The 283,615-nt window shown below is 40.1% G+C and overlaps 21 protein-coding genes across 39 annotated transcripts in view; 6 read left to right on the top strand and 15 right to left on the bottom strand.

The window, feature by feature from the left end:
• Nucleotides 1–5,114, top strand: part of cog4 (component of oligomeric golgi complex 4) — a 7,810-nt gene extending 2,696 nt beyond the window's left edge. Inside the window, exons 6-19 of the mRNA XM_034529267.1 lie at nucleotides 155–260; nucleotides 357–514; nucleotides 709–767; nucleotides 852–976; nucleotides 1,073–1,191; nucleotides 1,823–1,989; nucleotides 2,094–2,259; nucleotides 2,548–2,610; nucleotides 2,704–2,817; nucleotides 3,255–3,347; nucleotides 3,420–3,503; nucleotides 3,587–3,688; nucleotides 3,942–4,070; nucleotides 4,421–5,114. Of these exons, the coding sequence (XP_034385158.1) occupies nucleotides 155–260; nucleotides 357–514; nucleotides 709–767; nucleotides 852–976; nucleotides 1,073–1,191; nucleotides 1,823–1,989; nucleotides 2,094–2,259; nucleotides 2,548–2,610; nucleotides 2,704–2,817; nucleotides 3,255–3,347; nucleotides 3,420–3,503; nucleotides 3,587–3,688; nucleotides 3,942–4,070; nucleotides 4,421–4,555 (1,620 nt within the window). The 3' untranslated portion in view covers nucleotides 4,556–5,114. The remainder of the gene's footprint in view (nucleotides 1–154; nucleotides 261–356; nucleotides 515–708; nucleotides 768–851; nucleotides 977–1,072; nucleotides 1,192–1,822; nucleotides 1,990–2,093; nucleotides 2,260–2,547; nucleotides 2,611–2,703; nucleotides 2,818–3,254; nucleotides 3,348–3,419; nucleotides 3,504–3,586; nucleotides 3,689–3,941; nucleotides 4,071–4,420) is intronic.
• Nucleotides 5,115–6,903: 1,789 nt separating this feature from the next.
• On the bottom strand, nucleotides 6,904–12,646 carry gnao1b (guanine nucleotide binding protein (G protein), alpha activating activity polypeptide O, b). Its single transcript, XM_034560756.1, has 8 exons — nucleotides 12,470–12,646; nucleotides 12,280–12,322; nucleotides 8,972–9,113; nucleotides 8,550–8,710; nucleotides 8,329–8,457; nucleotides 8,085–8,214; nucleotides 7,187–7,340; nucleotides 6,904–7,091 (listed from the first exon to the last, which is right to left on the bottom strand). Exons 1-8 carry the CDS (start codon nucleotides 12,585–12,587, stop codon nucleotides 6,904–6,906), a joined length of 1,065 nt encoding a protein of 354 aa, XP_034416647.1. The 5' UTR covers nucleotides 12,588–12,646.
• A 1,804-nt stretch (nucleotides 12,647–14,450) lies between these two features.
• tradd (tnfrsf1a-associated via death domain) lies at nucleotides 14,451–23,710 on the bottom strand. Of its 2 annotated transcripts, none has more exons than XM_034562085.1 (5): nucleotides 23,583–23,710; nucleotides 19,871–20,027; nucleotides 19,489–19,769; nucleotides 16,754–16,901; nucleotides 14,451–15,081 (listed from the first exon to the last, which is right to left on the bottom strand). In XM_034562085.1, the coding sequence occupies exons 2-5, from the start codon at nucleotides 20,022–20,024 to the stop codon at nucleotides 14,783–14,785; spliced, it is 882 nt and encodes a 293-aa protein (XP_034417976.1). In that variant the 5' UTR covers nucleotides 20,025–20,027; nucleotides 23,583–23,710; the 3' UTR covers nucleotides 14,451–14,782. The 2 variants fall into 2 exon arrangements, with proteins under 2 accessions (XP_034417976.1, XP_034417984.1); XM_034562093.1 differs by having other exon boundaries at nucleotides 19,871–20,024; nucleotides 23,583–23,655.
• A 1,116-nt stretch (nucleotides 23,711–24,826) lies between these two features.
• Nucleotides 24,827–31,198, bottom strand: ogfod1 (2-oxoglutarate and iron-dependent oxygenase domain containing 1). The gene is made up of 13 exons (XM_034562073.1): nucleotides 30,956–31,198; nucleotides 29,264–29,409; nucleotides 29,128–29,174; nucleotides 26,986–27,086; nucleotides 26,789–26,905; nucleotides 26,622–26,713; nucleotides 26,403–26,531; nucleotides 25,920–26,033; nucleotides 25,765–25,844; nucleotides 25,437–25,687; nucleotides 25,224–25,352; nucleotides 25,089–25,147; nucleotides 24,827–25,003 (listed from the first exon to the last, which is right to left on the bottom strand). Exons 1-13 carry the CDS (start codon nucleotides 31,119–31,121, stop codon nucleotides 24,842–24,844), a joined length of 1,593 nt encoding a protein of 530 aa, XP_034417964.1. The 5' UTR covers nucleotides 31,122–31,198; the 3' UTR covers nucleotides 24,827–24,841.
• Nucleotides 31,199–32,511: 1,313 nt separating this feature from the next.
• Nucleotides 32,512–36,698, bottom strand: nudt21 (nudix hydrolase 21). The gene is made up of 6 exons (XM_034529326.1): nucleotides 36,396–36,698; nucleotides 35,129–35,329; nucleotides 34,983–35,046; nucleotides 34,809–34,898; nucleotides 34,565–34,638; nucleotides 32,512–34,425 (listed from the first exon to the last, which is right to left on the bottom strand). Exons 1-6 carry the CDS (start codon nucleotides 36,515–36,517, stop codon nucleotides 34,272–34,274), a joined length of 705 nt encoding a protein of 234 aa, XP_034385217.1. The 5' UTR covers nucleotides 36,518–36,698; the 3' UTR covers nucleotides 32,512–34,271.
• An 848-nt stretch (nucleotides 36,699–37,546) lies between these two features.
• Nucleotides 37,547–42,116, bottom strand: LOC117750483 (capping protein, Arp2/3 and myosin-I linker protein 2-like). 2 transcript variants are annotated; one of them, XM_034561724.1, is made up of 8 exons: nucleotides 41,963–42,116; nucleotides 40,976–41,079; nucleotides 40,380–40,836; nucleotides 40,199–40,291; nucleotides 40,078–40,114; nucleotides 39,760–39,831; nucleotides 38,299–39,677; nucleotides 37,547–38,199 (listed from the first exon to the last, which is right to left on the bottom strand). In XM_034561724.1, the coding sequence occupies exons 1-7, from the start codon at nucleotides 42,059–42,061 to the stop codon at nucleotides 39,418–39,420; spliced, it is 1,122 nt and encodes a 373-aa protein (XP_034417615.1). In that variant the 5' UTR covers nucleotides 42,062–42,116; the 3' UTR covers nucleotides 37,547–38,199; nucleotides 38,299–39,417. The 2 variants fall into 2 exon arrangements, with proteins under 2 accessions (XP_034417615.1, XP_034417623.1); XM_034561732.1 differs by having other exon boundaries at nucleotides 37,589–38,199; nucleotides 40,199–40,285.
• Nucleotides 42,117–43,869: 1,753 nt separating this feature from the next.
• Nucleotides 43,870–50,334, top strand: LOC117750454 (transcriptional repressor CTCF-like). Of its 4 annotated transcripts, XM_034561698.1 has the most exons (14): nucleotides 44,115–44,264; nucleotides 44,363–44,706; nucleotides 45,181–45,453; nucleotides 45,573–45,755; nucleotides 45,879–46,242; nucleotides 46,357–46,527; nucleotides 46,702–46,835; nucleotides 46,933–47,053; nucleotides 47,149–47,298; nucleotides 47,419–47,579; nucleotides 47,653–47,835; nucleotides 47,925–48,057; nucleotides 48,480–48,614; nucleotides 48,769–50,334. In XM_034561698.1, the coding sequence occupies exons 3-14, from the start codon at nucleotides 45,202–45,204 to the stop codon at nucleotides 49,026–49,028; spliced, it is 2,247 nt and encodes a 748-aa protein (XP_034417589.1). In that variant the 5' UTR covers nucleotides 44,115–44,264; nucleotides 44,363–44,706; nucleotides 45,181–45,201; the 3' UTR covers nucleotides 49,029–50,334. The 4 variants fall into 4 exon arrangements, with proteins under 4 accessions (XP_034417604.1, XP_034417581.1, XP_034417589.1 ...); XM_034561713.1 differs by lacking the exons at nucleotides 44,115–44,264; nucleotides 44,363–44,706 and adding an exon at nucleotides 43,870–44,050 and having other exon boundaries at nucleotides 45,319–45,453; XM_034561690.1 differs by lacking the exons at nucleotides 44,115–44,264; nucleotides 44,363–44,706 and adding an exon at nucleotides 43,870–44,050.
• Nucleotides 50,335–52,951: 2,617 nt separating this feature from the next.
• Nucleotides 52,952–59,800, top strand: LOC117725199 (rho family-interacting cell polarization regulator 1-like). Its single transcript, XM_034525226.1, has 13 exons — nucleotides 52,952–53,116; nucleotides 55,584–55,671; nucleotides 55,795–55,928; nucleotides 56,064–56,142; nucleotides 56,277–56,300; nucleotides 56,426–56,479; nucleotides 56,736–56,885; nucleotides 57,053–57,116; nucleotides 57,206–57,249; nucleotides 57,341–57,466; nucleotides 57,642–57,790; nucleotides 57,909–58,017; nucleotides 59,136–59,800. The coding sequence occupies exons 3-13, from the start codon at nucleotides 55,837–55,839 to the stop codon at nucleotides 59,448–59,450; spliced, it is 1,206 nt and encodes a 401-aa protein (XP_034381117.1). The 5' UTR covers nucleotides 52,952–53,116; nucleotides 55,584–55,671; nucleotides 55,795–55,836; the 3' UTR covers nucleotides 59,451–59,800.
• A 3,567-nt stretch (nucleotides 59,801–63,367) lies between these two features.
• Nucleotides 63,368–69,599, bottom strand: vrk3 (VRK serine/threonine kinase 3). Its single transcript, XM_034563513.1, is given in 16 exon segments — nucleotides 63,368–63,433; nucleotides 63,435–63,508; nucleotides 63,836–63,891; nucleotides 64,049–64,166; nucleotides 65,028–65,160; nucleotides 65,258–65,350; nucleotides 65,439–65,541; nucleotides 65,634–65,718; nucleotides 66,153–66,219; nucleotides 66,403–66,458; nucleotides 66,736–66,882; nucleotides 67,514–67,675; nucleotides 67,766–67,882; nucleotides 68,051–68,182; nucleotides 68,291–68,505; nucleotides 69,537–69,599. Coding segments are annotated over 15 exon segments (1,623 nt in total). The 5' UTR covers nucleotide 68,505; nucleotides 69,537–69,599.
• A 2,782-nt stretch (nucleotides 69,600–72,381) lies between these two features.
• rab27a (RAB27A, member RAS oncogene family) lies at nucleotides 72,382–83,742 on the bottom strand. Its single transcript, XM_034529466.1, has 6 exons — nucleotides 83,564–83,742; nucleotides 77,526–77,693; nucleotides 75,775–75,860; nucleotides 75,550–75,653; nucleotides 75,095–75,218; nucleotides 72,382–74,032 (listed from the first exon to the last, which is right to left on the bottom strand). Exons 2-6 carry the CDS (start codon nucleotides 77,676–77,678, stop codon nucleotides 73,837–73,839), a joined length of 663 nt encoding a protein of 220 aa, XP_034385357.1. The 5' UTR covers nucleotides 77,679–77,693; nucleotides 83,564–83,742; the 3' UTR covers nucleotides 72,382–73,836.
• On the top strand, nucleotides 82,982–91,675 carry pigb (phosphatidylinositol glycan anchor biosynthesis, class B). 6 transcript variants are annotated; one of them, XR_004609240.1, is made up of 14 exons: nucleotides 82,982–83,115; nucleotides 83,739–83,823; nucleotides 86,793–86,930; nucleotides 87,047–87,176; nucleotides 88,132–88,249; nucleotides 88,381–88,485; nucleotides 88,635–88,765; nucleotides 88,849–88,989; nucleotides 89,074–89,125; nucleotides 89,227–89,438; nucleotides 90,382–90,446; nucleotides 90,527–90,746; nucleotides 91,168–91,298; nucleotides 91,389–91,506. XR_004609240.1 is itself a non-coding variant. In XM_034529460.1 (14 exons), exons 2-14 carry the CDS (start codon nucleotides 83,808–83,810, stop codon nucleotides 91,500–91,502), a joined length of 1,620 nt encoding a protein of 539 aa, XP_034385351.1. In that variant the 5' UTR covers nucleotides 82,982–83,115; nucleotides 83,739–83,807; the 3' UTR covers nucleotides 91,503–91,675. The 6 variants fall into 6 exon arrangements, 5 of the variants coding, with proteins under 5 accessions (XP_034385351.1, XP_034385355.1, XP_034385352.1 ...); XM_034529460.1 differs by having other exon boundaries at nucleotides 91,121–91,298; nucleotides 91,389–91,675; XM_034529464.1 differs by lacking the exon at nucleotides 83,739–83,823 and having other exon boundaries at nucleotides 91,121–91,298; nucleotides 91,389–91,675.
• LOC117728679 (protein PIGBOS1) lies at nucleotides 84,688–85,851 on the bottom strand. The gene is made up of 2 exons (XM_034529467.1): nucleotides 85,727–85,851; nucleotides 84,688–85,117 (listed from the first exon to the last, which is right to left on the bottom strand). Exon 2 carries the CDS (start codon nucleotides 85,061–85,063, stop codon nucleotides 84,905–84,907), a length of 159 nt encoding a protein of 52 aa, XP_034385358.1. The 5' UTR covers nucleotides 85,064–85,117; nucleotides 85,727–85,851; the 3' UTR covers nucleotides 84,688–84,904.
• ccpg1 (cell cycle progression 1) lies at nucleotides 91,463–102,465 on the bottom strand. Of its 4 annotated transcripts, none has more exons than XM_034529456.1 (10): nucleotides 102,157–102,465; nucleotides 101,260–101,349; nucleotides 100,436–100,529; nucleotides 99,610–99,695; nucleotides 99,337–99,517; nucleotides 96,724–97,053; nucleotides 96,104–96,219; nucleotides 95,448–95,573; nucleotides 93,915–95,224; nucleotides 91,463–92,349 (listed from the first exon to the last, which is right to left on the bottom strand). In XM_034529456.1, the coding sequence occupies exons 2-10, from the start codon at nucleotides 101,317–101,319 to the stop codon at nucleotides 92,160–92,162; spliced, it is 2,493 nt and encodes an 830-aa protein (XP_034385347.1). In that variant the 5' UTR covers nucleotides 101,320–101,349; nucleotides 102,157–102,465; the 3' UTR covers nucleotides 91,463–92,159. The 4 variants fall into 4 exon arrangements, with proteins under 4 accessions (XP_034385347.1, XP_034385348.1, XP_034385349.1 ...); XM_034529457.1 differs by having other exon boundaries at nucleotides 99,337–99,514; nucleotides 102,157–102,262; XM_034529458.1 differs by lacking the exons at nucleotides 99,610–99,695; nucleotides 102,157–102,465 and having other exon boundaries at nucleotides 101,260–101,283.
• A 5,802-nt stretch (nucleotides 102,466–108,267) lies between these two features.
• On the bottom strand, nucleotides 108,268–134,548 carry LOC117727815 (protogenin A-like). Its single transcript, XM_034528330.1, has 19 exons — nucleotides 134,482–134,548; nucleotides 132,957–133,259; nucleotides 125,094–125,238; nucleotides 124,845–124,978; nucleotides 124,295–124,591; nucleotides 124,000–124,159; nucleotides 123,366–123,613; nucleotides 121,469–121,633; nucleotides 120,326–120,631; nucleotides 119,416–119,604; nucleotides 113,466–113,561; nucleotides 113,162–113,348; nucleotides 112,305–112,432; nucleotides 112,008–112,178; nucleotides 110,220–110,390; nucleotides 109,961–110,084; nucleotides 109,663–109,804; nucleotides 109,269–109,382; nucleotides 108,268–108,696 (listed from the first exon to the last, which is right to left on the bottom strand). The coding sequence occupies exons 1-19, from the start codon at nucleotides 134,546–134,548 to the stop codon at nucleotides 108,268–108,270; spliced, it is 3,576 nt and encodes a 1,191-aa protein (XP_034384221.1).
• Nucleotides 134,549–138,765: 4,217 nt separating this feature from the next.
• Nucleotides 138,766–161,409, bottom strand: nedd4a (NEDD4 E3 ubiquitin protein ligase a). Its single transcript, XM_034557534.1, has 29 exons — nucleotides 161,046–161,409; nucleotides 160,031–160,104; nucleotides 159,044–159,122; nucleotides 158,902–158,940; nucleotides 158,641–158,694; nucleotides 148,449–148,499; nucleotides 147,979–148,040; nucleotides 147,702–147,804; nucleotides 146,755–146,918; nucleotides 146,536–146,656; nucleotides 146,232–146,396; nucleotides 146,043–146,126; nucleotides 145,674–145,793; nucleotides 145,275–145,562; nucleotides 145,002–145,082; nucleotides 144,751–144,805; nucleotides 144,592–144,650; nucleotides 144,365–144,430; nucleotides 143,938–144,167; nucleotides 143,243–143,364; nucleotides 143,060–143,130; nucleotides 142,881–142,976; nucleotides 142,709–142,782; nucleotides 142,558–142,618; nucleotides 142,408–142,467; nucleotides 142,195–142,302; nucleotides 141,976–142,072; nucleotides 141,682–141,754; nucleotides 138,766–140,732 (listed from the first exon to the last, which is right to left on the bottom strand). Exons 1-29 carry the CDS (start codon nucleotides 161,088–161,090, stop codon nucleotides 140,630–140,632), a joined length of 2,805 nt encoding a protein of 934 aa, XP_034413425.1. The 5' UTR covers nucleotides 161,091–161,409; the 3' UTR covers nucleotides 138,766–140,629.
• LOC117747985 (E3 ubiquitin-protein ligase NEDD4-like) lies at nucleotides 148,775–158,632 on the bottom strand. The gene is made up of 2 exons (XM_034557547.1): nucleotides 154,087–158,632; nucleotides 148,775–153,983 (listed from the first exon to the last, which is right to left on the bottom strand). The coding sequence occupies exon 2, from the start codon at nucleotides 153,927–153,929 to the stop codon at nucleotides 152,583–152,585; it is 1,347 nt and encodes a 448-aa protein (XP_034413438.1). The 5' UTR covers nucleotides 153,930–153,983; nucleotides 154,087–158,632; the 3' UTR covers nucleotides 148,775–152,582.
• Nucleotides 161,410–164,895: 3,486 nt separating the features above from the next.
• On the bottom strand, nucleotides 164,896–184,655 carry LOC117728721 (DNA-binding protein RFX7-like). The gene is made up of 9 exons (XM_034529520.1): nucleotides 184,188–184,655; nucleotides 180,047–180,080; nucleotides 175,448–175,533; nucleotides 175,065–175,187; nucleotides 174,161–174,277; nucleotides 173,347–173,431; nucleotides 173,023–173,236; nucleotides 172,009–172,286; nucleotides 164,896–170,993 (listed from the first exon to the last, which is right to left on the bottom strand). The coding sequence occupies exons 1-9, from the start codon at nucleotides 184,307–184,309 to the stop codon at nucleotides 167,754–167,756; spliced, it is 4,299 nt and encodes a 1,432-aa protein (XP_034385411.1). The 5' UTR covers nucleotides 184,310–184,655; the 3' UTR covers nucleotides 164,896–167,753.
• Nucleotides 184,656–186,356: 1,701 nt separating this feature from the next.
• Nucleotides 186,357–191,861, top strand: tex9 (testis expressed 9). Of its 2 annotated transcripts, none has more exons than XM_034563500.1 (12): nucleotides 186,357–186,424; nucleotides 187,451–187,575; nucleotides 187,996–188,059; nucleotides 188,148–188,224; nucleotides 189,151–189,196; nucleotides 189,335–189,417; nucleotides 189,562–189,725; nucleotides 190,139–190,230; nucleotides 190,389–190,562; nucleotides 190,651–190,785; nucleotides 191,324–191,458; nucleotides 191,541–191,787. In XM_034563500.1, exons 1-12 carry the CDS (start codon nucleotides 186,368–186,370, stop codon nucleotides 191,640–191,642), a joined length of 1,254 nt encoding a protein of 417 aa, XP_034419391.1. In that variant the 5' UTR covers nucleotides 186,357–186,367; the 3' UTR covers nucleotides 191,643–191,787. The 2 variants fall into 2 exon arrangements, with proteins under 2 accessions (XP_034419391.1, XP_034419385.1); XM_034563494.1 differs by having other exon boundaries at nucleotides 186,365–186,424; nucleotides 187,448–187,575; nucleotides 191,541–191,861.
• Nucleotides 190,683–195,417, bottom strand: mns1 (meiosis-specific nuclear structural 1). Its single transcript, XM_034563481.1, has 10 exons — nucleotides 195,226–195,417; nucleotides 194,898–195,107; nucleotides 194,623–194,750; nucleotides 194,373–194,475; nucleotides 193,792–194,021; nucleotides 193,235–193,451; nucleotides 193,024–193,131; nucleotides 192,539–192,796; nucleotides 192,080–192,205; nucleotides 190,683–192,002 (listed from the first exon to the last, which is right to left on the bottom strand). The coding sequence occupies exons 1-10, from the start codon at nucleotides 195,226–195,228 to the stop codon at nucleotides 191,892–191,894; spliced, it is 1,494 nt and encodes a 497-aa protein (XP_034419372.1). The 5' UTR covers nucleotides 195,229–195,417; the 3' UTR covers nucleotides 190,683–191,891.
• A 451-nt stretch (nucleotides 195,418–195,868) lies between these two features.
• znf280d (zinc finger protein 280D) lies at nucleotides 195,869–209,363 on the bottom strand. The gene is given in 19 exon segments (XM_034527502.1): nucleotides 195,869–197,489; nucleotides 197,491–197,784; nucleotides 198,470–198,491; nucleotides 198,586–198,701; nucleotides 198,796–198,864; nucleotides 198,948–199,088; nucleotides 200,478–200,701; nucleotides 200,795–200,929; nucleotides 201,317–201,463; nucleotides 201,557–201,657; nucleotides 201,756–201,913; nucleotides 203,113–203,297; nucleotides 204,057–204,163; nucleotides 204,660–204,734; nucleotides 204,857–205,066; nucleotides 205,192–205,291; nucleotides 205,380–205,585; nucleotides 205,858–205,985; nucleotides 209,214–209,363. Coding segments are annotated over 19 exon segments (2,505 nt in total). The 5' UTR covers nucleotides 209,228–209,363; the 3' UTR covers nucleotides 195,869–197,416.
• A 5,393-nt stretch (nucleotides 209,364–214,756) lies between these two features.
• Nucleotides 214,757–279,839, top strand: tcf12 (transcription factor 12). 5 transcript variants are annotated; one of them, XM_034559862.1, is made up of 20 exons: nucleotides 214,757–214,868; nucleotides 215,667–215,755; nucleotides 216,038–216,110; nucleotides 224,343–224,416; nucleotides 231,317–231,419; nucleotides 247,532–247,593; nucleotides 249,307–249,445; nucleotides 249,890–249,942; nucleotides 263,061–263,136; nucleotides 263,722–263,861; nucleotides 264,358–264,499; nucleotides 264,690–264,760; nucleotides 267,878–268,022; nucleotides 270,814–270,887; nucleotides 272,712–272,903; nucleotides 275,194–275,305; nucleotides 275,400–275,562; nucleotides 275,856–276,100; nucleotides 276,660–276,813; nucleotides 277,421–279,839. In XM_034559862.1, exons 2-19 carry the CDS (start codon nucleotides 215,684–215,686, stop codon nucleotides 276,800–276,802), a joined length of 2,079 nt encoding a protein of 692 aa, XP_034415753.1. In that variant the 5' UTR covers nucleotides 214,757–214,868; nucleotides 215,667–215,683; the 3' UTR covers nucleotides 276,803–276,813; nucleotides 277,421–279,839. The 5 variants fall into 5 exon arrangements, with proteins under 5 accessions (XP_034415753.1, XP_034415744.1, XP_034415725.1 ...); XM_034559853.1 differs by having other exon boundaries at nucleotides 263,061–263,160; nucleotides 275,871–276,100; XM_034559834.1 differs by having other exon boundaries at nucleotides 263,061–263,160.
• Nucleotides 279,840–283,615: the final 3,776 nt, after the last annotated feature.

Below are 283,615 nucleotides of genomic sequence, written 5' to 3'. Positions count from 1 at the left end.
CTGTAAAGACATGAGGATAATGACCTGCTCCATAAACAAAAAGAGAAGGCACCATGAGTTCATCTGATGTTTTATGATTCTAAGAAAATGTTGATCATATGAGATAGTGAATATAGTTTTTTTTCAAACCTTTTTCACACGCATATTATCACAGCTTGCCTCCAAAGCTGAGGAGAACCTGCTCTTGGCTACAGGAGGAGATCTGGGCGAGAAGAGAGCACCGCTGGTATTTGCAGACACTCTGACGCTGCTGCTGGAAGGTGATACATCCCCTCTCTCTCTGTGCATGTGTGTGTGTACATTTACCTTGTTTTTCTCTGAGTGGACTCCTCTAACGTGTTGGTGTGTGTTTACAGGTATTGCTCGTGTAGTTGAGACTCATCAGCCCATAGTAGAGACGTATTATGGTCCAGGGCATCTCTACACACTTATCACTCACCTGCAGCAGGAATGTGACCAACAGGCCCAGAAAATAGTCGACAAGTTCATCCAACAGAGAGGATACCACAACAAGGTGACCATGACATGTTTCACTGTATACCTGTACAATACAATATGTCTTTTTTGTCCACCAGGGAAGGTAATTTGTCTAGACAGATCATAGAGATCATATTACACTAAAACGGTTGATGTCAAAGTCTGTGGCTTCGATCTACTCGGTCACTTTGTTGATTGAGAGCCCACTGTGGACTTGAATCCCTCCTCTAGTTTCAGGTCGTCCAGAGCAGCATGATTAAGAGCGTGCCAGGGGAGAGGATCGAGCCCAAGTATGTTTGTCTCAGCAACATCCTGCTCTCCTCTGTTATTGTCTGCATGGTGTTTTTGTTTATCCGTCTGTCTCACCTGAACAGGGAACTGGACCCTGTACTGAGTGAAGTAACCCTGATGAACGCGAGGGCCGAGCTCTACCTGCGCTTTTTACGCCGGCGCATGTTGGCCGACTTTGAAGTTGGGGATGCTCAGAGCGTCACACAGGGTAGCTTTACATTAACGTGTGGTGATGCATGCACAGATTCCCTTTTGAGATCTAAAATCTAAAATGCTATTTCTTTGCACATATTTGGACATCCAGAGCATCAGCAGAACGTGGAGAAGCTCCTGAAACACTGCTTGCTGAGCAGGACTATGCAGGAGCTGATTGGCTATTATGTTCCAATGGAAGAGTACTACATGAGAGAGTCCGTCAACAAGGTCAATTAGTTTTATACCGTATATCTATGTTTGACAAAATAATCTCTGCTTGAGGCTACATTAGCCACTACTATCATAACACACCTGAATCTGTGACCCAGCTGTAGGCACTTAGAGTTGCATTGTGGGTAAAGTAGGCACCAGATTTTGACAAGGAAGAATAAGGCGTGGAATAATAATCAGATGATATATCTGGTTTCTGCTGCATCGATTCTGATTCGTTCTTCTTCTTTTTTTACACTATTTTATTCTTAATGAAATCGTATTATCCTTTTCAGTTTGAACTAATTACATTAAGGTGGAAAAATAAGTTCAAGTACATCAAATATATAATAATGATAATAACTAGAAAAAAACAAAACAAAGAAACTAAACAATTTTCATCAAATTAAATGACTATACATTTACAATTCCACACATCTATCTATATTCTAGTTATTAGAAGGAAGTCGTAGGGATTCAGATTCTTGTTAATATTTTAAAGCTTATTTTGGCCAACTAACTGAAATAAGTGCACATGCGTTACAGTGAGAATTATCTGATCAACCTAACTATGTGGTCCCTTTAAGAACAGATTTGAATATATGATCATATGTTGTGAAAGTGTTGAACAACGTATTTTCCTCCGCAGGCTGTAACTATGGATACATGTGAAAAGGGCCAGCTGAACTCCAGTATGGTGGATGACTGTTTTTACATCGTGAAGAAGTGCATCAGTAGAGCCTTATCCAGCTCCAGCATCGACTGCCTCTGTGCCATGATCAACCATGCTAACTCTGCGTTGGAGTCTGATTTCAGGTGCTCACTCTTTCACGTCACAGCTGACATATTCAATACTTTTCTTTATTTCTTCACGTCTCATTTACGTGCCTCTTCCTGCCCTGTCTCTGTCCACCTGTCAGGGAGGTGTTGTATAATAAGCTGCGGCAGGGCTTCCCGGCCACGACACTTCAGGACATCCAGCGTGGCGTCAGCAGTGCGGTCAGTCTCATGCAGAGCAGCTTGCAGCAGGGGAAGTTCAACACAATGGGCATCGAAAGCGCTGACGACGCCAAGGCGGCATTTCTGGTAAGATGCATAGACAAACGCATACATTTGTATGTCCATACCTCGCTCTCAAGCTGTATCTTAGAAATTGTCGGCCAGACAAAAAACGGCATCAGTAATTTAAGTGAGAAATCAAATGGATAAATAACCTCTACCTAATTTAAGTAAGGTAATATTTAAAGGAAGCACTACCCTAAAAACATTTTAACCCTTCGTCAAAAGGTAAATTAGAAACACTGAAGGTTCATAGCTACCAAAATATTTTAGCAGATTTGAACAATATTGGCTTTTTACCTCTTTCTATTTCAGGTGACTCTGAATAACGTTGAGGTGTGTAGTGAGAATATCACAACTTTAAAGAGGAACCTTGAGGTAAGTTGATCATCTGTGCTGTATCTAATCATCTTGTCATTTATACTTGACCTCATTACTTGGAGATTTACTTCTTTTTTTCTTTCCCCACAGAACGACTGCTCCAAGTTGTTCAATCAGGGCCCCGGCTCTGGAGAACAAGCTAAGATTGAAAGCTGTTTGTCCGACCTTGTCAACACATCCACCAAGTTCAAGGATCTTTTACAGGTTGGTTTCTTTCTCTCTCTCACACGCACACACACACACACACACACACATATTGATCAGTGCCTGTCAGCTGAGTGTTGTATATTTACTGATTTACAGTAGGGTCTGTGTGACAGGGAACATATCTATCGGTCTTTAAATGGTTAGTGTTACAGACCATTCTCTTATATTTAAAAGTTACTGACAAATATAAGAAGTACAATCCTCAGATGTTGAGATCTTATTATATTTTTCTTAAATAAATGTACATTTTAAGGAGATAGCTAAATTACTGGTGTAATTTCACAGAAGAAGGATGAAAACCGCATGCCACCATTTTAATAGGTGTTATAGAAAGGTAATACAGGACATGTGTCTGAACTGTTGTACTGGAGATGTGTGTGTAGTGTCCAGCCAGAGTTAAATGTTGTATCCTCTGATGTGATTGTACTTCACAGGAGGGCCTGACTGAGTTAAACACAACAGCCATAAAGTCTCAGATCAAACCCTGGATCAGCAGTTTCCTGTCCATCACACACAACATAGAAGAGGTAACGGTCTCAGAATAGTGAACGTCTAGAGGTCACGAAACATGTTGCTGTAACAGCTGGTGTTCCTCACAGGAGGAGTTTAATGATTACGAAGCTAATGATCCCTGGGTGCAGCAGCTCATCGTTAACTTGGAGCAGCTCATGGCGGAGTTCAAGGTATCTTGTCTGTGCAGCTATGACTACAAAATATAAATGTATCCTTCCTTCTTGTCATTTAAACTTCTCTGTCTCTTCACTAGACTGCCTTGTCTCCTATCATCTACGACACTCTGACCAGCCTGATGACAAGCTTGATATCTATTGAAATGGAGAAAACTGTTCTCAAATGCTCATTCAGCAGGGTGAGGAGCCGGGCTTGGCCACAAGGTGGCGTCGGGAACCCTCTGCATCACATTGCATTACATCACTGACACATGATGATAAGCCTGAGCAATGATTTATTAATGAGTTCAGAAAGGCCTGGAGGGGAGGGTGCCTCCTTTTGTCACGATAGCATCTTCCTATTTTGAGCGTGTTTACAGTGAACCGCTGATTAAATGTTAATACTTTATGCAACATGAAGTCCATTCACTGATTCTGATTGTTCTGTCGTAGCTTGGAGGACTGCAGTTCGACAAAGAGCTTCGGTCTCTTGTGGCGTACCTCACCACCGTGACCACCTGGACCATCAGGGATAAATTTGCTCGCCTCACACAAATGGCCACCATCCTCAACCTGGAGCGGGTAATTTAGATCATATTACAGACATGCACCAAATAATTGTTAATAATAATAATGTTTATGGCAGTGGTGGAATGTAACTAAGTACATTTACTTTAGTACATGTTTGAGATATTTGTACTTAATTATTTCCATTTTATTCTACTTTATAATTAATTGTGTATATATGTGTATATATATATATATATATATATATATATATATATATATATATTATGTGTGTGTGGAGCATGATTCTGAATAGTATAACCTATTTTACATTTTGCTGTAGATTCTTAAAATGTTGTTACTATTACTTACTAAATGTCAGTACTTCCTCCTGGTTTACTCACATGTACCTATTTGTCCTGCAGGTAACTGAGATCTTGGATTATTGGGGCCCAAACTCGGGCCCGTTGACATGGCGGCTGACCCCGGCGGAGGTGCGTCAGGTTCTAGCACTTCGTATCGACTTCAGAAGTGAAGATATCAAGAGGCTGCGACTGTAACTCATGAACCACTCCGCTGGTCATCAGTAATAGCCGTGCAGTACCCACCTTGTGATGCGTTGCACTAAAGAGCTCTGCACAATCCAGGTTTAATCCATGTTTCTGTAAATGGAGGTGGGGCATATGGCCAGGGATTTTCTTTTTGTCTGAAACAAAAACGCTCATCCTGGAGATTTCAGTCAGGTTTTGTCCTCTGCTCCACAAGGCTCATGTTGGTCTGTATCATAGTTACAGCTCAGCTTTTATGGTTAATGGTGAACTATTTGATATGAATTATCTGTAATGTATGAGAATATTCTCTTAAATGTGTAATTAAAAAGCATAATTGTGTCACACCGGGAGTCCCAACTCGTTAACCTGTAGCTGGCTCTGAGAAACAAGGACACACTGGGACCGAGGAGTGGAGCCGTCGGTGAAACGGAGCAGTAATGAACATCATACCCATTAAACTGACAGAAGCGGGTCAGACAGCTGATCCAGCCTAGTCATTCAATATATGAATAGCTCCTTGTCTGTGATGATGGAACACTTTTAACCTAATAAATTGAGAGCAGCTCTGCAACGCCTCTGATCCCTGCCATCCTCCACAATTCACGAAGTGCTGCTCTATTGCCATGTAAGACCTGTTCCCAATCTTTTATACACATTTCTGACACTAAATACAAAGCTGTGTTCACTGGGCAATGAAGCATTAATAGTGGTCCATTCTCATAATTGTCAGCCTAATTTCCTGGTCTAACCTCAATTCTCTGCAAAGATTAAAGCAGGTCGGTGTGTATTTAAACCGCTGCTGAGAGGATGGCGCTGCGAGCATGTTTGTCATCAACCCGCTTACTTTCGTCAGTGAAATCAGACTCGGACCACAAACAGCAGGAATAGTTAGGAAAAGTGTGGCTTTAATGTAAACACAACATTCGATTGGCTCAGCACAAACATTCCACATGAGAGCAACCAATAAACTACCAAATAGGATGGGGTGCAGCACAAAAACATTCACAGTAAAAAAAAAATCTGGTATAATCATAATATATATACAGTACGGTGCTTTTAAGGTGAAAATGGATATAGGGACTGATATGTGATAGATAAGAGTATAGAGAGATGGGAGAATTTCTGGGTGCACAGGTGAAAATGGAGAGCTGTACTTTTTCTCTGTGAAAAGAGAAATGTGACAGACGGGTGGAGGGGAGGAGGTGGGGGGCTAATGGTTCCCTGTTTACTGATCGGGGAAGAAGAGGGTTGGGGGAAACCCACGACTCCCCAGACAGAGGCCGCCTCAAATGATATTGTTCTTGTGCAGTCTTCTACTTCTACACAGATTCACATCGATGGGTAAAGCACCACACAGAGAACAAGATGTCATTGGAGGGCTGCTTTCTACCCTCTGAACCGGAGACAGGTGTCTGTGTTGTACCCCCAGCTTTTCATGTCGGGAAATAAATATGTGGCACGGGATTTCAGGAGGTAGAAGGAGGCATGGAGGGCATGAGGCTTGAATAAATAAATCATTTGATGATAATAATCTGTTATTTAAATAATATTATTTGATAGTATGAACATGAACTATGATTTCTGATTCTAATCTGTCCTCAGATGGTTGGCACCGATATTATGGTTGTTTTTTTAAGCTATCATTGGCTACGGGAGGCCAATGGAAATGGGTAGCCACTCTGAACAGAAGAATCCTCTCATTATGTTTTAAAGTAAAAGAGAAAACAGAGAGTGGAAAAGACCTGCAGGCTACTCAGTCATGTGTGGGTCTGAAGGAGAGGGAAGCTTTGTCCCTTCTGAAAGTTAAAATAGCCTCCTTCCCAACTATGACCGTCAGCCACGAGTACAGCACCTCCCCAACATCATCATCATGTCCACCTTCATACACAGCAGCGCTTCAAACGCAGCAAAACAGGCTATTTTCAGTACAGATATAAATGCCTCGAGACTTGCACATAAAAACGTCACATAAAGAATGGGACAGTAGTCCGCGCTGTGGTTAGAAATGACATTGCACTCTCCTCGCGTTGCATTTCTGAGTTTTGCAAAACGACGCTCCAGCTGAATACAACCCTGGTGCTGCCCCTTCTGACCTTCCCAGTTGTTGACAGTCATCAGCAAACATGAAACATTCAGCTCAAAAACACGTTTTTATAAGACAAAACTGGGGTTGTATACTGAAATCAAAATGAGAGGAAGGGAACAAATCATGGCAATAATCCAGTGTGGTGTCTGACGGCAGCTCTTTGGGTCCATTTGGACGTGTAGAATTACATATTAATGTGTTTAAGTATCATCAAAATTATCATTATTAACACCTCATACTCTCCATAACAACCTCTGTGCTTGGCCAGGCCTCAGTATAAGCCACACCCTCTAAGGTTGTTTGCAATAATGATGTCGGTGACGGCATCAAACACTACCTGGATGTTTCCTGTGTCTGTGGCACAGGTCAGGTGACAGTAGATCTCCTTATTAGGAGAGCGGTTCTTACTCTCAAACTGAACCTGAATATATGCCGTAGCATCGTCGTAAGTATTAGCACCTGGAGACAAGACAGAGAGAGAAGAGCAGACAGCATGAAGGACCAACATGTATCACGTTGCTCATGAGGAAGCTCTGCTTGAAGATGAAACTCACCTGTGTATTCTGGAAAACAGATCGTCAGCGGGGACTTCTTGATCTTATCACCAAACAGATCCTTCTTGTTGAGGAAGAGGATGATTGAGGTGTCGATGAAGAACTTGTTGTTACAGATGGAGTCAAAGAGCATGAGTGACTCATGCATGCGGTTCTGCAGGAAGTAGAGTAGAATAACTTAAATCAATGACAAAATGCCAGTTTAACAACTCTATATAAGCTTCAACAACCCATTGCTCAATGTGTAATACATAAATATGTTGATACATTAGAAATAACTGTGATTTAAAAACATTTATGGGGCAACGTTTTTTTGTTGTCATTTATCAAAAAGGAACAGAACAAACAAACATTTAAATGTTAACGTCTTTCCTGCTATCCCAATCGCATGCACCAGGCTGACCACAGAGGAAGAAAGTAAACATATAATTTATTAAAGGACGACTAAATAAATGATTTCACTGTTTATTTTTAGAGGTAGTTTTACTGTCTGTCTTCTTCTTTTGGGGTTTCTGCCTCCCCAGGACATTTATATTTATTCAAATCAAGGGTCCAAGGATATGGTTTCTTGTACTGACACCCTCTGGGACAAATTTGGGATATTAAAATAAGAACATATGCTCTGTAACTATATTTATTTGACTTGAGTGCAGATTCAAATGTATAATAAAATTGAGATTCGTTTTTGAGCATTTTGCTTTTAATAGACAGGGAACGGTAGTGTGCAGATGGGAAATGGAGACGGAGAGAGGCAAAGGTCCAAAGTGAGGATATAAATGCATCCCCATCCAGAATCACATTGGTGATGTTGCAGTTGTATGTCTCTAAACCACTCAGGAAACCCTCAGTGAATTGTGCACCAGAGGGATTCAGACGGAATTAACTGAGTCCCACTTACAGTTGTTTCATCTTCATGGAGCACCTGGTCGTATCCACTCAGAGCAACGCAGAAGATAATGGCAGTCACATCTTCAAAGCAGTGGATCCACTTCTTCCTCTCTGACCTCTGACCCCCAACGTCAAACAGCCTGGAAAAGGTGCAAGAAGTCAGTTCAGTCGTCGAGTTGCAATCCCTGACCCTAATCGTATACAAAATGCCAACGACAAAGGCCAAGTCGTCTTGCGCTGCATGTACACTATACCTGAAATGGAGGTTTTTGAAGGTGAAGTGGGTTTCAACGATACCAGTAGTCTTCACTCGGGTTCTCAGGATGTCCTGCTCTGTGGGCTGGTAGTCTGGTGCCCCGATCCGGTCTAGACTGTCCAGGTAGCTGATAGAGTTAACGATCAACAAGAATGTGAGTTAGAAGACTGGTGTCTCTTTTACACATCAGGGTTCTCATAGTCCTTTCGCTCCACTCACTATTGAGCAGAGTCGTTGAGTTGGTATTCCCGAGCACGGCTGAAGCACTCCTGAGTCCCAGCATCGCCCCATACACGCTGCATAGCGGTGAGAAGCTCTGCAGAGTACGGCTCTGTGTCCTCCATACGAGTGACCACATCGCACACCAGCTTAGCATCGGCCTGGATGAATACGTTTCATAAGATCAGAGAATGAAGAGCAAACTTATATCTGTGGATTAATGTTGTTGTGGTCAACTATTTATATATGATTTATGATTTCTTAAAATGACAGTTCCGGTTTCACTTCCAGTCAATATGAGTGACATCAACTAAATGTCTTAATCCATATAGATAAATATTCCATTTCAACCCTTAAATATAAATAAAATATCAGTTTCTCAGCACTCGGTAGTTGAGCATTTGAGCCGGTGGGGGACTAACTTTTCTATCCTTGTCTCCAAACTCGATGCCCAGTGAGTCCATGGCTCGGAGGACAGCCGCCAAGCTCTGGATAGTGTTGCTGTAGACCACAGGCTTATACTGCTTCACGTCATCCCCAGAAAAGCCATCTTCATGGATAATCCTGCAGGCACACAGATATTAGCCCAAAGACACAAGTATGGACTTAAAAGAATAACCATCACATATCCTTATGTTGTCCATACAGACCAAGAGTAATGAGTGTGTGTGTGTGTGTGTGTGTGTGTGTGTGTGTGTGTGTGTGTGTGTGTGTGTGTATGTGCGTGTGTCAGGTGATTCTTTGCATCAAACACAACACATATTAATGTTCCCCTCTCTCTTCTTCCAACCATCTCTACCTAAAACATCGTCAGTGCGTAATGGGATGGGAATTGATCACATTCTCAATCTGCGTTCTGTAATTGGACAGGAATGTGATATTCAAGCCATTTATAATTTATGATGGGCGATGGAGTGGAATCAGTCAGAGCACTAATCAATCGCACTACACAGATATGTTACATTTAGTGCGGCACAGTTAAACTGCTTGAAGTCTGGTCATCATTAAATTGTCCATTAGCACACCCTCCTCACCCTGACCTCATGTACACTGAATCTATAAAATATATCAGTCATAACTTCCTGACACATTGAAACTTCACCAGCTTCTCTTCACCTCTTTTGTGATCCGTGAATGATGTTTGAGGAGGAAAATAAATTAGGGATGATGGGTTTTCACCTACATTCATTCCAGCAGTGCCCGTTATGAAAATATGTTTTATAGCAGTGCCAACTGGCCACCTCCAGTAACATCATAAAAATGAACAGTTTTATGAAATAAAACACTAGCCTTCCGGATAAAGTAGCCGAGGTGCAGTTTCACAAAGCAAAGGCCATTAGATAGTTTAGGGCTAGATAGGGTAAGGAGCTCGGACATCAGGGGGGAGCTTGGAGTCGAGTCGCTGCTCCTTCTTGTCGAAAGGAGTCAGCTGAGGTGGTTCGGGCATCTAGTAAGGATGCCTCCTGGACATGCCTGAACATGTTCAAGCATGAACATGACATGATGCCTCCTCCTCCATTAGAGGTTTTCCAGGCACATCCAACTGGTAGGAGGCCCCGGGGAAGACCGAGGACACGCTGGAGGGATTATATCTCCCGGCTGGCCTTGGAACGCCTCGGGATCCCCCAGAATGAGCTGGAAAGTGTTGCGGGTGAGAGGGAAGCCTGGGTCGGCCTGCTGAACCTGCTGCCACCGCGACCTGACCGGATAAGCGGCTAATAATGGATGGATGGATGGATGGAGGGCTAGAACCCACAATTACTGGGATTTATGCTAAATACAAATGACTGAAGGGATTATTCGATCATGAGTATATAGTTGCAGAATAATTTTTATGTCTAAACTAATCGATTAATCAATTTATCGCTCCACCGCTAAAGTAATTGTCACTATTGTTTAGGTGTAAGGTGCTTAGTGGGAAACCCTAAGAGGTGCATTTAATTTAAATTGGTTTGCATTCAATAAGATACTTGGGCCTCACAAGCCAAAGAAGTTAAAATTACAGAAACTAATGATTACATACTTCATTTGCAAATTATTTTCTTGATTCCTCAATAAATTGGTCAATAAAGATTTTTGTTAAAGTAGTTGGAAATACACATCCAGCCGCAGGGGCTCATCTTCAAATCTGTAATTTTGTCCAACCAGCAATCCAAAATTCAAAGATGGTTATTATAGAGAAGAAAGAAAACAAGTAAATATTCACATTTTATAAAGACAGAACAAGTGATTTTAGAGAAATGTTTACTTTTACAAATGACTTAAACCATTAAGAGGTTATCAAACTGCAGATAATGTTTTGATTTATTTGACTAATCGTTGTAGCGTTCAGTATGCGCGAGTGATGAAAACTTAACTGATCAATCTCAGTCTCCAAAAAAGTCTATAAATAGACACGACTGACATCTGTGCAGTCCATCCCCCTCAATGAAGTGGTTTCTTGTATCATTCATCAATCCAAACATCAAATATACTCCACTGTGTTCATCTTTCCAGCTGTGAGACTCAATTATTACATTTTCTGACCATTTTAAGGTTTTTTAAAGTCGTTTTGCTCAAAATTTCTTGCGGCCTTTTAGACTCTCTCCATCTTTGTGTCTCTTAAACACACACACACACACACACACACACGCTGCAATCAAACCTCCATCACTCATCCAGGCCTGGATCACACAATATGAAACTCTCAACCTTTATACTAACCTGCACATCAAGTGATGATGATGATGATGAGTGGTCAGAGTTGTTAAACTTGCCCTCCAACACCTAAACTTTATGACCCACACTGTGTAGGCATGTAACACCCATCCATCTGCTGCTTGCTGAGGCTAAAACAAACCCTGGACAGTATCTGTAAACACGATTTGGACCCAGTGTCTTGTGTTCAGGGCACAGCAGTGATTTATGGACGACCAGAGACCATGCACGGGGAAGGCAATGAGGTGAAGGGAAGAGGAGGAAGCAGGGCATGGAGAGAAGGAGGGAGGGAGGGAGGGCGCAGTCAGTGCGTTGCAGGCCGGGATGCGCTGAGCAGGACGGAGGCAGAAACACTGCTACACCACGAACACCGGGGAGATGTTGAATCAGACAACACGCATAACCTACAGCCTTTTCCGCAGTATACTATCTAGAAACCTAACTGAAAGGGTTATAGAAAACCACAACAGTGATTTAAATCATCAAAAGATGATTTAGCTTAGACAGGGGAAGGTTTAGATGCGGTTTTAGAAGCCATATTTCTACGTAAATCCGCTTTATAGGCAAAGTACTCCGGGCGATATCGGGCACTTAAAGCCATTAAGATTAAAAGCAGAGGTATTCACTAATGGAGCTGTAGTGACCTCAATGTAATTCACACACAGACACACACACACACACGGGCATAACACGCACGCACGCGCGCGCGCACACACACACACACACACACACAGAGAGGAACAACACCCACCTATCCCTAGTCGCACACTCCCTATCGTCAAGTAAAACCCTTGTTAACTACATTTCAGCACCCAGGCAGTGAACAGCACCCTGGGAGGCACCGGGGCGGCCTGCGCAGCCTCGCTGTGCGTCTGCAGGAGGTGCTCGAGTCACCGGCACTCCTCCGGTGCTACGGCCTCTCGAAACATGGCGGCTCAACCTGCCTTAGCACAGATATGGGAGGCGCAATCTCGGGCCTTTTACTCTGGCGGAGTCGGAGAGGGTTAAACGAAGCAGAACAAGAGACACTTACTTCATCTGTTTGACGATGGTGCTTTTACCGGACTCCCCGCCGCCTGTAAAGAACGGAGGGCAGAGTGAGACCCGGCAGTGAAATCAGTACCACGGAGAGCACCTCCGCCCCATGCAGTCCCACCACAAGCCGAGCCGCGCCGCGCCGAGGCGCAGCAGCATCCCCGCGGCCGGAGAGGCTCTTCTCTTACCGAGCAAAAGCAGCTTGACGTCCTTGGCGGCGACCACCCCGTCCTCCTTCAGGTTTCTCTCGATGGCCTTGCTCCGGTCCAGAGCAGCGCGCTCCTCGGCGCTCAGTGTACATCCCATGTTTCCAGGCGAATGAGCAATCCCGTCTTCTCTCCGGTCCGCCCTGTCCCTCACCGACTCTCAATCAGTGCGCGGTCTCTCACTCGAGCTCTCCTCCTGCGCTGTCTGCTACAGCATTAGGCCCGGATTGAGGGCAAAACAGAGCCGGGATCCCGAAACGGTGTTTTCTCCGTGACTCTGTATGCGCCTCGCTCGCTCCGTCTCCTCTCTCAGAGGGGGTTGGGGGGTGGGGTCGTTGTGCTCGAGCCTGCGGGGTTGGGGTTGTTGTTAGATGGGGAGGGGGGGCTCTCTCTCTCTCTCTCTCTCTCTACAGGGCGGTGCTGGTGGTGATGATGACAGCGAGCGCCAGCGATTTCATCGTATCTGTTCACGAAGGCAGGCAGGAGGGGCGCGAGAGGACGAGGAGTGAAGCAGAGCTGGCTGCGCGAGATTCACCTAACGCGGAAAATCTCGCTTACGTCAGAGCAGCCGGGCTTTAATCACATCCTAAGATTATTCCAATGAAACAACCGTTTAAATGGCAACTGTTGCCCTCTTGTCTCTTACCATTAATGGAAATGGTCCTGTAGTTGAAATGAAAACGCCCCAAACTGTAATATTCTTCTGTTCTTCTGACGTTTAACAACACGAACAGGGCGCACACACATGCGTGATGGCGTTCAAGGAGCACAAGATTAACGGTTTCTTTTAATTAGCCGACATAAAAAAATACGGTCGGTTCATCAATTGTTTGTTTAGTTTACAATGAAGTAAAACAGACAATGGAGGGGGCGGCCCTTCGGATCCTGTTCTTACGTAAAAGTAAATCCCTGTAGGCTAAACATCATTATACAAGTAAAGGTCCTGCATTCAAAATGGCACGTTTATATTTCCTAAGATTATCAAAGGCGTTGTATAATAACTTGATCTGTAAAGTAGCATAGGTCTAAATACAGATTTTTGTTAATGAATGTAGTGAAGTAGCCAGAAGGAAAATGAAGTTATAGAGGCTCTTCAAGTCCAATATAAGTCACAGTGTCTAAAAACAGTAGACCCTTGGGCTGAGAAAATAGAATACATTAGTAAATGTAGTTATTCACTCTCCACTTCTGTTGATCATAATACAATGAATTGGCTTTCAAACCCCAACATGTGCAATGTTTTTGTTCAGGTAGAACATCAACTCAACATTTCACAAACCCACAAAATTCCCAGACATTTTACTTCGGACATAACCTCAGACTTAAAGAGAGATGCGATTGTTTATCATGACTTAAAATGTGTATGTCTATGTTAGGGGTTGTGACTGTACCATATAGCAATAATAAATGTTTGTGTGTATGTATGTATGTGTGTGTGTGTGTGTGTGTGTGTGTGTGTGTGTGTGTGTGTGTGTGTGTGTGTGATAAAAGCTTCTAATCCACACATCACATCTGGATGAATGGTCAAGAGTAAAACAGGGAGGGTTGGGCTTTTACAGTAGACCTTGAATGGAAACCAGTAGAGGAGCTCAACCTGAGGAGACTCCAGAGGAGCTCAACCTGAGGAGACTCCAGAGGAGCTCAACCTGAGGAGACTCCGTCCATCAGCCAAGCTGAGATAAAACCTCTGAAAACCACACACCTCAGCTTCCCCCTCCACCTCTCTGCCCTCAGGCCCCCACAACGTGACACATGCAGGTCCATACACACATTCAGCAACATAAGCAGCACATTTTAATCATATGAGCATGTGCACGTGTGTGTGTGAGTGGTAGGGAGGGAGGATTAACACTAAATTATACCTGAGGGAATTTTCACAAAATATCAGATTTAATTACACTAATGCATTAAACACAAACATGAAGACTTTTTTTTTTTTATACAACCATTTAATTTGTATGCAACCATTTTGTAGAAAAAAAAAAAAAATCAATAACCTTCAGTTGTTGAAGGTTTCATCTGTAAAATGACATCAAGCACAAATAAAAGGTTTAAACAGTGCATTAAACTCAAGACAGCATGTCCTTTAAACAGTGATGGCAGATAATTTCCTCTAAATGAAACAATACCGCTAATAATTGAAAAGCAAATCATGATATGAATATCAATTCTTGCAGATGTGTTAACATGTGTTCACACAAACTGTCTGAAACACACACACACACACACACACACACACACACACACACACCTCAGTTTTCAAAACCTGTACACGCAGAACAAAAGCACACCGAGTTATTCTCGTGGCTGTATCTCCAGAATATTTTCAGCCAGGCTGGTGAGTTTGCAGTCCTCCAGTGCTTTGACCAGCCGGCTCAGCTTGGCTGCTCTCCCCTCTGCCTGGATGAAGCGACTGAGCAGCTGATAGGCTTGCTCATACAGCCCTTCTCTCTCATACTCGTAGGCCAGGTTGTCTATGGCCAGACCCTTCAGAGCCCGGCAGCTCTTCCCCAGGGCCCTCCCTACATGCTTCCAATGACGACCCACTCCATTAGAAAAGCTCTGAACATCTCCCGCAGTCAGCATTCGGTCCTCTGATGGGCCGAAGGTTAAAGGATGAAGGAAAAAGAGTTAGTACTGATTAGGAGTTGTGTTTTTGACTTGACAAATGTAAGTCTAATATTAACTGTCTTTAAAGTCTTATTTGGTCTCTTTAGCTGCTAAATGCTTCAATGTGTTCACCAGCTGATAACTGTGTCGGTCTAAAACTGTTAAGTTGCCGGTATTAAAACCAAAACAATGATCTGAAACATGCTAAAATGCTCCCTAAAGCTGAGAGGAGATGAAGATAGTTTTTCCACAACAAGCGACAGCTTTCACATTATTCAAAGCGATTTGAATCTATTGTCGTTAAAAAAATATTGACTTGTGCATCTTCATGGTTGTACATATGTGTGAGTGAATACTGAACAAATATTTTTAGTTTTAGTTTCATTAAATATCAATGGTGTCCCATCAAAAGTATACATCAATTAACAAATCCCACGATGTTTTGTTTCAGAGTCCATCTGAAGTGGACTGTATTTCTTATTTTGCCTACAACATGGAAGGAGTTTGACAAGTTTCATAGCTTGCCGCTTAAAGCAATTACAAAGAAAACCACGAAGCCACCACGATGCTTTCATACACCAGCGGCGACATTAGACGATAGTTTGTGGCTGATATTAAAAGAGATTAGTGCAACCGGGAAGTGCATTCAAATTGCATGAATTTGATTTTGTCTTGTATTAATAGAAATATATTGGTAATTAATACATTTATTAATTTTTTTTTTATTTCAAATTTGGCTTACCCTCTACACAATCATTTTTCATTATCAGTCAACCAGAAACCAGGTCAGTCTGGGCCGTTGGAGCCTTGGAGGAGGCACTCAGGGAACAGAAGTCCCTGATGCCCAGACACAGTTGTGTTTCTGAGGAAGCTGAAACTACATTTACATGAACTGAAATCAAATCTTTAATTAACAAAAATAGAAAATCAAATTAACTTTCAAGACATTCTAATGTCTCATCAGTTAATGTTAATTTAACAGTTCAATATGAGGTCGACAAATTCAAATCAATGCAAGCCAAATACATTATCTGCTCGCACTAATCTCTTCCCATACACCAATATAAATTATAAAAGGTTGGATTAGAGTCAGATGACAAACAGCACTGAATGCTGTCAGTGTTGGATGTTGTGATAGCAACACGGGTAACAAGCATTTCTCTGCGTCTCGAATTATAAACGTTTGGTCCGCAGACCAAATACCTCTCAGATGCTGAGGCTTCAAATGAGGACTTGAACAAAGATTAAAAAGGTTTCACATTGTAAACAATAAATACCAGCTGATGCTCTGTGGATTATATTTTGCCAGTAAATTCCTTATCTCAACTTCCATTCAACACGTTGTTAAATGAAGCGAAACAAATGGCTGTCTGGAAGAAAGGAAATCAATTAAAAGCTCATGGTATGCTTTGGGAAATGATTGGAAGTAAAATTTAAAAATGTAGTGTGGTTAATTAAAGTTTTCAGCATGATTTCATCCCTATTTGTCACTGAACCGTGTGCCTCTGGTGAATCTAAGAATACAAGTCACCAAGAGAGTGTTTAAGAATTTTAAAGAAATGCGTTTTTAATCTCTAGCGTGACCTCACTTGGCCAAAAGTCTGGCGCAGAGTCTGTGAAGGACCCATTACACAAGAAATGGTCGTCTCGACTCACCAAACACTTTATTCTGAAATTTGAAGCAGTTGCCGGGGACGGGACACTCTTCCTGTGTGATGGGGGTCGGCTGTGGGGCGGGGCCACGGGCCTGAATCTGCAGCTGCTCCTCCAGATGATCAATCTCCTCATCGCGCAGACGCTCAGGCTGACACAAAATGACAAAGTTCACACACACTGAATAAAAGGAATGAAGACATTGAGGAGGAGAATCCTCCTATGAATCGCCACTCCTCCTATGAATCGCCACCTTAACGTGGTGGAGGAGTTTGAGTGTGAGGGAAGCCGTCAAACTGAAGAATGAGGCCTTTCGGGCCTGGCTGGCCCAGGGGTCTCCTGAAGCAGCTGATGGGTACCGGCGGGCCAGAAGGGCTGCAGCGGCGATGGTCGCGGAGGCTAAAACTCGGGCATGGGAGGAGTTCGGGGAGGCCATGGAGAAGGACTTTCGGTTGGCCTCAAGGAAGTTCTGGCAAACCATCTGACGGCTCAGGAAGGGAAAGCAGGCTGTTCTCAGCAGGAGGGGGGAACTGCTGACCCGGACTGGGGACATCGTCGGGTGGTGGAAAGAGCACTTTGAGGAACTCCTAAACCCGGCCAACATGTCCCCCGGAGAGGGGGCAGCGGCGGAAGACTTTGGGGTGGATTCACCCATAACCCTGGCAGAGGTCGCTAAGGTAGTCAAAAAGCTCCTTGGTGGCAAGGCGCCAGGGGTGGATGAGATCCGCCCTGAGATGCTGAAAGCGCTGGACATTGTTGGTCTGTCTTGGTTGACACGCCTTTTCAGTGTCGCATGGGGGTCGGGAACAGTGCCCATGGACTGGCAGACCGGGGTGCTGGTTCCCATCTTCAAGAAGGGGGACCGGAGAGTGTGCTCGAACTATCGTGGTATCACACTGCTCAGCCTCCCGGGAAAAGCTTATGCCAGGGTGCTGGAGAGGAGGCTCCGACCGCTTGTCGAACCTCAGATTCAAGACCGTCCCAGTCGTGGAACAGTGGACCAGCTCTTTACCCTGGCAAGATTACTGGAGGGGTCCTGGGAGTTTGCCCAACCAGTTTGCATGTGCTTTGTAGACCTGGAGAAGGCTTTCGACCGGGTCCCTCAGGGTTTTTTGTGGGGGGTGCTGCGGGAGTATGGGGTGCCGGACCCGTTGGCACGGGCCATCCGGTCTCTGTACGCCTGCAGTAGGAGCTGTGTTCGTCTCCTCGGTAGTAAGTCAGACACGTTCCCGGTGGGTGTTGGCCTCCGCCAGGGCTGCCCTTTATCACCGGTCCTGTTCGTGACCTTCATGGACAGGATATCTAGGCGCAGCCAGGAGGCGGAGAGGATCCGGTTCGGGAGTCTCGGGATCGCCTCTCTGCTGTCTGCGGATGATGTGGTCCTGTTTGCCTCCTCGGACCGTGACCTCCAGCATTCACTGGGGCGTTTTGCAGCCGAGTGCGAAGCGGCAGGGATGAGAGTTAGCACCTCCAAATCTGAGGCCATGGTGCTCTGCCGGAAACCGGCGGATTGCTCCCTCCAGGTGGGGGCAAACTGACTACCCCAAGCGAAGGAGTTCAAGTATCTCGGGGTCTTGTTCACGAGTGAGGGTAAGGTGGAGCGGGAGATCGACAGGCGGATCGGTGCGGCTGCAGCAGTAAAACAGGCGCTGTACCGGTCCGTCTTGGTGAAGAGGGAGCTGAGCCGGAAGGCAAAGCTCTCCATTTACTGGTCGGTCTACGTTCCAACCCACACATATGGTCACGAACTCTGGGTCGTGACCGAAAGAACGAGATCTCGGATACAAGCGGCCGAAATGAGCTTCCTCCGTAGGGTGGCCGGGCTCAGCCTTAGAGATAGGGTAAGGAGCTCGGACATCAGGGGGGAGCTTGGAGTCGAGTCGCTGCTCCTTCGTGTCGAAAGGAGTCAGCTGAGGTGGTTCGGGCATCTAGTCAGGATGCCTCCTGGACGCCTCCCATTAGAGGTTTTCCGGGCACGTCCAACTGGTAGGAGGCCCCGGGGAAGACCGAGGACACGCTGGAGGGATTATATCTCCCGGCTGGCCTTGGAACGCCTCGGGATCCCCCAGAATGAGCTGGAAAGTGCTGCGGGTGAGAGGGAAGCCTGGGTCGGCCTGCTGAACCTGCTGCCACCGCGACCCGACCCCGGATAAGCGGGTGATAATGGATGGATGGATGGAAAGTGTTGCAGAAATCTTTTTAAATACATTTTATACCAACCTGAAATAATACAACACATCTGGTGAGAGATGCCAATTAAACTACACAAAAATTTGTCCAAAGATTTTCTTCTTCTTTTGGACGTTATAATATGGCCTCATTAAAGAGTGATTTCTGAATATGAAAACGTCAAACTGGACTTTAAATATGAAATTCGGTTTTGTTTCAGTCTCATTGTTGAGGGAGTTATGAATATACTTTGTGGAGGAGATGATGAGTAACGTCGACATGTTGTCTTTAATAGATGAAAATCTTAATGACTTCCCAAAAATGCTAAATAGTGCAGATGTAACAACTAAGATTTATTTATTTAAGTTTTTTTTTTAAGCAATGTGAAAAAAGTTTCATCATCAACAGAAAATGAGGTATGTGGGATATATCACTCGCTAGTGTTTGGTTAAGCCAAAACATGAATAAATCAGTTGACATGAACACAATGTCAGGCTGAAGGAATGACTTGATACTGCAGCTCCATCTCAAATTGCCAAAGAATAGACCAACAGAAAAGTCCAGTATACCTGTGACAGGTGGATGTGCTGTAGGCAAAGCTCCAGCTTGTCCAGACAGAGATCCAGGATGTGTGTGCTGGCCTTGAGCTGAGTTTCCACTGTGAACTCGTGGGGAAGAGTAAGAAGCCGACAGGCATGTTGAGAGAGGGACTGCTGCACAGCTCCAGAGCTGTAGCTCTCCAGGAACTGCTGACACGCTGACACATCCTCAAACTTCACCTCCACCCCCAGAAAGGGGTCGGCGTCATGGACCTTAAGTATCTCATAACCACCCAGACCTCCTGCAGAATCTGACCACGTAAAATACTGATTAATAAATGTGACATACAAGAAAATACAGGTGTGTCATGAGGAATGCCTCTTTTATCTGAATTAGGATACGAGGGCTCACCTATAAGAGTCAGCTTGATGACTTTGAAAACGATGAACTTTCCCTGTTCTCTGTCTTTGAAGAGAGAGAGCAGGTTCACACCCGGGCAGAGCGACTGCAGAAACATGACGGCACATCCGGTCCACGGCCCACGATCCACCGTCTTGTCTGCCATCTTCTGAACACAACATGAAGGCAACACAAGTCACTAAAAGTGTAGAGTAATTAGTTCAATTGTGTGTTGAGTTGCTTTGAAATATCGCGGCGGAAGAATCATTATCTCCCCGTTGCTTTGGCCACGTTCCTCTTCATACCATCATAACAACACTGACCGGGACTACAGATATTTGCCATGTGTCCGCAGCTCTCCCCAAGATATGTGTTAACTGTATGAAGAATTATGTAAATCAGAAGAAAGAAAAAGTTGTATAAACAGTGTTTTGTATTGCCTTCAGGATGCTTTCCACCCCATGAAATTCCTATATTGTCCTCATTTCTTCAATTAGTGTGTAAATGAATAAGTGTAGATTATTTTGATGATTTTGATTGTGTCTCCAGGAGTCAGTGAACTGGACTGACAAAGTAATGCATATGTATCTGTTTGTATTTGTAACATCTGTATGACTGCTGCATAATCCTTTTCTATTTATCCTATAAAATGGCACGAATCAATAAATATAATTTACTTTAATATAATTGACTGATTGTATTTGTGCTATTATTACATAATACTACAACCATTTCATATGATATTATCATGGGACCTGAATAAAACTAAAACCCACAAAGGTCAACACTGTCGAAGGATTAGTGAGGTAGAAATTCACAATATTCATGATTACATTCAATATATTACCGTTGTGTGACAACTTAATTCATTTCTAGGTAAACAAAAATAAGTAGTCGAGTTCAATATGCAATTTAACTGCAGCTGATATTTGAGCTTCGAAGGAATCAGGTCGAGTGGTTTGTGTGTGGTTTCTAGTGGACAAACAATATGTGAGAGTACAACCGTTAACATAACTCAAACATTCACTGGGTCAGCTTCTTAAATGTGAGGATGGGTTGTTTCCTATGATTGTATATTGAATATCTTTGGCCATCTTTTACATCACCGTTGGCTGCTTTAAATTGTGAGAAGCATTTATCAATGTTGTTGAAACAATACTGAATACATTATTAAATTAAACATCTGTGGTGACAAAAACAGTTGACATTGTCTCGGCTGCACTGAATTGTCAGTCAAATTTTTAAATTGATGAAATGTTCAATATGCTTTTCCTTTTAACTGAGGCAGATGAAATCATTTCCAATCCAAGCGAAGAGAAAAATAAATTGTATAACCTCTCCAAATATACATGTGACCACCAGAAATATGTTTACTCCTAGAGTTAAACCAACTTCTGTCCTCTGGTTGCCTCGGCTCCACTCCACTTTAACCTTTTTTACTTCAGCCTCCTTTTGAAACCCTCATTACATAAAAACAGGTTTAATCTCAGTCCTCCCCTCCCCCGTCGAGCCCCTAACTGCTGCACAGCCCGTTAGCCCTCTTGGTGCCGTTTCCATGCCCAGGATGCAGAGCGCTGGAAAGAGCATCCTCTGAGCTGGATTATATGTCCTCATATTTCACTAATACACAGTACACTTGGCTGCTGGCTCGACAGGAATCTCCACAACTTAGCCACTACATAATTGTGTGCTATCCTATCGGTACTCTGCAAGTATACTGTGAGATTTGTTCAACAGCTGTATGAGGATTAAGTGATCATCAGGAGCTTAAAATATATCATTTAGCTTTTGCAGTCAAAAGGCAACCTCTAGTATTCCCTGGACAGCATGGCTGACATTTAGGTGAAATATATTGATTCACACAAGGATGTGACCAACTTCACCTTCATGTGATGACGGGAGTTGAAGCGTGTCTGTCTGTTCTGTGTTGTTGTCTTCGGTGCGTATAGCTCTGGATGTAAACTTTACGAACCAGACGATCTGTTGACTATCTTTTGATGAATCATTTAGTCACTGGATGAAGAAATGCCCTTTACAGATCCCAATGTTCATGTTGCTGGATTTATCTAACCAGCAGTCCAAAAGCCCAAAACAATCAATTGACCATAATATGAAATAAAGAGTGGATGTTTTGATTGATAAATGACTTAAACTATTAATATCATAAACATGTAATTGGTGATTCATTTTCTGTCAACTGGCTAACTGATTAATCAGCTAATAGATAAATATAGACTTATAATAGACTTTCAGCTATAACAAATTCAATTCACATGAAATCAAAACATGGCATCAGAAACAGGTAAAACATTAAATGTTGTAATGAATACAATTATTGTCTATACGTACACTAACTACAAATATTTATAAATATATACAGGTCCTGCACATGTGCTTTTAGTTAGGCCTTTGCTGAGGGATCTGCTCATGCCATGTTCATTAAATATCTCAAACATGGATGCCTCACGTCAGCCAGTCCAACGTTCAAAGTAATTAAACTACATTTAATAAATAAAGTGTTGTATTGCCAATGCACAGCATATGTGACTCTCACTAAACCAACTCTGTAATCATATAAATGTCCTGACCCTGGCTATTCTGGGAATCACAGCACAGTACTAATCAGGCGGAATAAGTGAAAACTCCTGTGTAGGTGTACCGTGGTTATAGGGGCATGAAGACATATACCCACAGGGGTATACACACTCATAGAAAAAGTTATTGATCGGAGTAATCAGTCCTCCTGCCCATACTGGCGACAGAGAAATGCTTTCTTAAAGCATTGCAGTGTGATCTGACCAACCGAAGCGTCCGTTTTGTAAATCAACAGAAAAAGTAAGTGGTAACAATGAATAGTACTTATGTGGGCGATGTTAGCGTGCTGAAATAATTAGTCAATCAATAAATTAACAGAAGAAAAATCTGGATTTCCAAAGTATTGTGTTTTCACTGAGGTTTCATGCTGAGCGGGTCAGATAGGCCTCAGCTGCTCTGTGGCAGGGATTAAACAGAGCATTTAAGGGATTTCGCTACAATTAGTATGAATGGACACAAAAAAACAATTACAGAAAGTATTAATGCTTTTAACATACATGGGCTTGTGTATTGTTTTGAGACTAAAAAACAACATGTTAACCTTTCCTTTAAATGAGGATAGCTCTTGTAAAACTAATGTCACTGTTGTGTTCAGCATCTAGCTAACTGGTATGTATAGTATCCAAAACCAATCCAATTATTGCTAAAATATAGAGATATCTTGATGGTTTAAATGCATCCAGATGTTACTATAATGTCAAAGTGATAAATGTCTTGAGTTAACAGGCCGACAGTTAAATAAAGTGGTTGCTGTAGTAACGTCACACGTGACTTTCTGACGTGAAGTTAGCTCGTTACGTCCCGCTGGCGTGAATCTTTGATCAAGAACGTTACAGGTACGTTGCAGCTTGATCGGAGATATGAACCGTGTGATTTTTAATCGCAAAGGTTGTCTTTTCAATACAAGACGTAAAGGGAGATCGGACGTAGATCGTGTTGATAAACCTCACGTACACTCACGGCGTAACTGGACACAACTGCCGTAAAACGTCGGCCACGGTGCGACAAACAAAGTGCTGAAGTGTTTACGTCACAGCTAAGACTCTGTGTTAGGCAGAAGTGGTTTCTAAATCACTATTCTTTATAGTCACTGTACAGTAAGTCGTTGTTAAAGTGGGTACAAACTTACCGTAAAACTTTTGTATATTGTTCGGTGGCTTGACGCTTCCTCCTGCGGGATCACACCCACTGGCACGTCATAACTCCCTCGCCTCCCATTGGCTAAGCGTGGATCAAAGAAGACGCTGATTGGTGGAAATCAACATGCCGCCTGAAGGGTGGAATTATGACAGGAAGGAAGTGAGTTTTTTTTTTTTTTTTCAATGTAAGAATAGAGTTTAGGGCAAAACATCTCATTTGCTTTATCTTTAACATGAACATTCTCTTGTTATTATTCCGTATGACTCAAATATACACATTAATGTAAAGGGTAAACTGATGAGTTTAAATAATTAGAGAAATAAGACATCAAGGAAGTGTCTGAGGGCGGCAGACTGCTTGGGTTAAGTGTATCAGTGTTACTGTAATTCATGACAACACGAATACACAATGCTGTCAATTTTAAAAGCTACACCGATTTTCTTCATTATCCCATGTTTATCTTGGGTTTCTGTAGTGTATTACTTTTTACTGTGGCAATGTGTTCTGTTTTTATTTGTGTGAACAGCTGCTAAAAACAACAACAATGCAAAGCATTGGCATAAGTGTGACAACAATGAATTCAAAGGAAACTTTTGTTAATTTAACTGAAACAATTAATAGATTACCGATTGAAAATGGTAAGCAACTTTTTAGATGATCCAATTAAGTGGACACCATTTAAAATTTCTTTAAACTATTCAGATCTTCGTCTTGTGTTTCTCACTAAAACCTTTTTACAGACACTTATAACAGACAACCTGTAATATTCAATTATTCAGTTTAATTTAAGACAAGAGCAGTTATCCCAGCTTCGCTCAATTGCCATCTTGCACACTCGCTGATGTCTACTGCAATCAAAATATCAGTGCCGATTCAATGAAAATCATCGATTTGTATTTTTCATGAAATGAAGACATACTGAAAGGAGCTATCTAATCTGACTGAAAAACTCAACAGACCTTTAGGGGACTGAGAATTTGCAAACTGGTATCCCTGAACAATATAGGTTTTAAACAGAAGAAGTATAATTAGGTTTCAAGAGTAACTGGTTCGGTCCAGTAAACAAAGTGTTTGTGGGCTTAATTCCTAGCTCAAGATTCCTTAAACAAAATACTGAGCCTCAAATAGCTCCCAAATGCCAGGGCAGCATCTGTTAATGTGTACGTGGTATGTCCTAAAATGTAAGCACCATCTTTTTAGAAAGATGAAACAAAGATGTGAAGACACACAAGATGGACAGACATATATTTATTCATAGTACACAAATGAGAAGTCATAAAATTCTCTGCAGGTAAAACTGTTGTCAGAATCAGACAAGCTTTCGTGGTTGACATGTTTGACAAATTTGAGGGTTTCTTTGTCTCTGTAGACGAGGGCGAGGGAATTATCCTCTGGATACACTGTCAGGAGCTGCGATGAGGAAGAAACCAAAGCAATGATGATAATGAAGTATTGCCAACACACAATCCCACTTTATAGTGTAATCAACACTAACCTCCTCATCCTCTTCATTAGCAACATAACAAGTGAAGCCCCCAAACTCTGACTGCCAGTCTATGAAAGAAAGTTTTGTAAAAGTCACAAAATAGATTTAAGTGTTTTTAGTGTGTGTGCGTGTGTGTCGACTCACCCGCACCGCAAAAAGGTAAAACAAGGTCCAGAGCGTACTCTGCACGCGATGCTTCTGCATCATGCAACAGAGTGTAGCCGCCATGAGACCATCGACGTAGTTCACCACAACACACAGGTGTGCTCAGCTCTAAAGCAAACAAAGGTCAAAACACACAAAATAGCTGCTAAGACTTGAGGCTGAGGAAACCCAATCCTACTGACACACACACACCTTTCTCTCTGCTTGCATTTGCTGATGATGGTGATTTGGTCGAAGACCCTGTGGCTTCAGCATCCTTCTTCTCTTCATCTTTATTCTCATCATCATCATCATCATCATCATCATCATCGGCAGGACACAGGTAGTGCAATCGAAGGCCGGTGAAGTTGGAGAGAAGCAGGAAGAATGCCTCTGAACAAAGCAGCTCCCAACATGCACTCACACACTGAGGTAGTGTGTTCAGAGAGGCCGCATCATAGCATCTAAATGGACACAAATACAGCACCTGTAATCACAGTCCTAGAATACACTGTTAAATAATCTTTGAAACATTCCCTACCTCTTATTAGGTGGTCCTCTCTTTGTCCACTGAATCTGAGTGAGTCGCAGTGCTTCTTTCACCTCCTTGAACTTTTCCTCCTAAATACAAACACCATCAACCGACAGAAACAAATGGACACGTACAAGGAAGTAGAAATACAAGTGAGAAGTTACCTTGAGAAAATCTTTGAGCTGAATTTCAGAGCTGTCCTCAAATTCCTCCTGGATCTGCTCTTGGTAAGCTATGTCCAAGTACACTGGATTGACCCACTCCAGTAGCAATGTTTCCTGTCATGAAAACAAAAACACAACAAACACATGTCAGCAAGAACGTAGGCTGTCTGTTAAAGGAATAGTTTGGCATTTTGGGAAATACACAGTCACTTTCTTGCTGAAAGTCAGATGAGAAGATTGATATCAAGCTTGTTAGACAAACTTGACTTAATGTTTTGATTAGTAAGATTTAGAGGTGCTGGTATTTCATTTGGTTTGGCATTTGGTTCCCTTTGGACAGAGCCAGGTTAGCTGTCTCCCCGTTTCTGGTCATCATGCTCAGCTAAGCTAACCAGCTAAAGCTGAGCATGTACCGAGTGCATTTCCTAAAATGTATTTCAAACTGTTCCGATAAAGATAATTTGAACGTTTGACCAAACTCACATCTCTTGGTAAGTGTGGGCTCCGTGGGACAGGGGGCCCTCTGTGGCGAGGAGGGCGCTCCAATGACGGCCCATGAAACCAGCCGCTCAGAGACAACCGACACTTGTCCCGTGTCAAAACTTCTGACACCTGGAGAAACGCAACGCATCTCATCAATCTGCGATCAAAGCCACTTCTTTGGTGCAACGGTGAAGATAAGGCAGCAGCAACTTTTCTTACTTGGTGAAAGGAGACTGGAGAAACTTCAAAGAGGACGAGCGTGTTCAAAGAGGGTACAAGCGACTTCACTATACTCTGTGGGTGGAAATTACCTGATGACAGAGATAGAAATTACACAAGACTCGTCTAAACAGCACAGAAATTCCCACACAAAGTAAGACACTCACTGTCTGTTGTGTAAAGATCGAGGGTTCCTCCATCACTGCTCTGCCACGGAGGCACGAGATACAGAATGAAAGCAACACGCCTCCCCTCCAATTCGTCATCGTGACAGAGAAGAACATCTAGAAGGAAGAAAGAACTTTACATGTGGGGAAAAAGATTCACCGAAGTTTCTTCCTCAAAAACCTGAAACAAAGTTCACCTGTGTATTCATATCTGGCACAAGAAATATCCACTACGGGCTCCAGTTCAACCTGCAACACTTCTCCGAGCCAAGAGCGGAAACGCCCAAACAGTGCTGCCCTGAAAACAGTGACACAAGAAATATATTTTATGGTGCAATCCGGTTTTGTATTGAAAATAACAATGTGGATGAACCTTTAACCTTGTATAAAATGTAAAGACCTTTTGAAAGCCTCACCACACAGACAGATTGTTGGACTGCTCAAACCAACCGTGACATTTTGTTGTGACATAAATAATAGATGATCACGAGAGGAGGTCGTTATTGTGCGTTTAATTATGGTATTTATTCCAGGGCGGTATTTCAGTAGGTATAGCCCAGTGTAGTCACAAATACACATTTGCAAGAAATTACATGTTGCCGTCTCACTGTAAACACTGCTCGTCATAATCATCATAAAATAACTGCACATTTTTACATTTTTTAAAGGAAAGATGTTTGTATTACTTTGACCCTCGTACATTACCCAGATAACAGAGGGGTCGACTAGGATTAAAATTGACACCCAGCTCGTATCGTCTTGATTTATCCACTGAGATCTTGTTTTTTCTTGGACTTGTTTAAACAACTGAGCATCTTGGCAGGTTCGGCAGCTTCTGCTGCTCCATAATTCTACAATAACATTGTTTCTAGTCATTTGTTTGAACGCCGCAACATGTACACTGCTGTAATAACTTACAGCAAAGTCCAGCACTGGAGCAGACTGAATAAGAAAAGGTCCTTTCGCTTTAACAATGATCACCGCTGAGCCACTGCAGCTGAGCGCATTTCCCACTGAGCTCATGCCTCATGTTAATGCCGTCAACATCAACAGCACTAAATGAACAACATGCACTAAGTAGGAGGCCGATGTGACATCTGGCTCCACCTGGTGGAGCTGATAAACACGTCTCCCTACCACTGGGCCAACTTTAGCATTGCTTTGAGATTCATTCACTGCTGACTAAAACAACCTCTTTTAACTTTACACGTAACAATGCAGACTAATACTGAAGACATAGAGCAACTTTGCCGTCGATTTGTAGATGAGAAATCATTAAATCTCTAAAAACATGAATATGTCTCTTTGTTGGACTGGCATCAGCAACACACACATTTTTTCAAAGCAAAAGGTTTGAGAGGCTAAAAGTATGTTTAAACGTGTGTGTTGCTGGATTTACAGCTCTGAGATCAGCAACAAGTAAGACATAATATAGTGCTCGTCTCTCAAGCAAGTCATCAGTGAATTAAAAGTGGTTTGAATTGAGACAGCTCATTTTGTCAGGTATGAAATAAGATATCAATCACAATGAACAAATGTGATACATTTTGTTTTGCAAAAAGAAAAGAAGCAGTCAAAAATCAGGATGGCCAAATAATAAAATCATCTGGCTTTAGAGAAAGATCATCCCTTCCATCAGGCTGGGAATGATTACAATGGACTACCAGTAGGTACAATGCGCTTTAAACACAGCTGTAGATCAGGCGATACAGCATTATTAGCCATTAATTGTTGGTTTAATTTGAGCTCTTGAACAAGATTAATTGGCTCCATCGTTCATCCTGGATCAAGCTGCACTTGATGGACGGAAAGCAGGACAGATTGCAGGACTCCGGAGGGACGAGAGGAGCTGGACTATAGTTCACACCATAATGCTTGGTGCTCAAACAGTCAAAGTTGATGGACAACGTGTTCTTCGTGTTGAATAACGTGAAGATGTCATCCATATTATCTACCCAGAGAATTGTTTTAGTTCCTTATTATGCGAAATTCATAAAATAAATGCACGACAGGAATGTACATCCGTTTTTGTTTTGTTTGTTGAATATTATTGTGCATCCCAGTTTTGCATAATAACAATAAATGATCCTTGAAAAGACAATAAGACACCAACTTGATTGAGTAAATGTGATGTCTATTAGAACAGATGAACTGTAATAAAAATGGGCATAAATGCAAGTTGTTAGCATATTTCCCACCTGGCAGAATGAGCTTCCCCTCTTTAAAGCACTGACCAACCGTTATCCACACTTTCACAATCTATCCTTTTCTACTGACTAAGGAAACTCATACCAACATATAATAAATCATAAAGTACACAAACACAAGTAGTTTTTTACCTCAGTCCTGAGATATGTGGCTCTGTTCTCTTCTTCAAGTCGTCCGACTGTGTGGGAACATCAACAAAGTGCAGATAATAAGAAAACGACACAAACCAACAGGAATAAATCAGTGAGGCGGTTTGTTTATAGACACCTGTTTAAATTTGTACAGATCATTTGACTTCTCATGGAAGTTGAGCTCCATCAGTTCTCTCTGCAAGTTCTCCACGAATGTCTTGCTGCCGAGGAAGTTCTTGATGATGCAGTGAGGGAAAGGGTGGCAGTCCAACTCCAGGTCTCCTGCACATAATAAACACACAATAATCCGTCAACCGGTGAGTTATTTGTCAAATTATAATGTGGACAAAACTCACCGCTGCTTGTGGACTCTGGACTACAGCCACAAAACAATAACTTGACTGCACTAACAAGAAACAAAAGTTAAATAATATTTGGACCTGGCAAAGAGAGTTACTAAATAACTTCAATATGTATTCAAGTAGGGCAGGTTAAATGAGATCAAATGGCATTTGGGAAAATAATTATCCTCCACTCGTACAGTCAGACATATCAGAAGGTTGGGCAATATGTAAATGTCCCATTAAAGAATATAAACTGGTCTAGAATCAGTGTTTTGTCAAACTGTTTATACTATTCATATTTGGACGTATTAGATAATTGAGCATAATGCTGAAAATGAGTATCAATGTCATTATTATGGCCTAGGACAGAAATACCTCCTTCCGGTTATGTTATCCCTAAACAGTATCTCAATTATTTTTTCAGAAAAATCAATCATATAAAATGACATAATTTAGCCAAAGATATGCATTCATACCAAAACAGCAACGAGTCAAGTCACTATTTTTTTTATATTAGACCTTTATTTAACCAGGTCAAATCAATTGAGAACCAATTCTCATTTACAATGATGACCTGGCCAAGAGGCAGTAGCACAGTCCAGACAACACAGATACAATACAGTATGACAAACGCATCAGAAAATGGCTAAAAACAACACAGGAAAATTAATAAACACCATGTACAAAAATAAAAGGCGGATTACTGGATGTTCTTTGTAAACATGGAAGGAATGGAGAGAGAGAGAAGTGATGGCTGGTCAGCAACTACAGCAGTCAACTCTGACTTGTTGCAGCCTTTGTTTGAACACGTTGAGAGAAGAGCTGTTAGTTTGAGCGTGTTTTGGGCAAAATGAAAGGCGTTATGACCAAACACAGTACGGGCTTTTGGAATGATGAGCCTGATGAAGTCACTGGATCTTAAACGCCGATTGCTCTCAGAAATGTGCAGAAGATTTGAGAGGTAGCGAGGGGTCTTTCCCAAAATGGATTTGTAGACCACGATCAGCCAGTGTTGTAGCCGCCTGGGATGAAGGGAGGGCCAATCCACCAATCTGTACAGATCACAGTGGTGAAGGGTGAAGCAAAACGGATTGCTAAGTGGTGGAGTGGGTCCAGTTTCTGAGGGTGGTTTTTGATGCCATTTTATAAATGATATCGCCGTAGTCAAATAGAGTAAGGATGGTCATTTTCACAAGGGTGACAGTGTGTGAAGGAAGCCTACAGGAAACCCAGTCTAGCTTTCACTACTACTGGATAGTTTACCTGCAGTGGTTCAAGGGGTACATGGTAGTAAATAGTATCCTGATAGTCAAGCTGCATACAGCGGTTAAATAGTTAAAAAGGTCACCCGTCTCAGGTATATTTGTGACGTGGCAGCGTCACAAAGTGTCAAAGAGCACCATGCGCGCACAAACACGGAGGCTGATTGGTTCATGGAGGTGAACGGTACTTTAGCAAAGTCGGTGTGTTCCTGCTTCACCCACCCTGTCTGTGGGGAGTCCTCTGGCTCCACGCCTCCTGCACACTCTTCTTCACCTGCTCGTCTCCTACAAGTGAACACAGTTCAGCGGTTTCCTCACTCGTCGTCTTCTTCTTTTTCTTCTTCTTGTCTGTTTTCACGCTGTCCCCCGGACGTCGTCTGGACGCCATTATAGACACTATCACGCAAGTTATGAACAGCCTTGAAAGTACGTTCACACTACGGACGCGTGTGTGTGAGATGGCTCGTGCGACGCGGGGAAATGACGTCGGAGAAGTTAGGGTATTGTTGCCCTGAGTAGAGACTGTCAGGCAGCTTTGGCAAACTGACAGAAAATACTTTATTTGTTAAATCCTAATTTTTTAACAAACCCTCTTTAACTTTGAGAGGAATAAGGAATATGTACTTGTGTTTATTTTCCAAGCAACCAGGTCAGTTAACTATCAAATATATAATTGCTCCTTAAGGGGGTGAATAATAACATAACATTAAGTTATATTGTATATACTACTCCAGTTATATTGTTAATATTCGTTAAAGTATATATTTTTGCAGTATTCTTTTCAGATTTCTATTCTATATTTAGATTCTTGGATTTTGCAGTACTTGGCCTGTATTTTTTTTATTGCCTCTCACACACTGAGACAAATTCCTTATAGGTGAATACATAAACCTTATGTTTCTGAAAACATGTATGCATTACAGATGTAGTGGTATTTTTGTACCACCTTCTTACGTTCTTGTGTTTAACAGAACATTTTGGATTTGGATTGATTTTGGAGAATACTGGTTTTCCCAGTACAAATATGCAATTATTATTAAATGCAACCTTGCTTGCTGCAAGTAATGCAGACTTTTTTTACATTTCAAAGATATATGATAAGCTTTACCCACTGTATCTTTTAATGTATGTTCTGTTCGGCTCACCTCGATGCAAGACAACCGGACCACTTCAATCCAGACTGTATTGTGCATAATAATAGTCCCACAGACAAAGTCAGCATCATCACAGAATAACAAAGTTAAAAACTATAAAAAATAACTGCAGACAAGAATAACGGTCTTCTAAGATTATTTGTTTTAATCTAATATGACTCGCAATGTATACATAATGACGTCCAATGTGCGCTGGGATCGCCCTTAACAGGATAAGCAGTTTAGAGAATGGTTAAATGGATATTGTATCATGCAGGTGACATTCAAAAGTGGGCAAGCAGTCCGTTAACTGAAATATAGATACATGTTTCTGTAGTGGTAATGGAAGTGTCAAGGCACACAATACTAAAAATGAGTGAAGCGTACACTGCCAATATAATTTTGTCATCACTTGTTATGTGGTTGTAACACATTTGACCTTAACCAAGTGACATATGAAGCATGTGGAGCGGTATTCAGTAAAAAATGTCAGTTACACACGTTAGATTTAATAGTCAAACATTATTTTTTGCTAATCTATTAGGATCATAACATTTGATCCTCATGAGCTCCAGTAGTGACTCATGCTGAAATAATTTGGTGTACACGTTCAACTGATGACAATATGAAGAAATAAGCAAAAGCTTTATAAAAACCGACTGCTTTATTAAAAAGAAAAAAGAACAGCATTGTCACAGGTTAAAACAACATGAAACGCAATGATGTGGTTTGTTTAATCCAACATTGGCCTTCTCTGAACATAAAATCAGATTCTTAACACGCACTGGAATAAAGACTTGCAAACTACAAAACAAGCAGTTTCTCAATATAAAAAAGGCGCATTTTTCATTTTCTTCTTCGAATAGTAAAAACACCCCATGTGTCAGTGACATGACAAGCTTTTCTTTTGTGAAAGTCGAGCTAAAGATGAAGTATTTTTTCTCTCCACATTGTCTTATCTTCACTCACACAGGACTGCACTCACAGAGACAGCTAGACGTACTTCTAGTTAGTTGTAAATGAAGTTGAACCTATAAAGATAATTTTCAAGATCCAGTTAATGTTAAGAGATAATTTAACGTTTTGTCTTTTCCTATTTTTTCTGTTAAAACTAGAGTTTTTGAGCAGGTTTTATTTTTTGAGTAGGTCAAAAAACTGCTAACGAGTAAGGATGGATGAAAATAATAAAATCCTGCATTCGGCACATTTGTTTAATCTCAAGGATACACAATGTGTTTGTGAGAAAAAGTGAGTGTAAACATACAAGAAAAAAAGTCCACAGGGCACCTTTAGAAGGACAGGGTGTACGATTTAGTGGCATCGAATGGGCCTGGTAGCAGATTGTTACCAACTGAATATCCCTCTGCTCACTCCCTTTCCAAGACTGGAGTTATGTGAGCCGCCAAACTGTTCCCCTTACTCAGAGGACATCCTTACCATCATGACTCGACTTTGGGAGCAACGGAAGTCAGACGGCTGCTGGCGATACCTGGTTTTACACCCTCTGGCTCACATTGTTGCCGTTTCGAGTGAGTCAGAGAACTACGGTGGCCTTTGGGTAATGTTAAAGCGCCAGTGGTCGCTTTGTCTGTTCTGGGCTACTGTAGAAACATGGATTACATGAAGAGGACCTGCTCCCTGAGTAGAGATACAGAGCTCATTTTAAGCTAACAAAATAGTTCTTAGTTTAAAGTGATTATACACCAATAGAAACATCGGTACAAATAGTATATTCCATTTCTGCTAATGGGTCCACCGAAATGCTACACACTGACCCTGTAAGTTTCAGAGATCATGGAAGAGTAATTTCCTGCTCTGAAGGAATACTCCAGCACCAACATATCATTCTCTTGCAATATTCATTATCTTTAGGTGAAACCATTTAGCTTAAATTAAAGTCAAAATACAAGAAAAATCTCTGCAAACCTAGTGGTGTGACTAGTTCATCTGAGGGGTGTACAACTTGGATAAAAGTGACACACCTGCACACTGAAGTGCATATTTGTTATATTTTTTTAAGTAGAATCTTTATCTGCAAATATCTTGTGTACAGGTATACGTCTCGTATTACTTCTCCTGGCTTTCATAGAGAAGCTGTGGTGCAGTCCTCAGATACTTCAGAAGGATGGATACTATCTAAAACGCTCTTTAGTAGTCTCTATACCCATTGTGCTTTCACTGCGTTGATAAAATGTTTATTATGTTACATTTCAAACATTAACAATACAAGCCGATTGATTAGTTAGAAAAGTTACAGGTTATACAGGTTGTCAGCAGTTGCACATTGCAAATCCTTGATACAGACAATTTATGTGATGATATTTTATTTCAGCGCCACGTTTAATTTAGCCAGTGACAGTTAAAAGGAAAAAAAGGGAAAAAAAGAAAAACCCAAGGGTTTCAGTTCAATTCAGGCTAGTTCCACAATGACATAAACTATACCTGCTCAATAGCTGTGGTAGACTGGAAATGATTGGTCCATATCCAGGAGCGTTGTCATACAGTTCAAACAAAGGTGCTGCCACCAGTTTATAGTTCTTGGGGACGGCAAACAGCGCTGCAGAAACATGAATCACAGGTTTCCAAACGAGCAAAGATACAATGGAACTTTTATCCACGAGTCCTCTACTTTTATGCTCTACTAAACATCAACACTAACATGCAAAAGTTTCACAAGTTATGTTGTGATATACTGACCTTTTCCTGCAACTGAACCAGGAATAGCTTCTTATGCTCCTTGGGTTTGGTGATGTGAGCTGGAATATACGGATACTGCAAGACAAACAACTGTGATCAGCTCACATTAGGACTCAGATATAAACTAAATCAGCACCATCAGTTAATGCTACACCGGTTTCCATTAAAATATTGGAAATAGCATCTAGTAAATTGTTCCTTCAATTGAATCCTCCTAACTTGTTATTGTATATCTGTGCACTAACCTGTGGAGGCTCAAAGTTTGGACGATACCAGTTGCCGATACAGTCGTCAATCACCCATTCCTGCTTCACGCCATCTTGCCTTCCAAGGATCTGACATCAAAACAAAAGTTAATGTGTAAACTCCACAATCACAGCAGCAACAAGAAGCTTAAAACTGTGCAGTGATGTAGCTACCTCCGTCATCAGGCGTTTCAGACCATCCACCTCATCTTCTCCAGCAGTCAACTCTCCCCCGGGTCTGCAGGAGAGAAGCAAACCGTCAGTTCCATAAAAACCTTTCTGCTGCTTCACACAGGATCCTCTGAACATCAACTACTCACAGTTTGAAGAAAGTGGTGCCCAGCTGCAGCAGTAACACATGAGGCAGCCTGTGTTCATGGACAATGAGAACACCCTCCACTGTCCTCCGCATCCCCATTTTATCAAACTCTTCCCGCATCCGCTGGAACCGGGCAGCCACTGAGCTGTCCTTCTCATACAGAGGCTCCTTGGTGCCAAATGTGTAGTTGGTTAGAGGGTATCTGAAGTACACGAGAAAAGTAATTAAGCATGACCAGAGATCAATACAGTGTGGTTCGTACCTATACGCTATAAAAAGTAAAACTGGGATATACCATTTAATACTAAAATTTTAATCTTGGGCTGCAACAATTTAATTAAACCATCTATTGCATTTTTTATGTGAACTGGTTGTGTTTCAAATTCAAAATGTCTCAGAAAAGTGAAATTTGTACAATGTATTTCCGCAACGAATCTTCAAATGGCTTTTTTTTTTTTTAAACCAACTCTAATTTAATCTTAATTCAAATAAAACAGGAGCAAAGTCTCCACTCAGAGGCAAAAAAAAACAGAAAGAAATGTGGCTCACTGAATGACAAACTAATTATCAAATTTACTGTAGATTAATTTCATAATGGTTTCTGCTGTAAAGATGAGGCTAAATATGTTGGCTGCCATAGTTAGTATGATCTTGAAGTCTTAAATTAAATATTTATTTCGGATTTGAATGCTTTATTGTAACATTGAATCACCAAACGTGATGATTGATTAATCGTAAGGATTCCAGCCTCTGAAATGTGAATATTTACTGGTTTCCTGAGTTTGATTGAACGAGCTGTGGCTTGTTTTCTGAATTCATCGTTGGGATAATAAAATGCAAATAAGTAAATACTCATTTAAAAATTCAAGCCTGGCATTCAATGTGCCTCTTTTTCCCGACCAGCGGCCCAGAAGCCAAACATATTTAGTTTCATATAATAGAAGACAAAGGAAACCAGCATATATTCCCATGCGAGAAGCGGAAACTAGTGGTGTTGTTTTTGGAATATTATATATTTTTTATTAATATTTAGACCAATATTTTAGACAATTCTTGAAAAGCAACCACGTCCAAGTCCAAGAAATGACCACAACATGGACACTGATGTATTGTGTGAAACACACAGTTGATTAAATCAATATATTTGGCACCAAATGATTGACACATAATAAACTAAATAATCTAGTTCAACTTTACTTTAACGTTAACTAACGAGCACCCTTCGCTACCGATACGAGCTGCATTACGTCTGCTCCACATGCACTCACAGGTTGATGGTCCTCTCCAGCGAGAGCGCTTTAGCGGGCCCGCTGATGTATTTGTTCCCAAACTGAACTGCACCACCGCGCGGCCAGCCGGCGGCCGAGCGACTGGGAGGCGCGACCGACATCTCTACCGTGTGCACGACGAGGCTGAGTCCTCCTGCGAATGTACCTCGGGTACTAGTTGTTTCGTAACTCGCTGGATTATCTAAATAGCGAAAGAAACTCTTCACACTTGTGTAGACGGTCGACAACAATTCCTCTGCCGTCGCTTCCCTCGGTCCTCCTTTTCCGGGTGAAGTGCGGCTTTCTGGGCGATGTCCCCGCCAGCGACACCTGCTGGTGTGGATGATGAACTCTTTAAACGGCTAAACATGTACATCCAAAACAAGGAACGGGCATATATAGTGTGTGTAAATGTACCGTTAAAGAAGGAAAGGTAATCTGTGTTTGTCTTTTTACATTAAAGAACTGATGATGACTGTGATTTCCACATGTTGTGAATAAGGCCCAAACTACTCGTTATTACTCCGCAGCTGCTCCCCTTCATTACATCCTGCTCTTCAGGCTTTGGCCAGCTGTCTTTATATTAGACACAGGAAGTATATTGTACCTTTTTGCAAGTATTTTAACTGCTGATATATAGAACTATAATAATAGTAAAGTGCATTTGGTTTGGATAAAAATGTGACCTCTATTTTAGAATTGAGTTAGCTAAGTAAGCTCTGCTGTGTGCACTCATAATATACAGCAGTGCTGTATAGTAAAACAAAATATGACTTTGAAAAAACTTCCATACAATTGTTTTAAAGTACAGCATCAAAATGAAAGTGCTGTATACTTCCCCCAGTTGTGTGATTTCAAAAATATTTCATTAATAAAAGTGCCTGGTCCATTACAAATATATGTAATATGATAAATATATGTATGTTTTGAATCAAGAAGGCTTGAATACATTTTCCGCATGAAAGGTCTTGTCTATTCCTCCTCTGTTGTTCTGGCACCAAAGACCATTATTGAACCGAATGATATAACTGTGATAACAACTGAGCTATCTCCATGGCAACCAAGGGAGACCATTGACTCCTGAAGTAGCTAGCAAGTATACCTTGAGTAACATTCATTTGTTAGAAATAATAAATACACTGGTAAAAAAAGCAACTCAGTTAATTTAATATCCCATTTAATATTCATAACTATGTCTCTTATCCATCAATTGTAAACATGGTGTATTTTACCACAGTAGTTGTCTTATGGTACATAATCATACGTGCAATGCAAAAAATTCAAACATAAGTTAAAAAAGGACAAAGACACTGCTGGATTTGTTGATTACATCACACCAAGGGGATCTCAGTTCTTTGGTCCAGTGGCTCACCCTTTGTGGTGTGCTGCTGTAATGTGGTGGCCCCTATTGGAAGTGCCATGGATCGTCTCGCCCTCCCCCGTTACCCTTTACTGTTGCCTCTCCTGCCCCTGTCACAGTAGTTGGTCCCGTGTTAAGCAATTTCTTTATTTTCCAGTTACTCCTCACCCTCTTCTTGTTTTGACCCTTCTATCTCCCCTTTGTTCCTGCACAGCTCATCATCTTTCCCCGATGCAAGTTCAGCCATTCCCACTTCTGATTTCATTGTGTCTTCTTCAGGCTTCACACTTTCTTCCTGCACTTCTTTCATCATAACGTTACTGTTGGAAGTGAGAACTGGTTTCTTGTTTTCTTTCTTACCTCTCCTTCCCACCGTCAACGACTTTCTTGTTCTCATCCATCTCAGTTTTCTCGCTCCTTTGACCATCTCAAGCTTCTCATTTGCTGTGAGAGACAAAAATTGCGAAAAACATCATTAATCATACATTTACACACATGTTAAAGCTGAGAATACAAGACATACTCACAGAACTCAAAACTTACCTGTGCCGTTTTTTTGTAGGCTCTACACTGGATCCTTCTTCAGGAGATGTCTGCAAATCTTGACCGGGTTTATCACTAGAGGGGCTGGACTGGTCAAATGTTGAGTAGTAGCACTTGAGTTATCAGTAGTTGGTGTAGTGCTGACGTCGTAAGTGTAAGGTGGGTCTGAGTCAGTCATGAGTGGGGAGCAAATTGCAGCAGCGGTAGCTGAACTGGTAGTGGAAGTGATATCCGCAATGTTTAAACTGGTGGCGGTGGAGGTGGTGTCTGTGGGGTTTGTTTCACTGGAAGAAGTGGAGGGAACAGAGATTTCAGCATGGCTAGGAGTGGCTGGGGGAGTCATGGTGGAAGTAGAGATGGAGTTCATGCAGTCGGTGGATGTTGGGCTTGTAACAGAGGTTGAGGAGGTAGAGATGGTGGGAGGAAGGGCGGAAGAGATCAGGGAGGAGGAGGTAATGGAGGTGACAGGTGAAACTGCAGTTGTAATGTTATAACTTGAGTTAGGTGGAGATGTTGTTTTAGTGACTGATGAAACTAAAGTTACGAAGCTCGTGGAGGTGACTGAAGCTTCTTCAGTAACTGAATTGATGGTGGCAGACACGCCTGGGGGCATCTCTGGTATGCTGGTGGATGGTGAAGAAGTAGTGGTGATGACAGAAATAGCTACATTACCACCAACAGCAGGAATAGCATCGACCGAGAGAACACCATTTGGCTCTGGGAAAGAAGTCGATTAGTTAAACAGATCGGTTGATGTTGTGGAAACTGAGCTTTCATTGCTGGGGAGCAGAAACCATTTCCGAGGTGGTAATGGAAAGTGTAGTTATTGTTGTGGAGTTGGAAGTGACAGAGAGGCTTGGAGTGATGGACTCAGAGGAAGCGGAAGTAACTGAAACAGTGGCGGGGGCCTCGGTGGGTGTAGTACTGCTTGTAAGGGTTGTCTGAAAGGTGGAGGTGGGTAGTTCAGGGGTAGTAGCGTTAGCTTCAATGACAGAAGGTCCGCTGTTGGGCTCTGTAACACTGGTGGGTGTTGTAGCTGCTGCAATGGGGTTAACAGAGTCGGTGCATATATCTGTGTCAGAGGGAGGTACAGGACTTGTAAACTGGTTGAGTCAGGGACTAAGTTTGAGATTGTCGGTACAGTAGAAGTGGTGTAGCAGTGAGTGCAGGAGCAGCAGGGGTAGACGGAGCTGGAGCTGGACTTATTTTAGTGGGTGTGTTGGACTCCCCTTCCTGTATTTGGGCTAATTCATTCTCAGGTGTGTTGCGGCCAGATGTTGAGCGGGGTGGACCTGGTTTGATAACGGGCTTTGGAAGCAAAGCGGGTTTCCCAGCTGACTCGTGTGCTGACACACTTGGGCGAATTTGATGCCTTGTATCTACAGAAAAAAATAATGTACAAATGATTTAGCCTTTCATACACATACTGTGTGAGAGAGTCAGTCCGTGTGTGTGCTTTACCTGATGATGCAGACATCGTCCGAGGTTTTGTAAAAGTAGGTGGTGGCTCAGGTTTGCTGTCAATGATAGTACCTAAGAAACAAAGATCATTTACCAGAGGAATTAATTCACTATCATGTCCCTATAGCAGATAGAGAGTCTTATCAGCCCAAAGAGATATTAAATAATTTAATGGAGAAGTGATTTGTGTTAAAAAAAAAGTCTCTCCTTTTGATACAAATCCCTCAACTTCAAAGATGAATTCTGATTCTTTAACACTAAGCTGGAGCAGAGAGGAGTTTTAATCATATTAAACTTAAAGTAGATAAAGGGACATACCTTCAGACTCTGCTTTTTTCATCTCTCCCTCCTGATTCTACAAGAATAAAAGAAGCATTTAAACACTTTAGCAGACTCCTACAGTATACACCTGTGAATGTATACGTACGCATTCACACACCTGTGCCTCTCCTGGCTGGGCTTTGGAAACTCCAATACGTTGAAGCATGAGATGGAGTTTCTGTTCAAAGCTATGTTGGCCTTCCAACTGTTTCTGAAATGAGCCACAGCAGCGTTGTGAGAGCTTTTCAAAACTAATCTACCAATCGAAATGTATATATGACTTAAACTCTAGCACCCACCTTTGAAGTGTTTCTGGCATTAGTAGTCCCTGCTGCTGCTGATCCAGACAGCAAAATGAGAGACTGGGACTTCCCCTCTCTGAGAGCTCGACGGGGAGGCACCACTTCCCCCCTCAGCTGAGCACCAGGTGTCTCCTGAACAGCCGGCTCTCCAGTAACAGCACTGGGAGGTTCTTTCGCTTTCTCCTTTTCATTTTCCTTGCCGTGTTCCTTGACTCGGTCCTTATCCTTTTCTTTCTCAGCTCTGGTGACCTCCCTGAGCGGGCGAATGAGATCAGCGATGGAGGTCTTTTTGGGTCGGCCCTCCTGGCTTGGTTCTGATTTCAGACCTCGTCTCTTTTTGAGTGTAAAGAAATCGCCGAGTTTCCTCCTGAGTGTTTTCGTCGGGGGTGGACAGGGGACAGAGCTGGCAGGGGCCACTTCGTGCACTGTGATGGATTCCTCATCTTGCTTTTCCCTTTATTAAGGATCATATAGTGTATATCAAACTAAAATACTGTGTGCATTTAAATCTTGTGTATTAAAGCAGTTAGCGTCTAGATTGACTAAATATCAAGGAACTATAAACAGGCAAATGGGCAGCTGTTGATACTCACGGTGTATCAGTAGGAAGTACTCTCTTGGTAAAGAACTCTTCAACTCCTTCATCCACTCTCCCCATGAGCTCAAGGACTTCATTGTCACTCTCAATTATTGTCTCCTAATCACCACACACATACACAGAAAGACATTTCACTCCAAAGATCAAACAAACTTCACATTGCATAACCCTAAACTATGAAAAACCCACACACTATTATTTCTTCTGCATCTATGGGTCTATTTTGGTTGGAATCTTTCATCTAAGATGCTAAACCAGCCTCCCGGGAGTCAGTTGCTCAGTAACGTACAATTGGAGGGCGTCACTGGATTTTACATGCAGAATGAAGGAAAGATAACTCATTTTTCGATGTAGGTAGTAATGTGATACCAAAACTGCAGCCGGTGTTGCATTATTCTGATCATATTAACATCTGTAGCCACAAGTAGCAATACAAACCAGGAGGTTGACTGCAGAACACAAATTTAGCAGAAGTCACCGTTACATGATATCCTGTCAGGGGAATTGCTTGAATTTAGTCTCCCTGGCCATTGGCTCCAAGGGAGTGACTGTGTGTCTCCAGCCTAATGGCTCTGTGACAACAGGATCAGCTCAGTGGAAAATGAGAGATGATCACACACATTTGTATACAATTATATTACCAAATAAAAAAAGGCAGTAGCTTTTTTTCAGTGCGAGAAAGAGAATATATTCAGACCAAGCCACAGCTCGCTTTCGTACATTATCATCCTGCTCTTACACACGGAAAATGCCTAGTGTGTGTTCATCAAACAGCCGGTGACCGGTACAATGGGACTCCCTTATTCAAGGGACCAGGCATCTTTTACAGCACTCCCCCTCCATCCTTCCCTTCCCCCTGCCTCTCCCCTCTGTACCCTATTACATCTCTCCTCTCTCCCTCCCTTCCATTTTCTCTCCTCACACACAGCACCTTTTCCCTCACACTCCATCTTTACCATCCTCTCATCCTCCTTCACAGTACCTGTGGTCTGCTGGGACGATAGTTCAGTTTTTGTCGGTGAGGTCTCGGTCTGCTCTGGGTGTAGTGCCTGAGCGCTGGTCCGCCCAACGGCAGCTCCATTAGGGAGACACGGCACGCTGTTGCCGTGGAGCTCTGTTGCTGAGGCACCGTTGCTAAGAGCTGGAGCAGTATGTAATGCCTCCACCAAGGTGGGAGGGGCCAGGCTGGCTAGACTGACAGATTTGACACCAGAATCGCTTTTTTCTCGGCCCCCTCCCCTCCAAGAGAAAACCATGAGAAAAAGATGGTGATGAAATAACAAGAGGCCGAGAGATGGAGGAATAGAGTGACCACACAGACATGTTTTCAATCCTGCATCCTGGTCTATGACAAGTGAGGATACTGTCATGGAAATGTCTGCAATGAACAAAACATTGTGTTGGGTTATGCAACAAATTAATAATTTATTTTATATGCGGAAAAGACATGCGGTAATTCAAAGAAAGATGTCTCAACAGTAATAGAGAAAATAAATAGCCCATAGAAAAGATTGTTAGATACCTGGATAATTAATGAGCTGTAAGACTTGCTCAAAAACCATAAAATAAAACAGACACCCACAAGCACACATCTGTATGCATCTTAATCATACTACTAACTCCCCTGGGTGCATATAATGTCTAGTTGCGGGGATTGTATACATTTTAGATATTGAAACCAGGCAACTCAATTCACAGTTTGAAACTCTTTGGTTCAAATGTATAATTTACACAGGCTTCAGTGGCAGATTAGAATAAGATTCATATGATTCCACTTTTGTATGGCTGTTGAATTAACTGGCCACATCTGCACAATTTCTCTGTAGGGAATCATATTTATTTTCTCTGTTTCTGTAAGTACTGTTTCCTTTCTGAGAGGTTGACTCTTACTAAACAACCCAGAAATAACTTGTTTTACCACCTTTGAGATGTCAGGTTTTCCTGTAATATGTAATGTGGCATCAGCTATTTTAGTGCTATAGGTGCAGATTGCAGATGTATAACAGACCAGTAGTAGGCAGAAGGATATTGTAAGTGAGAAGCAAAAAGACATTACCATCCACACACTAAATATGTAATATGGAAAATGCCAAGATATCGATTTAAATTGCAGTAACTAATCAACATGTTGGTAATTTCAAAGGGATTACACCTGAATATATTCATTTAGAAAAAATGAATTTTTATGTAGAATAAAACATTCCTTCGGTTTGCGAGGTTCCAATTGTAATTCAAGTTATATCAAAATAACTTTAATAAAACAGTGTTGAGTCCTGTCAGCGTTATTGCTTGTTATAAAATGATCAAAAAGTAATCAAATGTAATATGTTAACAGGGTAACTATAGTCATCTGTAACTACATTTACAAGACAGCATATCTGGGGCCAGGAAGTACCAAGAAAAACTAGCCCAACATGTTATTTTTCTCAATCAGCAGTGGCCAATCATAACGTTAGGAGTTTAGCCTGTATCAGTTGTATTTTCCAAAATGCGGGTGGCATCAGAATATCACTAATTCAAGCGACTACTTGCATGTAAAATGGTCAGCTTTAATATTCTACAGTATGACACAATTATAAGTCAAAGAGGATATGAGGCCCGCCCTACACCGACAACATTCACACTGCCCCCTTGTGACGGATTTTGTGAACTGCTTTAATTCACAAAGTTACTTGTAAACTCGATTTAAATTTGACTGTAAATTGACGATGGTCTAAAAGTCACGTCTGGGCAACAGCGATCTGCCAGAAAACTAATCAATAGTCCCTTCCGTTTCATCAATAATCCTCGTCATGTCTCCGGACGCCACGCCCACGCTTGAATTCAAATCTGGCGCCTATCACCCTCAGCCGCCGCTCGACCACGCCCCTTTACTCCCTAGGCTTCTGTTCTTGCGCAGCCGCGTTAGCACTTAGGAGCCGCCATTTTGTGTGAGGCCCACTCTTCTTAAGCGGGAGAAAACTATTAGTCCGGCGCTCAGCACGTACGGACGTTTACAACGGGAACGAAGGGAACAACCCAATGCAGTGAGCAGCAAACTGAATATATCGGCGGAAAGAAGCAGTTGCGAGTAAGTGAAGTCGTTGGTTTTCCTCCAAACACGGAAACGTTTTTGTAGGAGCCGTCGTCGGCCTCTAGGTGTCACGGTAGGGCTTACCGACCAGGCGGCTGGCGGGGGGTGTTTGTCTCCCTCTATCGTTATCCAAAACGCACTAAATCTGTCTATAAACTATAACTCCATGTCTCGGTTGAGCGGTTTGGGGCTTTGGACCTGATATTTCGGGGTATTTGCACAGGGATACTTATATTTACGAGTATTTCTGATTTAAGTTTGTTCAGGCCTGACGTCCATCTTATCGTGCCCTTTGTTTCCTGTTTTCAGATCTACTCGCGCCTCCCGAGTTGACTAACACGAGTTGATGTTTGACTAGTTTGTATCTTAAACGATGCACGATTTCTTTCGACTATAAACTGCCGTCGAGATGTTAAAAAGTAATTTAAACGTTCTCGTTGTCGAACGAGTGACTCCAAAGTATCGATCGATTGATTGATTGATCGAGTGGTATCGTTGTCTAATCAACACAGGAAGACGTAACGTTAAACCGTCACTTTTCAAAAGTTCAATGGAGCCTCACTGTTGTGAAACTACACATGATCTCAGACGGTTTGCTTCTTCACGATACTTTGATCACCTAAGTTAACTTTGGCTGACTCGTACTCCGCCAGGTGAGCAGTGAGAAGTCAGGGGGTCTTCGTTGTGGTTTCTTTGGTATTATGGGACATGCTATAGATTAATGTGCTCTATGCCAGCGAGACCATCTCCGTCTTGGTAACTCAGTGCATTATATAATGCCTCACATTACAGTTACATTGAATGTATATTCTGTCATTACAAGCAATCAATTACCAGTTTGAACCTTCAGGCTCCTACATATGCTGACAGGTATATTTATGACCTTTTAGTGTGTTTTCTACTGTGTGGTTATAAAGGGAAATGCACTGTCGTCCATGCAGTTCAAGTACTATTTGAACTGGGTCATCAAAATAAGAACCACACGTGCCCCTAGTGGAGCCCATCGCTGCTGCTGCTACTACTACCACCACTACCACCATCTGCATACATGCAAAAGGAAAAGCAATTGCTTTTTTACTACACTGTACTTGTTTCTAGCTTCTTTTTTTTATGTCTTCCTTATGAAGGGTGTTACCTGCCCTGTTTCCATGGAGGAAGAGGTTGTTTCCATGGAGACCACTCAGGATGATGCCCTCACTCCTGATGGAAAGGTCCTGCCAGAAGGCGGAGATGCTTTGATACAAGGAGCGGTTCTTGCTTCACAGGTGGCTGATAACATGGAGATGATTGTGATGGACGCTCTTGATCCAACTCTGCTGCAAATGAAGACTGAGGTGCTGGAGGGCGGCGGTACAGTGACAGTTACTGGTGGTGATGAGGGACAGATCATCACGCTCCAGGTTTGTATAGAACACAAGTCAAGTGATAAAGTTCAATATTATCTACAGTTTGATTATCAGTTACTGGCCTTGTTGTGAAATGTTTATTGTAGTGTAAGCAATGGTTTTCTTCTATGTAGGTTGTGAATATGGAGGAGCAGGCAGGCGCTGCATTGGGTCTTGGGCAGCTTCAGCTGGTGCAGGTACCTGTCACAACAGCAACTGTTGAGGGGCTCCAGGCCACCTATGTTAATGTCTCAGGAGCTAACAAGGACGCAGAGCCTGTTATCTGTCACACTCTTCCCTTGCCTGAGGGCTTCCAGGTGAGAAACAACTCTGGGCTGCAGTGCAATAAGAGCAGCCCCTTTTTAGTTTTGTCCTGCAATTATGGGCTACTTTTGTTGAGTCTTGTCACAATACGATGCATATGAAATGTTTTCTTTTAGGTGGTAAAAGTGGGTGCCAATGGGGAGGTGGAGACTGTAGAGCAAGAGGAGCTGCACTCTGTCCACGAGGAGCTTCTAGAGGTGAGAGAGGAGGCGGAAGAGCCAGCAGAAATAGAAACCTCTGTGCCTCTAGATGACCCAGAATGGACCAAGGACCCAGACTACCAGCCCATCTCCGGGCTACGAAATAAAGGGAAGAAACCAAAGAAGAGCCGCCTGCGCTATGGAGAGGGCAATCGTGACATGGATGTTTCTGTGTACGACTTTGAAGAAGAGCAGCAAGAGGGGCTGCTGTCAGAAGTGAATGCTGAGAAGGTTGTGGGCAACATGAAGCCACCAAAGCCTACAAAGATCAAGAAAAAAGGTTAGGCTTTCATACTGTTTCTGTAAATGTATCGACATGATGCAGAAAAGACGGACGTTAGATTGCAGTTTGACTGATGTTCCTCTTTTCATAATCCTACATTGTTGTGTCCAGGTGTAAAGAAGACTTTCCAGTGTGAGTTGTGTAGCTACACCTGTCCGAGGCGCTCCAACCTGGACAGACATATGAAGAGCCACACCGACGAGAGACCACATAAATGTCACTTGTGTGGACGGGCATTTCGAACTGTCACACTACTGAGAAACCACCTCAATACACACACGGGTAATGCAGAAAACGATATTTATACAATTGCTACAGTTTATAATAATTCTGATATTTGTTAGGAGTTTAAACTTTTGACTAGCTGTCATGCTTTTGTGTTTCATTGAATGTTACTTTTAAATAGTTGTATTAATAAATGGCGGTGTCTTTTCATTCTCGCTTCTATTTCTTTAGGCACTCGGCCACATAAGTGCACAGATTGTGACATGGCATTTGTCACCAGTGGTGAGTTGGTGCGTCATCGTCGCTACAAACACACGCACGAGAAACCCTTCAAGTGCTCCATGTGTGACTATTGCAGTGTGGAGGTACGTGACCACCTGTTGGTCTGTAAGGTGCTCATCTAATTGTTAATTTACTCCCAGAGATGAGATCCATTCTTACCCCTTTTTTCTTTTTCTTTAGGTGAGTAAGTTGAAGAGGCACATTCGCTCTCACACTGGGGAGCGACCCTTCCAGTGCAGTCTGTGCAGCTATGCTAGCAGAGACACTTACAAGCTGAAGAGACACATGAGGACACATTCAGGTAACATACTTGCATCATCTATTGGCCCGAAAGAAGTGTTATTCCCAGTTGTAGAAGAATACTTCACTAACTAAATTCCATCCTCTTTGGTGCAGGTGAAAAGCCGTACGAGTGCTACATCTGCCATGCCCGTTTCACACAGAGTGGCACCATGAAGATGCATATTCTGCAGAAGCACACAGAGAACGTGGCTAAGTTCCACTGCCCACACTGTGATACTGTCATAGCACGCAAGAGTGACCTTGGTTAGTTATGTGTTGACATTTTTTAAAACAAAGTAATCAAATGCAGATTAGCAAGATGACAAAGTGCTGGGAAGGCTAATTGTTTTAACATATATTTTCATATCTTGTTTTCTATTCCAGGTGTTCACTTGCGGAAGCAGCACTCATTTCTTGAGAAGGGAAAGAAATGTCGTTACTGTGATGCTGTGTTTCATGAGCGTTATGCTCTCATCCAACACCAGAAGACTCACAAGAATGAGAAGCGCTTCAAGTGTGAACAGTGTGACTACTGCTGCAGACAGGTGTGTGTCAAGTGGAATATGATCATGGTATTTTTATTTTCATGCTAAATGAATCTGACCTATTGCCTCATAGGAACGCCACATGGTAATGCACAAGCGTACACACACTGGGGAGAAGCCGTTTGCCTGCAGCCAGTGTGAGAAAACATTTCGGCAGAAGCAGCTTCTGGACATGCACTTCAGGCGCTACCATGATCCCAACTTTGTGCCCACGGCCTTCGTCTGCAGCAAGTGCAACAAGACATTCACCCGCAGGGTAGGACTGAGCTCTGAGTTATAGCAAACGCATGTACCTGTCTTTTACAGTATGTGACTAAGTTGTGATGGTGTGTGTGCGCTCCACAGAACACCATGCTGCGTCACACTGATAACTGCACGGGTGAAATTGAAGAAGACGAAAATGGAACTCCTGCACCCAAAAAGGCTCGTCGTGGCAGGAAGAGGAAGATGCAGGCCAGGAGGGACGAGGGTGACACAGGTATTGTATACTTAGCAAGTCTCGTATTTTTGTGTGACAGTCCCTCAATTTTACTTCAGAATATGCAATAACATTTGTTCAAAATGGGTTCAATTGAACTATAATCTAAAAAGTTGGTATGGTCCATTTTTAATTTCATTAGTCTATGTAACACATTTTGGCTCCTCTAGTAGATTCTGTGCTCACATGAAGTGATCAGATTAGATAACTCACTATCTGTCCTGACTAACATGGCACTTAAATAGATTTAGTTCTGACCTAAAATGTTGTATGTATTTTAGGCCCAAAATGCTGAAATTCTTATGATGAAACTATTCTGCCTCCCTTTTTTTGTAGTGGTGGTTCCATTTGGTAAGATGGTCTGCAAATCTGCTTGTTTGGATTTAATTTGTCTGCTTATGTCCCTTCGCTTTGATCTGTAGAAGATGAACTGGATGAGGAAGAGGAGCTAAGCGAGCTTGAAGTGGAACAAGACCCACCAGTCGTCCCTGTCCCGACCCCTGTGGAGCCACCGGTCAAGAGGAAACGTGGACGGCCACCAAAGAACAAGCCAGACCGTAAGTGTCGGGACTACAATGCTTTTGGGCATGTTTTGGCACGTTTCTGGGCCACATAGTGAGACTTGATGCTAATGGTCTATAAGCAGAATACAAATGTATTTTATATATTCATAGCTTATAGTGCCAGAATATGACCTGATACTCTTTACAGCGGCTGCCATCATTCGCGTGGAGGATGAGGTCACAGGAGAGGTGGCTGACATAATTGTGAAGAAGGAGGTTGATCAAGATGACCAGGAGGAGGTGAACGATGAGAGCGTAGAGGAGGTGGTGGTCGGTGGAGGGAAGTCGACCATTCAGCTGGAGGACTTGCCCCAGGTAGAGGGGACGGTACCAGCGTTGCAGCTGTCTGAGGCCCCACCGAACGGAGACCTCACTCCGGAGATGATCCTCAGCATGATGGACCGGTGATGGATGTGAAAGTCAAACATGTAAACACGCATAATTCCATGATCACATCTTCATTTTTCATTCTCGTCATTTAGGATTACATACACTTGCATCCTGCACATCACTGTTGTAATTTAAGATGTGCTTTGTCATCTATTGATGAGTTGGATTAATATGGATTTACTTCCAAAAACTGCATTTCAGTACATTTGAGTTTAGGGTGGCTGTAATTGACAGCAGTACCTTTAGCCTAATAGCTGTTATGTGGTAGAAAACTCAAGCTACATTACAAGATATCTTCTGACTGCGTTCTACATTCTAGTCTTTTAAAATTATATATATATAATTTTTTTGGGGACTTTATAGACAGACTCTTCCTTAACTCTATACTGGGTGCATGTCATTTTTATAAAATATCTGGGTGAAACTTGTTTTTTTATGTTTTACTTGTTTATACACCTGTGAGTAAAAGTTGTAGGTAGCAGTCACACCCATAATGTGGACTTTACTTTTTTTGCCGTAACTCCAGGCAATATTCAATATCCTCACTGAAGAGCTCTGTGCACCTCTCAGTTTGGACAGAAAACTACTCTCCGAAAATAAGATGAGATAAAAGAGAAACTGGACTTTTGGGTTTGACGTTTTGGAGAAAAGTACACTCAGCTCCAAGTTTTAAAGTCCCTGACAACATAATACAAACAAAAGATTGTAGAAACGGAGGCAACTTTCAGGAAGATGATACTGCTGTTTATCACGGCCACTTTCAAGATGAGGTTTATTTCTTTTGGCTTTTTCTGTCTTATAGTATTTCCTCTTTTTTTTTTTTTTTTTTTTAAAGACAATTCTAGTTTTTAAAAGCTTAATAGCCTGCTTATCTTATGATCCTTTCTTGCTACTGTAACACCCTTAGATGACTTGTATTACTAAACTTGTCTCTGATCAGTGCAAGGAATGAACATTGTTTTGCTCCCTTTTGTAGCCATTCCACTTTGGGTTGATGTTTTTTCTTTTGTACTATTGGCAATGCGACGTAGCAGCTTGAATGACATTTTAATAACTGTGGCAGATGAGAACGGATGTATGCCTGTACAACCAATTTTTAAAGAAAAGTAGATGTTGATGCTTCTGCAGCTGTAATGACTTCAATCATGGATATTTAAAATCAGTCTTGTTTTGAAGAAGTTGAGTTTGAAGTACAGTTAAAGCCCCATAAAATTATGGCTGGAACATTGTTTATCAAAATATGCAGAGAGACAACGGAGTGCTAACAGAAATGTCTGTATTTTGCTTGCAGATCTATTTTATTAAATGGACTACTTGATATCAATATCTTCTCTCTTTTCTATGAACTAACAAGACACCCTGGATTACGCTGTCCTTCCCACTGGTGTTGTTCAAATGTGTGGTTTTTTTAATTTTTTTCTTTTTTTATAAATGCCTATTCCAGTGTAACTTGGTGATTTTACCAAAATCCAGAACTTTAAAATTTCCCCTGAGGATTGAACGCCCGTGCCACTCAGTCTTACTTCTGCATGACCGATGGTTGCTGTGACTTTTAGCCACTGTAAAGTCAATCAAACGTTTAGCAGCTCTTTTCTATGAATGCATACAAAACCTAACTGCTTCAAATTACACAAGGCGCAATTTAGTGAACGTTAATAGGCTCATCACTCGGTTTAAGGTTTCCTGAGTAAGTGCGGTAACAATAGGCAGTATATAGAACTACTGACCAACTTTGCATGTGACATGTCGCATGCTTTGGCATCATGTGAGAAGATCCTGTTGGGGATAATTAGTCCTTCACTGTAGTAGTTTCCAATATGTCTATTTTCCGATTCTCCAGTAGTGCTGTTACGTTTATAAATCCTATCTTGAAACATTGATTTATGTGCCCCAAATGATATTGTATTTAAAGTCTGCTTTATTGCAGAAGCTTTACAGTCCATCTTTTCAACATCCTAATTCCCACTGAATCAACGCATTGATCAGCTATTGGTTTCGTATGATACTGTTCACATGGTGGTGGGCTGGATAATCCCACAATGCAACATGGCATGAGATGTGGACACTATTTAATGTATTACTTTAATTAAACTGATGTCTTCTTTACGTTATTGAAATGGTTCACTCCGTGTGTGTGTATGTATCCGACGGATTTTGTGTTTTAGGGCTTTCTGTGGTTTGTGAACCTCAGTGGTAAAGTGGTCGAAGTCTCTGTAATCTTGGCTCCAACTGATTATTATTATTATTATATCTATGACGCGTAAAGCTTCATGCTCGAAGCAGCAATAACTCTTAGCTGCAACGTCAAAAAGCGTAATTATAGCCAACGTTAGGTAGATATGTTAATTATATCTAACTAACGTTAGATATCGTTTATTAATCCTAACGTTAGGTAGATATGTTAATTATATCTGACGTTAGGTAAGTTAGATATAATGAAGTTACTTAGGGATGGTGTCTGGATAATTGTATCGCACTAACTTGATTAAACTTTGTTTACACGTCGGTGGTGGTATCCAGTGAACGTTACACTCACTCTGAATTAGTGTTGGATGAATATTATAAAACAATAAATATTAGCGTTATTTATTGAATAACAATTCTTCTCGAAGAGTTATTGCAACACTCTTGGTTGTGTCAGCTGCTACGTCCTGTTTTGTAGGAAATCTGGAGGAAAAAGCGCCACATGTTGTCCTACAGCCACCCGCCCCCGGCTCGGTCTGAGTCGGACAAACCGCCCCGCCGCTGCTGCCTCTGGTAGATTGAGCTGCTCGAGTTGAACATACACGTATCACTGGGCCACCCTTGGGTGTCAACTATTGCTGCGGGAGACGTTGACACTTTGTCTGCCTCCTCTCCTTCGGAAACTCCCGTGTCTGTTTTTTTCCGTTCACCATAGTGAAGCGCGAGCAGCAAACGGTGACAGGCTATAGGACATCCTTGTTGCCACAGCAACTAGCCGAAACACGGTTTCCGGCTGCTGGAGCAACAATTCAAAATAAAACGCGTGCCATCATTTTATGCAACTCGTTGGTATGAATTGACATGAAAGGGTCGCGGTCCAAAGTGAGATTGCACATACACATCATATTACATCGTTGGCTCCTGGGTCCCATGTACCTAATGCACAGTAAGCAGAGTTATGCAACGCGTTTCTGAGCCCTGATCTCGTTTAGCCAATGCAAACATGTCACCTGTCACCAATGCTCTAAATCCAACATGGCTTGTTGCAACATCAGAGATCAAGTCTGAAAATCGACACACTGTCCCATACATGGAAGTGATTTATGGCTGGCTCCCTCTTGATGTTCACATGGAATGTTGCCAGTATATTTACAAGATCAAATGGTGAAAGGAGGCGTTTAATTGGGAAGACTCAGTCATGTGCAGCTGTTCACAATTGGGTAAAGCTACAGATATTGGAACATCATTTGAGTACAAATTGATGTATGTTTTGAAATGGATCATAACACAACAATAGACTATTACAATCCTGTGTAGCCAGTGTCTACAATTGTCTAATATGTTGTTTTCAGTCTGTGTCATTTGATACTGTGTTGATTCCAGAAGGTGGATATCTAAATGTGTGCAACTGGTACATGGTTTTGCTTTTTAACTTGTTACACTCAAAATTGACTTTTGTTAATGTGACGGCATTGATTTTCTACAACTTAAAATATTCTGAGAGAAAAACGTGTGATCTTATATAAAATAAATGAAACTGACTTTACCCTGTATCTCTTAATGATAGTAAATATGTATATACTATCATATATATATATATATACACTAATATATAAACCATTATATATATATACTAGCCTTGAATAAATGTTCGACGTTTCCTAAACCTTGTGCACCAAAATACATCTCATCAAATCAGCTGCACATTTCTCTTCACTTTTGTGAGCTTTTATAATGAAAACCATTAACCGGAAGTTAGTTGTGGTAGCTGTCGTTAGCTTGATTGTGGACACAAAAAACTGCGAAATCAAGGAGAGGGACAGCGCCCAGAATAACTGTAAACCTCTGCAAACTGTGTGGAGCATCGCGTTGGAAATGAGACTCCAGTCCTGTTCTCCGGGGCGTCGGGCATTAAAACAGAGGTAGGGGGTGCTGCTTTTGTCCGCAAGGTCACAGAACAAGGCTGGATATGTTTTTCTCTACATGGGCATGAGTCCGTCCGACGTGAAGTTGCTTTCCTGTGATGTTATCGAAAATACATCCGCCAGCTGGCTGAGATTGACTTAATCAGTAATTTTCCGTGCTGTGTTTGGCGTTCATCGTGTGCTGGTGGACCGACACTTTGGGGGATCCGGGTGTTGGGGGTCCTGCTGTGGACGGGACTGGACTTTTTTTGTGGCCTGTGATGCGCTACGGGGGCTGGGGTGGGATATGTGCCGAATACAAAATCTGGCTCGACTCCGGTTCCCTAAACGTGCCGTTTGAGCTCCATCCTTTTCCGTCTCACTTTAAAGAGCACGGCCGGGATGCGTGAGCGTGTTGATCCGACTCAGTGGCCTGCTGCCGCCGGGTTAGGCTAATCCAGTAATCTAGAGTATTGTTGGTGGTGGTGGCATTTTATTGTAAACACACTACCGCTCATCCCTCCTCCTCTTCCTCCTCAAACACACCGAGATCCTCAAAGTATGGATGAACTCTGGTCTAATGTGGTGTGAGCTGCGTAGTTGTGTTTATATCTGCACCAATGATCCCCAGGATCAATGATTAGCGTATTAGCGGATCATCTGATCGACAATAAACTAATCACTTCCAGTTATGACTATGACTAATCTCTAAATGTCACATGCACGACTCTCGATTCTGTGTGATAACACATCGAGCAACTACTTGTCAGATTAAACCAATTACAGGTGCATCGTGATGCTAATGCCGAAACATTGATTCATCGTCAACTGTTTTGATAATTGACATAAAATGTATTTATTTTATGAATTATCGATCAAATGTCTACTCATTCCAGTTTCTACAACGTCAGACCTGTATCTGATTTATACCGTTGTAGGTTTTTATATCGTGGACTTATTTTTTACCTTTTTTTTGTGACGATTTATAGACTAAACAATCAATTTATTTTTCAAAAAATCAGTTGTAATGAGAAACAAAACCTAATTTGCTGCAGCCCTATTCAGTGATCGATTCATTTGTCAAAATAAATGATTGTGACCCATGCATGTTTTTTGTAAACCCAATCTACTGGCTGAACAAGGCTGCATGTGCTTGTGAATGCAGAGAGTGAACCAAATGCTTTTTTCAACAAGACTCCAGTCTTGTGAGGTGATTGGAAACAGTGTCCTCTTTGTTCCCTCCGCTCGGAGGAGAGGATTAATCCAGTTAATGGTCTCTAATGTAAGGAAAGGGATAAAAGCACATCTGACAGAGGCTCTGGAATGACCATTTATCAATATAAAGTCTGCTGAGCTATTTATGGGTGGGTGGGAGTGTGTAAAATCTGTGCATCATCATGATGACTTTTCACTTTCACAGCTGTGCCCACCTCAGGGTGCAGATCGGAGTCCTGCCCATGTTCTTGGGCCATGTTTGGCAACATGTGGTTGGTGGTGGGGTGTTTAATCTGCAAAGGCTCTCTGGTATGGCACCTTTTCTTTGCCATGTTCTAACCCCTGACCAACTGTAGTTAATCCTCCCAGTGTGCAGCTGAGATTAGTGGTTTAACTGGACCCCTGGCCTGGAGCCCCCCGAGCCCACGTCCTCTGTGTGGCAGGAGAACATAGAAAGACAGCAGGGTGTATACAGCTTATTCTCATGTCAGCAATGTTGTGCCTAACAAGGCTTCGATCATATAAAACCATAATCTGTGTGTTTAAAGTATTTAATACCATGTGTTTATAATAAGACACATTTCTCCTCTGGTTTTGAGTTTAGTGTAAGACAATGGGCCGCATATGTCCCCGGCATATGTCCCATCTCATTCACACATCCCATGTGTTAATATCGGTTTTGGCTCCTTCTTTGACAGCTTTAGTTTGGTTTAAATCTGTAATCTCTTTTGTGACTAGATTAACTCATGCACGACCCTCTCTTCCTTTAGTTTCCCCCGACGGAGGCGTTGTGCTAATCTGCACGTTTAAGGGCTTATTTTGGTGTAGAAAAGGCAACATTTGTAACATCCTGGCACAGAGCAGAGGGATAGTTTTATATTCTTGAGGCAAACTTCTGTGTAGAACTTCCTGTGTAGAGTCCAACATGAGACTTCCTGTACTCTGGTGTTGGATGTGGAGGGGGTGGAGAAATAGGGAAGGAAGGGGAAGAGAAGCAAAAGCAGAATGTACTCCTTACTGTTGTCAGTGGTGGCCACTGTGGTTGCCGCATGCATGTCGTTCACTGTCTCAGACTTTCAACAAAACAATGTGGCCAGACCGAGGAAGTGAAAGAACGGCTCCTATCTTCTCTTTTCCTCCAGTGACCTCCTGTAATTATCAGAAGCCTTGATAATCACAGAGTAAGAACATGAATCATGTCAGGTACAGTGAGGTATGAAGTGAAGAGGGACATTTTTGTCTCTAATGTCTCCTTTTGGTGTAATTACAGGACATGTCCATCAGTTTGTTAAAGCCACAGTGCCGCACTCAACTCTCCAAGCATGCTACAGCAGTGACAATCTCTCTTTACTCAGCAGGTGAGCATTACTCTTTCTTTCTCACTCTCTGTCCTGCAAATGCCTTGATTTTTAATGTACTTTAATTGAAATAACCACGAAGGCCTTATCAGAAGTGATCCCATGTTGCTCTCCCTCCCTCAGCACTGTTTTATCCAAGAGAAACGTGCCTTGTAAGGAAGCAGGATGTTCACAGGCTCCACAAAACTGCCACCCACTAAAACCCCGCAGCCCGAGCGGCTGGATGAAGTGTACGCTGCCTTACGTCGAGGCTTACAGTGAGTAAACACATCTCAGGCTCTGTTTGCAATGCTTCCAGTGGACAGCTGCCAGGTGGAAAATCACAGAAAAGGCAGGACATGCTTTTGAGTCTGAAAATAAAGAATGAACCATGACAGGGTTTTTCTTGTCAGGTCGTACTTGCAGGTCCACCAGCTGGAGCTGGACAGTCTGGGTCAGCAGAGCAGAGAGAACAAGAGGAACGGTCGTTTGGTGAGAGCTCATGTCGTCAAACCAGTATCTCCAGTATTGACTGTCATTCATACCGGTCAGATGCTGTCGTCTCCCGTTAGTCAGTCGGGATGTTAATTTGACACTTGATGCTAAATGTGTTTTTTCCTTTGCAGGGGTCTTTGTATGAGTTGGATAAGGTGAGTTTCAGTCACACCTGTTGTATACAGAGACCAGTGCAGCACATTGAAACTGTATAAAGATGGAAGAGAGACTTTCGTTTTTTAGTTTGTCAAGTTTAATAATTAACATCTTTTTTTTGTAGCAAGTGAAAGCTATAGAGAGGTTTATGCGTCGCCTGGAGTTCCACCTCAGCAAGGTGTGTATTTATATGAGGAATTGATTTAGATGAAATATATATACAGTATATATATGTGTGTGTGTGTGTGTATATATGTGTATATATATATATATATATATATATATATATATATATATATATATATTTTTTTTTATCTGACCATTTTCATCCAATATTCAAGACACTAATACAAAGTTAATTTGCATTCTCTCTTCTTGTGAGGATCTAGCATGACATTAATGTGTTGATACCTGTGCAATATTTTATTTTCCAGGTTGAGGAGCTTTACGATGCTTATTGTATACAGCGGCGACTGCGTGACGGAGCAAGTAAGATGGTGGCGGCCTTTAACTGCGCCACTGGCAGCAAGGAGGCCAGAGAGAGCCTGAGTGAAGCCAACAAGGGCTACAGGGAATGTACAGAGGCAAGTGACTGAGATGATGACAATGTGTTTGTATGTTTCAGCATATACACTGGGTTCTTTGTGCTGTAGTTTTATTTCATTTTAAAATGGATATCAGACTATGTACTGTATGTTCTAACAAATCGCTGTCATGTTATTCAAATCCTTCCTTCCTTCTGCCTCTGCAGCACATGTGCTCACTTGAGAGTGAATTAGAAAGCCAGATGGGAGAATTTCACGTCAAGATGAAGGGTGAGTCACTTTTTTACCACTTCCTATTTCCTTCACTCTGCGTTTTATACATTTATATAGTTCTAATTTTCTTCTTCCGGATGTTCCAGGCCTCGCTGGCTTTGCACGTCTGTGTGCTGGTGACCAGTATGAGGTAAGAAACACGAATAAAAGCATGTGACACTAATTGTGGGCAGTCTCTGCATCCGTGGCATCATCACATCGGCCGTTTTTGGCCCCATCAGGTCCTAATGCGTTATGGGCGTCAACGCTGGAGGCTACGAGGCCGCGTGGAAGTCAGCAACAAGCAGATATGGGACGGTGAAGAGTACGTGTTCCTGCCTCTCGTCACAGAACTGCTCTCAATCAAGGTAATGAGATCAGCGTTACAATGTTGACTATTTACAGCAGCAGCTCAAAATAAACTAGAGTGCAATATATTCTATCGCCAGCCTTATCCTCAGACTGCCAGCTGTACCTAATTGTCATGTTTAGTTGAGTTCACATTCCTGATTTCTCTGAGGTTTGCTTGTTTTGGTTGTCAAGGTCACAGAGCTGAAGAGCCTGGCCAATCATGTGGTGGTGGGCAGCGTGTCCTGCGAAATGCTCGACCTGTTCTGCCCGCTTCCCCAGACGCTCGCTGTGGATATCAACGACCTCGGGACAGTGAAGCTGAACCTAGAGGTCACCTGGAGGTACTTAAACCTTGCATGGACTCTTTTATCTTTGTAATTTGAAACTTTTAACATGTTTAGCTATTTTTTTGGGGGGGTTCTGTCTCTCAGTCTTTGTCTTGCTTTTGTTTTTTTTCAGTCCGTTTGATAAGGACGACCAGACATCTTCCTCGAGTACAGTTTCCAAACGTCTGTTGTCCAATCAGAGCCCTCCTGACACACCCTTGATGCGGGAGCAGGTGTTTTATGTGAGTCACAATGAAAGAGGTCCTATCAGAATACGACACTAACAACAAACCATCACACCTGCTCTGTTACACTACTAGGTTAGAGTTTGTATGACTGATATGTAAAACTATTAACTGCTAATTATTTGTACTACATGCATACGATACACTGTTTGTTTTATCTTACTGATGGCTATTATTACAGTCATTTCATTGGCTTGTTCTATTTCAGCTGCTCCCCGACTGCTTTGTGTGTAGCGGTAGCACTGATGTGTGTGAGGATATTCACAGAGCGTTGTGTGTTAGGACATGTGGGAGTGCCGTGCCTCGTGTGAGGGGGATGAACGATAGCAGTAGCGGGCCGTGTGACAGCAGCAGCATGTGTGAACGGAGCTGTGGTCCTTGTAGCTGTTTGATAGTGGTTGAGTAGCGCTCCAATATGTCCCTCCTCTTCCTCAACTCGCTGAAGAGCGTGCCTCGAGGCGGGTCCAGACAGAGCCGCCCGCTGGTGGGGGGCGTTCCACGATGTCATGGGGGACAGGACGGCGTCCTTGCGTTGTGAATTCAGCCGTACAACACCCAGATTCATCTCTGTACAGCCGGTGTGTTGGGACGTAGTTTAGTTCATAGTGACCAATCAATGAATGGATAACAATATATATTAGACAAAGCCTGATTATGTTTAATGTTGCTCTAAAATGGAGAGACAATCACAGACATTTTGTCAGCTGAAACTGTATAAATGGTTCATTGTAACGTTTTTAAGGCTTACTAATTGATCACTGTCTTTTTCAATGAATTGAGTTACAAGTGATTCTTTTTTTGTCAACAAACAATAACAATCATTTAGTGTGTAGAATATTACAAGTTACATGTTACCAGAGCCCAAAATGATTAAAACGTTTCTGTCATGCCGCCTTTTGGAAACAGTTTCATATCCCATTCGCCCTACTCGTCGCACATGACGCCAAATCATTTAACTTTAGTTCCACATTTTTAGCCTCCATTGCCCCCCTTTCAATTCCTCTCTGACCGCATATTATATATATATATATTATATATATATATATATAATATATAATATATATATATATATATTCTTGATCCCATTGATGTTCTCTGTCTTGTTCCCTGTGTAGTCTCTGCTGAACGACAGGGGGAAATGGAGAACGGGACCGTCTGGTCCAACTCCTCTGAATCCTCCGACGACTCCTCCAGTCCAGCCCTGGCTCACCATGGCTCAGAGGCTGACGGCCTCCAACATGCTGCCAAACCACTCTCCCCCATCAGCGTCCTTCACGGCGCACAAGTCCAGCGCGTCAACCGCGATCGTGCTCTCATCTAACCAAGAGGAAGATGAGACGAAGCCGGGGAGGTTTTCAGTCAGGCAGACGCGGTGCCCAATGGCCTCTGCAGACTTCATGCTCTCAAAGTCCAGACTGCACTGTGACTGACAGAGTGTCTGTCCAATCAGCTAACCTCTCTGAATCCTCAGCAGACCTGAGTTGCTCGTGCCCCGATGTTTCCTCTGTGCCTCCTGTGTCGCTGATAGAAGCACAGGATTTTTCTGAAAGGGGCGTCCCACAAGTTCTATTCAGCAAAGGAGGAAAAAGACTCCTGCATGTGAGGATTCATCAGTAAAGACTGGACAGACTGAAGCCGAAACAAAAGACAGCACCACTGGAGCAGGAGAGGGACGCCAGGTAGAAGCATCAGAGAAACACAGTGGGCCACAATCAGTCCGTCCATGAGGCAAAAACCAGCAGCGGACGCTCGGACGGTGAGCTTCAGTCACGCCTTTACAAACTGAAAGTTGTAGATGTAAAGATGTAGTGGACACTGATATTTAACACCTGCATTTGTTTTCCCAATAGGTTTCTTTTCCACTTCTTCTAGTTTCACTCTGGAAGCGAGACAGCTCTTGAAAGTTTTGACTTTCTCAACTGCTCTTGATCTTGAGGAGGAAGAGGAGGAAGACAAGGAACAACAGGAAGACAAAGGAGAAAAGAAGGAGGAAGACAAGGAAGACAAAAGGAGAAAAGGAGGAGGAAGACAAGGAACAAAAGGAAGACAAAGGAGAAAAGAAGAAGGAAGACAAAGGAGAAAAGAAGGAGGAAGACAAGGAACAACAGGAAGACAAAGGAGAGCAGAAGGAGGAAGACAAAGGAGAAAAGAAGGAGGAAGACAAGGAACAACAGGAAGACAAAGGAGAGAAGAAGGAGGAAGATGGCAACATGAAGAGAACCAAAACAAAATGGAGGAAGAGAAAGTGGAGGATTGAAGAAAACTTTTACTCTGGAAGAAGTTCAGTGTTAGTGATCGTCCTGAATAGTTGGCACCTTTCAAGTATTTCATATAAACAATTGTCCATTTCACATGATACATTAATACGTCTTCCTGTTCCCTACTTCAGCACTGCAGTCACACAACTGAAAAAAGTATTAGTATTTGTAGTTATTTGTTAACAAGTGAAACCACTTAGTGTACAACTTGTTTAAATGAGCCGAAATCAACTAAAGTGAGAAAACTGCTATTGATGGAAGGTTTTGGTTGATTTGACACATGGTCTGTCCGAGATATCGTAGTTTTCCGAAAACCAATACCTCCAACTTTGCCCTCTTTTTTCATATTTATGAACGCAGCAATAGATCGTATCTAAAGAATGTCTTATGGTTTCTTAAATCCCATAAACCTCTTACTGACCAACTTTACTTTAAATCGGCTCCAAATATACCAAAAGCATCAGCCTGTATTTTAGGGAAATGTGTATGAAATTATGTCGAACATCCAGGTGTTTCCATACATCCATGTATGTCAGTAATGCAGTGTCTGCATGCAACTAGAGTTTACATTTGCCCCACCATGCACGTCCCTGTTAGTCTCCGGTTATGTGTCTCACTCTGCAGCGACGAGGAGGAGGCAGACGCTCTCCAGATCCTTATGGAAGCACCAGAAGGATTCAGGAACTCTGATGAAGATCGTTTCTCTGAATCACAGGTAATCAAAGTATCTGATTAATGCTTCTTAAAAGCAGTTATGTTAGTGTGTTTTTCATGTTAACCACATGTAAGTTAAGAAATGAAACGTTATTTTTAAAAGGAGTTCAAGCGTTGGGGACGTTGCAGGACTTGTGTCAGATGGAGATGCCCGAGGAGAGGGAGGAGCACAGCGAGGAGGGAGATGAAAAACACGGTGAGACATTTGTCTGTAAATAGGCTGCAGTTGTTTATGTGACCACAAGAACTTGAGGCGTGAGGAGTTTGTTAACTTCCCCCGTTTCTCATCTTTCAGGAGAGGACACGTCACATGGTCAGGAGGAGCGCCCCTACTACTCCCACTCATTTGGCCACTAACTGTCTTCTAATGGCACAGTGGAACCATAGCTAACCATTTCACCCACTCATGCCATATCTGTTACACTCATCTGCTTGAGGGACGTTCCACTTCCTGCTCAGACAAACAAGCTCCTCCATCACGATCGAGTTTGTGCACATATTTGCCTCAATAAACCTCGAGCTGTCTGCGCCTCAGTCATGACTGAAAGCCCCCCCCCACCCACCCACCCACCTACCCACCTAACCCCAAAAGAAAGTCCCTTCAAAGTCCTTATTCTTTCAACACACAATCCATCACGTTGCCTAGGTTAAAGTGGGACCACCGCTTAGTTTACACTTTCATAAACTGTTCCTGTCATGTGAAAATTCAATGTCCAAAACATTTCAGGAGCAGCTGAAAGCGGCCTTGTTGATGGCTTTATTACAGAGCATTTATTAGTTTAAGTTGCTAGATTTCTAGAATCTACAGATACGCCTACTGCGTTGTCCCAAGTTTGCATTCAAAACTATCGGTATACGTGGATGAAAAGAACAAAGAATCGGTGTTAAATCAGTTTACGGCCCAGAGCTCTTTCCACTGTTAGTGACGGATAGAAAGACTTCATGAGCACGTGATGTTTGTCTGAAGTGTTTCATCGATGTGTTCTGGACATTAAGTCGATTCTAAACCTGACTATTTTTTTTATTTTCGGCATCAGAGACCGTTAATTATACAGAAATAAACAGAGTGCAGAAGTTACATTCAACCTTCAGAGCAACAAGAAACATTAGTGATATCAGGACTGAATATAAACACTCGGGAGTCTTGAGTTTCTCCTCAAACTTTGGTCTGCAGTGTAAAACTATATTTAAACCTGCATGTGTTGCTGCCTCACACTGCCAGCATGTCTGTATAAAAAGCTCAACTGATCAGTTTAAGTGTGTAAGCTAGGCTTCAGTGCAAGGAAGTCATCAGGTCTGTAGCTGTGTTCAAAAGCCGCCTCACGGGGGCGCTATAGACTTCAGCATCATGCTTTACATTGTTCCACAAAAGCCTCCTCATTCAGAAAGTGCCTCAAGTGACAGATGTATGGTTTTAAATGCCACGACAGAGATCAGGCAAAGATAACAGTGTTTATTTTCTGAATTACTTTAAGAGTGTGCACAATAAGAGATATTTACTGTTTCATATAACAGAATTGTATATGTCTTGAAATGTTAATGTTTATGTTCAGAAATGTTTCAACTTTATAAAGGTTTCTTTCAAATGAACATGTCTGTTCTTGTGTTGAATCAACATGTTTAATCTGTAATGAGGACTGTGGCAGAACACGTCACAACAAGAGCACAAAAAACCCAACACCCCATAAAGTGGAATATGTAAATATGAATGAGGTGTTCTGGTGAAGCCAAAGGACACTAAGGCATTGCTACCTACGCTGTACACATGTGGAAGTGTTGAGTTGTGTTAATCTACATCTGTGTGTTGGAAAAGGAAATGTTCAGTAGTAATAAGTTTAAGTCAAACAGTTTAACAGATGACCAGTTAAAAGAGGAACAGACACATTTAACCAACAAAAGTCAAGGATTGACGTGAGATCCACGTTGCCCTTGTAATGTTAAAAACACTAAGAACCCACAATACCAGAAATGCTTAAAACATGTCATTTTCACATTGAACTCTACAACACTTCATTCAGTGCATAAAACGTCACAGATAAAACGCGGCATGATAAAAACAAGTTAAACATCTTGAAAAATTGTCTTCTTTTTGTTCCATTCCTCTGAAAGTAAAACACAGGTATAATTATCACACCTTAAAAGCTGTATTTAATGTAAGAGTGTAACTGCAGCTGTACATTAGAAATGTAAGTGAACAATATCTCTTCATAAAGTCTTTTCACAAAAAAATATTAGAGAATACAATAAATATCCACAAAACAGTATACACAACGTGCCCCAAAAAACTTAAGCGCCAATTTCAGTGGAGCTGAACTTCTTATTCAGTGTTCTGATCGACATGTGCATGTGTACGTGCTTGTTTCTGAGGTCCTCACCTAAAGTACTGAGCACCAGCCTCCGGGTGAGCCTCCAAGCTGCAGCAAAGCCGCACTGAGTCCAGCCCTTCAGCGCAGAGTAGTCCGGCTGCTCAGAGTACTGCAGAGCCATCACTTCAGTCAGGTATGTTTGAAATGCACACTACACCGTCACACACACACACACCACACACACACACACACACACACACACACAACACACACACACACACACACCACACACACACACACACACCACCACACCACACACACACACACACAGCACACACACACACCACACACACACACACACACACACACACACCCACACACACACCACACACACACACACCACACACACACACACACACACACACGACACACACACACACACACACACACACACACACACACACACACACAGCAATATATCAGAAAATGGCACTTGATCACACACTTATGTGTTATATAACAAACATTTTAACTCACTGGAAACTCCCTTCTTAAAGCAGTGACTCAACAACGCAGGAACATCCTCATTGTACCTACAAAGACAATATTTAGAGTACTTGCATTTTCCTTTGTATTGTACTAATAACCTGATCATATAAGTTTATGTTATGCAGGCATGTAGATACAATCCAGTCTTACTATGGTGAATCACAGGCATCTGGACATCCCAGTGATTATACACTCTCTCACCTCTGTTTCTGATTGGCTACCTGGTCCGGGTCAGTGAGGAGGGTCCACGGCAGCGTCCCTGTGTGCCAATGCAGCATGCAGTAACCCAGAGACTGCAGGTCACTGCGTCGAGACGGAGCTTAACGGAGGATACACATGAATCATGATTACAACATGTTTTTCTTCCCATATTTACCCTGTTAGATGCATCAACACCACAAATGATCCAGATGTACATATCACCTTCTTTTTTGGTTTTCAAAGTCAAATTTTGAAAGGACAATTGACACTAAAGCAGAGGTATTCAATACAAATTTAACAAGGTCCAGTTACAGAGAATGTCCTCATAAGAAAGTCTGGAACATCACAATGATGTCTTGTTTGCATGATTTAGCTAAGATTGAGATATATATTGATCTAGATCAGTCAACAACTGACTGTCATGTCTGTGGTTATTCAAACCACTTGATTCAGCTCTATTCTCCTCTCTGTTAACATCATTGTTGGTCAGTGAATTTATTGCGTTAGGTTTATTTTCTTTTTCGGATTTGTGTCGGTGCGTTTGCTCAAAAATATTTGTGCTCCGTCTCCTAGCGGTACTTATCAGAATTCACACATTCGATTGGCCAAATAGCATCATGCGAGATGATTTACAACGCATGTAATTGGTTGGTGTGTTTCCCGGACCGCTGAACGAATGCCATAAAGGCTAGAAAAGCTGCGCCGTTTGATATAGAGGCGCTCTGTCAACATTGTATAATTCTTAATTATCTTTTGATTTTAGGTCTGGGTCCGGACCCGCGGTCCACCTATTAGTCCTAAACTAAAACATATCACAATAAAAAAAACGGTCTCATAATGTGAAGCCTGTGTGCAGACGGACGGGCTGCAGGTGTTCCCTGAGGAAAGACAAGAATACATCTGGTAGGGTGTGGTTTGCAGTAGCTGTTTTGCTGATGTTAGTGGGAAGAGGAATCGGTGAACCACAGAAGTGACTCACCTGCTCCCTTATGTGTGTCCAGGCTGATGAACTCCATGGTGCCCTCATGTGGTGTTCTGCTGGCTTCACGGTACTCTACATGTTGTCCACTTGGACAGTACCTGAAGGCATGGCAGTATCCTACGAGGTATACCTAATCTCTCACACACACACACACACACACAGTGCTCAATGTAAAACACATTTCAATCATGGGAACTGACAGCTTACAGCTTGAACATATTTTTCACCTGTGACTTCTGTCCTGTTTTGATGTAAATATTTTCTGCATTGATATCAGCATGAACGTACTCGTTTGAATGGATATACTGCAGCACATCTAACTGGAGGAGAAAGAAACGTTAATGTTTATTAGGTGAGGGGGAAATCAAGAATATTGTCTGAAAAACAATCCATCAGGTTTACACTCACTATTCTACAGGCGAGCTGAAGGACAGTTTTCTCAGACAGAAGCTCTGCTTCTTCCTCCATGACAGACTGGAGAGATTGGCCCATGTTGGGGAAAATCAGAAACCTATAAAAAAAAATAAAAAAAATTATAAAGAACATTTATAGCAGAACAATGTTGATGTTAAACTCTTTCATATAATGTGCACATATTCACACCTGTAGGACTCTAAATGAAGACCAAAGCCAACACAGGAAGGAATCCCCAGCAAGTCCATCTTGTTCTGTTTTGATCCACTTGTCACTAGAGAGACAATCGGTTTGTCATTACCATGTGTGGTTCATGTGTAAAGTTACACTCCAGACAAACCAGGATTGCATCTAAAGAGTTACAGATTTAATTTGTCGCCTTGGCATTGCTCCTATTGTTGTCCACTTCTGCTTTTTTTTCTTTCTGAATGGATTATGAAATAAAAAGGCAGATATTTTGAAGAGTCATTGTGAAACTAGACCTTGTGACAAACTGCCAGAACACATTTCACTGTCTACTGACTTGTTAGTAGTTCTGTTTCTGTCTGTCACCTGTTAACACTGATTATTGAGCAGCTTGTTTCAGCCAATATAACCACTGAAGTACTTGACTGTGATAAATACTGCACTGCCTTTGTCCTGGTAGGACTGCAGCCAGACCTCAATAGTATGTGGAGGTACTAAACTAGAAACACACTAAATCCTTACCTGACGCAGGTTTAGCGGCTCTTTGCAGAAAGTTCTGCTCATTGAAGATTCTTCCAACTTTAGCTCCCTAAAAAAAAATAACATTTGATAAACTTTATTGATCCCACTCAGGAAAGTCTACAGGAAATAGAGAACAAACAAAGACAATTCATTTGTTGAAGAATATATAAGTAGGAGGTTTTAACATTTTTTGAACATTAAAATTCATCAGTATTTAAAAACCAAAAAGTGTACAAGAGGCAGTACTCACCAGTTTGAGGATGTCATTTGATTCCTTGGAATTTGATTTTGGAATCGTTTGCGAAACTGAAAGAAAAACAATGTGATTTAATTGTGCCAATACAGGCTCTTTTCTACCATTATTTTAAAAAATGTCCAAGAGTCAATTGTTATTTTGTGTTGTAGAAAACTGCAGCTCTGTCCACTAAACTAGGTTAGCCATCACTTTCTATACAGCTGGTACAATATCTGCTTTAATGAAGTTCACCCTCTCAAAAACGGTTAAGTTTGTATTCATATACTTAACAGTAAATGTAATATCATCTTCCCAGGTTTTCCCACGATGTCATGTACACAGTCTCACCTTCGTAGATGAGCTCTGTCGTGCTCTGACTGAGCAATTTCACCAGCCTCCACTTCTTGCCCGTCGTGTCTGTTACTTCTTCACCTTCCTGTAGCGGCTCCACAGCGGACGCATACTTTGCCTTCTTGGCTTTACTTTTTGCTGTCGCTGTAGATACAAGAAGAAAAAGTAAGCCAACACACTCACATGACTAAATGATGCACAACTGTACAGTTTGTCTCTCAGGGCTTAATATCTGCATCCTGATGTCTCCTGATGTTTTTTATTTAAAAAATGTATACAACATCAACAGAAAATGTGGGGCTCTTTTCAAGATTCACTTTCATGACATTCATGTGTTTTTTTCCAACAACAGGAAGTGCACAGTGATAGAAGACATGAGGAGAGAGGAAGATGACCGGGATCAGATCAGGAAAGTCACAGTTCCAGTTACAAACAGGACGCCCCCACTCCACATCTAAACTTTACATTACATGTTTTAAGAACCACTCTAGTAACTCTAGTCCATGTAAATCAGGTCATCTCATGGGACCATTTTACGAGTGGTTCTTAAAATTGAATCCCTTTGTTGTTCCCCCTCAGAAATGAGTCACTACAAAAAGTGTAACTGCATGTGGTGCTTTAGGTCTTCTTTTTCAACGTTCTGACTAATGTCTGCCTTGTAGTGGGAGACTGAACTTCACTGGTAATAATAATAATAATAATATGATACATTTAACCTTTTACTTGATAAATAAGCAAGTCATGTTGCGGGGTAATGGCAAACCTCTTTGCTCACCTTTCAACGGGGAACTGGAGATTGGTGAAACAACAGGGGAAGAGACGGCGACAGGAGAGCCGTCTACCGCGGATTCCTCCGCTTTCCTACTTGTTTTATCAGTCAGACTTGTTCTCTCTTCTACCTGCTTAACGGGGCTGGAGAGTTTTGCCTTTCCCCTCACTGCATATGGATCACATGAATAAGATACAAAATTCTGACAGAAAAGAGACATTGCATTTTTCACAAGGAATGCTTTGTGTTTCAGCTCACCTGGTCGAGGGGATTTCAGGACAGGAGGAGACTCTGAAGCGGTCTCTGCCCCTGTGTCGAGCTTAAAGGGGCCTGGGGGCTGTTTTGGTGGAGTTCCAGCCAATCCAACACCAATATCTGTTGATACAAATCAGAGCAAAGTTGTTCCAAAGAAAGGCATCAGGGAAGGAGGAAGCTTTATGTCACAATGATGTATTATGCTACAGCAGATTAAAGAAACCGTTCATGGCAAATTCTCTTCTTCAGAACAGCAAAGTTGTAACTGCTTCAAGGCCATTTAATTACCTTTGATCCTGCCATCTCTAACATGTCTAGTGGAGGGCACCACAGGTGGAATTGCATCTTTAATGTTGAGTTTAACTTCTTTGTCTAGACGAAGGGAGATGCGAGTCTTTTGCAGTGCAGGACGAGTTGTAACTGGAGTTGAGGTGTTACATGCACAGATTAAAGAGAATTTAACATTTGTGTATAACTACACACACATATGTATGAATGACACCAAGTAACTCTTGTCAAGACATTTACCTGTACTTTCCATGGGCTCCCATATTAAGCTTGAAGCCAGGCTTGATTTAACTACTGCTTCATCCCTTTTGGGTGGAGAGAGACTTAAAGACGGCCTCAAGCTCACTTGATCAGATTTGTCAACATGAGAGGGAAGCTTCTCCCCACAGGATGGACAGAATTTGAAATCAGGCTGCAACTTTGTCCCACACTGGGGGCAGAAATGGAAAGGCATTCTGCAAGAGTAAATACACACATTATTGCACTATCGACATGTGAGCCAGTAGAGGTAATATTACTCTGTGTTAGTTAGATTACAACATGTGAACCAAGAGGTAATATTACTCTGTGTTAGAGTACAACATGTGAGCCAGTAGAGGTAATATTACTCTGTGTTAGTTAGAGTACAACATGTGAACCAAGAGGTAATATTACTCTGTGTTAGTTAGATTACAACATGTGAACCAAGAGGTAATATTACTCTGTGTTAGAGTACAACATGTGAGCCAGTAGAGGTAATATTACTCTGTGTTAGTTAGAGTACAACATGTGAGCCAGTAGAGGTAATATTACTCTGTGTTAGTTAAGAGTACAACATGTGAGACAGTAGAGGTAATATTACTCTGTGTTAGTTAGATTACAACATGTGAACCAAGAGGTAATATTACTCTGTGTTAGTTAGATTACAACATGTGAACCAAGAGGTAATATTACTCTGTGTTAGTTAGATTACAACATGTGAACCAAGAGGTAATATTACTCTGTGTTAGTTAGATTACAACATGTGAACCAAGAGGTAATATTACTCTGTGTTAGATTACAACATGTGAGCCAGTAGAGGTAATATTACTCTGTGTTAGTTAAGAGTACAACATGTGAGACAGTAGAGGTAATATTACTCTGTGTTAGTTAGAGTACAACATGTGAGACAGTAGAGGTAATATTACTCTGTGTTAGTTAGAGTACAACATGTGAGCCAAGAGGTCGTGAAGTCACGTGAGAAAACCACTTAAAGAACGAGTGACGTTACGTTAAAAGGAGCAGACAGCTTAAGTCCAGCCAGCTTTAACTAAGACACATGCAAAACTTTTGCCAAATAAAAATGAAGCTAGCGTTTTGAACTAAATGTTGAGCTCAATGAAATGTAGCTGAAGTATCGTCTTGTTGCCGATTTTGAGACATTGGCTTTTAGTAAAACTGGTGCCTTATTTTAACGTTACTTGCGTAACGTTAAAATAAACGTTGATGTAAAATGTGTCAAAGATACCTTCAAACCGATCAGGCTGCTGGTGCTTCTTCTTCACTGGATAAATACTCCGGTTAGTTGGAGCAATGCGGGGGAAGTGTTGCCCCCTGTCGGTAGATAATATATATATATATATATTATATATATATAATAATAATATATATATACATATATTATTATATATTATTATTATATATATATATAATATATATGTACATACATACATATGTATGTATGTATATATATATACATACATACATATGTATATATGTATGTATATATATATACATACATATATATTATTATATATATATACTAATATATATGTATACACATACATATGTATATATGTATGTAATATATATATATACATACATATGTATTATTATTATTATATATATTTATATATATATATATATATAATAATATATATATACATATATTATTATATATATATTATATATATAATAATATATATGTATATACATACATATATATTATTATATATATATACTAATATATATGTATACACATACATATGTATAGATGTATGTATATATATATATATATATATATATATATATATATATATATATACATATGTATTATTATTATTATATATATTTATATATATATATAATAATAATATATATGTATATACATACATATGTATGTATATACCAGTCACCCAGGCCAACTCCAGAAAAGTATTCCAATGTTTCATGATATAATACTCCAAGACACTTTTTATGGCAAACTATACTATGTTATATTTAATTACACATGTTTATGGCATAATATACCATGGCATATCTTATGACACGTTTTGTATGGAATAATATAGTTTGATGTCATACTAAAATGACAAAGATATGCAGGACCGTGTAAAGTCCAGTCCACCTGCCACTCACAAGATGAAACAACAAGAAAAAAGTAATCTGAATATTGAGTTGCATTAATATCCAGCTGCACCATGTTGCACACATTCAAACTAACCTTTATAAATTAAAAAAGTGGATATTTGCACTAAGCTTATATGAAAGTGTGTCTTGTGGGGACACTAAATTACCTACTTATTGGCATTAGGATCCAGAATCTTATTACAATTATAGAAATAATATTCAGACTTAGAATATTTCAAAGTAACAGATATACAGAGAACAGTAGTCTATGAATTTCGTCAAGAAAAGACACACAGACACTCCGAGTCCTGCTAGGTACAGTGTGGAATAATTAAATCACTCACCCATTAATCTATAGCAGATCAATCATATGTGGTCCAACCAGAGGCAGAAGAGTTTATAAGGAGTGGATGTACTTTGTTCAACAGTGATAGTTTTCAGTTTTTGAAATTGGTACACACAGACTTCTCCAAAAAGCACAATTTGCAAGGTCATCACATTTAAACAATTTAACAAATAATGTAAATTTTCTGCATCCAAACTATAATTTGTAAAATGTACAGATCCAAAGCTGGAGACAATCAAATCAAACAAAGTAAAACATATGAGGAGTTAGGGGAGCTATACACAGTTTATCGTCACCACCAAATCATCTGCTTACTCGAACACACATGATTTAAAGCCACCAAACTGAGCACTGACATTCCTGCAGATTATGACCCGTCAACAAAGCAGACAGGCTTGTTTCATCTGCAACAAGAGACTCACGTAAAACTAGTCTTTGGTTAAGGCACAGTCCTATACTGCCACCTGCTGCTAGGAGTCAACATTGCAGTGATGGTTGTTTGTTACAGTATATTCTTGTGGTCCTCAGAGACCTCAGTCGGTTGTCCTTGTATTTTGAATATCTTGATAGGATGTGGGTTAATCTGGTAACACAAGTACTGGGTTGGTTTCAATCTGGAGCACTGAGCCGATAAAACGCGAAGTCACAATGCAAACAAGGTCATTTCTATTGCCCATCTATAAATCAGTATAATTACAGTATAGTTTCCAAATATAAACAAGGATATCAGACATACCGAACACATTATCGGAGCCTATAATATAAGCAATACTTTTTCACTAGATATAGGCCCTATGCCTGATTACAAATCTGCAAACAATTTCGCCACAATTATGATTATCCGGTTCCACGTATTACAAAGACCTTTGCTAATATGGACATCTTATGTGTATCTGCACGTCACGACTGTCTGAGCCAGATAAAAGCAGCTGTAGACCATAAACTGGTTGATGAAACTTTAAAAGTTAGCATGCAATACAGAATATCACTTTTTGGCACAACACCTCAACAGGTGATTAACAGGGAGCAGTGACTGCATGTAGGCTAATATTAGAGAGTGGATTAGAATGAAATCCTGCTACGGTCAGCAATGTCATATATGACATGACGGTTCTTAATAATATTGGTTTTAGAAAATGTATTAAACGCTGCGTTCTACCAGTTCACTTTAAATGGGGCTCCAGTGCGTTCGTGGTGTTTGTATCTTATTACATTTGTATCCATTTATTTATTATACCTCTACATAAGATATTTAAAGGTGGTAACGGTATCTATTAAAGTGGCTCTTGGACCGTGTTGTTTAAACATTACAAGAAGAGATACATTTTATAATCTTGAGCTTGGTTGTGTTGTTTTTCTACCTTGGGGCGGCGTATGTTAAATACATCAGTGAGGGCGATAACTCAAATAATGCTTTTTGAATGTAAGCTGTTGCATCATAAAATACTAAATAAATAAATAAGAGGGGGGGATACCATATATGATGCTGACTTTAGTTGTCTTGGATGTGTAATTACTGTCAAACAGAATAATAATTCCTATAAATAAGAACTAGTTTAAATTTCACTTGGTCAACATTTTCAAGAAGGATTACATAAAAACAAGATACTGCAAGGAATGCATAAATAAATTGTTTATTTTTGGACATCATTTACATATTTGGCATATGATAACTTTATGGCACAATTAAACATATTACAAATTCCAGTGTATTCTTACTAATATAATCAAATTAAATTTTAGTGGTCGTTTTTCAAATCTGTGGATTGAAACAGTGAGTTAAAAAATATACTTGTGTCTTAGCTAAAACATTATTTCACCCTTTTATACAGCAAAGAATGACCGTATAATACAAATAATGTGGATTTGTAAGTGAAAGTATTTATAAAATATAAGTGGTATAATAAACTGATCTAAAAGCATGAGCTTTAGGATTTTAAATGCACACTATAAAAGTTAACTGAACTATAAATCAATCAACAAATTCAACAGCCCACTTGGTCACATTGATACATGAAACAAAACTCGACCCAATAATCTACTGATGGTTAGATCATTTAGCAATGGAGCTGTCCTTTAACGCCTTACATCTTCGAGCACTTGAATACAGTGTTTCCATTAGAAATATTGTAGAAGTTGACAGCCTAATCAATATCCACACTCAATAAAAACATGGCATTGCCTGTGAAATAGCACCTCTGCTTATTTTCCCTGAAGTTAGAGGTTTTGTTTGCTAAAAGTGAATACATTATTTTATGATTTCAGTAAAGATGGTCAGCGTTTCAGTTGATAACTAATATCCAAATGTTGTGGAGCCTGTGTACTTTAAAACGTATAATTTACAACGAAAGGCATCGTCAAAGGTAAACAATGATATACAATTAGTAATACAAGGGACTGAAGGTCAGCCTTACTATGTTAAGATTAAATATATTGGGAGAACTCAAATGTTTGCATGGGTCCTTCATAGAACCGGATTAATTACTGGAGTTACTGCTCAACTTTGTTTTCCTTTTATTAAACTACTGAACATTATTTTTTGTATTTATTGTCTTATATTGAAGGGTAGATGTCTTAGCTATTTATTCTATAATTTATGTTAGAGGAAAAACAAGCACAAGCAACATGTTTTCTGACTGGCACCAGTGAGATTACAGAATTCAGCAGAACATTCAGTCACTTATAACTTAAGTTTACTTAAAGAAAGAAGCAGATTTTACACCCCCAATAAACTATGACTGCAGGTATCAGTCAACATTTAAGTGACTGTAAATTTCAGGTAGGAAAAAATAAACCCATACTCCAATATGAATTAATTATTCAAAAGACCCATGATATGAATTAAAATGAAATGCCCACATTCAAAAAGGCGCTATATCTGTACTGATAAATAATACACCATGTCGATGGATGCATATCAGTGCAGTGCTTTGTGGGCCAATGGACACAAATAATGTAAAGTTTCCTCTCAAATAATAAAATTATACTATATATACTCCCACTGTTAAACCTGGATGTCTTCCTATTTCTTTTCTTCAGTATTATGGACACATGCACGTAACCATTGTTCATGCTAACATGAACATTTGCTATTGTCAGGCCCCTGTGAGACGTCTGTGTAGGTGGGTCCATTGACTCGGACGGTGCCATCGGGGATCCAGGACTTATCAACACACCGTTCCATCCTCTTCATGATCAGGTCCAGCAGGACCTCCACAGCCTCGTGGACTTCCTCCCCGTTTAAAGCACTTGTCTCAAAGTATGGGATTCTGCATTGGAGAAAATATTAGTTATCGTAAGACTAATGCTGCCAATTACAATGTGACACAACATGTTTGGGTTCGAGGGGAGAAAAAAAAAAGAATAAGGCTGAAGTTATTCTGTTATTATATCCAACAAACTTAGGCCATCTCTCAATACTCTCCAACTGTCTGTGTTGTTTTTAAATGCATTCAATTCCATTTGAAGATGTCAATCTCTGAAAACTCATCACTAAATATATGGTTTCACACTCTTTCCTGAAGCAGCTGTACATCGTTGTTTTTTTAAAATATTACTCAAACAGAAGTAAATATTGTCTTTGTTGAGGACTATTTTCAGCTGCGGATTAATACACATTTAAAGCACCGGTGAGTATTTACAGCAGCGGGATGGTCAATGTGTGATTAACTTACATTATTGAAATGTTTATATGTTTTCACATTTTGGAGCAACGATGGCAATCTATGACACAGACAATACTCAGTTTTGTTGGTTTTGGTCTTTTTCTGGGATTTGTTGACATTAAAAAAAAATATAGAAAGAAAGAATATGATAGACTGCCTAATTATTAAAACTTAAAATGATCAAACATACAATGAGGTGATCTCGGACGTATTTGCTCTGAAACGTATTTATTTCAAAGTTGCTAACAAAAGTTAATTTAATTTCTATGGATTCACAAAATCAATTTGTACTACATTTCATTACATGTCTTCCTCATACAGGCATAACAGTTCAATACAATAAAAAAAGAACATTAATTACTACAAGAACTGTCAGCTTGGATTGACTTGTTATATTTAATACTGGGGTTTATTCTCTCTCTCTGAGGCATTTCAAATGTATTATATAGTGCATTTCCACTATAATATGTGTGTTTTTAGTAAAGGCGTGTCTAAAAGGTGAGAGCAGGATATTTTACACATGTGAACAAATATTTGCTTTTCAAGGAGGACCATTTTAGTTTGACATTCTCCTGCACAGACTTGGGCAAACAATGCAGCCACTGCCTTCTTGACAAACAACTGAGGGAGAGGTTCATGTACAGATGGATCAAAACTGTGACATACCCGTACGTCTCTGCCAGCTCATGGGCTTCTTCTTCACTGACTGCTCTCTGATCCGTCAGGTCACGTTTGTTGCCACATAAAACGACGTCTGGACTTTCGCAGTATGCGTGAATCTGTAACTGACCTGAAAGACACATTCAGCAAGTTATTATGCATTTGGTCCTATTTTGAAGCGTTATACGTTTGCTTTTGAGAAAGAAATCAAGCGATAATTAATGTCTTGTATTCACATAAAACATAACAAAGTTGAGCACAGTAGCAGCAGTGGTATAACATTGGCTGACAACAACATAGTGTCAACTCTATATGAACAAAGAGTTTTGTCATCGTTCACCGGATGGAACTAAATATTGTCAAATGTCCTGTGCACTTGAATTTCTCTAACATAAAATAACATTTATGGGATCATCAGTTTGACTAAAAGTTCACATTTAGAGAGATATCAGAGGACATACTCATCCAGTTTCTGACGTTGATGAAACTTTGTTCATTTGTGAGGTCAAACAGAAGGAGGAAACCCATTGCATCTCTGAAGAACGCGGTCGTCAAACTCCGAAACCTGACACCAGACAAAAAAATACTTCATGAGAAAAATAATAATTAGCGAAATAAGACACGTTTGAAAACAGAAGAAAACACCCGATATGAGGAAGGCAAGAAATCGCTCGCTCATCATGTACCTCTCCTGCCCTGCAGTGTCCCACAGCTGCATGTGGATCTTCTGTTCTCGACCTCGAGATCCATCTGGATTTGTTGATTGGTATACCTGAGTGAAAGAGAGACAGGTGAGGTCAAACTCACTAGTGTTCCCTGCACCAACTTCAATGGATTACAAACGGCTATAAAACAAAGCCTAAAAACATTTCATCTCAATCTGTACCAGTCGTGTTGTGGGAACATGGCTTGTTGCTACAGACGGGTTGAAAGAGGGAATTTGTAAAGTAGAGAGCAGTTTAATGCATTTGCACATTTGCCTCTATTAGATCAAATAAAACAGGAATGACTGCGCATAATTGGCGACATTCACCTAGATAGTCTTGTTTATTAGTCAAATTAATTATCTAAATACGGTTACTTAGCTAGTGCTGATGGTGACTGTTCAGCTCACAGAAGGTGTGGTGGCAAAAAACAGTACTTTATCTCACAAAATAACTAAATAAAAATGGGTTTAAGGCAATTTGACTTCAGGAAACTGAAATTAACTTTAAATGTCCAGCCAATGTAAATGTGTGTTTGAGATATCCGGGTGCTGTGATCACATGCAGTCATAATCTTTGGAAATTATGATTTACATGATGATGTATTTGTAGTCCATTACCCGACAATCAATATCCTGCATTATATCTCTTTTATTAATCCTGGATTTTAGTGGTTTCTAAAATTGTTAAACATTGAGCTTTATTTGCAGCATAGCTGGAAGGCTCATTCCTGATACAATTAAGTTCCCACCAATTTGAGTTTATAATAAAAGATTAGCAGCATTAATCTGGTGATTTATCACCCCCCCCCTCCATATTTTTAACATCTTATTCACTTAAATATTATCCACATATTTTCTTTGTACATACTTTGTCAGCACAGGAAGCTATTGAACCTATTTATGATTAAAAGTGGTGTAAAGTCAAATAGCATTAGGTCTTGGAGCGTGCTGTTGCTTTCAGCTGTTTGACTGTGACCACTGGACAGGGAGCCACAGTGTTACTGGAGTATGCAACCCATTATATGTAACTTCAAAGTAATTTCATGATCAGGAAAAGCAAAACTAATTAATTTGTACACTTAATGGATCCTAACAACCAAAAGGCAGGAAGTACAGATCTGCATTGTTTGAGGACTCACTATAATTTCGCATTGTGCTTAAACCATGACGACTCGTTCTGATATTTATAAAAGCGAATCTGTAAGTGTAACTTTTCCAAGTGTTTCCTTATATAGCATTCACTTGCTGTATTTTTATCCTTTTTATCATAAGTGATGGAAATACTTATAATAAAAAGATGGTCAATGTTTAGTCACATGATACATTGTCCTGGATTGACAATCTCCAGTATAGCTGATACAACTGTTAACACGCTATATTCTTGGAGCTTGAAGTCAGAAGCATTAAAGACAAAATACTGTGTAAACATGAAAACTGTTCTGCTGTTTGCCAATGGTATGACGTGTTTATTTTTAAGGAGGGTGCTGCCTGCTGTTCACCCATATTAGTCATTACTCGGATTTCTGTTGCAACATTCATCAGTAGTCTTTTGTTACAAGAGAGTTGCTTAATAGTGGGAGAATGCATTTAAGCCCCATAATTAGGAAGCTATAAATGCTTACAGCACACATCCACACAAGGAAATGCTATGTCAGTAGTACAGAGCGTAAACTCCAAGTGTGCTTTTACAGAAGTATTGAATAAAAGAAATCTAAACTTGACTGAACTTACCAATCTTTTTTCTCGGAAGTCTATTCCAACTGTAGTGATGAACTTGGAGTTAAACTTGGAGTCTGTGTATTGGTAGAGGAAGCTTGTTTTCCCCACTCCAGAGTCACCGAGGGCTAGGAATTTGATGAGGTAATCATAGTCCCCATCAGACATAGTGAGCGCTTATTTCTGAGACACACAAAAAGAAAAACTCAGTCAACAAACAAATATTCTGAAAAAGCAATAAATCCAAAATGTAAATACTAAAAACAATTTATTTATTGTAATTTCCCCCTGGGGATGAATAAAGTAAAATCTAATCTAATACACATTCAATCACCTTAGGTCTTGTATCAGAATGAGTTGTCTTGTTTTGGCACCAAGACATATATTGAGTTATACCCCAACAGCTGGTCACCTCCTCGCCCCTACTGGGGTGGGCGAGGTGGAGGTTGTTCACCTCTGGGTTGACGCCAACTGTCTGCGGCTGTGTTGCCAGGAATGGGGTGCTGAATTAAGGTGCTGTGAACAGTGTGCGCCCAGACTCCCAAGTTTCCTGGAGCACTGAGCTGGGGCTCCCATGCCCCTACCCTGCTGACCCCAGGCTTCAGAAGCCTCGTTACATTGCTTTCTGCGCTCCAATGCCCTTTCCGCCTGTGCAAGGCACACCTGTAGTTGTGTGATGACGAGGGTGGACATCAACTGACCGAGTTCTCTGGCCATCGTTGTGGCTAAATGCCCCACCACAGACTTGAAACAGCGATTGAAGCAGAGATTCACAGGCAGGATAACAAACACCAAACACAGAATGTGCGTACCCTCCTTCCTCCTTAAACCTGCTAAATGGAGTCCCAAAACATGGATCTTATCTAGTGAATAACCAGTGGAAGAAAACGTCAGGCTGATAGTGTGAAGATCAAGGAAGCTGAGTGTAGACCACACAAGTGGTAGTGGGACGTGCAGGTAGCCCACACGTCATGCTAGGGACTGTATTTGCATGAGGTCTCGACCTGTGTGGAGGAGGCATATCATCTTTATTTCCTGCCAGTCAGGAAGGAATGAAACAGAACAGGAGAGGGAGGGAGATGTCAATCAAGTCCCCTTTGATGGTGATGCACAATGGAGATACGGATTCCCTCTGTCTGGTTATCTGGTTCTGTGTAATCCACACAGGTCAAGCCCCACACCTTTGTGTTCGGCATTTAGTCTGTCGTTTTACTAGTCCAACTGGTGGAGTTAACAGTATGCAAATTACACTGACAGTAGTCTTCTAGCCATCATCTCTACATAAACTAGTGGCTTCAACTGAAAACAGCCTTTAAAAAAAGAAGCTAAAACATATCTGTCTTTGCTAGTTTTCTGATGTAGAGAGACATATGCAATCTATAGGGCCGTGCAGTAAAGAGTCAGTAACGGCATGTAGGTTTAGCTTGCAATCTATTAAATATGCATACATACGGTCAAACATACATTTTCCCACACATGTTAAAAGTAAGAAAAGAAACAGGCTCAGGTCCCCCTTCATTACTCTCATATAGTGAGTAGTTTCACCTACAGCCAATACTGGAGTGAGAAATATGTAATATATCTCTACACTGCAACAATATTATGCAAGACTTCCAGATTCAGATGTGTACAGTTGATGGCATTGTGGGCTAATGTGTGTAATGTAAAAGCCGTTTCATCTTGCTGACACAACAGAAAGCATTTTAAATTCCTCTTTTTTTCTCACAGACAACACTCGAGTTTCTGTCTGTAGACTCACTAGCAGTATGACAAGCAAGTAGCTGTACTTTTGATCCACAGATTAAAAGGGTGTTGTTTGGGAGTAAATCTTTAATTGATTTAAATTAAAGACTTAAGTGAAGAGGCACACACTGTATTTTCTTACACAGTGAGAACCACACTGAAATTTACTGAATGAAACATTTGACATGGTCGATTAACTCCAGTCAAAACATTCAAAAGAAAAAGGCAGATCATCATCATCATCATCATCAGATCATATGACCAGTGCGTAGAAAAGACTTCAGACAAGTCTGGAATTCTTTCAGTGTAACTCTCACTGAACTTTTCTTCTGGAGTCATAAGCAGATTATGGTCTCGTGCAAAATCAAGCTCCGTGACAAATTCGCTGAGATGGAAACAACCACACGAAGCACCGATGGAGCCATAAACAGTGAGCAAAGCCCACCGAGCCCCAGAACTACAACGTCCACATTACTGCTCATGGGCCCAATTTGACTCAAGTAGCTTAAAAGGTATAATGTTTGATTTGTTTTTTGGTATATGGTTTACTCTGTTGCAAAGCTCTTTATAAAACTTATACAATCTGCTTTACAAATCTTTTTTTGTATTGCAAGGCAACCATCAAACCCACACAGCTAAGATTATAATCCCAGTATGATATGGTATCACCATGAGTGATCAACAGGTTCATTGTAAGTACTTGCACTGAAACTCACTGAGAAGCTGTAAACAGTGTAAAATCGAAAATGTATAATGTTGTGTCTCAGATCACAACATTCACACATTTATGAATGTCTGTGTGAGCAAGATGACTAATTAGCTTAAAACTCACATTTTATCACACCACTGTCCTCTTATCTTCCACAAAAGGTCCACCACATTGATTTCAATGACGGTTGATCTCGGAAATTACTACAAACATGAATCAACAGCTCCGGTTACGTAGATTGCGTCAGTTTTAGTTGGTGTACCTGAGAAACAGTCAATTGCATGTTCTCACTCGACCTTTTTGACAGCAGACATTTTGACTCGTCATAGCAGGAGTGCAACTGGGACAATTAATGGAGACATAATTAATATGATTAGTAACAGGTCAAAGCATCTGCTGTGAAAAAATGTCATTCTCACTAACTTTTGTTGTTGTTCTGTCTTGTTTTTCTGTCATAAATTTTACTGACACTACTATTATAAAAAACAGCATAAAAACTGGAGTCAGTATATGATTTTGGTTTCAGTGAAAACAGTTCACATAAGTGACACAATCAAGCAAAACCACACTGCCACTATGAAGATTGTATCAGCACATTTTTGCAGACTTATCAGGTAAATCAGAAGTCTTCTTATTGAGCTCCAATTACAAACAATAAATAGTATACATTAATGTAAACAAGGGAATGTTATAATGACAATAAACAAAATGATCATGCATAATGTGTCTGGTATGCAAAGCTGTGCTAAAAATTCCAAGTACACGTCCCGGTCCTATCACAACTGTGGAAAGGAAGCGAGCTCTGATGGCAGAGTATGTTTCCGTTGTGTTTGGCAAGAAAACACTGAGTGCTGTGAGAGCACAAGAAATCTTCTCCAAACTACCACCCAATATGAACAACACACTTTTCACGAACAACATTGTCCCAATCTCTGGCAGGATGGTGTGAAGGTGTGTTTATCATTCTTAATTGATAGGAGTGGCACTAATATATTGGAATATTAAAACGTATAGTCAATACCATCTTTAATTATTGCAATTGGTTGAACTAATGTATTTTGTGTTTTTTCTATTTAAATTGAAGTCACTTACAAATTATAAACCGTTTATGAAATACCGTGACTTTTTCTAACCCATTCTAATATCTACACACAATCTAGCTGCTACAGAAGACTATCTGAAGCCAGTAGTAGATATTTTTAATTCATTTAGCGGTTTGCAGTGACTGAATTAATGTAACTATGGAAGAAAGTGATTTTTCAATGTTATTGAAAGAGAAACTGTAATTAACGGATCGATCACATTTGAAACCAGATCGACTTATTAAAAAGGCTGGTAGTGTTCCCTCAATAATTTCATTCTGCCCAAATGTAATGTTTGGACATGTCTGCCTGCATGTCTGTCTGCATGGCTGCCTGCATGGCTGCCTGCATGTCTGCCTGCATGGCTGCCTGCATGGCTGCCTGCATGGCTGCCTGCATGGCTGCCTGCATGGCTGCCTGCAGGTCTGCCTGCCCATCTAACTGCATGGCACTCATTGCTTGTCACTGACTGCTGTGAGTACTAGCATGTTCGTTGTTTCGTAATGATAGTATTGGGGAAGTGGCTTTGAGGGAGGCCTGAAGGGATGTGCCGTGAAAGTCTGTATTACCAGCGGGTTAAAGGGTCCAAAAATCCTTTGAAAATAGGTATTTAAGAAATATTCAAGAAAATATAGGTATAATTTAATAAAACTGAATTTGATGTATTCTATATTAAATCGGACACTGATGGCACAACGCTGTGTATCACATTTTAACCTAATCTAATCCTAACCTAAACCAAAATACATGTTTTGCAGCAGGAGAGAGGGGTAGGCGGCAGAGACACGGGTGTCCAGGCGGACTTGAGCACGGCCGTCCAGCAGCCACCTCAATATGTGGGCGGGGACCAGATATGCTGGTGGCGCCTGGTGCCTCTGCCTCCGACAGGTCTACACCCTGTCCAACTAGACGAGTGAAAGTCACTCCTATATATAGACTGATATCTGACATCTGTTATGTCCCTGTGATATCACAGGATGAACTGATCAGGAAATCAAAAAACTGTTACTATGGAAACGGTGACATCAATATGGTGAGCTACATGCTAACCAGTGAATCAAATGGGGCTACGTGAGTTGTTTTTTTTAAGTATTTAAAATTAGCATTAATTAAAGGGTCCAAAAATCCTTGGAAAATAGGTATTTAAGAAATATTCAAGAAAATATAGGTGTAAGTTCATAAACTGAATTGTATATATTCTATATTCAATCAGACACCGATGGCACAGCGATGTGTATCACTTTTATTTTATTTTTTAACAAAAATGCTTTGTGCTGGTTAGGGGGTACTTGGCTGAAATAAAATGTCAACAGGGGGTACATCACTGAAAAAAGGTTGAGTGAATTAAAGAATATCATAAACTGCAATAAGAGGGGCCATAAACAGCTGTAGTGTTATCCAATGTTGTAACTTTTCAGAGGGGCCTTAAGCTAAAATTCAAATATATATATATATATATATATATATATATATATATATATATATATATATATATATATATATATATATATATATATACACACATCTTTTTTTTAAAAAAGATGTAAATAAAAAGACACATTGACTCTGGTGAAATGTTTTAAATCCCAATGAGCACACGTTTAAATGAACGTTAATCTACCTTAATGTCTGTTGGCATTAATTAATCCCTTCAATGGGAGTTAACAGAGCTGTTTCTCACGTCCTACCAACCCATGCAGACCAGCAAACTAACAGCAGCTTTAATAGTTGGCCCGGGATAAGTGATAGACCCACCCTGTCCAACACCGAGGCCCTGGCAGCTCCTTGGGGAAATCCGGATATGCACATACCATAAACTTGAAAGTGTGTAGCACCATGTGATGTACAACTCTGAATGAAATCAAATGATTAGAGACAGGCACCAAGTATCTGTAAGACTTCGGCTGCCAAAGCTGGTATCCGTTTCATGAAACTTCCTCATGAGGCGTTGTGAGCAGCAGCAGCGTGGGGCTCATTGAACTCACTCTAACAATCACTCCAATCGATTAACCGAAGTAAAAAAGACCCTCAGATGGTCCTCGTGTGTCGGTCACTGGAGGCCTGTTGTTAGGTAAGAAATAATCCCTTTTTTTTCTCTCTCTTTTTTTTTTTTTTTTTTACTTGATGCGTTTAAATAAGATGCCAACTTCCCAGCTTCCCCTGTCAGACATATTGCAGCCAACATATGGATCCAAACACAGACACACGTGTGTACTTAATGATACTAGTAGGAACTTAATAAACTTGTGTAAACAGTGGTGATGGTCTTTAACAGTTATTGAGCAAGTGTGGAAGAAGCTAACGACTCTGAAAAGAGGAAAAGGCAGGTGGAGAAAATGTTTCCCAACTTGTTGCGAGGGTGAATTTAAACAAGCCGAGTTCGTCGGGTTCTCACGCAGATAATTAAAATTAAAAGAAAACTTCTGCTTTAACAACTAACGCGAGCTAACTGCTGAGAGAAGCGACAGACGGATGATTTCGACTGACATTTCCTGAAAACAGTGTTAAACGTTACTCACCAGCTTCGGGCCGCTGCAGCTGCGCACTGTGTGTCCTGCTGTTAAACAGTGTACAGAAGGACTTAATAATAATAATAATAAGATATGAATAAACGATGGCTTTACTTTCTCCTTCGCGTCTCGGCTCTTCGTGGACATGCGACCAGCTGTATTAACGCTGAACACCTCCCTTTAGTTTCCGTGGTGGCTGAGAAACAGCTCCTCCTCACGTCAGAGCCAACTGGAGGAAACGACACGAGAGGACATGGAGGCTGCTCGAGGTACTCAGGCTACTGCTTCTACTTGGATACAAGTACAAGTACTCATTAAGCAGGATGGCCCATTTCCGAATCATATATTATATTACTGAATTATAAATATTAATGTGTTCATCACTTTAATGTTGCAGCTGGCAAAATGTGCGGCCTAAATAATAATGCTTCATCATTTATTAGTTGCTTAATATTTTGTGATAATACTCTAAATCTGCAAAATAACAAGTAAAGCTGTCAAATAAATGTAGCAGTAAAAAGTACATTATTTGCCTCAAATGTATTGGAGTAGAAGTAGCCTAGACAATATGTGAGTATTAACACATTGTCTAGGCTACTTCTACTCCACTACATTTGAGACAAACAATGTACTTTTTACTGCTAAAAGTACCTCAAACTGTGTTTAAGCACTTACTTGAATTAAGTAAGTGTACATACTTGGTTACATATCTACCTTAGTAGGCTGCATTTGCTCAAGTATTGCATTGTTGAAATGGTACTTTCACTTAAATAAAGTATGTGAATACTTCTCTCACTTGTCAGATGAAATATATTTATGCTGTAATAAAAAATACTGCACAGCATCACATTTCTCCAAAAATTAATGCATTTCATGTTGTAGAAGAAAACGTAAACTATGTTCAGACTCTAGTGGCCAATTCACAGTACCTTTAGTCATGTTTGATGATTAGACTAGGTGCGATCTGAATTATGCTTTTCTTTTGTTTTTTCAAAGCCAATATGCAACGACATGTATCTGTTTAATTAATACATTACATTTTGTATACAACATTAAAGTAGGCAAGAGGACTCATGAAATGGGTTTAAAACGACTACCCTTTGTAAGCTTTGGAAATGAAAACAGATGTATAATTCAACTTTGACACATGTCCTTTTTAAACACAATTCAGGGTGTCAAATTAAATACTTTATTTTGTACATTAGAAATCATACAAAGAACCCCAAGCAACCATGCACTCATCCATGCTGGCCTTTCCTTTGGTACGGTTCAGTTCTGATAGTCCAGCAGCCTCTGATGTTTTCTTCTGGCATCTGAATATCACGCATTTCCTGGGATCGATGAATCATTTCAGTCCGTTTCATTTTGTTTCTTTAGCACATCCTGGTTTTGTTGATCTGAGGTCTTCAGCACCGGTTCAAAATAAGGTCTGTAAATATAAACACCACTCCCGACTCCAAGCACTATGGCTAAGGTGATCTGTGTGAAGGGCACTCTCCGTCGAAACATGGCTTCTTTTAATATGCGATCGTAAGAGATGAAATGTTGAGACTCAAGACGATCCTGAAAGAAGAGCAAAGTGGTGTTATCCAAGACACTTTATCTAGGCACTATGACTTGTTCATTTTTGTAAAAAAAAAAAAAAAATCATCTTTCATCATTTTGTATCTCCTTTGCTCTGTTGAAAGTTACATGTTCTTACAAGTAGGAACAATGGCCCTTCACCTGCATTATTAGGAATCTACACCTGTGTATATCCTATACAAGCTGAATGAGGATCTGTATTTATTTGATGAATTTGGAACAAGGCAAATTAGCAGTATAATCTTACTGTATCCAAATGTTGAAAGGTGTACTGATTAAGTATGTGTTGCTCTAGAATAGAAGCTGTAATCAAACAAGTTTACTCAATATTAGACTGCCAGCACGTTATGTTTTTATGGTAATATAAACCATTCAGCAATACAAAAAGACATCTTTTCCTTGACAATAAAACTATTTCCAGTGAATGAAAGACGTTTAAACGTATCTTAATTTGAAAAGCCCAGACCGGATATGTCAACACTGCGTCTGATAACTTGACAATTTCCTGATCATTTAGTGTTACTGTAAACAACTCAAACGTGACAATGGCGCTGCTGTACAGGCGATTATCAAGCAGTCTTAACTCACCGAAGAAGCGGTTTATTCGCAGTTTCTGCAATTCTCAAACACAGACAGGCAAAGAGGCGCAGAGGTCAAGATACGCGAAACGACAACATGCACCCAAGGAGGCGTCTGTGTAGTGTCACAGGCAAACGGTCTTCTTCTACTTTTTTGGCAGAACTGCAAAAGCTGCAGTCCGCCACCTGGCGGAGTAATCAGTAACCTGCGTTAGATCGTTTTATTCATATTTTTTAGGCGGTTTGTTACGACCCTACTTGTTCCACACCTGTCAACATTTTTTTGTTCATCCCATTCAACATTTACTTTAGTACTGATATATGTATGTGCACAGTAGTAGACAAGTTATACATGTCGAACGTTAGTAGCTCCGACCTTTTACTTTGAAGGTAGGAAACAACGCTCCGCCGGAAGTAAGTGTGAGTGCGGAAGTGCAGCCAAAACTTGAGCACAGCTCACTCTGTGCGAAGTAAAGTCCAGGTTGATATACATTACTTGTCGTTCAGATGTAAAGTTGAATACTTTTGGCTAAATACACTCAACTATTGTGAAGGCTGTTCAAACGTAACACGCGACCAACTACTGTATCTGACGCTAATTTAATATAATAAAGCTGATGTGTTTTTTTTAGAGTCCACGCAGGTGATACTGGTACATAGTCCCTTCAGGTGATACTGGTACATAGTCCTGACAGATGATACTGGTACATAGTCCCTTCAGGTGATACTTGTACATAGTCCTGACAGATGATACTGGTACATAGTCCCTTCAGGTGATACTTGTACATAGTCCTGACAGATGATACTGGTACATAGTCCTGACAGGTGATACTGGTACATAGTCCCTTCAGGTGATACTTGTACATAGTCCTGACAGATGATACTGGTACATAGTCCCTTCAGGTGATACTTGTACATAGTCCTGACAGATCATACTGGTACATAGTCCTGACAGGTGATACTGGTACATAGTCCTGACAGGTGATACTGGTACATAGTCCTGACAGGTGATACTGGTACATAGTCCTGACAGATGATACTTGTACATAGTCCTGACAGGTTTACTGTGTTGGCAGGCAACAAGCCGAGACACAATGTCCTGATGGAGAACATCCGAACACGTCTTACATTTGGAAATAAAGTCGAAGATGTGAAACTGAGGAAACGGAAATCCCAACTGTACTCAAAGGAAGATGAAAGTCCTCTTAATGACGGTGGGTTCTCTGTATGTGATATTTAAAATACAGTAGTAGACCAAACAACTGCATCCTGTGATGAAAGTACACCAGTAATACTACTAATATGAAGTGATTCCTCTTGAACTCCGCAGGTGAGCTGAGAACCAGAGTTGTTGTGTTTTCTGTGGCATTCAGGGTCATCAACTGCTTCCTGGTTCAAACCAGCTTCGTCCCTGATGAGTACTGGCAGTCTCTGGAGGTGTCCCATCGTATGGTCTTCGAATATCCTTTGACATTGTCATCTGAAACTATGTGACTGGGCAGTTGTGGATCATAATTATTATTTAAGAACCATCTATCAGGAATGTATGAGGGGTATGCTGATTACAAGGTACTGTGATCAACACAGTCGGTTCAATGACCCCACGGAAGAGTCCACTTCTACTGTGATTTATTGTAGACATGGAACAGGTGGGAGGGCAGGTGAGGCTGATTTTATCTAAAGATAAAATATGTACCATTTATTATCACTACACACAGAATTCAATACACCGAGAGCAAATATCTGGCTACACTAGAATTAACACAATGTTCATCATTTTAACTTAACCGTCTTAAACTTCACTCAGACAAACAATAGTTGCCAGTAGAGAGTCCAGGGTTCTGCTGCAGATAATGCTAAGGCCTCACATATGAATTTATATATATATATATATATATATATATATATATATATATATATATATATATATGCTCTGATGCAGCTCTGTCTCCAGACCTGCTTTTCACAACACACATTCTCTCATGCCTTAAAGGAGACCTGACCATCATGACTGTGCAAAAGTGCAGACAAGCATAATTAAATAAAATCCGGCAACGGATAAAACAATACAAAAGATGATAACAATGTGAAGAAGGCTAGAATAAGCTAAGACCAGAGAAACGTATCACAGGAGTCACGTACCAAAGAAATTAAAACTGAATTCCGGCAGTTTTTCTGCAGTCAATTCCAAGTGGCTGGAGCATAAAGCACTAAAGCTTTCTGTACATCAGGGACAGAAAGCAGATATATTGCTTTACTTTTCACATCACTGCCATATAGAAAGCATGATTTAGCTATGTTGGATCAATCAGAATTAGTTTTTTTAACTATAATCAGTCAGAAATCACATGTAAAGAAACACCTCAGATTGGATGCCTGTATTTTGTATTCTTATTCTAACCTTAACAGTGTGACTTATGGGTATGTGACCTGGGAATGGAAGGAAGGACTAAGAGGATTCACCTATCCACTCTTCTTTGCATTCATATACAAGTTATTATACTTCATAAACTACGACTCAGTCCATCTCCTGGCAAGTTCACATATTTTCTTTGAGATCTTGAGTGCCGGTGGAAAAACAACCTTTACATCGGCATGTCTATGACCAAATACATGTCCTGTAGTCACTTTGCTTCACTAATCCTGGTCTGTTTTGTTCTACAGATATGGCTTCCACGAATAATTCAAGCACTATTCGCTGCGTTTGCCGATGTAAAATTCTTCTTCCTCATCCGAAGGTTGGAAGGTTGTGACGTTGCAAAATGGACGGTAAGGATTTCAGCTGTAATAATGTGTGAGTCACTGCAGATCATTCGTGAAACAGAGCTGCATGTCTGTGAGGTTTCATTCCGTCTCCGTTCTCTAGCCGCCGAACGCACACAACTTGTCCTACAGCCTCTTCTTGTTTTGCTCTCTAGTTCTTCTGCCATATGTGCTCGTGGTTCTCATGGTACTGCTGCACCAGGACTCTGACCAACAGCATGGAGACCACCATCACCTGTCTGGCACTTTCTTACTTTCCACTGCCTGGATCCCAAACACACAGCAGGTCTTGGGCTTGTTACGCATTTCTCGTATTCATATCTTCCCTAAAATATATTATTTACTGTCACATTGTTGATGTTTTTCCAGCAAAATATATTTAACCCTGGTCGCCTTGGCAGTCGTCGTCCGACCGACAGCCCTGATTGTCTGGTTTCCTCTGGTGATGTACCATTTCTGGCTGGAAACTAACAAACTGAAGCTCATCACTCTCAACTTAGTTCCGATAGGGTTTGTACTTTTAATCCCCCGTCAACTGAATCCGTTTCATCCTCACGTCTTCATTGCATAATCTTTTTTTCCTCTCTTTTCCAGAGCTTTGGCTGTCGTGATTTCAACAGTGATCGACTGTATATTTTATGAAAAGGTGAAACCTAAAATATCCATCATGTGATTTTTTTTATTACAATAACATCTGCTTATTCAAACAAACATGCACATGTAACAGCTGCTCTCTCTGTTTCTCAGTGGACCATGGTGCAGTTCAACTTCCTGAAGTTTAACGTCTTCCATAGTGTAGCAGACTTCTACGGCTCTCATCCCTGGCACTGGTACTTCACTCAGGGGTTTGCAGTTGTGATTGGCCCTCACTTTCCGCTCTTCCTTCATGGGTGCAGCATCGCCTACAAAAGATACACAATCCTGTTGGCAGTGGTCGTCTGGACAATCGGAGTTTACAGGTAAAATGTCTGTTGTTCACATTCATGAGCCCGTATTTATCAAACCTCATAGAATTACACTTACGAATGCTCTACAGAGCCAAGAGTGACTCACTCATTACAGTGAAGCGTTGGAGTGGGATCACATGATTAATCACATGTAGGCTCAGAGTAAGAATAGCCAATCAGAAACAAGGATTCATCCCACAGATGGCATCTTTCATTCTTTCTCAAATGTCATCCTCATTTTTTCAGTGAGATGTTATTCTGCAGAAGAAAAAAAGTTTGTTCAGTTGGATTTGTTTGTGTAATTTAAAAAATATCTCCAGTGGCAATAAATGTGTTCAATATATATATCTATATATCTATATATATATATATATATATATAGATATATATCCGATAAGATAATAGGTGGTAAGTAGTGTAACATCAAATGTGTGTCTGCAGACGGCTTACAAGAAAGCAGCAGCAAATAGTATTCTGAATTACTTGTGTTGCTTCAGATATAACACATGATTCATCTTGATCATAGTCATTAAAAAAACATTTTTCAGAAGGTGCTGGCTTTTCTTAAGTCAAAAGAAAGTTCATGAATAGCTTTTATTCTTAAGTTTGTAAGTTGGAGTAATCGTGAAGGATTCGTAATTTAATGTTGTTCTTCAAGGTGCCATGTAGAGTTTAGTTGTAAACAAAGTTGTATTTACTGTACATCTAACAAACATCTTGATTAAGCATTTGGAAACATGATTTCTTTTAGTTTTTTAGTTTCATTTTGAAACAACAAAGGCAGTCAACTTAACTGCCTTTGTTGGCACGTTGCTGTGGTTGTTGGTATGTTGCTGCCACCCATTAACCCATTCAGAAAAGTATTGTTTGTGTTACTTGTCATTAACAACTCCACAGGGCGCCTTTAAAACCAAACCTTGACCGCTTACTGACATGTTTGAATCCTTTCCTTCAGTTTGCTTCCTCACAAGGAGTTCAGATTCATCTATCCGGTGCTGCCTTTCTGTATGATCTTCTGTGGTAAGTTGTAATGTCACACGTAAAATATATTTGTGTCAATGAACTGCCAGATGTGTCTTTTAATGCTTCTTCTACTGCAGGGATTTCTTTGGCTAATTTGAAAACGTGGCGACGAACTGCTGCATTCATCCTGTTAGTGAGCAACCTGGTTGCAGCGCTGTACACCGGCCTGGTCCACCAGAGAGGCCCTCTGGTCGTCATGGGCTACCTCCAGACCCTGTGTGACGTCAGCAGCACCTCCACCCCTCCGCAGCCAGATGTCCTCTTCCTCATGCCATGCCACTCAACTCCCTATTATAGGTTAGGACTAAACGCAATCTTTTTTAAATTCTCAAGATCAATGCTCTAGTTCTGAATTTTCCAAATAAAGCTTTACAATATTTTAGAACCCACAATTTCACCTTTCTGTGTGGAACAGAAACATGTTAACCCTTTTTAAATAAAGAAAAGAAGTATGTTACATTTATTAATGTAGAAGTGATTGTTTTCTTTAATAAAAGCAGCTGTATAAGAACATTGCCTACAAACAAAATGAATAGATTGATTTTAGAAAATATGACGAAAGATTAAATAAATAAGGCTACAGTCCCTTTGAGTATATGTTTGTGTCGACTACAATAACTTCTTACTTCGTGATGTACGACATGCAGCATCTGACTGTACTCCGTTTGTAGCCATGTCCACTGCCCGATGAAGATGAGGTTTCTCGAATGTCCTCCAGATCTTGGAGAAGAGGGCTACGTTGATGAAGCCGACAGGTTCTACGACGATCCTCTCCACTGGCTCAGAACTTCATTTCCATACAAATCTTTTCTACCGACCCATCTGGTTTTGTTTGATGTTTTGGAGAAGGTAAGATATTCACAAATTATATATGTGATTTATATTTATATATATATATTTGTCAAAATGTGTGATTTGTATGTGTTTTTTTTGTTGTAGGATATCTCCGTATTTCTGCAAGGAAATAAGTTTGTGAGGACAGCAGAGATATTTCATACTCACTTTCCAGAGGGAAGAGTTGGAGGAAGCATCTTTATTTATGAAAGGCACTGACAAACACAGGAGCAATGGCAAGTTTCTGTCCTAAATGAGAATGTCACTTGGTATGGATTTTCTACTGTAATAAATATTGTAATAACTCCGTTATTTTGAAATACCAATTGTCAGATGAGTCAAATGTGTAACACCAACTGTATTTATCTTCACAACTAAATTTGGTGACATCATTTCTTCCTGTCATTTTTTGCCAACACTTGTAAATAGAAAAACAAATAAAACTGGCATAAGGTGGAATGTTAGAAAACTGCATATTACCTCAGAGAAAATTAAAATCACTTCACACACTCACTACATGGCTATAGACAAAAACATCCAACAATGTGGCATGTCCCAATCCCAATCAACATTTCTATGCTCAATAATTTCATGTGTATTTTTTAAAGTGCAGTGGTTGAAGATGGATTTCAATGGCGTTTAAGAAATAAATCATCAGGTCCCCAATTTACAGTGAGTTTTATCTATGAAACGTGTGAATCAGATATGCCACATCTTTCACTCAAACATAACGATTACTTCACTAAAAACAAAACAGCTCAAGGACATTCAGTAGCATTAAAACGTTAACATTGTGCAAACTTACACGAGACTTTGCTTCTAAACACAACCCAAAACAGAATTTGCAAACATAATGTGAAACCAGTTGAGATGTTTTTAGTATTTGGGATCAAAAGGCATCGGACCCAGTTCTATTTTGACGTCAGCCATGTGTCTGTCTGCGTTTCTTCCTGATCGGCTCCTTTTGCGTTCACTGTGTGGTCGAGATCTGGCTCTCTGCTGCTTTCGCTGTTGATGCTTCGCCCTCGACTCCTTACGGTCCGTGTCTGGTCTTTCAAACGGCCCACTGTGTGGTCAGAACACAAAACATACAGGGCCTTTATGTACTCATTTATGTACAACCTGCAGCATGATAATTGAAGAAAACGGGTATTTAAAAAAACTAAAATACAACAACAACTGGCTAAGTTAGGAGAAGGATGTAAAAATAAGGGACATATCAGCAATAACTTAAAGGATACCTTCGGCTTTGCTATTTAGACCAAACACCTTCATTTAAAAAAGGTAACTTTTCAACCTGGAGCATATTTTTCCATGTTTGTGTGTCGAAGGCACTAATGGGGACAACTATTATGTTAATTGGTCCAGTATTAAAGAATAACGCAGCAGCAAGTTATTACCTGGGGCAACTCCTCTTATAAGTGTCTGACAACATTATGGAAAGGACCCGACAGAGAAATTAAATGTTTATCTGTACCACTCCTCTCTCCACCGTTGTCTTCTGGCAACAAGTCGCATGACACAATAACAAATAAAAAGTGAACGGTAAGAAAAAGGTTTTATATCTCTGTAGGGTTCTTTCCATAATGTTGTCAAACACTTATAATAACAATCTGGGTCACATACGCTTGTAGTGGACGTACAATGATGGTGAGGAATGACCCAGAATGAAGACACTGCAGCCCGTTTACTGCACTGTCGCTCAATACTGGACCAAATTTAAAAAATGTGTCGTCCCAGTTAGTCACTTAAAAACACACAAGCATGGGAAATAGGGTCCAGGTTAAAAAACACCTAAGTTACTCGTTTAAAGAAAAGTGTTTGGTCTCAGAAGCAATTAAAAGTAGCTCCTAAATCTGAGAGAAGTTAAGAGGAAGTAAACACCTGCTCCAGTCAGCTGTACTCCATGCACCTGCAGCAATATATACAGTATATATTGATTTGTTCAAAGCATTAATTGATATCGGGTGAGATAATAAGAATCTATTTTTGTGGCACTCCTGAGTGTTGATGAATATTAGATTTCATATTTAATTAAACAAACCGGCCACCTGACAATCACATATTGAGCTCATTAACAAAACATTCTGTTGTGCTTAGCAATGGATCAAACCCACCACTTTGCTTAGCTTTGGAGTTTCCTGCAGTTTCATTGATTTAAGTATGTAATGAAGTACACGTTTGAAGGAAAATATAATAATATCCTTGAAAGAAAAGCACCGTTTTGACCCTTGTAAATATGCATTCGTCAGTGGAAACATGATTAATCTATATATGTAGAATTGTGTTTTTGTCACATTTCTGCTGAATAAAAAGACTCTCTAGCTGAGGCTGGCTTTGAAACAGGTATTGTAAACTAAATGTTATGAATGTACTGTGATGAAACACATACATACTGGTTTTAAATCAGCTCTGAACCTTCAAAGCCAAAGCCGACACAGAGTCGGCCAGTTGGGACTCATCGAGGTCATGAAATTTATATTTTAATTGCAGAAAAACTCTTATTATTAGTATAAATTATTAATAAAGGATTCAAAAGCTCCAAGGTAAAGGATAACTCTAAAGCTGGTAACTTCAGCATAATTTACGTAGATTCTTACGTATATACTACGACAGTACTTTTTAACTTACGTTGGGACATAGTTTCTTCTCTCAGCCTCTCCAAAGAAGTGCCGGTGGAAGAAGTCATCAAGATCTCTGAATACGACCCCATCGAGGCCGTGATACTCAGACTCGTGAATTTCAGTCAGATAGTTTTCCACAACGCTGAAAAAGTCTGTGAACAGCATCTGGTCGTGGATGAACACGCCGTTGTGGAAGAAGCTGTTGATGAACACCTCCAGCTCTTTCCAGTGGTGGAAGTGGTCGACTTCTTGGTGCACGTAGCTTTCCAGCAGCTGGTAAAATTCATCCGCTCCGATTGGCTCCATGGCTTTGTCGAAGTGATTCATGGACTCCTGATACACGCAGTCGAAAACGCCGGAGCATCCTTTCAAGTTGGTCTCGTGGGCGTCTTGACCTTCGTGAAATTTATCCCCTGACTTACGAGTGTTGTGGTTGCTGTGGAAGGAATCGTCAGCTTTGCGTTGGTTTCTGTGAGGAGGTTTGTGGAATCTGTGGCTCCACGACTCTTTTGTGTTCTTCTCCCCACGTCCCTTATCATTAAACCCACTGGCTTTGTTGATGAAGGTCGAAGCTGAATCCTTGAAGTGTCGGAAAGTTAATTTGACAGAATCTGAAAACTTCCTCAGGTTCTCCTTCACAGCTTCCTTCGCTTTCTTTATCTGCTCTTTGTGATGATGGACAAACTCCTTCGTGGAGTTCTTCACAGCATCAAATGTCTGTTTCACTTTCCCTGCCATGCCCTCATTTGTTATTTTCACTTTGGACTCTGTGTCTCCTTTAGCTCGGTCTTCCTTGGTTTCCACATACAGCTTCTCCCACAGGTCCGAGCGCTGCTGCTCAAAGCTCAGCCTCTTCTCCAGCTCCATCAGTCGTGATTGGAGCTCTTCTGCCTCTGAACCAGCTTCTTTTCCAGCTTCGTGGATGTCATTTCTCAGCACATTTAACTCTCTCCTCAGCTCACCTGTAATCGCTCTCTCCTTGTCAAGTTTATTATTCAGCGTCTGTGCTTCAGCCACCATGTCTTCCCTCTGGCTGTGGAAGCTTTCAATCAGCCGTTTCTCCTCCTCCAGCTGGTCTTTCAGCCTCTGTATTTCTGACAGCAGCGAGTCGGTACCAGCTCCCATCGCCTCCCAATCTCTAATCTTTGAGCGCAGGTTTCTCAGCTGCTGCTGTAGGGTGGAAAGGGACTTTTCTTCACGTTCTAGGGAGGTTTTCAGCAGCTGATTCTCAGCTGCCAGCTCCTGCTGCTGAGACACAATGTGTGTCCTCTCCTCAGTCTTCTGTTTCAGCAGCAGTTCCAGGTCATCTCTCTGGGCCTTCATGGAAAAAGAAGGAAAACAACAAACAAACAAAAGAGGGAAATGTATGTTTTTTTTAAAGTGGTGTTAATACGAGTCATGATTATTTAATTTAACTCATTCAGCATTTGAGCAGTAAAACAAAAATGCAAGAGGACAAATGAAATGAGTTTGTGCTTCAGTTTTGATTTGTAACTCATAACATTTCCTCATTATGTTACCAGAGAAGTTCACAAGTTACCTGAATATGCTCCTGTTTGATGTTGAGCTCCAGGTTCTCTTTCTTTATCTTCTCAATCACTTCTGTGAGCAAAGAAATCCCTTTTTGCTCCTCCGGGTCATCCAAACCAAACTCATCCCTCTGGACCTGAGTGGTAAAAGGAAGACAAGTCATGGTCCATTCAAGTTGTCAATATATGGGTCACGATTGTTGAAGGGGATCAGAATGCTCACTGAATATGTGAATTATCTGGCACCCGAATAAGTAGATGAACAACAAAATAAAATTTGACTGCATTTGACTGCATTATGTTTAAAGTTGTTTTCAAGTATTATTTGATGGACACACATAGCAAACAAGATATAATAATGACCTTACAATGTAATGTTATCTAATACAATACTACAAACTACAACCTCAAGTATAACCAGAGTTGAACAAACACCTTTCGGAGAGAGTATCAATTAAAAATGATGCAAGAACATTTTTATTGATGTATTATGTGACTGTTTGGTTGAACAAGCATTTAAAAGAATAAAGAAACTACAAATTAGGGTTAGGGGTCAGATTTATGCATGACAGACCTCACAAAGTTCAAAAGCGTGGACCAGAATGAGGAAATGATTATTGGAATGTACGTTATTGTTGTTTAGGTTGTGACCTTTGTTATCACTTACCTCTTTTATAAAAGCTTGTTCTCCATCATGTCGTTGAATCAGATCCCTCGCAACATTAAGTTCATTCAGTCTGATTTTATTTACAGTCGTCTGTCTTTCTTGAATCTGGACTGTACCTGTAACACAAACAATTTGGATATTACATATTTCTTTAACAATAGGAAGCATGTCTACATCACAGTTTGTAGTGGTCTAAAAAACTCAAAAGACAGTTATGAGGAACAAAAGAGGGACAAACGGTTTATATTTCACATAAGAACTGTAGTTGCCACCAGAGATAAGAACCGCTGAGATATCTCTTGCACTTGGTCCTAAAGTAAACTAAGCTGTGGGAAAAGAAACCGACATGTATAAATCTGCAAGAGGAGACTGATAAGTCTGAAAAATCAACAAAACAAGCACAACGTCACATCTGAAAGACGAGGGCCATGAAGCAAAACCAGATCAATTCCTTTGAAAACCAGTGGGATTATTTGATCGGTCACAGGTGATGATGGTGCTATATTGTTAATCTTCTGGCAAAAAAAAAAGATAAGTACATTTTAAGGTCTGTGAAATGATTGTATCTATGTTTACGATAACGTCATTAAAATCATTCAGTTCCGTAGTGACCTTCTTACCATAGAAGTGGCCACAGCCCATACTGATGGCGATGATGAGGGCGATCAGGATACAGCTGTTGAGGATGCTGCTGCCCTGGCCTTGCATTCGGAAATCCAGACTTCTAACTTCTGCCTCCTCCTCCCCCTGCTGCCACTGCTGTTCTATAACCCCCTCCTCCTCCTCCTCCTCACTGTGGCGAGACTCCAGCACCTCCTCCTCAGGCTCTGTGACGATGGTTGTGGTATTCTTCCTCAACCTTCGTCTTCGGACCACAGTGCTGGTGCTTCGTCCTGCCTCGTCCTCACTGCTGCTCGAGTTTGTCACTGGAGTCTGCTGAACTTGGAAAACTAAAAAGGTAAAATACACAAAGTTATGGCCCCAGTGATTTGCTAGAAATAAATTAACACAAAAAGAGGGAAACACAAATATAGCATACTTCCCAAAATGTCAAACCACCTTTTTCAATAGAGGACGGCAAAAACAAGATATGTGTTAATACTAATGTAAAACAAAAATGAAGAAACAATTGTTCCCTTTCAGTTGATTCACTTTAACGCTTTGTTTGACAATATAAAATACATCAATAGATACCCATCTCGTGAATGTTGAAGCTGTTAAATAAGGCAGCTGCGGTTAAATGGAGCGACTGGCTCAGTGGTAGCGGAGGGTTGTCCTCCAATCAAAGGATCAGCGGTTCGATCCCCAGCTCCGCTAGTCCATGTTGATGTGTCCTTGGGCAAGACGCATGGTAACTTACGAATAATGAAATGTAGTGTTAAAGTGCTTTGAGTGGTCAGAAGACTAGAAAAGCGCTCTACTAACAACTGGCTAAATGAGGAGAGAAAACTAGTTTGGCTTAGAGGTGACGTGAAGATATGCGACTATGGCGTAGTTTGTTTAAAACGTTAGCTATTTACGGCATCCATTGCATTCAGGCTTAAAACAAAAAAAGTGGTATTAATTTGTGAAGATTATCTTGCTAAACAAAATCCTATGGAAAAATCCCATTGACTTGTTGTCGGGGAAACCAGTGTGATATTAACTTCTAGGGTTGGCAGCACATGTGCACCACAGGCAGATTTGCATTCAAAGCCACAGCCTACGAGTATCTGGTGATGCTGTTTGTCACAAACTCCCTGCACATTTACCAAATGTGTCGAGGTGCAATGGATCCCTCTAGGAGACTAGTGTTAGAGTGTTAGCCTCTCTACACGATTGGGCTCTGATGACAGAGAGCAGCGGCACAACTGCCTCTGCTCTCCGTTTTCTGAGATTTTTGCAGCTAGTAGGCGGTGGGATGGCGTCCATGATCACGGTGGTGCCAATTTAATAGTTATAAGTTCGCCACAACTGTGGTGGCAGCGATCCAGAGTACGAGGGCATCGTCCACTCAAAGCCTATATGCTTACATGGCCAGCATTCCAGCGGTGGTGTCCGGACCAAAATAAACTCCCATTTCAGTGCTCTGTTATGGATGATGTTAGTTCAGGAGCTGCTGGGTCAGAGTCGGTCAAATATGTTATAGACGAAACAATAGTTAGCAATATCTACTAACTATATCTACCTGTCAGGTTGGCTTTGACGGGGTGTCCCTTTAGCTGGGTCTATGATGCACTAGAGTGCAGGAGTTTGTGGTTGCTCTACAGGGTGTGAATATATGCCCCTACTATACTATACTATACGTGTTGTACCAAGTGAATCGACTGAAAGTGAACGAAATGTTATGTCTAACTTGTGTTCACTGAAGGAGAGGAACAAGGAACAACACCTGGTAGCCCCACTGCACCGCTGGGCACGGGTAAGAGCGGCTATTGAACTGATGGATGACCAAGGCGACGGACTCTCACATACCTCACCATAAGTCATATGCCTGAAAAGGTGTGAATGGAGGAGTCTTCAGGTAGTGCGATAGGGCATGATATCCCGTACTATATGTGTTGTATCACTTTCCTATCCTTCTGGAAACAGTCAAGCTATAGACATTATAGAAACTATAGAAATTTCCCTATGTTGGATATATTTTCTGGAATCACACCTTAAATCTGCTCATGCACACAGATGTTAAGAGTCATGGGTTGTGGCGGCATATTATCTGTTTATAGTTCTTAAACTGACTGAATTTCACTACAATTCTAATATCACTTCATTTAGTATATTAATTACACTACTACTATAAAGTAGACCGATCTAAAAAGACCCACACATGCACACATATGGAAAAACATAATTGTTTCTATATGTGGATTATCATGCTTTTTTAAAGAAGCTCACATCATTAAACGGTGTGTGTATTGTTGTCAGAAACGAATAAGGATTAGTTCTGTGCCTTGCTGAGCAAGCTTAACATCAAATTAGATTCACTCTAGTTTCAATCAGGCCACCTGGAAAAGAGCGGCCTCCAGTGAGCTGACTTCTCAGATGGCAGCCTAAGTTCAAGAGACTCTGTGGAAGTTTCCAGTTACTCAACATCAAACCTGCTTTGTTGATGTAGAAAAAAGGCAGAGGAACAGAGTTTTTGTGTTGATGTGTCTAATTTCTCCATGTTGACTCTTCTGTGGAATGAAACCAGCAGGCTAAAGAAAGCATTAAGACAGTACAGTGTAGAGGTGTATGTGTTGTTGCAGTCCTACCAGCCTCTGTTGCAGTGAAGGCATACTGGCTGCTGCAGGAGGTGCCGAGGTAAAACTCTTTATTGGCTGCCGCCTCCACGTGCTCGCCCTCCTTCAAGTCTCCAAGAGTCACAATGTCCGAGTGATCGCTGGAGGACAACAGAGCCACATGCTGTTTCCCTTTGGTGTCGTCTCCGGCCTGCTGAAGATACAATATACTGAAGTTGGGAGGCAAGGGAGCAGCATCTGAATTACTCAAAGACCACCTGAAGGTTATTTGTATAGTGTTCTCACATCTGAAGAACACAATGTCTCATCTATGGTTTGTTCTTCCAGAGTCTCGTCAAGTGACTCAGCAACCTTCTCTTCAACACGCTGAGCTGAGAATACACCATTCAAAGTAAGATGAGTGAATTGTTATTATTACAAAGTAACATTTTACTTAGTTGTGCGGCAAAAATATATGTAATAGCAATGACGGTCATAATTAGAGCTGAAAGTCAAGTATTTTCATTATTGATTATCCTGTTGATTACTTTCTTGATTAATAGTTTGGTCTATAAAGAAAAATAACGCAAAATGAGTCCAAGGTGACAAATTACAGTAAAAACAAAGATATTCAGTTTGACGTCGTACAAGGCTAATTGGCAAATAACCTCTTTTGAAAAACTGAAAAACATTTTGGCTTTAAAAAACGACAAATTAATCTGTTACCCGATGGTTGCAGATACATTTTCTGACTATTAACTGAGTAAATAATTGGCTAATTATTTCAGCTCTGATCATAATTCATATTTCTTTTCAAAACAAACATTCAATAGGTCATAATTAACCAAATTTGAAATGGCAAGCTAATAAAATTACAATTTTGTATACAATATTCAGATATTTATATACAACATTTTGAATGTAGCACCTTTAAAGAATTAGGGTACAGTGTGATTTTCAGATGAATGACATGAGGGGATTCTCACTTGTTTTTGTCATAAACACCTGATGTACCAAAGAAAATCTTATAATACCATACTAATTACATAATTAACAGTTAATATTACTGATGTACTGATTGATATTGTTAAACACAAGCAGAAAAAAAGAGTTTATTATGAAGATGTATTACCATTATCCTGCAGCTTTGCTTCCTTTACTGGAGGGCGCACTAACAGCTCAGCTTCCACTGCAGCCTCTGATCCCAAGGTCTCGATATCTGAACCCTGTATACACAATAAGCACACATTAAAACTGAGCATAATGGAAGAAATATATAGCTATTTATTCAAGATCATAACTACTGCATCATTTGATAAATATCAATAAGTAAGTATAGTAAGTATTTGTATGAAAGACCATTTGTAGCCGTGACTAGCAACTGTAACAAATTATAATTATGTGCAAAAATAGTCTTTATAACTAAAACCATGGCTTGAATTTTGGTTAATAGCATATATTTTTGGATACAAGTTTCTGCAGTTCATTCTAGGGAATTGTGAATTGTCCCTTTTTAATGGGATCTTTTTTTGTGGTAATATTTATTGCCAGTCTGTGCTGTCACATCAGTGTACAGTGTCTTAAAGTATTAATACAGTCAAATGAACAGTTCATTATATAAAGCTATATAAAAGTTCCATGAATGAGTTGGCAAGAAGTTGCCAAACTGTTTCACAGTTTGCTGAAAGATGGGAAGATGTTTGAGATAATCAACCTGGAGTCTCATTTTAAATAAATGTGATGCTGGACTTCACTAAACTTGCGATATGATAATCATATCTTTAGTTTCCTTCACAGGCATTTCAGTCATAATATCATAAGTTTGTATACGTCTTGTTTTGTTTCTTGTTTTATTTTAGATTGTAAAAATCTCTCTCCTTGCTGCCTCCTTAAAATAATAATACAACAACAACAACAGAAAATAGCTGGGATTACGAACAAGAAAATGATTTATACCTCATTACTGATAATGGTCCAGCCACAGGACGACTCTGCGTCACTTGATGTCTCTGACATTTCTGTCAGTTGTCAGCAATGTACAGGGACCTAGAAGAGATAATGAGGTTAAACACTGGAAACAGCATTCGGTGGTGAAAGAAATATGATGTGCAATGTGTCCACAAGATGTCATGAATCCTCAGTACAAAATTAGCTTATTATTGTACATAATCAAGATATGAAATACAATAATGAACTTCAAGAGTCCTATACAAATAAACACTGTTTGCTTTTCTTTCTTCTGGTGTATTTGACAGATATATAAGTTTAGTGCCACAAAGGCATTAAATAGCAGCACTTTTTTTTTATTATACCACAAATGTATAGAGATCCTTAAGTTACATTAACTATGAGCCAAATCTGGTTGTTTTAGAAAATATAAAATTGATTTTTATTTAACAGGTTAAGCTGGATGGCTACATCTTGTTTCTTTCACCACCTCAGCATTAAGCCCTGTCCAGTTATTAGTTCAGAGACTTGAGACTGAATACTTGTATCCACCATTCAAACAAATAATAATAATAATAATAATATATAAACACATGGAAACAGCGACCTCCATCGGTGACAAACCACAACAATAGCTGACACATATGGCCAGCTCCTGCTGCCCGACAACGAAAACAGCCAACGTTTCCTCAACGGTCGTTACCGGAAGCAAACATCTGTTAACATCAACCACACGGTGCTGTTTAACGGTCTGTTCGCAGCTCACTATTTAACTTAGAGGCTAACGTTGGTTATGAACACCACCCCTCTGAGCATAAGGAGTGCTTTATCGATGTATTTATCTCTAGCAGGCTTTTAACATCTCTAGCTTGTGAAACACTTGTGTAGAAAATGTACTTAACGAACCGGTATCTTGTGCCCAACGACGCAGCAGCTGTTTACATGGAGCTAAAGAGTTGTTGCAGTCCGCCCGAGCCCAGGTTATCCGTTAACAACACGGAAAAATGGACTGTAGACGGGAAGTGTAGTTTTTAATTGGTGTGGGTGTTAAGCCACCGCCGCGCTTGCACCGAAGTCTTGGAACTACATTTCCCTTAAATCAGCGCGGCGGCCCAATGTGCTCAGCGAGGGTGGAAACAACTCCCGCGGCTTCGTAAAAACATAAACAAGGAAGCGTGATAAAGCAGACCGCCAGCATACTAAACCACGACGAACAGACAACAAAACAAACGCACATGAGTGTTGTTGTGCTGCGCAGTGGCGTTAGCAGAAGTTGTATAAAGTATTTCACTAATGCGGAAACAAAGCACGTGCTCGTCGTTGTTATGGGCAGTTGGCGCGTTGTGTCGGCTGTGAGCCAACAGATTATACAAAGTGATGTTGCCCGACTGGAAGGTCGATTTCAGTCACTCTAATATTGCTGGTACTATGAGTTAGTTTACTGGGCAAAATCACCAATAGTTACAAGTATCCTTTAGTTTGAGCAATAAGTAACTAACATTGCAAAACTACTGACACTATAACCCCAGACAACATAATGGTATTGTGTTGAGTTTGACAATATATATTTATAACAGGGTTTTACTGTGTGGCAGCATGAGGATGCTTTATGGAACCAACCCTTAAAAAAGAATAAAGAAGTATGCTGATTTCTTTTCTTCATAATTATTCTAATAACTGCTGTTGTTAAAATTAGGATGGGAGCCGGAGCCTTGTTATCAAGCTCCTCTTTTATGGAACCAGCTTCCACTTTCAGAACGGGAGGCAAACACAGTCACCTCATTTAAGAATAGACTTAAGGCTTTCCTGTTTGATAGTGCTTATAGTTAGGGCTGAATCAGGTTTGCCCTGGTCGAGCCCCTAGATATGCTGCTATAGGCTTATAGGCTGCTGGGGGATGTTTTAGGATACACTGAGCACTTATCTCCTCTTCTCTCTCTACTTATGGATGAATTTACATCTCTCCATTGCACCTTATTAACTCTGCTTCCTCCCCGGAGTCTTTGTGACTACAGTCACATAGAGTCTGATGCCTCCTGTCTGGTGAGCCGGCCTCCTATCATGGCCCTGCTGATCGCCCCCCCCCCCTCCCCCCCCTTCTCTCCTCTCTACCTCCTTCTGTTTCATGGATTGTGGAGGTCCATTCATACATTGTCATATTCATGGTATGTGTTTATGTAACTCTGTAATGCTGTTCATTCTGTACACATGACATCTATTTCTGTCCATCCGGGGAGAGGGATCCTCCTCTGTTGCTCTCCTGAAGGTTTCTTCCCCTTTTTCCCTGTGAAAGCTTATTTTTGGGGAGTTTTTCCTGATCCGATGTGAGGTCAAAGGTCAGGGATGTCATATGTCTACAGACTGTAAAGCCCTCTGAGGCAAATTTGTAATTTGTGATATTGGGCTATATCAAATAAACTGAATTGAATTGAATTGAACCTTGGTAACTAGTAGAGGTCACTGTTGTTAAGGTTAGTGTGTGTGTGTGTGTGTGTATGTGTGGTAATTACCGAAATGTTGTACTTTGGTCATAGTTTTACATAATATCTTAAAGAGTATACACTTATGTCCATGCAGCAATAAGGGAACTTTCATTTCTAACCAATTGAAGCACATTTTAGTGATGACGACTGTGTGTAACATTGTATGTAAAAAGATCTCCAGCAGTAATGACACTAACTGTTGTCGATAATGTACATTGTAGCACACAAATGTATAATTTATCCATATTTTGTGCTTGGGATTACAAACGTATATAAACATATTGGCAGAAAAATTTATATTAAAAGAGCACGTTATGATGAATAGCCACTAAAATGTGGAGGAGCAAAAACTACATTTCCCTGTTAACTGGAGAAGAAACCGTGGGGGAACAAAGTAAGGCCCTTGAACTTAAATAAAAATGTGAGGTACAATTTACATAGAGATACATATGAAGAGCTTAACAAAATGGTATCCTTTGTTATACATTATTAATGATTAATTAATACAAGTTGAGCTGAAGCGATTAGTCAATGATAGAAAATGTTTCAGCAAATACAGTGATAGTCATTTAAGTCAATCTTTATGAAAACATTGATTGGACAAAACAAGCATTGTGAAGAGTAATTTTGGGTAATGACGGGCGTTCTCACTATTCTCTAATTTTTTTAGGAATCAAAGTAATCAATTATGCCATTAAGAAAATAAGCAGCTGGTGAATTCATGATGAAAATAATGATCAGTCGCAGCGCTATAAACTAGTTAAAACTTATTCAAACCACTTTAATGAGTGTGTGTGTTCATGTCTATTTACAAATATGTCTCCTGTCTGGAAGGCCATTGAAGAAGTTAAAGGAACACGTTGGATTATGGTTACAATTACAGCCTTTACATTTAAACAAAACTAAAGCAATGAAAAATTATGACAGTAAAAACAAATGAAGACACATTGCATTTTTCATACTTTTATTTAAATTGAGAATCAGACATTTTCATAATTAACCAATGTCCAAACCTCCTAGCTAAACCATTTTTTTGCAAAATCCAACTTGCAAGTGGCTTTGCTGACAAAGTCAAAATATAACAAAACCTTAACAGAACATATCAGAAAACATTAATTACAAAAAGGTACATTCAATTTTCCAGACTTGAGACCTGCTTTCTCACTGAGGAGGAGCAGCTGTGGGTTCCCCTGAGTTTGACTGAAAATGACCCACAGCGCTCCACAACAGTGCTGCAAACAGGGAAAACTAAATTCTGTGTTTTATCCCTAAATTCACACGTTTGGACAGGAACATAATTCCAACATAACACCATTCATGAGATGACAGACAACAGACAGACATCTCGGGACATTTGTTTGAGGATCTTGACCTCAATCTTACAGACATTAATGACCCAGGTGAATTTCATCTGCACCTCTAACAGGAACATGACAAAATAAAAAACCTGAGGTAGCACTTATGTAATATGTATGAACTAAAAAAGGCCCAATTCAGAACATGTATGACTCCAGAAGCTCTGTGTGTGTATGTGTGTGTGTGTGTGTGTGTGTGTGTGTGTGTGTGTGTGTGTGTGTGTGTGTGTGTGTGTGTGTGTGTGTGTGTGTGTGTGTGGTCAGTATCTTATCACAGCTTCACAAAATCACTTAAACATTTTGGGTTCAGAAAATAAGCACAGATTCTGGATTGAGCCATTAAATAAAATAAAATAAAAATATAGGAATACATTATGGATCCAGTTCCAATGGAAATTAATATCCTTCTTTTACTTCATGACTCCACTGTATTAAAAAAAATAAAAAATCTTGAAAGACAACAGATTAAAAAAAACTTAGTGGAAATAAATGATTAAGAAACAGCTTTCAACCTGCTTTCTCGTAGTAGAACATATTATACAGTAATACATGAATATGAGAACACTGACAATGACCACATTTCACACAAAGAAAGGATTCTTTGTCAGTATGCCAAGACGCAACGGTGACCTTTAAAAATAATCTTTGGTTTACGTTGTTTGCTTTTCAAAAGAAAGTTAAGCTGATTGTGTCACTTTTCATCCATGATTGAATCCGCCGCAGAATCCTCTGATTAAAAATACAGAAATGTGAAAACATTTGTGTGCCCACTGACTTTTCTACATTCTTTGTTATGATAATTGAAAAAACATGTGTGAGATCTTCCAAGTTATCTGTATAAAAAGGCATGAACAAATACATATATTTCTTGTTTGAAACGTACTTTACGTATGTACCATAGAGGAAATCTCGCAAATACAAACTTTAAAATAACTTTTGTGAATTATGTTTAAAAATCAGTGGGTGCTCATTTTCACAAGACTGCACTGTTGCAACACAGACACTACTCAATATAATATACTGTATTTCATCATTCTCACCTACAATTTACAGACATCGGTTTGCAACAGTTTTCGAGGCACTCTGCGACAGAATAATTTGATTTTTGTGCATAAGATTGATTATTAATCGTCACTCAATCATCTTTAAGTGCCAGTTCATCCTGCTGGCACTTCCTCTGAGTTTTAACCCGCAACACTTCACTCTTTTTGTCGTGGGTCAAGGCCACTAACGTGCAAGGCTTCGTTTGAGGAGCTCAACTGATCTCAAAGGCCGCGTTTCATCTTTGGTCTAACGTGTTTCGATTATTTCACATTCCTCAGTAACCATCTGTCAGAGATTAGTTGAGAGACTAAAATAAACTCAGGTAGCAAACAACTCTTTGGTTAATAGCATCATAGTCACCGCTGCACATTGGCAGATAATACAAAACTATACTTGGCAGACAAGTGCTAATCTTTATCTAGTCTACAACAAAACAAAAAACTACTTGGAACAAAGGTAACTACTATGTGTACTCAGAACTACATTATCTTCTAACAAAAATATAGTTTTATGGTGTTCATTCAAGTCTTCACTTTCCTCTCTGATTAAACACTTCTATTGCTTTGACTACAATCATTCTTCTCGTTTTGCATCCTCACGCGGAGCTTTGCCCTCAGAAAGATTAGGCTTTGGTTTCCACATCTGAGGGAGGCTTTCCCACATTAAGGCCAATTATAAAGCTTTTCTGTACCAACACGCCGCTACAAGCACTTCTGGTGTGAATCTTTACGCAAACAAAAAGGAAGAAGTCAATAAACAAAAAAGTCTGTTGTAAAAAACAGACGTTATAGGACCTGAGGAGAAACTACAGAGGAGGTTTTCATCTGTGTGAGCGACGCAACAACAGATACATTCATTCTATTAGGCAATTACACTCTGCAACAGTTTAGTACTGAGAAGATACCCTGTTAAGCATGTAACACTACATGACTTTATAGATGTACTAAACTGTGTTCCCTGAGTTTAGGAAAACAATAAGACAATAACATAAATTCTTAATCAAGGTAGTATAAAATAGGAATAGCAAGGGCAGCTGCACACTGACATACAAAACAAAAGCAGACATTCATTATCTTTTCACACCATTACTCAATAATGGACTAAATGATCAAAAACACTATTAATACTGGCTCAGTACCTCAGCAACATCTGAGGAGATAAATAACAAACTGTATGTTCCCATCCTTCAGGCCACACAACAGGTGGAGTGAGAGGAGAGAGCTGCAGCGCCCTTACCATCCAGTAAAATCAGGACAAAGTAAGAGAAAAGGACAAACATGGATGACAATCGGAAGAAAAGTCATCAGGAAGTATACAATGTAATGAAACTGAGGCAGCCCATCACAAAACGTAGGTATAAGTAGTTATTAAATATACAGTGGAAGTTTACCCGGAGGTAAAGCGAGGTAGATTATTAGTGAAAAGGACTCACACTTCCCTTTCGCTCCAGTGATAAACTCTCTTAAATAATGTCAGAAATGTCACTTTTCGTCACATTCTTGACAGTCTTTTTAAACATTCATGGTGGGTGAGATTATTATTTTTTTTAAACATATAGACACAAATAAAAAACGGAAAAAAAGAAAAGAAGACATTCATTGAATGAAAAAGAATTAAGTAAAAGAAATCAAATGACCCCTCCCTGCCAATATTTTATACTGTAAAAGGCATTTGTTGGCTTTCTGTTCATTGTGTGTTGGACCAGGATAAAGGTTGAAAAAGGTGTCTCTCCTTGTTTCTTTACAGCTCTCTCTCACACTTACATTCAGGCCTGTGGTACACTTACGGAAAAGAACTGCAGGAGGTTTACGTGGATGACTTTTAGACTTTTGTTGGTGGCAGCTACATAGTTAAAGGATTCGTTAGACATGTTGTGAGTAAAGTAGACAGGAGATGAAAAGATTGAAACCACTCTTCTCAGGCAAGTCTCACCAGAAGATGAATAATTGAGTGCAAAGAAAAATAAAAAATAGGAAGCTGCAGTGAGCACACAGATCTGCTCAGCTGCTTTTCTACTTCAGTGCAGTTTTTTGCAAGTGTACCACTGCCTTCACACTGTCACATTACACACACACACACACACACACACACACACACACACACACACACACACACACACACACACCTACAATCTCTCACACACACACAGTCTCACACACTTGGAGAGAAAGTGCAGACTCAGAACTGCTCTGCGCTTCATGATGAAAGCAGCCGTTCTCGACAGACTCCATCAACTTCAGGTCAGTGTGACTTTCCTCCCGCAGCTCGTCTGGCTCTTCAGGGGGGGTGCTGCAGTCCAAACCTACGCTTTCCTCCGCCGTCAGAGAAGGAGGGCGGCTGCTGGTTCCAGACAAAAGGTTGGTCATCTCTGTCTCGTCGTGAGAGTAACGACCCGAATCACCGGTTGCGTGGCTGCCCTCACTGTTGGAGGAGCCCTCTGAGTCACCGGGACGCCAGAGCAGAGCCTGCAGGGTGGTGGGCTGGTCTGGAGACATCGAAAGCTCCTCTTCATATGTCAACACTGTGGTGCCCGGCTGGTAGGAGGCGGCGCTGTGTCTCATGCTCTACAACACAGAGAACATGTTGCTTCAGTTAGAGTGTTTATTTGTTGTTGTGTGATTGTAGATAGCTGCAACTTGATTATCTTATTCTGCCTTCACATGCTATCATCCAAATTATAAATAGGACCCTCAGAAGACTTTTTTGCAGTTCCTAAAAAGCCCTTTTTATAGAAAATACTAATCAAATGTGTTTACTTTCCTCTTCATGTTGTTTCTCTAAGAGTAACCTTTGGTAGATGAAAAAAAATAACAACAACATCTATACCTTCTTTACATCATTCATGATTCTTACTTACACTGTATTCATAATTACTAAATGAGAAAAAGATCACCTGAGAATGCCCTTTAAATATCAAAATGCAAGCTTAAATTAGAAGGCCTTAATTGCCTGGTAGTAAGATCAATTTAGGCCAAATACCTCCAACAAGCACCACCAATAAGGTCTGCTTAGGTTTAGGTCTACTCTTTTTATAAAGCCAGGTTTAGATGCAGCCTGAGGCTCCATTAAGGACAAGAGAGTCCCTTGTAATCTACAAACACTGGTAAGAAATTAATTGGTTCTTAATTAATCTTACCTGCAATGCTTCGCTGTCCTTTTTCACATTACTGCTGAAGGAAAACCATTTCTCTTTCTTCTCAGTGCTGGGCTGAACAGGGCCGAGATAATTTATAAGGAGATTTGTTCCACCCTACAAGTGAAAATATATAAATATATATTTGAAATTATTAAGTATGAAAACGTATGCGCCATAACCAGGACTTTATTGTAAAAATAAATATGATTGGAAGTGATACAATGTAGTTTCAAGAGTTCTTCCTTGGGTCTACATTAATTAGTACCTCTGTTACAAATACAATTTGGTTGCCAAAAAAACGAAAAATATTTGACACATTTCCGGAAAAACCACATTCCCCAATTATTTCAGGATTTTAGTGAGCGTGTTACATGCTGTATTGAGTGTCAAGTACCTTGGTGTCAATGAAATGGTTTAGGCTCATCATGGGGATGCTCACATCAGCATGTTCAGCTGGTCCCTCAGAGCCCAGATGTCCTGCAGCCGAGGCAGATGTGTTCACTCCTTCTCTGCATGTTTTAACAGCGGAAAATTTCCTGCAGGGACCAAACATGATGTCACTACAGTCCAATTAGTACCTCTGTTACAAAGACATGATTTCTGGTGTTTAACTACGCAAGGAAATGTGGCTTTTGCTGTTAGAAGCAGCAGCCAGTACATACAGTTTTGAAGCATTCAGACATATTTAGTACCTATTTTTCCCTCTGCAGATGATGATGAAAGCGCAGATGATGATACAGATGAGAGCGATGCACACTCCAACAGTGATCCCTGTCATAGACTTTTGGTCCAGGTGGTAGAAGCCATCAGAAAAGCCTATGACAGATGAAGCAACATTGAGTATCAATGATTTGCCAAATATGCGGTCAGAAAAAGCTTGTGCTTGTGAAAGGAAATCCCCAATTGTAAGTTATGAAGTGATTCTGTCAGGATAACATTGATATCACTGACCTGTGGAGTGGGTGGAGCCTCGAGGATCATGACCAGACGATAAATCTGCTTGGACTGTCAACTCTATCGTATGAGAAAACGGCCCATCACCCATCTTGTTGGATGCAGAAACTTTCACAAAGTAAATCTGGCCAGGCTTCAGTTTCTCCAGCAGTGACATGGTGATGGTTCCTGTTGGTGACATTTAACTCTGGTGTTTAACTGCACACTAACTGCACATTGTGAAAGAAAATCCAGAGAGTGAATACGTTTTGAGTTTCCCAAAATGTTCAACTATTCCTTTAATGTCTAATTATATTTAAGCACCACAACGTTAATTAATGAGAGTTAATCTTAAATAAACACCCATAGTTGCTGTACTGTTACCCCAATATGCTACTGTAAAGATGCATGTAAACCTCTGACTTTTTCAGTCAGCTGACCTTTGAAGAGCAGGATGCAGTAAAAAGACAAACATAAAAACAATCCTCATAGATGAAAGATGCTATGTGAGAGAAGAGCAGGGGGTCAGGGGGTCAGGGCTACACACATTCCCTTATCAAGTACCACCCAGTCTACACACCACCAGGGTCCCATCAGAGACCGAAGAGAGGTGGGTGTTCAGTTTGAGGGGATAGGGGGTTCTGGGCTAAGCTGGAGGAGCTTTGTGAACGGCTTCACTTTCAACCCCTTCACCAGGAGGCATAGTGTGTCTTTTTGTGTTTCCTGAGGTCATGTGTCCTAAAAAACAGCTTTGCTGCCTCAGAAACCGGATAGAGTGACAGCTTTATAATGCCTGTGACTGAGTGGAATGGCTGCTTTACAAAGATTTCTCATTTCCCTTATTGTTGGGGTAAAATTATTGTATTAATCATTCAGTATATTTGTTGATGTTGGTTTCCCTCTGCCTTTCTGCCTTAATCCTATAAAACAATATTTTTCTATGAACAGATAACTACCACTCTGTGAATCTGTTCAATAAAAAGTAACTTATGTCTGACACAATTCCCACATGTCCCATCCTAAGTGTAAATTAAAAAAACAAAAATGGCTCCCAGTTGTAATGTGGCAAACAAATGTGTTTTTCTTTGAGACAACTTCATAGGAAACTGAATCTTGCTTGAAAGAGTGCATTTAGACCAGCTGTAGAATACACAATGAAATGCGTTTTAAAATTTAGTTACTTAGTTAGGACTTAAAGAAACTGTTTTAAGATCAACGAGAAACAACACAGTTACACAATGGAGTCTGTATATGGTCAGTTTGACCATGATGAAAACTAATCAAATACATGATCTGACACGGACGACACTTTACAGGAGTGCAGAAAACATACAAACACCTGTGGAGAGCCTTCATTTTGCTTGTTCACATTGAGAATATGAGTTAAAAGCTGCATTTATCTGCATACTTTAGATTAATACTTGATCAAATGCAAACAGAGTGAAAAACAACCAGAAAGAGAGAATAAATGCATTCGACACTGCTGCACTTGTATTTGCATAAAGTGTATCACTCGGACAGATATGGTCTGTTTTTATAAATAGAAGTGGTTCAAAAGTGTCTTTGTGTGAAAAAGGTCAATACGAAAGTAAATCAAAGTCTTTGTTGTAATGGCATTAAACCTCCAAACTGGTAAAACAAAAGCAGTGAGCTCAACCTGTCATGGCACCATTCAGGGATCCCAATGAACAGAGACAAGGAGCAGAATTAAAGGAGTTAATGATTTCCAATGGACCATTTGTGTGGGGCAGGAGGAAGTCTTTGTGGTTCCCCCTGCATACCTGTACAACCTCTTTCTCTCCTTACCTTCTCTTTGCAGCACTTGCCATTCCCCAGCTATCCAGGCGCTTCTGGAGGCATACAGGATGGTGTAATGTGTCACCGCTACGTTGGGTTCATTTGGAGGTTTCCATGAAACCAGCGCAGTGTCTTCTTCAATCAGAGTCACTTTCACATTGGAAGGGGCCAGAGTGGGAGCTGCGTGGGTGCAGATACAAAGAACATGGTCAAATAAAATGACATCATAGCAGCAATCACAAACTCCTTGGTACACAACATAGATATAATTACTACGATTTAAATGTTTGATCATTTTGCACTCACCATCAGGGAAAGTGCTCTGATAGACTACAGGGCTCCAGGGGCTGGACAGCTGGTCAATGTGAAGGCGAATGGCAAATTCATACTTGGTGTTAGGCTCCAGATCTCGCACCAGGAGGTTTTGCTCACTCCTGTCGAAGAAAGACATAACAGAGGGTGAATTCATTCAACACGTACTACATTTCCTTTTTCCTAGATGAGGATCTATAATCAAAATCAGTTCTATGTGATTTGCTGAGGTTTTGAGATATCAGTAGAGATCACTCTAAAATAATACAATCAATGGCAATTGTGTGCCACAGAATACAAAAATAGATTCAATAATTTTAAAAGCTATGTGTCTTTCATGATATAATTATATTAAACCACATGCATTATGAAGTTTTATCTTGTTTGTAAACTGGTCCCTTAATAAAAGGTCTTGCCCAGTAGGTGGTGATATGGAGCTGTGCTGGCAATGGTGGAAATGAAACAACTGAGAGTTTCTGGAAACCGGTAAACTTTCCTCAACAAGTGTTAGGAAAGCTTTTTTTCTTCTGTTTTTGTGTGTGCGTAAAGTATTGTAAAGAAACTGTTTTGGTGATGTGATTCAGATGAGGCTGTGATATGTCAATAATATAATATGGTGTTAAAGAAGAGAGCTGAGATGTGACATGGCACTAACTCATCACACAGGAAGATACACAAACACACGTGTATTACACCTAGTTTCACATTCAATAAAACACTAATTACCCAGCAAGAAATCATCGTATAGAACGCACCACAAATGTATTAAAGCTGCATTCATCAATTAATAGTTCAAAAACAATGATTAAAGCTGCCTAAAATTAAAACTTGCAAGATGAAGAAATTCTTACGTTTGCAGGTAGAGCACCAGTGAGGCGTTCTGCAGGCCTAGTGGGTTGCAGCGGACAGTGTAGTTGAGTGCATGGCTGGAGGTGAAGGCAGGCCGACCCCAGCGCAGAAACACGGCGGTCGAACTGTTAGTCTTGGTGTACACATTGTGTGGAGGAGGTGGAGGGGGCACGAGGCGATCTCTGACAGCTGAGAGATACATTAAAGGTAATGTTATTTATTGTTCAAATACAAGCAACACCATCATGCTTCAGAGTCAGACACTCTTTTAAAAAAATGGCTTTTCAAGTTTCCTGTGGGACTTACAGACACATCCAGGAGTGCTGATGGTCTGGTCAGCCTGGTAGCCATCTCCCACAAAATTATAAGCCAGAAGTTTAATGTGGTACTTCTTCCTTGGGTCTACATTAAGAAAAAGAAAAGAGACCAACATGTCAAAATAAATCACATCATAGAAATGTGAAACACATAACGGTCTACTTGCAGTCTCAGATCTGGACTTTGGTCCACATCCATAGAGATTTCTCTCACCAACACTCAACAATTCAGCTTGGACCACAACACCAAGACAGATGACAACGTGACTCCTACAGCTAACAGGAAGCAGGAGTGATACATGAAAGAGACTTGGGCTGTATGGGGGTGGGGTCAGTGAGGTTCTCTGGTTTGATGGTGCGGTGGGAACCAGAGGTGAGGCAGTGTGACAGATGCTCAGTGCCTTAAGTCCTTTGGTCAGTTTCTGCAGCACTCAGGGCAGCAGAACAGAAGAGCTCCACTATCCATCACCCTGTCACCTCAAGTCTTTTGAGAAAACAAGAAGGCCCTTTCTACGGCCCCAGTCAGCCTGCTGGTCATTGGTCAGTGGACACTCCTATTCAGGTCCAGAATCTGGGGGTCAAATCGACAGACAAAATCCACAGTTGCAGGCCTCCGTGACCCTGAAGAGCCTGCACTGAGCAAAAGCCATCTGACCGAATCTCCCTTTTACCCATAAAAGAATAATGATTAGGGTTTGATTTTAATGCTGCATAGACTTTTTATAATCTGGATGATATCTGTCAACTCCTACATACAGTAAAGATAAATGCACACTGATCTTCAAGCTTTTGAATTAACGTATCTCAAATACTTGGTCACACTTTGGTGGAAATGTGTATGCACATATTGAAAAATTGCAATCGAAGGAGTTTTTATTCTGAGATCTAGGAACTTTAAAATATGTTAGCGTGGGACCACTTGCCATTCTTGACATTGTGGTATGAAAATGATGTCTAATGTATGTTTGTTTATTAGAAATGTACCAGACTATAAGTGCTACCTTTAAATCGGTTGTGCTTACTAGTCACTGTGCATCAACTATAAAATATGCTGCAATAGAGGCCCCTCTAGAGCGATACATTCTTGCAGGCTTGTTTATTATTTATTTATTGTATTTAAATTGACTAAATAATCTTGACTCTATTAATATTATTACAGGCCTGTCTATCCTGCAGAAAGCACACTTCTACTGGTGTATGAGGTGTTTAGGGTCTCCTGAGAAGAGGCAGACCACAGGAGATGAATTTGTGTGCATGGAGCTTTGAGAAGTTTTGAAGGGGTGGAGTCTTTCTTCTTGCACCCCCATACAGCCCTCAGGAGTTTCACTGGAGCCAGACCAGGGCCAGCAGGTCAGGCCGAGATTAAACTCTGAAAGAATCTGAGGTCACGGTTTCGGAATATGAGATGAGCCTCATTATTTCTGCTCAGAGATTCTCACTGCCGAAAACTATTTGCAATGACAATTAAAAATAAAATAAAAATACAACACACTAATCACTGACATGAACTGCATTATGAATTTAATGAAGGGTAGATAATTATCAAAGACTAATCTCAAGGAAAGTAAGTTGATATATTTATTTGTCTTATTGCAAGAGATGAATAAAACCAGAAAGCCTGCACTTTTGTACAATGTCCACCTTGTTATCCAAAGTTTTTTGCCCAGTTTGTTATTCCTTAGTGTCGACCTCTAAAGAGGAGCAGGCACATAGTATGCACCTCTACCCATCCCCACAATACAATGGGCCTGTCTTAATTATGCAAGAGAGTAGCTCCGCGAGGGGGGAAGCTGTGACATCTGGGCCACGACCTTTGACATGGAATTTGGGCAAGCTAAATCCTGCAAAAGGAGGGGTGATAGGCCTCTCTCTGAGGGGGGGGGAGGGTCAAGCAGAGGAAGTGAGAACAGGGAAATTTCAAGTCAAAATAAAATGCCACTTAATAGGTGATAACACAGTGTCCTGATCAGAGAACGCTAGGAGGAAAAGTTAGTTGTTCACTCACAATGTAGTGAACAACTGCAAAATAGTTATTATTGATTGAATGCATTATACTTTTCAATACTGATATTAAGCCTGCAACTAACATGTCTTTCTATTATTGGCCCCAAACCAAATGATATTCAGATTACAGTGACATACAACATATAAAAGCAGCAATCTTCACATTTCAAAAGCTGGAAACATTAATTGTTGGCATTTTTGCTTGAGTAAAAGACTTAAATGATTAATCCATTATCAACCTTTATGCTAATTCATTTTCAATTAATCTACTAATTATTTTCAATCTGATATAGCAGTGAATGCAGAACTAGAGTTACAAAACATAAATGTGGCTGCATTACCACACGTTACATTCTTAGAGTACTGCGTTTTGCTAGAGTTTTCATTTCTTTAGTGAAGACATTTCCCTGTCCTTCCCACTGAGATAAATCTCACATGGCCTTACTCCCATAAATTATGCTGTTTGTATTAAAGGACATATTTGAGCCATTTGTGATCACCCTTTTTTCTTTACAGCCAAAATGACGATCCTGTTGGCCTCTGAGCTTTTTGTTCTGCCCTGTGAAAGGCCCCCCAGGCTGCGGCAAGCCAGGCCTGAACAGGGGCCATAAACGTCAACTCCTGCATGAACCCTCACACCAGCATCTATCTTCTCTCCATCTCTCTCCTCCCTCTCTCTCTTTTGCTCTTACCCATGCAAATCAACACAGACGCATCCTGACATACACACTAAGCAGAAACATTGAATGTTGGAGTACAAATCTAGTTTTTACAGTAAGCATGTTTTGCCTTGTGAAACAAAAAAAGTGGACAAGATGTAAGATGGCCTGCAGCTATGAGATACATCTACAGTTGTGCACACAGAGCTGCCTGGTGCCAACAGGTATGAGAGGTATTTAAGCCTTGACTATGACTACACGTTCGTCTCACGAGCCAAGCAGAGAATTAACATACGAGGAAAGGTCCCAACACTGTGTCATTTCTACCCAACTGGAGCCTCTCAAACACATTCCTGTCTCTTGGGGTGTGCTTTCAATCGTCTGGATTGGACATAAGTGATAAATTAACAGCCAGCTCCAAGCATGGCCTTCTGCAGACCTACAAAGAGCTAAATCTGCAGCATCCAGTTTTGTTACAACTGGCAGTTCAGAAATCAATGCTATTGGCAAAAAAGGGATGGCCTCTGTTGGATTATAGGAATTGCCATTGACAGTACGAGCAGATTTAATTTGCGAAGCGATCCCCTGCTGAGAACATTCCAGCTGCATTTGATGTTGACTCTTAGGATACATCCACACTACGTTTCCATTTTAAAACGCATATCTTTTGCTACATTTAAACAGAGCGTCCACACTAGGCTGGAGTTTTAGAGCACCAAAAATGAAGGAGTTTAGAAACGCTTCCGAAGCCGGGTAAATTTGAATAATTTTAAAAATTTTAATTTGATGTGTGTGTGAGAGAGAGAACGAGCAGGAGCTGCAGCGTTGTAACTAAGTCTGAATAATAAAACTTCTAAAAACTTTCTAAAAAAATGTGTCTGTGTGAGTTAACAGATGAAGATCTTAACTAAGACTACCGTTTATTATTAACCTGTAATTATCGTAATTATCGTATTTGGTGCATATACTTCCTGTGTACACTGGCACTCGCATGCCCAGTGTACATGAATAGTCATGCAATATTTGTTCTTAGGCGTGCTGCTAGTATGGACAGAAATCATTTGGAAAAAGATGCTGTGTGGACGGAGATCATTATAATTTGAAAACCCCGGTTTTAAACGAACGTATTACTGTGGCTGTAGCCTTACATAAGAGCATCTGAAGCTTCAATTATTTAGAGAGTCCTTTAAAATGCTGTTCCAAACATTTGCAAATAATGCCTCAGAAGTAATGTGCCAAAAAAAAGGTCAAATGATGAACTACGTAGTTCCTGTTCATCAATTTCAGTGTTACAGTACAACAGACATTTCAATAAATCAAAGCCTAGTACACTCTGTTTCAATCCAGTTCACTAGCTTCACTTTGCTTGGTATGACCAGCAGCTTATGGCGGCTAATGTTAGCTAACTTTAGATACGGTAGGCAATCAAAACCAGCCGGTTTTCTGCCGACTGGCCATGATTGGTGACCAGTCAGTCTCATATTTTTCAGATTGTTTTTGCTGGTGAGGGTTAGGGTTAGGGTTAGGGTTAGCAGCTATAATAACAGCATAAAGCAATGTCTTAAAAAAGGAAGTAATAATTGGTGTAAAGCGCTAAAGCCATTTAGTCAGATTCCTTACAGCACAGCAGGGCTTTCTCTGATGCAGGATGTGTTGCCACACAGGGGGTCAGAAGCTTTTGCACAGTGCTGCAGCACTAATTAATGAGAAAGAAATCTCAGAACTGCAAGATAGTTCGCTCACAAGACACGCTCATTGTTTGGGCCACGGCTCAGTTGGTGAGAGGTTGCATTTCCTTTAGGTCTTGGCTAATAAACTATCTTTGTGGCTCTCAGAGCCAAACACAATGAGTCTTTGATGTCAATGCTCCTCCAGCAACCCTGCTCAAAGCAGTCATAAAACACATCATAAATCTGCCTCCACGGAACAGCTTCCCTCTCTTCAAAACACAGCCCTGCAGAGCTTGTTGATTTGGCTTAATATTTATCAGCAGTTGTGACTGCATATTCCTCTTCCTTCCAGAACATTTATTCAACCTTTGGTGCAATTGGATGAAGTAAGAAAGAGCACTCAGTCAACTTTCAAAAACTGCGGATCTCCACATATTAGTAGATGAAATGATAATAATGAAAATGTGACCATAACATAAAATAATCGAACATTCCAAACAAAGCAGTTCTTAAATATATTATCAAACTATCATCCCAGGCAGGACTTTATATTTCACTAAATATGTTTAGTAATTATTGCAATAGTAGTTGCCGTTGGCTTCATAGTAGGTCTATTGTAGTATTAATAGTAGTTGTGTTTAACCCATTGAATTAAATATCTAACTAACTAAATGCCTGCAGCAGTCAGAGTTAACACCTAAAGTAATTTATAGTGCCACCTCATCTTTCTTTTTTTCTTTCTGATCCCGTACAAGCACTCAGCTTCCTGATTTACAAGTCAGCTGCTGACCACCTGGTTGACCCCTCTACCCACAGATGGTCAGTTGTCCACTGCATTGGCCTGAGCCCCCTCTCCTCACTCAAACAAAAAAAGCCAAAATGAATCTGACCTAAAGGCCAGAAGAGCTGTGATATGTCCAAAACACCAACCAGCAGCTGCTAAAAAAGGCACACACTCTGAAATCCTGCCCAGAGGTTGAGAGGTCATGGAGGTGGGATGTGGTGCTTTTTTGTTGCACGGCTCAACACATAAGACAATTTATCACTCAAAAGCTGCCAATAAAGGCTGCTGCTGGTTTTAACCACCACAAACTAATTCAGTTCAAGTTGTGAGGTTAAATATTTTAAATGACGGTCAATACATGCATATTTTTATTTGAAAATATTTGGGGGCATGTTCAAATCTTTCTATGTTGTCATATTGCTTCACATACTCTTATATTTGAAAAAGAGTACTTTAGCTGGCTCATGATTGATCACGAGCACAATGATGTAATGATGGTAAATAATTACGTTAATTTAGGAATTAGATAAGAAAAGTATACCTTTTCCACATCACAACCAGCATTATTGATATGGACTTGTACTTTAAAGCACTAATGAGTTATAGGAGTTGTTTTTTTACTTTTTCCTCAGCAATATGCAAATATATGCAGCCAGGTGCTCTAAAATCCAATAATCCACTGTATAAAGGGGACCTCTGATGTAAATATGAAGCTTTTGTTTGGTTTTGTTGTTGAGTGTTGGTATTCATGAAAATACTGTATGATGGCCTGCATAACAGGTACTGCAGTGGCAACAGGTAACTCAAATGCTGAAAACTTACCGAGGCCGCCGAAGGTGTATGTATTTTCCAAGGCACGCAGCTGAACCGGGGCCCTCTCTGATTGGCTCTCCTCATGGTAGAAGAGTCTGTAGCCTTGAACACTGGCTGAGTTCCTGGGTGCGAGCTGCCAACGCGCCAAGATAGTGGTGCAGTTTAAAGGCTCCAAATGCAGCTCGGGAGCCATAGGAACTATAGAAAGAAGAGTCAGAAAAACATTTATATTTAGATAATAAGATTGATTACAATCCTATACTAACACAAAAAAAAGTGTTCACACAATCTTTTTGGGTCCATGAAGACGATAAAAGTACATGTGAATCCAAATAAACAGTGCTGGAAAACAGAAACTTGTTCTTGGAAAACTGTTCACCAAGCTGTTCCCAGACTTTAGAGGAAGTTCCTAACCAAGAGTTTTCTTTGAAAAGTGAAACTACCATCGGATGCCTTACCAGCGGTTTCACACTCAATCCAAACCAGACACAACTACACTGGCAGTCAGGGAGCAATTTCACAGATTTATATTTTAAGAATGAAGTTTGTCAATAAAAGACTCCTTTTAAACAGTTTGAACTGGAGGCAGAGGGCAATAGAGATGGGCAGGAAAAACAAATCCTCCCCTCCCCCACCTCAAAGCTTCAGATGTGGCTCTAAACAGCCAAATACTCTTTCCCACCCAAAGGCCTGAGTCGCTCCTTTTACGACCCATGACTGAGCCCTTCCAATGTTACTGACAGTGCAGGGCAAAGGTCAAAGAGTAACAAACGCAATGCCTTAACAAAATTATTAGAGCACACTCCTCTGCTGATTCTGAAGAGAAAAGTTCAGTGATAATTCACCTTTTTGCACCATCTGTCTGTATTTCTAGATGTTAATATTTTGTGCATGAAGGCAACTCCTGCAAAAGTTATACCTCGAGCACTGGATGACTTCGGAGTGCGGTGGGATGTCCAGACAGACTGCTCACCCCACCCAACACTGGTGGCAGCAACAATACGCAGGAGGTAGATGGTGTCGGGCTGCAGGTTTTTCAGGAGATGCTGGGTCTTGTCTCCAGGTAGCTCCATCTGTGAGACTGTATTGTCAGTACTGATGCGATAGGACAAACGGTAGGCGGAGACTCGGCCACGACTGAGCTTGTCTGGAAGTGGTTGCCAAGACACTTGGATGTCTATGGGACTGCGACTGGTGAGGCTGAGCTCAGGGGCACGAAGCGGAACTGTGGATCACAAGACAGGGAAGTTAAGACCAGAAGAACTCCTGTGAGCCAAATAAAGGAAAAGTAACCCCTCATGCTCTGAATATATGTTACTTTTGAAGGTTTGTCTTTACTAATAGGGAAGAGGAGGACCTTAGGATTGGGGTTCAGTGGCTACAATTCTTTCCAAACATGGTAGATCCCTGATAACAATATGACTTCATTCCCATGAGTTGCTTCAATTGGAACAGTAAGAGCTGAGAACTTGAGTTATGCATGAAAATGAGCTCAAACTAACAAGTGACCACCTTGCAACGAGCCGTGATTACAAATTGAACCAGAGGTGTAGAACGGGGTTGGGGTCAGAACTCAGCCCTCATTTGATGTTAACTACACACCTGCACAGTTTCGTAACAGCATTTTGCACGGCTGTGATGCTAACGCGGTGACAACATCTGTCCACAGGAATATAAATCTAGTACTCAAAACCGGTAGTTCCTAATACAAACTGACCCTAAAACTGGAAGGCAGAGCTAAATAAGTTTGCCTGGAATTTAAATAAAATTGAGGGGCATGGGATTCAAACACAGATACACAGACATAGGCACACACATACACATATATACAATGTGTACAAATAATTTGGATTGTCTCTTACATGAACAACAAAGCTCATTCCCTGCAGTTAAAATGTTCTGTAAATAAAACTCCCACTGGCATAACGTAGTCTTGGGGTCTAGATCCATCGGTTGGTTCTTTATCTGTCCATCTCCCTCTCTGTATATGACATGCTTCTGATTTTGCTTTCACTCTTTGAAGTTTGTATTGTCTGTGACCTTCACTAAGTGTAAGCCTCACCATCCTCGAGCGTGTGCTGGAACACGTTATCCGACATACGACTGGCTCCCATGGGCATGTAGGCCACCACGTAGAAGGTGTAGTTGCGAGCTGGCTCCAGGTCATCAATAATGTAGCGAGTTGTATCGTTTCCAATGACAACTTGATATTCCTCGTTGTTTAATCCTGAACAGAAGACATTGTAAAAAAAGTTTTATTAAAACAAAACAATTCAACAGTACTTCTGGACAGGAAACACCATCTCCAGGCCGCAAAAAATAATGTTGTTGATATGGAACAAAGTCTAACAAAAAAATGTTAATATTTTCATAAACAAGTATGTGTACAGTTTAATCACAGTGGGGATACAGTTTATGTTTTCTCTCATCAAGTAAAAAAAGACATTGGTCTATTCACCTCTTCTTATTTCATTACATTCTTATTTCATTTCATTAAATTAAACTCCACACAACCACCAGAAGGTCAAATACAATTTTCCCTCGAGGCCCAACACATTTTCATCCATAGTCTTATATATATATTAAATATTGCATAGCTAGAGTCTTCACTTCCCACAGCAATATTGTTTTTACATTCATCTCCAGATGCACTAGCTTTTTTTGTACTGTGTACACGTTATTTAATTAGAGAAGAGGAGCATAAAGGATGTATTTGTGTCCTGGGAAAAATGTCTGACTTGGTAAACAAGGTACTTGATAAGTAAAAAAAAAAGGGAAAAAGCTTTCTCCGAAGTCTGAATGCAGCAGTAAGCCTCTCAGAAAAGTGTAACAAAGTCTACCTTCCTGTCCAATTCACACCCTCCACAGCCCTGACAGAATACACACTTTTGGACACTCCATCACACGGCCTAATTAGTTCCTCCTTTCATTAGAGCTTCCAATTAGTGCTGAGCTTCTTTCTCTGTCACATTAGGTACAGAGTATACTGACTGATATTCAAGGTCAGTGAACAGCCATTCTCTGTGACTGGGACCCAGGAAATTGTGTCGCTAAATCTAAATCAAGTGCAAAAAAATCCCTCACAGATGCCAGTTATTCAATAAACCAGAGAGAATTTGTTCAACGTGGTCTTTTTATGTTGATCTCCTTATCCCCAACCAAATATAGCAGGTGTTCCTTTCTCTTCAGTTGAATTCTGTACATTTCCCCTCCCCAATGGAAGTTAGTGACATTATAATTAAGTGTAGTGCTTGGATGAACAAGCTGATATTTTTTTTGCATTGTTTGAATGTGACTCTTGTTGTCAAAAGCAAAAGTTCCCAGGAAAGCTGAAAGGCCTTTCTGCTGCCACATTTCAACCCTTGTGCTTTGAGTGAATAGTTTTGTGTGCATTCTGCATTTTATCAGTCAAAAGAAAAGGAACCTGCATCTTGAAACTCAACAGGGCTATAGAGGGTCTGTAGAGGGCTACTCCTATTTGTCAAGAAAAGGCTTGTTGTTCTTCTTTATCTTAAAGAAGCATTTCTTTTTTCTACCCATGACCTCTGCCCACCAACATAGCACTAATGACACATGGCCGTCAGCTCCCAGAATTTAGTTTCTAGACAGGAAGTGGCAACATTTAAGTTCCTAAAGCGCTATTTTTTGAGACTTTAAAGAGACAATGGCTTTGTGTTGTTGCAATGTGGCTGGAAATCCATGTTATCAGTGCCCCGGAGCTACACACTCACCTGCTGACAAAAGTTGACGCTGAACTTTGCAACTTCTGGAGGACCACCGTTGGCAAATGATGGATCATTGCAACAAAACAAAGCCTGTTAATGCTAAATGTATGTTCTTCTCTGTCAAAGGCCTAAATAAATAACGATAACCTTTCACTGGAGACAGTATCCCTGTGTGACAAACATAAATAAAAGATGTGATCCCTGTTGTCTCTTGTTTGTTTAAACGCCACTCACCTTCAGCCCTCATGTAGTGCACTGAGTAAGCAATAACTTTATCCGAGTTATACTGAGGCCTTTCCCAAGCCAGAAGGATGGCGGAGCTCGACACGGTGTCAGCTCCAATATTCCTGGGAGCACTCGGCCGATCCTCAGACATCACCACAATGAGCCTTGCCATGGAGAGGACCGATCCCTGCTTGTTCTCTGCCTGGCACTGATAGATGGCATCGTCCTCAGGGATGATCTGGTTGATGACCAGTTTGCTATGTGACACAGAGACACAAAGATGACGAGTGTACACACAGATGGCTTCATCCTAATGTTCCCTTTACCAGCATGTAATCAGTCTATAATTCCCTTTAACAAGCACTGACAGTTAAATAAGTAGCCGGAGCAAATTATAGGGAAACAAACTAAAATCCCATGTGCACAATTATTCAGTTTTCTTTCTGCTGTAGCGAGTGTAGTGAATTATTTATTTAAACGGTTTGCCAACAAAGACTGTTAAATACGTGTCATGGTACAGTAAGAGGAGTTAGGGTTCCTGTTTCCATTATCTCTGTGCATGCAGACGCAAACACATGTGATTGGCCGAGAAAGGGATTTATGGATCTCAGAAATTATTCCTTGAATATCAAGAGGAACATACCTGTTGTACATCTTGATTCGGCCATTGGAGTGAACCTTCTCTCCATTCTTGAGCCAAGTGATTTGAGGCGTTGGAACTCCTACAGCTTGACAGACAAAGCGGGCGGTACCGGCACGTGGACGGGTAAGGCTCTCTGGCCACTCCACCAAGGAAGGTGGTGCTTTAGAGGAAGAACATCAATGAGAAAAACATCAATGAGAATTTGGAATCCTCAAAACAAAATCCAAACATATATATATATATATATATATATATATATATATATATATATAGCCAAATTACAGTATATCTGTACCTAACACAGTGATATTGGCTGAAGCGACTGTATAATTTCGCGTGCCAGGAGTGGTGGCTCTGCACATATAGACTCCTCCGTGCTGGGGCTTGATGTCAGTGATAATGAGGTTGCCGTTTCCCAACACTTTGGTATTGTAAACATCAATAGACTTGCTGTCTGCTCGGCTCCAGGAAATGATGGGTCGAGGATTGCCTGTGGCCATGCACTCTAGGATGGCACTCTGGTGCAGCGACACTGAAATGTTCTGTGGCCCAGCGATGATGCGTGGCCTCTGGGGAAGCCGGGGTCTGGGAGCTGCAGGGACAGGGAGGAAGACAGCTTTAGTGCATGTGGTGGTATGTGACGGACATTGTAGATTTGATTGAACAAATAAGTTTATTTTATTTTAATTTTAATATGATAATTATATCCCAATTTCTTTCCTAGAATTAATTATAGAACATCCATCATATTTGATAGGTGTAGGTAAATGCAAACACAGTTTCTATTACTATACTATGTTTTGATGCTCTTTACAAAAAGCATTTGCAAAAAGAGTTTTACACACCTGGGGTGACAGTGAGGGTGGCCTCTGTGCTTCGGCGCCGGCTGGCAATATTGGTGGAGATGCAGCGGTAATTTCCAGCATCTTCCCGCTGCACCCCGTGGATCTGGAGAACACCACTGGGCAGGACTGTGATTCTGGATGACAGAAATATGGTACAGCATGTATTACTTACAATATAGAACAATTACACATCACACATTCACAATAACTGGAATATCATAGATCTGCTGAAACCAACAGAGTGCATACCTTTCAGTGGCAAGGGGTAATGTGACCCGATTGAAATCCCAAGTGATGATGGAAGGAGGGTGTGCACTAATTTTGCAGGAAAACCTGGCGACTGAGCCTTCAGTCACCACTATAGACATTGGCTGGATTGCAAAAGTGTAAATACCTGCAGCAAAACACAGCAACAAGAAACAATTTCATTACATTTTTCCCTTCAGAGTGAGATGATATAGACTGTCTTCATCTCTCTTCAGCCGCATATTGAGATTGTACATTTGCCACGAAGGCAATAAGGAGAGCAGTTGGTAACGGCTTCTACTAACACACATAACTGACGACATCTTGTTCAGTGGAATTTCTCTCTGATCATAGTCGCCAAGACAGGAAATCAGTCGACAGTGAGGTTAGAGAGGAACTCTAAATTAGCAAGGAAAGATGATAGAAGGGGAAGTTAAATCACTATCAATAAAACTTCTACCACTATTACCTAAACACTATGATAGACATAAAGTGTGTGTGGGAAGTATTACAAGATGATTACATTTTATTATCTAACTCTGCATTACCTCTCTTCCTTTCCAAACTCATTGATGCATTTCAGACATCCATCCATGGCTATTACCTAAAGCTAGAGACCTGCTGAGTGCTGCAAGAAGGTGATGAGTAGAGTGGAACAGCTACATCCTGCGTGGATAGGGTTTCACTGAAACTGAGCTGTCGTCAGCAACCAGCTGAGCAGCAAGCAAATACGGCCCAACGTGAATTACAATAAGGCCTTTTGTGGTCATCCGAACAGCCAACAGAAGTGTACGCATTTTGTAAAGATTTAAGTTGTGTTAGCATTTTTGTTAATGAATGCTCTTTTGACAGTGGTTCCTCCTAGGCCGTATTATCCCTAAAAGCCATTAAGGTCACCCACTTCTGAACAGTCCCCATTTGTGCTAGAAAAGCTGCAGAAGCCTAAGGTCAGTCATTTGTTAAAATAAATCAATTGCACTTCTGTTTGGGACAGAGTAACAGTAAGCATCCCAGCATGCTAACATGACATTCATTATCATAAAAATAATACATGGTACAAACAGAGATGGACAAATCAATAGACTGTAAATTATTTTTCTGATGGACCAGAAAAATACTGCTGTATAACTTTCTATTCTAACAAATGACATAATACATCATTTCAAATAGTCCATTTCGAGATGCAAAACTGCAACCTGCTTTTAGGAAGAAATGATCATCTCCCAAGTAATGAATAAACAAACACACGGTGGTGCTCTTCGACCTCCGTCCACACATCCAAAGCATCGTGCTGCAGTGAGCCATCAGCACTCAGCAAAGAAGGCACAGACAGGAGCATCAAGTTGAAACCACATCTCTCACGTATTCAGTGCAGGAGAAAAAGAAATCTCTTTTATTATTCTTTCATCTTTAAAGATCTTGCATGGAACCTACCAACACACATGGATAACTGTAATATTGATAAATGAATAAATCATTGACTAAATTCTTAACTAAACATGAGACAAATATAACGTTGTTTTACACAATGTTCTATTATGGTGTAAATAAATAGAATATTTAAAGGATCCTCATGAAACCAAAAGGGAAACAAATATTAACGGTGAAAATAAATGCCTGACTTGCACATTGCCAACCAAAATTATTTGTACTAAATTGTATATGTAATACTCTAATTAGTATATTTTGTTACAGTTACATGCCACACCATGCTGTGGTAACCTGTGCTTTCGAGAAAAGTCTACAGGCGATCCCTCCACTGCCCTAAACACACTGTAGTGTCCATGAGGAACAAGATGGATGGCTGTGTGCAAGCACTGTTTCCAGGTGTGGTGGCGCTAAACAGCAGGAGAGCTATGAATGCCAAAAAAAACATCCAGTGAATTATGACTTTTACAAGCGCTTTGCCTTCAAATCTAGCTGACATCTGTGGAGGAAAGAGCGCTTTTGGCCAATCCATCCAAAGGAAGGGTGGTAGTTTTAGTTTCTGAGATAAAATTATGAACAATAATGTATGGTATTTATAATTAGTAGTTTATTTTAAATTAGTTAGTTTTAGAGACGTATTTTGTCTGCTGGGTCTATTATTCCCCCATTATCCTAGTGTCGTAATGGGACCCAATACAAGAGACTTGAGAGACGTAAGAATCTAAATGACTTTATTAAATTAATGGATGTTGTTTACAACACACTGTCTGGGCATGTTCCCTCAAAGGCTTTGATCAACAGGCCGGGCATGTGCCTGTTATCATTCTTGTCGGACAAGAGGCAAACTGTTGTCACAATCCGATCGTTTCGCCATCGACACATTTAATCAAATTAGTCATGAGCTGTTACCCCTCTTAGATCCACTGAGGTTGTTTGATGTGAAGACAGAAGCAGGGGAGGCATTCAAAGCCCCTCCTTCACATGCACACCGTGAACCTCCCCCGACTGTTAACGCAGGCTCTCACAAAAATGCCATTTATGTGCTGAGGTGATATGACTGCAGGGCATGAGAGATGAGCTGCACTGATCCTCTGCCTCACTACTTTGCCTTTCAGTCAAATAATGCTGGATTGACAAACAGCAAGATGGTTATTGATTATTGATAAACTACTAAGACAAGGAGATAACTCTATAAGTGCTAGGGTTTGTCGAGCATTGGCCAGAGCACTACCGGCTGAAAATAGGAGACTGACCTGCCTTGAGCGATAATGTTTGCCGATGGGCATCTAAAGTGCAGATGAAATGATCAGAGCAAACACATTTGTTTGTGATTTACTTAAACTATCTTCCTTAAGCCATCTATTCCTTATGTTAAGTAGATGAAAATTAAATTGTTCACCATCACTGAGCATCATTTCATTTTAATCCATCAAAATATATACAAGAGGAATAGGATAAAGAAGAATACATTCCAAAGCCTATTCCCCAAAAGCACTTCCCAACAATCTCACTTCTGACCTCTGACCTCCACAAATCCTGGCAAACACCCAACTCAGAGCCCCACATGAACATCCCAATCTAGCACTACTGCTCACTGCAAACTGCCTTGAGATCTCCCAGTTTGTTCTCCAGCTGGGACGTCTTTAAATGCTGCTTTGTAATAATATCCCTTTCTTCTGTATCAATGTCATGTGCCAGTGGATGCTACTACAACAAATAAAGCCAGACATGAGGTACAGCTGTTACATGTTGAACCACAATGTTAAACCAACTGCATGCTTGACGTGAAGGGACAGCAATGTCAAAATTCAAAGCTAAAGATATAAAAATAATGAGTCTGTGCACATGCCTTATTTATCTCACTATGCTCCCCTGAAGAATGATGTATTTGCTTCACATCAGCTTGCAACAGATGGGTCTGCTGATGTCAGTGGACAGGTCAGGCCCAAACAAAGGTTCCCTTGCAAATACCAGCAATTAGTTCAGCCCTCTCTCCTCTGGTTTCTGTGGTCAGTTTCTCAGCAGGGTATAAGTGCAAGTGAGCTTGAACACAGAGAGCACATTTCACACATCTCATATTAAGCATGTGCACTGTTCTCTTATTCAGGTAAGGAAACACACTCGGTGTCAAACAGATAGCAATTATATAGCTTTAAATAGAACTTTAAATGTCAAATGTCTGTTACTGTATGCGTTAAGAAGGCTTTTACGTTGTTCTATCGGGGACAACAAAAAAAGTGCTGTTTGTAAAAATCCCAAAACAGAAAACATTCTGGAATAAACAAAATACTTGTTTTCATCGACAGTAAATGACAGTATGTTAACTTCAATCTGTTTTTAACATTGTGGATGAAGCAGTGTGTGTTCAGTTCAACCCACCCCCCAGAGTCCAATCAAATCATTTTCTTCTGATCCTGCAAGCTAAGTTGATGGCTTTCAATATCAAGAGGCCCATGAATCACTGAAACCTCTTGAAAAGTTGTACATACTCTTCTTATGGACCACAATCATGTGAACCTAAATGCACCACATGGTTACACCAAAATAAGTTTTTTTAGTACATTTACTTACAACTCACCACTTTAGTACACCACTTTTCAACTGATTGATGATTCCTTTACAATGTTCAGTGACCCCACTGAACATTAATAAAAGGCTCTTGGTAAAAAAAGAAAGCTGATAAGCAAGAAGGAGAAGAATGCAAAGCTGAAAAAGCCAACAAATCAATCACTAGGTGGCTGGCAGATGTGCTGCTGCTAAACACAGGCTGCAGGACAGTCAAGTGACCACTGGCCTGGCTAAACAAAGAACTATTCCCATGAGCAGCGTGACCTCTGAAAGCACCGTGCGGTGGGGGAGCGGTGTTGGAAGGAGCATTCATCCCCTCCTCCAACCCCTTATCTCTGCTCCAAAGTTTTCCAATCATTCAACAGCAACCTCCACTCACCACAAACAGTGGCTTCATTGTCTTTAATCTGCATATCATAGATATATAGGCTACATAAAGCTAAACAAGTAAATCTGTAAATAGCTACATTCTGTTTTTAACAACAGCTTTATACTTTGTCATGGCGTATTAGAAAAATAAATTGATGGCAAAATAAAAGTTGTGTTACATAATACGACAGATAAGTAAGAGAGTAGACCCACTGATGACTATAACAGCAACTGATAAAACTCCCGAATTGTTGGAGGAAAGATTTAAGTCCTGTGTTCTGTCTCATTGCCCTCCATCTATTGAACAACTTAAAGAAACCTTTGACCTCTGGGGCTGCCGTTCAGGGGAACCATGGTTACATTTCATGTCCAGTCGAGGAGAAAAACAAGATTCCAGGCTTTGAGTTGTCTCACATTAGGCCATTTTATTCATTCACCCCACAGCTCACACTGTGCGAGGTTTGCTTTCGTCTTATTGGGGTTTCTAATTGTGCCGAGCGAGTGCTAGTCAGTACCATTCCGTAGCAACTTATAATAATGCTGTGGTCCCGGTCTGAATGCCTATGGACACACCATTAAGGTAAAATAAACTTTGTACATGAATAGCAGCGGCTCCTTCAAATAACTCCTTTGAAGCTCATACTGATCTCAGGATTTTAAAAGAACAATATGCAGTATAAGATATCTAACTTCTGTAACTTGCTATAAGCAATCACACTAAAACTTTAATCTAGGATGCCATTACGAGGCACTGGCACTTATTCTGTGGGAGATACAAGTTGGATCGGTACATACCTTAAACAGATTGCTTTGGACGACAGTTGAAGTGGTCGCCACAAAACAAGCACTTTGCTAAATTACTTTTCATTCATCAAGCAGCAACAACATACACTACTTGTGGATCATGTCACATTTAAAATCAGCACCCCATCAGTGTGAATACGACACATAATGTGATATAAAACAGCTGAGCTGTTAAAACATATATCCTGCAACACTTGTCCTTTAATTTTTACATGATTGACCAGACGCCGTAAATTTCAACTGTTCCTGGAACTGGTGATTTGTCCCCAGCTTGTACCGCATCAATAATGCCAGAGTACAGCAGATCATTATCGTTACAGACTGGTCAGTAATTTTCTCAAACTATCATCATGTCTGAAACCACCCAGACTGGAATGCATACGTAAAACTCAACAACTCTGGGCAAATTTCACCCTCTGACTTTACACCCACATGGGGGCCACAACTGAGCCATACAGATGAGATGACAAATCTGATATTTTTCTCAGTTTTCGTGCCTTATGTACTTGTGATCACATGGAACAAGAGGGCAAAAAGGAAGCAAACTCAGGAGACATCTATCTCCTGAAATCCCAATCCATCTGAAGTCTATTGACTAAAGTCACATGGTCGGGATCATGTGTCACATTCCTTTTCATCGTGGTCAAATCCCTTCTCACCTTTGTGCTTTAGCAAACCAATGTTTAAGGTTACCCTCCATCATCATTGCATTCCTCAACGAACAGCAGGTCCAAAGCTTCAGTGCATGAGCATGGGATTGAAAAACTCCCCGAGGGTACTACTCCTGCAGACATAACACATCTTCTAGAGGACTAAGCTATAGGAAAGGAAATGGTAGCATGGGTCTCATAAAGAGGGTTATTGTAATTGGCTCTGGAAAAGTGGGACTGGAGGGTCCCCACGTGCATCTCTCTGATGTGAAAAGACCTCCGGACACACTTGGATCAACTTCATGTTCAGTTAACATAGATCAAATTAAAATGTTCCCATATTGCCAAAATCTCTGAGCAGACTGAACAGGACAACAGCTCCTAGAACAGCGCCATGCTGTTTGATGAGGATTGCCACCGTGACTTTTTAATCAAAATGTACACTTAGAATATATTGATATATCTGATGTTTAACTTTTACAATACATGTAATTAGCCTTTCAGTGGTGAACAGTTCCAGCTGTTCTGTCCACTGATATCAGGCCAAACAATTGCCCCCAAAGAAACTCTTTCCTTTTGCGAGCACGGTAGACAATGTGGACAAAAAAGGCAGAGTGAAAAGCTTTTCACCCTTTCACCAGAGAAGTAAGGCAGAAAACCATTGTGTGCAAAGCCTCTAGCTCCTGCTGACCTGGTAAGACCTGCAATAAAGTGTTGGTCACTTAGGCACTTGGGGTAAGGCAGTGGGACTGGGAACCAGTATGTGTGCGGGCACACCTCTCGCTGCAACCCCCACTGATACCTCTGTGTCCTTCAACTGAGCATTTCTCAGGTATGTGCAAATTTTACGAGCTTCCAGATAAACCCTCAAGCAGGTCTAAGTGCCATTTTAAACTAACTAGTAAAGCTTACTGGCCGCCTTTATTGCCTCTTAACTAAAATAATTAATGAACTATATATACTTTGTAAGTACCAGAACATATCCGACTTAAGACTGGGTACTCTACCAGAGAGCATTGGATGTAGTTAAGTACAACTTTAGAATAATTCATGCAAACTGGCTCAAGGAACTTAAAGAACTGTTATGTAACTAAAGCTAATTGCACCTCATTAAGCCAAAGTTAATTTACAATTATTCAAAAGTGCTGGCAATGTTATCCGCTCCTATTAATCAATGCTGGTCTGAGAGGACTTTTCTTTATCTGTACATGACAGCAGACTTTGTTTTTCTTTATCATCTGTTAAAAGACAATTATCAGAATTTTCAGCAACTTGGATCACATTGATGTGAAATTGACTTCAAGGTAAAATAATCGTCCACTGTGGAATAATATGGAAACACAGATTTCAATGCAACCCCAGGACAAGACGACCATTTTCTGCCCTATTGAATTGAACGTAAAATAAATCTTAAGCAATGTTAAATTTGCATGTAGTTACAAGTGAACATATTGCTGGCAGGGTAAACAGGTCAACATACATTCTTCAAAAGTGGCACAGCAAGATGCATGGCCTGTGGTGTTGGAGGAGGGGATGTAAGGTCCCAAAAAGCCAAGTCTGCCTAAAGCTTTTCTTCTCCCACTTTAAAATACAAAACCAACTTCGAAGGAGAAAGCGTTCCAAAAGGACAATTCTTAAAGTGATCAGGGTGCAATAACATGAAAGCCCCAGCTAGTGAATAGGGGTCATCCGCTCTTTAGCATTGGAGACCCGGTCTCCTGGACAGCTCCTGACCTTTCAGATCGACTGCCCCCTCATTAACACACCAATGGGCATATTCCTCTTCCAAACACCATCTTTTTTGGGCTCTAACTTTGAAGACTTTGTTCGTCTTCCCTCACTGCCACCAAAGCCGCCTCAAATGCAACGCTGAGCAGCAAAATAATGCAAAGTTTAAAATGCCGTGAAGAATTCATGCAGGGAGATTTGAATCTCACCTGATGATTATTGCAAATAAAAGGGAGCAAACAGCCAGAATACAAGACTTTAGACTCTCCATCCCATCTCAGGTCCTCAACACTTCATCTGACTTTAGCATGATACTCACTTGCGATTGTAAGACGAGCTTTCTGGCTCAGGATTGCGCCATACGTATTCTGAGCAAGGCACTGATAGAGCCCTTCATCTGATTTGTCTCCTCTTCTGCTCTCCACCTCTGAAATATAAAGGGAGCCATTGGAGAGATGGTACACCCGCTCGTTCTCCACCACTTTTACTCCATTCTTGAGCCATCTGACGTCGATGGGTGACTCTCCATGTGCCTGACAGTCCAAAATAACAGCTTCTCTCCGCATGACAGTGACATCATGGGGCTCCTTGATGAAAAATAACTCACTAAAGCATAAAACACCTGTAGAAAGAGAGAAGAAAAGCATGTGAGTGAAGGTGGTTACGGGCTTAAAGTGATTTAAGAGGTGAGTTTTAGGTCAATAAGTATACTTATTGGAGGCTGTGGCTCAGTATCCCCTGGATCAGTGTTTATAGTTTCAGATGGATACAAATGTAGCACTTATAAATAAATAAAAACTTATACAGTGAAATATTACATTTAAGAGGGTTGCAGATCTACTATCCCGCGCTTTAATCACATCGTAGCTTTCATTACCACTTTAATCCAATTATTTACGGCTCATAAAGTCACCAGCTGAAGGTGAAAGTTGATCCGATTAGTCGCCTCAGTTTACACAGAACATATTACTGAACTCTCAGGATGAGCTTTATAATGTTTCATTAAAGTGATCTTTATGGACCAAATAGAGAGACAGTGTCATTCCTCTAATTCAATATGTCAACAGAATACATTGCAGGTACTTTCAATTCAAAGCAATGACATGTGGACCTGCAACATGAAGCATGGCCACAGTAAACAGTCCTTCCTGAGCAACAGCAGCTCTGTGTTTGATATGATGTGTTTTGATTCTGGACCAGAAACGTGTCCTTGACACACTGCTGATCTCTCATTTCAGCTCTGTAATGGGATAGTCGTGCTAAGAGGATCAAGGAGTCGAACTGTAACTAAATACTCTGTAATACTTAACAATATAAATACTGTCAGTTTACTCTTGCTCAACTCAAATACAACTTGACAGCATTGAATGTGACTTTATAAAGAATATATCCCCTCTTTGAACGTTAGTGTATACCCTCATCAGTAACATAATCTCTTTATATTTAGCTGGAGCTTAGCACAGTGTTGAATTGAAGTAGCGTTATTATATAAGTTAACAAACCTTCCAGCAGTTAGAGCCGGTTAAATAGAGTAAAGCCACTGATAGAAACAACCGTTAACTATTTAATATAACATTAACGTTATTTCAGATACTAACAGCGGGCATTAAAAGAAAAAACGGCTTGAAAGTGAGCTGATGGTTTCTCGGCCAATTGTCTTGTGAATAAGAAACCACACGTTTAATTTATTATAAAATACAAACGCCAAACCCGGTTAATGAAGTTATCAGGGTGAGATCCTCGTGTCTTCATGCAGGTGACGGACAGTCACGTGTTCCTAATTGTTAAGAGTTTTAACGTTAATTTAACTCTGGAGCAAAATATAAACTGAAAACGTTCCTCACCTGAGATTGGAAGAAACGCCACCAAGAACATCCACCGCTGGTATAATCTCCTTCTGACAGGCGCCATTGAGCTACATGAGTTGTCTGTGCATGCGCGCTCCTCTCATGGCTGTTTCCTCCAGATGCGCTGCGCTGCTACTGAGGAGGACCGGCGGCGTGGAGCTGCAGCACGAGCGTTTCCCCTCCTCTGGGACGGACATTAGCCAAATCATCACGTCGCTGGGTTCGAGTGGAGCGTTTAGTCCAGCGCCACCTCGCGTTAGTGAAGTGTAATGCATTCACCTGTTAACCTGGTCCCGGTCATTGCGGTGATAGATGTAAACACTCGGCTATATTACTGCTGAAGGTATTCCAGCACTAGGTAATTACTTCATGATACTTTTTTTGCAATATGTGTCTATGTGTTCTATATGTCATATTAAATGTGAATGACCTACGTCTAACTGAAAATAAACTATAACTACACCTGTTATATAAATGTAATTGAGTATGAGGTACAATATATCAATATACAATGTATCCCTCTGAGTTAACCTGCTATAAGGGCAAACATTAGCCAAGATGTGTGACCCCACTTATTAATGAAATCTACACCTAACATTTTCACACAAGGCCCCCTTTATAAGACAAGTAGACAAGGCAGCTAAAAATGCAGTGTCCACCTGGATGCCCTTATCTTTTCAGTTTATTATACTTTAAGTGGCACATTACCAAATGTATGTCTTATTAAACAAATAACAAACCGCCACACAATGGCACAAAATGGTGGTAATTATGTAGTGTTCTTATGTATATCTGTAGATGTTAGTTATATGAACATGGGGTATGCTAAGTAGATATGTTTGTTCGTATTGGTGGTATCTCAAATGCTTTCAGTATTTGTCATACATTGACAACATATGCTCTTTACTGCAACGGTATTTACAAGAGCAGCAACCTGCCCGTCGCATCCCACTGGGAGTCACCTGTCCACTGGATGAGTCACAGTAGTTCAGGCAGCTGGAGGAGAGCTGCTGCACGTCCGGAAGTCTCTGGCTCAGATGAAATACAGTACAATGTGTACTTTACAGGGGTGGAAAGCCCATTACAAGTACTTCCACTGAAGATTTCACTGAATAGCATTATTGTGTACATTAACGCTTTCGAGGACATACTAAATCAGTAATCCTTTGAAGAAGCTGATTTTTGATTATGTATTTGACTAGTATGCGTTGCATTGATTGATTGGAGCTTCCTTTCATTCATGAAGGAAAACGCAATAACACTGCATGCTTTGTATCAATAACTTTGAAATCAGGTCTTTGTGTGGAGTGGGTCTGACACCAAAATGATGAATCTTTGTACATTTTGTACCAATGGGAGTTCAGCACTCATACAGCGATATTCTCGTCCACCAATACCGTCTCCCTATTCCTTATCAATACAAGTGAAGCTGTATTGATGAGACTAACTGTACAACAAATGGTCTCTGTAGACTGAAAATAAATGTGAATGGAAATTAATGTCTTTTAAAACTGGGTCCTTAAATTAAGAGGAAGCAGTGATAGGAGCAGGACATCTGCTGTGCCAATGTCGATATTGATCCAATGTCCATCCCTTATTTTGGAGAGAGATCCAACCCCCCTCCCTCACACAGTCCTGCCCCCTCCCTCTGTGAACCTCTTTCAGCAGCACACAGGCCAGCTGTGATGTCCAGTCAGTCAGAAAACTAAACACACTCAAGAAAAGGTTATGCAGAAATACCCGTGAGAAATGTACTGTTTTTAACAATATATGTTTATGGTACTTCAAAAAAATACCATGTATGCACTTGGTAAATACATACACAAATATGGAGGATATGATCCAAGGTTCAAACTGCCTCAATTAACTGACATTTAACCATTTGTGTATTTTTCCACAAAACAAATTAATTAAAAAGGCATTAAAAAAGGAAGAAATTATTGTCATCATCAATATGTCTTCAAGTTTTCCTGAATATGAAACAGGAACAGAAGTTTTTATTTTATTTGGCAACTTTAGTCAGATAACAAATTACCTATTTAAGAAAAATGTCCTTCTCAAACGGTGGGACTTGTTATAGTTGGCATAATATAAATGTAAATGTAATAGTTTCTGGTTACATTTTTTTTAAATTCCCACTTTTGTTCCAAGAATGGCCTCAAGATATATTCCAATTAATCAAAAAATCTAACCTCTTTCAACATATGTTGTTGTTAAAATAGTGTCTTGTGCCACAATACGCTCTTACACACACTATTACTAAGTGTACTGTGATTACAGTTTTATGTAAACTGTATAACTCTATTGTAAACCAAATGATAGTACACATCTTTTTTGCAGATGGCAGGCCCATCTCTTACATAACGTGGGAAAGTGAGAGCATGGCCTCATTCATGGTCAGTGTGGCTCTCCCAAGGGTGTTTAATTAATAAAATATTCAGTTTCGGCACCTGCCAATGTGGGTGGGTGAGTTTGTGGGTGGAGTGTTGGTCAGCTGGATGTTAAACTCAGGTCAAGCTCTGCGGCCGGATCAATGGAGTAAAAGTAATTATCAGGTTATGAATGCTGGTAAGGCTGTGGGTAAAGGGGAGCCGGCTTTCCCAGGACCTGCTGCCATTGGCTGAGGTCTGTGTCTTCCTGCTGGCCCTCATGCCCATCACCACTGACCCCATAAGTGTCCAAAAGGCCGGCCTGAATGGTGTGCGACCTTTCCACTGACCCTGTGGATGGGAGGGGGCTTTTAGTGCCACAACAGGGGGGTTGTGGAGAATATCGGAGCTGAGTCACATAAAAGGCTCCGACCACAGAGATGTTGACGAGTCCTCTCCACAGAGCCTGTCAACAGCTAACACTACTTATGAATCTGCGCTTCATACTGCAGGATAACAAGCCCACCAGAGAGATCACAGATCCATACTCGACTGCAGCTAAATTAACTTGAAATAACCAGACAGGCTGTCCTCACAGTACTGAAATGTAGTTTAAAATGAATCCCAAAATGTGAGACGACCTTTGGACATAAACAAGCAGAATTGAGTCAATGCCTTCCTGCTAACAAACCAATTCTGGTCGACAGATGTAAGTTTAAAAGTTGGGTGATGCCTTTCACAAAGAATACATTGTGTTTTACTTCCCCCAACTGGAAGAGTTCAGTACTACAAAAACGTACTGCACATCTGTTCAAACCACAAGCATCTGGTTCCAAATATTTGCCACCCAAAAGAGAAACAACACATCTCATGACTGAGTTTAGGAACTTACAGGATACTCTGAAATAATGGAAGGGTTAGGGTCAATTCTCAAAAATAAAATGTAAAATCCTATTCCTTAAATCAAATCGAAAAACACTTGAACTGAATCATTAATTTTTTAAATGAACAAAAGCCCAGTTTTGAAAATTGGGGAGACAAACACTACAATGGGCGATTTTGATTTGACAAACAGCAAATGGCAGCTTCAAGATGAGTCCTCGAAACTCTTCATACACTCATAAATGACTGTGCATTATGTCATATAGACTTGAGATAAACATGTTTATGTAAGACGTTCAACTTCAATACTACAAAGCTGGACTACTATTGTCCTTCCACTGATTCTCCCACATAATACTCAGACAATCCAACTTCACAGCTGCTTCATCACCTCTCTTTGCAGGTCACCAGCCCGGTGTTCCTTTTTCCATGGGACTTCACACCGATTACAGAATCACATGTTTTGTACCTCGACATAGTCTCACTCTTATTAATACACATAATAGAAAGATTGTGAGACAACTCCAAGGGGAATTCTGCTCTCAATGTCTTGTACTGGTGTTAAATGGTCTGCAAATCATGTTCTCCTTGTGGTAGTTGTGTAGAAGTACAGACAACTAGTTAACACTATAACATCTTATTTCACATTTGTAAGGGGTATATTAACTTTGTGTTTAATAATGTACAGTCTTAGTCAGCCATTATAACTCAAATCTAGACAGTTATATTACTGGTGTTTACTGTAGCTTCCACTTCTAGGTACCCACAGGAGGAGTTACAGCGGTTGACAAATACATGTGTAAAGATGCTTAAAACTACATTACAATGTGTTATAATACATTAATTCAGTTGTTGTATGTTAAAGGAAAGTGTTACTAAGAACTGTGTAAAATCTTTAAAAGTTAAGTGAATGAATTTAATGGCATACAGTTATCAGACGTGCTTCGAATCAGTGATGAAGAACTGCAGTAAGAACAAATAAAACAAATGCATATTAGTGGGAAAGTTAGACATGAAGACACTGGATAGCTGTTTTTATATTTCTTTATTTTTCAAATATATTTGTATTGAATTTGGTGCTATATGCCATCAAATGGGGATTCGACAGCTACCGTTGATTCAACCCTTTTAACTCTTGTATATGTATGTATGTTGTTGTTGTTGTAATGCACTTATAGGTGTTTTTAATTAATTTCCATAATAATAATAATACAAATCTGATATTTCAGAACTTAAGTGTTGATCTATTCAATATTCTTCAGTAGACAATAGCTATATAACAGTACTTCCATTTAGAGATTAAACATTAACAATCAAATTCTACAATACATTACAAACGAAGGCCTCTGTATTTAACTTTAAATATAAGTGAAAGAAGAGAATGTGCTTATTTTCAGCAATGTTCACATGTAAACATTTAAAGACGTGCACTTGAAGCATAGGATCATTTTCTTAAAGAGCGATTCAAGCAGTCTGCAGGTGACAGATTGGCAAAGATTCAGACAGTTTAGAAGTAAGACTCATCGATATCAACAAAGTGCTTGACTGTATAAAAGCATAAAGTATAAAATTGTTGTCAGAGACAAGAACCAGCCCACGATATCTTCTTTTATCAATGACCTGTAAACATGGCAGGTCGTGTAAACACGTTTTGCCATTCAGAAAATGTTAAAACTACTGCTAAAGAACAGTTGCTTTCCTACAAAGGTATTAACAAGTGATTACTCATTTTGAAAACAGACAATAATTTGTACATATTTTGACAACCAACCATTTTTAAAGTTGTACTCTTAAAAATAGAGCACCGTGCTCCAATTAGACAAACATGATGAGTAGAGGAAAACAAACAAAATTGACAAAAGGCAACATAACTGAATTTCTATGCAAAGTGTGTGATAAAAGGTAAGTCTGTCTGGATATTATGCGTAAATACGTTTGTTTAATTCTCTGATACACAAACAGTTAGTGTTGAAAGACAAATATGTATTAATGTAGAGGTGCACCAATAACCGTTATTTGCCAATTTCACAATTTTGAATGAACAATGTAAACAATAAATGTTTTATAATTTTGGAGAAGGTAAAGTCAAATTTATATCTACAGTTTATTTCTGTAATAACAGAAGATTCTTTTTTATGATATTCAATTAGCTCATCTCAATATGTACAATTATGCCTAATAATTCAGCACAATCTAACACTGCATGTAGTCAGTTACAAACAACAGTATAATTAATTTAGCCTTTTACTGGTATTGGTACATCGCTACTATAATAATGAAATGATCCACTTTCCTTAAGTGTCGTCACTCAAACTTGTCTCCAACGTGCACATGCTCCGCGGTCAATGCTTTTGAGGTGCATGTTTGTGATTAGTGTGATGGAATGAAAAATGTATAAATGTATTAAACATGTTTAATTTAGGTTGAATTGCAAATTGATTATTCAAGTTTTTCTGTTGAAAAACATTTGACACAATGTTGCCTCCAACAACAAGTTAAGGGATTTAGTTACAGCCTAAATTATTTTGTCACCAAAAACAACGTAAAGACAAAATCTCACAAGTACCTGACGTGAGAATCCGAGCATAACTCTTTCTGAGGCAATTCAGCCAAAATGAAACTTTTTTTAAGGTTAGATGTTTTTGTTATACAGTATACAGCTTTGCATTTTTGCTTTGTAAACTTTAAAACGTGTAGAGTGATTAAATAACCCCGTCCCTCCTGATGTAATGTCCTCTCTTCACATGTGGCTCAACAGAGGACCAACGTGAAGGTTGTGTGACTGTCCTTCATCTGTCACACAGCTGGCAGGTTAAGACATGAATCTCTTGCACAGCTTGTTTTTCTCATCATTACATGTCTTCACCACATCATGCAGTAATGTCACGCAGGCTTTAATCCACCCCGTCAAAGCCTTGTGCATTCTCAATGGCGATGTGAAGTTTCTCCCTCAGCTCCTCAAAGGACTCATAAGGAGGCAGGTCCAGTCGATTGAAGCTTTACAAGGTGAAAGTAAAGACAGTGAGGAAAACAAGGGAACAATCATATCCACGCAAATGTCATAAAACATAAACGATTGCATTCTATGTGACTTACTAGAAAATGCACTTTGACATGAAAAAAAGTTCTCTCCTAATAAATAGTGAGGCGTCTTTCTGAGCCCAATGACTGGGTGTATTTCTCAAAGAGCAGAGGGAGAGCTATGACTGTATCCAGCCACTAGAGGGCTTCAACCCACTATATGCTCCATTAAATAGTATCTTGTAGCAGTCCTCTTGTTATCATTATCATTCTATATCATGGCCACACAAAACTTCAGTGTAAGCACAGATACAGAAAGGGCTGATAAGTAGTGATGCCATGGGGCAGCCCCCTCCCAGTACACTAGTCGGTTATTTTAGTCTTAGACATCAGTAATTTTTATGCTTTTTCATGCTGAATTTCCAAGGTATGATCAATGTGTGAGCACAACTCTGGTTAACAGAAACAATGCAAGTGATTCTTTATGGAGCAACTCAGTTTTACAGATCTGTCGATTAAATTAACTAATCGACGTGTCGGCAAAATCGCATGTTCGTCGACTCATAACTTCTTTGGTCAAGGACAACCCTGTATGCCGTATTATGGCTGGACATCCTTGTGGCGCGTCGAAGCCCATAAACACATATATATATTTTTAATCTTGCATGCCCATATTATTACCATTAAGAGACTTAGTGGGCTCTGATCATCCAACACACATTACAGTCACATGATAATATGACTGTTCCTCGGAGCCTAACTGAAATCTCTCACTACAAAACTCACTGCTAAACATGAACAACAAATCAGTAGCAAGGAGAGCACAACATAATGTAAGCAAGCAATTAGATTTTTGGCAAAAATCTGCATCAGCCTTTTTAAATGTGGGAAAATATTAACGGAATAATGTGAGTGAAGTGCTCACCATGTGTGGGCTCGGGGGAGTTTTTCACGTGTTCCCCACTGCTCGATGGTGAACAGCTGTGGTCCGTTAGACCCTGGAAAACAAACCCATCAAACATTAGACAAACACATACAACCCGATTTCAACTGGAATTCATTTACAATAAAAAGCCACCTGTGAATTGATGCGTTATATACACACACAGTATCGAGGGAAACATGTGATGAGACATGTGACATGATTTCATATCATAATACACTACAGGAGTGAATTATCTAGACTGAGCAAGAAACTACTTGAAAAGTGTTATCGCACCGTAGAGTTCAGCAAAGCCATTCATTGGGACCCTTGAAGTTCCCGTCACAAACTGCAAGAGCCTGATTCTTTTTTCTGCATCCATCAACAGCACCGTCTAAACAACACAAACAGATATACAAATGAATAACAAATACAAAGGTCTTCTTGGAAGGACAATAAACTCTGAAAAGGTCCACAGCTCAGCTTGATGGCTTCAGGCATGGAAAGTCGTCTTACTTTCCAAAACCACTGGATAACCGCGTGGTTGGAGCAGTAGCTGTTCTTGTACTTGGTGTTCTCTCTCCAGTCATTCACATCTACATCTCCAAGACCACACATGAGCAGCTGTGGAGGTGGACACATCATTATTATTTATTATTAATAGTCTGGAATTAATCTACAATTAACCTGAATGGTCATTTCCGCACATCAGACACACTGAAAACTTACCTCGAGCTCATTCTCATCAAAGATCTTGATCACATCTTGTGGTATCAACTCAAAGAATCCCTAAACACAAAAATAGGACTTTAGTCTTACTTTATATTATATAATGGTGTCTACCATGTTACGAAAAGAATGCATCAAATAAGTTGTCACCTCTTTGAAGGCAGTCATCTGCTTCTGTATCCTGTTCACAAACCTCCACTGCATCACCAGACTGTCAAACACAACACAGCCAATTAGCATCAAAACCTCATTTCAACACTTTGAAGATAATGATAAGTGTTTTTTTCTCTCTCTTTCTTACTGGATGTATTCCTTCTTGGTGTCATTAGTGATGACAATCTCTGAACCGCCTGGCTTCAGTTCATGCTGGTGGGTCTGAACAAGAAGAATTACATTTATAATGCAAATTACACAATTAACCACTTATCACAAATCAAAAGTTGTTGATGCAAGGACGACATGTTTGAACACACCTGTCCAAACAGCTCTTCATCGATGGTGAACCTCAAATCCAAGTCTGTCGGGTCGTTCTCCAAAATCCACTTCAAGGAGTTGAAATATTCATTGTCCTGAAAAGACAACACGCAACATAAATATCTTCCAGATTACCTGATCCACCTAATTATTGGCAGTGGAAACATGTGACACTCACAACAGACTCCATGTCCTGGAGAGTGATCGGCTTCTGCAGCATCATCTTGTAGAAAGGCCGAATGAAAAAAGCTTTAAAAAAAGGACACAAATAAAGATGTCAGGATCTATAAAATCTCCATTTGCTCTAACCCCTTTGACCTCCTCTATGCCCTAAGCCAACATTTATCCAGGTGGCACTCACCATCCAGCAGTTTGCCATGATACACGGCCATGCCCGCCACGCGACCGATGAACTTGAAGTAGGACAGGTGGTCCTCGTTACATAAACCTGAATTTGGGTTAATCTGCAGTGTGTAGTTGTCTCTGCAAGGCAAATCACAAAATATGAACAGGAACAAATATGTTCCAAAATCAGCTGTCTTGGTTTCTGGCAGATAGCTTGTTGCTGCCATTATAAGAAATATAATCCTGTGATTGTATGGGGACCTTGACTTGACGCTTGACGTTTTTAATTTCATTGATGCTCATCACAAGTTATGTAAATACCACTAACGGCTTTCCATTCCACAATTAAAGTTTTCCAGACCACATATTGTAGGACAGTAAAGGAAGATGAGCTATTTGAATCTTATTGTGGCCTGTGACACTGTGCCAACATAAAAGTATCCTTCCAGAAATATCATACACATATATTATGTGCTTGTCTCTAAGATGGTATTTTCTCATATTTCCCTGGACTTTCCAGACCTAGAGGCAGAACAGCTGTCCTGAATGTCCTTTATTTACTGTTTCTTCATATAAGTCAGAGCACCAGCACATCTAAACCTCTACAGTTGAATGGCTGTGCAGCAATACAAGACGGCCTTGTCTAAACACGACTTAATTATGTCGAAGAACATTAGAGGAAACATAAACAGAGGCAGTGTGTGGACTCACGTGGCAGAATACTCAAACAGTCCGTAGTACGGGTTGAACATCTCCTTGGACATGAGGAAGAACCACTCCCTGGCCACACCGCCATAGTCCAGTCCTTTTTCTCCTTCAAACTCCACCCACAGCCTTGCTTTCAGCAGGTCTGCCCGCTTCACTGACAGGATGCGTCGGTATGAGTCCTCCAGCACCGCATTTCGCCTCAGCTTCAGCTCAAAGCGGTTTGGGATGTCCGCCTACGCAGAAATGTATTGCGTTCATTAAGAAAAGAGTTTATGAATATCTCCAGGTTGAATAAATACAGCATTTGTGAAAGTGACAAACTGATATCAGAGGTTAAAAGCAACACGAGTCCTTATTAGGATCAAGTTTTTGCAAGGTGGACGTAGTCGTAAAGGAGCAACAGTTACAGTTGCTCTTTGAGGACACTCACCGGCTTCTTCAGCTTCTTCCGGAAGTAGTCATACTTCTGTTTATAATCTCTGGAATAAGGCACTGCCTAGAACCAACAAAGGATAGCCTTCAGTGACAACCCCACCTTAACCGTATGACTTACACTTTAGTCAAGGACACAGCAAACTATAAATAAATTTAAAAAATGTATTGTGTGCCAATATCATATTACTGAAGAATAATCTGTCAAATAGAATCTATACTCACTGGTCCGGTTATAGCTGAGTTCTGCAGTCTGGGATCATCCCATTGTGTGTTCTTGGTGTCTGTGAAATAAAATACATTAGAGGCCATTCATTACACATGGAAACCTACACATTGTTTAGTCCAAGCTGGAACCTTAGTATTAAACGTAATCATACGCACTGTGGTCTATGTAGAATATCCTCCCATCGGTGTGGATCCTCTCTTCCCAGCCAGGCTAGGAAGGAAGAACATTTTACAGTCTAAATATGTTTGCTTTAGACCATTAAATGAAATAGACAGTATAATCTGCTCTGATTATTCATTACAACACAGAGCAATTAAGGTTTCATATATGATTTTTGCCTGAGATTTAAAGCCCAACGCTGATAAATGTCTTTCAATTGAAGTGTTCATATTCTGTAACTGTTTACCGGCAGAGGGCCGAGATCAGATGGGTCGAGTGAGGGTCTCTTCCTCATGTGAACAGGAATTTTGGGATGCCTGGGATCTTCCTGTTCAGATGAAAACAAACAGGGTGGGTTTCAGTCAAAGAGGAAATACTTACACAAGAAACGGCATTGGGTATACTGCAGACTAAGAACCATAAAAACACAAAAGCTGACTTTGTAGCGTATTTGTATTTATTCATAGTCACTACTTAAAATTGAAAGTAAAAGCAAATCTAAAGTCTGCTGCTTTCTCACCCAGGTAGTCGTCTTAGTATTGTGGTTAATGAAAAAGGGTCTTCCACTGGGAGCACTGCGAACCTCCCAACCAGCCGGCAGGGAGCCAGAATCATGTGTGGCCTCTGTGCTTTGGGTGTGCTGAGAGGGAGAGTCCCCGTGGGACATGGGTGGTAAGGGTGGAGTCTGGCTCTGGGGTACACCTGCACCACTCTGTGCTGCTGCTGCTGCTGCTGCTGCTGCTGCTGCTGCTGGTGGTGGTGGTGCTGGTGGTGCTGGTGCCGCTACTGCTGGTGCCTCTGTGGTTTTCTGTCCAACAAGGTATGGAGAAATGTGCTTGAAAAATTGCTAATTGAGTGCCAGTTTACATACTTTTGCCCTGTTTCAGTATCAATAAGAATAAAATAAAACACTTTGTACCTGAATGAGGGGTCGTGTCCATGAAGTACATCGACTGTTGTGGTTGACAAAGTAGCGTCTTCCTTTACTGTCTCGCTTCTCCTCCCATCCTGAAGGCAGCACCGCTGAGGTTGGAATATGCTATTGAATGACATAAAAAGTTATCAATACTGAAAACCTCAAGCTCATTGAGAAACCCAATACCAACAATGAAATGCATAAACTCACTAAAACTATTTCCTAACTTCCATAGCACAGGAACTGGTAGGTTAAAGAAAACAGCTGTGAATCTTGAACGCTGCCATCTGTCCACACAAACAGCAACATTCTGATGTAAGAGTTTAGTAAAAAGTAGGAAAAAGTGATTTCATAAGGGAGTGAAATACTCACCACAGGGTTAACAGGATGTTCTTCTCCCGTTGAAGTTGGGGCACTTCCTCTGCGACTGGAATGACTTGAATTACTAGCATGACTCTGCAGGACAGAGGAAGAAGCATGTCAAAGTCAATCTCTTTGCGAGCCTCTATTCCTCTGACTTTCTGGTAAGCAGAACCGTATGGGGCACAGAAAATGACTCACCATGTGGGAGGCGCGCAGCGCGCCAGCTGTGACCCCAGAAAAGTGAGTGTTTCTCAGGTCGTCGTGGAACGGCTGGAACTCTGCAGGCCCATGTGGTGGAGGTGATGCGAGCTGGTTATTGCTGTGGAACAAGGTGGACTCGTCCTCCGTAATGATCTCCCAGCTCTAGAAGATGAGACAGATGAGATTCATCAAGACTGTTGTATTGTAAACCTAAAAGTCAAATTGTTTAGAAAGTGTGTTTAAGCCAAAGCCCTCAGAGGACAAGCCAGAACCACACGGCTACAACCACCAGTGCAATTACCTCAGGAGACTCTCGTGCAGGGTTCTCATCTGGGTCTGAGATCTGTCTTCTGCGTGTAGTAAAAGCTTGCTCCGCATCCATATTATTGTCCGGTCTTCTTTGCACGTTCACATCACCTTCCCTGTTTAGGATGGACACGTGGACACAGACACACAATCAGCACTGCACCAACAAAGAAAATGATGTAACTTTGCTGTGGAGGGGGGGGAGCAGTCTTACTGGGTTGTGGGTCGTGTCCACTGTGTGGTTCTGCTCTCATGATTGACAAAGAAGGTTCTTCCCAGGTTGTCCTGCCGCTCCTCCCAGCCAGGGGGCAGAGCAGGCAGCAGCTGGCTTTGTCTGGGACCTGACATGTCCTGAGACTCCAGAAACTCCCATCCAGGCTGCTCGACATGAACAGAAAGTGTTAAAAGGCCGCACAAGCAGGAGGGCGACAGTATCCTAATGCTAGCTATTTAAGTGCACGCACCAAAAAAGACTTGCAAACTACAAGAACATCCCCTGGCTAGGATGAAGACTGGAGCTTTGAGTTAGATTAAGTAAATACATCATCAGCACATTTTACAAAGGCCAAGGACACACAGTGGGACAAATAGGCACTAATGGACTTTATGTTAAGACAAGACTTACATTACATATGGAGAAGCTCTTAAAACTCATTAATAGTGCTCTGACCTTTCTTTGATTGTTTAAATTGTGGTTTATGGTGAAATCAAGCAAAGCTGTATTATATTCAATGTGACGTTTTTCCATTCAAAGAATCAGAGGTTGCAGTTTAATAAGCATTAATTATAAGTTTTTCTACATAGTATTTAGCTTTTAAGTTGAATCGAGACTTGTGGAGATATTCAATGTCCAGACGTAATGATTTCAATGCGCAATCATGCTCAATAATACACAATCATTTCACCTGCAGTAATTGATTGGAGCGAAAAGGAAAACAACAATCAGAATTGAGGCCACCTTCAACTTGTTTTTGGGTAAGAAAGACCGTGAACTAAAACTCTCAATCTATTTGGGTTGATGCTCTAAAATGTTAACTTGAGGCTGCAGGTGATGTATTATAAACACGGAAGAAGAATCCCTGCGTAGGCAAAGCAAACACAAGAAGATCTGTGGGATCACGGGAGATATCTTGTTACTGAACAATCACGAGCAAAACTTACATCTATGTTTTCAGCCTGTTCTGCCGTTTCCTCTTCTGAGCCGGGGTTTTTTGGCAGGTACGTCATTTTGAGACGCAGGTGACCTTTGACTCTGGACTTGTGGCTGCGTAACCAACAGATTAATAAAAAAATGTAACAATGAAGAAATTAATATTGTCATGACAAAAAAATTAAGTATGAACTGTGGTCTACCATTTCACCTACAAATTAACATACGTGAAATGGAATGTAAAACAGGAGAAGACAAAGGATCAAAAAGCAATGAAATCATGCCAACCTTCGTGGGTGAAGCAGAAAATCCTTGAATGTGTATGGCCTTTCTGTATTAGGATTTTCTGTCTGAGAAAAAAAAAAAAAAATACAATAAAAAGAAATCTTTACTTCTCAAAACATTTTAAAAAGACACGTGAATAAATCTCCTGCATGGCAGTGTATCAGAACACAGTACTGTATATTTAAAGATACTGATGATGGTGGCAGTGGACCATGCGGGCTTATTTGTGTGTGTTGTATTTATAATGAAACAAAAGCAGGAACATAAAATAAACATGACAGACTGTGTTTCCAAAATGATAGACAGCGATGTGGAACAGACACTAGAATAAGGGTGGGCGTGTATATACTCCCAGGGTGACATGGAGACATGAGGTCCAGAGCTACAGTTAAAAACTAAATCAATCCCAACTTACTTTAAGTCACAGATATCAATATACAGAGAACAAGGATTCCCTGCATCCAAAGACTTACCGGTATCTGATTTAAGGGGACGTCCACCTGTCCCAGAAAGTCATCACGTGTCTGACAGGAGGGGGGGGGGGGGGAAGGGGAAGAGAAAGAGGATCATGACAATATTATCTCCTTCTACATTCAAAGGCACGCTCTGTTAATCAGCCCACCGTGGAGTAATGAGAAACACAAAGGAAGATGCTGTGCATCTGATAGTGAATTTTATTTTGGTGGTATTTTATCACCATCAGACTTTTTCTTTGTCTGCTACATCTATTACAAGCCAAACCCCCCCCCCCCCCCCCCCCCACACACACATAAGATTAAATCAGAACAGTGCGCTCTCTTACTACTTTATCCATTTCTATATATATTAATTATGTAGCCTACATAGGAATGTGTTTATCAGTCCACAATGAATGGCTAACTGTTATTTCCAGAGAGACTGGGACCAAAATAATGTAGCATTTGTTAGATACACTTTTCTTTTCTCTGAACACTTCACACATTCACTGAATGCCTTCATTGCTGCCTTTACAGTCTCAAAGGCAAACACACGCTGCACTGAGGGAGCCAGCTTTGTGACTAAATTATCACCCGCGTCAAGTCAAACGGTCCAACAGCAGTATAGAGTGTTTACGTGAACAGATATAGATGGAGGCCTCCTTCGTCCTGTCCTTGCATGTCTAATAGTGGAGCCAAGAGAAGCCGAGGTTAAAAGATTCAGGCAACTAGTTTGGTGAGCAATTTTCACTGATGGTCTTGGAATGATTTGTTATTGATATATTTTTTTCCTGACCCATTCTGGGTTTCATGTGAATGGTTTTTAATGGTGCATTTTGAGAAGAGCTTTGCACAGTGTTTCCCTGACAGGGCGCTCTTCTAAAATACGGATGTTTATTAAAGAGGGACAATGTTGGTTATATATGGTCCACAGGGCATTCAAAAAAAGTTTAATTTGTGTTTCCTTTGGTATCGTTTACAGACAGTCAGTGTACTGGAGATTTACATGAATGTATGCGTGTCTACAGAATACACAGTAGTTAATTTAAAGCATTGCGATTCACTGTTTTCCTCCCTTTAACTGTAAATAATTGAAAAAGCCTTGTGTCGACTGCCTGAGGCATTGGACTTCACATAAAGTTGAAGGACATTTCTAAACTTCAGTGTCTTGTCTCTAACTGTTATAATCTTGAATTATGGCAATGTTTCTCATAACCTTATTCAAGTCAATAAATCAAGTACAACATCTAGGCAGGACAACATTTCAGGTGTCACATTCACATCAGCGGTCATCACTGATACGACCGATCTATCTTCATCTAAACTCTCACTTTGAAAATACATTTTAAGGCCATGTAATGTCACTCATTACTTATGTACCGCTTAGAAATGTTAACAACAATGTTTATCAATACAATCTGCCCTTCAGAGCTTGGAACAGCCTGCTCAGATGACGATAAACTTAACAATATACAAACAATTACAGCCTAATTGGACAACTGATCCCCCGGTCAAATTAAAACTAAGTATGCCATAAACAGCGATGCATAAACAATTCAGGCTAATAGCGATGGCTGTCCCTGCTGGCTTCACAAGCCAAGGAGGTCATTTCTATATCAGTAACAAACAAGTGAAACCGTATCTTTCCTTGGAAAGTTAGTGGATGTAGAGTGGATTGAGGCCAAGCTTAACAAAGAGGAAGCGTTTGCTTTGGACACATGACAAGACTACCCAAGATAAAAAGATAGCCATAGATAAATGCATCTGTGGAGCAAGCTCAGTGATACCCATCTCAGCTGGGCTACGACAAACTGCTTTTAACAGGTGGACAGCAGCATGTGAAACCTAAACTTCTGAAGAGCGACCCAGCTAATGTTATTGGAGCAGTGTCTGATGATAAGCCACCCTGATCAGGAACTTGTGTCCACATCTGAGAAACAAATTTCATAAAATAGGTTTGAAACAAGTTCTATTTTGGCAAAACCACTCATGAGTCTGCCAGAGCTGCAGAGACTCGGCTTGATTATCTCGACAAAGTTAAGTCCACGCTGAGAAATGAGGAAGCCCTCGTTTTCCACACCTGAAAGCGTTTGCTGTCACAGCAGGAGGCAGCAGCACCAAGTCTGATGGCCTGCACTGCTCATTTGTTATGCTGATCGAGAGTGTATAACCCAAACAATGTTTTAACAATAAAAAGGAAGAAAGGGGTCATATTTTTCTTGTCTGATGCTATATTCCAGTTTTTAATGTCCAAGAGTTAAGCTGGTTATTGCCAGGGTCTTTTCATTACGGACAAGTGACTTTTTTAAACCACATGTTATCACTTGTGAAGGAATCTGAAAGAGTTCCAGCTTGAATGCAACCAACCGCAACCCACCACAAACACCGTTGCAGCTGCACAAAACTAGCTGAGAAAACAAATCTGGACGGTCCGTAATGACATGTAGCTCATCTTCGACTTGATACCTCAGACATTTTAAGTTAAATGTGTGTCGTTCATCCTACATTTTGGTTCTTTGTTACGAGTCACGTTTTTCCTCTTCCTTGTTATGTGGTCACTACTGGTTGTTCATTAACGGTTATGAGGGCACTGTAGATAAGAAAAGAAGACCTGAAGTTTCCATAACAAATTCCATTGTGGGATATAAAAAAACACCACATCCTGCTACAACTATATATTTAAAACAGATTTATCTTTCCTTTTGAAAATAAATATCTCAAACCCGCCACAGTCGTTTGTCTCTGCCACTGTTGAGTCTAGGGGAAGGGGAGATTTAGATTTAGCATTATTTAGATTTGTAATAACTGTATATTTTACCATTTGATTGTTTGTAGTATATTAAACATTGCTGTTGGACTGATTGTAGGCAATTGTATCTGCTGCAGTAAAAAAAGAAAATTAACTTAACAACATATATTTTAGTTTTTTTTACTTCCCCAATATTTGAGTTAAGATAAACTTATTGATTCTGAAGCACATTGTTGTTGCTCAGTTGCGAGCAGACAGTCAGAATGTAAACAAAAGATGTGTAGTATTTGATGCAGACTTAACAGGGAGACGTGTGATGTGCCATGTGACTAAATATTCACCAAGGACTTTGGACATCAAAGTTTAAGTGAAAATAATACACTTGATGCTGGTATTTCACAGGCATTTAAATTAAGATAATAAAAACTAGATTCACAAAAGCAAATTTAGGTCTTTAAAATGAAATGGCCGTAATTAGGTAAGGAGTACACCTTCTTACTTGACAACCTGCTAAATGAAGGAGGGGGGCTGACACCTGATACATCACAAACACTGGAGGACCCATAGGGAAGGGAACGCTCCCTCCCCACCACACACACACACACACACACAGCTGGCATGACTGTGCGCTGCTCTAGTATCATGCTGTTAAATTTGAATCCACGGGACTGGGCAGTGCTACAGACCACCAGACTATCTGGAGTCAAGGGGAATATTTCAGAAGCACTTTATTTATATCAGCAAGGGGCACTGCTTTTCCCACCACTAAAATTAGCCCGGGTAAATGCTTAAAGTCGATTACAGAATAGTACAAATGGAGAGCTATTCTAAAGTTGAATGTCTTCATACTCGCCAACAAATGGACACAGACTCACAAGACTTTTTTTCTCATTCCCGCATTTTTGGAAACCGATATGAAAATGGATTTCCTGTAATGTAACCGAATACCTCTGAATGTTTGTCCACATTGGGCTTCTTAATTGCATGACTTGAGCTGTAGTGATCTTCTCAGTTACTGAATGTCGCTCTAGCTTGTGGTGAGCCTAATGGCTCACTCAGTAAACCGAGTTTTAAGGATATTAATGGTGGTAGTGTTGAAGGAGAGGACCACCATCACAGCATTTAAATCCTGAAATTTATTTAGTGTCAGAAGTTATTTTTTAAAGGTTTAACTTTCCATCAGCAACTATAAGCACAAAATTAACCATTTTATTTGTTACGGGAAGTATTTATGATATTCCAGCTTTAATTTGAAGAAGAAGTTCGAGAGGCGTCACCTGAGCTGTCAAACCAAAGCAGGCTGGAATCTGCTTGAACCAGTTAAACAACATTAAAGGTGACTCCACAGTGCTACACCATAGGGCCTTTTGTAATAACGTGGACGTAACGAGCATCAGCTAGTTTCAATGAAGAAACTTAACACTCACCTTGGTGTTTTGAACCGGACTCTTTTGCATGTTAATCCCTTCGTGGCTTGTGTTTACATCAGTAAAAGAGCTAGGCAACTTAGCTGGGCAGCAAGGAGACAAATGAATGTGCACATGTGGAGAGTGAGGACTACTGAGTTTGGGATTTGAAACGTAACATGAAATTCCAGTGTTAGCGTATGGCACCTCCAGGGAAAAGCTCCTTTGTATGGCTCGATGACAATTGTTTTCCTCAGACCCTTCCTGTCCTTTTCCTGATGAACAGACCTTTTTCTCTGTTGGTTTAGTTGAGGAGAGCAAACAGGCAGAAGTACTACGGTACAGTTTTTTTCGAGGGTTGTGTTCACCATCGGGGTGTGCGATTGGGTTAGGAGCCTCAGGATTATCCACATCAACTGTAGCCGTGGTTGTAGCTCCCTTGCAGGACATTATTGGTCTCTGGTGAGCAAAGTGCAGCAGCACGCTGCTGGAGTGACGATTCGATCTGTCTAAAGTTAACGGCAGTCCCCTTATTTTACTCCTGTCCTCCATTTTGCCTTTTGGTTCTTCCTGTAAAGGAATTTTAAATTGCACCATGTGTTTGGTGTCCCTTAACTCAGCTGAACAGCTTCCTTTAGGGAGACGATGGCCGCTTACTGCTGTGGTAATGGACTCTTTGCAATTCACTTCCTCATCATCTTGTGACAATTCACTGGCAGACGTCTGTAGAGATGACTGATGAGACCCCCTTACTGGTGGGAGAGCAGATAAAGCCATTGGACTGACTGGAGAAGCAGGTGGGGTGTTGCAGGGGCTCTTTGGAAATATAACCAAGGAGGAGCACCGTCTCAAAGGGACCTTTGACTTGCAGCGGAGTAGACTCCTCTCCTGGGTGGTCCTGTGCTTTTCTGAAGCCTCTGGCTCAAAGATGCTGTTGCTGCTACAGTACCCGGCATCGCTGGCCATGCTGCTGCTGCACAAGCCTCTGTCAGAGACACTGCCTGCTCCTCCTTCACTGGCTCCTGGGTCTCCATCCTCTATACTGCCATCTAGCTCTCCACTAAGCTTTCCACAGGGCTGCAGCAAGATCTGTAGAATGCTCTTCTTATTAAATCCTCCAGTGTTAACCCTGGGTATGAATACTGAAGAGTACCGCTGTAAATTAGCATAGTCTGGTGACAGTGGAGTCACCTTAAAGTGGACAGAGCTGTGCGCCAGACTCTCTGTGGGGCTACGAGCTGACACACTGACTCCACTCTCCTCACCATGGCTGCTGAGGCTTTCTGACAGAGGGTCTGTGTTGCTTCTCCTTGACGCAAATTGTAAGCGCAGCCGACGTGCCATTCGGTTAACTCTCTAATCCCTGCAGCGCTGGTGAGAGCTGCATGATCAAACTTGCTGGAAGGAAAAAAGGAAAGCAAAGCAACTGCTCCGAGCTCTGCTCTGTGATCACAATCATTAGCGGCTGTACATTGCCAAAATAGCTCTGGTGACAACCTACATTCCTCTCCAGGCTGATCTCAGCTTTTAGTCAGAGGGGGTCAGTGGTTCTGTTTGGAGACATGATCCAAACATACGACCTTTGAAACAAGAGCAATCCCAGACGTTAGCCCCTTTAAGGAGTTTAAAGCCTATACGGAAAACAAAATTACAATAAAACTTAAAAGACAGAGCCTCCACTGTTGACATGCTTTATAACCTTAGCTTAGCTGCTAGTTCACGGCACCTCCCGAGTTCCAGCTAGATTAATATCTTACAAGAGTGAGATAGTATGAGGCGAGTGAGTCTGTTCCAGACGCCTCACTCCCGTTCACTCCTTTGGAGAAAACAACGGCATGCTGGCCCCTCTATGTTGCATCTTTGACTGAAGCTTTGGTAAACTGTTACATCTGCCTCAGGCCACTCTCTCAAGACTTTACTTCCTGCTGCGGGTATGCGTCTAATGTTTCTACTTCTCTGTGCCCCCAACAATATTTTTACTCACTACTATTGAATTACAGGAAATCAAAAGGAAATGACTTTCAACATAATTCTGTAACAAACTGAGGAGCGGGTTGCATAGCACAAAATAAAACCACCATAGCCTGTGAAAATGTGCAGGACAGCAAGTGGAAACTGAAAAAGTACAAGTAAAGGAACAAAATAGTGCAGAAATAGTTTTTGGTTTGCAAAGAAACAGAGAATGTTACAACAGTGATAAAGTAAGCTGTGACATATTATCCGCCTGCCTACGGAAAACCCAAGAAGATGAGAACGAGCTTTGACAGTGACATGACACCGGTTATATGACACCTCGTGTAACAGAGTCAACGCTCATCTGATTTCCTCTGCATGGATGTTGACAGTCCGATTTATTAATGGCAGTCTATTGTGCGTCAGGCTGGCCTATTTCAGGGCATTAGTGTGAATCCAAACCAGTTTCAGTATAAACTGTATTAGTAAGAGACAGCCAGGATAAAGACATGATTCATCAGAGGACACTTCACTGCTGCAGCTGTCTATTTATTTTAACCAACATGACAAACTACCAGGAAACCTTGTGATTGGCTATCAATCACTCATGTGGCCAAAAACAGATTGAATTTATGGTGGTGCGTAGGTCATATGACACAACACGATTTATATTTATGTCATACAGTATGGTGTGTAATAGGCCAATAATAAAGCTAATGAGATTTACACATTGAAAGCAGCACCATCAAAATAATGTGCCCAAAAGAAACATTGAAAGATAAGCCCTATTATGCCATTACACCCGTCAGTATGGTGTGGTTACAGTAGTGGCGGGACACAGGAGACAGGATGGCTGTCAATCAGCAGCCGTAATGAGTTTAGCTAACGAGTTGCTAGCATCACATTGGCAGCCCCCTCACTACCACTGAACCATCGTAGAAAAGTTGATCATGAAGTGAACTGAATTACTACTGGGCTAACTGTATTTTACTCTTTACTTTCACTTGGAGTTTGTGTCTCTTTACTATATTAATTACTCTGCTGTCCTTCCTATAGCCTGATCAAAATCACACTTCAGTGGATATATTGGTTGTCTGTAGACAAATCTCAACATCAGAATAGGTTGGGAGCATTTTATGTGTACTTTTTCTTTTAGATGACAGTGTGTTCGGTTTGGAAAGTGTGCTTCTATTCTCTTCAGCCTTCGGTAAAAACTTCTTGCTGAATCAATTTGTACAGTTGCACAACAGCTCCTTACCATTTGATCAGTGTTTTCCATGTGAATTCATGATGGCCATTCATTCAAGGGGGGTCACCATGGCAACTTCTGCATACGGTCATGTGCATACCCTCTATTCAGGCAGTCTCTGGAAGTGAGACCAGGTCTGCTACACAAACATCTCCATGCCAGCTTGTGATAGCAGAAAGGAAACCGTAGAAAGTATTTTGTATCTAGCTTATTTAGATTAGCATGCGTCTGATTCTGGATATGTTTTTCTCTGTGAGTGTCTGAGTGTCTCCAGGAATGACAACACTGTCGTTAAATTATCGCCTGGAGTTGCCTTCACTCACTTTCTCAGTGTAACCTGCTCAACAAGCAGCCAAAGTGGAATAATAATAATGGCAGTAAGTGAAAGATCAAATTGTGGATCACAAACATGATCAGCGTCTATTGAAGAACAATACTAATACATTGAACAGCAAAACAAAACATTTCTCAACACGCTCAAGTTTCCTGGATTTCCTGCTTGTTCCTCTGCGTGTCAGAGCAGCAGTGACATACACATGCATAAAAACATGTTCACAGTGCGGACACACCCTTCAGATTTTCACTAAATCTACCTGGATCATGACAAGGCAGATTTGAGTCAGTCACACCCAGGTGTGTTTGATTTTATGCCAAGTCCTCGAAACATTCAGCCAAACTATAAAACTAAATAATAACTGAATTTGTGAAGCAGACACTAAGTTTGTGTGGAATATATGTGCATGTGTGGACTGTATGTTTTAACTTTGTGACCAATAAGAATAAATGTTTACAAACATAATGAAACAAAGCACAATAGAAGAAAAGAGTGGGACAAAAGTAATATGATTTCCATTTTATAGCACAGCATTGTTAGTTCTGTGCAGAACAAATTAGAAGTTACATGTTGTACATCGTAGGTTTCAAGGAACAAATTATTATAAATGGCTGACACAATAGTGATATATAGCGATATATATTGCTATGCATGTAGTGGAGATATTATGTATCACTACAGATAATATATCCACAATCTACATGGTATTCAGCCCTTGACATCTTCTTCTGACATTCTAATGTGCTGCTTCTTGCTCACTGAGCAGACTTTACCAGTTTGGACAGGTTGTTGAAGCAGTGGGGAATAACAGGGTAAAGATAGGGGCAAACTCATTCGAGCTGCAACTCATTAAGAAAACTGCAAGATAGATTACAAAAACAAAAATAAACTAGTATTTTTAACCACTAAACACATCAACATTATACGTTTAGAACTTATTTTTGCTCCAGAACAGAGCTTAAAAATTAATTACAGTGGGGGAAATGTTAATATCAAGCTACTGTAGTTAAATAAAACAAGTAACAAGTAGCTCCCAACTTTCCAAAAAATTATTATATATGGCTTTATACAATATGTGGCTATGCAAATATCAATTAATAAAAACTATGTGGAGTATAAATGTAGGTTTGGCTGCACTAACTACAGAATGTATTACTTTGCTCATACGGTATTCTTTGAGAAAAGCTCTGATAAAACTGTTCTAAATGAGTAAATTGTGGTTTTCTCAGTTGACAATACCCCCAATAACTGACTCACTGTGTTTACATACAGAGAGCACAGTGAGCAGCAAGTCTCAGATAGCAACGGTGTTCACTGTGGTCTGGCTGCTCAGGTGTCTTAGTACCTGGTGTGCATCAGACCAGCGTGAAACTGGGTCAGCAGTTCGACTGAGGACATGCTACAAACTGCCATTCCCAAAAGCTTTAACATTGCTGTGCCATAACTGCGTATGAGAAAACACTGATCTACATTCACTGCAGTCTTCATTGTAGCTGCTGCTACACATAAGAACCAGACACACACACACACACACATATATATATATATATATATAGCTATGTATCACTACACATAATATCTCCACAATCTACATGATATTCAGCCCTTGACCTGATATACGACTCTTTCAATCACCAGCCACACCTCTCACCGACAGGCCTTAGTTACCCTTAAGGTAGCCAGATTTGCCCGTATTATCAGCTCTGAATAATAAGGGATCACAGTTGTCCAACAATAACTCACATGTTGTGGCAAAATAAGGGTGGCTGTATCAGGCAAACAAACCAAAGTTAACCTTGCACTGACTGGAGGATACCTGTATCCTTAGAAATAGGACACATTGCCTTGTCTGGCATTCATTGTTCACTTTATGGTCGACACATGTTAGGTGATGTGCATTTTTTCTTTCTGACTAATTGTTTTAGAGCTCTTTTAAAACATTTGTGAGGCGGAGTGTGTTACAACTATCAATTAAATTGTGTCCCTCTATAGTAAAGTGGCTCTTAAAATTGTTTTTCAATACTCTCTGGTCATTACAGAGCCAGTAGCCCTTTCAATGTAAGAGCCTGTCTCGGGCCTTTAAGAATAATATAGTAATGAAAACACTTTGCCCCACAATTATAACAAACTGACAGAGGAGAACAGGTTATCCCCCTTTTAGAGTCAGAAACAGAGCTGCAACAATTTGTCAATCAAGAAAAAGTTTAATTGGTAACTATTTTGTTAATTGATTGTTCAAAATCTTAATTTTTCCAAGGAGAAATCTAAAAATATTCTCATGTTCTACTTTCTTTTTTCTGGAATAGGAAGTCTGAATATCTTTGTGTTTTACACTTTTGGTCTGACAAGACCAACAATTTAAAGAAATGTTATAGACCAAACTATTAATCAAGAACATAATCAGCAGATTAATTGATAATGAAAATGATCATTAGTTGCAGCCCTTGAACCAATCTTTCCACACTTGGAATCCACAACGCAATATGTTGAGTATATCAAAATTCTAGCAAATAACTTACCAGGCGGTTCTCATCAAACACCTCCAAGAGCAGACGATGCTTCCGGGGATCAACCTGAAACATAATATAGACTATACAATCAAAGCGCACACGTACTGAGTTCAACAAAAAGCCAATTTTATGGTAACATATAATTAAGTATAGATTAAATCTATCCAAAGTCCTTTTATAAAATCTCACAAAATGTGAGTCTAGATATTCACACAACATGAGATAAACAGATGCATTTTTTAATTTTTAGCTATTTTAAGTTTCACTCACTTTGAAAAAGAATTCTTCATTCCATTTCGGGTCCAGTGTCTTCATGTCACATGTGACGGGAAGGGAAATAAAATCAAAATAAATGTAAATCCACAAAAATAAAAAAAAGTTTAAACGCAAATGTAGATGTTCACTAGCTCACCTTTTTTAATGTTTTAGTCTGAAGACTTGTGATTTCTCCATTGATAGGGTCATAGAGGGACAGTCTTGCGTATGGATCACTGCAAGACAAAGACATGCACATTAGATTCATGTCTGGTGTAGACATCGATCTATAAAGACTGAAATGATTATGATCTACTTCCTGTTCTTTTTCTCTTATGAATTAGTGGTTAGTGTTGTTCTTCTGTCATGGATCTCTACTTTATTTCTGAGGGAGGTTAATCCCTTAACATCCTTAAATGATCCCATCAGGTGCTGCATTCAGACCTGAGATGCATTAACATAATGGTTCCATCTACTCAATGCTTGAAGCAAAGTTGACTCTGATTGTTGTTTAATGATGGTTTGAGGTACTGGGCGTGCATTAAAGCCACATTAAAAAATGACCCAATCTTTGTCACTTTAGGCCTGCAGCATTGTCATTGATGATAAATTAAGTGAGTGTTAGGAAATTAGAGTGATGCTAATACAGACATGTTGGTTGTGACATGAATAATTGATAACATACAGTAGAAATAAAAAGGCATACAATCCACAATCCAGTTGTGTTGTGTCAATGTCAGATTGCATTTATAGGTTATGGGGAAGTAAACATTTCTTAAATTGAGGATTTCTCTTCTTTTTTACAGCAAATGTCTGTTGTCAAAACTGCAAAGAAAAAAAGAAATCCTTCTGAACCAAGACACACAAAATATAGCACCATTATTTGGGTGTCGATAGAATTTTGGAGAGAATGGCGGACTAAATTGCGTGTAATGTTTGTTGTGGAAAATGTTGTCCCCTTCCTGTCATTCTACACACAATGGTTTAGAGGATGTAAGTTCTGACTGTCCAGCTTTACTGAAGATAATGAGGCAAACTGACGAGGAGATGGCCACTACACATGCACAGAAAGATAATTAAACCAAAAGTTAGTTGCAGCCCTCATCATAAGTTATACAGAAGAAGTAAGCGTTAACCATCTTACCTGGCTCCGAGTATGTCTTTTTTGGCCAGCCCAATTCCAGCAACGACTTTCACTTTTAGGAGTCTGGACTCTTCCTGAAAATAAAATAAAAAATTAATACTAATGAGTTTGTGTATATGTTAATGACATAAAGACAGATATGGAGTCTTGCGTCACACATGAATCATAACTCAAACAGCACAAGGTCACATAGCAAACATAAACAATTACAATCCTAACTAGAAACTGAAATGAAAAACTAGAATAAAATAATGGTGCCTGGTCATATTCTGTACATAGTTAATGCAAGTCCAGAATACTGAATATTGTCTTGTGTTGACTGACACACACACACACCTTATGTAAATGAACAATAGCATTTCCAGTATGAATGCTTGTCATGTGTTCATTTCCCCAACGCAATCAGTGTTTACGGGATGACGTAACATCCGGACAATACTTGGCACTGTTGCACATTTCCCATCATAACTCTCGTTTATGCCTTTACTGTGAAGTTGGTGAATCATCACATTGTTTCGCAATCAATCCCACTGACAAAAAGCAAACAACTATCGGGCCCTAACGTTGTTACCTGGAGAGAAGGCTCTGCCAACGTAATATTCTTGAGCGAGTTAATTCAGAGTTTGGTCGATGTCAGTTTAGTGTGCGTGCGTGTGTTAGTGTGTGTGTGTGTGTTGAGGACGGGAGACAGCCGTTGGCCGACACAGAGGCGTTAACAGCCGAGGAGCCCGTTGTGTTTCCTGGATGGAAAAGTGAATAGCTCGAGCTCTAATGTGTGTAGCATGAGCCGAGAAGTACAGCTGATCAGTACAATCGACGAGCCCCACATTGTAGCTCACACAGAACTCCTCACACACTGAGTGTTAGTTAACAGTTAGCCCGCTATCGTTCGTTAATTGGTAGTGTTTGGTTAGCTCACGCGGGAGTGCGCGTTAACTAGTTAGCCCGCTGGCTAACGACGTGGTCACACCGACGGTCGTTAACGGCTGGTTTGGAGACACGAGCGTTAGTTTACCTCATCTATCTGAAGTCCTCGGATCTGTGGGGAAAGTGCAGCCATAATATCCTCGCCCTTCCTCCTCCCAGAGAGCGACAGTAAGGAGAAGGAGACGATAGTGTCGCGGCCAACAGTAGACTCTTGGTGTTTAGTTTCTACTGCCTCTATTATGCCCTCTGCGTGTTTACGCTGGTAGCTGCTGTGAACCTGACCTAGTGGCTAGATGAGACACCGTCGTCAATCACTGGATCCATCGTCCTTCTTTTCTTCTTCCTCCTCCTCTTCCTCCTCCTCCTGCTGCTGCGTTTCGTCCTTTCTCCTCCTCCTCTTGTTACCTTCTTCCTGCACCGCTCCAGTCTGAGGAAACCCCAGAACAACACGGCCGATAGGCTCAGCCGACCGCGTCATCAATCTCCCACTGAATGAACGAGAGGTGGAAGCAGTATTCAGGTCGTTCACTGAAGTAAAAGTTGTGTATCAATGTAATTCATTCATTAAGTAGCATACTATCAGCAACAAGCAGTGCTGTAATGTAACTAATAACAGTTATTTAAATAGTTCAGCTACTTGTATAGTTTTTATGTAACTTTAACATTATACACCACTACATAAGGGAAATATTGTACTTTTCTTTCACGTTTCAGTACCTCATCCACCATACTGACATAGATTAAGTACTATTGTAAAATGGTTATTATCACTGATGATAATATGTAAGCTGTGTGTATGTTGTATTCAGTCTGTGGGATAATCATACAGGTTGAGGACAATATTAATTAAATAACTATATCTGCCAAATAAGTACAATAGTTTTCTCTAAAATGGAATGAAGTATTAAGTGGCACAAAATAAAAATACACACATAAATCAACTATTTAATCCCAACAGACAGAAGCAGAAAGAGACACTGGCTGGACATGAAGTCATGAATCTACAGACAACATTTGTATTTAAGGACACCTGCCAAGACTGAAAATATGTATACATATCCTAATCTGAATTGCATTCAGTATTTCTCCCTATCTCTCTCTCTCTCTCTCTCTCTCTTGCCAGCCAACTGGGAGACCTGTATTTGCAAATGTGAACCGTATTTATTACAATAAGACTCAAAACTCTAAAAGGACAAGCTCACTCTTTGAATTCATCTTTGAAGTGCCACCACAGGTATCAATATCAATGTTTGAAAGATAATAAATTAATCCTCTTTTTAAAAGTATCAATCAGTTCGATCTGAACTGAAGTTACCAAATAAGGATAACTTTTACGTTCTTGAAAGCTAGTTCCTGAAATGTGATTTATTACTGAAACTCCATCCATCCATTATCACCCGCTTATCCGGGGTCGGGTCGCGATGGCAGCAGGTTCAGCAGGCCGACCCAGGCTTCCCTCTCACCCGCAACACTTTCCAGCTCATTCTGGGGGATCCCGAGGCGTTCCAAGGCCAGCCGGGAGATATAATCCCTCCAGCGTGTCCTCGGTCTTCCCCGGGGCCTCCTACCAGTTGGACGTGCCCGGAAAACCTCTAATGGGAGGCGTCCAGGAGGCATCCTGACTAGATGCCCGAACCACCTCAGCTGACTCCTTTCGACACGAAGGAGCAGCGACTCGACTCCAAGCTCCCCCCTGATGTCCGAGCTCCTTACCCTATCTCTAAGGCTGAGCCCGGCCACCCTACGGAGGAAGCTCATTTCGGCCGCTTGTATCCGAGATCTCGTTCTTTCGGTCACGACCCAGAGTTCGTGACCATAGGTGAGGGCTGGAACGTAGACCGACCAATAAATGGAGAGCTTTGCCTTCCGGCTCAGCTCCCTCTTCACCAAGACGGACCGGTACAGCGCCTGTTTTACTGCTGCAGCCGCACCGATCCGCCTGTCGATCTCCCGCTCCACCTTACCCTCACTCGTGAACAAGACCCCGAGATACTTGAACTCCTTCGCTTGGGGTAGGCAGTTTGCCCCCACCTGGAGGGAGCAATCCGCCGGTTTCCGGCAGAGCACCATGGCCTCAGATTTGGAGGTGCTAACTCTCATCCCTGCCGCTTCGCACTCGGCTGCAAAACGCCCCAGTGAATGCTGGAAATCACGGTCCGAGGAGGCAAACAGGACCACATCATCCGCAAACAGCAGAGAGGCGATCCCGAGACTCCCGAACCGGATCCTCTCCGCCTCCTGGCTGCGCCTAGATATCCTGTCCATGAAGGTCACGAACAGGACCGGTGATAAAGGGCAGCCCTGGCGGAGGCCAACACCCACCGGGAACGTGTCTGACTTACTACCGAGGAGACGAACACAGCTCCTACTGCAGGCGTACAGAGACCGGATGGCCCGTGCCAACGGGTCCGGCACCCCATACTCTTGCAGCACCCCCCACAAAAAACCCTGAGGGACCCGGTCGAAAGCCTTCGCCAGGTCTACAAAGCACATGTAAACTGGTTGGGCAAACTCCCAGGACCCCTCCAGCAATCTTGCGAGGGTAAAGAGCTGGTCCACTGTTCCACGACCGGGACGGAATCCGCACTGTTCGTCTTGAATCCGAGGTTCGACAAGCGGTCGGAGCCTCCTCTCCAGCACCTTGGCATACGCTTTTCCAGGGAGGCTGAGCAGTGTGATACCACGATAGTTCGAGCACACTCTCCGGTCCCCCTTCTTGAAGATGGGAACCACCACCCCGGTCTGCCAGTCCATGGGCACTGTTCCCGACCCCCATGCGACACTAAAAAGACGTGTCAACCAAGACAGCCCAACAATGTCCAGCGCTTTCAGCATCTCAGGGCGGATCTCATCCACCCCTGGCGCCTTGCCACCAAGGAGCTTTTTGACTACCTTAGCGACCTCTGCCAGGGATATGGGTGAAACCACCCCAAAGTCTTCCGGCGCTGCCCCCTCTCCGGGGGACATGTTGGCCGGGTTTAGGAGTTCCTCAAAGTGCTCTTTCCACCGCCCGACGATGTCCCCAGTCCGGGTCAGCAGTTCCCCCCCCCTGCTGAGAACACCCTGGGGTAGACCGTGCTTTCCCTTCCTGAGCCGTCGGATGGTTTGCCAGAACTTCCTTGAGGCCAACCAAAAGTCCTTCTCCATGGCCTCCCCGAACTCCTCCCATGCCCGAGTTTTAGCCTCCGTGACCATCGCCGCTGCAGCCCTTCTGGCCTGCCGGTACCCGTCAGCTGCTTCAGGAGACTCCTGGGCCAGCCAGGCCCGAAAGGCCTCCTTCTTCAGTTTGACGGCTTCCCTCACCCCCGGTGTCCACCACCGGGTTCTAGGGTTGCCGCCACGACAGGCACCGATGACCTTCCGGCCACAGCCCCGAGCAGCCGCGTCCACAATAGAGGCTTTGAACAAGGTCCACTCGGACTCCATGTCCCCAGCCTCCCTCGGGATTTGTGAGAAGTTCTTCCGGAGGTGGGAGTTGAAGACCTCCCGGACAGGATCCTCTGCCAGACGTTCCCAGTTCACCCTCACTACACGTTTGGGCTTGCCAGGTCTTTCTAGCCGAGTCCCCCGCCAAGGTAGCTTCAGTCCGTGGGCTGCTTATCATCAGGGTTTATTGAACCGCTCTTAGTCTGGGCTCTCCCCCGAGACCTGTTTGCCTTGGGAGACCCTACAAGGGGCTGATGCCCCGGACAACATAGCTCCCAGGATCACTGAGCCACTCAAACTCCTCCACCACGTTAAGGTGGCGATTCATAGGAGGAGTTACTGAAACTCAATTTACTGAAATTAAACTGAGGGCAAGGGTTGCTTTGAAGTCAGGACACCTCAGAGTAAAATGGGGTCTCACTGATGGTCCCACCATGCCTGGCAATATATCTGGTATATACACATATACAAAAAAACACTGATTCCAGGATAGTTATGTACTTAAAAATGTTTATTGTTTGAAAAACTCTTTAAAAAGCAGTATCAACAAGCACTTCCCCTTATTAAAAAAATCCCCAGTTCACTGTTCACAGCAACACAACAGTAGAGGGCAGTTCTACAGCTCTGAACCACTTTCAGCAAGAGGAAGGGTAAAGTCTTCTTTAAACACAAACCAGTGTTAACCAAATCGATGCGTGGCTGGTTTTCACAGACACAGGAAAGATAAACTAAAACATAAATAAGAAACGTTTGTCTAAATTGATCAACGTTAAATCATATTCAAAATGAGAGTATATATTACATACATAATCTGCTTTTAGAGAAATTAAAGGTTTTCTAAAAATGTATAAAACAACGCACAATATTTATCAACACACTGAAAGAGATTCAATGTTCTGCATTTGCAATATACCACGACATTAATATTACACCTTATAATTATAGATTGTCTCATTTACACTTTTTCAGCAAATATTTTCCTGGACAATTTTCAACCAAAATTCAGTTCTGAAAGGTTTTGAATTTTGAGAGTTTTGTTACATTTTCGTATTATTCACCACATTGGACCAATCACCTGTTGAACAAAAGTACCGTATATGATATGTGGTTATATGCTATGACACAAAACATGTATGCTACCAAACATCATGATTATTGTGAATTTCCAAGATTATATGGTTTGCAAGGGTACATCTTCTGTACAAACACACGCTGAATAAATAGTAAACACACAAACACCCTGAACGACAGTGAGACTGACAAAAAAATAAAAACACACTCTCTAATGCTAACACAGAGAAACAGGATGAATTACAGTGTCTTTTTTGCCTCTATAAAACATTATTTACCAGTTGGTTTTACAAAAGCATCAACAATAGTAAACAAAAAAATCCTTAACATTGTCCCGATGAACTGATTATATAAAGAAAAGGTTTTCCAGTGCTGCAACTGTCCCCAATGTTTCAACTATTTCTCATTTTATTCTTCACATTACAGAATATAGTCGTTATGGCTGTTACCAGACATAACTCAGTATGTCACTCAATATCTTAGTGCATGTTATTGCAGGTTATATGTAACAGTTAGTCTTTGGTATGGACATAAGGCTCAGAAACCAGAACACTCAGGGAGCACCTGTGAGTCTCATCTCATCTGTGGTTGCATGACTGCTTCACACGCAGCTCTAAATCAGTGCAAATCAACACTTTCATATATGATCGGTGATTTTATGATTGATCTCCTCAGGCCATGCAGTCAAACATGTTCATCTATCATTCAAATAAAACTCAGTGCATGTTAAGAAACACAAGTATTACAGATTGTCAGTGCAGTATGAGGAGTGCTACAGTTGGAAGCAAAATTGTTCAAGTTGTTTAGAGATAAGGAGTTAATTATTGCTCAATTTAATCTATTTAATACATTTTTTATCAGATGAAAACCTCCACCTCTGAATCAAATAAGTTATTTGCACACAATACAATAATGCATTTTCTAAGTGCTAAGAAAAATGGCTATTATTATGTCCCATAACTCTTACTCTAACTTCTTTTATACAAGAATCATAATCTAAAAGTGCAGAAACCCCACATTCATGGGGTTTAGTTTAATTATTATGAAATGGTTTCTTTCATAAATTCTTTACATTTTGATCTACAAGTGATTAAGAGAAGAGCCCTCATCTTACACTGCTGGTTTTCTTAATATGGATTTAACAATGAACAAAAACAATGTTTTTTCCATGTTAATAAAAGAGCTTCATGAGAGTTTCTGCAACGTTAAAGTTCAGATTGTACAAGACAATTTATCTTTTTCTAAACTTTTGCAAAATGTGGCTTGAAAAACAATACAAAGTGCAAAAGAGGCCACATTCTATTATTGATATCATCATCTTCAAGCTGTCTGAGCTCCATATTGAGCAGACGTTTGATTCGGGAGATGATTATTAAGTCTGGGATGACTGTCAGGAAGGCCGCATAAAAATTAACGACATCTCCAAGCTTGAACATGTGGACCAGATGAACTGAGTTTTTACATGGATCCCTTTCTTTTGTGGTTCTGGTAGGCTTCAAGTATTACTCTTCATGTATTCCATAAAATGTTTATAGAATCAGCCAATTCATTGTATATTTTAAATTGTTCTGCATCCTATCATATGCTCCATGCCAACTCCAGCAGATCATAGGAATATATTAAAGGGATTTCTATGGATGAATCTCTGTTTCTGTCACAGAATTATATTTCTATGAACCGAGTGTATACTTTCAAACATGTCTCGTTAAAAATATTTTTCAGCTAAAAAAAAATGCACATAAACAAGACTAACACCTAAAGCTCCTGCAAAGATAACTTGTTATACTTGCAGTTTTTTTCAGTGAATATGCATCGCACACAAATGTTGCAAATATGACGTATTATTAGTTCAGCAATCATTATTCACATTATGCTTTTGTTAGATAATGCTTCAGTTAAAAGAGTTAGACACAATGATAAATCAATATTTTTGTATTATAATTTTTTTCATAAATTCCTCCTTAATGTATACATTTCTTTACACTATGAAATCCATGGCTCTGTTATGATGTTTTTTTCTGACTTTTCAGTGAAATATTGTTATTTGTTCAGTACCTTTTGTTTACTTGTTGTAAATGCTCTTGATCAAACAATGTGAGGCGATGTCCTCTAATTACAAAGAAATGACCAGCATTTTCATCAGAGTGCTGCAGCATTATTGCAGTTCAGCCTGGCACTTAAACTGGACAAACCTCAATGTGTCCAGTGTTGCATTATAAAGTGTAAATACCTGAAAATAAATAAACAAACAAGAACAACAGGTTCACGTGTTCAACATGACAAAAAAAAAGCTCTATTCTCAACCCATCAACCCAACAGTTGGATGATCTTTGCTTTCCAGCCAGTCAAGTCCACTTGAATGTGCTGTGTCGCTGGTAATTTGCTGAAACAGCACATCATTCACCAACTCATCCTCTGCAGCAGCATGTTGATATTGCCCTTGCTGCTGGTTGGGGTCAAACAGAAGGTCTGTGTCCAATGCGTTAAGGTCATTGATACTACTGGAGAGCTCCGATGTCAATCTGATTTCACAAGGGAAATCGGCTGTGCCTGTGGTTAGCTCTGACACCTGCTCCATGAGCTGACTTCCAGCAGTAAGGCTGTTGTCTGCCAGTAGGTCTTTCACAGTGCTGCTGAAATCCAACTGCTGCTGTAGTTCTTCTTGATGCTGCTGTGAGCACAACGTTAACAACATAGACTGGGCCTGTTGTCGATGCTGCTCTCTGGAAGCTGATTGTACTCGGCTGTCACCTGCCGAGAGAATCATTTGTTCATTAATAGCATTTTCGATGAGGTAATTTGGCCTCTGCAACTTGCATCTGCTGGTGGAGTCAGAGGTCATCAGGCTGAGGTGGTGGTCACTGCAGGAGAGTTCGGGGTCAGACTCGAGGATCTGGGTGAGGTTCATGCGTGCAGTGTAGCTGGAGGGTAAGTTATTGATGCCCAGCCCCCGAACAGTGTCGTCATGGTCTCCATCCAGCTTGCTCAGAAGGACATTGGTGATGTTTTTGCTGTTGCAGTGTTGGCCCAGTGTGGGCTGGACTTCAGTTTGCATCAGGATGTTGAGCGGCACAGAATGGCTCCTCTGCGCCATGCTGCTCACCCCAAACTGTGTCTGTCTGTTCGCAAAGATGTTTAACATCTCTGGCGTCACAGGAGAGTTAAAGGGAGACACTACTGAATGAGGGATATGGGGAAGGTTTCCTGTGTTTCCACTCAAGTTCCTCTGATGCACAGCGGGACTTACACTGCGACATCGAAAGGTTGAGGCAGGTGTGTTGGCGGCTTTGTTATCCAGAGGGGCCGGCACAGCAAAGCCCTCCTGCTTGGCCGTGTTAGCTACCTGCTGCTGCACCGGCGAGATGGGAGTCAAACGCCCAAAATGGCTGTCGTGGTGCCGTGCATGAGGGACGGCGAAAGCATGAGGTTTTTGGAAATGGTCACCGATCAGGCTTTGATAGCTGGGGAGGATTCCCATTCCACTGTTTGACTTGTTTAAGCTCCCGCTGCTGCTGTTGTAACTGTTATTCATCCACTCCAGCCTGGTCTTGTCTGGGTGGGTTGCCATCGGTCTCTGCATGGGCTTGACTGGGCTGCTGGAGATGGTGCTGCCGTCGTGGAAACCAGTGATGCTGGAGTTGATGGGTGTAAATGCAAATGGGTTTCTGCACTCCACTGGACTGGGAGGCACAGTGCTGCTGCAGTTGGAGTGTGGAGTACCAGCTGGGGTGTGTCGACTGCTTCCCAGTGCGCTGTCCACTGGTGTTGTGGAGGCGATGCGGGAGAAGGGGCTCTCTCTGGTGAAGCTTTGGATTCCTCCCATCATTTCCGATGTGGGTGTGGGAGTTGGAGTTGGAGTAGGTGTTGGAGTTTGGATCGGGTTGCTGCGGCAGTTTGCAGCATGATAGTAAGAGGTCATGGTCTGATTGGTAGACATCATGCTGTCTGGCATCACAGCCTGTTGGCCCTGCAGTGCAACACAGTTTCCAAACTCCTGCACGTTGTTAAGCTTCATCTGCTCCTCCATCTGCACCAGCTCCTCCACAATGCTGTCCTGAGTCACATCATCATCAAAGGGAAAGTAGTCCATATCGGTCTGCATAGGGAGCTGGCTTGACGATGAAGCTTGATTCAAAAAGTCTAAGGGTGTGGTAACAGACATAGACTTAGAATAGGTATGTTGTTGAGCTCCCTCCAGGCTCCCTGTGGCTGAACTCCTAACATCACTCACACCTGAATGTGTTTGGAGGCCGGGGTTATTAGGTATGGCATGCACGTTAGACATTGTGTGCCCCTGCTGTTGCTGAATTAATGGGTGACTGACTGAGGTGCAGGTTTCCATAACAGTGGAAGTGTTTTTCCTCTGCATTGAGCTCTGTGTTTTGGCAACAGAGTAGAAGCCACTGGCTCTGACAGAGGAAGTGCAAGGTGCGTGGACTTGAGCAAATGGGACAGAGATCATTTTCTTCTCTACCTCTCTGGCAGCTGGTGCACTTTCAGGTCTAGTTGGAGCTCCTGGCCTGAGGATGTTAGCGAGGGTGTTTCTAATCCTATATCCAAGACCAGCACCGCCCTCTACTGGCTGCTGGGGCATAAAAGCCCTTTTGATCAGAGAAAGGTCTGGACTTAGGCTTGAACGTTTCCTGAGGCTCTTAGTGGACAGGAAACCTTCCTTTACTGGTATTACATTGCTGCTTTCCCCAAATGAAGGATGTGTGCTGGTGTTCAGAAAAGAAACAGCGCTGGTATTCGGAGTTAAGTGCAAGGCGCTTGTATTATTTGCTCCATTATAGCTGTTTTCACCCGGTCTAACAGTATTAGAGCTTGAAGAGAAATTTCCATTGCAATTGGTGCTGGATGTGTCCTCCAAACTCAAGAAGCCTTTAGACTGAGGTATGGGAACACTGGCAGCCCTCTGGAAAGCCCCTCCAGCCCTATTTGCCATTGCCTCTTGAGGGAAAGCTAAAGCACCAGGATTTTGCATTTGGCTGTATTTATGTATAGCTTCAACTTCCATTTCAACATCGATGGTATGAGTGTTAGTAGTCTGCCCAAACCGGGCCACCGGGGCCAGGATGGGGAATGCAGAAGTACTCCTCATGCTTTGATTGTAACTGATGTCTTCTGCAAACAAAGTACTACTAATGCCTGCAGATGCCGGCCGTAGAGTGGCGTTTGCGAGGGAAGTGGTAGTATTGCTGCTGTTGGGTGAGAGTGATATGGCTGTCATCTTTACCAAACTGACTGGGCTGACATGACATGTGGTCATCACAGTCTTAACAGGGCTGTTCCCGATGATCATGGTGGAGGGAGAGCGCAAAGTGATAGCAGTCGTGGCCGTAGGTTTGGGCAGGATTTGCGCATAGCGCTGCCGAGCCGTGCGTTCTCCCACTGGACTTGCTACAATACTTTGTGGGGTTTTGGGGCTCTGTTTCACTGCCTGGACCGGCTGGGTCACCATTTGGAAGTTAATAGGCAGCATTTTGCCCTCTACTGTTCCCATTGGGCTGGGGGACAACAGCTGCCTGCTTCTTTGTACCTGCAGGGAGGGAAGGTCAATCAGAAAGTGGACAACTGAATAATCAAACGGTCTGCATCCAAAATGTTAAACTGTGAAAACAAACGCTCTCTAGTTATAAAACTGCCATCAGGCCATCAGCGATGCAGACCATGTGTTGTTTTCAGGACAGCTTGGGATATTCAGGGGTATCATCCGTTGTCATTGAGGGTGTTACCAGAAATATGTTAGCATGCAATTTAGAGTTTCAAAACAACACATCAATAGATGATAGATACCTGAAGTGACATAATATTGTGGTTATAATAATGATCATGATAATGAACATCATAGGTTTGTATCAAAATAAATCTTTTGTACAAATTGGAGACACAGGACCATTTTTACATTTGGTGTTTCTTTATGTGGATTATTTTAAACAATGTGATGTCTAAATGTATGAAAAAAAGCTTAGTGATATTAGTTGGGTTACAAAAATGGGTTTGCGTTTTTAGTTCACCTTAGTTTACATTCTGTTGAATATAAGTGGATAACACATTAACTCTGTAAACTGTTATGACTAAATCCCAAATAAATTATTATTTGTTTTGACTAATGATGTGGTTTCCTAAAAATGCCATCTTTACACTCATATTTGAACCAAATGACTCACTAAAATGTTGAGACATTGCAGTAACAAATATAATTGACTGTCTATATTGTTTTACACAGTAGACAAGATGAGAGGTACCATTTTTTAATGCAATTTGCATTAGTGTGATTACTTATTTGATATCAGTGTAACATTATTTAATAGAATAAAAAAGAAAATGACTGCACTCATCTTTACTAATGAATTCAATGTGTTATTAGATAAGAAATGGTGACTTTGGGACGCAAATTGTGTTTATCAGGTTCTAAGCATGAACACAAAATATATAATTTCCCACTTTAAGTCAAATTTTAATAAAATCTAGATTTGTATTTACTCTACAGTGTGGTGAATACAAAAGATAGGACAAAATACTACATGCTGCTGAGAGGGCTGCTTTCTCACCGTGATGGGGCTCGGGACAGCAGCCACCACGATGCCTATAGTTGGCTGAGGTGACGGAGGGGTTGGGCTGGCACAAGGCACACTGTCATCTGCCCTCTTGAGTTGTCCCTCTCCAGGAGGGGAGTACAGCTTCTGTTCTTGTTGTTTCCTCTGAATCTTCCTCTGGAGCTGCTGCTTTGCATCAACAGAGGGTGAGGACAGAGTCGTCCCATGAGGCTGGAAGGAGTGAGCCTCAGCAGTGGGGACAAACGCTGACACCGTCTGTGGAGGCTTAACCTCTAAAAAAAGGGAACAGCGGGAGATTAGAAATCTATCATGTTAATGTTCATAGTAAAAAGTAATAGCCTCAACATCATAATATGTAAAGACAATATGCTTTGATCATAGCACTTTGGAAAATACCCCAACTTATTGTTTATAATATGAAACATCCAGGAATCCACGCATTCAAAAAGTAAAAAGAATAAAACATGAATACAATAATGTGTGCAAAGTCCAAAAGCTAAGAAACAATTTGGGGTTTTTAGATTTAAAAAAAACAGCTGATCCCAATACAACATAATCAAAATCAAATAACATACATTTGTTAATAATGTCAATAACTGGATCAAATTATACAAACAAACAAGCGCAGATACATTTACACTGATAATTAGACAAATACAACCAGCTGCAACATCAGATAGTTACATTCATGTATGTATTTTCAACTATACGGTCTGATTTAAGTGCAACTGCATTTGGGTCTGAAATGTGTGAGCACTTATTGATTCTATAATACTGAATAATCTTTGTTTATCCACATATTGAATGTGTGATATGTATGTACCAGAGATCTCCAGGAAAGCTGAAAAGTTGAGTACTTGAAACATACAGCTGTCCTAATGAAAACAAATTAAAGCAGACACTTGTTTTCACTGACATAAAAAAGCAGTAGCAGGCCACCGCCTCAAGATGTCACAGTTGACCTGTTTTTACAGAGGCGGCATGAAGCCGATCTAGAGAGCGTCTGACCTGTTGCTGTGCCGGTAACAATGGTGAGAGCTGCCAGAGACTTGTTGCTGATGTAATGGCTGTCGATTAGGAAGCGAGCCAAGTCTTCCACGGCATCAAACTGGCGTTTCAGCACCTTTTGGGCCCACTCGCACACCAGGTCACAGGCTGCAAATCGCACATCCTCCTTTATGCTGCTCAGCTGGCCCGGTGACTCTAAAACATCACACTGGAGCTACACACAAATTATTTTTGTTTTTACATGTATATATATTGTATATATATATACACATACATGATACATTGCATGACAGGACATTGACAAGAATGTAGTCAAAACATTACCCCATCTCCTGTTTTATGGAGGTCCAGAGAGGGTAACAATGGCATGTGAACAAAGGGCCTCTTCCTCAGTCCACTGTAGCAATATGTAAACTGGTGTTAAGATTAAAAACATGTGATTCCAACGTCTGCAGTAATATAGATTGGGCAGTCCGAGTTCAGTCCAGTTAAATTCTCAATGCAAAAATCAATGAGAAAATTGGACAATATCTTTATCCAAAACTGTTTTTCATTTGTCAAATCAATGTACAATTAAGATTTTAGATTATTTTATATCAAGGGCCTGAAATCTGAAAATAAGAATTTTCATGCTTGAAATTGAATATTTATGTTTCAAGAAATGTAACCACTTTGCTGCAATGAAACTATTTTAATTTAAAATGTGTTCAATATGCTGATATTGAACAAGTTCTTTTACAGATTATTTAAATTAGTGTTTATTGTCAAACTAATAATGAAAACCAATCCTTGATTCCTCGGACACTAGCAGTTTGCTAACAAGTATAAAGCAAACTCCCTTTAAGAGGCAAAAGTGTTTCGCCATCATAACCCATAACATGACTGAAGGTTATAATTATAAATCAAGTTTTGCACTTTTACGTCATCAGCAGAAGACAAAAAAATGACAATTGCGTCATGAAGGTTAAGATCACAGTGACTCCCCCGATGGCCTCTGTATTATGCTTCTGCTTCTGAGGTAGAGGGGGACTTTATTTAATTTCACATCTATATTTAGAGAGCTTATGAACTCCAACAGCAGATGGTCTGTGACCAGAGACAGACCTAGACTGTTACAATCCATTCCACTGAAGGATATTTTGATTTTCCTCTCATGCCAAGTCGACGCGCCTTCATGTTCGGGAAGACATTTTTCATCATTTTTCCAAAATCTGCAGCACTCAGTGGATGGTAGTTTAGATTGTCACAGAAGCTCCTGAAAGACATCACAGACAGAATAAATGAATGTCAACGTTGTGTTTACGATTCGTCTGGCCAAAGAAAAATCAGTCAATATAGGTTTCACGGTATAATATGTAAAGACATTTTGCAACAATAAAGTTGTAAAAGTGACTCAGTTTGACAAATTTGTAAATTGATAACTGAACTAAGTTACGTTCGTATCTACATTGTTGTATTGTGGTTGATTCGGCATTATCCCCATTTCTGTGTAACATAAAGGGAGGTAATCCTTCTTTCATGCAATGTTTACCTCACTTCAGTACTTGTACCATTTGAAAAAGATAGTGCCAAATGTGATTGTTTCTTTGGCGAAAACAAAGTTTTTGTTTTGAAGTGAAGCACATAATGTCTCTTTAAAGCCCTTTAATCTGTCTATCCTAAAGGCGCCAATATTTCTGGAGGGCACTGTATTTCTGATCTAGTAGAGTTAAAAAGGCAGTTACATAACACTGTCAGAGCATTTCAATGGCTGTCTCAGACTTTCCATTCTAATATTACCAACACATGGTGCTCTTAGTGATTCCCATGCCTGCTGCATCTATTTATACTGTTGCTTCAGCCGCCAGTAATTTAGAAGAGAAAGAAACTCGACCATTAGTAGCGGTTATCTATTCAAGAGGTGAACACCAATGAAACATGTGCAAATACATAGTGGAGTCTATAGGTAGGTAAACAAATCAGATGTATTATTTTGTATGTGTTTAATAAGAAACACTATATGATTAACAATAAAGTCTCTGTGTTGGACTCTTTGCACTTACTTGTATTCATCATAGACCTCCTGTTTGGGAAGAGATGTCTCTGGGTATTCCTCCAAATGATGGCGGATCCAATTAAACGCATGCATCTGCTGAGTGCGGCTTGATGACAGGGCGCTCTGGTCACTGAGAGAAGACGTGGATCATTGATTGATCGACAAATGACAAAGCAAAATAACAACACTTGGCTCACTCAAGTCACTGTAACCTCAGCTAGTCCTGAGAAATCATCCTCACCAAAGATAATCTAACTTTGTCTGTGTGTCATTGTTATTTCACCATTCTATGTCATTCAAGACAAAAACAAACTGTTTGATGAATGTTTGCCACTTCATCAACTGTACATTGTTTTTATAAATATTGTGAGAAAGCAGGTGTATTCTTACCTTTTATCAATGTTGCTGGTTGGACCAGAAGGCAACTTAAGGTAGAGGTAGAGTTTTTCAATGTCTGAGAATTTCTCCACATCTTGCTGTACAAAAAAAAGGGTACACAAATAATATAGTTTTAATATTTGGCCTTCCTATTCATCAGCAGGAAGTAGCTTCCTGCCTTGGATTTAAAGGTAGAGGTCATCCTGCTACACCTGCGGAGCAGATAGTGGGTTCAGTCACCACTGTGGTCCAGACTGAAATATGTCAACCTTTTTTTGATGGAATTTCATCAAGTAATGTAGGATAGACATTCATGATCTTGAGAGGATGAATGGTTTTGCTGATTCTCTGACTATTTCATGAGCACCAGCAGGTTCATATTTGTGGTTTTGAGTTAAAGTCTCAGCAACAACTATGGGATGCATTACAATGAAATCTGAGTCTCACGTTCATCAAACCATCAAGATGAAGAACAATAACTGTGGCGAGCACCCGACTTTTGCTCAGCTGTACTTTGTGTTAAGTGCTAATAAGCAAATGTTAGCATGCCAATACACCCAACTATAAGATGGTGACGATGCAAAACATTACACTTCCTACACCTGTTAACCTTGTCATTGTGACGCATTTAGCCCAAAGGCTGTTGACTGGGGGTCACCAACAAGTAGTACTTGAACTACCTGTAGCTTGCAAACTGTTTCCAAGTGGCTCGATAAAGGTTCAAAGAATATGTACGTTAATTTGATAACTAAATCACTTTACCTGTTTAAATTTATATCCAATCAAATTAACTGACATCCCGCCCCTTCCGACAGAAAATGATTATTGTGACGACCCTCTCACTCTGCAGCTGGGTCCCCGGCCTAACAAGGCCTTGCGCCATTTATTGCTTCACAGCTCTTCGAATTATTTTAGAGTTCTTTAGTGATTGATTATTTTCTCCTTTCCTCGCTAAGAGAGGTTTTTTGTTGGCTTCCCGTTTTTTAGTATTTCCCAGCTCTATGGGTGAGGCCAGAGCATTTCCCCGTTCATCCCTCTTCAGAGGAGTTTTTTTTGTTTCCAGGGATTTCCCTGTGATTTTCTGTTGAAAATAAAGGATTGTCAGCTGAACTTCTACTCTGTGTCTGAGTCCTCCTCAAGAATTCCCCCCGTGACTAGTACTAACGAGTACTAACACAAACAAACAGTACACACAGGCTTATCCAAGCCAACTTAAATTTGGAGCAACAAGGTGCTTCACTGGATGAATATTAAACATTTATTAAGCTCAATTCTGTCTCCTGTAAATATCCATTTTGAGTGAATACAGTTAAATAAATCCAAACAGCAGAGAAACCCTTTTGCTGCTCTTACCTCCACAAACGTAAAAGTAATCTTCAGCTTTAAGATATCATTAGGGCTGTCCTGTTAGCCTTGGTATCTAAGATGTGTGCTAACTAAATGTCCTTGGCATGACCTTGAGCGACAAACAGTCTTAAATATTTCTACCATTCTTTAGAAGGAAAATATACATGATAGCAGAAGAAGGAGCAATACTCCAACCATCTGGGAAGGATGTCAGTAACAATCAGTTAAACATGTTCACTTCCCTTGAAAATGTTCATGTTATGTTGTTATAAAACCCTGAATGAAAGTAGATTTTTAAACTGTTTTTAAACTGTTAAACAGAAAACAAATATATCTACAAGGTGATTTAAACTGATTCCAAACACAAAATACTTTTTTGCATTATGATACATAATGTATCTGAAAGTCTAACTTTAGTTGGCAACTTCATGAGTGAAACAAGTTGTTAAAAGCCTTTTGTGGCTCCAGGGGGAGCAGTGCAAAATCAGTTAAATTGACTCAAGCGATGTTACTTGAGTCAGCATCAGTTGGTACTGAGGAAAAGAAAGAAATCTGGAGGTGTGGAGTTATAAAGAAATGAGCTTAACATATATATAGCCCTCTCCTCATCTTTGCTTCAGGCTAAATTAGCCACTAATAGAGTAACACACCTGAATCTCTGCTCTGTAGTGTCAGTTGTGTTGCATTGTGGGTATTGTAGGCACCACGTTTTGACAAGAAGTATACGTGGAATAAAATAGACAATGTTATAGGAGTGCAATACTAAATCAGTCGAGGCCTCTTTTAAATCAAGCATTAAGAAAATTAAAAGAGTATGGCCTAACTATCTGCCTGAAGAGAAACAAGTGAGAAAGGACACCAAGAGACCTGTGAAGTACTTATAAGCTTCACAGGTGGAGATGGTGCATACAACTGTTGGAAGGGTGCTTTTTTGGTCTGTCAGACTTAATCCCATTTTTGGTATAAGCCAAACGTGGCATATCGTACATACCATCCCCACAGTGAAGCAGCGGGGCTGGAAGTGAGGAGCATGAATTAAGTTGTAACCTGACTTTAAACCTAGCCATGTACAAATACTTGGCGTTAATATGCTGCATTCTTACAGCTGTACAGCTGAGACACACAAATATTTGCACACATGCATCTTAAATGGCTGCAGACAGACAGACAGACAGACAGACAAACAGACAGACAGACAGACAGACAGGCAGACAGAGAGGCTTATAAGGTGAACTTGAATCCTCTGCCAGTAACCTTTCCCCTTGAGCAGCTTGCTGGCCCCACAGTGCTCTTATGGCTGAAGATAACTGACAGCAGCCATTAGGAATACAGGTAATACACATCATCCTTATAAATAATAATCCAATATGTTTTAACTAGGCAATAATGTTAGGCAATTAGTTGTATATGTGAGCTGCATTTCAGAGGCAATACTGCTGAAACCTGGTTGTGCATCATTCAGAGGACGTGGTTACTTTCTTTTTGTGCGACTCACTTCCTGCTCTGCTGACTTGGACTATCAAGTCTGTATGGTAATGTGGCATCAGCTGTGCACAGTGAATTCCAATCCCCACTTTACCAAAGTTGTTACCAGCATGCAAAACACAAACACAGTGTACATTTTAGGAGTGGGTGGTTAATTTGCACTGTCGAAGTTTGTTTTGTGCTGCTCTGTACACTGTGAAGTAGACAACGTCTGACACAAGACGCTGTAGGTGTGTCATATGAGGTGAGAGCAAGGAGCGATCAGGAGGAGGTGTGGAGGATAACAACACAGGGTTACACAAGGTCAAAAGACATTTTGGACTTTCTTTTTTTGAAAGGGATGAGGGTAGATGAACCAGTTTGTATTTACAACTACATGACATCACACCTTATATATAGAGTATTAAATCAGGACAACCAAAATCCTGGCCAACTTCTACGAGCCATGGCTCCACAATTCATTTTTGGCATTGAGGGTTTCTTTTATTAAAAGTTGAAACTTGATACTGGGATATTCTGTAAAGTTAAATGGTGTCTACAACTGCTCAAATAAAACTTTGATTCATCATGACTTTGGCAAATATTTCTATTTTTTCAACATGTAGGCTACACCCATGAGGCTTTAGAGTTGACCCTCACACTCTCCAGGGAGCTGCACATTATAAAACAATAAAAATAAAATACTATTGTTGTTGAATAGCAACTGGCTTGTACAGCACTGGACACCAAATCTAGCATACAGTTAAATACAGCACTCGACTTCTTATATAGCAGGTTATGAAATCTACTCCAGAGCATCACACAAAACAAAAACGTCAACACGGCCTTAGTCACAATGTATAAATGATGGACATCAAAACATAATTCATGATAACTAAATACACTGTAAACATCTACGTAATATATATATATATATATATATATATATATATATATATATATATATATATATTCTGCCTCACAAACAGCTTTTTTTGGGCCGGATATTGACTTATTGATATTAGGTAATAGATATTCAGCTATCAAAAATCAGTTGCAGATATTTAGTAAAAGATATTTCATTATACTGTAGATATTTGTGGTCCCCAGCATATTCCCAAGGGTTTTGGTTTACTACAACATATACACAAGAAGAAATAAATTTCAAGAAATAAATGCCAAATATAATGCAGGTTCTTGCTTCTCAATAGTGAGGATTTGCTGCCTGTTTCAAGAATATGATTACTAGTGAAATATATTTGTGTTTCTCTGCGGAGTTGTGATGGTTATTCTTCAAAACTTTTGTATGTTTTATGGATTAAAGGATTTACCGATTAATTAAGAAACAAATTGTCAGATTAATCTATAACAACAATCCCAGAGCTCAGTCATTCTTCCCAGAGCTGTACTGTTTTTGGAACTAGGCCAACCTTCAGGTCAAAATTAAATTTGCTCCAAAGAGGATCAAGCATTACACATTAGGTTATACATTTTAACAATCCCTTGAACTTTTCTTTTATCACTCCCAGGACATATTTTTAACGTTTTCACCAATTACTGGTAACCCAAGGAACAATATAAGTATGCTATTATATATTCTGTACACCATTTTCCTATTGTATGGACATACTTATTTATTTATTTTGTATAAACCACAATATGCTTGGGACCAAATAAACCCATCAGGAATCAATAGTATTTCACCCCTACATACATTACAAAAAATATGTTAGCAGTTAAATTAAAAGGCTTCATTTAAATTGTAATTTGTCAGTTAAAACCAGTCAAGGGCTAACTCACCAGAATGTTTTCCACTTTTGATTGAACAGATTTGCTGCAAAACAGAGACAAAGTATAAATTAGTATCAAGCTTATGTAACATGAACGCTTGTGCCTAAAGTGTATTTATTTATAAAGCAGAGGAATGTTTGGCATGAGACGACCCTGCAGCATCTCTCAGATCATATATCCCTCCACCAGGAACACATGTTGTCATATGTAAAAAGAGAGAGAGAGAGACGGCCACTGTGGTAACATTGTCTCTGACAGAAGAACACAGTTATTCATGTGCAGTCACTGAGTACATCTATTACACATATATCTATATCTTGAAAGATGAATTTGCCTAAAAGAAATATGGACTTTCAACTTTGACTAATATGTATATTGTATATTCAACAATGAAAGGAGCCCAGTTTGATCCATACTGACCATTCTGGTTAGAGTTAGACAAAAGATGCAGATCAAACTAACAAAATAAACTATATAGTCATATACAAGATAACTTTTTTCATGCAAAAACAAGCATTAAAGACAAATTTAAAGCAATGAGGCATAACTTAGGGCCAAACCAAGGTACATGAATATAACTTATCCAGGTCTAATTCCTAATCTGCAGACAGGTCAGGTTGTTGTTGACTAAGACACAGAAGGCATGTCACATTTAAAGACTCTTACTCAGAGACAACGGACAGGTCAGAATCAGGAGATGCTATAGGCCGCGACAAGAACCGTTCACTTTAATTCACAGTTACTAGGGAGCCGTCATTGAGCTGTTTGTTAGGCAGATTTGGCGCCAAATGACACCGGAGGCTCTGAATTGATAGAAGAATTGCTAACTTTAAATCATACTGTGTATAATATTCAGGTGCAATTCAGTCTCTGATTGGGTGGCTTGACAGAAAACCAGGAGGAACAGTAGCAATTCACGATAGACTATCATTGGTGATCAAGACACAGTGACGGTATAGTTGCAAATGAACTTGCTGACCCCGTCTCAGACGGTCTCACTCTACCATGAACTACTCAGCCGCTCAAGTCAACGTCAATATTTATGCTCTAATCCTCTTAAAGGTTAAAGATTTAGGGAGCAGGACAAATATCCAATATCCTATTATGTTAGCATAGTGATGTGTTTCTCTGTTGACGTTTTCTTGCAGACGTTTCACCTCTGAACTGTTGTGCTTTCTGGTATTTCAGCCCTTTGCCATTTTATGGCTGTTTGACATTTAAATGATACTTGAGTTCATTCACATTCAGAAATAAAAGGCTGCTTTAAAAGTCTGCTTTCAGTCAGAAAACAGCCCAATATAGCAACAACCATAGACAAAATTCAACATCAGTTGTTAACTAAATTAAGTATTTTTTCTACTGTGACATCTCTTAACCCTAAAACATCATTCAATTCATGAATACAACATTATAGCCGACAAAATGTATTATAATACAGACAACAACTGCTGTATTATTACTATTATTAATGGGCTGTTAAACTGACTGGCAGTGGTATGCAACCCTTGTATTAATGTAGTTTTAATACATTTCAGTTTTCCATAAGGCTTTGAATGAGTGTTTTTGATTTTGTTATGCGAGTAGATACGTGTCAGTCCTGATTATTTCCAACTGGTAATGTCATACTCATGTGCTTCTGTCTGGTTAATCTTTTTGACATTTTATAAAACCAGGCAAAGACGTGAGTTGAGTAAGCTCTTTTAAATAAACTGGTATGAGAATAATTTGGATAATAGCATGGCCGTGTCTGGTGGTGTGAGCAGTTTACTAAAACAGATCTTGGTAATAAACATGCCATTATATTTGTATTTCAAGGGTTTAGCACAGCTGTTACAGGAGCTACATACTGGAGCTGTTGGTTTCGGCATGTCGGTCGTGTTTTGATGATGGAAATAGAGGGAAGTTGAATGTAGATGACTATTACTGTGACAACGCCTTCAACCAATCAATAATATAGCAAAAATGAGTAGGCGGGTGTGAGGTGAAAGAAGGGCTGAACTAGCGCCATGGTGCCTTTACTGAAGTAAAAGTATCAATACTTTATTGCAGTCAAAATGTTCCATGAGTGAAAGTGCAAAACTATATAAGCAGAATGAGCATGTCAGATTTATATTATCATACATTACAATATTAGATTATTAATGCAAGTGTATTAAAGCTACTGTTACTTTAATGAAAATAACTTTTTGTCACATATTTTCAAACTGTCACTGTATCCTGAAAGTACATGAGACAGATAATCTGTGAAACTATTTTGCACCTCAAATACTTAAATATTTGTGTGTATTGTTCAGCTGTGAAACCAGAAAGTGTGCTCGGTTCGGTGGGTGTTGCTGGGTTTTGGCTCGATTAATTGAAACCTGGCAGTCGGGTCACAAACTTTCTCATTTTACAGCTAAACATAACATTAAAGTATGTTTCTGAAAATATTTGAGGTGAGAAATAGGCAATACTGTAACATAGTGCTGCCTAGTTTGACAGCTTAAGTTCACAAGCAGTGATTGACAGCTGCGTTAGAGATTCCTTGGCTCTGATTGGTTACTTTTGTTCCTACGTGCTGGAATTTTGCAAATACCATTGAGAGCACTAAGAGGAAATAGGAAATAGGAAATAGCTACTACTGTCAGGATATAGTGAAAGTTTGAGCAAATATGGCAAAAAGGGACTTCCATTAAAGATGCCTATTGAAGCTTTAACACCATCATTTGACATGTAGGTGTGGCATTTCTGAGTTGTTTGAAGGAGCTTTGACTGAGCTGGAGAAGGTAATGCAAAGTAATGTAACTAATCACTTCTGCTCTTGAGCAATGTGTTCACTTATTCAAAGTAAAGCAGAAGTGATTAGTTACATTGTTTATGTTTGATGTTACTTGAATAAAGTACTTAGTTTAAGTACCAATAGTACTATGTATTTTTTGTACAGCTAGTCACCAGTTATTCTGCATGTATATATATATGTTCTGCATTTATATATATATATATATATATATATATATATATATATATGCAGAACAACTGCAAAATTTACAATATTTGGCGAGGTGTAATGCAGTAAAACTTCTAACGAGTTAAGTACAAGTACCTCCACATTGTACTATTCCTGAGTAAATGCACTTAGTTACATTCCACCACTGTCTATGTCAACGCCCAACCCTAAAACAACTTATTGATCCCAAGGCGATCTTTATAGATAAGTCTGTCAGCACTTACAACCATCACAAACAATGAGTACATTAGTACATGAGTATTATAATGTACTTCGGTACATTATAATGTGGTACTTGCACTTTATGTGAGTACAGGTATACTTTACAATACATAATCTGTAAATAGAACATGAGATACTGTTATTGATTATGTGATCGTTATTGATTGAACTATTTGACAGTATGAAAAAAGTTCAAATTTAAATAAAAATAAATCTTCAGCAAAAGTCAAATTTCAGCAATAATGTACAGTGCAATAAAATGACGTTTATAGAAACTACTGTGCCTTGCACAATGAGTATGGTAAAACTTGTTTGTTTGTAATATAAAATGTGTATGATGTGGTTCTGCTTCTTTTACACACAGCAATAAACAGAGTGGTAGAATTTGGCTCAAGTACTGCATTTAGTTTTTCACTTTTCTGCCATTTTATAATTCTGTCCCTTCATTTTAGAGGGAATCATTGTGCATTTTACTCCCTTACATTAATTTGACATTAACTTTATAGATTCTCATTTTTCTTGAAAACAAGTCTTGAAAATGCAATTCATTGTTGTTGATTAACAAAAGCATATAGTGTAGGTAAACTTTGCTCCCACTTGAGCAACTATAACAATATGCTTCTTACATATTATTGCATCAGTAATTCAGTGACATAATATACAATAATGTAATACTCATGATGGGCCAAATTTCTGCTCAACAAGTTACATTTTATGCTTGTACATTTTGCTAATAATACGTGTGTACATTCACGTAAGTAGTAACATTTTGCATGCAGGACTACTTGCATTAATGAAGTATTATTATATGGTAGTATCACTACTCTTACTCACTACTTCAACCTCTGGGTACTGACCCTCAGTTTAAATGAGATCTCAGCTCATTATTTCCCCTTGAAGCATCATCCTATGCACAGTGGTATAGTGTGAGCGCGTCCTCACCAGATGGAGTTCTTGATCCTCAGCTGCAGAGCACTGGCCTCAGCGCCCTGCAGCCCGGTGAGCAGGCCGGGCAGACTCCTCGCCCCGCGGTCCGGCTGCTGCTGGGGGTCCTCCTCGGCCATCACGGCGGGCCTCGGCGCGTGTCTGGGCTGGACTGGACTGGGCGGGAGGCGTGAACGGGCGTACTCGAGCTAAACAACATGGACCGGAGGTCGTTGCGATGCTAACGGGACAGCAGCGCGCCCTGTTGTTGTTGTTACCACCCAGTCCTCCTCCGACATCGCGAGTCGCAACACTTGGTGAATTAAAGACGCGGTGCAACAAAACTACGGGTCGCTGTCAAACGCGACGTGATGCATGGGTATAAATAAAGGTGGGCGTAGATGGTAAACCGACAGCTGCAAGGCAACTAGCGAGTCCCTCCGGTGTGCTCTGCCCTGCAGTACCCCTCACGTTATGGGATTTCTCTGCATGTGCATGGTTAGTAGTAGCTGTTGGGCAAACGCATGCGCACTAAGACCCCCAGCATTAAAAACAACATGTAAGCATAAGACGTTACTGAGCACGTTACTATCATATTACTATCTATATCAGTTTAAATCGGTTTGAATATGAATGTTATTATTGGTTATGTATGTTGACACAACAATATTATCATGATCATTATTATTATTATTATTATTATTATTATTATTATTATTATTATTATTATATGCATTTTAATATGGATTACCAACATAGCGATGCAGGCAACTGTCTAGGGGGCCCAGACACCTATAGGCCCACAAAAAGCCCCACCCATCTTGACAGTTTGAGGATGGTTTGTGGTCATTTGGTAAACTGTACCTTTACTCAAGAATATGCAACACTAAATCACTATATCCACTGATATAATGTAGGTGTTATTATCTGACAACTACCAGTGGTAAAAAGTAACTCGGTAGCCTACATTTTAAGAACTGTACTTAAGTACAATTTTGAGCTATTTTACTGTACTTGAATATTTACATATTACTTCATATTTCTACTCCACTTTATGTATTTCAAAGGTGCAGATACCAGTTACCTTTCAGGTTAATATTTTACATTAAAACATAATCTAAGTTTATAAAAAAACAATGCATTATCAAATATTATACCAGGGGTTCCAAACTCTTCAGGCTTGTGAGCTATTTGAGAAAAGGGTGAAGACGAGACAGCGAGGAAGAGAACCTAAATGCAAACTACCAGACAAACAGGTACAGTTTATGGATTTACTGCAAAGGTGAATATATATAACACTTTTGACAAGTCCAAACAGAGATTGTATACAACCCAGAGGATAGCAGGAATGGGGCAGGGAGAGGGGCAGGCAGGCAGACAAGCAGGCACCAGGTTCCAGGAAACAGTAGGATAGCAGATGCTCAAACGCAAGAAGCAGCAAAGCAGTGTTGTCGATCTGGAGATGGGTGAGTGGAAAGGGCTGGTTAAATACTGCAGGCCTGACGAGGGAAAGTGGAACAGGTGAACAGGTGAACAGGTGGGCGGGGAAGATCAGGTGACTGAGACTGGAGAGATTGCTGCAGGTAAGATGAGGGAGTGTCTGGATGTGGAAGTGAGGTGCCTGGGACAGGAAAAAAAGAAAAAAACCTGGGGCCATTTAAACTTATACTACAGAGATACTGTAGGCTACACAATTCAATGAGACAAGGGCGAGCAGGGGGTTAGGGGCTCAGCAATTCATTTTTGCCCTGGGGCCTGATCACATGAGATCAGTCACATATGTGACTACAGTCAAAAGCAAACTCAAACCGTTTCTATTTGATCAGGCTTATGACACACATACTCTGACTGTGTCATGCACCTTTATTGACACATTTGCTGAATATCTGCATTACTACTTTAAGTAGGCTGGTGTATTAGGCAATTATCACTTCCACAAAGCCATATTTTTTGTGTTAAATTAGTCTATTCATAATTAAGTAATGCTAATTAATTTTGTAATTCAAATAATTTAATTAATATGTAAACAAATAATACATTTGGAAAATATATTATGAAGCACTTTTGCGTCCCTTTTGTAGCCTCATACTTCTATAGAAAGTTTGCCCTTAAATGTCCGTCGCAGGCTACCATACTGTGCGCGAACTGAACAAGTAGTTGCTATGCAACCTGAGCCGCATCGCCTCCTTGTTTCTACAATGGCTGAAAGAAGTTTTGATCAAAAGGGCCGTCCGTCTCAGTGCGTCGTCTCGCAGGTTTGTAGCCTTATTGTTTCAAACAACACGGTTTTATATGCCACCAGCATGAACCTAGTTATTTGTTTACGACAGGTGAAGTGTCTGACCCCTGTCAACACACATTAACACAAGCTAACGTTCACCAGCTAACAAGTCACGCTGCTTCCAGTCATATTATGCGGGACGACGTTTAATAAACCTCCAATCATTTCTGTCTGTTCCAACATTACTAATGTTGAGATAGAGGAAAACTAAATAAGTAGCTTTATGCATATTAATACCACAAGTTATAAGATTGCTGCAGTGTGTAAAATAGACATAAACCCCGAGACAATTAATTTTAGTTAGATGCAGATTTTGTCCACAAGCATTAGTCAGAAATTGCTTTAATTACATTTTCCCAATTTGTAAAACATTTAATGCAAAGAGCCAAACTGCTCATTTTATCTTTGAAATCAAAATGCTGTGCCTATATGCATATAAGTCACATCCTCTAATCATGCAGGTTATCATATCGTGTTATACAGTTTATCACCTGACACCATCACTCACCTAATCACTTCAACCTGGGTGTACAAACATGTCCCAATATGGTGACGCTTTCTACTCAAGTGACATTTATAGAGGCTGTATATGCCTTTCAGTTAATCAGGAAGCTCTGTAACCACACACCTGTAAAGTGTGAGTGCAGAGGTAGGAGGTATAAAGTCTGACTGATATTGTGTCTTAAAGGCAAATAACAAAAGCTGTTTATAAAATATCAGATATTTGTTTCTAACACACTAAACAAACATCCCTTAAAATGTTTTTTTTTTTTTTTAGAATTGTGAAACGTTGTTGTACTGAGTGGAATATTTAGGAGTTGAAAAATGAACTTGTCAGGGCTCTGGTGGAAAAACTAAATGAAACTTGTTACTTATCAGCCAACATACTGATACAATACAATTCATTCTAAACTAAAATCCAAACTCATGAAATGTGAAATCCCACCGTAATGAATTACTGTTACAAAGTCTGTTGCTTTGTCTTGTTTATTCCAAGAAGCGTCCGTCCTCTAGCAGTAAGGCTGTGAGGTCCAAGATGGTTGAAGTAAGACCGCAGGCAAAATCTGCCTCTGGTTCAACAAAGAAGCACACAGATGACCTTCTTGCTAAGGAAGAACAATACAAGTAAGAGCACCTGTTCCAATAGACATATATTTCTCTCGAGTTTTCAAGAAGCAGTGATCCACACTTTTTGAAACGCATTGAATAAGGCACACTTCATCTCATACATTGATTAAACTCTATTTGACTCCATCAGCATCACTTGATTCTGTAATCAAACCATCCCAGAGAGAAATTCATCACGTGTAAACTTAAAATTAAAAAACCATAAGTGACATTTCAATACCACAAAAGGAGAGTACCAACAATCTAAACTGGAATTTCTATTTATTAAAGATGCCGTAAGGCACTAAATCTTGTTATAAGTATTATTACAAACACAAAGGATGTATTGTATTTTGTGCAGTCCTGTAGCCCTGGAAATCTGTGTACATGTTAAAATCAGCCCCTTGTTATTGTTATTCTTCATTTTATTTCCTTCAGACTCTTAAATGCAGAGCTGGAAGCCAAAACAGCAGATCTAGTAAGACAAGCAGAACAACTTATGGTAAGTTATTATCCACATGTTGACATTTTGATGAGTAAGGACTTGCTTTAAGAAGTGAAACTCACTCTTGGTGTTTATCGGATTTTAGAGAGAACAGAGTGAAGTTCTGTCAAAACCTTTCTCCACCCTCCTGCTCACGGACGTTGAGGATGAAGAGGAGTCAAGGTAATTAATATCTGAGGCTCAGATCTTTGGAGGCTTCTCACAAGAATGGCTATTGACTTTTCAGTGGTTCATTTTCTTGTGACTACTGCAAGGGTCTACATTTATTCTAGCCTTCATACAGACTATTCAAATAATAATAATAATAATAATAATAATACTTTTATTTATATAGCACCTTTAAAAACAGGGTTTACAAAGTGCTCTACATAGAAGCAAGGTAAAAACATAACATCAATACAAGTAAACATTTCAGAAAATACATGAGGCAAAGGAGACAATGCCATACAGGCAATGAACACAATAGAGGAATAGAAAATTACAAATACAAAATAAAGCAGAACAGACAAACTAAAATAGGCGAACCAAAGAACTGCATAAAAGGACGACATCTTGGAGGTAATAAAAGGTGTACGAGTCCGGTTTTGGGGAGTGGAGTCAGCAGGAAGAGTAGAGGGTGCTGGGGGGGCTGTAACAGTTCCTAATTTCGTGCCACCATCTCGCTCTTGAGGAGTGTTGTTGTGATGACGAGCTGCAGCGATGCGCTCGGCCGACCAGAGGGAGGGGATGGAAAGCGTGGAGCGATCAGGCCAGGAGCAAACAAACCCTCCGCGGGAGGCTCTGTGGATGCAACGGGGCCAACGAAGGAGTCCGAGCGCCCCGATGGCCGAGACGAACGGAGGAGCAGAGAAGCTGTTGAGCCCGAGGAGCTGAGAGGTGGAACACTGCAGAACCATGCCAGCTGGGGAGGATGCAATCGCCATTGACGATTGCAAAAATATATATTGTTAAGTAAAGCAGTGTAAGACAGAGAACTTAATCAACGAAAATCATCAATATAATTCATTCTTTCTTTCTTTCTGTATGTATGTATGTATTTATACAGTATATCTCCCAAAATATCTGTCCGTCTATCTGTTCCCCTCCAGGAAGATACACAATCCACAGAGCACTATGCAGGAGCCTGGTGTGAAGGTATCAGTTCAGATTATAAAGTTTGCATTTCTGAAACCTGCAGACGATTTGAGAGGTTCACAATCCACAGGAATAGTTGGTCAATGCTTTAGACCTACATGTCATTTAGTTGTTTCTTGTTGCCATCCTTCATCTTAGGTGGTGACCAAAAAAAGAATCGCAGCAACATCACACAGCATCTCTACTAGAAAACAAAAAAAAGAGCCTCGCTGTAAAACAGTGTGAGTTTGATTGTAGATCATTTTTAGAGTCGTTTACAACCAGTTTTATTTACGACTGCAGGTTAGGAATTTTTTAAAATATATTCTGCATTACCGTTCCTCATAAGGCCGCTAAAGGTTTTTCAATAATTGGCTTGATTTCAGACTCCCAAAGATAACTCATGTGGCTGACTTAGCAGATGTAGAAGACTCTGAGGATTTCTTCCTGGCAAAGACAATACGGAGCATGGAGGAGAAGATGAACGACACCGTGACTCAAGAAGATGTTGTGGATGATGAGGCTAATGCTGGAGACAATGTATGCTCAGGTAATGTTTATCCCACTGTGTTAAAAGTATACCCAAGATTTATTAATGAATTGCAATTATGAACAATTTCCACAAATATTTATTTAAAGACATGTCCTTTTGTCTTAGAATTATCCAAAAACTCCACAGATCCACTAGAGTTTTCAGTTCTTGTCTGAATGTGTGTTACGACAATAAATGACATTCACATTATTACATTTTTCCAAGATGACCTGTATTTTGGGGTTAATGTGGGATCTGAAAGTTACTAAGAAATTATTTTCCATGAGAAAATCTTGCCACTTAATATAATTAATTCTAAATTGGAGCTTTAACATTAAGTAATACAGATTTCATAGCATGTGATGCTTATTTTGAGGGGGGAAAGTCATTTTTCATGGGTTCATAAGTCTGTGTTGCTCTGTCCTATTAAGGCGTTTCAGAAGCTCACATACGAGTTCAGAAGGCAAAACTACGGATCATGCAGGAGGAACTGGATCAACTCTCATGTGAATATTATAAGAAGGTAATTCATTGAAAGACAATGGCTGTTATTGCCCCGTTCCCCGCCTATCAGCAGAAGGGGACAGAGCTTCAGTTGAACAGCCGTGAGCCATCTCATGATGGAAAAACATAGACGACTCAGCGTTGTTTATTGATAACATTACGCGTCTGTTGTTGCAGGATGATGAAAATGCCAAGCTTGGTGCTAAAATAAAGGAGCTTGAGGAGGAACGAGCCAGACTGCAGAAAACAACAAACATCCAGCAGACGCAGATTGAAAAGCACAGAGCTTTAGCAGAGGAGTCCGACAAAAAGTGTGATGGTCTTCAACTGCAATTGTCTGCATTACACAAGGTCTGTAACATGTCAATCGATGCTGGACCATCGTATGACTCTTGTGAACTGCTCATGAGGGATCATTTGCTGGCTTTGCTCTGTGCAGGAAATAGAACATCTGAATAGATCCCACAAACAAGCAGCGGCGGTGCACAGCACGGTGGAGGTTCGTCTGAACAGAGCGCTGGAGGAGGTGGAGAGGTTCAAGGCTCAGCTCAACAAGATGAAACAGACGAACAAGGTTTGTAAATTACAGTGCTGATAAACACATAATCGAATTATTCAAATGTGATTTGTTTTATTACAAGCAGCTTTTATACATGAAAAGCTATTACAGCTGTGTTCAAAGGGTTCATTTAATATCATTTTACAGCCTTGTGATTATGAGTGTCTTAGTAATATGGTTTCAAGATCACAAAAGTATGAGTTAAGTATGGTAAAGTGCTAACATGTTTAAAGTAAAAGGACAAAGTCTCCTTAGATATTGAAACAGGGAGCTCCATAACGTCACACAGTAATAAACTACAGAGCCCACTGACCTAAATAATGAAACTCAAGCATGCAGAGAGATCATGTACGGCCGCTAAATGTTATGCTGCCTAGTGGACTTGAAAATATCTGAGGAAAACGTGGAATATGATATTTGAAGATGGAAAGAGATTAGGATAAAAGTACCAGCTTCAACTGAATGTCAACATGTTTTTAATTGTCCTCAGTTTGCCCAAAAGGTTAGATCCGTTTCACTTCTAATTTCAGTCTTTTAAATAATTTTGAATTAGGACAAGATAAGCGATGAACATCAGAGTAAAGAAAATCTACTTGCCGAAAACAAAATGCTAAAAAAACAGAAAGCCGAACTCATTGTGGGTTTCAAGAAACAGCTGAAGCTGATTGAGATCCTCAAAAGACAAAAGGTACGTGTCTCCATCTCAGACACCCTGCTTATACACGCCCTTCTCACAGCTTCATCAATGACAGACTTTTTGTCTTGTGCAGATGCATTTTGAAGCTGCCAAGCTGCTGTCGTTCACAGAGGACGAGTTCATGAAAGCTCTAGACTGGGGGAAGTCAGAGGCACAGAGAGGTGCAGATAAATGAGAGACTTCGGGTTCAAAGTTCATTTAGATTTAGAGAGGTGTCTCCTAATTAGTGTCACATTTAGCCAGCAGACAGCCTCAGATCTTTTCTGGAATTATTTTTATTAAGATCCTGTCAGCACAGTCCAAATAAAAACATGTCAATTAATAATGTTGTTGTGACTGAATGCTACACGAGCACCATCATGGATGCTGAGAAATTAAAGAACTTTGCAACCATAAACTGCTATCTAGTGGCATAGTATGCAATTTACTCATCGCCATCCCAGCCATCCTCAGAGAAGATATCCACCTGCCGTGTTTTAAAGTGTTTTCTGAAGTCTTCATCAAAGTGCTCCAGGTCGTCTTCACGGAGCAAGCCCTGAAAATGAATACACTCATGGTCATACGGACATGCACCTGTGTAACATTATTTATGATTAATACGCTGCATCATACCTTTGGTAGGTATCCAAGGAGTTTTGTTGCATGGCGTTTAAGAAGTCGCTGCCTCTCCTCTTCAATTATCTGCCGACGCAGAGCCTCCCTCTCCTGCTCAATTGCTCTCTCTTTAGCCTCCAGTTCCTTGAAGAGAGAGATCAATGTTATTATCAAAGCAGGTCATTCAACTTAACCAACTGACATTACAAAGATCATGCTTTACAGTTTGTTGTTTTTCACTTCTGTTCCTCAAATAAATCTTAATTGCTGTGGTAGAAGTAGCTAGCCATGCTACATGAAGTTGGGATGTGCGTGATGTTGGGCGACTACCATTAATACATCTTCAGACTTTGCAAGTGTTACACATCAAATATCATCAACTTGGATGCTGCTACCTGTTGCCTTCCATGATGAAATACTAGCAGCATGACCTCTGACAGTAAATCTAGACTATTCTTGATGCGATTATGTTCGTACCATGTCGGCCTCATGCTGCAGTCTTCTGTCCTCCAACAGTTTCTCCACCTCGCGTTTGTGCTCAAGTTGCTTCATGCGTCGTTTCTGGGCATTCATCTGCTCTAAGCGGTCGTCTTCTGCAAACTTAGCCATCATCATTCTCCTGAAGGCCTCCTCTTCCTCTTTCTCTGCCTGCCTTCGCATCTCTTTGAAAGCCATCTGCTGCTGGCAGGTCTGCTGCATCATCAACCTCTGTCGGATTTTCTTCTCCATCTCTTCCTGTTTGATGAATGTTTAAAAAAACATTAAGATCCTTCAGGCGCACTATAAATTCAAGCTGCAGAGTCTTAATGGTCATTCTTTATTGTTTTCCATTCCCATTGTTTGTTTGTTTGTTTGTTTTAATAAAAAATGAATTGATAAATATATGTGTTAGTACTTTGGCTCAACTGTTATCTTACCATAGTCAGAATTGCTTAGAATGGGTGTTTAGAAATATCACTTACAATGTCTCTCTGCCTGTTAGCCTCTTCCTGTTCTTCTAAATAAAGTTCCTCACGGACTTGTTCCATCTCTTCACGTTGCTGCCTCTCCCCTTCAATCTTCTCAGACAGCTAGAGGAGAACGCAGAGGAATTATTTAGTGGTAAAAACAGGAAAGTGTCAATGGATGAAAAGATAAAAGTATGGGAATAAATATTTTAAAAGTTGTCTTAACTATTTTATGAAGATGCTCTTTTCCTTTTTCCCTCTCTCTGATCTTAGCCATTCTGCTCTCCTCCATGTTCTCCTGATGGCTCACAAACTCCATGATCCTTTTATTCTCGGCCTCCATCTTTTCTTGCTCTATCCGTCTCCACTCTGCTCGCTGTTTCTTGAATGCTTCAATGTGTTGCTGAGTGGCTCTGACCTTCTCCAGTTTCAGCTGTCTCTCCCTTAAGAAAACAGCATTATTGTTCAATAAATCCATCATACTACCACAGTCTTAATGTTTTCTCTGGAAGAACTCTCTATTTGAAATACATACAAATACTGAACCCGTGAACTAAAACTATGTTGAGTATTTAGTTGTATGATTAGATTCAGGTATTGGATTTGTAAGTTAATTTCGATACACCATGACTTAAACATATCTAACAGTCCAGTATAAGCACGCTCCATTTAAATCCATGGAATTCAAGTTTCTCTTGACTGTAGTGTTTAGCAAAACAAACTGACTTGTATGCATTGTGTATTCCTGTTAAAGACTGGAAGAATTATAAATGAAGAACTCACATCTGATCCTCTTCGTAGATCTTCCTGACTATCTCATCAACCACGAGCTTCTCTTTGAGGAACTCCTCGTACGCCTCTTGTCTCCTGCGCTCCCTCTCCACGAGCTGCTGCTCCAGCTCTCTCTGACACTGCACCAGCTCCTCGTGGCGTTTCTCCTCCACTTTCTGCTTCTCGACGTCTCCTCGCTCATATTCACTCTTCATCTTGCGGGCCAAGTCTGCCTCCTCACGCTGATGTCAGAAAAAGAACAAGCACAGTAACTAGCTTGTATTGAATGTTCTGTAGTTAGCATTGTGTAAAATTGTTTCTTATTAGGAGCAATACAAGTGTAATTCTGAGTACTTTGATACATATGGGCCTTGAATCATTATGCTCATCAGACCTTTACGCCACAAACTGTATTCAATGAATAGTGGCATCCAGCTTTAAAAAAAAAGTTTTATTAACTCTGGATCTCTGCCCGGTGGCTATTATGCAAAGAAAAGCATTTAGAGTTATTTAAAGGAAGAATCCATCTTTTACATCCAGAGGTTCAGACTTGTTTTTGGTAAATGACTGAAACCAACGAGGACGGTGCTCACCATTGTCTCAAGCCTCCTAACTTCCTGCTCAGCCATTTGTGCAGCTCTTTCCTTATTCAAATATGCAGATTTCAGCTTTGACTCAAGTTCTCGAAGCTCCAGGCTGAAAGATATTTAAACAGATTTTAAAATGTGCATAAGTAATGAAGAGACCAAAGCAGAGAAAGATGACACTAAAACAAGAAGTGCTGCATTTGTGTATTGACCCAGAATATAAAGTAAATCCAGGTAATAAAGTAGATGTGCATACCTGTTCTCTTTAATATACTGTCTCATTTTCTCATCTCGTTGTGTCTCAAAGTTGATGCGGGCCAGCTCCTTAGCCATTCTCTCCTCTTGCTCCAGTTGCTTTTCTCTGTTTATTCTCTCCTCCTCTGCCTGCAAGTAAAGTTAAATTATGATTATTAACAGCTGAGTTAAGGTCAATTACAGTTTATACATTGACGAGACAGCCTAGTGTTTTATAAAGTAGTGCTTGACAAGCTCTCGCACCACCAATGGGCACAACTTGAGAGAGGGTCACACCTTCAGCATTGCGCTCTCCATGCGCCTCTCCTTGAGTTCCTCCTGCGCCTGTCGCTGGTGCCTCCTCCTCTCGAAGCTCTCCTCGTCCCGCACACCGGCCTGCTGCTGCCTGTCTCGGGCCAGGCGCTCGGCCTCCTGCTGCCGGAGCTGCTCCTGCATCTGGCGCTGAGACGTCCACCTCTGCTGCTGGCTGCACGTCCAGTGGCCACTCTGTCCCAAAGAAACACACCACAAGTAGACGGAGGAGCAGTAACACAGTGACAACAGTGCGGTCACCTGGCTGCTGCATAGCAGTCGAGCTCACGTTAACTAGAACTTCGGGATTTACCATGTCTGCGGTGCTCTTCGTCGCTTGCCGGCTTCTGGACTTAACTCTAATGCAACTATACACTATACAACTTTGGATTAATTAACTTCAAGAGTTTCGATACCAGTCGTCAGGGGCGATTAATTAGCCGTCGTTAACCTGCGGTGTTCGCCGTGTTTCCGAGGTTGTTTGGGGTTTCGTTGTCCTGGGAACGCCGCGTAAGCTAAACCAATAAGAATGAGCACTGACGATTACGTCAGATCCGGGGAAATCTAAACCTCTTCATCACGTGTTCACGTCTCATGTAATTTGTATACGATTGTATGATATGGATGGCTTGATGAACATTTCGTAATATGGAGCCAAAATCAACAAGGCACTCATGTTGACATTAACGGATTTTATGCATATTTTACACATTTTACGATGTACTTGAAATTCAACAAAACTGGCTATAATGTAGCAGTTGTGACGAAAGACATTAATTGCTTTTTATTTAGCCTACATTTTTTACTCTATTTTGTTTTCACTCCATGATGGTATATATGTTTTACTATAATATAATAGTAAAGTAACTAATATAATAACAGGACCAAATAGTCTACCTGCTTTCGAGAGCAACATTCAGAACAATAACACCAAAGATTAAAACGTCTTGTATTAAAGATTTATTTACACAACAGAAAGGAAAACAATGACCCAAACCCTGTACTTTATAGATCTGAGGAAAATGTAACCTCGGAAGAACACAATATCTTGAGGACTGTATTAAAAACAGACTCAGAGTACATTTACATATATGCATTAACAGACTTGCTCTATAGATACTACAAGTGAAAAACCTACGAAATAAACAATGAATTTTGACAGATTAAAATCAGACAAAGTAAACAAATCATACTCTAAACTATTCCCGGAGCTTCAGGGAATTAGACTTTTTGTTTCACCGGATATGCAAATTAACAGGAAACTTCAACCAGAAGCTGGGGCTTAACAATTGGTTGACAAATTTCCTCAAGTGTGGCGCCCAATGTTGTGTTTACATTTATTGTACAAGCTTGTACTTCCAACACAGTTCAAAGGGAGACAGTTAAATATACTTGAGCACAATGGTATACATACATTATTCTGCTCACTCCTCAAATGGTTGTGGTTATTTCACCTAATATTCCCTGCCATTACTTACATTTTTTGTTTTGTCCACACATTTCACACATCTGATGGTTACAATATTTATACATGTACTATATCATTTGTAATAGTTATAGCAACTTTCTTAGTGTTGAGAACCATGTTACTCTAGTGTGTTCAAAACCAGCTAGTAGCAATATAATGTACCGGTACCACCTGTAGACTTTTCTGTAAACAATGTAAAATAATTCAGTGATATTGTATGTTCTTGTTATAACATAACAAATTATATATATATATATATATATATATATATATATATATATATATATATATATATATATATATATATATATAAGATTCAACAACGTTGATGTCTCAAAAGCCCAAGCAAACATGAAATTGAAACCAAGATAACAGTGCCAAAATAAATCTCAGATGGAGACGGGACCCAAACGGATTAAAAAAATAGGAATAAAAAGGCATTACATTATTTAATTATTTGTACTTTTAAGGGGACTGCATTGAGAATTTAAATTGCATCAATAAATCACCGTAGAGAATGTGAGCATAAATATTCAGACCCACTGAGTGAGTTTTACCAGTCAAGTCATTGACTTTATCAGTTAAGCAAATAAACAATCCTGAGGAGCAGAATACTGTCCGATGGTTTTCTTAAGGACAACATCAACCAGATGACTACCAAATGGGCCACAATCATTTAAGTTTAATTTCTGATGTTTAAAAGTAGGACTCTACACATTATTTAACTGTGGTTTATAGGTAAACTAAGAAGACTGCAGTGTATGTACTGTTATTCATAAATACAAAGACACTTGACATCTATTTAGGTAATGGAGGTTTTACAGAAGAGAACAAAAAAACACTATGATGAAATATTTTTGACCGGTTGTTGACATGTACTTGGCAAACACATGCATCTTGAGGGTGTTCGGAGCAAATACCAGCAGCCAAAGCAACACGATCACGTTTGATCTTTGTAATAGAAACAATGCCAACTGATGAAGCAGTTATTCTTAAATGTGCAGTAATCTCTGTGTCGGGAGCATTGTTTACTGGTTCATTCTGATTTAGTTTGTTGGTACCCCGTCTCCTGCTCAGGGAGCTGCTCTCCGACATCTCGGTTCTCAGTAACTCACCGACTTGTCACAGAGATCTAAAACTCCATCTGAAGGCAATATCGTGGGCAGCGACGACTGCTTTGAGTGTCCTTCAGAGGAACCTTCAATGACAGCCATTTCTGTGGGACCCTTTTCTGGATCAGCTTTTGGTAACATCGGCTGTGACTCTGGTCGGTCAACTGGGGCGACAGTAACGTTTCCAGATGTGCAATTGTCCAATAGTTTCCCGTCCTTTTCCTTTGGTTTTTGAGCAGTCGCCGGCATCAAGAGGTACAAGACTTTTGCAGGCTGCTTCAGGGCGAGTTGCCTACACAAAAAAAAGAGGACATTAAAAAGCATTCTTTAAATATTCTTTAAAGCCTTTAGCAATATGCTACTATTAATTAGTTGTCCAAACACACTACTGCCAAACAATATTAAACCACAGTACTGGACATTTGTTAACTGGTAATCTGAGGTTATAATGAAGTTTAGGAATTATTGATTGTTAATATTTTATATTTTTTCATTCGATCAATCCGCCGTTTATTTCAGAAATTTATGTTTTGGTCTATAAAATGTCAGAAAATTGTGAGAAAGAAGGTTTCAGTGTCAGAGAAAAGCAGGAAACCTCCACATTTGAAAGGTTGAAGACTAATTTAAACTAAATCTAATGCGGTTGTGTGAAACTGTGTGTTGTTTGTACCAACAGCTGTCGTGTAATGACACTTTAAGCAAAACAACCTAGATAAGGAGGTAGAAGTTTCCCAACTAGCTAATGCCAAGACAGGGGGCGCCATTGTGACACCAGACAATTTTGATAATATATTAAATGAGAACACAGGACATTTACAGATTTACAGCTGTGTCTGAAAATAAAAACAAAGATGCAATTTAATTTCAGGACGTAGAAGTGTATACATGTTTTTTGGTCTTTGACATTGTTATATATTTGTAATAGATTAAAGATAGTCAGATGACAACATGTAATGTGGTGAGTAGTTTCTACTCACACTCGATCATTGGCTTTGATATCTGATGGTTTAAAAACAAGAAACAGACGTTTTATGAAACATGCAACACTAAAGACTAGCCATGAGTCAGGTGCCACAGGAAGAAAGACTCGTACCTTTCTCCTGAATGACTTTGCATTTGTGATTTGGCCTATCAGTTAAATGTTTGGTCATCAGGTCACCGCCCGATGCGTCCACGAGGAGGTCGCAGTTGAGACAGACCAGGGTGAATCTGAGGGAAACAAAATTGTACGTTTGAGCAGTTTCAATCAGAAAACACATTATTTACTTTTGAATGCAGAATAGACTTAATGAAGCATACTTACTTTAATGCAGATGAATTTTTCTTATGATCCATTTTCCAAAATCTGTTTTTGGTTATGGTGCTATGAAACCTAACACAGGACAAAGAAAAGTTTCTTACAAGATTTATCAGATATATACACTAGGCCTAAAATAATGTAATTCCTTCCCTCACCGTATCATATGATTCCCAAAAGAGACTTTGCAACTTGTCCGATATTTGCACGCACCACAATATGAAAACATTGGGAAATGAGAAAAGAAGTCGTCGACTTGAGTGTTGCACTCGATGCACGTGAACCACCCTCCATTGACTCTGAAATGTGCACAAAACATAAAGATAATGTTAGGTTGTAGTGGATTTTATATATATTTGCACATGTAGATAAGAGAAGTTTATGTTTTAAATTAATACATAAAGAAAGATATGATAATTAATTTGGGATATTATGAGGAATATTCTGGAGGAATGTATTATGAAACATAAGAGAGGATCACTGTTTTATTATTCTGTTTTAATGACAAATGTAATGATTAACTGTATGATGCATGGGAATGAATGAATGTTTTATTGTTTAGACAATAGTTAAAATGGATGCCGATTGAAACCTAATGTGTTGCTTTTATTCGGAAGGCAGGATAATAGGGTTTTATTGTGAAGGGGAACTTCCTGTCCTTGACCGGAAGAGTGAGCTTTGACCTCGCCTGTTTACTAATTGGCGTAGCGAACAGAACTGCTGCATCCTTTGAACTGACCAATGGAACTAACCTTTAGGTGTGAATTCATTTGCATGACCATACTAACGACCGAGCATTTGTTCTGGGGAGACATGGTTCTACTGGTCTGGAGACTCGAGACAGCCCCGGTCTGTGGCTCCCTGGGAGCTGCACTCCGTCTGTGGAGAGTTCCTCCTTTCTGGCCCCACGATCGTGAACGCTACATGAGTATTATCTTTGCCATTAAATATTGTTAAACTTTAACTCGAATCCTGAATTTCCTGCGGCCACGGGACCCGGAGCTTTGAACATGAATCTTACAATAATCAAAAAAGAGAGTGAGAATACCCTTTTTAATGGGTCAAGTCAGATTTTAAAGACACTGAAAGGGATAAATGATCAGAACTGTAGCAACCCGAGTTGGTTCATTATAGCAAATGCACAAACCAATTACTTATGTTAATTTTGTGCAGAGAGGTCCGCAGGTTCCTGATTTAATTCTACTAGTTGGAACTCTTGTTACACCACTACATTATCTCATGTCTCATCTGCTTAATAGCCCACATCATGTGACTAAAGGCAATATATTGTTTTTGATTACTGAGCTCAATTAGCCAAATATCACAACCATTAGTTTGTTGCTGCTTTACAGCATAATATTTTTAGCCAGCCTAATGAACAGTCGGGAAAATGTATTGAAAATGCAATTAGCCACTTTGTGTATCAATAGGCTTTAATAACGTATATTAATCAGCCTACACCCGGTCATAAATATTCAGGAGGTGGGGCTGTATACCAGTGGTCTGGTGGGATGTGGGACATTTCCATGGGCAGCGTTCAACCTACAAGTACTAAAACCTTCTAATAACAAAGATGTCCCCCCCTTTTTTGTTTTAACTGCTGCAAAAATGATCGGTCTGTATTAACAAAGAATTCTGTTGTTCCATAAAAATATAAATTAGAAAAAAAGAAAAGCTAAGTTGACAACCTGAGATCCTTGAGCGCCAGATTGTGTTTATTAGTTCGGCCATCTTGCTTCTTGCTCAGAGTCGTCTTGGCTTTTCCTGCTCCAGAGACATTTGACTTGGACTTGGATACACTGACTGGAGGTTTGGTTTTCTGATTGAAACTTTGGGTTTCTGGACCGACAATAAAGCCAGATTGATCAGAGTATGTGGGAGTCTTCGCTGCAAGCGAGGCTCGAATGGTCACCTGGAAAGAGAACAAAATAATTGTATTAATATAAGAATAGTCCAAAAGGTATAAAATAAATATCATACTGAATTTGCTATGACGGGGACAGACCTTTGTTCCCGGAGGAAGGCCTTCCAGGGCATGAGGTTTTCTGAAAGTCCTGTGGAAGTGAGTCCTGTGCTCTACTCTTTCCTTGCAGGTGAGGAAATTTAGTCTGCATTTGCCACAGCGATGGATCCCTTTTTTCTGAAATAGAAAAAACCTGATTAATAAGTGGTGCGACTAGAGGCTAATTGTAAAGATGTTTCATCGGATTCACTAAAAGAATATAACGAGTATGAGAGAAACTACTTTCATTGCTATTAATAGAGCAGCATTTAATTTGGTTTGGTTCCAACTCTACCATATGTATTGCTCCTTTCAGGCAGGTGAAGAGAAGCAGCTTTTATTGTCAGCCTTTTATGTATTACAGTAAGGTGCAGGGCAGACAACCAAATCAATCCAACCGTGGGAGTTGGAGCTAATAGTACAAGCGAGTTTAAACTCTTGCAAAGATATTTAGGAATTCACAGTAAACACATTGCTTTGCTGGCCATGACTCCAAATCGGACTAAATAAAATGCAGCATCATACCTGATGTTTCATGTAGTGTTGCATGTATATATGACTAGTTCTCAGAACTTTGAGACAGAAGGGACAGAGCAGGTCTTTTGTGTTTTCATGGACACTTCGGAAATGTGTCTCCACCTCTGAGAAGAAAGAGGATCTGTAATTGCAGACCTGTGGAATCAGTAAAACAGAATTTATGTATCAGTGAATGTTTTCATCAATTCAAGATAAAATCAAATCACAGCTCGGTATGAAGTGACAGACCTGGCAGACATAGGGCATTTCGCCGGGCTTGTGTTTGTCCTTCATGTGTTCGAGGAGAACTTGCTCCGACTCAAACGCCAGTTCACATATCTTGCAATTGGCTGAAAAAGGAATGAAAAAGAAAATCACAAAAGGTCAGTTTGAGCAAACTGTCATCCATCAACTGTCAGATTGAGCCGTAAAGACCATTATGTCATACTTGAGGATTCGATCGGGCTGTGAGCGCTCTCGATGTGGCACTGCAGCTGGAATGGAGTATTGTACTGTCGATAGCAATGCTGGCAAGTTGTGTGGCTTTCCCAGCTCTCGCTGTTCTGCTTTTCCAGCTCCAGATGGTGCTTCATGTGGTTCATGAACCTGCATGAGACGGGAAATACACACACACCATTAAACAAACAAAGAGCTGAAAAGATTAACTCAAATCAACATAAAATGTATCTGCAACAATTTTGCTAACTGTATTTTTAATGTTAACATATGCTGACTTCAGCTGTAAAGTTTTGATGATTTGCTGCTTTTGTTTGTCATATACGATAGTGAGTTATGTATTGTTGGGGTTTGAACTGTAGGTCAGACAAAAAAAGAAATCAATATGACGATGTCCGACTGGGCTCTCTCAACTTGCGATGAGCACTTTCTCCCTATGTCTTTGACACTTCATTGAATCAACAATTGCCCAATAAATGTAGAAAATGATTGGCTAATTGATGGTGAAAAAAAAGAAAGAAAGGTCCTCATTCCACCTTTACATTCATTAAAAAATTGGCGCATTAAAACCAAACATATGTCAAATAATATTCATGCCGTGTGTGCAGTGCAGTGGTTAGGGTCACGGTCCCAAAGGGTTTGAAGATAAATTAAGTATTTTCCTTGCACCTCACTTATGCATAATGGTCGTTGTAATATCAGCAATTACACAAATCTTTTGTTTTGCCTAACGATGTAGTGCTTCACGGCTGCAACCAGCACCTCCACAGCTACCTGCCACCGCTGCCCTGATGAGGCATGGACCATTTTTCAGCCGGCACATTCTGCTGCCTCAGCTCCCCTAATAGAAATGTGTATGTGGATGAACTATGACCTTGACTATGAGAGCGCGGTTGCAGTACAAATGCGTTTCCCCATTAAAAGCAGCTTACATAAGCTTTATTTTTCAGTGTTCTGAAGCAAAGTGATTTATTCAAAAGGAACAGTTCTTTCGGCACCTCAACTAGCTGTCATTTTTCATGTTCAGGCCCATGAGGGGGGAATGGTCTGATACTGTCATCCATCTGAGGGGAAAACTGCAGTGAGGACCACGGTAGACATCCACACCGTCTTTTTATTGGCAATGAACAGATAGCTTTTCAGAAAGTCCTTTAAGGCACAGTCGGTTTTTGAGAGCATATTAACGACTATATCGAGTTTTTGACAGGAAGGCTGAATGTTGAAAAACATTTCATTGTTATTTAGAGCAGCTCCACGCCCTTGATGAATATTTACGGTGAACCCAAAAATACAGAAATAAATTGATTATAACCCTATTTTACTGGGAGCATGAAAACATATGATTATACCTGATGTTGTTCTTGAGAACTTTTAAACAGCTTTGGCACTTGAAAGTGGTGTTTGGCTTCTGCGCCTCCTTTTTGTTCCCATCTCCCTCAAACCGTCCGTAGTAGAACTCTGAGACCAGCATGATGCGCTTGTTTGCACCAATATTCAGGGATGATTGAGTACCTTCCATAATTGTACAGCAGCTCTGAAATAAAGAGATGTTTGAGATAAATAAGCAAACTTCATGTTAATGTCGGATTCGTTAAAGCAAAGATGCAAACATATCAAAAGCATTTTTACTCAAAAAGCCAATCTAACAGGTAAGACCAGTTAGAAAATATAACAATTGTAAAAAAAAAAAAGACTCCAATAATCAGGATGCACAGATAACAATATTGTATATTGAGTGTTATTTGCTCAAGTAGCAGGATCAAATATCAGTGACAATGGGGCCAATATATTAAATTACATTTTATGTTTATAGTCTATATACTTGAAGTATAATTCCTGTTAAACTTTTGGCCAATTTGTTGTTGCATTTTAAGAGGTTTATACTTGAATTGTAATTTCCATACATATTTCCCCCCAGGTTGCTGGTGTACAATTTATTAATAACAAAATAAAAGAACAAATATATAGTTATATTATAAAAAAATGATCATTGTCACCTCCACAGTGAGGCATACAGCTTATTAATAAAAAACGGGTATCAGACCTGTACTCTGTATTGGCCCAAGTCTCGTATCTGTATCGGAACTGAAAGTGTCGGATCGGTGATTCCGTAATGATTATAATATCTAACTAAACATTTCATTATCGAACATCAACTTTTCAATCCCCATCTGCTGCTCCTGTGATCAAACTGTGTGCCAGTAAGAGCTTTTTTAGGTGGATACATATTCACACCCCATTTTCATGTTAATTTCCACTCATGAACACAATAGCACAATATTTTTTGACTCACCCCCATATGAAATTTCAGGGCCTCTTGTGTGAGGAATTCTTCTTGACACTTAAGGCACTTTCTCTTTAAGATCCCGTTTTCTGCTGGAACAGTTACGTTTGACGTCCCTACAGAAAAACAGTTTAGATGTTACAATCGACAGTGCTTACACTAATTAGATACACAACTGCATCACTAAAGGGAAAATGTGCAGATTTTTGCCTGATGTTACGCATACAAGTGAAGAACTTTATATGCGGAAGAACTACAAGTGCTATTTCTGCTTTGAACAGCAGCAGTGTTTTCCGATGAGTTAACATGGTGATTAAGCTTGGCTTAGTTTGGTGTAAAAGATCAACTTGAATTCAGAAGGTGTACAGTTGTATTTTTTGGTTTAGGTGCAAGAATATTTCCTTCATTGAGATTTTGGGGGTCTAATTTTTATATTGATCAAACGTAGCGAACTGGCCAAACAGCCCGGCTCTGCAGCAGGAAACATTTGCTTTCTCGGTCAATATAGCACACACTGGGGAATGCATTTCTTCAATTGACTACATTTACTATCAGCACTGATTGGACATCAACATAAAAAGGTGGAGAATTTACCCATGAACAGAAACTTACCCAAATCAATCTTGGCTCTTTTTGCTGCGCTGTCCATTTGCTGTGGTGGTAATACTCGTTTGCCTAAGCTTTGATCTGTATGAAACCCCAAAATAATACATTAAAAAAAGGTTTACATAAATTGCGGTTATTGCCAGCTGATTGATCGGCAAGTATGGTGAAATAATGTGAAACTTTATATTAGAAAATACAAATACCTCTGTTATTGTTCGTGGCCTTTACAGGCATAGAAAAGGTCTGAAAAGATTGTGAGATGGAGCGGTTGAGTTGAGCTGAATACACGGCAGGACTCTGCACGTTGGACAACGTCACAACATTGTTGCTGATTTGTTGCACCTGCGGCCTGTGGACAGCACCAGGCATTAATGCGGCTGAGGTGACCTGCTGAAAAAGATGCTGCTGACCAGCTGAAAGACAGAACACACAAACCTAACTTTACCAGATGAAAATGTCTTCGATTAAGCTATTCCGGTGACATAACATCTGGGGAAGGCAGGTTTCCTCCTCATATTATAATCATACTCAAATGTACCTGGTACAATTGTAAATGAAGTCCCAGGAGGGTAGTGGCTCCCAAGAGAGGCAATAAACTCACTGCTGTTTGCTAAGTGTTGAGAAGTGACAATAAAGCCCTATAAAAAAAGACAAAAAGGAATGTAACAGCCGAATGGTTTTTTTTTTACTGCATATTATTTGCAAAAAATATTTAACCAAAAATACCTGGTTATTGACCATAACAGGCTGTGGGGTCACTGTTGTCAGATTGGGTGCTGCAGTGTTCACTGCCTTTCCAGTCAGACCCAATGGCAGCATTATTGGAGAGTCACTGACCAGCTTAGGAACAAGATGCTTTAGTTCTAGTTTTGCTGCACTGTTCCTCTGAGGAGGTGGTAGAGGGTTAGGCTTACCATCCTTCTGGTTATTAGCTGTAAGAACAAACAAAGGGGCCAAAATAAGCACTTTAACAGGATAGTTTTAAACTCTGAGCAAGATTATGTGCAACAAAAAATATGAATATTTATTGAAACACACATACAAAATTATGAATTAAATATTAAACTATTAATACTGAGAAAATATTATATAGTGTATTACTAAAAAGCAGATGGTGATTCTGAACTAGACATATGATTTGAGTTTGTGGAGTTTAAACATCAACAAAATTAGGTTTTTATATTTTAAATGTGCTATGACATACAGAGCACTCCAACGAAGATGGGTTCATCATCGTCGTCGTCATCTACCAATTGAACTTCAGGAACTTGTTTTTGCCACGGTTCCAGCTCCTCCTCCACACACTCCATAAAAAGTTCAGACATAGTGGACCTGCAGCAGAAAAACACAGTATTTAGCCAACCTGAACATTAATTTGTATATTTTAAAAAACACTTTTTAGATACCGACACAGCAAAGCAATGATCAAATAGTTGTTGTCACACCTGTAAAAGCACATGTGTAAATAATTAAATGAACAATGTCTGGCTTCTGGTATTGTGTATGCTCAGGGTTAAAAAATTCCGGGAATATTCAAAGTTGGAAACTTTCCACGGGAATTAATGGGAATAAACTGGAAATGTTGGGGTAATTTAACTGTATGTACCTTGTCATAAGCAGACATGCATGCAAACATTTATAATACAACTTTTAAAAATGACATTTTTGACTTTTTTGTGAGTAGAACTTTATTCTTTCATCGGACAACAAAAACATGGTGTATTCAAAAGGTGTATTCCCTATGATCACCACCCCTGAATCCTTTCAGGTCTAAATGCTTTCTTCCTGGACCTCATCAACGTCCTCCTCACTGCTGTAGAAAGTTAGTCTACTGTATACAAATAAACTTGGTATTAAAATGAACGTGGCTTCAGTTTACCAAGTAATCAATATGCTAGGTAATGACAAACAGTATTGGGAAAGTTCACTTTCTACATCAACTAGTTCAGTTCATAATTCAAATTTTTTAACTAAGTTCACAGCTCCAAAAAATGAACTAGTTCAGTTATTTTTTTCAATATGTTGCGAGCTATGCTTGAAATCTCTATCTGTCTGCAATACCGCTCTTGGCCTCTACGCAACTCGGCGCTCTCACACTTGGCAGGCATAGGGCTGAAACGTTCAGACACAACACTGATGACAAAAACAACAGAACGTGTTAGGTTTACGTTTATGTTTCTGGCAGACAATGTTCCCAACCAGCTGCATTCAGGGTCCAGCTGAGCTAGGTGTGCATAGTCTTGTTCTCAACTACATTTAAGTTCCCTGTTATATGCTTTTGCAAATTTTTTTCAAACTTCCCAAGATTCCCGAGACAAAATTCCCATGGAAACCTTCGGGAAATTTCCCCCCCCTTTGCAACCCTATGTATGCTGGAGCAAAGACTTCTTAAAAACGATAGTTCACACTTTTTAGCTTTACAAGTAAAGTTGTTCTGGCTGTGTGCCCATCTACACTTCCACCAGACACAGGAGTACGGTAGCATTCATTTTTGGTCTCGATTCTGGCCACTTGACAAAAGTAAGTCTCCTTTAAGAACCATTTTGATCCTCAATAACTCGAGAAGGGTATCATTGTCTTTAGCTTGCTAAAAGTCCACTGTTTGTTGCTGAGCAGGTAGTGTACAATGTGTTTGTCAGCACTTTCTTGCACAGAGCAACATTTCCATTCAATTGGAGTACTGATTCTGTCCACCTGGCAATTGTAAGTTCAATATTGAATATTCATTTTCCTTTTATCTCTATTTATTTCCCAACAACTCATGACGCCAATAACTGTTTCTTTAGGTGCTAAATACTCCACTATGTTCACCTGCTAGTCACTAACTCTATCTGCACAGTCAGGATTTTCCTTGAAAACAGCTGCCTGTTGTGACTGAAACAGATGTTGAGAACATTAAAGAGGACAGTAATATTGAGGGCAGTTAACCAAAACAATAAGCTGAAAGAAGATAAAACACAGGCAACAACTCTTCACGGACATTTTTAAACAATGGTATTACTTTAAAAGTGGGATTTCTTAAACAGCCAACCAGAACAGTGCAACCACTAATATTTTTGATTAAAAATACAGGAAAAAAAGACACAGAACATAGAAAACGCATAACCGGTGCCCGTTGTCAACTTATCGAGTGGTTTCCAAGATGGCGACAGGCAACAGTATTTATTGCTATAGAAATAGCTGTTGTCAAACCTTTTCCCAAATAAAACACAAAAACACTATAACATGTCATCCGTTATGATTACGTCTGCACGTGTGACAGGTGACGTCTGACGATGTATCAATCAATCAAACTTTTATTTCAGACTCACGGTCCAGATAGTACAACACATTAAATATAGTACAACACATTAAATAGAGAACGTCAAAGAACATTGTTAAATCCGATCCTCAATTAAACGTTGTTACAACAATAAATGAACACATAGATATTATCTTTTCTCAAACCTCTGAAAAGTCACCAGAAAGACTATGTACCGATGTATTAGTACATGCTATGTTCGTGTAGCTCGCTCACGTCTAACTACCTGTGTTGTTACAGACAGGTAGCTAATGCTAACAAGCTAACATTTACCAACGCTAATGCTCAACATTCTGCAACACGTGACATGGTTAAAGCACTCCATGTGTTTTTTTAGTAGAAATTGTTAAAGATGTCAACACATTTGTATCTCCAATTCATCCTGTCGGCATATTGCAGGTGTTATCGGTTATCGATCCCCGCAACATAACGTTAGCTTGTTAGCACGTTCACACTGTGTGAGAGGTGGCCGTTGGGACAAAGACTGCACTCAGTTTGGTGCACATGCTTCGTGTTTCCGCCTACCTCTCTCACCGACAGCCTCTGGGTCGTAAAGAAAGGCCGTGTGTAGACACCAACTGCAGTGCTATTGGTGCACGTCGGTCTGAGGAAGACAATGTTCATGGAGTGGGGGTCTACCTCACACAGGAGGGAGAAGATTGTACCGCTAGCAATTTAAGATCGTTAGCCCGTAAAGCGGCGGAAGTGGTCGGACTGTGTAGACCAATCAGAAATCACTTCCGTTATGTATTTGTAGTACTTCCTGGACTCGCCCGCAGTTGTTTTTAAAGATTCATTTCCATCCAATAACGCAATTCAAATTTGTTTCGGTTCGGGATTAAATATTGAACATTTACACACTCTTGTATTATATAAGTAGATTTAGTTTGATCTTTGTGAAAAGTCAATGCAACATCTTTCACTGCATTGGTCGTCAAGCATGTTTATGGTGGAGAAGATCAATAGTTATGGGTGTGTCAAATAATATGCTGTGGCTCCTGTCGACTAGAAGAGTTTCCCTGCAGATAATTAAGGGTACAGAACAAACTTTAATAGACATTTAAATATAGCATATGTAAACTCTGCTCATGTATACAAACGTAACACATGTTTTTCCACCATTCCACCATCAAAAACTGTGTTGGCCGAAATGTACGTCTTATGCGAAGTAGCGTTGCTATATCAAACTCAGGCATATGGGTGTTCACTAGTATTTAATTTATTACAGTAATTTATTTTGTGTATATGTGCTGGATTACCTGGACTTGACCATGGACGAGAACAAGGAGAACCAGACTCCAGAGAGCGTGCAGCAGCAAGGTGAACTGGCCTTGGTACAACAGTACAGTCTGGACCATGAGAGAGAAGAACAGGATGTGCCGTAAAGCAAAACAATGCCATATGAGTGTGTTCTGATCCTATAACTAGTAAGTGAAGAAACAAGGCGAGGTTAAGACTGCTTACCTTTCAGAGACACACCCACGACTTGATAGTGCAGAAGGCTCTTGCATACATGTTCCAGTAGAGGTCATCAATATCGAGGAACTTTTTTCATAACTGTAAAAAAAAAACACTGGCATTCGACGCAAAACCTCATCTGGAAATGTTAAGCATGCAAATTTGTCTTTGGCTTGACAAACACCAGAGTTACAAGTCAACTTGTTTCAGGTTCACCTCTTGTCTAAATGAGATAGTGCCGAAAGCAGGTAGTGCAACCAAGACTCAAGAGGACATCTCCTTTTTTCTTTCTTTACAGACAACTATCTCTATTTGGGTGAACCAACCATCTATGAACTCTAATGTTTAGAGCAAAAGTGAAATACAGGATCTAAAATTGTACTTACAGCTGAAAAGATTGTTATTAAAATCCTTTATCTGTAGCTGTTTGAAATCTAGTTGAGATTCAGTTAAGAGTGTAAAAAACAATTACAACTTGGAGAGGATATTGTAAAAGCTAGAATTACCAGCTTGTATATTGAATTCCTACCTCTTTACCCCACAATAGAATTCAATCACCATTTAGCTCTAAGAAAAATCATACAGTTCTGGTCAGTAGCCAACAAAGTTAAAGATCTTTTACTTCTTGATGTGCCTCTCTGCTCTTAAATAGATGACTAATCAGTTTTCTTGCCAAAGAAACATTTAAAGGATAAGTCATCTTTTGATAATATATATGGTAAATTAGTTATTTGATCCTTGTAAAAGTTAGAGTCTCATCCCTCGTATGTCAATCAAATTAAAAAAATATAGCAGCATATATATATTGCCCATAGGTGTGAATGTGAGAGTGAATATATGTCCCTACATGTGCCCTCGATGGACTGGCGGCCTGTCCAGGGTGTCCCCTGCCTTCGCCCTATGTCAGCTGGGATAGGCTCCAGCGCCCCCGCGACCCTAATGAGGATAAGCGGTATTGAAAATGGATGTATATATATATATATATATATATATATATATATATATATATATATATATATATATATATATATATATATATATATATATATAGAAGCATATAACAGGGAACTTAAATGTAGTTGAGAACAAGACTATGCACGCCTAGCTCAGCTGGAAACTGAATGCAGCTGGTTGGGAACATTGTCTGCCAGAAACATAAACATAAAACGTTCTGTTGTTTTTGTCATCAGTGTTGCGTCTGAACGTTTCAGCCCTATGCCTGGCAAGTGTGAGAGCGCCGAGTTGCGTAGAGGCCAAGAGCGGTATTGCAGACAGATAGAGATTTCAATTATAGCTCGCAACATATTGAAAAAAATAACTGAACTAGTTCAGTTTTTGGAGCTGTGAACTTAGTTAAACAATTTGAATTATGAACTGAACTAGTTGATGTAGAAAGTGAACTTTCCCAATACTGTTTGTCATTACCTAGCATATTGATTACTTGGTAAACTGAAGCCACGTTCATTTTAATACCAAGTTTATTTGTATACAGTAGACTAACTTTCTACAGCAGTGAGGAGGACGTTGATGAGGTCCAGAAAGAAAGCATTTAGATTCAGGGAAAAAAACGTTAATGTTTTTGTTGTTCGATGAAAGAATAAAGTTCTACTCACAAAATGTCAAAAAAGTCCAAAATGTCATTTTTAAAAGTTGTATTATAAATATTTGCATGCATGCATGCTTATGACAAGGTAACTACAGTTAAATTACCCTAACATGTTTAGTTTATTCCTGTTAATTCCCGTTAATTCCCGTGGAAAGTTTCCAACTTTGAATATTCCCGGAATTTTGCAACCCTGTTCAGAACTAAAGATTTCACAAAACATTTCGGATTGAATTATCAACATACAATGCATGAACAACATAAGTTAGAACTTTCCCCCCCACAGTGAAACAACATCATTTGCGTGCACAACAGAGCAAACGCACATGCAGCGCTTTTCACATGCAGCGCTGTCACATGCAGCAGTATTACATATCACGCAAGCAGCAAACCTTTAAAATTTATTTATTTTGGGTTGCACGTTTTGGTTTCCAGTTTCTCAAAATGGTAGCAACCTGACAACCTTTATTGTAGAGTTTTGAGGAAGAAACCGTATTTAACCAAAGAACGAAGTTCCTTCACATAAACTGTATGTACATTTTAAATGTTCCTAGAATTACCACATAGCTCAGAAATAACTGTTTACAGTAAATTCTAAATGTGTTTTGTCTCTTGTTTACTAATTTGTATATTTCCAATTTCTGAAATCTTAGAAATAAAGCAAAAAAACAATATGTTAAAACAATTTGCTTATCTGGATATTTTCACCAGTGAGGAACTTCTGGTGAACTTTATGTGATCTGAGTCTGTCCAACAGGTGGCAGTCTGGAATTAACAATACAGGGCAGAGGTGCTATGTGTCTGTGTTTCAGTATTATGAGATAACTTGTTTTATATGACAAAGTTTCTCCTCTTGCATGACTTATAGGTGTTAATGTTAAAGTTTAAACATTGTTGTTGTAAATAGGCTGGCATTAAGTATTACACCATACTCGTAGAAATTATCTCCAGCGGTGTCTTTATTGTTAATACATTTTAATTGCCTTAAGTTACAGGACAAACACAAACCTATCCACACGGTTGAAGCTGCTGGAGTGTCCACTGACTATTCTTAGTTATTGTGAGGAACTGGTTATAAAACAATTTAGGTCGTAGGTCTCAATTTAATACTGATGCTACTATGTGACCTTTATAAGTAAACAAGACCATAAACGAGAAGATGTTCTATTTCTGCATAGTCTTCTCAGTCATAGTTTCTTAATGATTGTCATCGGTGTCACTGGGTCAGATTCTAGTGAAATCCGATTAAATCATGCAGGTTCACCAGAAACTGCTTCCACTGAGAGTCCAGTGGGGCCTCAAGCATCAACCAGACCTCCGCCGGACCCAGATCCTGCTTTCCCCCTTCAACCTGCAGTCAGAGCTTAAGCGGGAGGAGTTCAGCACCTGACAGCAGCATCTCCTTCTCCGGACACGAGCAGAGATTCGCATTGCTTCTCCTCCGATCTCTGATAGGAGCAAACACCAACACCACGCTGGAGACCCAGGCTGTGTCGCTGGCCCTGCCGAAGGGAAGGGAGGCACGGCAGAACCAGGACCAGGATTTAGAGGGGCAGACTGTCTGCAGTAGCAGAGTTTTTGAACAGACTCTGGTGATTAGAATCACTACCACTTTTGTCCACAGGGACCGCCAAAATCAACACAAAATGTCTGTTCCTCATAGTAGCTTTAAAGTTTGTGCAAAATCTACACAAAAACCCTTTAAACTATTGTACACACACACACACACACACACACACACACACACACACACACACACACACACCTTATAAATGTTCCTACATTAATTCAGTGATATTTATTTTTTTATGATCAGCCTCTGCCAAATGTAGCAATGGGTTCCTGAGGTTACATGAAATGATTGGACACCTTTTTTATGTAACTTGTAAAATAAGCACCGATAATAAGCACCGATAATAAACATGATTAGTAATTACCATATTCCCACATTCAACGATCGTGTCTTTTATAATTTGAACCGGGCATACAGAGAAATCGGTTTTATATTAGCTACAGTTTCAGCTTAATAAGAATATTTGAATATCTATGGATTGTTACCAAAATAATTTCAACAGACTCATAACTCCGCTGTCACAAGGACCTGTACAGGGGATCATTCCTGCTCACTAATAAATCAGCTCTGGCCAAATCCATCACTCAATTATAACACCGTTATTGTTGACATTGTTTTTGTTTGTTTGGTTACATCTTTGCACTATTGTTTTTGTCTACATTGTGCATTTTCTATATGTAATATTGCTTTACCTGTATGTATAAATGCTACTAGTGAAATAATAAAGTATCTATCTATCTATCTATCTATCTATCTATCTATCTATCTATCTATCTATCTATCTATCTATCTATCTATCTATCTATCTATCTATCTATCTATCTATCTATATAATTAAAAAACATAAAGATGAATTTTAATTAAAAACAATTAATCCACAAAGCAGTTGCTGGAGGTAATGGCAAGTTAAATGTGTACCAGGCTTCTAAAATACTTTCATTAAACACGTTGCACGTTCCCAAGCCACAGCATTGGCCAATATGAAGCCGACTTGACAGAGGGTCCTCTTGTCTGGTTTCTCGCCAGCGCGGAGGAAAAAGTAGTCCCCTCACTGAACTGTGTTTTACGCAATACGCAATACCCTCTGTACAGTCTACGTGTTTACGGACTGTGGTCTTTAAGAACATTTAACAAAAAGGGGGGAATGTTTAAGCAGCCGTAATTGTACGTATTCAATATTTCAGTTTGTAGGCACCGCCACATTTTAGCATCGCAAAGTCGATCTGTCAGATCGGACATGAACAAGCGTGTCACTGGCCCTGAACACACCTGCAGATCACTGGCCCTGAACACACCTCCAAATCACTGGCCCTGAACACACCTGCAGATCACTGGCCCTGAACACACCTGCAAATCACTGGCCCTGAACGCACCTGCAGATGAACAATAAAACAGAAGATGGTTTGGTATATTACTATACTATATTATTTATTTTTATATAGCCCAAAATCACAATTTGCCTCAGAGGGCTTCACGATCTGTACACGTATGACATCCTCCGTCTCAGGACCTCACATCGAGGAAGTCCCCCCCAAAAAAACATTTAATGGGGAGAGAAAAAGGAAGAAGCCTGAGGGAGAGCAACAGAGGAGGATCCTCTGCACCCAACAGATGTCATGTAGAATTAACAACATAACCGTTACAACACATTCAATGCATATCATTTAAATTATTCATATAATGTTGGTAGTAAGCTGTGCAATGCCCTTGTCGACTCCAAGTTTCCATTTAATCCAGTGCAACCCGTCCTTCTATGCTGGAATAATACTGATTAAAGTATCGGGTTAGTTTGGTGTAATAACTACATGGCACAGCTAAATGAGCTTACAATGCAGGATCCACATTAGCTGATATTACATACATTACATACATACATCCCTCTGCTGCATGACATGTATCAACATTTACTTTGCCAATATGAAGAAATAGCAGCTTTAAGAGAAAGGCTATGGACAACGCTTTAAAAAAGCAACAACAATCGTGTCAATTATTTGAATATGATTTATTGTCATGAAATACATTTTTTTCAGGCATTAAAATATGTCTGTAGAATCTATCAGATGCCCCTTTAATGAAACAGAGACAGACATGTGGTGCACCAGTGTGACCCACGACAGTGTGTGTGGACTCTAATGCTGTGTGGGACCATCATGTCGCTGTGCTCGGCGGAGGGATACATCACCAATGTCATCGTGGCGCTGAGGCTTTTGCAAACCAAAAATGTCTGCCTAAGGGAAACTCGTAACTGATATATTTACATAGAGAGGATATTGTACCCAGGTATTGTCGTTTAAACTCACATTTTACTCTTGATGCGTATTGCAAGACAACTTGTCTTCACCAGATCACCCTAGTCGGGATTTTAATCGGAAGAAAAGGTCAAATATCAGTGGGAGTTTACCAAAAGCTTTCGGACCGGTGAAAGAAGTTGGGAGTTGAGAAAAAAAGACCATCACTGCGTGTTGTATTCTGGAGCAGGAGATTCGGGGTCATTTAAAATATACGTGTTTGTCTGAGTTACTTATTTTAAACCGAGCATGTAATGTAACGTTACGTCTCCCTCGTTAGAGAAAGAAGTCTTCGCTCCTTCGTGTCTTCACGCGCTGCAGCTCGTCGTTAAAACGTCTGTTCGACACAAATGAACCAGGAGCCCGCTGGCAAAGGGACGCTGCGTAACGGTCACCCTCGGGCTGCTCGCAGAGTCCGCCTCACAAGCCGCTGACGTTACCGTCGTCAGCCTCGCCAGCGGGTTACATACATGTCGCTGGTGCCGGAGAGGCGAATTGCTACTGCGGCGGTGTGATGCTCCAGCTCTATAACCGGCGATGGCATCCGCGCATGTCTCTTTTTAAATAAACTTACGGAGCGGACGACATGTTTGCACTATTTTAATCCGCCTTAATGTGGCCGAACTATCGGCGTCTCTATTTGCTGCAACGCCAGAGGCAACTTAACTTCTCCGCGGTGGTCTCCGCTCTGCGCCCATAACGAGTCCCTCTCGTGGCACTCGTTTCCGGTGGCGCTCCGCTGTGAAACACAGCAGCCACGCTGCGACCTGATGGACTGTGTTTTCTTCAGGTTTCTAGATCGTCAGGATGAATCCTCAGCAGCGGATCGCCGCTCTCGGAACAGACAAGGAATTAAGTGACCTGCTGGATTTCAGTGCGGTAGGATGACTTTAAAAAAAACTATTTTTCGGTCTTTACCTCTTGGTGCCATTGCAGCTCTGAGGGCTTTTAAAGGTGTGAGGACCACAGAGGCGAAAGCACGACTAATTGATCAGTTCATATTAGTGGTGGCTAATAGGATTTGACAGACTATATATATTCGTGATGTTTTCTGAAAACCAGAAGCTGCTTTCAGGAGAACTGCAGCACATAATGTGAGGGTTTGCTGATGCACTGTTGAGTATATGCTCTATAATTGAAGGTCCATATTCTTCATTTCAGATGTTCTCTCCACCTGTTAGCGGAGCGAAAAACAGGCCCACCACACTCGGAAGCAGTCAGTTCACTGCACCAGGTAGGATCCCTCAAAACTATTTCAGTAAAAACGTCTGATATGGTGTTAGTTTCCAGTCTTGCATTGCATGTGATGCGTCCCCCCCCCTTCTGTGTGCTCTGGTGGATAAAACGTGCGCTCCTGGAACTACAGTGGAGTGCTGGAGTAAAGATGAAGAACAAAGCGGTCTAGTTCATGGACATTTGTCAATGTTTTGTTCATCTAATTAGTATCATGGTGCAACACAGTGAGTCATGTTTTGCTGTACTGTCAGATGCATAAATAAGGTGTAAATCGGCCATGATTTGGCTGCTTTGATCAAGGTGTGTTAGTAAGTGTCAAGCTGGGCGATAATTAAATCTAATAATTTATCGCTTTCAATGGAATCATATCAAGATATTATAATACACAAACATGTCATCTAAACTAATAATAACAAGAGCATACTAACTCAAATAAAAAATAAAAATCTGAATTGATAAGAATTATGCTTATGGGAATAACCCAGTATAGTTAAACCAAACTATTGTCTAAGTCTTAATGTGATTACTCTGTATTTGTGTGCATGCATGTAAACATAGTTGGTATTAGATGGGAATATTTATTCTTCTCTTCTCTATAATTTCCCTTGAAACTGTTACGTTCATTTTGCACTAAAGTTCTTAATAAAACATGCTATATGGTGATATATATCGCTTTCTAGATATGAAGTGACCGATATCGAGATAGAAGGTTTTCAGAGAAACCACACTGTTCTTATCAGGGTTTGCTGTGAGGTGTGTTGGAGGCACTTTTTTAATCAGGTTAATTAATATGTCTAAGTGAGATGCAATCAGAAGTGGAGCTGCCTGTGAACTGTAGTGTAGTTTAATGGGTTTGTGAGACTTCCTCTCATTGAGTTATTCTCTAGTGTTTTTTCCTTTTGAACAAGTAGCAGTTTGATAATTAGCGAGTCTCTTTGATAGCTCTCTCACACACACACACACACACACACACACACACACAGAATTGTTTTGTCTTTTCCACTAATTACTTGTCGTTTTTAGTTTATCTATGAAGCATCTTGACTTGATGGATGTTTTGGTTGTAATAACAATAGTTCAGATTCCATGCTTCTGGATGGCTTCCCAGCTATAAATGCTACAGGACATTAATCTAAAGCACATCTATTGTCTGATGTGCTACTAGAAAAAATCAACAATCAAGCATTATATTTTCTGAAAGCATGTTTTGTGTGCAATCCACAAAGCCTCGTTGTAGTCAGTTATCTGTGAAACTAAAGACACACACTTAGTGGAAACGGATTGAAATGACAAAGGAACGAGAACAGAGCTGTCTCACATGGACTATGCAGTTGGGAGGATTCATTTTAGAATACCTAACCATGCATGTGTGTGTGTGTGTGTGTGTGTGTGTGTGTGTGTGTGTGTGTGTGTGCTCTAGTAAAACAAGGTCAAATCTACTGTAAAGTCACACCTTCCTGATGTTCATTTTATTTGAGTCTTGAGGGTTTTTGAAAAAGGTTTTTTTTTTTTAGAATAGAGGTGTTTTTAACAACCTTTTGATCAAATATCCACTTTTTAATATAATGCAGCAACTTCACCACCACTGCAGCCTGCATCAACTTATACTGGTGTACCTAAGAAGTTGGTAACTCAGTGTAATTACATTTTTCACTAGCCAGGCTGTGAAAACATAGTGAAACCTTTGATTCTTGAAGGTTGATAGTAACCAGACTGCATATAATGACTCTTCACTACAATGAACGCCACATCCATGTATCCCATGTACTTTGTTTAGGAAGCATTGCTGCGTGTGCTTTATGATTTAATATCGTAAGACGTTGACATCATGTGGACAGAACTCTGTGACTTCTAAAAAAGACTCCATCAGCAGTGCGCTGCTTTTTGTCTGGAGCAGAAAAGAATCGGAGGCTGTGAGAGAATTGTGTTGCAGCCAAAGCTCATTGTCGGGACGTGTTGTCTGGTCAACAGCTTTGTTCTTTACAAGTGTAACGCAGTCTAAATGTGGCCTGTTGTTTTGCATCAAGACCGACAAACATATATGTACAAAATAAATTGTACATGACAAGAAAAATGCTATTTAATCAAAGCGAAAGGTTTGATTCATACTTCATATTTATACGATTTTTGTTTCCTATAAGATATGGTTTCCAATTTACTGTTAACTACATAGTGTGTAAAAACTATGTCTATAAATAGTTTTTAAAATGTTTCTAAATCCCAACCATCTGTAATGGCCTAAAAACAGAACTTGCCAGGCTCGAGTGGATTATCAGCAACTTAAACTTCATTGGTAGAAGGCAGCCATAATAACCAGATTATTTTTGGGTGACCTAATATTGCATCCACATATGATGGTTAACAGTTTGGTGGATTTGTTTTGTTATAAGGGAGATACTGATTATTAAATACATAGGATGAGTTAAATGCAGAGGTCAAATTTGATTTATGTATATGACGAGTGAAATTAAGTTCACGTTTAAGATGAACTATCTCGTGGTGACACTCTTTCTCAATGACCTCGACCATAGTTTAGCATTTCTGTACTATTTCCTGTCAGTTGCCGTCCTGTTACAGCCGGTGGTTAATAATCATTATTTTTCTATTTCTTAAACATTTTTATGAAACAGAATTATGCAAAACGTAACCACTATCACGTCAGAAATAATGATGTGCAAATGAACTGCTTCAGCTCAGCAGTGTATCGGCATGATGGGTAAAAGCCCTCCTTCCTCCAGCCCCGATATGTGTTCCTGTGTCTCTGATCCTCAAGGAAAGGGAAGAAGCACCTACATAAGTGATTGTGAGCATAAGGCAAGTGAGTGTGCAGACAGAAGTGTGGAAATTGTAGTGAATGAGAGTTTGGATTATTGCATCTCAGATGGGCAGAGCCATATAATTGAGGCAGAGTGGGGCTGGCAAGACCCTCCAAAAGTGTGCCAGAGAGAGATGGATTGGGAAATAAACCTAAAGTGGCTCTAACAGAGATTCATAATTTCTCCTCTACAGCTGTGTTGATGATGCACATTTGATGAGGCCATTGACTGCTACAGTGTAGCGGGGCAGTGGATGGCTGCTGTTGAATAGGTCATTTACATTTTGTGGCATGTAGTGGAACATTTGTTATGAGCAGCTCGTAGGTTGGTGTGTCAGTCAGTTGGATGCCAACATTAAAAAGCTACAAAGAGTTTCACTTTGAGTTTAGCTTTCTGAGTAAATCAAAGGTCAGAGGGCTTGGGCTGCACTCAACTAGGTTGAGCATTTCTCAACCTAGTTAGAAATAATTAAATTAGTAAAAATGTTCTTGCTTAGGATTGTACTAATTGAATACTTTGATTTAATCCATTACAGGCTAGATAAATACAATGTGTAAACCAGAGCTATCTATTGTTCTCCAGCACATAAAGAAACAACATCTATTGCTCGGTTAAGTTTTTGTAAAAATACTGATGTCTTAATTTAAGTGTATTAAAGTTTGCCTTGACTTTTTACTGATTTATATATATCAGAAAGCAAATAACTTGGTTTGTTTAACCCTCTGAGAGTCGTCCCTGGTCTGTATTTATGTCCGGACAATTTCATGCCGTAAATAAGACATACTGCACAGTCACAGGGAATCTCGCCATGCCTGGACATTTATTTTCTATTAAATTCAATAACTGTTTTGTTCTTCTCAGTCTAGGTTTTACTTCACATTCATCATTCATATGCATGTGCTCGTTGTAGTCATGTTTTTGTTATTGATCATTAGTGCTGCTCTCAGTTCATTTGTACAGGAAACCAAATCAGGTCAAAAGCTCTTAAAAATCAGCAAGGCAGGAGTTTATTTTGGATTTGTTTACATGAACGCGGACATCAGTTCAACTTGCCTAAAGAAGGCAGGTCTTCAACTAATTACAGTGCAGTCGTAGTTGCACATACATGTCCATCGTCTCGTCAAACAATTGTAAATCAGTGTATTTGCACAGAAGGATTATTTATTTAATTTGGGTCATAGGAAACTTGTTTGTGCTGCGAATTAGGTTAACTCGTTTTTAAATGTCTGACATTTCTCATTTCTCATTTTATTCAAGATGCCGTCCGGACCAGAAGCTTTTCTGTCTTTCTTTTTTTCAGCCCTGTAGTTTGACTGCCAACTGTTTATGAGTGTCGGGAAGCATTTGATCTCAGAAGGAAGTGGGTTTTATAGATTCCTCAATCAAACTGTTTACCCTTGTGTCTGACTGTATTTCATTATGTTTAAGAGTTTATGGGAAGCATGTGAAAACACCTCTAGGCTTTCCGTGTTTTATTTGGTAAAGTGTTTGTTCTATTTAAGTATTTGTTCTGAGATAAATTGTTTGGCCATGAATTTTGAGGTGTTGTAAACATGTATATTTAATAGGATTCATATCTTGTTGGGGATTTTGACTTTATTATAATTTTTATGTTTTTCTATAATTTTCTGTATTATCCAAAAACATTTGGTTCTTATCTGTAATTCCTCTGTCTGTCTCTCCTTAAGATAAAACATACAATTCAACTTACAAATGAATAAAACCAAACATCTATTCTTGGGTATTTTGTGGCAAATCATACACTTTCTATGTTGGTATTAATTGATAACAACAACAACAAAAATAAAGACACTGGTAAGTTGATCATTTAATACACAATGTTTTCTGTTCTCACAAAGAGCTCACTAAGAAATCATGAGCATCATTTGCGTTATAAGACTGCAAATCAAGTGAAACTTATGAATAACGACAATCAGGTAGATTAAAGAGATGTGTAATGTGAGGATTATTGCACCAGAGTTAGTTTTACTGAAGCAACAGTAAATGGAGAAAAAAGATTGTCTTCTCGGTGTGGGACTTTGTGTTCTGTCTTATAGATTTGATACTGACATGATACAGTATTACTGGTGGTGACATTGTGAATTTGACCTTATTTTGCCAAATATCAGTAAGCTGAAGTTTCGCAATGCTCGGCCATGTTGCATGAGAACGCTTCAGTCTTTCTGTCGGATGACGTTTTGCTGAATGTATGCTGGAGTGTCGGGTACTTTCAGGACATTCAAGGATATAAAATGTATCGGCCACATGGCCTGTAATAAAAAGGCAGAATACATTTTTGTATATGCACACACGTCCAGTTGTAAGTTCCATCACAAAGTCGGTTGCATGACAGGTCTTGTAAATGCATAATATTGAATCCTCAAGCAGTGTTGGGAGTGGGCCGGGAAAGAACATGTCCCTCAGGTGCAGCCGTCTTCATGTGAGGCTTTGTGACACTCACTAGTTCACCCTTCTTCCTTGGGAACAAACCCAACATGTAGCAAACATGAAAATATCACACTTGGTCTTCCAACAGTGAAGTTCTGTCCTTAAATAAAAAAAAATCACATTAGTTCACTCTTATTTCTTTAATTAAAAACACCCATCAGGTGTTCAAGAGTGTTATATTTTTGTTTAATTGTTAAAGAATGAGCACGATTGCAAAGTTCTGTTTCTAATATTTAGTTGGCCCTCAGTGATTTTACATCATAAAATTGAATCAACACTTCTTTAAAATAGTTTAAATAAAAACGGAACACTATAACTTTCATGAAGGTAGGATTTATTGCAGAACTGTTGCAGTAGATAGACTACATTAGTTTAGACAGCAGTAGCTAATAAACTGGCAACTAAGTGTACATTCATCAGGTATTCAGCAACCTTATCTATCCTTGTAGTTTGGTGCTGGGTGCTTGTAGGTTGGGTACATTTGAGTTGTATGAGCTTTTTATGATGCTTTGTAGCTGCCTACAGAAGAGCATGTTTGTTGAGAGAGAAAGTGTGTGTGTGTGTGTGTGTGTGTGTGTGTGTGTGTGTGTGTGTGTGTGTGTGTGTGAAACCGTGAAGTTGCTAAAAGAAGGTAAAAAGCTCAGAACAGCTGCTGAGTTGGGTGATAATTCTTTATGGGGGGATTTTAACATTGCACACGCATTCATTGTTCATATTGATTGTAGCTTTGAGGAATATTTATGAGAAAGGAAAGGATACCATGTTTCCTGATGTTGTGCATCTTTCACAGCAGAGCAGCACTGGTTCTCCCAATTCATTGTATTTGTGTTTGTCCCTTTTGCCTTTTGTGAGTAATCTTACTGTGCAGCCTGTCTGTGCTCGGAGAAGAGAGGGGACCCTTGAGCCGTGGTGGGAGATGCTAATTAGACGAGATGACAGCCAGTGGCCCAGAGAGAAAACGCTGACCATTGTTACATTCAGTGTGTAAAAAGACCTCAGTTGGGCTACAACATGTCACATTGCTGTTGTCACAGCACCAAAATGTGCTCTTAGTGTCAAAAATAGAAGTTACATTAGTAATGCAAGTTTCTCTATTGCAATAAATAAAGAAAGTAAGACTGTTGACTATATATATATATATATATATGGAAATATATATATATATAAATATATATTTTCCATTAAGCCTTTGACTTTTAAAGAGGAAATGAATCTGCTGTGTGCGAGCAGCCAAACAACATGTTTGTCAGGATGAAACTTATCTATAACTCTGCTCACTGGAGCGTGATTTCTGGTGAGAGAAATGTCATAGGCTTTCTACATAATAATTAAGTACATAAATAGATTGCTGAATGAGAATTGATTGGCAGCATGACAGTTGAAAATTAATTTATAATAATATAAAATTGTCACCCACATTGTCTACAAAATGTATTTATCACATTTCAGATCGGGTATTATCTTACCTTCACAGATAGGTACCTGAAAACCCCATCGTTGTGCTTTCTCATCCTTTTCTTTGGTGTTGAAGTGCTCAGTTTGAAATGATTCGGCTTAGTGACGCATACGAGGCCCCCGGGAAGCTGCATTGAACCTGGTCAAGGGGAATCAATAGCTATCGTCTTTCTGTTGCGCTGCTTGCTGAGCTATACTTTGACTTGAACCCGAGAACCCGTCCACGTGTGTTGATCTGTAATCACAGACGTTTACTGTGAAGATTGGACTTCTGCTTTTACTGGAGTTGTTTGTTTCAGTCGTGCCTCTTGGATTGTATGGAGCCAGTTCAGTGCATATCATTTGTTAGATTTTTAGATAAACAAAGTTGACTTGATATTAAAAAGTTGTTTGTTTTCTTGCTGTATTATTTTTCAGAGCATACACAATTTCTTCAAATCTGATTTATTTATTTATTTGAATTTGAAAGTGAACAAGAACAGGGTATTGCATTTTACTGAGGCAGATGCAATTACAACATGGACAATCAATAACTAACAATATAGTTTCAAACAGCCACTACAATTGAGGCATCAAATATTTTTACAGACTATATCTCCTAAATCAGATTCCAAAGATCAGATAGTATATGTTTCTATATATGCCAGATGGGCTTTGCTGTTGGTTGCAGTTATTCATTTTATTTATTTAACTGTTTGACTTTTGAAGCATAGATGTTTTCTTTCATTTAATGAGTTTTATCAAGTTTTAGTGCTTAGCTGTCTGGAAGTAGCCTGGCATGCATCAATGCCAAATCATGAACTTGCTTTTTGGTACATCAAAGCACATTAAACAATGCCTATTGTTGGTCCTGATTTATATAAAGCAAACTAAATGACACTATGGAAAAAACACTTTTTTGTCAGCAATTTCTAAACTGGAAAGAAACCTAGTATCCCGCCCCTATTTAAGAGTGAGATGTTAATCAAACTTTAGATTTAACATAAGCCTGCCCTTTTGATTATCTGTTGCATTCTTTTCTGTCAGCTTGTACAGTTTGTTGTCCAACAAAAAATCCAAACTAAGTTCCAATTGTAGAAAACAAATGGTTGGTACTTTTGTTTGACAAATGACTACTCAATTATCAATATAATTGCCAAGTCATTTTAAATCAATTAATTGCCTAATGGTTTCACTAATTTAAAAAGATTTAGTATTTTCCAACTACTTTTCTCTTGTAAAGTAACATTCAGGGAACCTGAGCATGTCTTTATTTCAAGTGTAATATTGTCTCTATGTGATGTTTTACTCTGAAAACATAATGAAAAACTAAAATCACAGGGACACTGCATACACCTGTGTCTTTAGTGACCAGCATTGCATTTGTCATTGTGATGCAGCTGTTGTTCTCTACTTCTTCGTCGTGCCTCTATCTGAGACAGGAGCAGAACATGTAAATACACTGCATGTACGTTGAGCTATGTGAGTAACCTGTACTTGCTGACTGAGTCGTGCATCTCTCTCTCTGACAGGTATGGATGAGCGGACCAACCAAGCATCTTGGGCCCCAGGTGACAAGTCCAGTCCCCCCTATGAGTGCTCCCGGGTAAGATGACCCTCACCTTAACACCTCTGAATGGCCTTTCTGCTCCACAGCACATCATTTAACACTCATTACATCAAACCGGTACATTCACAATGTTTTAGTCTCAGTTTATCCAGACTACCAGTCATGTTGTATGGCCTGTAATAGACACATTTCTCTGCGACAGAGAGGACTTGTTAATGTTGTCACGGATTAGATTTCTTTACATTTAGTCAAATATGTTATACAGATCACAGGAAACCCGCACTGGAATCTGATATTATTGTGGAATCACGCTTCCTTTAACTCATAGAGGTCTGTTTAAATATTTAATTGAGCAAATAACCTTGCTTTGATGATGTAAAATAACGAGCTGTTTGTGTATTTGAAAACTGTCCGTCAACATTAGTGAAACAAGCCAACTGCAGGAGATTCATGGTTTTAAGCAGGTTTGATTGGAATTCACTTTCATTTTCTTGATGAATGAATGATAAATACATGACTGCTGAACGCTCGTTGTTTGACTTGTATTCCTGTGCCCACAAAGGGTTTACACATGCTCAATGTCTTTGTAGACATTGCAGTAGTGTATGTACAGCAAATTGTATTTGCAAATGGCACCCAGTTACTATTTGATGGCTCTTGATGGCAGCCAGAGGCAAATACACCAATTTATATGACTTCGGGTCATATGAGAAACAACAAGAAAAATGATTTTTAGACAGACTGTTACAAGTATGAGTAGTTTTTGGTTGCAAATCGAAACAATTATTTGTCCGTATACAGTATACAGTTTAGATTTCAATTTATTTAATTTTATTCTGTACTATGTTAGGAGAAGGTTGGTCTTCTGTGCAGCCTTAATACTTCATATTATACATTGATATTTGTGATAGTTAGTGATCATTGATTTAAACATAAGAAGAAAATGATATATTATATTATTATATTTTTTAATAAATTGACTATTGTCCGTATAATGCAATGTGAATTGTTGCTATTGACTTAAACATGCTTTAGTTTATTTAACAGGGACAAAGTACAATCCAGTTATTGCACTAAAAAGAGTCATACATGTGTAATGCATTTGTATAATAATAATAATAATGACTGAAATTGATGAAGAAATGGTGCATATTAAACTGCATCTCTGTGGTTCTATCAAAGTGAGAACATCTCACTGTTTGTGTGAGCAAGTGTGAACAGCTCTCTCCCTGTTTGTTTGTCCCTCACACATTGGTTGTTCTAGATGCCCTGTATGAATTTCATTTAATGTCAATCTCCTGTCACTTTCAATTAGATTTCAGTTAAATGTCAGAGCCACTCGGCCTGCGTTACCTTGTTTATTTCTCTGTGCCCTTCCCGAATGAACATCTACAGGCTATGGTAACAAAGGCAGCTTGATTTGAATTATAAGACAGAGACGCTTGAGAGATCTGTGCTCCAGGTGCATATAAATGAGTGTTTCTGACATTGCAAGGCACAGCATCAGCCAGCAGACAGCTGTTTGCACCACCATAAGGCATGCAATAAAACAAGCACATGCCACACTCTCACACACATCTATATACACCTTATATTGATATGAAATTGATTTATATAGCCTCTACAATATTACATACTGTATATTCTGCTATTTATTCAATGAGCTGCACTTCTTATGAACCTCAGAAGTCTACAATAGTCTGTTTACATTATTTAATTTCTTTCAATGAAAAATGCATTTTAAGACTTTTTTATAAAACAGATATGAAAATTATAAAATTATAAAATGCACATATAATATATGTTAATAGTATATTTATTCATAATGCACAAGGTTACTGAAAATGGAGATGAGTGGTGTATGTTGTAGACAACATTTTACAGCCAATCCACACTGATTACGTAACTCGTATTCCGTAGTGCGTCTTATTCCCCGCAGCTGGTTTGATTTCTGCAAATTTTCTGTGACAATAAAAACAAGCCACCTAACAATATAATAAGTCTTGCTCACACGATCAAATAGTTTTTCTTTAATATTAATGTCATAATTGTGTTCATACTGTCTCACAACTTTATTTATATTGATGTATTTGATCTAGCAAAAATCAAATAGTATCCACTTTGACAAACAAAATAAATAAAGATAAAATCTATTATAGATATATGTCAAAAATAACATATAGTCATTGTGAAGGGTTTACTATAAAACCTGAGCATAAAGGAAAAGCGATAACGTTAAATCAATTATGTCCATTGTATACACACACAGTTAATTGATGATTGTGTGATAGTGCAAACCTTTAATGTTTCGGTGGAATGCACAGAATGTGAGCATCATGTCCGTCTTGGTGTGAAAGGTTTGATTGCATAAAAGCCCTCCATGACCCATCCATTATTCAGGGTCGTGGGGGGCTGGAGCCAATAAGCTGACAATGGGCGGAGACGGGGTTCAACTTGGCCAGATCGCCAGACTATCGTCAATTAATATTTCTTTTTTTTCATCCCTGTAAAGGCCTTAAGGAAGCCACCTACAATGAACTGACAAAACACATCATGATATGTAACGTAAGTGGGCAGACTAGCTTAATATAGATCTGTGATACCACCATTAACAACGATTTTCTATATTGCGAAATGAGCATTCGTTTTGTGTTGTAGTGCTATTCCAAACCATGTTTTGCCACCATTTCTAAAAAAGAGGGGGGCTGAAGGTCATTGCTGCACACTTTGGGCTAGAGGCTCACATTAACACTAATCTTACATCTTAAATCGCAATCTTAAATTGCCATTTCAATCAGATATATTTTAAAGAACTCATCTAAAATTGAGAACGCTAACTTTAAATGAAATTGTGCTGTGAATGCTTCATGTTGAAAAGCTGATGGTAAAGCTGACGGTGAATTGCAGGCTTTAAAAGTTGAACAATGCCCATAATATATTATCTGGACTATTTCAAGGTGTGTTGAAATACTGACACTAATCTAACTTGCTGGCTTTAACAGTTGAATAATAGGCCCATAATGTATGAAAGATGTGGAACATTGTAAGGTCTGAATAGAGTTTAGCTGAAAGTATAAACAGGTGAAAATAAAACAATTCTTGAAAAACTGTGATTTTTTAAGTCCTGTATGTCTGTGTGTGTGCGTTTGTCAAACTGCACTAATTAGCTCATCTCAATCAGCTGCAATCAAATGTTGCCATGGTAATGGCAACAGCTGAGGCGCTGAGGCGCATGTCTCAACCCCCCTGGTTTCCCAGTCAAAAACCGTGAGTCCAAAATATTATCACGAAGCAAAAAATTACTGTAGAACGCGTTTCTGAAAATGTTGGTCTCAGTTTCCATGGAAGTCAATGTGTCATATCCTTGGCCCTCTGTCCACTTTAAGGCTCACAGCGTCAAATGTTGAAGTCGGTTTGCTTACATTAGCAACATTGTATGAAAGAGAATACAATTACCTTTAAAACTAAAATGATGAAGATGAAGATTATAAATGGTGGGAATGAGAGTAAGATAATTCTTTATGATTGTAAGGCTCCTCTAGCTCTTTAAACATTTCATCCCACACAAAAAATGGAAACAACTAAGATCCTTTTTATTAAGCTTCAAAGAATGATAAATATAAAAAAATGTTTTAATGAGATTTGAAAGTTGAATAAAACCCAGAATGTATGAAAGATTTGGATATGTTAATGGTTTGAATGGGGTTTCTACTAGCTGAACATATGAATGATACGGATAAGAGTGAATGGATAAGAGTTGAGAATGCATGAAGTCTGGAAATGTTTCACTTCTAAACATTGGGTTGATTCATTTGAATGTAGAAAGTTAAATACATTCAGTATCATAACAGAAAGAACTGGAATGTCCTAAATAAGCTGAATGTTTGATGTTTAAACAAAGTTTCTACGTTGAAAAATGTAGAAGAATATAAGTGGGCTTTCAGCATTCATACTGGTGCATATGCAGACGTGTTTGTGACCCTGAGATTTTATTTTCTTCTCCTTGATTCTGAAAGTCAGTGGTAAAAGGCTAACAGTGTGTGTTATATTGTAGAATAAGCTTGGGTATTATTCTTTACGGTGCGACTATTGCCCTTAGTCGTAAGATGTTTTTAGGATTGACTATAGTTTCATTCAAATACTCTCTTACTAATATGCTCTATTCACAATATCTGTCCAGGGCTCTCAGAAGAAAGCAGTGCTCCATCTTTCAGTCTGTTTACAAAGGGGATTCAGTCTTTTCCCTGAGCTTGTTTGAGCGGGTTAGCTCCGAGTGTGTGATCAGTCAACTGTGAACAGTCCCGAGCCCGCCGTGCTGACCTTGGCTCCCAGCCAGCCGCTGTATCCTGGTCAGCTGTGGCTGTAGGCTGGCGGTCTGTCAGTCGGGGCTGTGCCCGCCGCCACCGCACGACAACCCCCATTTGCCCAGCGCCCTGCCCTGCATCTATCACGACCACATCATCATTTCTCAAGCGGCCACATGCAGCCACATGCTCACCTGGGACGCAGCACCGAGTGGGAAAGAGATGACTTTTTAAACGTTGTGGCGAGTGATTGGAGGAAAAGGCCTGCACGCCGCCACGGTGATCTGACAGTTATTTAGCCAATAGTGCCAACGCTGCCCTGTGGCAGGAGTGACAGCGTGTGTTAGTGTCTCAGATAGATGTAGGCCACCAGTGTTTGGGAATGAGGAGGGATCTGTGATTGATGATCCAACAGTCCCAGATGTTTGCATTGACACACACACACACACACACAATGGGCCTGGATTGACAGTGGTGGTCATAACAAACCAAGTGCTTTCTAATATGTTGTCAAAGGAGTAGTTTTACTTTTTGAGAAACTTGCTTTCTGGCAAAGAGTTAAGTGATACGATCAATAGCACTCTAGGATTTGTCTGTTTAATAAGTTGCTTTAGCCAGAGTGACAACATGGCGAAACAACCAGATCTAAAACTCACTAATTAAAACATTTTATTTTTGGGTTGAAAGCAAAAAGCGAAGGCACAAAAAGGGCCAGACCAGCTGATCCGTAGCTTTTGTACTAAAAACAAAAATATAACATGTTAATTAGTTAGCTTTAGAGGTGCTGGTTATAGTGCTTTTCTTAATCTTTGGAGAGAGCCCTATTTTCAGTATTAATGCTGAGCTAAGCTAACTGGCTGCTGCCTAAAGTTTAATGGACACATATAAGAGGGTATCAATCTTCTCATCTAATTCACTGTCGGAAAACACATAAGTGTATTATTTTCTAAAATGTTGAACTATTCCTCCTAGTCTTTGAAGTTTGAAGCATTTTCCCTGTTTTGCTGCCGATGAGAGGAGCTGTGTTTTGCCTGCTTACGTTAGCTGTGTAAGCCTGTGTGCGTTAGCGTGCTCGAGCCTCTCACAGGGCTGTTGTTGTTATTGAGTCTGTTCATGGTGTGATTAACAGTGTGTGCGGCCTGGCAGGAGCACAATAGTGAATCTCTGAGGATTCCCTCGACACAGCACAACACCCCACTGCCTTTGAAATTACTCCATCACCATCCTCTCGCAAAAAAAGATGGATAATAAGATTTACTTTTTTTCTTACTGTATGTTGAATGCAAAGAGTATGAGTTGGTGAAAATGGCTCTATAGAAATGCAAGGGCACTGCTACTCGGCCCCTCTGGTGGGAGTTAATGTAGTTTGGGTAGATGTATTTGACTGAAGCACAGGAGGATTTTCACAGGGTTTAAGATTAGCACTGTAACAGACTATCTTTTATTACATAGGACCCCAAGTTTCAAAAACTATACTGTGACCGATATTTAGACCTAAGCCCCCGAAGCTGATAACTGTCATGAAAAGGCACTGTTAAGCTGAAGGAGAAAAATACATTTTTTTAAGCTGCAGGGGAATGATATGGGATTGCATCTCTCTGTTTCTTTCTCTTCTATGTAACAACACCTTCTTATGAACGGTGGGGTGATATATATAAACCTGTTATAGATAAAATAGTAGAATCAAGAAGAAAACTTAAATGTAAACACATTTAAGGTTTAGATGTTTGTTTCATAGACATATTGTGATACGGATTAAACACAGGTTTCAGCAGTTTCAGTTGTTTTCTAAGAGCTGAGAAACAGCACAAATATTGACATCACAGTTTGTTGGTGCTGACATGTTGGCAATATGCTGAAGAATTTAGTGGCAATGTGTTTTAATTCCCAAACTTGTGAAATTTGGCCAAGAGATGGTCTAACTATGGTATAAAAATAAACAACTAGCCTGCAGAACCTTATAGTGCCAACGTCATGATAACATCACTGTTAACCGGACGCAAAACAAAGGAAAGACTGGATACAAACACAAATCCCCTCAGAGTAGTACGCTGAAGTTACACACAATGTGTCATCTTTCTGTGTTTGTTGGGTGTCACAATTAAAGGAGTGAGGCTCCACCTTGAACATTTCTCAGATACCTTTGAGATGACAAACTGTGATTTGAGGCTCTAGCGAGCTACAATCTTGGCAAAGCGTTTCGGAGATGGAGAGACAATGTTGCTAATAATTGAGCTTATTTCAGCCATCATGGCTGCTGCACTGCAAAGGTGAGCTCAGATGGCCAAACTATATGAGAGATGGAGAAAAAATATTGCTACTTATTTAGCCTTCAGTCTTTGCGAAAGCCAAAATGATTAGCAACATTTTCTCTCCATCTCTGAATTACTTGGCTGATGTTGTCAGACTCTCGTTTGATAAGTCTGTCTTCCTTCTTTGTGTTTGCTTTGCAGTGTAGGCAGCGGTTGCCAATGCTGTTTTTCTCCCCTTACATTTCTTTTTCAACTATTACACAAAAGATGACAGTTAGCTAAACAGTTGTGCTCTCCTCTTTCTAATTAGTGGAATGTCATATCACTCAATTAGGGAAGTTGCCCAATAATGTGCTTAATATTCTGATCTCTTCCCCCAGGGTTTCACTGACAGACCTCATTATGGCGATCATCTGAGTGACAGTCGATTAGTGTCTCATGAAGGATTGTCCCCAACACCTTCCATGAACTCGAACATAATGGGTAAGTAAGTGATTCTCTTCAACTCACCCCTCACATGCCCTTTGGTAGTGGAAAGACATCCTGTTTGAGAATTGCCTGATTGAGGTTAAGGCACATCATGCATCTGGAGGTAGCAGTACTGAAAAGCTTGCCAGGCTGCAGGACTATTTTTTCTCCATCTCCTGCTGTCTTTATTTCCTCCCTTAATCCCCCTCCCCTCTCTCAGTATCTCCCTCTTCCTGCTCCTGTGATGACCCTCCCCCGGGCTAAAAATCAAGCCATCAGTATAGCTTTCTGTCATAAGAAGCCGTCTCCTAGACATCAAAACCACCCTCAGCAACTGCCTTTGGCAGCATGGTAGTGACTTCAGGGTGCAAGGTTAAACAGACGAATGAAGACCTTCTCACATTAACATCTAAGGTTTAGAATTCATTGGAGATTATTTCATTTTCAATATTTCTTGCTTGTCATCATTGTTTTCTTGATTGAACCACCTTTTGGTTTCATGATATAAATGGGAAGAATTCTATATTTGCATATTATATTTAATTTCCAGTGCAGAACAGGAGTGATTTCCTTTTATTTGAGTGTTTCTTAGACATGTAATATTATCAGAAGTACCCTTTTATCAATACCATTCATTTCACGAATATTATTAGTGTAATTTAACACTATTCATTAAATAAAAGTAATACATTTTTTTTCATGTCCGACAATGTGTATTTTATAGTCAAATTACATTTTTCTGCCACTTTGCATTGTACAAGCTGCATATTTTAAGCCATTTATCCGTTACTTTTAAAGCGATCTATTTTCACTTCCCTGCTCTCTTTGGATCTAGTTTCCAACAGGCTCAGAACGTGTGGTGTTCAGGTGTAACAACTGACTCAGGTTGGCGAAGGTGTGGCTGCTGGTAGTTTATTGGCTTTTGTGACAATAAATTCCCAAAAGATTGTCAATTTGTTTGTTGATTTTCCTCCTTCACACAGATTTGTGTATTTCTTTATATTGATTAAATCATAACTTCTTTCTTAATGATCACAAAAATACCGTTTGCAGCAACACGTGGTACTCTAAGTACACTAAGTTTTCTTATAATAATTAAAAGCTGTGTGTTATCCAGCTCTTTGCACTGGCATTCTTGTGATGTGTAACCACTTGACAGTTTTACGGCTAACTACATCTCAGCTCATTATGTAATGGCCCTGGAGACTGGTTTCCAAGAAAAGCGATTAGTTCACAAATGGTTGCTGCTGAATTGAAGCACAATGTTATCTTTCTTGTAATTGATCACATGACTGTTTCAGACACAAACGCACACACTGTGTATCTCAACCCTTTTCAACTGCATCTGTAATTATACTGAACAGCTGCAGAATGTGAATGTGATCTGTTGCAGTGATGTGTCAGATTTAGACAGCGTGATTGTAAACTTGCAAATGTCTGAGCTTATCTCAGACTTGGAATTCAAGATGAGTTTAGTCTTGATAAATTGTTTTTCCACAGTAATATCTGGGACTTACATACATTTATGGAGTTTTCAGAACCTCATTAAATCAGGTCTGAAATGTTATTCCTCCTGGTTACAACAACCACACAACAGTTATACCTAACCTTTAATTTATCCTGTAGTAGTGAAAGCAATGGTTGAACGGAGAAGTCAGTTAATATAGTTTCTGAACTGTTGAATGGGTTGTTTAGCATCTCAGCATCTCTGGTGGTTGTTACACAGCATACAGAGTAGTTTCTAAACTTCTGAGTCCAAATAGTCAGTCGTTCCATCAGGTATGTGGAAAGAGTGGGTTTTTCCTGAGGCTGTGTGTGTTGGAAAATGAAATATGTGTGTGTGTGTACAGTGGCAGCTTCAACTGGCTCATCAGGTAAATTGTGGTCAATTTACCTGATGAACAAAAATATATTTTTTAATTTACACAGATCTGTCCTTGTTTTTGCTTTGGTTGCAAATACATCACCATTGGAAACACAGTTGCACACGCTTTGCAGTGGAAAACCAAACAGACGAGTCTTTTCTTCCTCTTTGGCAGCTTTAGCTCCTCTTTGGCGCCTTTCCCCGTGCACTGTGCTGATTACAATACAACGCCAACACAACAGCATAATGCCACAATTGAAGTTACAAATGACAGAAATCCACAAAGTACAACACTTGTAAATAGTTAAGACACCCGTCAGAGTTTTGTCAAATGTTAGAGGTTGGACCCAATTTGATGGAGTCGGTCGCCTCATATTTGTCTATGCAGGAAAAAGTTACTTTGTAAATTTAACACCATAATTATGTTACTTCCTACACAATCCTTGCAACACAGGATACAATGATTGTTGTCATGATAGGACTTCCTTGTATGTTCCCCTCTCACATATATACAGCCCCTTAATGCTAGTGTTTGCGAGTGAAAGTCCTCCCAACGGGTTCAGGGCTCTGGATACTGTACATGGGCACTTACATATCAAGTCAACTTCAAAATAACGAAGCTGAGAAAGCAACCTGATCAATTGAACCATATGTCACATCACTTCTTTTGTTAAAAGCTGCACTTACAGCTGCATGTAGGTTCTCCACCGGCGTGAGACAAAATAATTAGTCACTAGTCTGTATTCAAGTGGAAAAAAAGCCAGAAGACCCTGGATTGCAGAAATAATAACAAACAAAACTAGCCCACCTGTTTTACAACTGTAGATTCTGTTTAAATGTAAGCATTTAAAACCAATTTGGATCATGTTTGATGAAAATGTGACATAATTTAGTGGCCGACAGTCAGCTTGGTGTGTCAGGGCCCTTAGGACCTCTTCGTGTTTCCTGCCACCTATTCAGTGTATTCTTGTTCCTGATGGGTGATAAAGTGTTCAATGACATACTTTACATGCTATAGTTTATCAGCACAGTTGATCTAAACTGTGATTTGTATTTAAAAAATACAATGCTGATTCAAAATCTTCTTTTGGAAAAAATATTAAAGTCTATCAGTCCTTATTTTAGTGAAGCCATGTATCTCCTGATTATCAAATAATATTGCTACTTGGCCAAATAGCTTCAAGATTAAATACAATTTTATTTAGGGATGTTTTTATTGAACTTTAGTCTGGAAATAAATAAATAAAAAACCCTACGGACGTCTGTGAAAGTCTGATCCTCTGTGCTGCATCTAACATGTGCCCACCAAATGTTCAAACAATAGTATTAATGTAGATCAAAGGAACCAGAGACAAACAACACGTAACTATGTATTATGTAGTGTTCTGATCTTGTACTGTATATTATGGTTTGCATCTGGTTTAAATTTGGTGTACTCTTAAAACGCTGGACCAACAGTGGACCTCTGTACTACTGAAGCTCTCAGCTACAGCTCAACACTTGGAATAACACATAATAATAATACCTGATCACAAACACACTAGACAATATCAATAAGCTGCTCTGTGTATAGCCTTGTGCTAATGCACTGCTAATTATCATTTTTTTTTGTGTACAGTATGTGGTTTGAGTAATAAGGTATTGTATATACATTAATTTGCGTAACTTCGACACGCTCTCATAGGACAATGGAAAACATGAATCAGTGTGTATGTCGCTACAGTACAAACATGAATCAGAAATGTCTCTCGGTTCTCTGGATTTGAAGGGGTTGTACAGTCATAGCATTGGTAATAGATGGCTGAGATAAAGGGGCTCACAAGAGAAGAGTGAGAGGCTTTGAAGCTGGATGAGGTTTTGGGTGAATGTCGGGAAACCACAGGTTGCTTAAGGATGACACTGTTCTAACAAGGGGCAGACTACGGATCAGCTGGTCTGGCCCTCACGTGCATCTTAGCCCCACCCTCTTGTGCCACAATCCTCTTACTAATCCGCACGTCATCCACTGCATGCTGTCGGACAGGTGGCAGCCACATTGTTCCTGCTTATTATAGGGCACTCTGGAACATATATTCAGTCTCAGCCTTGTGCGTTCCTGTTACTCAACCACTCATTAGGGCTGCACAATATGAGGAGAATATGCGATAACGCACACTCTACTTGTGCAGAGACAGACAGAAAAGTCTTGTGCAGCAGAAGTAGTAACGTTGGATGCTCACTCTCTTTTTTAAGCACCGGCCTGATCGAGCAATATCAGCTATATGTCTTTTGTGATGTGTTTATTGCACAAGTTGAAGTCGTGATGACAATGAGAAAAGATTCAGGGCAGGGTCACACATGCGCAAATGCATATGCAAATGTGGGCAGTGCCAAGTGGGATCAACCACACATGCACAAGTGGACTAAACTTGAACTCCATGTGATGCAAATATGCGATTTGTGAATTTGCTTGGCCACCGGAAGCAAATGTTCTATTCACCCCCTCCATCGCGGCAACATTAACATATATGATAATATTCGCCTACCCTTCACCTCAATTCAATGCGAGCGAAGGGGCGTTGAAAAAGTTTGCTTCTGGTGGCAAAGAAAATTGGCATCGCAAACTTTGACAAAGTCGCAGCCTCTACAAATACCAAAGATCTATGTGTGGTTGACCCCACTTGGCACTGCACCCATTCAGTCCAACAGAGATAGATAGACAAACAAGAACGGGACCACCTGTAGATGTACAGTTTTATTATTGATGAAGCAATAGGCGGTGAAATTACTTTGATCAGAAAGGGTTTTCCCGGCCTCTGTCTGCTCCTCCAAAACATCCTGTAAATTCACACCTGCTGAAATTATATTAATGGTTGGACCTATGATATTGTCAAGTTGCAGGAACAGCCATTGTCTGGATTTCTTTCTTTCTTATTTTGTGACACACAAACATACATTTTCTAAGTCCTCATAAAGTTCAGAAGTGAGCGATAAAGCCGGTTTCTTGTCTATAACATGCTCTCATTCATTGTGATGACCTTTAATTGATTATAAATTACTCCATAGCCCTGTATACCTTTAAACATTTTTTATTTATTTGATTAAATAAATACAAACAGATGGTTTTAATGTTGTTTCTCACTTCTTCTGCGGTGATGACTGCATCAGTTCTTTCCAGCCATGTGCCTGAAGGCATGATATCACCAACTGCTGAGTCGTACTTTCATCCTCACATTTCTCTGGTATCCTTCATACATATTACTCATACAGCTTTAGCCCTTCATGAAAACTAATCAGCTTAACGGTCTCACCAACACACGCATGCAGCTGCATGCATCCTGTCCCATTCTCATGTGGCCTTAACATGACTACCTGTGTTTTTGTCTCACCCACCGCTGCAGATCACCTCACTGGGTGTTGCCATAGCCGACAGTAAAATATCACCAGCTTTAAAGACTCCACATGTTAGTTATACAGAACATTAAACGTCACAATGGACTACTTTCTGTTATTGTTATGTAACTGCTGCATTGCTATGGTCTCAATTGCCATCAGTCAGGTGGAGTTTTCTGTTGCCATGGAGCTGATTATTCAATAAAAAGAATGTCTAGACAGCTCAGTACTGATGTTGAAGTCATGATACATTACAGACAAGCTCCTTGTGTTGTATTACAATGTTTTTCAGACTTCATCCTAACTGAGAGCTCAGTCTCACGAGGGGCTCATTGGAAGATTTAGTTTCAGCTGTGCAATTATGTTTTATGTGATGAAATAATCTTTAACACATTTTGTTTACTGAGAAAAAAACAAGATTTGTCTCACGTGACCAAATAAAGGATCCACAACCTGTGTTACCAGTGCATTATTCCACTGCTTTTTTTAGCAAGACCATCCCTGTGTAGCATTCAAGTGCTAGGATTGGCCGGTAGTCCAAGGTACCTGTAACCATGACCAATGGGCTGTCCTGACCCTAATTACTCGAGGCCAATGCCTCACCTTAAACAATAGCGTAGGTGTTAATTTGACTGGCATGCAACTTTTTAATTTTGCTTTGTATATTGTGTTATTACAGATACTTTAACCTTCATTATTGTTTTACTCTCAGTATGCTCCTAGCCAACATTTTAGTTGTAATATGATGGTTTTGCAAATACCTTATATCCATATTATTTACCTGGATTGATATCTCGGATGTCATAAAATGGTAATCATATGCTGTGTATTTGTCTGTGCTCTGTTGGGTAAAGGGAGCGTAATAATAATACCCTGCTGGAACCTAAAATTTGCATCATATTAGCATTCAGTAAGCGTTTGATGGTGCAGTTGATTCCTCTCCTCATTTGCAAAATGTCTAAACAAAAATCTTCTGTTTTGTGTTGGTTTTGTTTCCTTTAAAACTTTGTAGGGTTGTTTAGGTGACATTTTATTTTTTAAGATACCGTCATACCACCATGCTACATTGGGTAGTGTTTTGTACAAGAATATAATTAATCTCTTTCAGCCTTTTCCCTTTTAATGTCTAATTGTTCCTCAAGGATTTTGGTGAAGTGTCAAATCCCACATCACATTGGCATCCCCATTGTGTTTTTATTGGGGCAGGTGTCATGTGCTAATGCTGCGTCCCGGGGGGGACCTTCCTCAGACCCAGGCTGTGATTGTGGCCAGGTGCTGTCCAGGTGTGCATTTAGTTTTATTTTCACTGCAGAGTGGGTGACAGGTGCTGCCAATGCTGCTGCCTCTCCCAACTCTGCCATTCACACCCGTGTAGACACACTCACACACACACACACACACACACACACACACACACACACACACACACACACACACACACACAGTGCAAGTTGTCATAGTGAGCTTAATACTGCATACATACTTTTTGCACATTTACTTTCTCAAAAGTGATAAATGCTAAATGTATATATGTACTGTATACAGTATATGAACAGAACAGATAGCAGAGATGAGAAGACGAGGAGATGTGCAGCACAGTTTAGTGGATGGAGCCGGTCATTATGCAGAGCTGCAGGGTGTGCTTATCTATTACCGCGGTCAGTTGAGCATGAAGAGCTGAAGACGAGCTGAAAGGGTGCAAATCCCTTTTCTCCATCCACATGCCTCCCACATCTCCCCACACATCCCAGCCCTCCCCGCCCAGTTTTTCAGCCCATCTCGGCCCTGCGCGGCTGCCCAGCTGCAGAGGATCAGCTGTAGTCTCAGTAGGCCTGGAGGGCTGTCTCTCCAAAGAGGAAGGAAGAGCCTGGCTAAGGCCAAGGTATGATGACATAACAAGTCATCACGCCTTCCGATTATATATTTAGCGGCAGGTGTCCTTGTGGAGCTCGTTTGACCGCATTTTATGAAAGAATGCTTGTTATGTATATTTATGTATTTTAGGGTCCAGGATTAGCTACTTGTGGATAACTGTGTACATGTGCATCTGCACATGTTGCACATCAAAAACACAGACAATTCTGTAAAATATATATATTTTGTGCTGAACATTTTTGAGTAAGGGTTAAAAGAAGTTAAGATAAATCCAATTTGGCCTACTTGTATATCCCACATCTCGCTCTCTTTTCCACTCTCTTCGGTTCTTTCCCCCCTCCCCCCTTTCTCTTATTTCTCTCACATCATGCTGCCTGCAGCTGATGCCAAGAAGAATGTTAGAGATTATTATAAGTGCAAAGCTAAAAGGGAAATTATTCATTCAGATGAATGACTGTTAGTGTAACAATTAAAGTATGCTGACTTCGTTGCTTGCCGTTGGCATTGCAGACAGTTTTGAGTTCTCTGGGTAGCTCCAATATACACCAAAAAAGCAAGTGACCGTTGAGTCCTAACCTTTTTCTGTCTTCTCTGCAGAAAGCAGGACTGAGTGTGTGACTCATCTATTTAATTGGATGACTGGACACATTTTTCAAATGATCTCTATACATCGTATTGATACATTTTGCAGTGTTGGCACTGACTTTAATATCTCTTGAATTTCCAGACTTTGTCTTGAGAGCATCAAAGCTAGGCAACAGCTGGCTTCAGTTAAGACAAGTCTGAATAAATAGCTGTGTCTGTAATCTTACCTGACACTAAGTGTTATTGTACACACCTGTTGCACACATCTATATCTGATCCATGGGGCGTTCATAGGTTGTTTTTCCTCTTTAGATTCCTTTCTACATTCGTGTTGTTGGCCTCTGTGCAAATGAAAAAAAACAATACATAATCATTGCAATATCACACCACTGTCTTTTCAAGAGGCACATTATTGGTTCTCCAAAATTATAGATTATAGAAGAGCATAGAAAAGCACAGTGTAGTATGAAAAAAAGATTTATGATATGTACCGAAGGGTATGGACATTTTTGTTAATGAAGATGAGATTTTTGTGACAGTGTGAACGCGAAATACAAAGTAAAAGCATTACGTGGTGGTCTGCTTGCATGTATCACCAATACCAACTTCATGACTCATTTATTTTGTAACGGTTGTGGTGTGAATCCAGATTGAGCACAGATGACTGGATCCCTCCTTTCTTTCTTTTTCTTGAAATGGAGTAACTCTACTACAACATGGAGAATGCATGAACTTGGCCGCTGCGTCCTGGACAATCTCTGGAACATGGACAAGTCAGGTTTTAGGGGAACTTTGTAAAGTTTCTACTTTGAAAACACATCAAAGGTTGAGTCCTCTGTTGAGAAGAGTCTCAGAAAACCTGGTTGCTGTTTAATTCTCGTGCCCACTACTCCGAACCCCCGCCTCCATTTTTTCCACAGTCACAACTGCTCTCCCAGGCGTCTTGTGTCCATGCTGGGTGTCACACTAGATAATGTTACACTCCTTTCTTGTTGGACTGTAGTGGATTGTGATTGGTTAATAAAAAGCAAACATTTGCTTGACAATGCCTGGCACGACCCTCAGAGTGTGAGGTGATGGAAGTGTAGAGAGGCACAACTCTGTGAGACCTTTTCTTCTCAGCTAGGAATATGGAGGTGGGAAGATACATTTCTTTTTGTCAACTTAAAATCAACAAAACTCTTTTAAATGGCTGCCACGGTTTTTGACCAAATATAATGCCATCCCCACTGAAAGCACTCATCAAAAGATGTATCCCCTTCAGGCTGTTGATGTTTTATTTAGTGCAGGCTTATGTACTTAAAGGGTTTGCAGGGGTTTTCTGTGTAAGGAAATATGCCCACAGTGCTTGGAGCTGGATCAGCATTCCTAACCCATGTGTGTATCCTTTTCTTGTCCTTCACCTCTGTTGTTTTACTGTTCAACAGTTGTTTGGCATCTACTACCAAACACACAACGCCACTTTGATGTCACACACTGACTTAATTACAATATCCGACTCAGGGACATTTCTTCAGCTTGTTAAATGTGCTCTTGTTTCCAGCCTTCTCTCAATCGGAGAGGGACAGTGCTGGTGAGCTCACATGTGAATGTGTGATGCATGGGGAGCATGTTGGCCCTATCGAAGGGGCATCCATTACAGTGTTGGTGCCCACATGGTGGGAGATGTTATTAGGTAGCTCATTGCCTTCCTCCTCAGAGAGAATGGATGTGTGATTATGAAGTCATCAGCCATGAACCACTGAGGCTGCGGAGGAGCACCCGTCCTCATGGGTCCTCAGGGTGCCATTGATTGGTGACCATGTGTTTGTGCCTGATAGACTGTGAAATGGTGTGTTGCTGCACGGCTGTGTCACACCTGCGTCCCACCAAGGTGATTGATTGGTTTGGTCATGTGGAATGTTCCCATCTGGTCTGCAGTAATGCATTTTTTTTCTCATTCGTGAATAACAAGCGCTGGCAGGTGAATCGTTGGGCTGGGAAAAAGGCAAAATAAACAGTTTAGTTAGTGTAAAGGGCAGCAGCTCCTGATTTTGAAAGTTATACTTCAGGGCTAAAGAATGTTCAGTAAAGTCTTTAATATCTTTGATCCCTTTCCAGATTTCTAGTCTAATTTAAAAGCATGGGAGGTAAGCATTCCCTCCCCTAAGCCTAATGTGTTATTTAGTTTCTCACTCCTGCCTTCCTCCTAGTTTGATTTCTCTTAATCATGGTCCCTCTCCTTTAATTGATCTATTTATTCCACCTAATGGCTAATTAGACATCAGGCTGCATGAGCAGATGCATTTATCATCATAGAACGTAATAATCAGTGACATTTCAACAAAGAAAAAAATGAATATGCAAATAAGAACTCATTAACATTTGCTCTTGCTGTTTTGAATAATGTCAAAGCTGACAGGGCTGTACGTAGAAATTAATGTCACGCTCAGGGCAGGGGAGACATGTTTCACAGTGTTTTGTGGCTCCATCATGTATCTCCGTCCTACTGTTGTTCCTACGGATGGGCTGTAGACATTCACCCCTAGCTAGGGAGGGAGGAAGCTCCCCTCCCTGTTTCCTCATCCTCTTTGACCTAATCTCTAGCCCAGTCAGCTTTTATTTAATGTCAAACAGAACCTGGTGGAAGCATCAAACAGCTTTGACAAGATGGATGTACTCAAACTCTTGAGAAAAGGAAACAAAAGGGGGCATTTCAAAAGTGAGTGAGTGTACATCTGATTTGTCCTTGTGCCGTCTCTTGTTGCCAGAGGAATCTATTAGTAACCATAGAGTCCGTCTAGCTTTACTTCCAAGCTATAAACTTGACTTGATATTGGGTAGAAGATTTGGTTATCACAGAATCAGGGACTTCTTAATTTTTCATGGAAATCAACAGAAAAACCACACAAAGATGTATGCCAGTCTTAAATAAAGATTTACAATAATGTTTCTTTTTGCCATAAATAAGTCCAAATAGGGGGTCCGGAAACTGACTATTAACTTGATAGGATCAATGTTTCGTGGTTAGGTGCCATGGAAGACGTCACATGGTAACATGAGCACAGACACAGCAAACACATGGGATAATTTCACATGGTTTCTACATTAACAACATTTCTTCATCCTGCATTATGAGTTTGTTTTCATGGTCTCATGACTTTCCTTGGAGCGAGGAAAATAGACCTGTTTTCTGGATGGAAAAAAAGAGGCTCTTGGAATGCATTGGAGAGGCGGTGAAGCGCGCTCACTAATTGGTTGTTTTTGTTGCGAGGGTTTTGAATTGATCCCTGGAGGCGTTTAGGTCACTACCTCTCACATTATCAGAATAAGGGGCTGCACTGCAGCTCTGTGATCAATAAGGATGCACACTACAAATGGTTGGCCAGCATGCTTTTTCTTTCAGTCGGATTTCCATGTTAATAAGTATGTGGACAATAATAAAACTATTGCTCACACTTGAACATACAATTATTGAAATTGAACAGGTGCACTGATGCTTTCTATGTGCTCGGTGAAGGGATATGTGGGGTGTTTTATATATTTGGTGTGAATTGATCTCAATATTAATAGTTCACGTTAACACCAACGTGCTTTGGTTGCACAGTTTGTTGAGAAAATGCTCACTAAACAAAATGTCAATAATTTGGTCTTAAACCACTTGTATTTTATAATGTGGTTACTGTGTAATTAACACATGGAAGAAAAGCAAGCTCATGTCAGTAAGGTTTCTGGTTAAAACTTGTGCAATAGAAGAAAACATCTGGATCAAGAAAGATAAACATTACTTCTTTGTGTTAAAACTGTAGCTTTGTGCAATTCACAATTGCAAAAAAAACCATCTTGTGTAGTGTAAATGTTTAACGGGTGTGTGGGACAGTTGTCAATGTCAGTCTATGTCAGCAAGTTTCATCCCAGGAAATAAAACAAGAGATCTGAAGTTACTCATCCCAACCAAACTGAGCAGGATACCCAGAACATGTCAGTGTAGCACTAACATGTGGACTGTATGGACAAAAATGATGGTACATGACAGCAGCCTGGAGTATGGAAAAAATTATGAAAGACTAAAAGCAAGAGATTCTTTGATCTGGTTAACCAATAGCTGATGTACTGGGCACAGCACATTGCTCAGATGTCACCAGGTTGTGTTGACCAAATAATTTGCCAGATGCAGGCACATTATTAAGAATATCCTGCTTCACAGGGCCTTACATTGGGGCAATGGTTTCTGTGCCTCAGGCATTCTAGGTGTGTATGTGAAAGTCCTTGAGTGGCACAATAACAGCAATGGATGCCTTTCAGATCGATGGATTTCCTTCTTGACGGCCGTTCCTACATGCTTCCTAAAAAGCTTGACTGAGCCGGTGCCAATGTGGCAGTGACAGAGAGAGAAACTGTAACTAGACAAGAAAACCTGAAGCTACGATTGCTTCCAAAAGTTCCAATGCATTGACTCGTGATAAGATATTCCACTTATATACAATATAGATATCACTTGGGATTGACAAGACATTGTGTAATTTAGCTTAACACCCAGATCGTTGTACATTTTTGGTTGTTCACATGGCTCCATTTTACTGGAGGCTTTTGTTTCATAAACAGCCAATGACCTGTGTTGTCTCCTGTGGAAAATGTGCAACTACTATAATCTGTTTGCCAGGACAAATTCTGTTAAATATAGATACTTCTACACTTAGTTACACTATCACAGAAGTAGAGTTTCATGCCAATTAGCAACTTAGAATTTATGGAATTTCTAAACCTCATTAGATTGATTTTTCTTTGCATTGGGGTTGTTCTGTGTGATGGCAGTCTGCATACTTAAATTGATATTACTGATGGTGCAGTAATTATGCCACTTAGCTCATGATGCTTCTTTGCATTTTGTACCTTTTGCATGCATTGCTGTTTTAAGGCAGATAATTACTTTTGCTTCCACTCAATCACTGCACTTTAGACTCATTAGTAGGCCTGTGACACACAAAAAAAGAAACACCCGCTTAGACCCGTGTAGCCCTGCTCAGGACAAATGGGCCTACTCAAGAAATAATTATATCAATAATAGTGCTTTTGTGCGGCTGTGGTCACACAGGACTGCTCAGAGGAGGGAAAACTAAGCATATTTAATAACAGCCTGGAACTCATAAAATGATTTCTGTTTTTTTTTTTGTGTTTTTCCTTACCTAACAGTAGGAACCGTCTTTGATTTATAAGCTAGTGTTGCAAGCCTAAATACTCCAATCTGGGAAATGTGTGATTGAACAACTTGTTCTGAGGTTGTTTTTTGGGAAATACTTATTATTACAGTGACCTATTTTCCTCACAATGAGTTACAGTCTGTGTGCGTCAGGGAGGAGATTGTGTCACTGCATGATACAAGTATATTTTATTCAGCTAATTTAGGCTCCTGGCTTTAGAACCGACCAACCCAGCAATATGTTCCACTTGATATATCACTTTGCTCTACTTTACCTCGCCATCATATATATGCATTCTCCTGACATTTGAAAAGCAGTTCGTTCAGCCACGTAGTTGCAAACTGTACATTTCACTCTTTTACAATCAGAGGTTGTTTTCAGGTCGTTGCTTTATTGTAAAGTTTAAGAGGCTACACAAGGATTTAAACTGTCATAAGGACAGGCTTTTTTATTTATTTCTTAATCTGTTTCAGAAGGAAAAATACCTGCTGGAGGTTTACAGCAGGTATTTTGAAGAAGATGGATGAGAGGAGTTACTTCTCTCCTCTCACAGAGATGACATACACAATCAGATAAAGTCGTCAGAGCTGCTGCATCTTCAGCAGGACAGTCTAAACTAACTAAAGAGACATGTCCATGACCTCATGACATGTCCATACAAGCTGAAGTTAATCCCCAAATGCGCTGCCACGTGGCTGCTCCCCTGAGGACTGCTGCATCCTTCTCTTCTTGGTGGGGAAGGGAGCATCATCTGAAATGGGGGTGTGGGGGGGCTGCCATGTCTAGTGGTCAGGTGATGGTGTTTTGGACAGACTTTTCCCTGTGATTAAATACTTTGATCTGGTATTCTATGCTATGAATTTATTGTTTCATCTTCTCCTAACCTACAAACCATAAGTAACAGTAATTGACCGTACCACATTTAAAAGTAAATACAAGTGAGTAACTATCTTGGAGAGACATTGTTCATACATGTGGTGCATCAGATAGACAGAGAACATCATCTTTTCCATTCAGGAGCCTTTCAATGCTAAATAGAAGGTGTCAATCATGTTGAAATAAAGTGACTTTCATACTAATACAGTGGTGTTGATATATTCCTCTCAATGGACAACAGTAGCTTTAGTTTGTTACAATCATAATTTGAAAATGTAATTGTAAATGCTCTCTCCCCATTTACCACGAGAGGAACATGGTTCAGTAAGTACTTTAAATAATACCAAATATAGTTTTATTACATTTTAAGTCTATTATGAATTATTGGAGAGATTTATGCAGGATTCTGAGACAGAAAAGAAGGACATACAATATAATAGACTGAATGTAAGCTTGGACATAGCATCAATGATGCCCAGATACACTCAACACTTTGTTTATAAAAGAATCAAGTACAATTTATACCTGTTTGATAACTCTGAAGGAAAAGGAACAGCATCTGTCATAGCAGGTGACATGTCATGTGATATTGTCGCATAACCATTCAGGATGTTTTTTTAAGTTGCATAAACTCATCAATATGATGGCTGCAACTTATGAGGGGAAATTTTATACAAGCATTTTCCTATTGTAACAAGTAGCGTCGTTGTAGATGCATTGGCAAGAAAGTGGCCATATTGCAATGCTTACAAATGCAGTAAATATTTACGCATGGTATTTTGCCTTGGTTATACTGTGCATTCCTGTGTATTTAGGCTTCACTGTTGATTGACCGTCTTCATAGACTTTCTTTTGTCAGGCTCCACAGTTGTTTGGGGAGCGCAGTGAGGCTGCTTCACTGTCTCATACTGTGGACCGAGACATTGTTTCTCAAACACATCTGTCTGCCCTGGTTGGCCCTGAAACTACAACAGTGACCATCAATTATTCACACAACACACACTGTGTGACAAAACACATGCTACCAATGAATATTTAAGCTAACTATTTTTCCTCAGCATACATTTTAGGAGTGAAAAGGAATTCCACTAAACCACCTTTAGATATTAGACATAAATACAGAAATTCAAATTCTCCATCAAAGGAGATGTTTCATCACGGTGCCACAATAGTTAACGTTGGTGGTAACCGACAACTTAATCCTATTTCCTTTTACAAGAGCGGTGGCTCAGAACTGTATCACCTTATTGTTACAAGAGAAGCAATTCCTCAGCTTCCTCTGCACAGATGCAGAACAACGTTCTCCTGATAAGCACAAGTGAATTCTCTTAGATGTGCCTCTGTTCACCTGCGCTTGTGAAAGCAATGTTCAGATCAGTCATTGTGTAACAAAAGATACAGGGTATGCAAGTTTTGAAGTCACAAAAACATATTTACATTTTCTCCAGAGTAAACAGAATTTAGTTCCAGCGCTTGTGTCTGTCCTTGTAATATTTGGAAGTCTGGCAAAAAATAATGTACAACGCTGTGAAAGTTATTCATCATTCTCTACACGAGGAGCTCTTGTTTTTTTGTTTTTTTTTTTCCAGTGGGAGTAAAACTGCTGAGTTTTAATATTGTGATGTGTATGATTCATGTGTGTTGTAAGTTTTATTTTCCCCATGATGGCTGCTCGGAAGCATTCCTTTGAGGTGTGCACATTGAATGTGACACTGATAGAAGGACTCCCGGACAATTATCACTCTGTATTTATTCTTATTTATGTGTATCATATTTATATATTTTTTTGCATACATGCAACTTGATGACAAATAACACTGTTTTACAGAACTGCAGGTTTGGTTTGAGCTTTTCTTAAGATTCAACTTGAGATTCCACTACTTTGTTGGTTAGTATATTTAGGACGTAATACATTGTTAGGGACCTGAGGGAGGTACATTTCTATGAAATGCAATTTATTTTCCCTCCTTTTGCTTTTAGCCAGCATCAGATGATATCCAAGTGAAAGAAAACCAACTCAGTATAAGGAACCAAACCTCTTAGTTTTTCTGATGGTATTTTATTAGTTAAAACACTCATACCATAAACAGAATTTCAATACTTTATTGTCAATAAAATTAAAACATTTTAAAACAGCTAATTAAGTCTTTTTAAAACAGCTAATTAAGTCATGCAGGACACTGCATGTAGTCTATTATTCTGTGTTAAACCAGGTGCATGTTATATATATATATATATATATATATATATATATATATATATACATACACACACACACACACACACACACACACACACACACACACACACACACACACACACACACACACACACACACGTACGAGTGCTGTTATGGTCTCTGTGTGTTTTTACAGGTAAATCAGAGAAGGCTCCATTTCCCGGCTACGGGAGGAATCCTGGAGCATCGAGCGGCCAGGTGAGTTCAAAGCTGAGCTTTGAGTTTTGACTGCTTTTAAATGTAGCTCAAATTAGACCTTGCCTGTCTTCCGCTCATTTCAAAAAGGGAGTCCGTGACTTTATTCAACCATTGTTGGATTACTGTAAATCCTTTTACTCTTTTCTAAATAAAAGCTCCCTTCATTATAAATACCACAAACAAAGCAGTCAGGTCTCTGCCCGGACTGTGAGTCCATGACTTATTAACATAACTCTGTTCCTTTCATTTGCTTCTTGTTCACTTTAGAGTTGATTTCAACGTCTAACTCTTTCTCAGAGTGTCTAAGGCTCAACGTGGGGCTGCAGACTTTTGTTTCAAAGCGTCTACAAGGCTCAACAAGATGTAATCCCAAATCACTTGAAATGTTGACCTTTTAAGAAATTGAAAGTGTCTTGAACTCTTAAGGTTCATATATCCTCTATTAAACTCAAGTTGACAGGGATTCTTGAGTCAGCTGCAGAGATCTGAGATTAATGGATATTCTCGGGTCAAAGAACACAAACAGGACAAAAAATGTTTTTCCTTCCACAGAGAATCTGCAACAAATGTGTGCTGGGAACCTCCACAACATTATAACATTACATTTTGTTTTTGTATTTGTTTTGTATATGTCCTATTGATTTATAGCCTGCCCTATTCGTAATATAGTTAAGCCAAAAAAGACAACTGACTTGGCAGGTAGAAATAGGTCAAGTTCTTTACATCTCAACTGCAACTTGTCTGATATATTTCTGAATATTTGTTTCTCCTCAAGCTGCTATTACGAACAACAACGTATTTCATCTGCAATAGTTTGATTATCTGGTTCTTGCATGAATTAAACTATTGCTGAAGTGTTCACAAAGAGAGTCACAAGCATCTAATTTTGCATGACTCCACAGTGGTTCCTCCCTGTAAAGCTACAATAGTGTAAAAGAGGCCAGAGCTAGTGTTGCTGCAGGGATTCAATAACATTGAACAAAGGCAACAGCAGAAGAGGGTCTATTGTGTCATGAGAATGCTGCAGCACCAGTGACACATTGTCATTTTACTGAACCTGACCTGATTCATTTTATTTTGTATTACATTTGTGTTCAGTGCCTCTGACCTTTGAGTATTAGAAAAGGTCTCAGTAGTTACTGTGTCAATCTGTAGCCTGCTGATTCCAGCGGGGCACATGAGGCGAGTTTACAAGTCAAATACTGCACATCGCTCTGGAGTTATACTCGCTCACAAGATCCCGACTGGTCTGCAGCCGGTTACACTAATTAGACCAAGCTCTTAATTGGGCTCTGAGCCCAGTTTGTTGGTGTTGTAGAGGTTAAATAGATATTGGTGATAAGAGGATGCGGGGAGCTTCCACAGTCTGTCCTGTGACACAGAATTACAGGATTACAGGTCACATCTCACTTAACAAGTGATATGATAGTCAATTAAAAAATGTTTGTACATCCATTGCAACAGTGTATCAGGTATTATTTGCTATTTACAGTAAACACACTGTGAAAGCTTGTGTCTCTGATGTATTATTTAGGACAACATTATCGTTGAAGTTAAATGTAGAATGCGTGATATAAATTGAGACAAATAAAAACAATGTATTTTATTGAGCTTGAAATTACAAGCTGACTGTTTACTACAAACAGCGAAGGTAAACGAAAGCTGGTATTATCCTTTAAATATAAGCATTTGTGTCTTTGTTTTCTCTGTCAGTCTTCTTCTGTTAGGCCAGACGTCTCGTTGGCAAGTCCTAGTCCAGTGACTCCGTCAGGGAAGTTAGCAGCAGCTCCTTTCTACTCCTTCACTGCAGCCAATCCTAGAAGACGACCTCTGCAAACTCCTCCGCCCATCGGTCAGTGTTTTATGATTGTCCCTCTTCAGGGACAGGTGTATGAAATATTTAAAATAATCAGAACCTCACGATAAACAAAATCTAAATGGATACTTCTTGTCGTCACAGTTTCACTCAAGTCTTAAACTTTATAAACTTTATTAATCTTTTAGACGTTAATGAAAAATAAAAAATAAAAACAGTTATAGACTAACGTGGGTTAGCAGTCATCTGTGAGCAAGTGGATGGACTTGCTTTTGTCTTTTACTCTGGTTTGAGTGTATTGTAAAAACAAAATTGTAATTTTATTTTAAAGGTTGTTTATGTCACAATTAAATCACAAATAATACTTTTTACAGACAAAATAGATTTGTGATAGTGAGTTATGGCTTGTTTACAACACATTCAAAATAACCTCTTTTTTTTTTACTGTGAATGACTGGATGTGCTTTCATCTCTACACAGATCCTCTACAAACAAAGAAGGCTCGCAAGGTCCCTCCTGGCCTCCCTTCATCTGTGAGTGGAAGATCATCTCCCTCTCATATAAATAGATTTCACAGTGAGCTTACTTAAGCAAACACACACACACACACACACACACACACACACACACACACACTCTTCCCTCACACGCCCTCCCTCTCAACACTGGCACACAAAGAGCGCTCTTGACTTCACATCCACACTTCTTGGATGGGAATTCGGTTGTTTTTGTGGCTCAGCAGTGACACCAGAGCTGCCTGATAAGCGAAGACTGACTATTTATGCTTGTTGTTTAATATTAATATGAACATGTCTCTGTTGGCCACATTGTTTTCCGTTATGTGTGTTGGTGTGAACATGCATGAGCGTGTGTGTGTGTGTGTGTGCTTGCAAACACGTGTGCAGCGCGAGGTGATTGATTTTCAGTGCTGCCCTGTCACAGTCTAGCCTCCTCACAGCCTCTCCTGGGAGAAAGAGAGGCTGTCAGAGCAGATCCCCAGCTCTGCTCTTTTGATGTTTAATTAGTCATTACGTAGCCGAACAGGAGGACAGACAGAGATTAATAGCACAGAATATCTGAAATTTCTATTGGTAATGATCCCGGTGGAGCAGAAACCATTAGGATGCAGAGAAGTGTGGAGCTCAGCTTGCATTCGCTTAGACAGAGGGAGTTGGAGTTCATTAATATGCATAAATCAGTAAGTCAGATGTTCATTGTTAAAACCCTGGTGGATTGGGAAAGGTTGTATTAAGCTTTCCCGTAAAATTCTTATAACTGGTACAAGACAAGGATTTTTTTCTCTTCTTTTTATTAAGAAGCAACTGGTTTACCAAAATCCCACCCTTTTTGTCCTTAAACAATGAAAAGGCTTTTCTGTTCTTATTTTTTTGGTGAGGGAGTCTGAGACAGGATTTGCCTTTCAGAGCTTTGATAATCGTCACCTCTGCTGCTGTTACTCTGAAATCAAATATGGAACAGGCCGTGCAGCATAAAAGGCTGGCATGTGTTTTGTTTCTGGATTTGTATTTGAAAAGAAGTTTGTTAGAGCATGAGGGAGAGAAGCCGTCTGACAGCAGCAGGAACGTGTTCTGCCTTCCTCTTAAGTAAGTGATGTATTTGTGGTCTTGTCAGAGGGGGGGGGGGGGGGGTGGGGGGCAAAGAAGGGTTGCCTCACGGGTTACATCTCTTTGTTGTGTAAATGGACGCTGGGATTTTATTTGTCAGTATGTAACACACGGGCGCAGGTGCGGTTCTGTGACTCATAAGAGTACAAGAAAGCAGTACAATGCTAGATGGGGAAAAACAGTGAAGGAGCATGGGATAAAATACAGCTTCTTCTTGTCACTCAGTGCTGCTCAGAAGATAAAGCCTGGAGCTCGGAGGAATTGTCCCAGTTAGTCTTTGATCCCATTTGAAAGAAAAAAGATGGTGTTGAATAACGGGCTATAGGTCTCTTATAACCTGCCGACAGAGAAAGGAAAACATAAAGCTGTTTTTTTATAAGTGGAAAATGTTTGAGTGGGAGGTTGTCTGGCAGCTTTTAGGAGGTGTTAGGATATTTGTATTGGGGGCGTAGGTGAGGTATGGTGGCATGAACCATTTGATGGTGTAAAGAGCTACTTGTGTCCCTTAAATGTGTAAAGTGACGGTTTCAGATTGCTGTATGTCTCAGGATGGTTATCAGCCAAGACCTATGTTTGTGTCTCTGGCACCGACACTGGAAGCGGTGAAGGTGGTGCTGAAGTGTCGAGGGGAAGGCGCACCTGGAGTCAGAGCTACTTTGCCAGAGGCAGCTGTATGAAGAGCCTGCAGCGTACCTGTAAAGCATGAATGCAACTGCAGATGCCACTAAAAGCTTTTGTTTGTGTAAGCAAGTATGAGAGCATCACCAGAGACCTGAATAGATGTTTGATTTAAAAAAAAGTTTAAATCAACACAGTGCTTCCTATCATTATGTCTACTGCTGGGAATGTTCTTATTTATTTTTTTCATTTCTCAAATCCCCTTTTTCCTCGAGCTTGTATTCTCGCTTCTCAGTCTAAAAATAAATGTTGTAGTTTTGAATCAGATGGGCCATGTAAGTTGCAAGCCCAAGCAGTGTGTGTGTGTGTGTGTGTGTACACTACATGATGGAGCTAAATCAAAATATTTATGGGAGCACATCCTCTGTGCATTTAGGCTTTGACACTGCAGTGCAGCAGGATGTGAAGGCTATCTAGACAGGCCAGCTGGCTGATTGCAAACATTTAAATGTTTCTTCAACTTATATACAGACACCCTCCTCCCTCAGCCACACAAATATCTTTCTCCGTCGTCTGCTGGATATATGCTTGCAGACATGGGATTCTGCCATTGTGGTTGTATTTATGTGATGCATATGCTGAACAAATCCTTGTTATCCGCCATTGTTTAACCACGTTTTTCCACCTTGTAGGAGTAGAACATTAAAAAAAACGTTGCTAATAAATTTAACATATACACCCCAGTGTGACAGACAAACATATTTAAGCATGGAAGCTTTATCCTTTGTACAGTAGCTACATTTGCTATAATTGTCTAGCTGCATTCTTTGACTGTATAAACTGAGCGCTGAGAGCGAAGGACAGAGCATGTTGTCATTGGACAGACAGGCTGCTACGCTGAAGGATGCTGATGGGCAGCTGCGTGGGCACCTGTCTGATGGAGGGACTGGAGAGAGAGAGAGAGAGAGAGAGAGAGAGAGGGTTTGTTGCTTCTGGGGGAAAGTTCCATCTTGGGAAGCTGCTGCAAGGGTATGGTGTGTGTGTGTGTGTGTGTGTGTGTGTCAGTTTGTTTGTGTAAATAGTTTTTTTTCCCCCTCCCCTACAAACCCTTGTCAGAGGCACAGCGGCTTGATGTGACACTTCCTCCCTGGCTTTGGTGATGATATGGCTGCAGGATGAGAGAAAGAAAGTGGTGGGCTGAGATTCAACTGCCCTCTGGGACTTTTGCAAGCGAGAATCCTGAGTGTCGATGACAAAATAGATTGACATTTGCTTTTGACAGATTACTCAGACACCCTTGTTTTCTGAGAGATTTGTACTGTGTGAGCTGTAAGAAAGGAAGCCTGCTTTAGGCTAAGATGTTTCTTGCATTGCTGTCTGGTGCATGACATTCAAGAGATATAGTTTTTTTTTCTCTCTCTCTCTATCTATCTGTCTGAAACAGCTCAAAGACAAGAGATCATTTCATTGTACTCCATCAGTAACCTAATGTTCCCTTTGCTGAGGAAGCGGCTCTATTTTGTTTCTTTTCTTTGAACCACAGCAGGCCAGTACATAGTATCAGAGCTTGGTGAATAGACTGTGGATAACATGCATCAGTAAAGCCCCATGTAAACAGCCAGGATCACCTCAGGCCTCTAAGTCTCTAGGCAAGATGAGATTTTAGAGCCTACCAGCAGAATGGTGTAAAGCTGTACATGCACACAAAAATAACATTGACACTTAAAGAATATAAATAAATGTACATTAAACTTGCCTTACATGCATGCATTTCATCCTTGAAAAAGTGTATTTATAATTGTTATTGAGTCACTAGGCAGAACTGGGTGCTCCAGTGCAGCCATGCGAGAGGAAACAGTAGGCGATACAGTTTTGAAACAGCAGTCCATGTTCTGTCAAGCCAACTGATTGTTCACAGGTTTTTATTAACCTCGACCACAGAAATTCTTCATTCACTAACATTCATTATTCACTTGTGCTTAATTTGATCTAAATATGAAGATAAGTTCTGTTAAAAGAAACTTGAAAATGAGAAGAATGCTCGTTGTACAAATTACATTTTGTATTGTTTGGCTGCTAATATCCGAATGCCAGAGACACCTGATATTAACAATGGAGCAAATGTACTGTGAACGAGTTGCTCATGCTGCTAAAACACACAGCTTTAATCTCCCTTTAGATAATTGTTTGGGGTTTTTCTGCTCTACACTTTGTGGTTGAGTCTTGCTACTCTTTAGTGAGTCCACCCACATAAAACCATAGGCAGCAAACAAGCTCATACAAGCCACGTATAAGCTTCCTGCAGAGTTCAAGATGACACAGCAGACATGTAAGTGAGTGCTGAATGTGTAAGAAGGTCCCAGATAGTGGACATAGACTTCCACATAGTTCAGCATGAATGATAGCGGTTATGCAGAACTGGTGATTCAATTTTATTTATTTTTTTCCATCAAAACCTTATCATCTGTAATGCTGCTGTAAATTATTTGGAATTCATTGTAGGCGTGTGTGGAAATGTGTCGATGTGGTGTGTGATCTATATCTAGATGATTTAGGTTATTTTTGTAAATGTGCTGTTCTGTGTGGGTTACTTTTGCAGAAACATGACTGCATGGGATCATATGATGTGTGTTCTACATGTTATTATGTTTTGCTCTGCCTGTGCAACTCTCAGGGGACAGTATTTTAGGCGCCGACCTGACCCGAGTTAGTGAGCTCCCCTGAGATGGCCTCATCAGTTGGCTGATTAGATAGACATCCCTGGTTTGACAGGAATGATGCTGAACAGCCACGGCCACCTCTGGGACCCTGGCCTTTGTGTTTATCTTTGTTTGGGTTGCTGAAATTTACCACTGACATTAGAGGCTGCAGATAATGGATCAGGCAAACAAGCCAGAGGCCTGACCCCTTTCATCTACCAGGAGAACAAGGAGTTAAAAGGACAAAGAGTATGACAATAATGTACAGATTAAAGTCATTACTCATATTCTGTCCTGTTGTGTATTATTCATGTTTGGCTTGCGTGAGTTTACAGTATTATTGAAAATCTTGATTTCAGATCGCTGGCAGGCTCAAGAACACAGCCTGTGTTTGTTATTTAGAGACCATAAGCCAGGCTGCTGTGACCTGGAGAGTACGTCATCAAACAACACAAGGCTCATGTCGTCCCCGAGGTTCTTACCTCCAGGATGGGTTATGTGTAAAGTGATGCGTGAGAGGGATGAATCTCGGCAGTCCAGTGTAATGGTGATAAAGTAAAGGTGATAGTGGGTGACACATCCTGCTCAGAGCAGGATGTGTCACCCACTATCATCTTTTGGATCATTATCATGTAGTTCATTTCTAAATAGTTTCATACAAACAGTATTGGTGTCTCTGATATGTTTAAAAATAGATTACATTTGAACAAATATGTACATTTACATTGTTGCTCCACAATGCTTAAGTACAGTACATGGGCACACACAGGCCTAACATGAGTACAGCGTTGTGGGAAGCCTGAACAAGCTTGTTGTGAGAAGATGTTCTCAAGTCAACAGAAAAGTGATGTTTCTGCTGGATAGAAGGGTGAGGTATCATTCAGCGACACAGAAGATGAGAGAGTTTGTTCAAATAGAAGGCCAATTCATCAAGCATGAATAATACATGACTTCCTCAAAATGGAGGTAGTATCACATGGGTCTTTTCTTGAATCCACCTGGTCCTTGCTTTCATCACTTTTGTCATTTCTAGCTCTCCAATTACGAAGTGACCGTCTTGGTTTTGTGAGAAAAGAACAAGTCAGCTAAAATTAAGCCGTTGGCTAAATGCATCCTCACTTTCCCACAATGGAATCTCCATCGCTCTCTTCACATGTCTCTTATGCCCTTCGGTTTCTCTGTGAAACGATAAAAATGTGTTTTTGTGAATATGAGAATGTAAACAGGAAAAGTCATGTTTTCTGGGTTTCTAGTTCTTCCAGCAAATGGTTTAGGACAGATGTCCAACAAATGTGCTAACTTTTATTTCTGCCAGCTTGGGGGATGGAAATAATTGGTTGCTTTTTTACACATATTTACTGCCGTCAGACTTTTAAAGCAGTTTAAATAGCAGTCGTTTGAAGACCGCTGTGCCCAATTATTAATCTGTGTATAGCTTTCTTGCAGCCTTTTAAGCATGATTGAAAACATAAAGCATGCAACATATACACCAAAGCAAAATTATAATGGGCAGAAATGGGAACACATTGCTGCCTGATGAATGCCGATTTTTATGACATTTGGACATTCTGTACCAAAGCTTGTCCATTGAGTTTAAAAACTGCAAATCTTGAAAAGGGTTTTTGTAAAAATGTGTTTCTTGTAAAGAGGACAGAGTCATTAATAAAATCAAGTAAAACAAACAAAGGCCACAGAAATTGGTTAGATTTATTGGTATTGTAAATCAGTTAAAAACATTGTTTTCTTTTTTTCTGAGAGAAACAGTGTTGTATATGTGTTACACAGGAGTGAAGTCACAGAACTGTGAGCGATTGAGTCTTTTTTGCATGAGAGAGTTCATAATCTTAATGATTATGTCCATGACATCTTCATGTGGTACTCTTGGCCTGTTGTAAGGTGGTCTGGTGCGCTCCTGTACTGTTGTCTAAGACAGCAGAATTAAATTAGTTCTGTGTGTCATTAAGAAGGTCTTAAAAAGTTGTAACCCCCCCCCCCCCCCCACACACACCTTCTTCCTGTCTGATGATATCATCCCTAAATCCAACCGTGAGATGGGGGTGACCTCAGCTTGTGGATTTGCTCTGTGTTTTTCAACACCCAAACAAATCCCAGGAAAAGCACCTTGTGATGACTCAAGTGTCTTTAGAGAGGCTAGTGTGAACTGGTGGGTGGAGCTGAGCCCTCCCCTCCGAGACTAGTATGTCCACGAATTAAGCTACAAGCAGTTCCTGTTTCAACGCCACCACGGACATACAGATGGCTATCTCTGAATTACCTTGATACTCTTAAAATACTTAGTTATAAGGAGTCTTTTTTCCTATAATTTCTAAGGGGATTTATGGATGTTTATTGGTGATGGACATCAGGGATAATGACATCCTGGAAAAGTCACTCTGAATCTAAAGATATGTGCATCAAGTCTGCGTCCTAGACTGCGTTATGACTCTGAGAAGAAGTGCACATTTTAACTGCCTCTCTCAGCCACCGATGTCACTCCAGCTGCTGACTGTGTTGGTAAACAGGCCAAACTACAATAACTAACTTCCTGTTTTTTTCACACCATTGATTGTTCCCTTTCCACACTCCCCTCTTTGCCTCACTGCCTGAAAAACTCCTGGACTTTTCTGTGAATTGTGTTATGATATTTGATTAATTCAGTTGAATTACTTTACACATTTTCACTACTTGACATAGTCATTCTCACTGTGTCTCCTGCAGAGTCAGTATTAAAATAAATGGGCTGTCAGTGTCCTGAGTCAGCCAGCAATGGAAATGTGTGTGTCATTTCTCAAAATGAATGCCCATCTCCTTCTGCTTTCATGTGTTTCCCTCACAACACTGTGCGGTGTGTCTGGACTTGTTTTAGACCCCTTCAAACACTTCCATCATGGCCATTTTCCTTAACGCATCAACTTGAAACGGTGCAGGATATAAAGCGGTAACTGCATATAGAGCCAGTGTTTTGGACAAGTTTAAAAGAGTCCTAGAGAAGAAAGGGGGATAAATAATAACAGTACTAAAAGGTAAAGCATAATAAAGGTCTGGTTTTCTTAGGGAAGTGGAAGCTTTCATCTCTCTATAACAATAATGTTCTCAATGAGTCTAGTCCAGGCCTGTGTTTAGTCCAGGAAGCTTCGAGTGGCAGACATGAAAGGCTCAAGTCAGACTGAACAGACCTGGCTCTCTCTGAATATGGTATCTATCTATCCTCTCCTCCTCTTCTTTCTTTTCCTCTCCTTTGCTCTCCCCCTCCTCCTCCTCCTCCTCCCACATGATAAAGGTAATAGGGAGCTCTGTGGATTGCAGTGACAGTAACCAATAGTAAAATGGTAGTCGATGCTCGACCCCCCCTCCTCCACCACGAAACAGCCCTTTTTGCAGCTGTTGCATGCTCTACAACTGTGTTCACAGGCACTTTTAAGCTAAAGGACTCACCGTGCCAACACCAAAAACTCTCATATTTCACATTTCATGAAAACAGTTATTCCATCTTTCTTTTCTCTCTCATTACCTGGATTTATATTCATGGTTTCTTTATTTTTTTGCCATACACATTGAGCCTTCACTTTCTCTCATTGATTCCTACTTGTGAGCCAATAAACCATATTTCTACCTCCCTGCCTGTAGACTTGTTTAGTCATCACAAAAACAAAAGAGATTAGACACTCTGGATTAAAATGTGTGGAAGATAACACTTGTGTATGCACTCATTTGAATGCCTTTTAATTCCACGTATTAATGAAATCTTGCTTAGAATTTAATTATTTTTGTTCCACTTTGGGGTTCCCCTGCAGAGAATCTAAAATGTTTATGCTGGGAATAATTTTTTCCCCTCTTCTTCTTCTTACTAAATCCGCTCATACATTTGTTTTCTGTCCCGCCCCCTTCCCTTTATCTTTTCTACACCCACCTCCCCATTGCCTCCCCTCCCCCTGGTCCTTTTCCTCTTTGCCTCAGCACTTTGAGGCTTAAGAGAGGGATGTACCACATGGGCCACTCCCTTCTGACAGCCACCCCTTCCCATAGTGTGGAATGGCACAGTCCTGCTTTGCATAAGTTTCCTCTGAGTGGGTCATGTGTGGAGGCCAGCACTGAAAGAATTATTAAACCCTTTTGAACGGCTTGGATGTATGTCCAGAGAGAAAGCTAGTGTGCTGCTGTAGTGTATCTGTGTCACTTAAACTGTTAAAGCTATAATGTATTGCGCCTACCCTGTCCCAGGAATGGGCAGTAACTCTTTAATGTATTACTACAACGGAAAATCGGTGAGTAGTCTCTTTGGGGATGTGTGTGTATTAGACAGAGAGGAGCTGGAAGAAGTGTGTGTTTGCCTGTCGGTCTCAGTGTGCTTTAAGTATTTCAATTATTTCACCTTAAAACTACTGTGTTGCTCTGTGTGCATGTGTGTGTGTGTGTGTGTGTGTGTGTGTGTGTGTGTGTGTGTGTGTGTGAATGTGCCTGAGGCTGCCCTCTCTGATCTTCCAGTTAGTGCTGCGTGACAGTACAATTTAATTATAATTTAAGTTTTAACTTATTTTTAAACTTATTTTAGCACACATTTTTTATTATTTATTTTAGCACCCAGTTAATATGCTAGGCAACACGTTATTCCATTTAAATTTTTTTTTATCATACATAGAAATAAAACATTTTGCCGGAAAAAGATTTTTGCAGCCTTGAATTTATTTTTACTGGCTTATTGCTTCGGCTCTGAGACTGTTGAAATATTAACACGTGGGAGTCTGGGAATGATTAAGGGAAAGAGGCTGCCTGTTGAGGTTAGACTTTCCTGTGCAGATTGAGCTCTAAGCATGAGTGTTGCTGTTATTCCATCTGTTTATAATCACATTGGCATTCTTGACGCCACAGGGAGCCTAATGTGATTTCTGAACTTTTCTGTAATGATCTCTTTGATTTCTGTTACTCTGGAAATGCTTAATATGTGTGTGTGTGTGTGTGTGTGTGTGTGTGTGATACAAACTGGGTATATGTGTGTGTGTGTTTGCTGCACTTGGACTTGATGTAAGTTTTTAATAAAACTTAAGGTATTGATGTAAAGTTGTTCGTAGTGCGATAAAGGTTCAGCTGTGAAAAAAATGCTCCTGTTTTTATGCTCAATGTAATTGTAAAAATGAGTGTGCTTACAGTCTGAATCTGCTCAAGGACACAGTTGTGACCATGGCTGAATGAGTTCTGTCGTGCATTCAGTAATCCTTAAGTTATGATCCTCTCCTAAGCAAACTACACAGGCAGATTTCCACCTGTCATTGCCTGTGCTGTTTTTGTTATTACATAAAGGGCCCATGAAGGAAAAATAAGTTATGATAGTTATTGTATTGAGAAAATAATCTTACTCATGCTTGTGTTTCAACTTTTCCTTATAACCTGTTAAGGCATTTCCTCTTTGTTCCCGCTGCATAAAAGATGACTTTGATCTTTTTCATACTAAGTATTAACAGGCGTGTGTTATAGTTGATGATTCAGAGAAAATTGAGAGCATGTGGACAGAACGGGCAAACTTAATGATCAAAAGCAGTTGTTAAATAACTTTTATTATTCCTGTTTTCTTTGCAATGGAAAAGAGAAAAGTGGCGCTCATTCTTTGCATCAACTTGATCCACATTAATTTGCCATAGTGCAGAGTTGCATAGTGGGCTCACCATCTGGAGCACTGGCAGAATTCACAGTCGGCCATTGGCTGGTGAGCTGGTGGCACAGAACCAATACAGATGGAGCAGCTCACTGATCTTTCTTCCATTGAGAAATGCTTTTTTTTATGAAAACCCTGATGTTAAGAGCTTGCTATCATTGTTTTGCTATAAAGAGAAACAGAAACAGAAGAAAAATGGAATGTTATCAAACTTGATCTGAAAAATATCTAAAATCACAAAAGAGACAACATGTGTTCTTTGAAGGGCCTGTTGTTGTTTTGTAGTGCAACAGGTTTGCACTCATTGCCTGAAGCTAATCCTTACATGTGTTGCACGTGCACTGAAGCATAATTTCCGTAGTATTAACGACTGGAAGGTGTTATTTTGCAGTGTAGTTGTGCTATTTTTAGAGCACCGGCTTCAGAGGAACTGCTCTGCTGTCAGAATGAGCAGTTGGTTCAAATATTTTACTGCTGAGTTAAAGATGAAGAAAACCAAACCTGCTGGACTAATTGTTTGACTGAAATTGTGCATCCAAAATTCATATTTATCTGTATATTTTTGAAAGACAAATATTCTATTCTGTTGTGTTCTATGAGCTGTGTTCTACCTGTGGTTTAATATTTATTAGTTAAATATCTCGATCTATTCATTTCTATTCGTGTTATTTATTTATATTCCAGTTCCATGTAATTAAACATGGTGTTGAAATGTATTAGGTCATTGTAATTTCAAGAGCTGTATGGCTACGTAAGGTATTGCCTTTCCTTACTAATAAACATTTAGGACAGTAAGATCTATTTGAGGGAAGATACAACAAATTTGAATTCGCCCAAATACGTGTGAAATGTTCTCGTAGAATTGATAACGTCTGCATCTTGCTTCCTCGTGTCAATCTCACTCAATCAAAACACCTCACCAGGGAATGTTGGTCTTTTTCTAGACTTTAGTTTTAATGTCACAGCTTAATGTATGAAAATACTCAGCCCTTTTTTTTGCAAGTTGTTTGAGAGGCCTTGTGTCTGTCCTGCATACTGAGCCTCGCAAGTGTGTTAGATTTGGACTTGAAACTAAATTCCCCAGTGACATGGTTCGATTCCAAATAATGGCATACAGCACTTTGAACTCTTCTCTTTGAGCTTCTTGGCCATAAGCCTTTTTTTCCATAGTTTAATTTCCCTTCTTTTCTTGTTATTACATTACAGCTTGTGTTTTAACACTTGATATTTTCATCAGTGTGGCATGAACTCCAAAGGCAGCATGGGGGCAAAGGTGTACAGGATATATTCACTTCTCAGTCGAGTCCTGCTGAATGGCACAGCCAAGAACTTCTACCACCACTAACTTAATTCACAAGTCCTCATTATGTATCATTCACTTATCAGGTACAGTTATTACCCCATTGTTCGCCTTACTGTTATTTAGAGTTGGTTATACATAGCTGTCAGGTCTTTGCTGAGAGGAAAAAAAATAGATTATAATTTATTTTCATTTATCAGTGTTGGTGCATAAATAGAAGCTATTTTAATGCAACTTTGGTTTTGACTAATTTGTTCATTTGGTGTTGTGTAACACAAGGATATGTGTTGTACTATTGAGCCTCAGTTCAGGATATGTGAATTAGGTACAGAAGGGAATTAATTTTTTAATAAAGACTACCTGCTGATGCTCAAACAACTGGTGTAGGTCTGTGTTGGTGGGCTGATCCGTGTGAGTGACAGCTTTTAATTAATGGCTTTGTAAAAGGAAACCCAGGTGGGCCCTCTCTTCCACAGGCCGGCCGAATGAGGCACCCAGTGTTTGGGGATGGTTTATTAATGCTTTGACTGGTTAGCCCAGGGTAAAAAGGACAATTAGCATTATCCGCCGCCATATGCTGCATATTGAGGCGAAAGACAAAAGCCTGGGCTCCTAACCTGAGATCTCCATGGAACTACTATCAACCCTGGGCACATGTGTAAACCAGAAGACCCATGAGAGCTCCACCCCTCCCAGAGCACTTTAATTACACTCCCAGGCAACAACACGCTGGAGTCCAACTCACTCAGCAAAGCCCCACAGCACTGAGTCTCACTCCGGCCACACTCTGTATTGATATTATGTTCACATGTGTGCGAGCGAGTGTATTTATAAACATAGTTTTTTTGTGGCACATTTTCCATCAGCGCTGTGTCATAAAACAAGTAAACGACCTTTGTGGCCGTCATCACCACAGCCATTAGAAACCAAACTCTGAGCTGTGAACTGTCCCATTGCCAACATCTGAGTCTGAAGTGGTGGCATTAAAAAGAGGGATTCGACTTGCAGAGATGGAGACACGGGCTGTACATGTGCAGGTGGAATCGAGCTGGCAGGTCTGGCTCTGATTAGTGTTGCACCACGGTGGGTCGTACAGTCCTGTCTGTGGGACGGAGAGTTTCTTCAGACCTTCTCTCCCGCGTGCTTTCACTTTCTCCCTCACCCTCCCTCCCCCCCTCCATCTGGAGTGGATGAAGTCAGGGACCACATCACTGGTGTTTGGCCTCCAGTCTCTTTGATCCTCCCGCCTTGCTTGGCACACACACAGTTGTACAACAGCATGCCCATTGTGCCTCTCCTCTCACTGTACCACCACCAGCTTGCAGGTACAAATATGAGGAAAGACTGAGTGCTTTTGTAGCACTCATTTGATTTCTGCCTCTCTGGGAATGCTGTAATTTGTCAGGCATTTAGTCTACGCATGTAAGCGGGTATCATTATACTTCCATTAGAGGTTGTGTTGATCTGAAATGCAAATACCCCTGATAATCCACTCCTCCCCGCCCCAGCTTGATTGCTTGCTAGTAATTATCGTGTATTTGTAGTTTTAGGGAGTCATATCTGCTGTACATGTGTTTCATCACATACTTTTATGTATCTAAAATCTTAACTGTGAACCTTCACTGGAATTAAGATTCGAAACACAAGCTTCTTTTACTGGTTTCAGCTTTATTATTATTTACAATAGTGTCTCATTATGATGTTACTGTGTGGTGGGCCTTAGGCTATCTTACTAATACCATTTATGTTCTCACGACAGGTGTACGCACCGTCTCCAAACTCAGAAGACTTCAACAGAGATTCACCTTCCTACTCTTCTCCTAAACCCTCCAGCAGTATGTTCGCAAGCACTTTCTTTGGTAAATTCAAAAGCCGGTTTGCAATCTGAAACCACAGGTTTTAAAAATTATGCTCTTATATACCAATATTTTGTTTTTGTCTTAGTTCAATAATATCTTTGTGTTACTGACTATATACCATATATATATATATATGGTATATAGTGTATAGTCTATGCAAAGCAAGAAGTAGTGGTTTTTTTTCATGGGGCTTGTTTTTTTGTTTCTTAGAACATAATTTGTTAATTCCTCATCATTTTGTCTTTTGGGGCATTTATCGCAGTGACATACAAAAGGCTAGAATATTGTACCAAACTACATGAAGTACTTGTATTGTTAAGTTTCCAGATAGATTGTGTTTTGTATTTATTAATATTAATCCTGTGTTCAGTATTTATTTCAATGTTTTTATCGTTGTGTTATCTCAGCCGTGTTCAGGATGAAGATCATGTTTTAGCTCCAAGAGCAAAAAGGAAGTTTTAAATGTGGAGTTGGAGGTTAGCCGCTTTCTGGCACTGTGTCAAAACTAACATGCATTTTGTTTTCAATAATAAACTGAAATGATTCATGTATTATCTTCAGATGGCACCCACAGTTCGTCTGACCCTTGGAACTCATCCAATGGGATCAGTCAGCCCGGCTACGGGGGAATGCTCCATGGATCTTCCTCTCACATGCCTCAGTCAGGAAGCTACAGCAGCCTGCACTCACACGACCGTTTGGTGAGCAGCCCCTCTCAGCTGGGGGTATAGCTAATATTATAAGCATATCAACGAAAGTGATACATGATTGTTCATAACTTTATTTTGCATCAAACTAACATAAGAGATCTAATGTATACAGCATGTACATTATCTTTCAGCCCTCCCCCCGCCCACAGTTAGTGTGTGTGCGTCTTCAGTTGTTGTCTGGATATTATCAGTGAAGACACCGCTGACCCTTTTTGTCAGTGTTTGATCTCCGCCTGCCTGCCTCAGCTGGCTGGGCATCACAGGGAGCCTGCAGATGCTGCCTGCCCTCTCTTTATCTCTGTCCCTCCCCTCAGTAACTTTTGCTTTATCACAGCCCGGGAGATGTCAGGCTGAATATAGAATTTAGAGAATAAATAATCTCTCTCTCTCTCTCTCTTTTTCTCTCTCTCTCTCTCACAAACACAAAAACACATTTACATTTGTGACCGAAAAAAAGAGCTTCCGTCTTTTTTTTTAAATCTTCCAGAATTACCCCGGACACTCAGTCTCTCCAGACATCAATGCCAGCCTTCCTCCCATGTCCAGCTTCCACCGAAGCAACACCAGCACTTCACCATTCGTCACCGCAGCGCACAGCACGTCCGTCAACGCGATCGATGAGGTCATGGGTAAGTTCTCTCGTTAACAGCTCAGCTACCTGGTCAGAATGACTAATTCAATGGCCCCGATGTAATCATCACTGAACATGCATTTTGTAAAAGTAGTGAGTCAGGCAGTTCGACAGCTGCTTTGTATACCGTGACCACTCGTCATTTGTGTGAGTTTGCTGTTACAAAGCCTCTCTTTGTGTTTTCTTAGCTGCTGCAAATCGGGGGAACGCCACTGGAAGCACCCTGACTGGAGATGCATTGGGCAAGGCTTTAGCCTCAGTGAGTTACAACCCCACATTTAACTTGGACTTCAGTTTATTCTCCCATTCTTTCATAGCATCAATGAGCGCACTAGTGTCCTGGTGTGGGGTGTTAGCCTACACAATGTTTACATTGAACGTGAGAAAACCTTGTTGTTTCATATCACTGTAAATATGATTCTTACAGTATTCAAGTTTCTGATAATCACCATCTGAGTCATCATTTTCAGCATCAACAAAGAATGAAAACATGGCTCAGGTGTTTGTGTGCCACAGTATCCTGGTTTCGTTTGGACGACTCCAGGTAGCATAATCAGATTCCTCAAGCAAACAGTATGTGGTTTACATAGGCAATATGTAACAGGTACAGTATACTCCAAAAAAACTGATCATAGCCAGGATACCATGCACATGTAAACACACAGAAGTTTCTGCACCTCAAGTCTCACTTGCTCTCAGAGAGTGACGCTCATGTCTTTTCTGCACTCTTCCCTCAAATAAGTTTTGATTTCTCTTCAAAATAAAATAATGGTCCATTTCTGTGTCTAAAGAAGTTGACCTAAGTAATCATGCAAGGAATTAAGTACTATACTGACTGCTGATTAAAAGACCAAAGGACATGTTTCTAGTTGTTTTTTTGGCCTAAGCCTGGATAATTGTGGGCTTAAACTAAGAGCATTCAAGAAAGGGAATTGTACATTGGACATGCTCCTAAAGCCTTCACTACTTCAGCCTTCCTACTTCACTTAGGAAAAACAGCCCTGAATATATGTGACATCCTGTCATGTATTGTATTAAGTGTTTGATTTGTAGCTCTCATAATGGAAGAAAATGTGTCTTGCTTATCATATCAGCCAATAGATTCAGTCTCTACTATGTGTATCATGGTTACACTACAAGATAAACTATTTCACAATATACTCATTTCCAAATATGATTGAGAAAGCTTCACTCAGTCCTAATTTTTCACCTAAGAAGGACATTTTCCCATTAATAAATAAAGACATTTAAGAAAAACCATCAACAGATTTAGCATTTAACCTTGAACCAATATTTCTCTGAACAGGTATACTGTGACAGAGACAGTGAGTAACTCTTTGACCTGACCAAAAAGATCACGTCATAAACTGTGTAGAAATGTAGAAAGTATCCTTGAAGTTAGCATCAAATAATGGACGATACTTATCTTATCCCAGTACTTCCCTTCACTGGTCCCCAATCTGTCTAATTGGAAAAATATTCTATCTCTGGGATTGTATTTGTATTTATTTCGGTATATCAGATTGGTTATCAGATATATCCAATTTGTTTAAAATTCTAATGTATTACATGCTGCTTATGATTTTAAAGTCTACACCTTACAAGTCCAAGCAAATGTCCTTAGATTCTGTTAAACATGTTGCATAGACATAATGTGTGCATTGACATTGTTATTGGATTTTGCAAAACGTTATTTTTTACACGCCAGCAGAAGAAGCTGCACGTTCAGGAGGGATATCTCTTATCGGTGTAAAGACAAACTATGAGAGTTTGGGGATGCTAATAACAAATTAAGTCCTTTATATTTGCAGACTCAATTCTATTAGCATGACAAAGCGGGAGTGAAATGGACACGGTTGGACTGGGGTGGGGGTGGGGGGAATGAAGCAGGGGGCACAGGGGAGTTTATAACTGCTGTGGCTCAACTCCACGGGCCGCCCTTTGTGGAGCTTTTGTTCTTCACCCTTTTAAATTGGCCGTGCTTATTGGCCCCATGCCGCCTGCGGGAGCGTGACTGATGATGAGGCGGAGCTTTCATTTATTCCAGTAAAATGAGCCATGTTTCATTTTGAATGCAGCGTCAGTAGCCAGTGAGTGAAGAGAATAGAAAGTCATATATTGTCGGGTCAGAAGTCACGGTAATAAACAGCTGGCTTTTGAGAAACTGAGAAATATTGGGATATATTTGTGTTCTCAGAGTGTAGAAAAGCATCAAGAGTCTTTTCTCCCTTTAGACAACAGGCAATCCCTCCTCCTCTACACTTCAACGTAACCTCCATCCTGATACTCTAAGTTGATTGAAAAAGTTAAGCTTGGAGATCAAGATTAAATCAGAGGATTATTAATAATGAGCGCATTCTATCATCCCTGCAGAAGTCAAACGGTTTTTCTGCAAACTCAATTTGATCTTAACTTGGAAGAGAAATCTCTGTGGATCTGCAGGGTTTTTTCTCTGCTAATTAGTCAGGATCCACCAGTAATACCCTGAGTTTTCTGAGACATGTCCCAGTATGGCACAATATCCTCTTATTACAGGAGGGAAAAAGAATCAGGGATGTGTTGTGCTTTAATCCAGTATGTATTTAAACAAATGGAATCCCTTTGGAAGTTCTGGAGACGTAATCTCCTTGTTCCCTTGGGATTCACTCAATGACCTTGTGTAACCAGCAAAGGATGCTTTGACACAATGACGTTAGTGGAGAAACAAAACTGAAGTAAGTCTAACTTTACTTGTGGCAGAACACCACAGTTGACCTCTTCATAGAGTTGACAAACATACAGAAATATATCATTTGACTCTTACTAGATTTGATATATGGTTCATAATACCTGGTGCAGCCCTTTAAGATTGAACAGCACAACAACTTGTTACATTTATTTATTATTTATAAAGATATATGCATTTCAGATACATTCATCTTTTTTCCTGGAGTGATGAGTGAGATTAAACATTATATTTTAATTTGTTAAGTAAAGTGTCTACAATACTAATGTTTTTTTAAATAAATAAATTGAATTGAATTAAAAATACTATTATTCAAAGTCCAGTTTTTAAAAGATTCAACTTCCTTTATCCAGCCACATTAATTAAAAATAATTAAAGGTGCTATTAAGATATACAATATTTGTCTTTTGGTGCCAGAAACAGAAGCAAGATACAGACGAAAAACATCACAGTGAATATTGTTTATGGTTCATTTTGTTAAGGCCCAGATTACTTTTAACGGCTCATATATATGCAAGTAGCATTTTGATGACATTCCTGGCAACAAAATCTCCATAATCAACTACATTCTTGGGCTTGAAGATGTTTTTTTGTTCCTCGGGCTGCTGATGGTACATTAATGGTATCTTTCCTTTGCTCTCCCTCCTACAGATTTACTCTCCTGACCACACTAGCAGTAGTTTCCCATCCAACCCGTCGACACCTTCGGGTTCTCCTTCACCTCTGACAGCCACAGCAAGTGCTGCCTCAGCAGGCTCTGTGGGGACTGCTGCCGGCCCCCCGTCTGGAAGGCCAGGTGAGCACCTGTGTGGGATTTTAATCACATACACACCTGCTATGCACCAACACCTCATGAATTTAGATCTAGCTGACAAGTATCTTTGGAATAACATTTAAGTCTGGACTCAGACAGGACTTTTTAATGTTTTGAAGTTTTAATAATACGTCCTTGAATGACAGTGCAGATTGAAAAGACTGTGGCTGTGGCTTTTAGGGTTCTTAAGGATCGGAACATCTTGTTAACTTGTTGGAGGTGGGTCTTGAGTTTCATTTTTGAAAAGCTTTTGAGATTTTATTTTTTGGGGGTTGTAGATTTATTATTACATAATCCATAGCCAAATGCTTGTCAGTTTGCGTTTTATGTCTGTTTACATTATAGAGGCTGGATAGATAAGCCTCCCTCTGAATTGTATTCTTTTTGTGCAACAAATGCAACAAAGAGGACAAAAACAGGAAAGCAACCCACACAGTTGAGAAAGCACACTAGAGGAGGTTCCTGTTTGTGATGGACTGGGTTTTTACAGTAAAAAGAGACGTGTATAAAAATAATATGGATTGATTGTCAGATGTGTTGACAGAGGTGAGAAAGTAATGGAAAGTGAACGAGGGGAGACAGTAAAGGAAATCCCAGCGTGTTGTTTTAACGGGCAGTTGTGTCATGTGCTGTAATGGAGTGGTGACAGCTGTCTCTACGTATGCCCCCCTCATCCTCAGCTGTTGCCCTGCCCCATGGACAGCTGTTGTCCCCAACACACACACACGCACACACGCACACACGCACACACACGCACACACACGCACACACAGAACAGGCTGCAAAAGGCCTCGTTTATCTGCCAAGGGATGAAGGAGGGTAGCTGTGACTCAGCTGATGATGAGGACTATGATGGCCTCACATCGGGAGATCCCTCTCTTGACCTATTTACAGTACAGCATGCCACACCTGGCAGCATAACAATATAATATATAATCCAGTTCATCATGTAATATGTTGTGGCAGTGTTTCTATTTAATATAAGTTGTCAAGTTCTGTGTTTATTTTAATTAATGGAATTAATATAAATTTAATAAATAGAAAAACACTGCAAAACATACTGCAAAATGAATACTACTTTAATTGTAGGAAATGAATATTGTGTTGTTAATTATTCACTCTTATTATGCTTCTGGGGTTAGAAAAAGAACGATACTTTAAAATCTGCAAGAAATTTGGCTCGCTCTTGGAAATCCATTCATCACTAGGATTACACCAATAAACAGCACATTACTCAAGACTGGTTTGTTCAATTAGTCCTCTTCGGTGCACGTGTCTCACTTTAATTTTTCATGGCCGCCAGCCAGCATAGGCTCACGCGAAGTACCTGTCTCACTCACCTGGGAGAAAGCAAATTTAGCATTTCCTCCTTCAAAGTCATTAATTAAAGTCAGATTTAGGCTGTGAGTGTAAAGAAACATAAAAACTCCTGTATAGAAGCTTAGTGAGACATTTCATGGGAAAAACATATTTAAAACCAGTTCCATTTCTTTCCACGTCAGCCTTATTGTGCTGCTTTTGAAAAACATGGTGTTAAATTATTACATGTTTTGTCTGACCACATAAGCCTTGATTTATAAAAAACAAACAATCATTAAAAGAGTCTGCTCACACAAACCAAATACCATTCTACCCTTTGTAGCTTTGCTAGAATAATTCACCCAACAGGATAGATAACCAAAAGAAAATCTCCATCTGCAGAGTGTGCTACAGTTGAGTTCATTTACCAAGATGTAGGTTGTGTTTGGCATCCCTCCACCATCATAGACACAAGAGGAGCACTGTGCTGGAAAGATCCACACACGTCCTATCCTGTGAATAACCTGGAAAGGTTCATTATCGTCCACTGAGGTTATTTGATTATATAATGCATTGCCTCCTGTTGCACATGGCAGGCAAGTTACATAGATGATTGAGCTTTAAAAAAAAGAGAATGAAAGAAATGTGATGAGCAGATGTGGATTCCTTTTCCTTTGCACTAATTTACACCAGATCAAATCAGCTTGATTTGCTTTCCTGTTCTGGCAAGAAATGCAAGGTTTTTATTTTGAATGAAAAGAGGAAGAGTTCAGCAGAATATTTGGCTAAATGGGATGTATTGTAATACATTAAATAATGGAACCTAGATGTGTAAAATACATAGAGACCAACTGCCTCTGCATCACGAGTCAAACCAATGTTTGACTGACAAAAAACTAAAAAGAAAGATAACTCAGCAACACTGGAAAACGTAGGGGAAGATTATGAGATTTATTGAACCCAGATGCTTGGCATATTTCCTTCATCGGAAACCCTGATGAAGGCTATGAACTGAAAGACTACTCAACCACACCGCATAAAATCACTCTGATGTGTTTCGAGACTCATAGTTTCCAGGAACGAGGAAGTGTGAAGGAAAACTAGCGTCTAAAATACGATCTCTCAAATAGTTCTCTCGTAGCGTTGCGTATTGATGTGCAGATGAAGCGTGCATTTCAGGGTGAAAGTGCTATTAAACAAACAATCCGCTGGCTTGTGTGTCAGAATGCAGTCCAGCCTTCAGGAAGTGATGCAACTGACTCATAAAACATCAAAATATCCCACATGCAACAACAAGAACCCAGAAAATCAGGATGTCAGTGTGTTATGACTGCGTGTTATTGTATGCATCAGTTAGTCTTTGTATTGGTGTACCCAGTGGAGCGGGATACAGCCATCAGCCATGTTGATGTGAAACTGCATCATTCGGATCGCTAATGCTGACTTCCTTAAGATCTCTTGCTCTCTTCATCAGGTACCAACCAGTGGCCCCGTGCTGGTGGACAAACCCCCTCCTCTCCAAATTACGAGACCTCTCTTCACTCACTGGTAAGCTCCCCGTCTGCCTCCCTCTTGTATTATGGATGCTCGCTTTGGATAAGTTACACGGGAAGGACTGAGCTAGCATTACAGGGAGATTCCTGTCTGACAAATGTTTTGCTGAGGAAGGTGGGGGATAGAGGGATAACCAAACTGAACAATACTTGTCCCTCGGGGCTTGCCATCTGTCCAAGGATGGGGATGACAGTTGGGGGATGGGTTTAGTTCGGGTTGGGGTGGCAGCTGTTTGCTGAACAATTTCTCCAGGATTCCTTAGCTGGCATGCGACCAGAAGTGCAGATCACCTTTCATCCAGCCTAAACATATAATATGCTAAGAATGTGCCAATACAGACAAATAATACAGCACAGTGTTTGCTCAAAACCATCAGCATGGTCTAAATCAAAGCCAGATTCATGGTTATTGTGAAATATTTTGTCATTGGTCATTTAATTTATTCAGCCACGTGGTAAGCATCATCTTCTTGCTTGTGGAAAAACAACTTAATGGATACTTGACCCTAACATCTGTGTGAAAATCACTTTATATGTTTCAAGTTTAAGCTGTAAATATGGAAAACATTGAGCTTTGAGAATGCCTAATCTTTATGCCCAATGACTCCAGAGCCATTTAGGAAGTGGTTAAATATAACTCAAAAAGATTCCATTACAGTTTTTAATGAACACCTTATTCCACTGTCTAAACATGTTGCTTGAGGATTAGATCATAGTCAAAATCACTAATCTTGTGAGTGAATATGTTTTTATTCAGTTAAGGCTTATTTGTATTTGTTTCTGTAAGATATCCAGCTTTGATAATTCACAAAACCTTTGTTTAAAGTGGCCCGTTGCTTCATATTACTTGAGTATAGTGAAAGGCGCAGCTGGATAATATTATGCATGATAATTATATCACTTACGGGTGATACTGAAAAATGGTAAAAGCAGCCTTTATCAACAGACAAATCAAGTTACATTTGGGAGCCAAAGCTATAAATACATTTTTGTGCACAATATATGGTGGAGGATGTGAAGTTTGTGTAACCCATCCTACAAACCAATAGAATAGCCCAATACTGGAGAAGTGGTTATTAAATGTGCAAACATCCTTACAAAGTGACTGGTCAGCATATGTGTGCTTCCTTCTAAATCCTGCCCTTGTCTGTGTGTCTTTGCAAAAACAATCTCTATCTACAGTGTGGTTTGTAGTATTTATAGATACTGTTCTTTTTTCATAATCCTGTATTATTCTTATTTGACTTTGCCAGAAAAACAGAGTTCATCAGCAGTTACATGAGCATCTCCAGGATGCCATGTCTTTCTTAAAGGATGTCTGCGAGGTACTCTTCTGATAGAGTCTTTACTCATTACGTGTCCCATGCGTCTTTGCATTCCTTATTTTGTTTTTGACTTGCAGTCCACATACCTCACTATGTAATGCAGTTTCATTTTTCTTGCCTTTCTTGCTGTATTGTCATGTTTTGTTTTAGCGGTTCCAGCTTGCAGTAATTGGCTTAAGTTATTCTTAAATGTTAAACACTAAAATTATTGTTGAAGCACTGTGCATCTGTCAATTATTCAGTTTAACAGAAATAAAGGCATTTGTTTAACTTTTACAACTCAAGCTGAAACAGCTCAATTGATCTTGCATTTGAATGGCCTTCTTTATCTTGTGTTTCAGATGTTTTTTTTCTTTTTAAGTCCAAACCATACAATCAGTGTTTTCAATTGTTGTCCTAATGTGCTTATACTAAGCTGCTCTGTCCTTCTTTTCCTCTCTTCCCACTCTCCCTCTCCCTAACGCTTCACACTTCAATTCCTCTGGTCCTCCCAGTCTCGAATGGAGGATCGTCTGGACAGACTGGATGATGCAATCCTTGTTCTGAGGAACCATGCAGTGGGCTCCACTGCCAGTCTGCCCAGCGACATCCACAGTCTGCTGGGACAGGCACAAAATGGGCCTATCGCAGCCCCGGGAGCAAACTTCCCTGCCTCTGCATTGGTTCCAAGTCGTACAGCAGCGATGGTATGATAACTTCATATCTTTATTCTTATATCTTTATTTTTATGTAGATATTGCAGAACACGAGGGAGAAAAGGGTGTAATCCTAAATGTTACTTCAAACTTCACAACACCACCTGTTGCCATGTGTAAAAACTAGACATTTTCCTGACATGAGCAGTTGAATTGTAATAGAGTAAAGTTTGGTGTAGGAAGTGCTTATATGTTGCACAAAATCTCTTGAGAAACAGGAGAACGCAGGTCTTATTATTAATCATGATGTGTTCGCCCATCTTTAATCCAAAGTATTTCATTCTAAAGAGCCAAAAGATCTGCTGTGGAAATTAAAATGTGGCGGCTCGTCCAACTGTAATCCAGAGGTGATTGGAAATAACAATTTTCACACACAAACAATATCAATGCTGAATCTGTTCAAAGAGTTCAGAGTATGCCTCTGGAAAGCAAAGGATGAAAGAAAAAAGTCATAGAAAATGAATCATACACACTTTTTACAATATGTTTCATGATGAGTCATTTTTATACCACTCATTTTAAGTTCTCTGGTGAAAACGATGTCCTCTGGTTTTGCTCTAGGGACACCACCGGATTCAAGTCATTATCATATTGGTCAAAGATAAGCAGCAAATCCACCGGCTGGGAATCTGTAACTAAAGAATAATTAGCATTTTTGTTCGTAAAGTGAATTAAATGATGCCAATTATTATTCTGTCGATCGATTTCTTTCAGCTCTAGTAGTGTTATATCTTCCTTTTGAACCCAGTCCCAGGCATTCAGCTGAAGAATATACATAATCTTTCCATTTGAAATGTAGTGCAACAAAAAGGAAGAAGGAATCATGTTTTCATTAAGACATAAAGATTTCTTTGTGTTTTGTTGGCATGATGATCAAAGCTGCTCTGTGTTTTGGTCCAGCTTTTAACCAGGACTTTTTATGTCCCTCTCGTGTGCTCTTGAATCTCAAATTTATTTTGAATAGAGTTGAATGCTTCTTTTTTTTTGTAAGGCTCTGTTTTCACTCTGGTGCAGAAGTTGTTGGATCTTTCAGAGTGACTTGTTTAGTCCCCTAACAAGAATCCCCTTGTGGTTGTCAGAAGAGCTCAGTTTGATGTATTTGTTACAGAGAGCCCGGTTGTGGCAGTGATGTTGACCGACTGCGACTGTGAGATAGAACATACTGTGTCTGCACTAACACAGCACTTCCTGTGTGGGAAGAGGTCCACTCAGACAGAGCTCACCAGCCTCGACACTGCACAGCCACAGGCTTTTTACTCCGGCTGACACCCCACACTACACCCCCTTCTACCCCTTTTCATCAATTCTTTTTAACAGCCCAGGAAATCTGAATCGTTGGAGACGTGTGTCTGAACCCGCAGCCTCCACCCAAATAGAGGTCCTCAGCTGTATGGTAATCAGGCCCGGCCATGAAAATGGCAGCGTTCGTTTCTTGCCAGAGCCCGGCTTCCCTCCTCCTCCTGCAGACAAAGAGTTGTTTGGACACCTGTTGAGAGCACAGCAAAGATTATGGTAGTGCTGAGGAAGGGGAGGGTCTTGGGGTGGTGGGGTTAACAGAGGCCAACAGTGACTGGGGATCACATTCCTTTAAGAAAGGGAGGGGACACCCTCCACCCTCATTGACGATTGCCCCTCCTTTCTCTGGTTCTCAGAGGGGAAATCAAATAGTTCAAGAACATGTGCGGGACTTTTTGGTACAACACTATGGGAGTTGACCATTTGTATGTTATGAATGCGTACAAAATAAGGAGGAACTATTCAGACTGCTGAGTGGGTTCAGTTTGACATCTTCTGAAGCAGAGCACAGAAGGATTTGTCTCATTTTAAACATGAAAACAGATGTGGTTGTAGTTGAGGTTACAGAGAGCTAGGCCTGAGAATGCAACATGTGAAGCAAAGTGTTGAAGCAAGTCACTAAAGCAGCAGTGTTGGGAATAACAGGCTTGAATGAAATACTAAACACTGAACATTTTGTTTGCAAAACAATCTTCTAATATATGCAGGCTCTCAGATAGCATCCCATCTAAATCTAAAAAATACTATTAGTTTGCATGTACTTAACATGTGAAAACACCTTTCTTAAAAGCTGTGACATGGATCTACTTTCCTACTGTACTGATCTCCCTGATAACTGTCTGCCATGGCACCTGAAGTGTGTTACTCCATTTTAGGCTCTAATGAATCGCTCTTCTCGTGCTCAAAAGTATATTTTCATGCATCGTCTCCGGAGAACGTCTGCTTCCTTTCCTTGACAATGTCCTTCCTGTCTGCGTTGTAACAGGGTGGTGCCCACGCTGACGATTCTGCCAGCCTGAACAACAGCCATGGAGGTCTTCCCAGCGTCGGCTCCACATCCAGCACAGAACTTCACCACCAATTGGAAACCTTCAGAGGTCCGATGCGCCCCTCAAGTCCTGTCAACTCATTACATGGCTGACGGTTTCTGTGTGTGATGTCTTACCTTTGCGTTTACATTGTTGACTGCAGGTCTTGCTTCAGCGCTGGCTGGCCATTTGCCTGCTAGTTGCCTGCTAAAGATGGAGAAACAGGACAAGGATGACATGAATGATAACCTCTCTACCGATGACAAATCAGATGATGAGAGCGACAGAAGAGATATGAGGACACCCAGAGCTGGCACACGCACAAGGTAATAACATGTTGAGATACAAATAAACAAAATACTTCTAAAAGTGAAATCATTTTTGGGTTTAACTGATGATTGGTTTATTATTGGCCTTAAAAATGTCTTAAACCCGCCCAAATCTTGATTTCTTTTGTCCAGCAATTTACTTTGATGTTTTCTAAAGATGATGATGAGGCCTAGTAGTAGTCTAGACATTATCTACAATCAATGACAATAATATGTTCATTAACAATTCAGAATAAAAGTTTGTACCTATGTTGTTTTTTTGTTGTTGTGTGACGTTAACGGTAAAACAGTTCTTTCTCCCAAAGTATCACTGAGGACGAGGACCTTAATCCGGAGCAGAAGGCCGAGCGTGAGCGCGAGAGGAGGATGTCGAACAATGCCCGTGAGCGCCTAAGGGTGCGAGACATCAACGAGGCCTTCAAGGAGCTGGGTCGCATGTGCCAGCTGCACCTGAAAAGCGAGAAGCCCATGACTAAACTGCTCATCCTCCATCAGGCTGTGACTGTCATACTTAACCTGGAGCACCAAGTTAGAGGTCAGTGTCCAGCTAATGAAAGCTTTTTTTAAATAGCATTATTGCAAATAACTGAAATGTCCATGCTACATCACATCTACTCAATATTGATTCTTTAAAATGCTTAGTGCCACATCAAAAGAGGATACTGTAAATATGGAGGTTTAAAAAGGAGAAGTGCAGTAAACAGAGCTGCACTCTGATTTATAGGGAGCTATATATAGTATAGTGTATATATATTACACAATGTATAGTATAGTTGGCAGGTATGTCAGCTATATATAGCTGACATACCTGCCAAGTATGGATACTCAACCAAGATATCGCAACACTAAAAGATACGCTGGATGATGACATTCAGGTTTGCTGTAGCATATTTGTAGATATATTTAATGTTAAGATAATGGTTAACGTTGTCACAATAAACCTCTTAATGCTTCATTCATTCACTGAAATGCTGGATGTTCATGTAACATGTTACACTTATAATGTGGAATGATAAAAATACAAATAACAGATCAAAGTACTATTTTAAGAAAAGTGGAAGAAAAGTTTTATTTTGGTCTCTCTGAACCCACAGAGCGGAATTTGAACCCCAAATCAGCCGGCCTTAAAAGGAGGGAGCAGGAGAAAGTGTCCAGGGGCTCCTGTGACGCCCAACAAGCCCACACAGGGGTCCATCCCGGCCTGACTGACACATCTAACCCCATGGGCCACCTCTGAGCAGCAGACAGGTACTCTCAACCCAAAGGCTGCAACTAACCATTGTTCTCAATATTGATTCACTCAAACAATTGATTATCAATCTTCAGCAAAGTCAGTCATGTTTATCTTATGCGTTCTCTTAACTGATGGAATTTGTTGTAATTTTTTTAATTATTTAAAAATAAATGATATACATATTTTTTACACTAGATCTTTTTTAATTCCGTCTATAAAGTGGTAAACAAAAATGCCCATCACAATTTCCTAAATTCTACAGTGTCGTCTTCAAATTACTTGTTTTTTCAACCAACAGTCCAAAACCGGAAGATAAGATAAGATACCCAATAAAAGTAGCAGGTTTTTGGAGAAGCTATAGAACTTGGTAATATTTGGCACTGCTGCATGATAAACAAGTTGTGATTGATCAATTAGGTGCAGGGTAATTTATGGACATCGATAGAATTGATTAATTGACTAGTTGTTTCTGATCTACTCACCTTTGCTATAAATATATGAAACAGCAGTGCACTTTAGAAACAACCATTTGTCATAATTTTGAACCTAAGATTTATCGAAGTTGTTTTGTGTCTTGTCTGATTATTGATTGCACCTTCCCTCTGATCTTCGTCTCTCCAGATCAAAGTGATCCACATCACTTCTGTCCCGTTTTGAGTCGGTGACCTTGCTCAGTGACAGACAGGACTCACAGTTTGTGACACCAATCGAAGGAGACAGACCACTTGAATCAAATCTACGAGACTGACACAATCCAAACAGATTGAAGAAGAACCAAGCGTCCAGCTCCCTGTAACCAGTTTCCATCTGCAAATTTCTCCCCACCTCAAAAAAAAAATCCTCAGCACATATCACTGTCTGCAAGAAGTGATGTTGCTTCTGACCAATCAGAGACTTTGCAATCTCCTCCAACCGTTCGTGGAAATTGCCCTGTGCCTAAACTGAATTGACAAATGCATTGTAACAGCAACTGTTTTTGTTGTCTGTTTCTTTTTTTCTATTTATTATGTTATTGAGCTATAGAGTGTACGTCTAAAGGGAAAATTGAGCAAAGTCAAAGAGAAGTATGGTGCTTTTCAGTTGATCTACAGTTTGTCAGGATCACCATTAATACTGAGCACTCCACCCTGGTAAATATTTGGCGAGTCTGATATGAGGGGGAAATATTTGGGCACTGAGAAGATTAATTTATTGGCTGGTTTAGAGGGATATTAATACCCAACTTAAAAAAATGTGCTGTTAGAATTGAAGACAGACGCGCCCCATTTAAAAAAAAAAAGAGGGTATTATTTATATTTATATTTTATTAATTCTGCCACTGGCCACATGTGTTACCAAAACTACCTATGATTGTTTCTGTGTAGTTATATCTTGTTTCTGTGCTGCTGACCAGCAGAATATTTGGCCCGATTACTTAAGCATCAACAATATTCTCTAAAAGGTGACAGGCGGATGGCAAAATCAAGGTTTACTGAAAGCTCGGATGTAGTTGTGCTCTTTTTCCTTGGTAGTGAACAGTGAAAATAAAGTGAGCAAACTATTTGCAAACCCTGCATATTGTTAGTGTGTTAACTAAAAGAAAGGGCACCGCATTGCCCGTCTCTTTGCCATATAGTGTTAAATGTAACAAGTGACATATTTGAGCAGATTCTTGTCTTTGTTAATTTTTATTTACATGCTCCTGATGTCAGCAGAGAAGGGGCTTGTTTTTGTCATTTTTCCGCCACCAGCTAATCAGAGATTGCTTGATTAGTAAAAGAAAAAGTAAACGACGACGACCACACTTTCTCCTGGCCTGATGAACACATCACTTCCTTTTCTTTCTGTTAATATGTCAAGACCTTACAGTTCAAATGCAGTTATTCTGAGTAACATTTGAGTTATGCAGATTTGTCTTGTAACAAGTCATGTCTTAAGGCTTCCAGCATTATAATGTCCAGTTTCATTGGAGAGAACTTTTTTTTAATGTTTTCATCAAACATACAATAAACCAGACTAGATATCTTTATGCATTTTGTTGAATATCATCGAACCGTAGCACAATAATGAACAAAAACACTTAATAGGATTGTCTTTTATGTTTCAAGACATCGGTCATATCTTTATTTTTGTTCCTATCTGGGTGCATGCTTTGTGTTTGTCTTTGTTCTTAAGACTTGCTTTATATTCCATAAATGTCTTTGTATATTGTCTTCTATCATTATCTACACCTTAAACAAGGCTGCACAAAAAAGGGACTTAAATTAGAATAAATAATACCACATCAAGAGTTTACATTAAAGATTTATGATTTTAAAACTTTTTTGTAAAGAAGAAAAAAACAATGTTCATGTATTTTCTGATTGAATGTGGCCTTGTTCTTCATTTCAGTATTCATGAGCTTGTATTCATGTTGGCAGACTTTGATTGAGTATGTCACTTCCTGCTCTTATTCTTCATTTCCTGTTCTTGGGATGTTTCTTAGGTCCTCTGTTTGCCAAGTTAGACTTTGCTGTATTCCAAGATGCTTTTCCTTGTATAATATATGAGCAAAAAAAATTCAAAAGGAAAAAAAAACATTTGGCTTATTTTTCACTGTAGTTACCTTAGTCTTTTATACAATAATACTGTAAGAATATTTCTTCAATTCTAAATATTACTCTTTCTAGATTTTTGAAAGCAAAGGTTTTGAGTAAAAAGTTTCTTACTTTATTTTACTATATTAGATAGTAAAACGTAGGGTTATTTACAATAGCCTGTCCATTATTACAAGAGATCTACAAATGGCATCTTAAGAACATGGCTGAATTGTTGCTCGTAGTCTAGTCCTTCAAGAGACTTCGTACAAGCTCCAGATTCCTAAAAGGGCGACCGTCATCTTATTTTTCAGTCTCTCGGTGTTGATTGCTAAAAGATTTTTTCTTGTGTCAAATGAAAAGGTATTGTCGATGCACATAAAAAAAAAACTGCGGCAACGAGAATTTGAATTTTCTGTCTTTTTCAACAGAAAAACAATGTAAATAACATTTATGTTGCAATAAATGTGCCATCTTTTTTTAAAGTTGTATGTCCATTTGTTTCTCTCACTGAGAATTGTATTTGATTTGTTTCTGTTTTCGCTCCATCTTTGCATTTTTCCCCTCCATAAAGTTTTATTTTATGAAAAGGCTCAAGAAGGATGAAGTGGGATGAGCTCAGATCCATAGGGGGTTCATTTAGACTTCCTCATTTTAATTTTTTTTTGAGACATTTCTACAGTGGATCTAGGCCAACTTAATGTTTTATAGTATGAAACTCATTTTTAAATATAATACCATCATAGTCTGTATGACAAGTACTCTGAATATATGTTTCTATTTTTAATAAAGTGTGATAGCAGCATACTACTGTGGTCCTACTTTTATAACATTTAGATTCATGCAGAATGAAGAACAGCTGGGGACAGGTCCTGAATGAAAGCCACTCCAGCACACCAATATGTTTCAATTGAAAACATTTAATTAATTAATATTTAGAACACATCTTAAGTTCGTTTGGTAAAGTTTATTTTCCCGGGGTGTCAAAGATTGTTTTTTTCTGGTTTTAAATACATCATGTTAATGCAGAGGCAAAAAATATAAATAACAAATTGATGAACTAAGTGCAGATATGATATTGATGCAGCCATTATGAAATGAACAAACTGTATTGCCTTATGTATGTTTTTGGTGGAAGCTTTCAGTAGACTGCCGTTCTCAATCTTGTGCTTTCACTGAAGTTCATGGGGTGTTGCGTAACTGCTGCTCTAAACCTGGAGGAGTGTTGTGCTGTAAATCTCGTTACATCTGCACAGAATGATCCTTGCATGCCCAAGTGAGCACAAGAGCATTCATTACATCCTGAGAGGTCTGATTCCAGGTGACACTTTGCCGACTGCTGTTTTGCATGTGGGGAGCTCAGTGATGCAACATAAATCATGCATGTCATTTTTCAATATTCTCTCCAGGAAGAAACCGAACGTGTCAGTGTGTTGGGTTGGTGGTGGAGGGTGTGCATGTCTGTAGAAGTGGGACCACCATGTCTGAAGGCTGACTTCCTGTCATGGCTGCTGGGCCAGCTGACAGAGAGTCTTGGCTCGACCAAAGAGCCTTCTGCTCCTCCTGCTCAGAACAGTACGATCATCCTGCTCTGCTAATCTCAGGATGCATGCTGCACTAAGATGGTTGTCTTCTCTCCACTTTGCGATTTCAGTTTCTTGATTGAATAATCAATAACCTTTCTTTAAAGGACATTCCTATCATGGGAACTTCTGAAAACTACAGATGTTTATGAATATTAATGTTACAGCTGCATAGCAAGCAGAGGCTACAGTCACATGTCATTCAAATACAATCAAATTAGAAAAACAAAGTGTGAGTAAAGCTGTGCTTTTAGACCCTGCAGCTTTGTTTTTTTGTGTGGTTTTCTTTAATGTTTTGTTAACTGTGCTGTTGCATGTTGTACAATATATGTGCAGAGGAGAAGTGTCAGTGTGGATGTGTTGTTGCAGGAATCTTTGGCCAGGAGTCAAACCGCCTCCCTTCATCTCCAATGTGAACTAAATACTAGTTCAGGCGCATCAGCATCTGAGAATTCTGGTGCACCTGCAAAATGTCACTGACTGAGGCACAAAAAGACGCATCAGTCTGGATGCCTTGGTGAACGGGCCTTTTACAAGACTATACCCAAGGGCTCGTTGTCTCATAATCTCATGATACAATTACAGCCTATTTTGGAAAAGAATAATAACAGCACATTGGTCGTTTGGAGTTAAGGAAATAAACAGCCTCTGGGTAAGTGTTGTCACAAAATCTCTAGATGTCCTAAAAAGAAAAGGTCTATGCTAAAAAGAAGAAAAAGAGGAAATTGTAATTCTGTAGTACTCCACTTGTTGAATTTCCTGACCATTGATCCTGAACTAATGGAGATCAACCACCATTTTTATTGTTTTGGAAAGGTGTTGGCTGCACACCAGTCCACCAGGGATGAAGCCTTATTGAGCTGCCACATAAAAAAATAGACCCTCTAATGGGTATCATCTGCAATCATAAACATGTTAACAGGCTGAGAGAGGGAAATAGTCATTTCTCCACCACATTGTATTCAGTGTTGGCTTTTGCCTGTCACACTGGTGCAGAGCCAGTTCACATAAACGTTCCCAACATTTTCCTGTCATAAATCAACAACGTAAAAGATGAAATCTAATGAGTTAAATGCGTGCCTCAATGACATCTCTGGTGCATGTCGCTGGAACGCCTGCAGTCCTTCTTATAATCAGCATTAGACTGGGCGGTGTACTGAGCATGCCCAGAGAGTACAGAGATCTTATTGTGTGCTGCTGTAACTCAGCACAGTGGCAAAGAGCTTGGAGATGATCAACTTACTGTATACAATACTGTACAATGCATCACTGTAGATTAATCTATCTAAAAGTGTGTCGTAAGTAGTATTTTAAATGTATCTGTTTGTGGTATCGTTGAGTACTTTTCACTGGACTTGGTATACAAACATCCGCCTGTAGGGAAATATGAAACGTTCAACTGTCTGTGAAATTAAAGATACTTGTATTGGGTCATTTTATCCATTGTAAGTGTAACATGACTGGCCCGAGAAAAAAAAAATGTTGTTGCCAAATTGTTCTGAGTAAGTATTGCAAGAACATGCAGGAACAATATTATGAATATGTTTGACATATTCTGTGTAATATTTATACATTCAAGATCAAATATAATAAAAACACATTATAATATCATGCAATCAGATACAAGACCACAACGTACAGCCTCCAAAATCTATGTGGAGTTAAATGAGCATCTTTATTTTTATTATTTTCAACATCAATACAACATGTTATTTACAATATGTATTACAGTGGGATTTTATGACATCATACAGGTGTTAAGGACTTTTTGGTAACTTAGTGCTTAGCATAAACTGTAATTTCTTTCTTGTGAGAAAACAAACTAGAGTGCAGGACTAATAATGGATTATCTAATCTTATCTTGTACTGACAGAAGCACATTTGGTTATTATTATCAAACAAGTTGTTTTAATGGTTTATTTCCCAAAACAGTTTCTATACAGTATAGTATATGGTTCTTTAAGATGTTGTGAACACAAATATCACATATTGTTGTTTTTGTTCTATGAAGATATTTATATACAGTATACATCTTACATCTCTCAATGCACCTATGCTGGAGCTGACTGTGAACCCTCCTGTTACTACCATATTTTAAGCCATCTTAGATACTATGTATCACTGCTCAGGCTTGTTTGCTTCATCTTGCACTTACTCTGAAAGTACACGCACACACACACACACACACACACACACACACACACACACACACACACACACACACACACACACACACACACACACACACACACACACACACACTGGCACTTTATTGTCAAAATAATACCCATGCTCCAGTATATGCATGGCATTTTTCAACATTTCTTCATCCCACTCAGGATAATATCTGCCTCTTGTTTGCTCTTACACTGTAATCCTGGACTCCTACCGTCCTTGTGCATCACACGATGTGCTCACTTATGTCTATGGTGATGCATTTACTGCCCTCTCTGTGTGGGTAACATACATGCACCAGTGCCACCACCGGTTCTCACTAACTAACCTCATTCATGACAGCTTTATATTATATCCACTAGATGACGCTCTCGGTTTTTAAAGACATGCAGCTGCAAATTACATTTATGCAGAGTGCAATTGATAATTAAACTGACATCGAGTTTGAGCGCAGCACATACGCGTATACCTCTCCAGGGCATTAAAACATGTGTTTGTACACT

The sequence above is a fragment of the Cyclopterus lumpus genome, chromosome 3, assembly GCF_009769545.1.
Source record: "Cyclopterus lumpus isolate fCycLum1 chromosome 3, fCycLum1.pri, whole genome shotgun sequence".
Lineage (NCBI taxonomy): Eukaryota > Metazoa > Chordata > Actinopteri > Perciformes > Cyclopteridae > Cyclopterus > Cyclopterus lumpus.
This window is presented reverse-complemented; position numbering and strand designations above follow the sequence as displayed.

What these genes read in the sequence shown, in the direction of transcription:
- gnao1b (XM_034560756.1), bottom strand. Translation starts at nt 12,587, where the DNA reads ATGGGATGTACACTGAGCGCCGAGGAGCGCGCTGCTCTGGACCGGAGC. An exon ending in TTGGAGACAAGGATAGAAAA is followed by an intron (nt 8,711 to 8,971) that starts GTTAGTCCCCCA and finishes GTATTCATCCAG; the next exon opens with GCCGATGCTAAGCTGGTGTG. An exon ending in CTGTTTTCCAGAATACACAG is followed by an intron (nt 7,092 to 7,186) that starts GTGAGTTTCATC and finishes TCTTGTCTCCAG; the next exon opens with GTGCTAATACTTACGACGAT.
- tradd (XM_034562085.1), bottom strand. Translation starts at nt 20,024, where the DNA reads ATGGCAGACAAGACGGTGGATCGTGGGCCGTGGACCGGATGTGCCGTC. An exon ending in AGCACATCCACCTGTCACAG is followed by an intron (nt 16,902 to 19,488) that starts GTATACTGGACT and finishes ATTTTGTGTCAG; the next exon opens with CCTGAGCGTCTGCGCGATGA. An exon ending in ATTTCAGAATAAAGTGTTTG is followed by an intron (nt 15,082 to 16,753) that starts GTGAGTCGAGAC and finishes TCGGCCCATCAG; the next exon opens with AGGACCGAATGCTGACTGCG.
- ogfod1 (XM_034562073.1), bottom strand. Translation starts at nt 31,121, where the DNA reads ATGGCGTCCAGACGACGTCCGGGGGACAGCGTGAAAACAGACAAGAAG. An exon ending in AAATGCAAGCAGAGAGAAAG is followed by an intron (nt 25,353 to 25,436) that starts GTGTGTGTGTGT and finishes TGTTTGCTTTAG; the next exon opens with AGCTGAGCACACCTGTGTGT. An exon ending in CTAATGAAGAGGATGAGGAG is followed by an intron (nt 25,004 to 25,088) that starts GTTAGTGTTGAT and finishes TCCTCATCGCAG; the next exon opens with CTCCTGACAGTGTATCCAGA.
- nudt21 (XM_034529326.1), bottom strand. Translation starts at nt 36,517, where the DNA reads ATGTCGGTCGCGCCTCCCAGTCGCTCGGCCGCCGGCTGGCCGCGCGGT. An exon ending in CTGGAGAGGACCATCAACCT is followed by an intron (nt 35,330 to 36,395) that starts GTGAGTGCATGT and finishes CGTGTACTTCAG; the next exon opens with ATACCCTCTAACCAACTACA. An exon ending in TGAAACGCCTGATGACGGAG is followed by an intron (nt 34,899 to 34,982) that starts GTAGCTACATCA and finishes TTTTGATGTCAG; the next exon opens with ATCCTTGGAAGGCAAGATGG.
- LOC117750483 (XM_034561724.1), bottom strand. Translation starts at nt 42,061, where the DNA reads ATGGAGCTGCCGTTGGGCGGACCAGCGCTCAGGCACTACACCCAGAGC. An exon ending in GTACTTCCTACTGATACACC is followed by an intron (nt 40,837 to 40,975) that starts GTGAGTATCAAC and finishes TCCTTAATAAAG; the next exon opens with GGAAAAGCAAGATGAGGAAT. An exon ending in CCCAGCCAGGAGAGGCACAG is followed by an intron (nt 40,115 to 40,198) that starts GTGTGTGAATGC and finishes TTATTCTTGTAG; the next exon opens with AATCAGGAGGGAGAGATGAA.
- LOC117750454 (XM_034561690.1), top strand. Translation starts at nt 45,202, where the DNA reads ATGGAGGAAGAGGTTGTTTCCATGGAGACCACTCAGGATGATGCCCTC. An exon ending in GACAGATCATCACGCTCCAG is followed by an intron (nt 45,454 to 45,572) that starts GTTTGTATAGAA and finishes TCTTCTATGTAG; the next exon opens with GTTGTGAATATGGAGGAGCA. An exon ending in AGCACGCAAGAGTGACCTTG is followed by an intron (nt 47,299 to 47,418) that starts GTTAGTTATGTG and finishes TTTCTATTCCAG; the next exon opens with GTGTTCACTTGCGGAAGCAG.
- LOC117725199 (XM_034525226.1), top strand. Translation starts at nt 55,837, where the DNA reads ATGTTCACAGGCTCCACAAAACTGCCACCCACTAAAACCCCGCAGCCC. An exon ending in GCTACAGGGAATGTACAGAG is followed by an intron (nt 56,886 to 57,052) that starts GCAAGTGACTGA and finishes CTGCCTCTGCAG; the next exon opens with CACATGTGCTCACTTGAGAG. An exon ending in CAGAACTGCTCTCAATCAAG is followed by an intron (nt 57,467 to 57,641) that starts GTAATGAGATCA and finishes TTGGTTGTCAAG; the next exon opens with GTCACAGAGCTGAAGAGCCT.
- rab27a (XM_034529466.1), bottom strand. Translation starts at nt 77,678, where the DNA reads ATGTCTGATGGGGACTATGATTACCTCATCAAATTCCTAGCCCTCGGT. An exon ending in CAACGTCAGAAACTGGATGA is followed by an intron (nt 75,219 to 75,549) that starts GTATGTCCTCTG and finishes TGTGTCTTTCAG; the next exon opens with GTCAGTTACAGATTCACGCA. An exon ending in GAGCTGGCAGAGACGTACGG is followed by an intron (nt 74,033 to 75,094) that starts GTATGTCACAGT and finishes TCTCCAATGCAG; the next exon opens with AATCCCATACTTTGAGACAA.
- pigb (XM_034529460.1), top strand. An exon ending in ACTGTATATTTTATGAAAAG is followed by an intron (nt 89,126 to 89,226) that starts GTGAAACCTAAA and finishes TCTGTTTCTCAG; the next exon opens with TGGACCATGGTGCAGTTCAA. An exon ending in CACTCAACTCCCTATTATAG is followed by an intron (nt 90,747 to 91,120) that starts GTTAGGACTAAA and finishes CTCCGTTTGTAG; the next exon opens with CCATGTCCACTGCCCGATGA.
- LOC117728679 (XM_034529467.1), bottom strand. Translation starts at nt 85,063, where the DNA reads ATGTTTCGACGGAGAGTGCCCTTCACACAGATCACCTTAGCCATAGTG.
- ccpg1 (XM_034529456.1), bottom strand. Translation starts at nt 101,319, where the DNA reads ATGTCAGAGACATCAAGTGACGCAGAGTCGTCCTGTGGCTGGACCATT. An exon ending in AGACATTGTGTTCTTCAGAT is followed by an intron (nt 99,518 to 99,609) that starts GTGAGAACACTA and finishes TTGTATCTTCAG; the next exon opens with CAGGCCGGAGACGACACCAA. An exon ending in AACAAGCTTTTATAAAAGAG is followed by an intron (nt 95,574 to 96,103) that starts GTAAGTGATAAC and finishes TTTACCACTCAG; the next exon opens with GTCCAGAGGGATGAGTTTGG.
- LOC117727815 (XM_034528330.1), bottom strand. Translation starts at nt 134,548, where the DNA reads ATGGCGCCTGTCAGAAGGAGATTATACCAGCGGTGGATGTTCTTGGTG. An exon ending in GAAGTCATCCAGTGCTCGAG is followed by an intron (nt 119,605 to 120,325) that starts GTATAACTTTTG and finishes TTCTTTCTATAG; the next exon opens with TTCCTATGGCTCCCGAGCTG. An exon ending in TCAGAGCACTTTCCCTGATG is followed by an intron (nt 112,179 to 112,304) that starts GTGAGTGCAAAA and finishes GCACCCACGCAG; the next exon opens with CTCCCACTCTGGCCCCTTCC.
- LOC117747985 (XM_034557547.1), bottom strand. Translation starts at nt 153,929, where the DNA reads ATGGCACGTCGGCTGCGCTTACAATTTGCGTCAAGGAGAAGCAACACA.
- nedd4a (XM_034557534.1), bottom strand. Translation starts at nt 161,090, where the DNA reads ATGGCTGCACTTTCCCCACAGATCCGAGGACTTCAGATAGATGAG. An exon ending in TTTCTGCTTCACCCACGAAG is followed by an intron (nt 147,805 to 147,978) that starts GTTGGCATGATT and finishes TTGGTTACGCAG; the next exon opens with CCACAAGTCCAGAGTCAAAG. An exon ending in TTATCCAGTGGTTTTGGAAA is followed by an intron (nt 142,073 to 142,194) that starts GTAAGACGACTT and finishes TGTGTTGTTTAG; the next exon opens with ACGGTGCTGTTGATGGATGC.
- LOC117728721 (XM_034529520.1), bottom strand. Translation starts at nt 184,309, where the DNA reads ATGGCCGAGGAGGACCCCCAGCAGCAGCCGGACCGCGGGGCGAGGAGT. An exon ending in AGGATCAAGAACTCCATCTG is followed by an intron (nt 180,081 to 184,187) that starts GTGAGGACGCGC and finishes TCTGTTTTGCAG; the next exon opens with CAAATCTGTTCAATCAAAAG. An exon ending in TCCATAAAACAGGAGATGGG is followed by an intron (nt 173,237 to 173,346) that starts GTAATGTTTTGA and finishes ATTTGTGTGTAG; the next exon opens with CTCCAGTGTGATGTTTTAGA.
- tex9 (XM_034563494.1), top strand. Translation starts at nt 186,368, where the DNA reads ATGGCTGAAAGAAGTTTTGATCAAAAGGGCCGTCCGTCTCAGTGCGTC. An exon ending in GAGGATGAAGAGGAGTCAAG is followed by an intron (nt 188,225 to 189,150) that starts GTAATTAATATC and finishes GTTCCCCTCCAG; the next exon opens with GAAGATACACAATCCACAGA. An exon ending in GAGCCTCGCTGTAAAACAGT is followed by an intron (nt 189,418 to 189,561) that starts GTGAGTTTGATT and finishes GCTTGATTTCAG; the next exon opens with ACTCCCAAAGATAACTCATG.
- mns1 (XM_034563481.1), bottom strand. An exon ending in TTAGGAGGCTTGAGACAATG is followed by an intron (nt 194,022 to 194,372) that starts GTGAGCACCGTC and finishes TTCTGACATCAG; the next exon opens with CGTGAGGAGGCAGACTTGGC. An exon ending in AAGAGCATCTTCATAAAATA is followed by an intron (nt 193,132 to 193,234) that starts GTTAAGACAACT and finishes GTTCTCCTCTAG; the next exon opens with CTGTCTGAGAAGATTGAAGG.
- tcf12 (XM_034559834.1), top strand. Translation starts at nt 215,684, where the DNA reads ATGAATCCTCAGCAGCGGATCGCCGCTCTCGGAACAGACAAGGAATTA. An exon ending in CTGGAGCATCGAGCGGCCAG is followed by an intron (nt 247,594 to 249,306) that starts GTGAGTTCAAAG and finishes TTTCTCTGTCAG; the next exon opens with TCTTCTTCTGTTAGGCCAGA. An exon ending in GCAAACTCCTCCGCCCATCG is followed by an intron (nt 249,446 to 249,889) that starts GTCAGTGTTTTA and finishes ATCTCTACACAG; the next exon opens with ATCCTCTACAAACAAAGAAG.